This window comes from Phoca vitulina, unplaced genomic scaffold (genome assembly GCF_004348235.1).
Source record: "Phoca vitulina isolate PV1807 unplaced genomic scaffold, GSC_HSeal_1.0 scaffold47, whole genome shotgun sequence".
NCBI classification, from domain to species: domain Eukaryota; kingdom Metazoa; phylum Chordata; class Mammalia; order Carnivora; family Phocidae; genus Phoca; species Phoca vitulina.
The window spans coordinates 6603100-6867795 of NW_022589750.1; the positions used below are offsets into that span (position 1 = coordinate 6603100).

The 264696-nt window shown below is 46.5% G+C and overlaps 2 protein-coding genes, 1 non-coding gene and 1 pseudogene across 8 annotated transcripts; 3 read left to right on the forward strand and 1 right to left on the reverse strand.

The window, feature by feature from the left end:
* The first annotated feature begins 14104 nt into the window (after window positions 1–14104).
* On the forward strand, window positions 14105–175071 carry ARHGAP44 (Rho GTPase activating protein 44). 4 transcript variants are annotated; one of them, XM_032431914.1, is made up of 22 exons: window positions 14105–14340; window positions 102121–102160; window positions 102543–102647; window positions 114415–114491; window positions 121720–121831; window positions 123843–123919; window positions 130809–130926; window positions 138151–138219; window positions 140444–140525; window positions 140971–141098; window positions 142341–142452; window positions 142871–142952; window positions 145997–146077; window positions 148566–148679; window positions 149281–149372; window positions 150135–150315; window positions 160522–160539; window positions 161282–161503; window positions 165401–165558; window positions 168191–168574; window positions 171640–171690; window positions 173715–173803. In XM_032431914.1, exons 1-21 carry the CDS (start codon window positions 14288–14290, stop codon window positions 171645–171647), a joined length of 2313 nt encoding a protein of 770 aa, XP_032287805.1. In that variant the 5' UTR covers window positions 14105–14287; the 3' UTR covers window positions 171648–171690; window positions 173715–173803. The 4 variants fall into 4 exon arrangements, with proteins under 4 accessions (XP_032287805.1, XP_032287803.1, XP_032287804.1 ...); XM_032431912.1 differs by lacking the exon at window positions 171640–171690 and having other exon boundaries at window positions 173715–175071; XM_032431913.1 differs by lacking the exons at window positions 160522–160539; window positions 171640–171690 and having other exon boundaries at window positions 173715–175071.
* Window positions 33662–36861, forward strand: LOC116649274 (annotated as a pseudogene). Its single transcript, XR_004302653.1, has one exon. The product of XR_004302653.1 is annotated as a 40S ribosomal protein S27-like (transcript).
* On the forward strand, window positions 115027–115124 carry LOC116649397. The gene has a single exon (XR_004302662.1). It is a non-coding gene; the product is annotated as a U6 spliceosomal RNA (small nuclear RNA).
* Window positions 175072–175435: 364 nt separating the features above from the next.
* ELAC2 (elaC ribonuclease Z 2) lies at window positions 175436–196231 on the reverse strand. 2 transcript variants are annotated; one of them, XM_032431910.1, is made up of 24 exons: window positions 195963–196231; window positions 195346–195396; window positions 195136–195206; window positions 194322–194386; window positions 191860–191917; window positions 191083–191151; window positions 189895–190002; window positions 188565–188623; window positions 186483–186541; window positions 186307–186379; window positions 185647–185759; window positions 184222–184317; window positions 183239–183377; window positions 183076–183161; window positions 181457–181575; window positions 180319–180415; window positions 179071–179209; window positions 178598–178636; window positions 178366–178475; window positions 177747–177846; window positions 177545–177665; window positions 177366–177444; window positions 176747–176891; window positions 175436–176201 (listed from the first exon to the last, which is right to left on the reverse strand). In XM_032431910.1, the coding sequence occupies exons 1-24, from the start codon at window positions 196193–196195 to the stop codon at window positions 175965–175967; spliced, it is 2466 nt and encodes an 821-aa protein (XP_032287801.1). In that variant the 5' UTR covers window positions 196196–196231; the 3' UTR covers window positions 175436–175964. The 2 variants fall into 2 exon arrangements, with proteins under 2 accessions (XP_032287801.1, XP_032287802.1); XM_032431911.1 differs by lacking the exon at window positions 195136–195206 and having other exon boundaries at window positions 195963–196097.
* Between the last annotated feature and the right edge of the window lie 68465 nt (window positions 196232–264696).

The following is a 264696-nucleotide window of genomic DNA, read 5'->3' on the forward strand; positions in this document are numbered from 1 at the left end:
TATATGCATGTACATATACATGCATGTGTATATATGTCTACACGTATGTGTATTTGTGTGTCTTTTGAAAAGCAGTGTTACAGAGCATTCTACACCAATAGCCCTTAAGCCCCCAATTTGCTGTGAAATGATACTTGGCCTTTCTCACTACGAGTTCCTGATTCATCAACAGACTACACGTTGCCTCTCTGTGTATGACTACCGGCTCCAGCCCGAAGACTCACACAACCACTTGCTCACCATGAACGCGCTCATCTTGACAAGGAATATGGATGTGAAAAGACAGAACAGCTTCACCCTTAGTTGCTGGAAGTGGTAAATACCGTCTCTCGTAGAAAAGCATCAAAGGGACACGAAAACCGTTTTTTACATTCCTTGACCTGCGTTGTGCTTTGAGAGATCCACATGGTACATTTTTTTCGTTTTGCTTTTATGTCCGTCATCAGAACCAGAAATCGAGAGGGAAGCATTACCAGTCTCTTCTGGGAAGGTGAAGCTCCGGGGAAGAAAGATCTTATTAACACATTCCTCATGTTTGTCCCTCAGGTGTTGACATTTTATTTGGATCTTGACAAAGCTTGCTGGTCAGTACATTTTTCCTGTGCCACGTTGTGCGATCTGTATGTTATTTTCTCCCCACTTACTGCCTTTGGAAAACAAACTTGCAGGGTCTCTACTCGGGGTATTTGGGGCAGAAGGACGAGACTTGGTCAGGAAGCCGCTGTACTTTGTTAAGACTGTACACTTGCCTACAGACCTTTGTAGGATATTAACCAGTACTGATACACACGCATCACAGAGCAGACCCCTGGATTCTTAGTCTCAGCCCCTTCCCACAGGCTCCGTATTCACACACTGTCCATCGATCAGATGTGACATTTACAGTATAAAACTAGGGATACCTGGGAGAAACTCGGAGAAGTTGGCTGCACCCAGTGGATCAGACAGACCATGTTAATTCATCTGTCTCCTAGTGGGAGTTTTTATTTTAAGTACTTTTAAACTCTTAAGTGTGTCCTCTTTTCTGGAGATCAATGGGACATGACTAGGAGATGTACGGAGACTTCTGAAGACAGCCACATTTGAGCTTCTTAATGCTCTTAGAGCCTGGAAGTAGCCACATGTGGTTTTCTCTAGATACCTGGGACTCCCGTGGTGAAGCAGGCCTAACAGACACAGAGTTTGCCGCTAATCCCAATGTTGCTGCAGCCGCGTGGGTTCAAACTTACTCAACAGAGTCAGAAAACGCATCTGTGCAAATGCTCTCGTGAAGATAGTGCTCATTAGTAGTAGCCCTGCTTCTAACAATATTATCGAGACAGCACGCATTCTGTTATAAGGAGAGGGAGGGAGGGAGGAAGAAAGAAGGATGGAAGAAGGGGAGGGAGGAAGAAAGAAGGATGGAAGAAGGGAAGGGAGGAAGGGAAGGAAGGAAGGAAAGAAGGAAGGAAGGAGGGAAGGAAGGAAGGAAAGAAAGAAGGAAGGAGGGAAGGAAGGAAAGAAGGAAAAGAAGGAAGGGAGGAAGGAAGGAAAAGAAGGAAGGGAGGAAGGGAAGAAGAAAAGGAAAGAAAGGGAGGGAGGGAAGTCAAGAGAGTTTCCACCTGAATAGTCAAGGGTCTGTGCCCTGGTGGCCTTTGCCATTCAAAGACATTTATATCTGATCTGGATATAAAAAAACAAAACCAAAAAACAACAAAAAAAACCCTATCCCAAGAATTCAAGACAATCCTTTTCAAAATATATTTAAACTCCATCAGCTCTTCCAGACACAAATGCGGACCTGGCTGAAAGCTCCCGCATCAAGTTGACTCCTCCAACGGACGGTTCCCTGACGTCTGATCTGTGCCAAGTGCACCAATCCCCAGACATCCACTACTAACCAGACAAAGTACCCATGGTTCAGATTCTGTGACTGGGGAGCTGCGGTTCCTACAAGCTAGAACACCGGGAATCTCCCAGTCCTCAACCAGAAGCCCTTTAGCTCTGATAAAAAAAAAAGGGGGGGGGGGAGTGGTCTTCATTTTTCCAGAAGGGAGAGCAGAGGGTCCCTTTTCTGCCAAACGTTATCACCCACGCTACCAGTTTGTCTTGTCTCTGGGATCCAACAGCCACAGTATGGTACTTGGGCGATCTCTCTGTATCCCCCATCACTTAAAACATCTGTGAGAGCTTGGGGTTTGTTTTTTATTGCCGGATACAGAAGCCCCTTGAAAATCAGGGAAGGGTGAAGGAAACTTTTATTATAATTATTATTGTTTTCTCTAGTCCCTGTCTTTGACTCTTATAACAAGCTCTCTATGCAAAAGGGACACTGGGGTGGGGGAGGGGTGCCCATGGTAAGCACTGCCCGTTAGGAGCAAAGCACTCGGCCTTCCCCTCCAGGCCTTCATTCCTCACAGTGGGAAGCCCACTAGGGCGGGCACACAGTTTGCTTTCAGGGATGAGCCAACTCAGAGTAAAAAGAGTCTGGGGTCTTCGTTTTCCTATAACCAAGTATAACCAGCAGGGTGGTTCAGATGCCGAGACTGCTCGTTCTTTCTCAGATGATATTACTAGACACGTGGAACCCAGGTCCTGGAACGAGATGGTCCTATAGTTGCAAGAGCTGCTCAGGTTGTGCTAAGGAGCTGGCTTTGGTTCTAGAATCGACATTTTCAGAGGACCGCTGGCTAGGTTGAGCCTATGCACAAGAAGATGATTTCAAGACAGGGAAAGATCTGGGAAGAATTTCTCTATCCTCTATCTACCAGGGAAATTGTAATAGGACTCGCTAGGGTCAACAACATAGCAGTAATGATTCTGATTCTAGGATTTGGTGATTTCCCCAATGGATTAGGACCAACAAACTCCTGAACATCTCATGCTTCTTTAATCACCAGCTCCCATCGTGGACGCTGGCCACCTGAGTTTCCTCTCTAAATGGTTTAACAGCTCCTGAGTGTTTATGGAAAGGGGGAGTATCATGGTGGGGATCCTGGATGCTATTCTAGTATTTTCCAAAGGAAGGGAACCCACCCTGCTCCCTAGAGCTCCCCTCCAGTGGGCCCGCAGTGAGGAAAGAGGGGGCTTGAAGCCCTTCCTTGGAGAAACCCAAAGAGGTGCTTTGCAAAGAAATAAAAAAAGCCAGCATGCATTTTCTGTGGGGATCTGTGTGTTGTGTTCACATTGGTCTCCCTTGCTCAACTATACCTTACCAGAAAGAAATGTGGATTACCAGGAAAAGAAGCAATGGCTAAAGTACCAAAGTTGGCATGTGTTCTTTTAAAAAAATATATATATATATAAATATATTTTTAAATAAAATGTTTATTTTGAAAAAGACGTGAGCTTTTTTCCCCGACTATATGATAGAACAGGTACTGGGCCACGCCCTTCATGGGTGCCATTTCCTGTGTTCTCGCAATGGCTTGAAGCTACTGTTACTCCCATTTTACATACGAAGAAACTGAGGCTCAGAGAGGCTCAGTCAATTGTTTAAGATTCTACACCTTAAATATATAGAGCCAGCTGCCAGACGTTTTTATCTCCAAAGCCCCTGATCTCGAACGGTACACATCTCACCTGTATTTACCACTGGTAACACTAACATGATGAAGACTTTTGTGGAAAGGAACAGACCCTCCCGTCACGTACATGCACACACACACATCTTAGCCAACCCACTGTTTTCATCAGGTTAGCAACTGAGCAAACTGAATAGTAATGCGGAATGCATTGGGCATCAAAGATACGCACAGACTCCCTAAGTAAGAGTCAGTTTTTTATTTTTCTCTCCTAAATTTATTCCTGACTCTCATTTTCCCATCAGTGAGCACGTAAGCCACGTGCAGGAACTGAGATATCTTGCAAGGAGCCCTTGAAAGGGGGTCCCAAGCCCTCGTTTAGACAAGGTTTGATCTTGCTTCATGCTATGGCTCTGCCTTCCCTTCTCCACCCTTAAATTTCTGGTGGGCTCTCCCCATGTAGAAGCAAGAAGAGCACAGGTTGTCAGAAGCCCCAGGTGTCCATCTTTCAGATTAGCAGTTCCAGCAAAAAGAGAGTTTTGCATTCCTAAGAGTCACAGCAGAAACCTCACTGCTCTCTCTCTCTCAGTGGGCCCATCCTGGAACCCACCTCTGTGGCCATGAGCATGAGGTATACATTCATTCACAGGGTCTGGATCCCCCATTCATCCTTGAGCTGTGGAGTGGGGTCATTTGACTCTCATGGACTGACAGCAGAGAAAGTGAGATTTTTTTTTCTATGGGAAAATTGAGTTGCTATTAGCAAAAGGGGGAACAGGTTTTGAAGAGGCACAAACTGTAGATGGCTCACACACAACCCCTGCTTTCAAGAATTTTGTCATCTGGAGAAGAAGCCAGGTAAAGAAGGAAGGACAACATAGTCTGATAAGTGCTTATGTGGGAGTAAGTGCATACGACTCCCATGCAGTAGGTGTTATAGGAAGGGCATTTCATAAAATCTTAGGTAGGGAGGATGGTCAAGGACTCTTCAGAGGAGACCACTAATGACATAGCAGTTGGCCAGGCAAAAGGGTTACATGCATTCCAGGCAGAGGGGACAGCCTATACAAAGGCTTGAACATAAATGAGAACTTACCATATTCACGGGATATGAGAAGCTGAAGTTGGCCCGAGAACCAGGAGCTCCGGCGGAGGATTGCAGGACAAGATGTATGGCCCAGCTCAAGAAGAGAGAGAGAATCTGCCCTTCCTTCCTCTACTTTTTGTTCTGTTTGGGCCCTCCACAACCTGGATGACACCCAACCACATTGGTGAGTATGGCTCTTCTTTGCTCAGTCTTCTGATTCAAAGGCAATCTTTTCCAGAAATACCCTCAGAGACACACCCAGAAATAATGTTTCACCAGCTACGTGGGCATCCCTGCATCCAGTTAAAACGACACATAAAATCAACCATCACAAATACTACTAATAATATAATCACATTGTCATTGTCGTCAGCCGCATCATAAATGAATACCTGTGTTTATCATTACAGGGAGATGAATAACCATCTCCCGTTCTGGCTCAAAGTGGGAATCTTGACTCCCCCACATGCCTAGATTATAGGAAGTCCCCTTTATCATTTTAACACTCACATCACCTCCAAATGTTGAGAAATGCCCTTTATCCAGTAACGGAAAGAAGGACCCACTGTTCCTGGCTTTTGTTCTAAAAATGGAACATGAGTGTATATTCTTTGAGACTAGAGGATCCTATAGCTACTAAGATTGGGTTGTTTTGAGATGGGGCTATGGGCTTCCCAGCCTCCAGACCAGGGAATTAGAGCCACAGCTGCCGAGAGGGAAGTCCAGGGACTTTCCACTTATTACTGCTATCAGCCTAAGGGGCTCCTCAAAAAGTGTGATCTTACTTCCTTGGTATCATGCTCAGCCAAGGGACCTCCAAGCCAAAGTCAGCTTGGACTTCTCCGGGGTGGAGAACTGGTGTTCTTTGAGTACTGTGGCCCAATTCAGATTGGCATGCTGAATCCTGTGTTCTTGCTGTTCTTCCAAGCCCAGGGCAGGATCTGAGCCCTCTGTTTCTGTTGCACACCAAATAGATAAGGGTTCACATGGACACTTCCCAAGGGGAACAGGTCTGATGAAGACAGGGTCCAGCGGGGGTGACCATGTAATTTATCATCTAGATCAGAACACTTTTGTCCAGGACAAATGCTCTATCCAATAGAAGGCCAAGACAACAGGCATATCGAAGACTGTCCCAGGCAAACCAGGTCACCTTAAATATAAGCCACCCGAAGGATCTAGAACCCCTGTCCACTTTCACTTATATTCGGTTGTTCAGCTGACAGGATTCAGGGGCTAGGCCACCAGTCTCACCTCCTTCTAGCATATCTTTCTCCCCCAACACAGGTACCTACTATCCTGACTTCTATTACCATCAATTTGTTTTTGTCTGTTTTTGAACTTTATATAAATGGAATCAAATAAAAAGTACACTTCTGAAGCTGCCTTTTCCTGCTCAGGTTTTTTCTCGTGAGGTTCATCTGTGTTTTTACCTGCTGTTGGGTGAATGCATCCATTTTCCTTGCCATATAGTATTCCACTATATGAATGGCATTTGTCTGCTTTATCCTTTCATTTATCTGCTCTACTGGCTTGTTTTGTTTTGTTTTGTTTTTTATTTTTTTAAAGATTTTATTTGCTTATTTGAGAGAGAGAGAGCACATGAGCAGTGGGGGAGGGGCAGAGGGAGAAGCAGACACCCCGCTGAGGAGGCAGCCCAAAGCAGCACTTGATCCCAGGGTCCTGGGATCATGACCTGAGCCAAAAGCAGATGCTTAATTGACTGAGTCACCCAGGCACCCCTTTTGTTTTGTTTTTTAAAGTTCATTTATTTAAGTAATTGCTGTACCCAACGTGGGGCTCGAACTCACGACCCCGAGATCAAGAGCTGTGGGCTCTACGGACTGAGCCAGCCAGGTGCCCCTATCTGCTCTCCTGTTGATGGACATTTCAATTGTTTCCAATTTTTGACTATCAGAAATTTTGCTGATACATTCTAGCACATGATTTTTGAAATATGTACACATTTCTGTAGAACATTGAAATTATTGGGTTATGGGGTATGCCTACTGCTAAGCCTTAGTGGATAATGCAAAACAGTTTCTGAAGTGCTTGTACTGAGTTCCCTCTGCCCAAAACATATGAGTTCCAGTTGCTCTGCACCCTCAACCACACTCGGTTCTAACAGTCTTTTTCAATTTTAGCTATTCTGTGAGTATGTTGTGGTGTTTCACTGTAAAATCGATTGGCATATACTAGATGACTAATGACGCCGAGCAACTTTTCATATATTCTTCAACCATTTGGGATTTGTCTTTGCAGTAAAGTGGCTATTCAAGTCTCGTCCATTTTTCTTTTAGGTTTTCTGCCTTTTTCCTATTGGATTGTAGGATCCTTTATATATTCTGAAGTTGAGTCCTTTGACTGTTTTGTATATTGTAAACAACTTCTTGTGCTCTGAGCATCGATCGTTTTTTTCATTCTCCTAATGGTGTCACCTGATAAATCAAAGTCCTTCATTGTGAAGTAGTCCCATTTACCAATATTTCCTTTAAGGTGAGAGTTTTTAGTGTCATGTTCAAGAAATCATTGTCTCCCCCCAAGATCATGCAGAAATCGTTCTGTCTTGCTCTTTATTTTGATTTTTTACTTCTTTTGGAAGGAATGATTTTTTTAGTAATATAGTTTAGAGAATGGGCGGCCAATAAACCTTTCCAGTCATTCATTACATGTTTAAAAATAACTTTCTTTTGCCATTGTTTGTGAATGTTGGACCAGGTACAAACTTTTTGAGTTGCATTTGAGCCACAACCTGTTTCTGTTGGAGCTCTGGAAATGTGGTTCCAAATTTTATTGGCATTGAGTGTTACAGGTACAAGAGAATCAGCTTTTTTCTTCACAAACTTCTCTCTGAATAGTACCTATATATGCTTGTATCTTTTCTTGTTTGTTGCTGTTTTTGGTTTTAAAAATTGACATGTAATTGACATATGACATTATATTAGTTTCAGGTGTGCAATATAATGAGTTGCTGTAAGTATATATTGCAGAATGATCACTACAGTAAGTCTCATTATACTTATTCCATACATAGTTATAATTTTTTTTTCTTGTGATGAGAACTCTTAAGATTTACCCTTAGCAACTTTCAAATATACAGTACAGCATGTTATCTTTGAAATTCAGAAGTTTTACCAAGATGTGTATGGGGTTCCCCCTTCCCTCCCCACAGTAATATTTTCTGGCACTTGGTAAATTATTTTAATTTTGACTTGAGCCTTTCTTCAGCTTTGCAAAATGTTGAGTTCTTTTTTTTTAACATTTTTATGCTTATTTCTTCATCATCTGCTCTGGAAATTCTATTACCTATTATGAGCTTTTAAAAATCACTGAGAATATATGGAAGCCCATCACAGAAAAATGGGCTGAGGAGATGAAGAAATCAGCAATTAATTGAAGAAGAAAACCTGACTAGTCATGAAACATGTGGGCAAAATGTCTTAATGTGATTTTTAAAAATGCAAATTAAAATAGCACTATAATGCCATTTCTCATCTACTCATCTGGCAAGATTATCAAAAGTATAATAGTGTAGGTCAGGGTGTGGGGAAAATAGAAAATTTATGCACAAGAAGTGGGCCTGCAAAATGTTTTTATTTTTTATCTAGAGGAATAATTTGGCAATACAAAAGAAGCTTAAAAAACATAGTGCAGGGGCGCCTGGGTGGCTCAGTTGTCAAGCGTCTGCCTTCAGCTCAGGTCATGATCCCAGGGTCCTGGGATCGAGCCCCGCATTGGGCTCCCTGCTCAGCGGGGAGTCTGCTTCTCCCTCTCCCACTCCTCCTGCTTGTGTTCCCTCTCTCACTGTGTCTCTCTCTGTCAAAAAAATAAATAAAATCTTTAAAAAAAAAAAAAAACATAGTGCAGAAATTCTAATTCTTCAATTTTGATCTTAAGGAAATAAGTATGTGTGTAGTTTCAGCCACCAGTGTGTTAATCATAGAGATATTTAGAATAACAGAAGACAGCAAAGAACATATTGACCTAACAAGTGTGATTCCATTTTTGAAATATATTTATAAATTCATAATGTTATCTTGGTTAGCGAGAATATGCATGATTTTCATTTTTTAATCTATCTGAATTATTTATTCTTCAATAAACACCATTAAAATGTATATGCATTTATACATAAGCACATAAGCTGTCAGAATTTATTCATTAACATTTTATTAGTTAATTTGTTTTATTCACAATTTTTATTGTGTAAGTGATATTGGTAGGTTGTTTTTGTGTTTGTGCTATCTTCATTAGGTTAGGTAACAGGGTTAAGCCAATTTCATAAAATGAATTGGGTTGCTTTCATTCTATTTCTGTGTTCTGGAACTCTTTAAATAGCAGAGGAATTAATCTGTTCCTTGAATCTTTTAAACAGCTCCCCATAAAACTATCTGGGCCTGATTACTTTGGAGAGTGTTATTCTGTGACAATGTTTCCAATTTCTTTAGTGTTCTTGGTCTACTCATTCTTGCCGCCCACTTTTGAAACATCTGTAGCAATTTATATTTCCCGAGTGAAAACAGAGCTTATTTTAAAATAAGTAAACATAAAATTGCACATTCTCTCATAATTTTTTTGCACCTATGATTAAATCCTTTTTCTCGTTCCTAAGGTGATGTGTCTCCGTCTTGCTTCTTTTTCCCTTTCTTTAGACCTATTAGCTTTATCTATCTTTTAAAAATAACCTGTCCTAAAGTGAATTCATCAATTACTTCTTTCATTTCAGCGGTGGTCTGCCCCACAAGTGTTTGTTAAATAGCCCAAGGTGAGAGACGATGGGCACCTAGGTGAAGTGCTTCTTAATGTTGGTGGAAAAGGTGAAGAGGACAAAGGGAAAATGTACAAAGCCTCATAATGCACAGGCTGGAGGTGACATAGGTCACTTCTACCCATGTGCCATTGGCCGAGTCAGTCACACAGTCGGGTCCAAAGTTACTAGGTAGGGAAATACGCTCTGCCCATGATAAGGCTCTGGCCAGGGTACAGATCCAAGAAAGCTGAAACATTGGAACTGATACTGCCCGAAGGTGGCAACATCTATCACCTTGTTTAAAAGAATCTTTAGACTTACCAGATACGGCTCAATGGTGTAGATTTTATACCTGTAGGTATAAAGGTGATTGGAATCTAAAAAGGATAAGTAATACCCTTTATTTATAGCGTAGCACTGAATATTATTTGGGATGTCTTAAAGGCTGGAAGGCTTAGGCATACCCAGGCAAAAGCAGTTTATTGAGCAAATTGTTTGGTCAATTCATTGATCCCCCAAAATTTATGGCTTGAGATTCTATACTACAACCTCCCATGTAGTAGGTGAGCAGAGTAGCCTGGAGAGATCAAAAAAAAAAAAAAATAACGGGCCATAATTACACTGAGTTTTGTCACCTGCTGCTCAGTTTTCTCTGTTCTGCTGGATCCTGTATTTTGAATTCTGTTCTATAGACTAGCGCTGTCCAAAAGAATTTACTGTGACGATGTTGCGAAAGTTCTATTTTACGCTGTCTGATATGGTAGCCACTAGCCACACAGGGTCTTTGGGTATTTGAAAAGTGGCTAGTGTAGTTGAGGAACTGAATTTCTAATTTTATATAACTTTATTTAAAGTTATGTTTAAATAACCACACGTCTCTGCTGATGCCCACATTGGACCGAATGTTTGGACTCAGAATGAAGATGCTAAAACTACTCTAATTCAGAGCCTCCTAAGTGGCATATCGGATTTCAAAGGAAACACATCTCGGATAAATAGTTCTACCACATTGTTGAGGGAAGTAAGAAGCCCATATTTGGTCGGGCAAAGCAAGTCATGTGGCTGCACTTAAGGGCAATACGGAGCCGGAAGTGAAATCCTTCCATAGATCAAAGTCGAGTATATAAGAAATAGAATCTTCTTCCTTCTTTCTCCTTCTCTTCTTTCCCTTTCTCTTCCCTCCCCCTTTCCCTCTTCCATCTTCCTTTTCCTCCTCCTTCTCCACTCCTCCCCTTCTCCTCCTTCAAATGCACTGAATTTGAAGTCTCTTCTTATTTAATTTCTGGCAATTCGGAGCTTCTGTATTCCAAATCTTGGCCGTGGCTTGCTTTCTTGTCATCTTCGATCCCAGTGGCAAAAACACGCAGCTCGTTCAGGTACTTTTGTATACCCTCATGGTATACAAACCCTTGCACATGGCTTGGTGCAGGGAACTCTGGAGCCACCCGAGGACTGGGGTTAGGGACTTTGGGCACTCCACATGGGTATCCTTACTGCCCCTGGGCCTTCAAAGGCACAGGGTCTCTGTGAGCTTTGCCACTACTAGCCTTCCCATGGAAGAAGTGATGCAAAGGTCCTGTACTACAGCTTCCTGATAGAGTTACCTCCAGCCTCCCTGAACCAAACTGAAGTTTGTTTTTTTTTTTTGACCATGGGAAGGAGCCAGGAGCAAGTGATCTTCCTTAGAGGTATGCTCTGTAGTAGTCAGCTCAGACTTGATTATGCTGCTATAACAAATAATCCCCAGACCTCTGACTTATAACCACAAAGGTATTCTTTTTCACCCCCGCTGGATGGTTGTGACTCTGATCCACGGCAGCCCTTAATGGGGTCATTGCTGGTCATAAGGCAGACTGAAAAAAGGAGGGGGGAGGATCACAAAATGACTCCTACCAATCTGCTCAGGAGTGGCACCAATCACCCTGTGCATGTTCTATGTCCAAAGAGAATTGCATGATCGATCTTGACCTCATCGGGAAGGTGAAGTATAATCCCTTTTCATAGGTACAGGCAGCGAAATTTTGAACCATAATCAAATCTCTGCAGGAGTCATCTCCTTTTCCTCGCCCTCTCTCCCCTTCCACTCCCCTATCATCATCTTCAACACCTCACAGCCTGGGAATTCTTTATCTAGAAAAGGCAGGACGGTGTGTTCTTCAGACTCAACCATTTTTGGTATGGACTATTAAAGTTCCAAAGCCTGTATTCCTGAAACTCAAAGACACTTTTCTTTAAAAAGTCTATTCTCACACGTGTTTCTGAAGCCTGCTTTGAAAGATCAGATGAGTAGACCTGACACCCCTTTCTCTTTTTTCTGCACTGTCATCCTGTCCCTGGGTAGGAAAGAAAAAAACATGAGCTGCTTCCCGAGTGGAGGAAAATCTCATAGGAGAACAGGAAATATGTAAAGAAGCCATCCGTTAATTAAAAAAATACAAAACAAAACACTCTAGCAGGGTAGGCTGTGTTTGTGAATAAGTAGAAAGTCCCCTTTTAGAACTGATATGTCCCTGGATTGAAGACAGACTGACACGATTTTGGAATTGTCTTACAGAGTTCCCTAGTACTAGTGTTGTCCAATAGAGCTTTCTTTTTTTAAAGATTTTATTTATTTATTTGAGAGAGAGACAGAGAGAGCACGAGGGAACAGGAGCGGGGAGGAGCGGGAGAAGCAGGCTCCCCACTGAGCAGGGAGCCCATTGCGGGACTTGATCCCAGGACCGTGGGATCATGATCTGAGCCAAAGGCAGATGCTTAACTGAGCCAAAGGCAGATGCTTAACCAACCGAACCACCCAGGCACCACCTCCCCCCACCCCCGGTAGAACTTTCTGAGAGGATAGGAATATTCTATATTAGACTGTCCAATACAGCCCGTGTGGCTATTAGGCACTTACAATGTGGCTAGGATGACTGAGGAATTAAATTTTTAATTTCATTTAATTTTAATTAAATTTCAATAGCCGCCTGCGATTGGTGGCTACTGTATGGGACAGTGCAGTTCTAGATGTTAGAGATAGTGTTGCTAAAAGTCATACAGTGACTTTTAATATCTCTTATTTATACATTTAAATACCATGCTGTGTCTTGGTTGTTAAAAATATCTCAAAGTGGACGTAATGTCAGTTTGTATAAAACTAAGCACATCATGCCTTCACTTATTAATTGGCTGGAGCTGCCTGACCTAATAAGCAGAGGCTAAATTCACAATTAATTAAAGATCTCATGTTCATTCAGCCAAGACTTGCCTCAAACCATCTTTTGTTCAGCAGGCCAGCAAGATACTTTGAACCATATTTAGGACATCTTGCAACTATAATCAACATATGCAAAATACACCACTGCAAAAAAGTTCTTTCATTTATCAGATTAGTAATTCTGTTGTAGGAATGGCATTCTGCTCTATTATGCTAACTATAATCATATTTGTAGTAAACGAATATGACATAATGTACTACATAGAAATGTATGTTATTTAATTAGTGGTAATTTAGCAAATAGTTCTCTATCTTTGCTACCTACCGGGCAATATTATTTCTCTATTAGAGATGGGAAAACCAAGGCTTACAGAGATTATGTAATTTTTTCCAAAGGTTATATAATTGGTGTTTAGAAGTCCAATATACGAACTCTTATCTGATCCAAAGCCCCTACCACCCGACTACTTGACAGGGGGATGATAAAACCTAATTGCGGGCGCCTGGGTGGCTCAGTTGGTTGAGCGACTGCCTTCGGCTCAGGTCATGATCCTGGAGTCCCGGGATCGAGTCCTGCATCGGGCTCCCTGCTCAGTAGGGAGTCTGCTTCTCCCTCTCATGCTCTCTCTCTCAAATAAATAAAATCTTTAAAAAAAATAATAATTAAAAAAAAAACCTAATTGCAATCACCTATCTTTTTCCTAAGGATGGAGCCTGCACAAAGAAGGTCAGGACCCCTTTTCAAGGAGCCAACTGATGCCAATGGGAAACTGCTGTGTAGACTGTTCCAGGCCTGCCACAGCTGATGCCCCTTGGTCCCCCGGAGGTGCAAGGGAAATGGGAACAGTTATGAGACTGGAATCTAAGTCATACAAGAAAGTTGCCCCAGTCAGTCTGGTTCCATAGGCACGGTAGGTAACACTATTCTTACACCCTTCTTCTATTTTGGCTCTGGTTACCTCTTGTGTTTGGTAAAAATTAAGGACGAAACTTCTGGGATGCATGCTATGCTCGGTCAGGCCCTGGGCCCGCGGAGCTTAACTAGGCACCTCAACAAGTATCAGGTGGCCTTATGCAATTTTATGAGCCACGTACCCGCCTGCATAAATCTCCTTCCTGTGAATTCAAAACAGCCATGCCTCACATTCACTTAAAATACAATGGAAGACAGATGCTCACTTTCCTTCTTTGCTGTTGTAGTCTTGGTTCCACTTTGCTATTTTTAAAGCGTCGAAACCTCTCCCTTCCTGGAGTGCTACAGTGCAAAGCATTCCTCCCCACCCGCCCGCCGAGCACCTCGGTCCTTGCAAACTTTGCACGCGGAAAGGTGGGCAGCGGGGCGCAGGACTACAAGTCCCAGAATGCACGGCGCCCGCCGCACAGGCGCAGCGGGGACCACCCGGCCAGCCGGCCAGCAGCCTGCGGAGACTCCCGGGTCCCCGCGCCGGAGAGGGGCTGGGGGCAGGCGGCCGGGCGGACCTGGCCGGCGCCGAGGGCGGCCGCGGGCGTCACCATGCAGGCGCGGCGGCGCGCGTGAGGAGGATGCGGCAGCGGGCGCCGCGGCGGGCGGAGGAGTAGGCGGCGGTGCCCTGGGGAGGGAGCCGCGCGCGCGGGCCAGACGGCTCCCGGAGGCTCCGCAGTGCCGCCGCCGCCGCCCGGGAGGCTCGGCGCGGGAGCCATGTAACCTGCGGCGGGCTCCGGGCTGCTCCGTCCTTGCCCAGCTCCCGGGCCAGCGCGGCAGCGGGGCCACGATGAAGAAGCAGTTCAATCGCATGCGCCAGCTGGCCAACCAGACGGTGGGCAGGTAGGTTCCCCGGTGCGCGCCGGCGAGGCTGCCGCCGCCGGGCGCGCAGGTGATGGAGCCCCCCCGGCCTCCCGGCCTCCCTTCCCTCCTTCCCTCCCTCCCCGCCGTGCCTGCCCCTGCGCCGGCCCCTCCGGGACTGCTCGCGGGCGCGACCCCTCCTCTCGGAACTTCCCAGCCCCGGGAGCCCTTCTCTGGCTCTGCCCGCTGCGCCCGGGCTCCGGTTGCCAAGCGCAAAGTGTGACGCATCCTTTACCTACGTCCCCGGCTGCCCCTTCACCCTGTCCTCCCTGCCTTTCCCCGGGACTCCCCTCTTGCCCCCCCCCCCCACCCCGCCCCCGGCCGCCTGGCTTCCTGGAAACAGGTGTTTGCTCTGATTGTGCTGGAGGCAGCCGACCCGCATTCGCTCTCCGAAGATTCCCTCCCCTGCGCCGAGTTCAGGCTTCCCGGGGGGTCCGGGGGGAAGTGTTGGGCCTGGTCGGCTTGGCAGAGCTGAGCCTGCGCCTCCTGCCGTGTTTGTTTTCTGGGACTATGACTGTACGAGATTCTGGATCTCTTAATTGGCCGGGTTTCTTAAGGCCATAGGTGTTGGAAAGGGGATCTGAAGGGGTGAGGGGGAGAGGGGGCAGGGAAGGTGCTGGTGGAATGGCGCTGCTGTCGGCTTGGTCCTAAGACTGATTTCAGCAGAGGGAGGGAGCCTGCAGAAAGGGAGGTCCAACTCCTCTGGAAGATGAGATAAGCGGAGGATCACAGCCAGGTAGGGGAGGGGAACAGAGAGGCCCTACAGTCAGGAAGAGCCGGGCCCTAGGAAGCTGCAGGACCCAGCCTGCTGTCATTGCCTCGAAAATGGGCTACATCTGGGCTAGTGTCTCCAGGAGCCGCTCTGCAGGGTGCCAGCATCTATTAACGTTACATAAGGATTCTGGTGGGTCTCTTCCAAAGCTAGACATGCTGTGAACACAGGGGTGTTGGGTAGAGGGGATTTTTCATGGAACTTCTGCTCCTGGGGAGGGATTTCCCTTGCTGCTGTGTGGCCGAGGAATTCAGGTGTGCAGTTTTCTAAAGCAAAGTGGAAAGCTGAGAACCCAGCCTTGGGTGCAGTTCAAGAGCAGGCTCCACACATGGAGGGCTCTCCACTAGGTTTACGCGGAAACCAAATACCTTTCTGGGGTGGGTAGTGGAGCCTGGCTGGCATCTGGCAGGGTGGGGACATCCCTGGGGAATAGGGCCGGCGAAACTCCCAGGTAAGCATACTGCCCCAATTCTGGTGGGCATCCGAGGGCAGGGGATGCGGTGGTTTCTTCTGCTTCCAGGGACTCCAGATGGTTTCCAAGTAACAATGTCTAAAATTGACTTGGATTCATTTCCCTTTCCCAAACACATGGGCTTTCACATGAGGGAGAATTTATGAATAGCAGAGTCAGATTAGCCCAGATTTCTGGCATGGTATGGCCACAGATAGATCCTCACGTGGGCTGCTTTTCTGATATGTTGGACACTGAAATAGTGTTTTCCTGTCCTGGTCGTTTAGCAGATGACCGTCGAGCTGACCTGTCTTGAATATCTTGATTTCTTTCTAAAGCGATCAGGAGCCCCCCCCCCCGCCCCCACCATAAACTGGGATTGCTGGTCCTGCTTGGTCTTGGGGTTTCAGTTCAGTGCTTGAATGGAAATGTGAGCAAGGTATTCAGGCTTTCTCCCTGGCGCGCCGGAAACCAACCAACTCTTCTTTCTCTTTCCAGGGCGTCTTTCAAAGTGGTGAGATTTATGAGCCTTGGGCATAGAACCTTTTTTTTTTTTTTTTTTAACCCTCCTCCACAGAGGGAATGACCCAGGAAGAGGGGACGCTGGGCTTCAGAATAAGTGAGCTTATTTGAAAGCACATTCTTGGAAGTCCAAGCAACTGGTCACCAAGAGAGTGGTACTTTCCACTTGTTTGTCGGGACTCTGGTGGATGCTGGCGGATGAATGCTGTCTTTATCAGATGGTATCTGTTGTGTTACGCGCCAGGGAAAGTGAGGGCCAGTCCACCCCTGTGTCTCGCTAATACGTATCCGTTTTGATGACCTTTAGAGTGAACTTTTTAAAGCAAAAATCAGTTCATGTTTCTTTGCTGCTTAAGAGTTTCCAGTGGCATCTCCTTGCACTTAGCGTCCCAGATCTTTCTGGGGGCCTATCAGACCTTACCGACTTGACTCCTCCTTGTCTTTCCATACGCATTCTGTCCTACCCGCTCTTCATTCACTGTGCCCCAGCCGCAGTGGCCTTCCTTGCCCCGAACACCCCAAGCTCATTTCCGTCTGGGGGCTTTGTTCTTGCTGTTTTCCCCCTTGCGCTGCCCATATGCCTGTTCTTCATCATTCAGGTCTTAGCTCAGAGGCCTTCGAGAGGCCACCCTCCACCATTCACTGTCTAACCCCTCATCCTGTTCAAGGTTGTCACCGTGCCCCTCGCTCTGAAATGCTCCTAGCTTTCATCTTTTGTCTTCTTGTCTGCCTCCAATAGAATGTATTGACCGCCATTGTATGGTGTCTATAGCCCAATGCCTTGTAGACAGTTGATGCTCAATTCATGCTTATTGAAAAGATTAAAACCATTCACTGTAGCATCCACGGTAAATAAAAAGGTAAATTAAAGGGACAGCATTTACTTTGACTTCCTGAGACTGCAGTGAGGCAGGAGGTTAGCATTGCTTTTTAATTTCTTGAATCCGTAGAAGCCGTCGGATTGAATGTTTGGGTTGCTTTATGGAGTTGCTTTGGTAAGCCACTGGATTCTTGTCCTTGGGTGTCTGGAAAGTGATGGCTTTCCTGTCTTTGAGGGAAGACAGGCAATAGGTGTGGGGGTCGCTCCTCCCCATACCTCTTTTTTTTTTTTTTTTTTTAAGATTTTATTTATTTGAGAGCGAGAGACAGAGATAGCAAGTAAGAACACTGAGTGGGGAGGAGAGGGAGAAGCAGGCTCCCCACTGAGCAGGGAGCCCGATGCGGGGCTCGATCCCAAGACCCTGGGATCATGACCTGAGCCGAAGGCAGCCGCTTAACCGACTGAGCCACCCAGGCGCCCCTCCCCATAGCTCTTTACCCACTTGCCTTCCGGAAGTTGTAGGTTCTGGAGTTCTGAATATAGAGCTGCTCGGGACTAGCTCCAGTCACTTGAACAACATAGGAGTATCTGTGCTTCAGTGTCCACCATGGAGTTAGTAGTATTTTCCCCCTAAGTGCTCACATCTGAGTAGAGAGGGCATTCAGTGGCTGTGAAGAGAGTTTATAAAACCCATTGCCTTTAACTGGGAAGAGCTTCATCTCCTCCTAGGTGTGCTTCTCCATTCTCTGCACAGGTTCCTTCTGCTTTGAATTTTCCACTTTCAATGTCTTCATTTCACTCCGTCCTTTGGGAAGCATTCCCTGGCCCTGCAAGGCTGGGCCCCCATGTGCCTTGTACCGCGTTCCGCACTAGGAAATGCTGAATCAAGAGCGGCTGTAGGCATCTTTGGACAAACGCTATCATCACTACTGGGTTACATGCATTATGGCGTGCACACACCCATATGTTCATCCATTTTTTCATTCATTCAGTAAATATTTATTGAATGCTCTGTGCCGGGCGCTGCTGGAGTTCAAGAAACATTACAGCGCAGAGTAGACAAAATTCCCATTCTCTTGGAATCTGTATTCTAAAGGCATGCTGTTTTTAAGTTGTATCGCAATTTTTATCTTGTTTATTTTGCCCTCTGGACTTCAGGTTCGTTGTGGGCAGGGACAGCTAACTGCCCTAACACCTGGCATACAGTAGGTTCTCTGAAATTCTTTGACAACCGAATGAATAAGGGAGCCAAAGGTCCAGGTGTTGTGGATCCGGAAGTCGTGCAAAGCAATTCAGAGGCGGGAGAAACTCCTGGGATTAGTTCATGCCTGATTTATATGCCATTTTGTACCTTCAAGGGCATCTGTTGGTTGCTGGGGTGAGAAGCACCCTGAAAGGCATACCATTTTTCTTGGAAGTGGCACTGGTTTGTGTTGGGTGGAATAAAGCCCTGAGCGGAAATTTAGAGACCTGCTCACTGCAAGACACAAGAGAAGTTAAACTGGCACCTTGATCTGGTGAAGAGGATATTTCTCCCATCTCCCCCACCCAAGTCTGCACAATGGGGGTCCCAGTAGCCCCCACTTTAGAGGACCGTTATGAGGTTGAAGGGAGGCTGGCTCACATCAAGTGCTGAGCAAATGGTTGATGAAGTTCGTTGTCATTTTTCTCTTGTTGCCCACTCAGTCCTCCTGGCCTCTTAAGCATAAAGGGCTTCTTAGGTTGTGACGGCCATTGTCCTGTGGTTGCTCTGAATGGGCACCGTGCCCCTCTGTGACAATGGGTGATGTTCGTGGTGTCTGGGAGTAGGCAAGGAGCAATGGAAGTGCAGGAGGGGGGCATGGACGTTCCAAGAGCAGGGCAGTCAGGTTGGATTATTTGGTTTTGGAGGCTCTGAGCTGGGAGCGGAAGACAGTTCTGTCTAGAGCCCCGCTTTCCATTCCTAGACTGCTCAGCATGCAGCCCCGGGTGGGCTTGGTTTTTGGTGCACAGCTTGGCTGAGCATCTTTGCCACTATGCAGCTCTCGGGATGGAGATGCAGCAGGCCAGGCAGACCGAGCTGGATGCTGAGGATGCAGAGCCTCTAGGTTAAAACAGCCAAGCCAAGGAGCATCTGTTCCTTGAAGGTTTCTCTGAGACACAGCCTTGCCCATCAGCACGCCTCCTAAGAGCCCTGACCCGGTCCATAGGACATCGGGGGCAAAGTCAGAACCGATTCTAAATTAGTCATCAGAAGGCTTCGTTCCCCACCTATTATGGATGCCCCGTGAGCCGGACCTGTGTCAGACCAACGCAGGCCCTGTACGTCCTCCTATTAGCCAGCCCCACAGGGCTGGGCAGACCCACACTGGTCCCTGCAAGGAGCACCGTGCACGTTTATGAGGTCTCAGCGCGAAGTTTTTCATTCAAGTTTTATGGAAGCTCATGTCTTGCCACCCGCTCTGGTATATATATGTGAAATAACAGGATGTACTCACCAATTGATGAGCAGGCTAGCAAATCTGGAGAGAATATTCTTTGCGGGCGTCTTCTGAGCTCCTTACTGTGCAGACCTGCCGGCTCTCAGCCTTCTGCTGGGCGGCTCTCAGCAATCCGTGTAAGGCTGGCAGGGCTTCCTGCAGAATGCTGTTACCCCAGACCTGCAAGTCATTGTGAGAGACCCGTTCTCTTCACCAGCAATTAATGACATCCCCTCCCACTTCACCTCCACCAAGGAAATGTATCAGTATTCATTAGTATTCTTCAGGGTGGGTGATAAGGACCACTTTTTTTTTTTCTTTTGCCTCTAGAGAAAGTGCATCAGCAGCCGTGTGAGTAAAACAGTAATTTAGGGTTGGCCCTTTTCGAGGGGATTAGTAGGCATCCCTCTTATTAATAATGAACAGTGGATTTCAAATGCTATATTGGTAATGACAGCAAATAATAAAATCGTGCTTCAGCTCTGCGTCGAGTCAGGCGTAGGTCAGAGAGAAGGTTGTGGGGAGAGGAGGAGAGCAAGGGGCGCTCTCATTGCATGCTGGGCATCTCAGTACGCTGGAACCTGGGACCCCACCGCCCCTGGGAAGCACGTGGCCATCTAGCAATTTAAAACTATCCTTTCTGTCCGGAAAGCAGATGTTTTTGCTTTCATTTTCCAACTTTAGAGTTTATTTTTAGAGTAAATGTTTATTTTCCCACAGAATTCAATTTACTTTTTTTAACTTTCTTTTGGGTTACATAAATGATATTTGTTTATGGTAGGAAATTTAGAAACTTATAGATGGGCAAGAAGGAAAAACATGACCAGTAATCTCACTACCTGGGGACCACATTTAATATTTTGAATATCATTTTCTATGTTTTTAATAGGCATGTATTCTTAAAAAAGAGATAGAGACCATATCCTGTCTATTCTTTTGCAATCTGCTTTATCCTCCTGTGTTACATCTTGAATATCACCTCGTTTCAACAACTATTTGTCAACAACTATATATCTACAGTATAATTTTTCAAGGGTACATAATATTCCACCACAGTCAACCAATTTCCTTTTGCTAATCACGTAGCAAATACTTTTCGTTAGTTTACTTTCCTAGCATGAAGTCTTAGAAGTGGAATTTCTGGGTCAAAGACCATGTGAGTTTTTAAGACCACCTGAATGTATATTTTATACATCCAAACATACACACGTGTTATATTTACATCCTCAGCAGAATTGCCAATTTCTTCCCCCTAACCCTCTTAGGAAGTAATATCACAACTTTGTTAATGCATAAATGAAAAACCTCTTTGCTTCTCTTTCAATTTCCAGTGACGCAGGGCATTTTTTAAGTTGACTGGACGTTTCTTCCCTTTTCTGAACTGCCTGCATATGTCTTGCCCATTTTTCTAAAGTCATGTCATAACTGTTTTCCTATTGATTTTTAGGTAATTTTTAATATATTAAGCATATTTGTGCTTTGTCATATGCCCACCCATCTCCCTGTAGTTTCTTTGCCTTTTATATTTTATGTCTTTTATAATATTTTGTGATCTAAAGTCTATCAATTTATGGTTTGTGCTTAAATATTATGCTTAGGAATGTTTTCCCCAGCCTGAGATTACATAAAAATTCATACGTTTTCATTACCATTTATGTGATTTAATTTTACCATCAGACTTTAAATTCATCAGTCATTAATTTTGGTGTATGACATGACTAGGGTGTCACATCTAATTTTCCTTTAAAAAAAAAAAAGGGAGTGCCTGGGTGGCTCAGTCGATTGAGCGTCCAACTTGATTTGGGCTCAGGTCAGGATCTCAGGGTCATGGGATCGAGCCCTGCGTAGGGCTCTGTGCTCAGTGGGGAGTCTGTTTGGGATTCTTTCTCCCTCTGCCCCTCCCTCCTGTTCGTGTATGCACTCTCTCAAATGAATAAATAAAATCTTTTAGAAACCCCAAGTAGTTACCCTACTATCAACTTGAATAATGTGGTTCAGTCCCACTGTATTGAAGTGTCATCATGTACTAAAAGGTTTCACCTACTTGGATCTGTTTCTAGGATTTCTAATTTGTTCTCTTGACCTGTCAGTTGGCAGGAATGTGAGGTAGGCCCACCTGCCCAGGCGAGCAGTGGTGGGTTGATGTCCCATGCTTTGGGTGGGAGGAGCAGTGGAGTTGGTCTGGTTCCCAAATCTCAGCTTCTCCAGGGCAACTCCTTGGCTTGGCAATTAGAACTCAACAGCTTTGCCTGAGGATCTTGTTGTGCCTTTACCACAGCTAATCTACACATTATTGCCTTATAAATTAGAATTGCTTATGTTTCCTTAGCTTTGCTTACCTGTTTATTTTTTTTCCTCGGCATTTTTATAAGTGAATGTATTAAGATGGAGGAGATTGACAATTTTATGTTAGTGAGTATGCGGAGAATTCTTCCCCTGTGGGAATAGGGTATGCTTATTCAAGTCTGTTTATGATCCTATAAAATCAGGTTTGTCTGTTTAAGTCTTGCACGATTTTGCTTTTGTTTTTAGGTAATTTGTCATTGTCACAACTCTTGCCTTCTTTTTTTTTTTTTTTACTCTTTATTGGTGGAATGTAAGAAAGCTATTGATTTTTGTGTAATTGTCTTAACAACCACTGTCCTAAACAATCTCATTAGTTTTAAATACTTTTTACAAAAATTGAGGCTATCAACTTTTCCAGGTAGACATTAATATTTTCTGCAAATAATCATTTTGCTTCTTCCTCACCAGTATTTATACTTATTTTCTTGTCTAATCGCATTGTCTAGGACTTACAGAACAGTGTTAAGTTATTGGGGCAATAAGTAGGCTTCCATGTCTTTTTACTATCCTTCATGGAAATGCATGATAATTGGCTCAAGAGATTTTGTTTTTTAATCACGTTACCTATTACATAATTTTATTCTTTTACTTTGGGTTTTTCTTTGGCGCCAAAGTTAAATTTGATTAAATGTATTCTCATGGTCTTTAAAGATCATCATATCTTTTCCCTTCAACTATATTCACTCAGCAATTTATGCTGTAAATTCGTTATTGAGCACTTACTATGTTCCAGACATTGTTTTCACTGGGGATACACCAGCAATAGAGTTCCTACCCTTGAAGAACTTGTGTTTTATGGGTTTGACCCCCTACAGATTTTCTAATATTGAGCTCTCCTTGTCTCCCTGCAATCAATCTTATTTGACTATGATTTGTTAATTTTTAAAAATACCGCTAGATTTAATTTGTTGTTGTTTTATTTAGGATTTTGGCATTCAGTATTCATAAATGAGAACATCTGGATTTTTTTTTCTTTTGCTACACCTGCCAAATTTTTATAACCTTGTGAAATGAATTGCCCACTTCCTTCTGTTTCTGGGCAGTGAGTTAAGGAACTAACATGTTCGTTGAAGGTTAGAAACAACTCTTCCAGGACATTTTTTGGAGGTAGATCTTTGACAGGCTTCCCAGTTTCTTCATCGGACTATTTACGCTTTCTGTCTTTTCCTGAGTCGTTTTTAGTAACATAGTTTGTAGAAAGGCATTCGTTTCATTATGATTTTAAAATTTAATAGAATCTTTGAGTATAGAGTCGTAGCTCCTAATTTGCACTTCTTTCTCTTTCTTCATGCTAACCAGCTTTGCCAGGGGCTTTACTTTCCTCCACATCCCGTAGAATCAGCTCTTAGGTTTAATCTTTTCTTTAAAAAAAAAAAAAAAATTCTTTCTCATTAGCTCCTGATCAGTGTTTTCTTCTTCTATGTGTCATAAATTTTGCTTTTTAAAATATTTTTCCCTCTTGATTTCCTTGGGCTGATTTTGTTCTTTAGTCTTTAGTCTTCTGTGTTGTATTTGGGTAGGTTAGGCTCTGCTGTGGTAACGCGTGAGCTCTGGAACCTCGGTGGCTGAACTTTGTAGAAATTTATTTTAAGCTCACATGAAATGTGATGTGAGTGTGGGGGCTTCCAAGGACCGCTTTCCTCCATGTGTGATTTAGGGATCCAGTCTGCATCCATCCTCCCTCCCCCATGCCTGCACCTCCTTCATCTCAATACATGGCTTTCAATCACTGCTAGAGATGAAGAGAGAATGTAGAGATGCCATACTGGCTTAAATGCCGGGGTCTGGAATTTACAAATGTCACCTGTGCTCATGTTTCATTGGCTAGAACTAGTCACAAAGCCTCCTTGGGGATGACAGGAGATGGGGGCCTCTACCACGGCTGTATAACCAGGAGTATAATCTCTCTCCTCTCCCACTGCCCATCTTTGAACTCCTTCTTGTTCCCCTGCTCCACACAGTGCCCTCTGCCCTGCCCCTCCACAGTTGTGCCTACCAAAGGTCATTCTTTCTCAACTCTGGATGATTGGAGTTGTTGATTTTCATTGTCCTTTGTAGGAAACTGTGAGATCCTTCAGAGGAGCATCTGAAACTGTGAGATCCTTCAGAGGAGCATCTTTAGGATAACAGACTTACTGACGTCCACTATTTCTCATGTCAAGATTAATTTTTGATTTTTTTTTTTTTAAAGCCCTTCTTACAATGGGGAGAAGAATAATGAGAACAGAAATTCTCTCTCATCTTGCCACACTGGAATGTCACATACTTTATGGGATTATTGCCAGGGTTAAATAAGATAATAAATATAATATCCTTGGCATAACCCCTGAGAATAATAAGCACTCAATAAATCATAGGTATTACCACTATCCCTTGCTGTGCTGAAAGTCTCTTTGACATGAGGCATTCATTTTGATTTTTATTTATAGGCTTGAGTACCTGGGAATTACAGCTTGAAATTCATACCCATTTGTCTTATTTTCCCAAATCAAACCCGGTTGTTCTATGTTTAGTCACAAACTTGAAATAATCTGGAGGTATCAATAACGCTCATGGCCTCATTCATTTAATACCCACTATTAGTTGTTGTATTACTTGGGGTGGTCTAGGTTATGCCACCATGTCAGAAACCCTCCCCGTCGCTGCACCTTACAACCCTGGCTGGTGGGGACTGGGAGTAGTCCCCCGAGCACCCAGGCTGCCATAGCTCTGTTCCACACCTGCCTGTCTGATGGCAGAGGCAGTAAATGAGGATGTGGTCAGTCACACCCTGGTTCCTGGTATCTTCTTCTGGAAGTAACATGTCACTTCTACTCACATTTCATTGGCCAAACTAAATCACCTGGCCACACCTCACTTGACATGGGGTGGGCAAAGGCAGTCCTTCATGGACCCAGAAAGAACAGAACCTCAAAAGCCATAGCGATGTCACCTGTAGCCGAGACCTGGGCTGTGTGCTTCATAAGCATTACTTTTATGGACTCATTGCAACATCTGTATGAATTGGGTGCTCTTTATAGCCTTACTTTACAGGTGGGGAATGGAGGCTAGAAGTGGTGGACCAAGAAAGGGACAGAGCCAGATTCAGGCTGGGTCCTAAGTAGGTCAGGTACAAGCAAATGTGTCCGCTGGTCTTGCTCTCCCCAACAGTGGATCTCTGTAGCCTCGGGGTCCCTCCAGTTACTTCAGTTTAGGTGGTTTTGCAAATGCTAATTAACTGCTCTTGACTTGAATAAAAATAATGTCACATTCGCTTCAGGTAATGGGTATCTTGTATGTCGCCTTAACCACAGAGAGCATATGATGAAATTTCTGCCAATAGAAAATTCTTCACTTTATTTCCTTACTGCAGTTCCAGAGAAAGGGTAAGAGAAATGCCCTTTGAAAGTAATTTTCTTTCTTTCTTTCCTTTCTTTCCTTTCTTTCTTTCCTTTCCTTCTTCTTTCCTTCTTTCCTTCTTTCCTCCTTTCCTCCTTTCCTTTCTTCCTTTCTTTTCCTTCCTTCCTTCCTTCCTTCTTCCTTCCTTCCTTTTTCTTTCTTTTCTTTCTTCCTTCCTTCCCTTTCTTTTCTTTCTTTCTCTTTCTTTCTTTCTTTCTTTCTTTCTTTCTTTCTTTCTTTCTTTCTTCCTTTCTTCCTTTCTTCCTTTCTTCCTTTCTTCCTTTCTTCCTTTCTTCCTTTCTTCCTTTCTTCCTTTCTTCCTTTCTTCCTTTCTTCCTTTCTTCCTTCCTTTCCTTTCTTTCCTTTCTTTCCTTTCTTTCCTTCTCTGTGCTCGCTGTGGAAAGAAAGCATTGTGGGTACCCACCAAAGCCCTTACAGACTCCCGCATAACGTAGTAAGCAAAGAGACCTTAAAAAATAAGGAATATGCGAAGCAGACAGAGCTTTTAGCTCTGTCTCCTGGTGCATGTCACTGTGATTGCAGGCGTATGTGTATACCCACTCGTGGTCATAACTGCTCTTTACTGAGCGTGCCCCGTGACAGACACTTGGTGTGGTGCTTTCCAGACAGTCCTGCTTAATCCTCACACACTCCCAGGGTCGGTTGTGAAGTTTCCCTGCTTTCTGCAGAGCCTCAGAGCAGGTGCATTGTTGCTGCTGGTGACACTGTTGGGAGCTGAGATTTGCTCCCAGACCCCCTGGCTCGGAGGAGGATGTTGTTTATCATTGTACTCTACCAACTGCAGTAGGGGAGAAAGGAGAAAAATGTAAATGTCCAATATTAGTGGAGTGATTAATTGTGGCACATCTATACAATCGTTAAGAATCTCAGTGTTTTCATAACACTCCAAAAATTTGAGGGCTTGAGAGAAATGCTTGAGATAAGAAAACAGGATACAGAAGTGCATACAGAGTTGAGACTGCACAGTGTTTTAAAAAAAAAATTGCATAGAAAAGACTGGAAGGAAATCAGGAAAGACTGGAAGGCTTAGCATGGGTTATTTATCTCTGGGCAGGCTTATGAGTGGTTTGATTTCTTGCTGCTTGTACTTTTAAAAAAAATTCCAAATTCTTTAAACATGCATTTTATATGTTTATAAAAAAAAAAAATCCTCCCAGGACTCAAAAGGGGGCAAAGGTAAAATGTAGCTGGAAGTTCTCATAATGATGTTTTAAGTTCGGGGCCCTGGAAGGTCTAAATAAATATGCTTGAAGTTCTCTTGAGCCTTGGTTTCAAACATGGGAAACTTCTTATCTTTATGCTCTGGAAAGGACATGATGTCAGATCTCATTTTATAGAATAAAACAGTCTGTCATTAGGAGTGATATGCTAATAGCCTTTTCGGGTTGCTAATTCTAAAGACAGAACGTTTTGAAACTTTGTCTGCATGACTCGAGGCTGAGGACAAGTGTTTCCCCATGGCAGGTTAGGGTTCTCTGGTTGCAGCCCCAGAAATGGACTCGGGCTCATCTAAGCAGAAGAGGAGATTGGGAAGGATGGGGGTAGTCGCGGAATTGGAATGACCAGGGAGTGTTCCTAGAGCAGAGGTCCTTCATTTGTGTTCTTGCCTTGAATCTCTCTCTCTGACTTCCTGCAACACTGGCCAGAGTATATTTTTTAATCCATGGACAGAAGAATGTCCTTTTCCTTTTTTAACAGGTTTTGTTCTGTGGGGGTGGGGTGCGACCGCTAGGACTGTGGGAAATGTGACACACTGTCGGTTCATCTTAGAAATGTACAATCCGCATTTGTATTTAAGGCTCTGAGAAGTTCCGCAGTAAGGAAAACTGTTGATCATTTGTATCACTTAGGATGCCTTGAATTATAGTAGCAGGTGTCAGTTCAGAGCAGCTTAAACTATAAGGTAACTGTTTCAGATGACAGGGCATCCAAAGGTAGGGAGAGTCCAGATGCCTTGTGATCAGGGCATCTGCTGTCTTCCATTGCTTTGCCTTCATCTTTGCATTGGCCTCTTCCTCAGATCGGCTTTTTTTTTTTTTTTCTGCTCAGAATACAGCTGTTAGCGGAAGCTGAAGTAATCTGCTTCCATGATTATAAACCAAACAGGAGGGAAGAGAGGTGCCATGGTCTGAATCTTTGTGGAGGGTGAGGGTGGAGCATCGTGAATAGGATTCATGCCCTGATAAGTGGCTCTGGAAAGCTCCTTTGTCCCTTCCACCATGAGAACACCAAGGCACTGAGATGATCCAGAAAACAGCCCCCCACCACATCAGCTGGCATCTGGATCTCGGACTTCCAGCCTCCAGAACTGTGAGAAATCAATTCCTGTTGTTTCTAAGCCACCCCGGTCAGCGGGGTTCTGTTAGCGCAGCTCAAAGGAACTAAGACGAAGAGCAATCCACAGGGTTCCAGTCATGGGAGAAGATAAGAGTCCTTTCCTCCAGTCTAAGGCAATTCATTCACATGTGTGCTATTGACCATTAACACAGGTTGGAGGGAAGGGATGCTGATGGGCCTCCAGCCTGGGTCTTTGAATTAGTCACTGGCTGGGGAGGTAGGATTATGAAGACTGGCTTAGAGCCATTTATGAACCTTGCTGGAGTTGGGCAGGGGGAAACGTCTTCTGAGTCAGGAGAGCTTCACAGGGGAGCAACTGATACCTGGACAAAAATCAGACTTCTGTTCGGAAGGGAGAAGGAGCGAAGCATTCTGGGTAGGCAGCAGTGTCCACCGTAGCTTGCTCAACCCAGCATTTTGAGTAGGAAAACCATTTTCCGTGAACATCCATTCCTTCGACTAGAGTTTGTAGCACGTTATCGCGGGGAATGTTAGTCAAAAAAGTTTGAATCTTACTTTGGCGGTATCTTCCTCACCGTTGATCAAGCCTCTCCTTTCTGTTTGTCAGGACTGTTTTCTTATATTCCAGAGCGCTGGTTCATAGTGATGTATAAAACTTGGCACACTATAGTATAGTTATGGTGTTGCATACATCCGTCTGTTGTCATCTTGTAGTCAGGTAGCCCGCAGATGCCCAGCACAGTGTCTAAAATACGGAAGGGACTCAAGAGCCCCTTGTCAAATTCATGCACATAGCTCAGTGGAGATGTCAGGCCGTCCTGCCTCTTCCCACTGTTGCTTCTTCCTTTGTGCATCCACGGCACTGTGCTTGTCCTCTTTTATCCCTTTTTTCACCCTGCTTTGATTCTAGTCGCCATTGGTTCTGTTTGCCTCACTGGACTGGGAGCTGTATTTACAGGGGCTGGGGCTTACTCTTCTGTGTCCTGTATGTGTTGTCCAAGGTGCTTTGCAAACAGCAGGAGCCGGTCCTTATCAGGGTGCTGGAAATGAGGCTGCTCAAACAGGTGTCAGAATCTTTAAAAAAAAAAAAAAAAAATTTATTAGAGAGAGAGTGCGCATGAGCAGGTGAAGGGGCAGAGGGAGGAGAAGCAGACTCCCCGCTGAGCAGAGAGCCCCACATGGGGCTCGATCCCAAGACCCTGGGATCATGACATGAGCCAAAGGCAGACGCTTAACCGACTGAGCCACCCAGGTGCCCCAGAATGGATTTTTTTTTATCACCACAAAATTGACGTTTCCCATGCTAAATGTTTAGCTGTAGGCTTATAATCGTGCCTTGGTGATCTCCCAAGATTGTATTCTATTAGCAAAAATAGGACATGGCTTTAGGATTAGTCCTTAATAAAGGTTGCCTTCAATTCAAAAGTATGATTCTCTAATCATACTTATGAGTAGCAAAGACCAGTGGACTTATACCCATGCCCCTGCATAGTCACATATGCTGGGAGGAATGTGTAAGGCATGACAACCTAGTGAGTAAAGAAGCCATTCATCAGGGCGCCTGGGTAGCTCAGTCGATTAAGTGTCTGCCTTTGGTTCAGGTCATGACTGCCGAGTCCCAGGATCGAGCCCCACGTTGAGCTCCCTGCTTAGCAGGGAGTCTGCTTCTCCCTCTCTCTTTCCCTCTGCCCCTGCTCCTTCTCTCTCACTCTCACTCTTGCTCTCTCTCTTAAATAGTAAATAAATAAATAAATAAAATCTTAAAAAGGTGGCATTCATCAAACAGATATCTGTTGACCACCTACTGTCAGCAGTTGGGTCCTTGGGAAGCAGATACTGAAAATAACATGCACAATGTTTGTTAGGAAGTGCTGTTAGCATCCGTACCTGTGGAAGAGACGAAAGGAAGTGGGACTAGGGAGAGGAAGTTAGGCTGTGATGTGGACCCAACAAAGGCCTCTGTTGGTTCCATGTGGGGTGCTGGAGCTTGGGTGTCTCCCCAACGTTGTCCTGAGTTGGGGAGAAAGGACTGAGCTCTTACATCTCTGCATTGATTGGTCACTGGAGTTGGGCTTTCCCTGGAAAGCAGTGTCGAGGGGTAGACAGCCGAGGCTGGTCATCTGGCTGCCTTCCCAGCAGCTGGGGAATAAGATCTTCATTCCTGAAGGGGAACAGTGTCCGCTGTATCTACCATGTGCCATATCTTGTGCTAGAAGCATGAGAGTGGGAAAAACAAGTAAACAAGCCATTACCAGAAGGTGGGGCTTGGACGAGAGGGGAGTTGTTCGTGGAACCAGGAGAACATCACTGGGTTTGGCTGGAGTGGGGTTTGGGAGGAAGTCCTGCAAGGTGACACCTGAAGGGAGAGGCACTGTTAGGAAAAGGCAAGTGGAGATGATGTGTATGAATGCCAAGGGATGTAGGGGGTGGCTCCTTCAAGGAAGTAAAGTAAGATCTCTGTGTTTGGAATGTCACTGGGAGTAGGGATGAGGTTTATAAATCAGATGACTCTCTTGCCCAGACAAGGACACCTCTGAGAGTGACTACAGAATTAATAGGGCCAGGGCAGCAGGTAAACACCTGAGCAAACTTTATAATTACCCTACTTCTAAGACATGATTCAGTAGATTGGGATTTTACCTAAGGACCAGGGGTAAATTACTGAGTGATCGTTTGACCTTTCCCCATAGTCTTTGGGTTATGAGCCTGGGTCCTGAGGTTTATATCATGCCTCCATCATGTACAAGTTGCAAAACTATAGGCCAGTCACTGAGGTTTTATAAGCCTCAATTGTGTTATTTGCAGAGTGGAATATTAATAATTCCTGGCTTATGATATTGTTTGAAATGAATTAATACAATAAAGTACTTAAAATAGTTTCTGGGATGGAGCAGACCTCAGTGAGTGTAAGATGCTGTTGTTGTTACTTTAAACAGAGGAGTAGCAAGGTCAGATTTGGGTTTTGGAATGACGAGTCTGGATGCAGAGTGGAGAACCAAACGGAGGGGAGCAAACCTGGTGTGGAGCCACTAATTAGGAGATGATAACTGTTGATTAGGAGACTAGCTGGTCATCCCAGTGAGATGTTGGGCATCTGGAGCAGATCTGTGGCCATGAGGAGGCGGGATCTGCAGAGGTTCCAGAGATATCGAAGACGTTGAGTCAGGGGACCTTGGTAGGACTTGGGGGAGTGGCAGGAAATAAGCTGCTGCTGAGGTTTGGGTTTGGGCCAAGTGGATGTGGATGCCAGTCACTGAGAGGGAGCCCAAGAGAAGGGCATGGGGGAGTCAGTGGGCAGCTAGGATGAGGGGCTGGAGCTTGGGAGAGAGGTCTGGGAGGTGGAGCTGGGAATCCTCAGCAGGTGGGTAGAAATGAAGCTTGGGAATGGGGGGAGTGCTGAGAAGAGCCCAGGGCTGAAGAATGGCCTGGGGGGAGGGGTGGCAGGAAATACTAGATGGGCCGGAAGCAAGGGGAATACATTGGTAGCCCCCATTTTAAGATAGAGTGTTACCCAGAAAGGAAAGCCTTGCTTCACCCATTGTGTTACTTTCCTACAGTTCTATAACAGATTAGCACAAATGAGTGGCTTAAAACAACCCCAAACGATTCTCTCAGTGTTCTAGAGGCCAAAAGGCCAAAATCAAGGTGTGGGCAGAGCCAGGCTCCCTCTGAAGGCTCTCCCGGAGAATCTGTTCCTTGCTGTGGTATAATAAAGAGTATCTTCTCTTTGTCCTTAGTTCTGGGCACAGAGATTTTAAAAAATGCTTGGAATTTCTGGAGTGATAGTTGTGCTTTCTCATGCTAATGAAGTGACTTCGTGGCAGGGCCCCTACATAGCTTTGGGGTGGGTTCTAGTCACCAGAAAGACCAACCACATAATTAAAGTGTTGGAACTTTGGGCCAGCACAGCCTCCAGGGAAGTGAGGGGAGGCAGAGTTCAGTGCTGTGGCCAGTGACTTCCTCCTTCATGCCCACGTAATGAAACCCTATAGAAAAGCTCTGGGGATTGAAGTTCCGTAGAGCTTCCTAGCTGGGGAGCACACTGATGTGCTGGAAAGGCACCTAGATTCCATGAGGAGAGGTCATGGAAACTTGACCTAGCTCCCCGGCCCATCCCAGACCTTGCCCTGTGCATGTCTTTCGTTGGGTTGTTCCTGAGCTGTGACCTTTATCCATGCACATAAAATTATACTCCCAAGTATAGTGCTTTTGGTGAGTTCTGTGAGTCGTTCTAATGGGTTATGGGACCTGACTGGGTTGCAGGAAGTGCTGAATTTGGAGCCAGCTAGGCAGATTTATGGATGGTTTGGGGACGGCCGAAACTTGTGGCTGGCCTCTGAGGTAGGGGCAATCCTGGGAAGTACTTTGGCCTTAACTCGTGGGGTCTGTGCTAACCCTGGGTGGTTAGTGTCAGAATGGAATCGAATTGTAGGACAACTGGTTGGTATCAGGGAAAAAGTGTCAGGACTTTTTCTTAGCTTCTGGTGTTGCCAGCACTCCTTGGGTGTTCTTGGGCTTATAGACACATCCCTCCAGTCTCTGCCTCTGTTCCCACGTCTTTCTCTCAGTATGTCTCGTCTCTACTTATAAGGACCCCGGTCATATTGGATTAAGGTCCACCTACTTGAGTACAACCTCATCATACCTCTATCTGTAAGAACCCCGTTTCCAGCTAAGGTCACATTCTGAGGTTCCTGTGGTTAAGACTTCATCCTGTCTTCTCAGGGGATGACACACTTCAACCCACAACACCCACGAAGCACGCATTTCTCATTGCACAAGCACTATTTTTTTTTCTCTCTGCTTTGTGCCAAGCACGGTGGTGTGAGGGTCTTGAGGCCAAGAGAGATAAGTCAGTCAGATAATCTTGCCCTCAAGGCCCTTTACTCCAGTAGGGAAAATAAGACAGAACATATTGTGACTATTTGAGGCTGGTTTTTATGAATACCCTAAGATGGTATGAAATGTCAGAATGATTGGGACGATGGGACAGTCACTTACGGCTTCAGTCGTAAATCAGGGTTCAAGAAGCAAAAAGTGGTGTAAGTTGGACCCTGGAAGGAAGCATGGGGTTCTGACAGAAGGAGATGAGGGAATGATGGACATGAAGATTTAAGGTAGCGAAGTGCACACACAAATCTAAGATATTAATCTGGATGCATATAGAATGTATTCTTCAATTATTAACTCATTAATTAGGTTAAGAGACATGTACAGACAAAACACTGTGTGAATCAAATCTAAATGCACCAATATGCAGCCATCTGCATGATACACCAACAAAGGCAAAGAACAAGACGCAGAACACCTCGTGTGGTATTCGACCTAAGTTTTTAGTGTATGGTAGGTGATTAGGCTCCCAAGTACTCACAGTTACCATGCTTGTAAATGCATACAATGTCTCTGGAAGACTATTAAAAAGTTGCCAACAGTCCCTCTTGGTAATTTGGGAACAGAAGACAGAGGGAGACTGCATTTCTCCCTGCACGTGTGAGCCAGTCTTAACTCTTTTTCAAAACAAGTTACTATTCTAAGGGACCTTGCTTTTGCATTTTGAAATACCTTATTTCTCTTAATAGAAGCCACAGACTTGACAAGTCACAGCCATAACTGTGTTCTAGAACATTCTCTGTGTATCTGGAGTATTGGTTTTCTCGATCCACTCATTACACAGCAGCAGTTTTCATGCAAACAGACCTGGGCCCGTGGGCTCAATGGACAGTTAGGCTTCCTTACCTGTCGCTGTTGACCAAGGCTGTGGTCACATCTCTGTGCTGCTGTGCACCTTTCTGCTCACTCTCTCTTGTGATGGGAATTTGCTTTGCACGCCATAAGGACCTGCAGAAACCATCATGCACAGTTCAGCATGCACAAAAGCATGGTCACGGGAAGGTGGGCCCTCCTCCACCAAGACCCTCCTGTGGACAAGTTTGTCCCAGAATGCCACAGAGAAGCTGACGTTTCTCCTGGTCCAGGTGACTGAGGGTGTCAGTATGGAATGGGGCTCACTCACTCAAATCACTCCTGTCCGTGGCTCACAAGCATCTGGACCTCAGGTCTTGGGTGTCAGGTTTTGGGATTTCTCCTCAACATTCAGAAGGGCAGTTGCTTCCTTCTCTGTCAGAGTTATTGACTGCATTTTATGCCCACTGTGGAGCCCAACATGGGGCTTGAACTCATGACCCCGAGATCAAGACCTGGGCTGAGATCAAGAGTCAGACGTTCAATTGACTGAACCACACAGGCGCCCCTGCATTTTGTATTTTTATTGCTGGCTAAAAGTATAATTATCTAGACAATGTTTGTTAGGCTTTTAATGCCCTTTTTGATAAGCCTAATATTTGTAGAGTGCACCACCTCACTGGGGTCTTTCAGATCCTGATACACCCTCTCTTGAATGGGGGTGGGGCATGCCAAGTCACACACCCAATCCTGTCATTGTGCATAAACCTACAAAGATTGTTTTATAACTTTTCTGTACCTTGAGCAGCTACAGAGGCTGGAGTGAAAGACAAGGAAGTTCATATGTAAATATGAATATGTGCACATACATGTGCATATTCATTCTTTGTTTCCATCTGGTATGCTCCTCCAGCTTGGTACCCTTCCTGCTTTCTGTATTCCTTTATTATGTCCCGCTCTTTCCTTATTTTTACTTTTGATTTCTTCTTTCTCTTTACCTTTTTTTTTTTTTTTTTTTAAGACCTCCTTTACTTTCCACAAATCTTAAAGTGGTAGATATCCTGAATCACGGTTAACCATCAGGGTCAGATTGTTGTTAGAAAGCCATTCAACTTCCTTCCCCACCCCACCTACCCCTACTGCATTGGAAACCCTGGTTGTGTTTCCAATGAAACCCTTCCCACCTAGCCTTACTCTGCATCTCCTGGTTTTACAGAAAAGTGAGGATAAAGGACTCTGCTGCAGGTTGTTCTTTGATTTTTAAGAAGATTGTTGTCCTGCCTGTCTTGATTGTCCCCAGTCTCCTTGGATTCTGTGGAATATAATAGAGGAGGGAGGAGAAGCAGTGCTCCCTTAGTGGTTATCCTCGAGGCATTTAGAATGTGCCTGTTGGGTTTCCTTGCAAACACACCCCCCTTATATCTATTCTGTGAGAGAAATAAGCAGTTTCCCCTCCTATTCAATAAATGTTTATTGTGTTCAATATTGAGAAAAATACAGAAATAGTCCTGATGGGGTAGATCCGTCTAGAAGGATTAGCAAGAGAATGTAGCATGCAACCAAGAGGTGCTGAGTCAAAGGTCAGAAAGATTTGGAGTGGGAGTGGAATGATCATGAGGACAATGGTAAATGTGTAAACTCAGTGCAGTGGGAGCCCCCTTGACTCCATTTTATAGGAGCACAGACTAGTCAAGAGAAGGTAAGAGATTTGCTCAAGTTCGGCACAGTAGAACCCAGTTGAATCCAGGCACTACCCAGTCCCGAACTGGCCATGGCCAGATACAAAGAACGCCGAAATGCTCTGAAATTCTCTTTCCTTTTGTTGCTTGAGAAGCGTCCTGGAGGAGGTGCAACTTGAAAGGGAGCCTTTGAGAGCAGTTCAGAGTTAAATAGGAAGAAGAGCAGACAGTGGGTAGGAAGGAGACCAAGCATGCGCAGGTGGGAGTGGATGTTGTTTGCACAGTGAGTGGGAATAGGGGCACTTTGTAGAAGGGAGTGTGTGTCGTGGAGCTTGGTGGAAAGTCAGGTACTGGGGGAGACTGGCGTTGGGGAGCCATGGAATGTGGTCTGTTAGGCAATGAGGAGTTACTGCAGGCCCTCAAAAAGCAGAAGTGGGGTTACTAGGTACGGTTGTCCTTGGAACAGCATGTTAGCTGCTGTGTATGGGTAGATTGAAAAGGGGCAGCCTAGAATGTAGGAGGCCAACAAAGAGAGTAGAAGGCAAATCTGGTTGAGCCTCTGGATTTTTAGGCAGATTTGGGCAGCTAGGTAATGGTTTTCTTTGTCACCGAAACTCTTTGATTCATCCTAAGCTGTGCGTTTGAGCAAGGAACACAACCTTCTCCAACTGAAAAGGCATAAAAGTAACCATACAGCCCTTAGCTAAAACTGCTGCATAAGCATTTAGGCTAAAAAAGGAGTAAGTTGTAACTTGAGTAGAATGTGATGAGGGATTATATTAGGGTAGCAATGGTACATATCTATCCTTGCCATTCTAAGAATAAATAAGTCATAAAAAGTTCCTAAATATGATGAAAAGCTAGGAAAATTGGAAAGAAACTTTATAATTATTTTCAGGTATGACTATCTATGTGGAAACCCCCAAAACCCTGAAAATAAATAATAATAAGAGTTTATCAGGGTTGCCCCATTCAGAAGAAAGGAGTAAATATATTAATATTAGATGCAGTAGACTTCAGATCAAGGAAAATTTCGGGGATACAAAAAGACAGTACATAACGATAAAAAAGTTCCATTCATCAAAGAAGACCTAATAAACCTAAATGTGTATGCACCCTGAGAATAGAGGTTCAAAATACATGCAGAAAGAAGTGATAGAGCTGAAAGGAGTAGACAAATCCACAGTTCTACATGGGGACTTCAATACTCCACTCTCAGTTATTAATAAAATTAGTAGACAGCAAATTAACAAGAATATAGAAGAACCAAATAACACTATAAAGGAACTGGATCTGATTGACATTTGTAGAAAACTCCACCCAATAACAAGAGAATGTATATTCTTTCTTTAAGTACACTCCAAGCCCAGACATAGAGCCCAGTGCAGGGCTTAAACTTACGACCCTGAGATCAAGACCTGAGCTGAGATCAAGAGTTGGACACTCAACCGAGTGAGCCACCCAGGTGCTCCAAGAATGCATATTCTTTTCAAGTGCCCCTGAGACACTCATCAAGTTTGACCATACCTGGGTCATAAAATAAATCTTAAAAATTTTGAAATCATATAAAGTATGATTGAATTCAAGTAGAAACCAGTAACAGAAAGATAACTAAAAAAATCCTGATGTTAAATGATACATTTCTAAACAATCCATAAGCCAAAGAGGAGATTTCATGGGAAATTTAAAAATGTTCTGAATGAATATGAAGACACAACACATCAAAATTTGTGGGATGCCCCTAAACTTAGAGGGGCATTAATAGCCTTAAATGCTTATATTACAAGAACAGTCACTTTCTGGTGGTGATGACTTCCCCCACGGGAACATGCCCCTCATGAAGGACCTCCTGTCCCCATCCCTGGAAGAGAAGAGAAAGCACAAGAAGTGCCTGGTGCAGAGCCCCAACTCCTACTTCATGGATGTGAGGTGCCTGGGATGATACAAAGTCACCACCATCTTTAGCCACACACAAATGGTAGTTTTGTGTTTGCTGCTCCATTGTCCTCTGCCAGCCCACAGGAGGAAAAGCAAGGCTTACAGAAGGATGCTTCTTCAGATGAAAGCAGCACTAAAAGCACCATGAATCAACATGAGTGGGAAACTATCCCAATAAACAGATTTTGGATACAAAAAAAAAGAAAGAAAGAAAGAAAAGAAGAACAGTCTCTAATCAATAATCTAAGCTTTTACCTTAAGAAAATAGAAAAAATACAAAATAAAACCAAATTAAACAAAGACGTGATAAAGAATAAAGAGATGATTGGTAATCAGTGAAATACCAAAGTAGTAGAGAGGATAAATGAAACTAAAAGATGATGTTCTGAAAAGGTCAATACAGTTGATCTAACAAAACCAACTAGGGAAAAAAAATAAGACCGAGATGACCACTATCAGGAATAAAAGAGGCTATCACTACTGACTCGACAGGTCATTAAAAGGATTAAAAAATACTACAGACAACTCTGCACATAACTTGCACAACTTGAACTGTACTTACTCTTTGAAAGCCACAGACTACCAAAATTCACTAAAGAGACAGATAACTGGAATAGTCTTACATCTATAAAGAAATTGAATTCTTTCCAAAAACAAAACTGCAGGTCCAGATGGTTTCACTGGTGAATGCTACAAAACATTTAAAGAAATAACATCAGTTCTACACAATTTTGTTCAGAAAATAGAAGAGAACACTCCCTGCCTAGTTTGTGAAGGACACAGCATTACCCTGATAACAAAACGAGGCATAGACATTACAAGAAAACCACAGACCACAGCCCTCATGAATATAAATGCAAAAATCCTCAAAATATCAGCAAATCAAATGCAGCAATATATAAAAAGAATAATACACTATGACCAAGTAGGGTTTATCTCAGGAATATGTGATTGGTCCAAATTCACAAATCAGTGTAACCTCCCACATTAAATGACAGAAGAAAAAACAAATACTCATATCAACTGGTACAGCAAAAGCATATGACCAAAAAAAAAAAAAAAAAAAGCCTATGACAAAATTAAAATCTATTCATGATTATATTAGGAACTCAAATTGTATATAAAATAAAATACTGAGGAATCTATTACAAAGCTCCTAGAACTCGTAAGTGAACTTATCAAAGTCTCAAGTTGCAAAATGAACTTACAAAAGTCAGTCGTATTTTTATATACTTGCAGTGAACAATTGGAAGTAAAATTTAGAAAACAAACTTTAGATAAATCTAGTAAAACATATGTAGGATCCGTATACTGAAAACTACAAAATAGTGATGAAAGAAATTAAAGATCTAAATAAATGGGGAGACAGATTGTATTCAAGATTGCAAGACTCAATTTAGTTATGATGTCAGTTCTCCCTTGTATTGATCTATAGGTTTAATGCAATTTCAATAAAAATTTCAGCAAGATATTTTTGTAGATACAGACAATCTAACTGTAAAATTTTCATGGAAAGGCAAAGGAACTAGAGTATTGAAAACAATTTTGAAAAAGAAGAATATCATTGGAGGGATCACACTACCCAATTTTAATAATTACTATGAAGCTACTATAATCATCATCTAAGGTACTGATGAAGACATATACACTTAGATCAGTTGAACAGAAGAGAGAATCCAGAAAAAGACTCACACAAATTTGGTCAGTTGATTTTGGGCAAAGATGAAGAGGTAGTTTGATGGAGAAATTATTGTCTTTTCAACAAATGGTGTTGGAACAATTGGACCTCACATAAATCATGTAGCATCTCCTGTTTTGTGTCTGGCTTCTCTCAATGTATTACTTTTGATATTCATCCATGTTGTTGTATGTATCTTCCTCTTTAGTATTCCCCTTGCTCAACTATCACCATAATTTGTTTATTATTCACCTACTGGTGGACATTTGGATTATTTCCAGTTTTAGGCTTTTCTGAAAATATATGCTCTGAACATTCTTATATATTTTTGTGAACATATGCTTTTGTTTCTTTGGATACATACCCACGAGTATAAATGTTGGTCAATTTTATAAAAAACTGTCAAACATTTTTCCAAAGTGTTTGTATCATTTTACACCCACCAGTTATGTATGAGTCCAGTTACTCTCTTACCTATATCAATACTTGGTATTGCCAGTCCTTTGGATTTTTATCACTTACTGGGTGTGTAGTGGTATCTCATTTGGGTTTATTTTGCATTTCACTAACAAGAAAAGATGTCAAAACCTTTTCGTGAGCTTATTGGGCACTCAAATACCTTCTTTTGTGAAATGCCTGCATAATATTTTGCCCATACTTAAATTCTGTATCCCTTCATTATTGATCTGTAGGTGTTCTTTATATATTTTGGATAGAAATCTTTTGTATTAGTAACATTATGCCAGCTATTGTTTGTTTTTCCTACTTTATTAATGTCTTTTGATGGATGGAAGTTTTAAATTTTGACAAAATACACATTATCATTTTTTCTTGTAGGGTTAGTAGTTTTTGTATCCTGTTGAAGAAATCATTGCCTATCCCATAGAACAAAATATTATTCTGTATTTTCTTGCTAATTATTGTACCTTTCATAGGTCTATAACCCACCTTAAATAAGTATCTGAGTGTGTTTTAACATAGGGGTCAATTTTATCTTTCTTTTCTAGATGGATACCCAATTTCCCTAGCCCCATGTATTGAAAAGTCCATCCTTTCCTCATTGTATTACACTTAATCTCTCTGTCACAAGTCAATGGACAGTATATGCGGGTCTGTTTCTGGACTGTTTCTGTTGCATTTTACCCATCTTTTACATGTTTTAAATCTTTTGTTAACTACTCAATATTTTATAACACATTTAAAAACTTCCACTAAAAAAAAAAGAAAAAGTTACTAGTTATGGAGGGTGAAAACTGTTTCATTAAGACTTACCTTCACATTATGACCTGGGAAATGCATTATTAAACTATTATTGACTCTATACTGTGTGCCTGGCACTATCATGAGAACACAAAAATGAGTAAGAGAGCAAAACTATAAAACTACTAGAAGATAACAAGAGAAAACCTGGATGACCTTAGGTATGGCATGACTATTTTTTTTTAAGATTTTTATTTATTTTTATTTTACTATGTTATGTTAATCACTATACATTACATCATTAGTTTTTGATGTAGTGTTCCATGATTCATTGTTTGTGTATAACATCCAGTGCTCCATTCAGTACGTGCCCTCTTTAATACCCATCACCAGACTAACCCATCCCCCCACCCCCCTCCCCTCTAGAACCCTCAGTTTGTTTCTCAGAGTCCATCATCTCTCATGGTTCATCTCCCCCTCCGATTTCCCCCCCTTCATTTTTCCCCTGCTGCTATCTTCTTCTTCTTCTTTTTTTTAACATATAATGTATTATTTGTTTCAGAGGTACAGGTCTGTGATTCAACAGTGTTACACAATTCACAGCGCTCACCATAGCACATACCCTCCCCAATGTCTATCACCCAGCCACGTCATCCCGCCCACCCCCCACCACTCCAGCAACCCTCAGTTTGTTTCGTGAGATTAAGAATTCCTCGGGGTGCCTGGGTGGCTCAGTCATTAAGCGTCTGCCTTCAGCTCAGGTCATGGTCCCAGGGTCCTGGGATCCAGCCCCGCATGGGGCTCCCTGCTCTGCGGGAAGCCTGCTTCTCCCTCTCCCACACCCCCTGCTTGTGTTCCCTCTCTCGCCGTGTCTCTCTCTGTCAAATAAATAAATAAAATCTTTAAAAAAAAAAAAAGAATTCCTCATATCAGTGAGATCATATGATACATGTCTTTCTCTGATTGACTTATTTCGCTCAGCATAATACCCTCCAGTTCCATCCACGTCGTTGCAAATGGCAAGATTTCATTCCTTTTGATGGCTGCATAATATTCCATTGTATATATATATACCACATCTTCTTTATCCATTCATCTGTCGATGGACATCTTGGCTCTTTCCATAGTTTGGCTATTGTGGACATTGCTGTTATAAACATCGGGGTGCACATTACCCCTTCAGATCCCTACATTTGTATCTTTAGGGTAAATACCCAGTAGTGCAATTGCTGGGTTGTATGGTAGCTCTATTTTCAACTTTTTGAGGAACCTCCATACTGTTTTCCAGAGTGGCTGCTTTTAATTTATTTATTAGAGAGAGAGCCCATGTACAAGTGGGGGGGGCGGGGGGAGAGAGAGAATCTCAAGCTGACTCTGCACTGAGCACAGAGCCCAATGCTGGGCTCAGTCTCACGACCCTGAGATCATGACCGGAGTTGAAATCAAGAGTTGGACGCTTAACTGACTGAGCCACCCAGGCACCCCCTGACTATTTAGATATAAAACTGAAGACATGATCCATGAAAGAAATAACTGATAACCTGGACTTTATGAAAATTAAATTTTCTGCTCTGCAGAAGTTCTCTTGACAGTATGAAATGTCTGTATAATCTTTTGTGCATACTTAGATTCTGTGACTCTTCATTATTGATTTGTAGGGGTTATTTATATATTTTGGAAGAAGTCCTTTTTTTTACATTATTAAGAACGCGTTCTGCTAGTTGTTTGCTTTTTCCAATTTCTTAATGTCTTTTGATGGACAGAAGCTTTTAATTTTGACAAAATGAAAGTTATCGTTTTTATTATCTTAACAATGTCAAGAGAACAAGAAGATGAACCACAGACTGGGAGAAAATATTTGCAAAAGACACATTTGATAAAGGACTGTTATCCAAAATATATAAAGAACTGTTAAAACTCACAATAGAGAAAACAACCCCGTGAAATAATGGGACCAAAGATCTTAACAGACACCTCACCAAAGTAGATATATAGATGGCAAATGAGCATATGAAAAGATTCTTCATGTCACAGGTTATTAGGGAAATGTGAATTAAACAACAATGAGATACCACTGCATACCTGTTAGAATAGTCAAAAAGTGAAAGAAGCCAATCTGGAAAGGCTACATATTATGGTTCCAACTATATGATGTTCTGGAAAAGGCAAAACTATGGAGGCAGTAAAAAGATCAGTGGTTGCTAGGTATTTGGAGGAGGAGGAGGAGGGATGAATAGGCAGAGCACAGAGTATTTTTAAGGCAGTGAAAGAACACTGTATGTTACTATAATGATGGATATATGTCATCATTGAGTTGGGCCTTTGTCCAAACTCACAATATACAATACCAAGAATGAATCTTAATGTAAACTATGGACTTTGGATGCTAATGATGCATCAGTGTAGGTTCATCAACTGCAACAAATGTACCACTCTTTATTCATAACAACATCTGCTGCACTACACGGATAGATTTTGCTTTCTGTCTTCTTTCATCCACAGGATCTCTTAACTCAGAAATCTGCCTTGGTAAAATCTACAACTTGGTGTGATTCTCTAACATAGAGTACTGCTCTGTCTGGCAATCGCTCTTGACAATGGATAATCACCAACAGGTTGTTTCTTGGGAGGGCGTGATTGTCTTTGTGATAAAATGAATCTTCAGAGTCCCAGATTCCCTTAATACTTTTAATCAACTTGACCATCAAACGCTCTTGAAGTACTTCGTATGATCTTTGTGCCTGCACCTAAGGAGATAAACCCTGCTGGAGGAAGTGGCTCAACAAGGCAAGTTGGTTCTCTGAGTTCTTTACCACCCAACTCCAGTGGGCCCCCATTGGTGCCTCTGAATCCTACCATTTGCCAGATCCATTTCTTCATTCTCCAAAACAATGGTATTCCTTTCTTTTTCTACTTCCCTCAAACTTCCGCCTTCCAACACTTTCTCTCATGGCCACCCTCACCTACTTTCTAGAGGAAATTGAAGCTCTATTAGATGGATGGGATAATCTCATTTTCCATTGGGAAGTCAAAGATCACCTAAATCTCTAAAGATTTCTCTCTTCCTAATGGAGGAGGTGTCCTATTTTCTGTCTTTTTCCTATTCTTCAATCTCTGCTCTGGGTCATATCTCCTCCTGAACCTTTTCATGTTAGCAAATATCCCTTCTCTCTCCTGTGTATTCAATTCCTCTTTCAAGTAGTTGGTTCCACCAACATTTGAACATGTTGGTCCCTTCTGTCTCAGCAACAAAACTTCCCTTGACCCTCTCCAACCCCCACTTACCTCTCCTCTCCAGATTTTTGGGAAAGACTTGTTTGTATTCAATGTCTCCATTACTTGGCCTCACATTCACTCTGTATCCCACCTTATCTGGCTTCTGGCCTTATTCCTTACCCACACCTTTCTGCCTGAACTCAGTAAGGTACCAAAGAGGCAGCAGATTCCATATTGCTAAATTTCACGGGCATCTTTGAGTCTTTATTATTTTTTCAGCAGCAGTTGGTATTGTTGATCACTTTTTCTCAAAAGGTTTTTTTATCCTCCTTGGCTTCCGTGATACCATATTCTGCTGGGGCTCTTCCTGTTTTTCTGGCCATTCCTTATCTGTCTCCATTGCAGGAAATAATGGATTTCCTCATGGATCATTCTATAATCTCTCCCTATGCAATTTCCTTCATGCCCTTGGCTTCGGTGATCATTCTGTGCAGATGACTCACACTTCTCATAGTCCTCTTTGAGCTGCAATAGCAGATCCACAGGACTTTCTATGCCATGGAAAAGAGTTTGAATTTTGAGCAAAGGAGTAGTAGGATTTTACTGTCTTTTTAAAAAGATCAGTCTTCTTCTTGGTATGTGCAGAATAAACAGAGGCAAGAGTGGAAGCAGGGAAACCTCTTATGAGGTTAATATCCAGAAAAGAAGTCCTGGGGACATCTCCAGTGGAATATTCAAAGGTGTACCTCATACTCAACGTTTCCAAGGCTTATTTCATAATCTTCTGCCTGGGCTTCCCTATTGTAGTGTCTGCCATCACCATCTGGCCAGTTGGACTGGTCAGATACCTTGACCCCACCTGTCTTAGTAGTTGGGGCTACTGTAATAAAATACCATAGTCCGGGTGGCTTATAAACAACAGAAATTTATTTCTTACAGTTCTGGAGGCTGCAAATCCAAGACTGAGATACTAGCCTGGTCAGGTTCTGGTGAGCACCCTCTTCCTGGTTCACGGGCGGCACCATCTTGCTATGTCCACACATGGTGGAAGGGGCTAAGGATCTCTTTGGAACCTCTTTTTATAAGAACATTAATCTCATTCATGAAGACTCCACCTTCATGACCCAAGCACCTCCCAGAGGCTCCACCTCCTAATACTATCATCTTTGAGACTTAGGATTTCAACATAGGAATTTTGCAGGGACACAGGCATTCAAACCATCATACCACCTCTTCCTTCCAGTTCGCCATCATGTACTCTGGTCTCCTCTCACTGTTTCTTATACAGTAGCTTTCATAGTCTTCAAAATGCAGATCTGATGTCATCCCCAGGCTATTATTATTATTTTTTTAGTGCTGTTTACATCACTCTGAAGGTAATGACTAAAAGCTTTACAATGTCCATAAAAGGTTCTTCACAGTCTGGTCTTGATGTACCTCTGAAACCTCCTTTCCTCCCTCCCTCCTTTTGCTTCTGCACTGTTCTGCCTTCTGCTTGCACTGCTCTCTGCCCCCCGATCCCTGTTGCCTACGCATATGCTATTGTTCTAGAATCTTGGCTAAAATATCATTTTTGGTGAAGATTTCCCATAGTGTTTGACCCTAGTTTTTTTAGGCTTCTCTTAGTTCCCAAATATATACTCATTTGTAGAGTAATTTGATTACTATCTTTTTATGACATTAAGGATTGTTTTCATCAGAGTTCTCCGGAGAAGCAGAACCAATAGGATGTATGCATGTAGACAAGAGAGAGATTTATTTTAAGGAATTGGCACATGTGATGGTGGGATCTAGCAAGTCTGAAATCTGTAGGGCAGGCCGGCAGGCTGGAGACACAGGGGATAGTTGATATTGCAGTCTTGAGTCTGAAGGCAATCTTGAGGCAGAATTCATTCTTCCTCAGGGGACCTCAGTCTTTTCTCTAAAGACTTTCAACTGATTGGAGGAGGCTCACCCACATTATGGAGAGTGCTGTAGGCTGAATGTTTGTGTTCTCCCAAAATTCATGCGTTGAGACCTATTCCCCCGTGTGTTGGTATTTGGAGGTGGAACCATTGGGAGGTGATAGGAGATGAGGCTGGAGCCATCATAATGGGATTATTGCTCTTATAAAAGAGACCCCAGAGAGATTCCTGTCCTCTTCTAGAACATGAGGACACAGTAAAAAGACAGCATCTGTGAACCAGGAAGTGGGCCCTCACCAGACACAGAATCTGCTGACACCTTGATCATGGACTTCTAGCCTCCAGAACTGTGAGAAATAAATTTCTCTTGTTTGTAGGGCCATCTAGTCTGTGGTATTATGTTACAGCAGCCCGCATGGACCAAGACAGAGCATAATCTGCTTTACTTAAAGTCTACTAATTCAAATGTTATTCACATCTAAAAAATACCTTCAACGCCTCGACTGATGTTTGACCCAAAACTGGATACCATTGCGTAGCCAAGTTGTCACATAAAATTAACCATCACAGGGACTGTGTCTGTCTTAGCCCAACATTGTATGATCAGTAGAAGGCTCTCAATAAATATTGATTGAATGGGTTTGGGAGTGTTGGATTTCTAGATTTTTCTACCTGTAGCCAACACCAGTGGGGGTAATGCATTTCATAGCTGCATGCACTGTTCTTCAGAGTCATTCTTTGCATTCATTCTAAAATATTTTTCTGCTAAACACTTTTTTGATACAAGAAATATCTCTGATTTTTGACAAATTTTCTTCTTTGTAATTCATGTAGTCCCTCTTAGCTTGTTACTTTTTTAAAAAAGATTTATTTATTTGAGAGAGAGTGGTCATAAGCATGCAAGGGGAGAGGCAAAGGGAGAGGGAGAGAATCCTCAAGCAGACTCCCCGCTGAGTGCAGAGCCTGATGTTGGACTCAATCCCATGACCGTAAGTTCATGATCTGAGCTGAAATCAAGAGTCAGATGCTTAACGGACAGAGTCACCCAGGCACCCTTCTTAGCTTGTTTCTTTACAAATTTTCTTAAGGAGTCTCATAAGGAAGCTTTATCAGCCATTTGACTTAACCATTTGATTTACTCTTCTCTGGTCTTCCTCTTTGTGTCTTTTTCCTGTTTTCTTGGGTGTAGTAACCAGAGCCAACTTTGTCCCTGTGTAACTGGACCATGACTTTATTTGAGGAGATAATTGCATTTTTATTTCCCAATGCACTTCGATTTTATTGGCCATTTTGGCTACAGAAGCACATTGTGCTGAATTTTCTGTTTCTAAACCCAAACTTATTCTGGCCCTGTCTCCAGAGTTTTCTATTTCTGTCATTGGTGCCAGACAGTGAGACAAGAATGCTTGGAGTCATCCTTGACTTTTCCACCCCCACCGTTCCCATTCAATTACAAGATTTTCTTGGTTCTTTCTTGAAAATTTGGTCCCTCAAAATTGATCCTTTTATTTTTCCATTTCTTCCAACAAGCCCTCATGAGCTCATGCATAATAATAGATCTATTATTGGTTGTTTCTACCACTATATTCTCCCAACTTCAACCTGCTGTAGCCAGCAATGCCAGGTGAATCTTCCTAAGTATTAGCTTGAGTACACTTTCTTCTCCCAATTCCTGACACTCAGTCACACACTTTATTTCCTTGCTTTATTGGGCCTTTAAGGCAGAGGGTTATGTTCATCTAACTTTTCAGATCATGGCATATATCATTATTTAATCCCCTTTTGGCGCTTTCTCCATAGAGTTTGAATGTATTGTCTTTAGTCTCTGTATATTCTTATAAGCTGTGTCTTGTCATTTTGGGTATTTACATGAATTGTACTCTAGGTCTCATTTTGTTTTATATATATCACCACTTTTCAGATCTGTCCATGATACAGCGTGAACATACTCTCCAGTGCTTCTAATTGTTGCTTTTCTTTTATTCGCATCACTCTCTGTATTTATTAGAGTTTAGTACTTTTCTCTGTAGAGATCTAATATATTGGTTAATTTCTATGTATTTCATGGTTTATATCATTCTTGTGATTGACATATTATTAAGGTATATTTTATAGTTGGGTTTTGCTGCAGTAATGAGATTGATGTTTTATAGATTAGCCTATGTCAGCAACCTTGATGGAGTCTCTTATTCATCTCATAGTTGGCTGTGTACGAACTTAATATTACACCGAACTGTATGGTATTACTGATATTTGACTATTTTTGCCTACAGCATTACAAAAACTAATTTCAAATGGTTCAACCTAAAAATGAGTATATTTTTTATTTTTAAATTAAAAATTTTCAAAAATGATTATATTATTTGCAGATAATGATAGTTTTTTCCTCTTGTTTTATACCTTGTATTTCTTTTCTCTCTCGATGTTTTAGAAGTTTTAGACCATGTTAAATAGCACTGCTAATGAGTACTGTGGAGCTTTCCTGTTAACTATATTTGTCCTAGGTTTTTCGTTCATGTGTAGATACTCTATCAAGTTTAAGAAGTTCCTTCTTTTCCTAGTTTGCAATGAAATATTTTTATTTAAAAACAAAAATCTCAAATAGATACTGAATTATATGGTCTTTATGTATCCATTGAGATAGTCATATAATTTTTCTCTTTTATTATATATACGTGTAGTTCATGAAATTGACAGATGATTTTTATGTTGAATCATCTTAGCATTACTGGGATAAAGACTAATTATGATATATTTTCAAAATATGCAATTGCATTTGTTTAGTTAATATTTTATTTTGGGTTTTTATCTTACATTCATAAGGAAACCGGTCTATAACTCTATTTTCTTATAATCCTTTTGTGGCTTAGAAATCAAGTTTGCAAGGGGTTCTTGGGTGGCTCAGTCCTTAAATGTCTGCCTTCGGCTCAGGTCATGATCCCAGCATAGCAAGGAGCCTGCTTCTCCCTCTCCCTGCCGCTCCCCCTGCTTGTGTTCCCTTTCTTGCTGTCAAATAAATAAAATCTTAAAAAAAGAAATCAAGTTTGCAAAGTAGTCTCATTAAGTTTGGCAACTTTCATATCTATTTTCTGGAACAGTATGAATAAAGTAGGTATTAATTGTTCCATCAAGGGGCGAGCTCACCTAAAATCTATTGGGTCTTGGAGTCTGTCAGCCATAAAAATAAATCGTTTATTTGGGGATAGCAGAGGAATTACAATTGGGGACATGCAGATACTATGGTGAATCATCCCAGAGTGTAGACAACAAAGGAGAGGAGCCGCCTTTTAGCGAGGAAAGAAGGTTAGGGGAGATACTGTTGGAATAAAAGTCCACTGGGGTAGAGGGAGAGTTGAGGGCTCTGGCGACTTCTCATTGGCTGGGTCACGGTGATTTTCATTGGCTGGATCCCCCTGATTCTTATTGGTTGGGTTGTGGTGATTCTCATTGGCTGGGTCCTGGTGGTTCTTATTGGCTGGGTCCTGGTGGTTCTCATTGGCTGGGTCGCAGTGATTCTCATTGGCTGGGTCGCAGTGATTCTCATTGGCTGGGTCACGGTGATTCTCATTGGCTGGGTCCTGGTGGTCATTGGCTGGGTTGCTGGGCAAGGAGGAACTCTTCCTTCCCCCTCCAGGGTAGTAAGGTGAGCTTCTTCCTGTGTGGGAAAGGATTCCTCCTTCTGGGGTCTGTGAACAGTAGCAGGTGGTAGTGGTGAGGAGAGCTTTCCCTTCAGGTCTTTCTGACTCCATTTTAGATGAGGTCTCCTTTTTTCATTTTCACAGGTCCAAACTACCTGTTTAACCTAACCTTGACTGTGTTCTTCTATCTAATAAAGGTGGCGCATTGTTCCTGTTTCTGTCTCAGCACGTTTTCTCTTGCTGTCCTTGACCTAGTGACTCCGTTTTCCTCTTTCTATCTCACCCTCATCCTCCAAGGACCAGAGTACCTCTCAGATCATTCTTGAGCATCACCCTTCCAGCAGCCCTCCTATGTTTAGCTTCCTATAGCATTTATTGTCTGTTTCATTCTTTGACCCTTAGCATTAGTTCCTTGCATAACTATTTATCCCCACGTATTTAAGTGTCTAGGAGCCCTCCATGGCTCTCTCCTATAAATCTGAATTTTAAGCCTCAGAGTGCCAGGAGTTTATTATAAGCTCTCATTGTTAATGGTGATCATTTGATTATATCACACTCACCTTTGGTCACACTGGCCTTTTCTTTGTTATAATCATGCCAAACATATTTTCACCTTAAGGCTTTTGCACTGTATTTTTTTTTTCTCTCCTTGGAATATTCTTCTGCATTCGACCTGCAAGCATTTTTGTTACCTTTAGTAAATCTTTTTTCAAATGTTACTTTCTTGGTATAGCCCATCTTGACCACCCCATTTAAAACTGCAGTCTTCTGTCTCAGCACTCACAATCCTCCCTGCATATCCTACTTTATTTTCCCCCACTTTATTTTCCCACACTTTTTTCTCCCACTTTATTTTTCCTACTCACTGTACATATAAACTTCTTTTTTTCTGCCCCCTACTATAATGTAAGGTCCTCAGAGACAGAAATTTTGGTGTTTTGTTCAGTGATATATTTTGTGTCAAAAAGAATAACGTAGGGGCACCTGGGTGGCTCAGTCAGTTAAGCATCTGCCTTCAGCTCAGGTCATGAACATGGGATCCTGGGATGTAGTCTGGTGTTGGGCTCCCCACTCAGGGGGGAGTCTGCTTCTCCCTCTCTCTCTGCCCCTCCCCCCCTCATGCTTGCTCGCTCTTTCTCAAATAAACAAAAATCTTAAAAAAATTTAAAAGAGTAACATAGTTGGCACTCAGTAAATATTAGGATGCATGAATAAAATAAAATACACCAGCTTTCGATTAAGAACTTGCCCTGCAATTTAGGCTTCCTACCACTGTGTGGCAGCAAAGAGGTACTGCCTACAGAAACCCTGGGGGTTTGGGATTGCAAGGAGAGTGAAGTCTTTTCTTAAATATTTAATCCAGTGCTTTCCTTCTTTGCCTAAAAAAGCTGTGAGTCTTTTTGCTCTGATTGCTTAAAGTCTCTTAGGCAGAGGAACTGATTTCTTGTCTTTAGATGTTTTGCTGGTAGGATCATCCTATATGCTCTCTGGTGCTAGTGACAAGAGGGGCGCTTCCGTGTTCAACCCTGGTTCTCTGATATTCTGGGCTCAGCCTCTCAGCTGTGTCCCTTTTAGATTCATTGGGGGGTGGGAGGGAGCGGGGGAGGACTGATTTCTCAGACTATCAAATCTTCACTTTCAGATTGCTTGAAGTCTAATGCCTTATGCTTCTTGTTATCATCAGGGATTTCCCCCCCCCCCCCCCCCCCCCCCCGGTCTGTGTTGTCTTCCTTTATGCTGTTACTGGGAGGCATTAGGAAGATGTGATCAGATTGGCTTGTAGGTCCAGTCTCACCACTCCTTACCTTGGCACACCTTGGGCAAGTCATTGAACCTCTGGAGGTTTTAGACTTCCCTTCTGTAAAATGTGGGAGTCAGATTAGGGTGCCCTGTAAATTCTTTTCCTTCAGCTTAAACGAACACAAATCTAGGAGATAATGTTAACTTTTTTTGTTTTGTTATGTTTTGAGAGGGAGCTATTCCAGACAGCTCTCATCTGGTGTTTTTGCTTAATTTACACACAGTGATTAGCCTGGATCCCTCAGCATCACTTAGCAACTGCCCACTTTCAGAATGTGGTTTGGTGAGGTGGTTTAAAGGAACATTATCCCATATATCTTAGCAGAGAGGTGAGGATAAAGCTGATTTCATCTGGGGACACATGTTTCTTTAAATGTGTCACATTCCCCTGTGTTTGGTTTCTCGTTCACCTGCACCGTTTCAGTGAACCCTCCTGGAGGTTGATACCTGTTGGTTTTCTTAGGAATTATTTATTGAGCGTTTACTATATTCCAGACGTGACCCTGAATTCATGCCATCTCTTACTTCTTTCATTCGCCAGCACCTCTTGTGAGGAATGGGGTGGCGTCTCCTTTTTCAGATTCTGGATAATATCTCGAAGTGGCACGGCTCCTGGACTAGCCCAGCAGCCAGAGCCTGGCTCCCTGCTTGCCTCCTGCTATTCCTTCTTCCTTTATGTACAAGTTATTTTATTTCCAAATTTTACTTTTACCAAAGTAAAGTGGTATGGACAGATTGTAATCAGTGACCTGAAAAACTAAACATATTTTTCCTCTTCCCAGATCGTCTCATATAAGACAGAGATTCAGTGTGAGCCTAAGGAAAGAGAACATTCCAAAGAAACCCTTGGGGCTTCAGGGTCTAGTCCTTTGACAAGTTTAATTTAGAAAGGACCTATCAATCCAGGGGAAAACATTTTCAACTAGTATGTAAATGAGTAAATGGTGTTAATCGGTATGAGTTTTAGTTGAAATCCTAAAGCCCAGTTGAGTACGGTTTTACTCAAGCTCTTAAGATCAAGAAAGGCATATGTGTGTGTGTAGGATCTTTTTGGTTATGTTCGAACAAGATGAAGAATAAGAAATATCTGCTTCTGAGCTTCGTGAGGAAGAGTAGAAAAGATAAGCCAACTCCTTGGGATTGATGCTGTAGTTGGAGAAAACTAGACTTCTCTATTGGTCTTTGCTACTATCTCCTGAAAAGAGTGATCTTCTGATTTAAAGGAGTAAAATGAGCTTTAGTATTTGGAGTGAAAGCCTCAGATTTTGTAAGAGAAGTTTACCTTGTTTTTGCCATTGTCACCTCGCCTGGTCCAGTTGCCAAACAATGGCTGATAAATTTTTCTTTACATAATTTAAAAAAATTTTAAATTGTAAAACCCGTAATTCACCATCTTAACTTCTTCTTCTTCTTTTTTCTTTTTACAGTAGGCTCCACACCCAACATGGGGCTTGAACTCGTGACCCTGAGATCATGAGTTGCGTGCTCTACCGACTGAGCCAGCCAGGGGCCCCCACTTTAACCATTTTTAAGTCTATAGTTCAGGAGTATTAAGTATACTGACATGATTCTCCAAGAGATCTGCAGAATATTTTCATCCTGCAGAACTGGAACTCTTCCCATTAAACAGCTTTTCATTTCCCTCTCCCGCCCACCCTTGGTAACCGCCATTTACTTTCTGTCTGTGTGGATCTGATTAGCAGCACTTGTCTTACTGTGTTGGGCCTAGCGTTTCACTTAGCATAATGCCCTCAAAGTGCATCCATGTTGGAGCATGTGACAGAATTTCCCTTTTTTTTTAAGGCTGAATAATTGCTCATTTTCTGCATATGACACGTTTTGTTTATCTGTTCATCCATTGATGGACATTTGGGTTGTTCCCACCTCTTGGCTGCCATGCACGATGCTGCTGTGAACACAGGTGGGCAAAAGTCTCTTCAAGATCCTGGTTTCAAATTTTGGAAGGATACCCAGAAGCAGGAATGATGGTAACTTTTAAGAACTTGCAGTTAAGGACAGGAATGCTGGAAGAAGCAGATTTGAACAAAGTCATGCTAGTCTTTTTTTTTTTTTCCTAAAGAAAAAAGGATAGATTTTTTAATGTTTAGTTGATTGGCATGCCTGACTCAAATCCCAAGCAAGACGCTCAGACAAATGAATGAGTGGACTTGTAGAAATTTAGAAAAGGAAGCAGTGGTCATTAAGAGCTAGCCTGAGAAGAGTAAGTATATGTTAGGGGAGGCTGATCTCATTTTTAAAAATACTCCAGCCACTAGGCCTATAGATGCAGACAGATGGTAGAGCTGATGCATGTAGATGGTTTTGGCAAGAGGGGACAGTGACTCTGTTGATGATACGAGGAGATGGATGGTGGTCTCATTAGAATGGGTGGTAACTGGAAAAATACCTTATTTTATATAGAAGGTTGCAGGGGGCGTGGTTTATGGTATGGTGCTGTGAGGACCCTGCCCTGTTGAAGGATGGTTTGAGTAAATAATCAGGTTTATAATCTCATATCTGAAGATGATTAATAAGCTCCATTCAGAACTCATCTTTTGACTTTTCCAGAATCCTCCTCCTACTTACAGACTTTCCCACTTTTCTGTCAACTTATGGCCACCTGCTTTTGGCACTTTTTTGTCATCTCTCTTTGTTCATTTCCTCATCATAATAAATACTTGAATAATATTTTATAAAAAAATTAACATTTTATTAGAAAAATAAGAAAACCGTCCTTTTGCAAGAGTAATGCCCAGAGTTTTCTCAAGACATGGTGAGGTGTGTTTCCCTGGACAATATTAAGTCAGAGAAAAAGTAGGAAACACGTTTGTGTTTGTGTGGATAGGTTCATAGTCGTCTTAAAAATCCCTATGTGTTAGGTATCAAAAGGCTGAAAGAAAATACCTCCAAAAGTTAAGAAAAGGTGTGACTCTTCCAGATGCTGGTTTTTTCTTTGGCAATTCCCTGTGTTTTCCAAGTGGTCGACTTTCTGTTGCATAGATTCGTCTTTGACTATCATGTGCTTCCTGCACCAGGAATCATTGGTCTCCAACTTTAGAAGGTACCCTAGATGTCCCTATTTTAAGGTGAATTAGCCAGGTGGAAACAGCAGATGTTGGTGAGGATGCAGAGAAAGGGGAACCCTCTTACACTATTGGTGGGGATGCAAGCTGGTGCAGCCACTTTGGAAAACAGTATGGAGGTTCCTGAAGAAGTTGAAAATAGAGCTGCCCTACGACCCAGCAATTGCACTACTAGGGATTTACCCCAAAGATACAGATGTAGGGATCCGAAGGAGCATGTGCGCCCCAATGTTTATAGCAGCAATGTCCACAATAGCCAAACTGTGGAAAGAGCCCAGATGTCCATCGACAGATGAATGGATAAAGAAGATGTGGTGTATATATACAATGGAATATTACTGAGCCATCAAAAAGAATGAAATCTTGCCATTTGCAATGACCTGGATGGAACTAGAGGGTATTATGCTAAATGAAATAAGTCAATCAGAGAAAGACAATTATCATATGATCTCACTCATATGTGGAATTTAAGAAACAAAACAGAGGATCATAGGGGAAGGTAGGGAAAAATAAAGATGAAATCAGAAAAAAAAAAAGTGAATGAGTCCTCTATATGGGGGTGGGGGTGTAGGAATTGGAAGTGAGGTAGCCTCATGAGGAAAACTCCTTCTGAATTGGAGGTTTGGGCGTAGGAGGACTTGGGAAACTTAGCCCCTCAACCCTGCCCTTCCCATTCTGTTCCAGCTCCAACCTTTAAAACTAGTGTTTACATGTACCAGGCTCCTTACCTTATGTCATTTCCACCAAGCCCTCTTTGATTGTATTCTAGAAAATTCTATAGGTGGAGTGACAGCAAAAAGATCCACTACTTGGCTGTCTATGCAGTGGTTGAACAGCTGGATCATTAGTTAAAGATTGGCCATTTGTCACGGTCTGGCCCAGAGCATCTTATTTCTTCCCAGGGGCTTACCTTTGTGAAGGTGGTCATCTTCCTGTCTCAAAATTGAGGACTGCTGGCATGCATCTGTGTAGCACATGCTTCTTGAGTGGTTCCTGGCCCTTGCAAGCGGTGCATCTTTGAGCCGGCCTGGTTTTCTCTTCAGTCACCTTCTTCTGGGTCCTTCCGTACCACATCTTGTGAGCTTTATTCGTAGCAGTGAGATCCAGTTTGCTCAACAAAATGACGGGCAGTGGTGTAGTCCGTTCTTTGACTTTAACTGATGAGACTTGGTCCCACACGCCTTTTGTTGCCATGCCTGACCTTGCCGGGAATTATTTATAGATTCTTGGCTGGATTATATTCCACTTCTGAGTCTTTCAAACCAGGTGAGCAGAAACCTGCAAAGATTTAGTAGAGGTATTTCACCAATGACCCTAGGCTTAAAATAGTTTTTGGTTGTCGTTGTTAAAGAATGAAGAATTCAGTATTTTACATTAAAAGGGTATTATTTTTTGCTTTCTTTCTGGCTCTTCTTGGGTTTCCAGATTAGACCTCATCTTCACACAGCTCATTGTGTACTTCCAAATACAGTTAAGATGTTAACCCAGAAATAAAACAGGTCAAGCCCTCACGTATAGGTAAATAATACCCTTGTTTGATTTATCCTGTGACCTAGATCAAAACTCACCTAAAAAGGGCAAGACATAACCACCATTTACACTCAAATGTTTATTTTCTTGCAAAAATTTTATTTTTCCCAAACAATTGCAGAAATTTGAGGTCTTCCCTACTCCAGCTCTTCGTTGTGCTTTAGCAAAACACGTTCATTATTTTTTACTGAAAGGACAGCATAAATTTTGCCTTGTCATTTGCTGTGGGTGTAGTCATTAAAATGTGGTCTCTTAATCACTTGTTTATGATTTAGATTTTCACTATCCAGATTGGTGTTTTTTTGTGTGTGTCATCAGAAAGTTTAATAATAAAATATTTTATTCTGTATCTCAGTGTGATCTGTTTTAATGACCTGTCTTTTTGTGCAACCCTGTGCTGGTGCCCCTCACTATTTCAGTCTAGAAGTGTGCCTGTGGGGAGGCTGTGTAAGCAGTTTATTGTGGCCCAAAGGTCCCAGGATTGTGTTCTCAGCTTTGTCATATGGGCCCTTCCATGTCCTAGTTTTTACCTCATCTTCGATTTAAAAGGCGTGGCAAATTCGTTGCACAACCAATGACCCACAGGCCTTTTGAAGGGCCTCTTGATGCTGGCCTAAGGAGCCAAGGTCAGAGAAGGCACTTCTGTTCATCACTAGTTGATGACTCACTTCAACAATCCTTTAGTTGCTTTCTTTGATTCCCAGTTTCTTGGGGTATCCACTTGTGTCCCAGACCACCTCTTCCTCTTCTGTGAGATAGGAACAAACAGTGGATGGCCTGGGAGAGCCAAGTAGGGTGAGCGAGAAGTGGTTCTGGGTTGGCTCATCTGGGTCTTGGTGGGGTGTGCGGGTAGATTAGGGATTCTGTTCAGGGACCCCCTGCAAAGGGGACTCCGGGTTTCACGTGCCCCAGGTGCTACCCTTCAGGGAATATGGTTCACATCAGAGACGTAAATTCACCCCAGAAGGCACAGATAGTAAATCCTGGTTTCTTAGTGGAGTCATGGAGCTGCAGGAGAAACCCCATCCTCATAAACCCACTGTTGCCCACAGTATACCCTGACCTTTATGTCGAAAGGGGTACCCTGACTTGACTGGACCCCTAAGCACTTCTTATTCTCATGGACTCTGACCCTGGCATCGTCCCCTCAATGTGGGGGGGGGGGGCGGTGTGCACGTGCACGCGCTGGGTCCTGTGCTCTCTCCAGCAACTGAGGTCCCTGTGAGCTGGCCGAGAGGCATGGTCACATCTGTGTGTTCATCCAGGGCTGCTGCCCACCAGAGTTCTGGAAGCCCCCTCCAGGCAGAATTCTTCACACTGTATAATCTTAAAATAGCTTACTTGAGGAAGGAGTGTCATTTCCACTTTGCATGAAGGCAGATCCTGAGCTATTGCTGTCTTGCTTGTATATAGGAAAATGTAGCTTGGTGTAAGCATATTACAGAGAAAATTGACCTGGAGAGTGAGGGCCCAGAACTAGGCAATGGGATTGCCAGTGACTTTTAGATTCTTCTTCAAAATGTGGTCTTTGTAAGGACACATTTGGGCTCTTTTCATGTCTACTACCTAGGTTATGTGATGCTGGGCATACTGCTTAACCTCTCTGAGCTGCAGCTTTGCATTTTTAAAGTGGAGACCACTGAGGCAGATTCACTTTTTTTAAAGGCATGAAGCTTATGTGATTTGGGGTGGGGGGAGCTTTCTTAACGTAAGGTTTAAAAAATCGTTCTTTCGCCAAATTTCCAAATACAACTATGTAAACGCGTTGGAGAAAGAGCATCCCAGGTAAAGGGAATAGTGGGAACAAGGAAGTTTGAAACCACATAACCACTTCAGGGGAAAAGAAGTGATTCTGCATGGTCTCTGGGGTGAGAATACAGAGGGTGGTGTGGTGCAGCCGTGGCACTTAGCTTTGGCAGAACATGAGAAGCACATAGGGAGCTGCTGGTACCGATGCCCAGATCCCACCCCATAAAAACTTTGTTTTTTAAGAAGCCCCTCCCCCCCCACTGCCCAAATCACATAAGCTTCATGCCTTTAAAAAAAAGTGAATCTGGGGCACCTGGGTGGCTCAGTCGTTAAGCGTCTGCCTTCAGCTCAGGTCATGAGCCCAGGGTCCTGGGATTGAGCCCCACGTCGGGCTCCCTGTTCCACGGGAAGCCTGCTTCTCCCTCTCCCACTCCCCCTGCTTGTGTTCCCTCTCTCGCTGTCTCTCTCTCTCTGTCAAAAATAAATAAAATCTTAAAAAAATAAAAAAGTGAATGTGCCTCAGGTCTCCATTTTAAAAACGAAAAGCTGCATCTCAGAGAGATGAAGCAGTATGCCCAGGATCGTATGAGCTTGGAGGTGCAGCCTGGCTCCTGGAGTTCTTAAAATTTCCCCAGGTGATTTGAATATGCTGCCAAGGTTGAGAACATGGACTGGTTCTGTGTTCATTGGTTCTCCAACCTCTGTGTCCAGAGTTTCTAATCAGTAGGTCTGGGGGAGGGGACCCAAAAAGTTGCCTTCCTGACAAGTGTCCAGGCGCTGCTGACACTGCAGGGCTGGCATCACAGTTGAAGAACCACTGGCCTAGCTGATGTGGGTTGCACGTGATGCCAACCAAACCTTGAATGTCCATCCCTGAGAACAGAAACACAGCAAGGCCATAGAACAAGTTTAGAAAAATAAGTAACTTATTAGCAGCTGCTATTACAGATACTTAAGGCTCCCTGCTCCCACCAACACACATACAGTTTAACTCAGTAGTTCATGGAAGCTCTCCTTTCAATGCAGCAAATGTTAATGGATTATGTATTCTGTGTAAAGTATTGAGCTAGTCCCTATAAATCCCTATGTACTGGGGGAAAAAATCCCCTAAGGTTCAGAGTGTCATAAGAAACAAATCAAAGACAGGTTTCCTAGATTAAAAAAAAACCTATTTAAAAAAATATATTTAAAAACAGACAGTGAAAACTTTTGACCTTTCTAAACTCATTTCTTTTCACCCTGTTTTTAGGGATATGATCTAGGAAGAAGAGTGTTTTCTAGGGAAAATGTTTAGCTGGCAAATGGATCAATTTAAGGACACTGGAGAATGCAGACTTAGATCCACTTAGCTCGAAATTAAAATCTTTGCTTTTTAATTAACTATTTTTAAATTGGGAAACAAATACATAAACATGGTGACTCCTTTGTAATAGTGCAAATTAAAAATGTAGCATTTCCCCAACTCTTTAACTCCCAGGTCCCCCTTCCTGGAGGCAACTACCCTTGACAGTACTTAGGATACTCAGTTTGCTATGCATGCATCTGTGTGTGAGTGTGTGTGTGTGTGTTTGTGTACCCTCCTCCCTTTTGAAAAACATATGGATACATGCTGTACACATTTGTGCTTTATATATACTTACATATATTAACCCATATGGATATGTTGTGCTTCTTTATGGTTGTGTAGTATTTCATTAGGCAGATATGTAACAATGCATTTATCCAGTCCCCTACAGAAGAACACTTTTTAAACAAAATGATCTGAGACTGGAATCTGTCAAAGAAGTAGTAATGAAAATTATTTTTGCAGTGTTTCTGGTTACCTTGACAACCTGAGACATCTTCAAATGCCATGGCATCTCTCATAATGCCACTTTTGGAGCTGAATATATGAGTAAAAGAGACAGGATTGGAATTAATGAAAAGACTAGATCATAGAGTACTTGAAGTGATTTCAGCTGGGGAACAGTTTTATTACTTGTTTCCTTAGTTCCTTTAACAAGGCAATTGAAATTCATTTTGACTGCATGTCAGTCATAGTGTTGACTCATGCTACAAAGTAGTTTTCAATGATCGCTCATTCAGGGGAAAACCTTTATGGTACTGGAGTGGAGCTGAGTTTCCCATGACGTTTTTAGGTTGTTTCAGGTTAACCCACCGGGCAACACAGTGCTGACAAAGTCATCGAAGTGGAACACAGTTAACTGTGCCTCAGCCCTTTTTGAATTATGTCTTTTAAAATCTGTCTTTAGCTTGGCATAATGCAGCACAGTTTGATTGACCTAATTTGATACCTTAAGTTCTTGATGTATATATCTCTGTATCTTTATGTAAAATAATACTTAGGGATAATAGTACAAACTGATTTGCTACCAAATCTGTTTGGACACTCTAAAAAAAATGCTAATAGATCACAAATGATTGGTAAATGGAGGAAAGCTGTCTCTCCAAAGTGGGAGTGGCATTGTTTCAAAGATAGTTTCCCCGGTATGTTAATATTTTCTTATACCAAGTAACTGGAGCTGAATACAAAAGAAACTAACACAGCTGAACACACCTGGGTAAAGAGGAATAAGCTACCGGTCATGATGCCCATTCATTGCCTCTGGCTGGGCTGGGGCAAGTGATTTGTCTTGGTGGAAGGGCTTGGGTGGGAGTGTTGTAGGGGAGAGGGTGTCCTCCTTGATCTTTGTGCATTTTGTTCGTTTCTCCATAACTTAGTGAGCTAAATCCTTCCCTACCCCTTCCTTCAAGCTACCTCACCTTGTTTTTTGTTGTTATATTTTTTAAGATTTTATTTATTTTAGAGAGCATGTGGGAGGTGGGTGATGGGGAGGAGCAGAGGGAGAGGGAGAGAGAGAATCTCAAGCAGACGCCCCGCTGAGCACAGAGCCCAGCACGGGGCTTGATCTCATGACCTTGAGATCATGACCTGAACTGAAATCAAGAGTTGAACACTTAACTGACCAAGCTACCCAGGCGCCCTTCACCTTGTTTTTTTGTTTGTTTGTTTGTTTGTGTTTTTAAGGTAAAGACCTAATTGAGCTGAATTTTTCAAAAAGAATAATTTGAGGTTTAGAATGCTTTGCAACCCTGCTAGTGTCTTTTTTGGGGTTGCTGTTGCTTATGTTAATGCTCTGCTTGCAACATAGTTGGCTCTCTCCAACCCCATTTTTCCTAGAACCATGTTTTTCCTTTCAGTGTGCCTTGTTGCCTACTGATGAGTTTGCAGGAGAACACATGTCACACTGAGTGGGAGTATCTGTATCCGATAGCTATGAATAACGTTGAGGTGATCAAACAGCCACACAGGTATCACTTAGAATGTGATCTCAAATAAAGACAATTATCTGTCTGTTTCTTGTTATCTGCTACTTATAGGCACAGGATGAAATGGGATATGTGGAATATAAGAATAGAATGGAGAGTGTGAAAACTCATTGCATGTTCTTTTATGAAGTGTAGCCTAGATATCTTTCTGTTGAATATGATATTATTAATAACTGTGAATCAAAGGGTAGAAGTACTGCTCTTCAAATTGCCATCTCTCCTGGACTTCCTTTCTTGCCATATTTGGTGTAGATTTCCAGCCTTTGAAATGATTTGTTATTTCTGCATGGAAACGCTGTGTGCTGCCTCAATCACGTTGTCAGCATCAACCCACTCATTTCTCACTTTTTATTAAATTTGTTGATTGGGTATGAAACCTGAGTATCCTTCAAGTATTCCAGCTAATACATTTTTCCTGTAATTGATGCCAAAGCCAGCATTTTTTCTTCCCCCGTCAGAAGAACCTTCTGGAAATTGGTTACCAAGTTCTCTGTAAATGTTCATTAAACCTATGCCAGGGCACTCCTCTGCCTCTGAAATCCCTGATTTGCTTCGCCATCTCTAGCAGATTCTAAGGTCCTTGAGGACAGAGACCATTTCTTTTGGGCAGTATCATATGTTCTTAGAAGGAACACAAAACTCGTTTGTTTGTCAAATTTAATGTTGACTAAATTTTAGCATAGAGATTCTAGCCCATAAAAGAGTCTTTGGGATCTAGATGCAGAGATCATTAAAAATGCATCTTTTATGGGGCGCCTGGGTGGCTCAGTCGTTAAGCGTCTGCCTTTGGCTCAGGTCGTGATCCCAGGGTCCTGGGATCGAGCCCCGCATCGGGCTCTCTGTTCAGCAGGGAGCCTGCTTCTCCCTCTCCCTCTGCCTGCTGCTCCCCCTGCTTGTGCTCTCTCTATCTCTCTGTCAAATAAATAAAATCTTTAAAAAAAAAATGCATCTTTTATGTAAGACTGAGAATCCTTTCAAGGGTCCACATGTCAGAGATCTTTTCCTGAGGGGTGTGTGTGTGTGTGTGTGTGTCTGGACTTGTCATATTCTGTATAATGCACTTTTTAGAGTCTGATTTTTTTTCTTTTAATTTTTTTATTGTTATGTTAATCCCCATACATTACATCATTAGTTTTAGATATAGTGTTCCATGATTCATTGTTTGTGCTGATTTTTTTTCTTTAAGATTTTATTTCTTTATTTGAGAGAGAGAGCACACATGAGTGGGGGGGAAGGGGCAGAGGGAGAGGGAAAGGCAGACTCCCTTCTGAGCAGGGAGCCCAAAGTGGGGCTCAATCCCAGGACCCCGAGATCATGACCTGAGCCAAAGGCAGACGCTTAACTGACTGAGCCACCCAAGTGCCCCTCAGAGTCTGTTTGGAAGCATTTGGGTGAACAGGGCTGTATAACCCAGTGTCGAATCTGCCCCTCTTTTTTCTTCATTCTGTTCATCACCTGCCTTTCCAGCCTGACCCCATACCAATCTGTGAGTCTATGCACGGTGCTTACAGTGCTTGACACTCTCTCTACCTGAGTGTGATCTTGGCTTGGCTTGTTAGCCTGAATCCCATGTTCTGTTTCTGGTTTGAATCATGGTTGCTCCCTGGAACCCGATCTCTTCTGACGTTATCAAGTAACCTAGTCTTTCCTTCTGATTTTTGTTCTTTTGTTGTTGTTGTTGTTAGGCTCTAGTGTTTTGCCTTGGATATGTCCGACCCCAATTACTCCTGCTTTTGCTAATCAGTAAGAATTGCCCAAACCTAGACTCTAAAAGGTTCTGACCATAAAGTTAAACAGTATTGGTTAGTTAATGGCTTTCTCAAATATTAATCCCTGCCAGGTCCAAAATTATGATGGTGTTTATTATAAAAGAGATGCAGCATTTTTTCACTTAGAACTTTCCTTGCCTTTTTTCAGGCAGTATTTGATGGTGCATGACCGCGCATGACATGGCTATCCAGGAAGTGTTGGTTTGACTGGATGATTCTGTGATGATTCAGTTTGTCTGTCATTGAAATGTTCATTTTGTCCAAGACCGAAAAAAAAATTGCCCATAAAAGAGCATTCAGATTTTCCTTATGCTTCAGTTCAAGGCACCAGATTCACTTTTGCCTGCTAGGATAGAAATTGGTAAGCATTGCCAAAGTTGAATGTCACTGACATATAAAGACTCATCGAGGGATAAATCAAATATAAATCAAAAAGGATCAAATTTTAGAGTCCAGAAAATTCAGAAGAGCCTGTTCCAGCCAGCTCCATTTTACAGGTGAGGACATGAAGTCCAACGTGGATGAAGTAAATTGCCCAAGACCCAACCCAGAGCTGGTTGATAAGGAGCCTGGACTGAGTTGGGCTGTCATAGTGACAAGATTGTGTGCAGGCAATCGCTTTTCACTGCATGTGTTACATATTAATGGGATCCAACTTTAAAATAAGGGACATGGAGCAGAGCAAAATTTTTTTTAGAAATTACAATTGCCTTACTCCGTTTCATTGACCCATAAGGGATCCTTTGCCTTCTTGTGTGTAGTGGGTAAGATAGCCTTTCTCTGAGCCCATGCATCCATGGACAGGGGTCAGGAGAACACGAGGAGCTTTCTCATGCTCTGAAGATCACCCCTCTGCTGGCTTCCATGTCACATGGGAAGATGCAGCGAGAGAGCCCAAGGGCTCCATACTGTCTCACCTTCCTTCACCTGCCCCCCAATCTCACCAGCACACCCAGCCTTACCAACCCCTGGTAAGTGCCTGGAAATATCAGCACTGATCCTCATCTAACTGGGTCACCACAAAGTGCCAGGACTCCAAAGAGCTCGCTCTACTGTGTCCCTGGGGCCTGCATCAGTTTCTGGTACATGGCAGGTGCTCAGTAAGTGGTGAATGAATGGCTATTTGGCTAAAGATAGAAGCATCTTGTAACCACTGAGAATCATGCATATAACTGACAGTCTGGAACCTAGATGAAAATCAGAAGCACTGGATTTTGTTCCCCACCTTGTCCTTGAACAACTGTAATATTTTGATTTGTAATAAGAAATCTATGTTTGGTTTTTGTCTCCATTTTTGGCATAGAGCTCCAAAAACTCTTGGAATTTGCCAAGTGACAAAAGCAATAAGGGTGTCTTGATATTCATAACAAATCCCTATCAACCACACCTGACTTTATGTTAATGAGGTGACTTTCAGAAACCTCCAAAAGATGGGGGCTGGTTGCCAGGGGACCCAATCATAGGATTGGAGGGTTGGAACTTTTCAGTCTCACCCCCTTGACCTCTGGGAAGGGGAAGGGGCTGGAGGTTGGGTCAGTTACCAATGGCCAGTGATTTAATCAGCCAAGCTTATGTATTGAAGCCTCCATAAAAACTCAAAAGGATTGGGTTCACAGAGCTTCTGGAGGTAGTGAGAAGGTGGTACACCCACACTGTGGAAGCTCTTGAGTTTTTTCCCCCAGACCTTGCCCTGTGCATCTTTTCTGTGGGGCTGTTCCTGAGTTCTAGCCTTGAAACCAGTATTCTAGTAAATAAAACATTTCTGAGTTCTGTGAGCCCCTCTAGCAAATTCATGGAACTTGGGGAGGGGGTCATGGGGACCTTAGATCTATAGCAGGTTGATTGGAAGCACAGGTGACAACCTGGACTTGCAGTTGACCTCTGAAGTCAGGGGTGGGGCCACAGTCTTAGAAGACTGAGCTTTTAATCTGTGGGATCTGATGCTTTCTCCAGGGAATGTCAGAATCGAGTTGAATTGTAAGACCCCCAGCTGGTGCAGGGACAATTGCTTCATGATATGGGAAAAACCACACACACACACACACACACACTGGAATTGGAATCAGAATTATATAAATGTATCAACTTGGGGAGTCATTTTGTTCTGCTCATCAGTCAAATGAGAGAGGGTTGGATGAGATGACCTGCAGGGTCCCTCTCTGCTCTCTTGCTTCTGTGCTCAAGCATCCACGTAATGTGACTCTGAGACCCTTTGTCAGCACCATGAGTAGCCAAGCCTGGATTCCTCAGGTCCTGCCTGGCAGGGCTCTCCTTTGCACGTGGGCAAGGCTGGTAGCTTCGCTCTTGCATCCCTCTGGGTCTCTCTTGCTCAGTTGGCCCAAACTCCAGCCATTGGAACTGGCTTGCATTGCTTATAATGGAAATATCCTAGATGGTAGAGCTTTAAACAAAATGGAAGCCTTGACAAAGGTAGAAGCTTGTTGTTCATGTTTGGAGAAATCCAACTGGTAGGAAGGCTGCACCTGCTATTGAGGACCTAAAATTTCATCACAGACATCTCCTCCCTGTTCCCCTACCCATGCTATCATCCTTACGTTCTAACTAGAAGAAGGGAATGACTTTCTAAATAGATGACGTCTGTTGGAGAAAACTCTAGAAATCAAGGTGTACATGCATTTGTCCATATCTCCTCGGCCCAAAGTAGGGACCATGGCCACATCGAAGTCGGAGGGAGGTTGGGGACTATAATCTTTTAGCGCAATGGCAGTGGTTCTAGAAATGACCATGTCCTCTCCATTTCCTGTGCTGTCCTTTATGTGATTGTGGTTTCAAGGACGTAGAAAAGAATTGCCCCCGCTTCCCCTCTTCTTTGGAGTAGTTTGAATAGGTAAGATCGAAATTACCTGTTCCTTAACCAGGTATTCGGCTTACCTTCGAGACCCTCTGAAGCTCTTTTGTTGTTTTTTTTTGTGTTACGGAGCTGTGATAACGTCGAGGATGGATTTTAAATTTCGATTAAATTTACTTCATTGTTAGGTCTTTAGTTTTTAAGATTTTCTTTTGTCCGGTTTGAGTCATTTATATGGTTCTAGAAATTTTTTTTAAAAACTCCTTTTTTCACTCCTAATATTCGTTATTTGTGCCTGTGCTGAATTTTTCATAGTCTTCCCAGGGACTTGTCGATTTTATGTTTTTTTTTCAAAGAACCTATAGTACCTTTGGTGAATCCCCTTCTTTCTTATGGTCTCTTTTTTGTTTTTACGTTTATATAAATATAAATATTTATAAGTGTTGTATGTGTTTATGTATACATTCATAAGTAATATATTTCTATTTGTTTCTATTTACTATTTTGTTTGATTTTGTCCTGTTTTTGTTTTGTTTTTTAAGAGAGACATGGGTACAGGATTGCCTGGTCAGGTAGGGTTTTGTTTTGTTTTTTGTCTTTTTGTTTTCTTCTTTTTAAAGGAAAAAGAGCATTTGTGGCCGCGGATTAAGCACCAAAGGGTCTAACTAAAATGAACAATGGATTGCCCAGGGCCCGGCTCCTGTCGGATCTACAAGGGGGCGGGAGGGGATAAAACAGGCTGGAGGAGAGGAAGCAGAATGAGTGTTGAGAATGGAGAGGCGAGCCATCCGTGAGAACAGCTTGGCAGAAACAGGACCGAAGTACAATGTGAGGAAGGGCTGGGGGGAACCGGGAGCTAGAAGCAGCAGAGCAAGCGAAGGATGTCACATCGGGAATAGTTGTATGTTTGACCTTCAATCCCTCGCGTGAGTCAGGTGTTAATTACCCAAATCCACTGTGCCTAGAATCCTCCGTGGTGAGCCAGCAGAGCCTTTCCTCCGCATCCTCTGTTACCTGTCCCCTGTGTTCGGCACCTTTGCTCGCTCTGGATTTCCTAGTTCCTGAAATCAGCATTCTGCCCCTTGCCTTCCTCCCTCCTCTCCTCGGAGGAGGCTTTGTCCTCTGTCTCTGCCTGGTGAGAACACCCGCCTCTGATCCCACTTGCTTGTGCGTGCTGACCCCGCTCATGCCATCCCCCAACCCTGACTTCTCCTTGTACCGCCGATGCCCTCTGGTCTCTACTAATCGTGCCTCAGTTTCCCCAGGCCACGCTGCCCTTCACTGCTCCACAGGCTTCCCGAGGCCTGGCGCATCAAGGGGCGGGGCGGGGATGAGGCAGGGCCCCGTTCCCTCTGGGTGCGGCAAGGGCGAGAGGCTAGATTTAGAAGCAAATGTGCTGTGCCACGGTGCTGGTGGGCAGGAGCCTTTCCCAGATGGCCGCAGTCCAGATGGGGAGTGGCAGGGGAGGAAGGAGGCAGAGGTTTTAAACAGCTTCTGCAGTGTCAGCAAGTGAGGAGACTGAGCAGGGATCAGGGGTAAAGTCAAAGTGTGTTTACAGAGGTCTGACCTGCAGCATTCTCTTTCCCTTCTGCGTGTGGCGTCCCTGAATGGGAATTTAGGGAGCTAATTGGGGGGGGGGTACTGGCGGGGAGCCAATGACCTGGAAGTTGGGGAGGCAGGCTTCACGTGCAGAGGGATTTGAAGGTAATGGAACCCACCCCAGGATAGTACAGAGAGGGATGTTCAGTAAGCCTTGCATCTCAGGACTCCTGGGTCCTCTTTACCTCATCCAAGGGAAGCCCCACCTGCCTGCAGAAGTCTCAAGCGGGGCTTCCCAGCCTTTCATTCTCTGGCCACATTACACTCTAGCAAAATGACCTTTGCAAAAACCATCACTGACAGGCCGCGTCACCTGAATCTGTCATTCAGATGTGAGGCACAGGTGTTTTACCATGCCATGACCGCCATCTTGCTTCATTGACCACAGGTGAAATGATGGCTGGGCATCCTCGTCCATTGTCATTGCCACTGTCCCAGGCTGAGAGCCTGGAAGGGACCAAGGAGGCTAGACATTTCTAGAGGAGCCGGAGTGAGGGTGGGGAAGTTAGGAGTTTGGAGGTGGAGCTGTGTTGGAAGGCAGCTCTGATTAAAGAAGTAAATGAACCCCAGATGTGAACAGTCAGTTGTCCATTTAATTATGTCCACATGATTAATATAGTAGCTTTAAGGCCTCCACAGTCTTACCCAATAGGGCTACTTCCTGGTAATCTCATTGTCCTTTGGGGTGAGGGACAGTGATTCCTAGGGGACCAGTTTCAAGAATGCTTATGATGGGGGTGCCTGGGTGGCTCAGTCTGTTAAGCGTCTGCCTTCGGCTTAGGTCATGATCCCGTAGTCCCAGGATCGGGTCCCGTGTCCAGCTTCCTGCTCAGTGGGGAGTCTGCTTCTCCCTCTGACTCTCCCCCGTCTTGCGCTTTCTCTGTCTCTTTCTCTCCCCGCCTCTCAAATAAATCTTTAAAAAAAAAAAAAGAATGCTTATGGTGCCTTCTTCGGGTATTGCAAGCTAACTCTTGGGCCTCCCTTCTGGTCCTTCAGGGACCCTCAGCTTTGACCACTGACTTTGCCTGAAGACTGCAGCCTTGTCATCCCCCCCTTAAGAGAGCAGCCACGCTTCCTACCTTTGCTGACAGGTGTGCTAAATACCGGATGATCTGTCACAGCTCTTCGGTTCTCAACTCTTACGAGATACATAAACATATGCAAGAATCTGTTCTTACCCAGAGGCTGTTCTTTCAGTAACATCCACCCTCTAGAACACAGCTGAGAACCCAGAAGTTAAGTGGGAAAGGCGTCCGAGTGATCAAAATCATTGCTATAAACCAAGAGTGAGGACTTTATGCCACCATTCAGAATTTATTAACTCATACCAAAACTTATTTTTTTCTGATGATTAAACTGTAGTGTTCATTTTATGAAAATTACAAACCCCAACAGTCTAAAGGAAACATACCACTCAGTCCAGTTACCAGATTGTATTCCCTTGCGATAATTTTGGTGTGTTTGTTCTGATCGATTTTTCTCTGTACCTGTGTGTGTAGTTGTCTTTAAAACCAAGTTGGGGTGGGGGGGCACCTGGGTGGCTCAGTCGGTTAAGCGTCTGACTTAGGCTCAGGTCATGATCTCGGGGTCCTGGGTCCATGATCTCAGGTCCTCATGACCTGAGCAGAGTGCTCTGCGCTCAGTGTTGAGTTTGCTTGTCCCTCTGCCTCTGCCCCTCCCCCCACGTGTGCACTCTCTGTCTCTGTCTCAAATAAATAAACCTTAAAAAAAAAAAACCAAACAAGTTAGGGTGTTATCACATATAGATAGTTTTGTAACCTTTTCTCCATTTGACAATACTATGATATATGTGCACAGAGGTGAAGGGACAGGCTGTTGATGGGCACGTCATTTATAATAGGAAACACTGGAAGCAACTTTAGTAATAATACACAGAAAAAGGACAGGAAGGGCAGGTTTCAGGAGTTCCTTTGGGGCAGAGGTCCAGGTAGATGGGGAGAAAGGTCTTTCACATTTCACCCCGTGCTTTATAAATGCTGTGGCAACTTTTGCAAAGTGGAATCAGTACTTTATTACGTATATGGCGACTATTTTCTTCAAGTCTGTCATTTTTCATTTATTGTCATGTCTTTTCTCCTCTAGCAGCTTAAGAAATTTGTGTCATGAACCTTCCTACAGTATGATTTCTGAAGTTGGAATCGTGCCAGGGAAGGCCTTTCTCACTTTGATTATACATTGTCTTCGGTTTCTTCCACCCTTGATTCTGTCATTTTATTTTATTTTTTACAACTAATTATGTAATCCAATTGATATTTATTTTTCCATGTGATCTAAGTAATGGAATGCTTCCAAATGAATAATGTCCCAACACCCTTTATTAAACAATTGACCAATCGATTTTGTATATTCTAAATTCCCATACGTGCTTGGACCGCTTACTACTAAAATCTGTCTACAGTTGGGGGTCAGTGTGTCTACAGAAGCCCAATTAAGGGGCCCATTGATGCTGAAGACTGGAGAGGTACTTGTGTGATAAATAATCTAGTGTTGCCTGGGCCTTAAATGAAAGGGGCAGCTATAACCCAGAGCCATAAATAAAAATAACGATGTATGGCTATAAGGCTTTGAAATACGTGGGGTAGGATATGTGGGTAAGAAAGCCCTACTTGTATGAGCGCTCTGGGCAAAGCTCTGGATTGCAAAATGCAAAACAAAACAAGACCAAAAGACCCTCCAGGCTGCCTTGGGAAAGGGGGGAGTTCATTGTAAGTTCCCAGCATCCGGCGCACTCAGTGATGCTGACCCCCTAGGAATTAGCTAGGTGTCATGGTAGCAAGAGCTGAGCTGCCATTGGGAGCCAAGAGGCCACGTCCGCCATGCTATCCTGTCTTTTCCTGCCCTCCCCACTTCTCTTCCTGCAAGTTTCTCTACAGATGGGCCATCGAAGCCCCTGGCCCTGATGAGCCCATCCCTAGCTAACTGTCCTCTCCTGTTTAAAATCCCAAGAGAATCTACTTAGTCCTAACATCTTCACCACCACCCCCGGCCCCCCCACCCCCACCCCCATCAATTCTGGCTGCAGGGATGGGAGTTGACTGTGGGGTGGCTGCTTCCAGAAATTTTAGGGCAGATGAGACCAGAAGACTATTGAGCATGGCAGATAAAGGTCCTTCCTCTCTGCTTCCCTGTAGGTCCCCTGAGAGCTAGGATTTTCTGCTGTTTTTTAAAAGCAGCCAGACTCTATATAGAAACATACCAAGAGCTAGCCCTAAGCAACTGTGAAGTAGGTGAGGTTTATTTTCACATTTCCACCCTCACTGTCTTCCACAGTAGAAGTTTCTTTGGAAGGCACTTTGGGGATTGCTAGCATTTATAAACTTCTTAAAAAGCTGTGATAATGTGGAGGCTCTGCCCATGAGCTTTGAGCTCAGAGTGGGGTCATCATCTGCTTCTCTAAGCTTTGTGACCTTGGATGAGTTATGTAAACTCCCTAAACCTCCATTTCCCCATCAATAAAACGATGTTATTAATAGTCCCGACCTCAGGGGTTTTGTGAAAGTTAAATGAAGGTCAGGTTTTAACACACCACAGGGTATTTGCGGGGTCTTCATAAATGTTTCTTTTGGGGGTTTTTAATGAGTAAGGACGCTGCCCGTGATTATCCATTCTCTCTGCATTTTCTGTGTATCCCTGTGCTTTCCCCAGATTTTGACATTTGCTTTCTGTAATTGTATTCTGAATGTAACATATCATTAGAAGTAGAATGATGAATATACCTTTTGCAAGGAAAATCTCCTTTCCCCACCTCTTGCCAGGTTTTCTATAAAAGAAGGTTGCCTTGCTTTTCTGAACCACGACACCATGCTGCTAATTAGCAGCAAAGCCATTTCTGAATCCGAGAGCTGGCCTCTTTTTCCCAAGCCCCTAATAATCCACTTCCTGTCCCTTCCCGTGGAAGCTTGTTCTTACAAGGACCTGGTTAAAAATCCTTCCTGCCAAGCCCTGAGTGGCTGATGACGTCTAAGAGGATAACATCTCAAGCCACCGAAGGATTGACTGTTTCATTGTGGTATTTTAGGCATTGCTTCCCAGCATTTTGCAGGGGCTGGAAATGAACTACCTTGAAATACCAAAAGTCACCTCGCGTGGCACTCAGGCACTTTATGAAATGGGAATCCAGCCCCTATCCGAAAAGGAAAGTTTATCCGTTTGCCGCTTCCTGCGTTGGCCAGACCCTACATAGTCCACCTGGGTTCATCAACTGGTGACTTGGAGAAAGATTTGGAGAACCTGCAATTCAGGACAGATTAGATATTTATTATTAATGTCCAGCTTAGAGAGTTAGAAAGTAATATTTTGTCAAAAAGCCAGATACATGCCATCGAGTGAATGCCCCAGCACACAGTGTTCCTTCTGGCCGCTGTTTCCAGCCCACTATGATTCAGCCCAAGTGTGGCCAATGCCTGGTCCACAGTTCCGTGTGGACCCTGGGGACCAGGAGGTATGGGAATTGGCCAAAGGCCAGATAAGATACGTAGGTGTCCCCTCTCTCCTTACACAGATGGTACCATGCTGTGCATTAAATGTTTATGTCCCCTCCCAAATTCATGTGTTCAATCCTAACCCCCAGTGTGGTGGTATTTGGAGGTGGAGTCTTTGGGAGGTGCTTATTAGGGCATAAGGGCAAAGCCCTCATAAATGGGACTAGTGCCCTTATAAAAGATCCCACAGAGCTCCCACGCCCTTCCTGCCATGTGGGGACCCAGCCCAAAGATGGTGGTCTGGGAACCAGCAAGCAGGTCCTCACCAGACACCAGATCCATTGGTACCTTGATCTTGGACTTGCTAGCCTCCAGAACTGTGGGAAATGAATTCTGTTGTTTATAAACCACCCTGCCTCTGGTATTCTGTTAGGGCAGCCCGCATGGTCTAAGACAGATGGGGGACAGATACCTGCCCATTGAGTGTCCACTCTCTGAGTGGTTTTTCTATTAGTGGTTTCAATTCCCATGGAGGAAAAATATGACTTTCTAATGCAGCTGTCCATAATGGTGGAAGAGCTTGGAAGCTAGCCGACTTTTCTCGGAAATGACTCGTGCCCCTTTTTTTCTATAACAGGATGCCCTATCTGCTAAACTTTACTTGCATCGGTTGTTCATGTTACTTGTTTATGTCCTGCTCCACGCCAAAAGGGACTTGTAAATCGATGCAGCAGATATCATCCGATGTTGCTAAAGACTGTGTCCAGTTTTGGACAGATCTGCTTTTGGGGCTGGGGTCGCTGCTAAGCACGGTGTGCTCAGCCACTGTTAGTGGGTTTGGGCTTTGCTGCTGCTTATCCTGTCTGTCCTGGTATCACTGTTATTACGTGTGCTCGGGACCCCGTAGGTTCTCCCTTCGATGTATTTTGAGACGACAGCGCTTACTCCAGCTTGGAAGGAGGAACGGGAGTAAGGCTTATGCCAAGTCTGTAGTAAGCCTTTGGCTCTGTATTAGCCCACAGTGTGTGGGCACAGGAATCTTCTGAATGGAAACTTCCAACCAAGTCTGCTATTCTAAAAACACCCGTGTCAACCGAATAGAGGAAATGTGTGTATGGCGGCCATGTCTCATTCCCTTCCTTTACCTGCCCTGCCCTCCTCTGTTAGTTGTGACGGGACTCCGAAATCCCCCAAGCCCAAGCAGAGCTTCCCACTCACCAACTCTTCAGGGGCCCAGGAGGGAAGACTCGGAGAGCCAGGGGGGTTCCTGGCCAAGTGTGTGATGACATCAGCTGGGACCCTACAGGTGTGTGAGGGCTCTAGCGTCAGATCAGACTAAAACAATCCTCCCAGGGCCCCAATCCTGCCTGGCCTTTTGGGTTTTACTTTGGAAGAATCAAAGAGGGGGACATTGTGGGGAACTAAAAAAACACACACACCAAGGACAGGGAGCTCCTAGGGATTGAGTCATGTCCCCACCCAGAAGATGTTGAAGTTCTAACCCCCAGTACCTGGGAATGTGAACCTTACTTAGAAATAGTCTTTGCACGCGATCAAGCTGAAATGAGGCCATTCAGCAGGGCCCTAATCCAGTGTGCCTTGTGTAAGTGTCCTCGTAAAGGGGGGACATTTGGATACAGAGGCAGACACGCATGCGTAGAGGGAAAAGTGTGCAGACACAGGGAGAATGCCATGTACCAGCCATGAAACACCCTTGGTGACCAGAAGCTAGGAGAGAGTCTCCCTCACAGCTCTCAGAAGGAGCCAACCCTGCCAACCCCTTGATTTCAGATTTCTGGCCTCCAGACCTGGGAGGCCATACCTTGCTGTTCTTGGGGCACCCCCGTTTGTGATACTTTGTTGGGAAAGTCCCAGGAAAATGATGTAGGAGCTTGTCCTAAGTCCCAGTAAGAGGATCCGCCTCCTCCTGGCATGAACCTATTGCCTCATCAGGTTGGGTCAGACCCAGACGACTGTCTTCCCATCATCACTTACAACTTCCACATTGCTCTCCTGCCCACATTTTGGGTTCTCACCCAGGACCCAAACACTGTCTCTCGACTCCTGTTGTTCCCTCTTAATGCTTCCCGAGGGTCCCATTTATTCTTTTGAGTTCTATCTGCCACTGCCATCATTTGTTTTGAGCAGGTAGAGTAAGGCATTTTTTTGTTATACTCAGAGCTCCCTAGAGACAGCACTCATGGCACGCCATGCAGGGCCACACGGAGAAGCACCAAAGCAAGGTGAGCAGGCAAAGAGAAAGAGGGGAGCTGTGGGCAGGGGCCTTTATTTCAGTTTAAGTGGGAAAAAGTGGGTAAAGCAAAGTAAGCAAGTAGTACAAACTGGATAGTTTGGTGGGCTCTGGGTTATAGGGGCAGTCCTGTCCCTGGGGTGATTAGGGCTGAGGAATAGTGTCTCTGACTGCAGAAGTCTAATAAAAAGAGGAGGTGGGTAGTATGGACTCAATTAGTTGGTTTGCCTATCAAAGGCATGCTGGTAGGTGACTCGTTTGTTATCTCTAGGAATCAGCCAGCCCTGGGAGTGATGGTTCTGGTCCTCAAGACCCCAAATATCAGAGCATCAAGAATACAGAAAAGAAAAAAACATAGTTAATATATTGCATTATCCAGTTGTACAGTTTGGTTTGTTTGTTTGGCTATTTCCACCCCTCCAATTTACACTTCAAAGAATCCTTGATAAGTTAACAAAGCCTCCTGACAAACGTATTCTCTCTAGCATTTGCAAGATATACTCTGTCTCTTGTCAAAAGACTGTCCAAAAACTCCATCCTTGTTATTTAACACCAGACATCCATGGACCCTGTTGTTTAATTTATATTTCTTCTTTCTTTGAAAGCTGTGACCCTCAGAGGAAAGCAAAGTTGAAATGCCACCAGGAGCCTCAGTTTTCTTTCCAGAACTTCCAGCATTCAGAGATATATTCAGGGTTTCTTCTGGCTGTTCCGTTTGTCTTCTTGTAGACTCCAGGTCATTTTTCATCTCTGTCCTTCTGGTACTAAGCTGTGATTTTCTTTAGGAAACCACTCCTCCCCTACTCTGGGTCCATGTGTTATCAGTGGGGTGGTCTCACCCTCAGATTTAAGGGTGGAATGTGAATCAGATCCAGCTGAAATCATTGGTTTAGGTAGAGGAGGGGAACCAGATTGGACCAGTCCATTGGCATTTTAGTTTCTTGTTGTTGCTGTAACAAATGACCACAAATGTGGTCACAGATTTATCATCTTATGGTTCTGGAGGTCAGAGGTCTGGAGAGCATGCAAGTCAGCAGGAAGGAGGGGCAGAGAGAATCTCAAGCAGACTCCATGCTGAGCACAGAGCCCTATGCAGGTCTTGATTTCACAATCCTGAGATCATGACCTGAGCTGAAACTAAGAGTCGGATGCTCAACCAACTGCACCACCCAGGTGCCCCTGACGCAGGTCTTCCTGGGCTAAAATCAAGATGTCACCAGGGCAGTCAGTGTTCCTTTCTGGAGGTTCTGGGGTTGGGGAGGAGTTAATTTACTTGACTGTTCAGGCTTCTGGAGTGCACCCATGTTCCTTGGTGGGTGGCTCCTTCCTCCACCTTCAAAGTCAACAGCAGTTCTTAGGCTTCTCACATTGCATCTCTGACCCTCCGATAGTCCCATCTCTCTCTGAACCTCTCTTCTGCCTCCTCTACCACTTTTAAGGACCTTTGGATTACATTGGAGCCTCCTGGATAATCTGGGATAATCTCCCCATTTCAAGGTCCTTCACACGTCTCTGAAGTTCTGTTTCCAATGTAAGGGAATATGTTCACAGGTTCTGGGATTAGGGTATGGACATCTTTGGGGGGTTAGGAATCTGCCTACTGCAGTGGGTGAGATTCAGTTCTGCAACATTTGCTGGGTCTGTTGGAAAGAGAATCTTGTTCTGTTGGCATTCTGGAGAAGATAGGCTTTAAAGTTGGAACTGCTGACTTGGAACTGTGAGGGGAGGGTCTGCTAAAGAATGGAGCACATGCTGGGCAGAGCAGACCTGAATGATAGGAGGAGCCAGGCCAAGTCCTGATGCTGTCCTTAGGGCCACTGAAGCCCACTTAGACTTTTTAGTCATTGATTCGGTCCATCATTATATGTCTCCTCCTTGCGAGATGAGGAACAAAGATCACACAAATAGGCAATGAATGAGTCCCTCTTTTATTGCTTTTTTGGACATAGGGTGCAGCTATATATTGGGAACATCTGGATTGATACCCCACAAGTAGAATTTCATGGTAGCATGTTGTTCCAGGGGTGAGAATTCTGTTTCTTCCTATCCCCCTGGATCCTCATCTCTCACTTGCCTGTTAATGTCTCAGGTTTGCCTTAGTTCTTGCATCTGTGAAATGATGAGGTCAAGTGGACAGTATGTTCTTGGTATCTACGTTATGAATGTTCATTAAATTTCTGCAGAATTGCCGAGCCGGTAGGATCCTTTGAAAGGTCGTTGAGTCCAATTTCCTCACTTAACTGCTGAGGGAACTGAGACCCAGAGAAACGACGATGCTTCGCTGGGGAATGAACAGCTTTGAAACAACCCCAAGAGAATAAGGACTTCTGATCGCTAATCCCATTATACCACATTTCTATAATTCCTTGACCTAGTTAAGTGCATTCCCCTAAATTTGTAAAATCTAATGTCATTCACTAAGATAACTCCAGATATTTGAGTCTCAACCTACCTGAGAACTGACATAACATTTAGCATGTCTTCTTTTGCTAAGTGTATTTTTATAAAATAAAATTATTGTATTATGCTAGTTTCCTCCCATTTTATCTCTCACTGACAGTCATTGTAGTGCCAAAGGAGTGGAGGTTCTAGAATCTTCTTAAAGCCATCCCTGAGACCAAGCGGAGATCTGGGGACAATACCAAATCCGCAAGAACTGTGAAAATTCTGTATCAAAGTATGAATTCTGGAGGATTCTGGGGAGGAGTTGGTCCAAGTGCATGTCCTTGATGTCTTGTCTGGAATAGCTTGGTTAACAACAACAACGAAAAAATGATGGCTATTCTGGTTATCTAATGTGATGTAACAAATCACCCCCAAACTTGTTGCTTAAAGTAACGATGACAGGTTAGGCTACTGGTATTGAGTTAGGACCATGTATGTAGACTTTTGGGACAAAAAGGTTGTGATGAGAAATCCTGTAGCAAACCCAATTACCACTCATTTGCAAGGTTAGCACATTAAAGTCTTGGAGTTTATACTCATGTAATTTATCTGTTTTTACTCATGTAACTTATTACGTATTAAGGGCATGACGGCCTCAGAGTTTATTATCCATGTCATTTAGCTGGGGGAAGACAGTTGGCAAAACAGCCCATCTGGTAGAAATCTCCAGAAACTGGAGGATAAGAGAGCAGAGAAGAGTGGTGAGCAGTGGATCTTGTGATGAATGTATAGTTTAGCCTAAACAGATGAGACCGTTTTTACCAGGAATCTATAGTGTATGTTAAGTCATGATTCTTGCAACAAAACAGACAAAGTGTAAGGGAAAAATGTAACAATATCCTGAAGTCACATCTCAACCAGACTCAGGAACAAGGGGGTGGGATTCGGGGGTAAGGGAGGGCAATTGGAAAAATAAATGTCTTCTAAATGTTTCCTGTTGAGTATGTACAACAGCTTGGTGGAGGGGACATAATTATCTTCTGATATGTTACTAGAGGTACATGGGTTCAATTATGATTTTAGGGGTAGGAAGTTCCTTTATGAATTGAATTGGGGTTCTCTCCTCTCCTGGATAGTTGCCCTACATCAGGGAGAAAGCTTGCAGATCTCCATCTCATTGTCTATCTTGATATATTTGACCCCAGACAAACTTAGGTTTGGATTACTTTGCCTGGAAATGTTTTCTCTGTGAACTCTAACCTGAGAGCATCCTCTGCACCCTTGCTCTGAACCCCACAGCAGCAGCCTAGACCCCAGTCTGCCTAATTTCATGTATAACTGCACATCTACCTAGGAGCCTTCCCAGTGTGGCTTGGAGATTGAGTCCCACTTAAGAAAGAATGTGGGAGGGGCGCCTGGGTGGCTCAGTGGTTAAGCGTCTGCCTTTGGCTCGGGTTGTGATCCCAGGGTCCTGGGATCGAGTCCCACATCGGGCTCCCTCCTCGGCGGGAAGCCTGCTCTCCCTCTCCCACTCCCAATGCTTGTGTTCCTGCTCTCGCTATCTCTGTCTCTGTCAAATAAATAAATAAAAAAAAAAAAAAAAAAGGAAGAAAGAATGTGGGATTATGGGACGTGGGAGAAATGATCTAGAATGTGCACCTCCCATCCCCTAGGCAACAGGCCAGGTAACAGTTACAAGAAGGAAGTAACAGAGCAGTCCCCAAGCCTGGGTAAAACCTCCATGTCACAAGGAACTGTGCGCAGGATATTTGGCCATTTTCAGTGTCACAGACTTGGACGCTGGAGACCGAGACTTGCAAGCCACTTTCCGTTGGACTGGATCATGGGTTTATTTTTAAAACTGTGCCCAGAACCATAGACCAGAAAAAGACCTTGGCAAGACATTGAGTCTGTCTTTAACTTCAGGGAGAATCACACTTAAACTCCACCCCAGAGGACCTTTCTGCAATGACAGGTATCAAGAAAAATGCATTTGTCCTCAGGAAGCTCTTCTATTTACACGCCACGCCCTGCTCTGTCAGTCACTGGACCAGAAAAGCACTGTGGTCTCTGACAAACAGAGGGGTAAAGTGATTAATGTACGCCATGCTTTTTACGCTATTCTGTGGCTCCAAGATCATGTTAGAATCTATCCTTAAGACCACAAAGGTCCCCAAACCCTTGGAATTCACAGTGACAAAGAGAGGGTTCAGGTGGATGATGCGTTGTCTGCTGGGGCTGCCAGAACAAAGTACAGCAGATGCTTAACTACTAGACATTCCTTTCCTCGTGGCTCTTGAGACTAGAAGTCTAAGAGCCAGGTGTGGACAGGGATAATTTCTTCTAAGGCCTCGCTCCTTGGCCTCCCCGTGTCTTCACAGGGTCTTCCCTCTGTGTGAGCCTGTGTCCTACACTCTTCTTATGAGGACCCCAGTCATGTTGGATAAGGGCCACTAATGACCTTGAGTAATGACCTCTGTAAAGACTCTATCCCCAAATCCAGCCACATTCTGAGGTACTGGGGTTTAGGACTTCAATATACGCATTTGGGGGGGCATATTTTAGCCCATAACAAATTCAGAGATCAGATAGTACCAAGACCACATCCCAAAACCACTTTTGGAATCACGAAGGAACCCATTCCGTACCACACTGGTCCATGGATGATGAATTGTGAGAAATTGGAAAATCAAAAAAGACATTTAAAATAAGACATTCAGGGGTGCCTGGGGGGTGCAGTTGGTTAAGTGTCCGACTCTTGGTTTCAGCTCGGGTCATGATCTCAGGGTTGTAAGATGGAGCCCTGCATCAGGCTCCGTGCTCAGTGCGGAGTCTGATTGAGATTCTCTTCTCCATCTCCCTCTGTCCCTCCTGCTTACGCTCTCTCTCTAAAATAAATCTTTAAAAACTCCACATTTATGTGCATAAAAATATAAGTATTTATAAATATTACGTATTGCTAAAATTAATATTAATTATTAAATAATACTATAACATATACATACTATAATTATATACATATTCTTACCCTAATGGAGCATGAAATTATTTGTGGGACATAAAGAAATTCATATTTAAAGACTTGCTATAATGTATATTAAGACATTCAAGGTTTGTCTTGTTTTTCTAGAAGAGAATGGTAATCTTGGGGCTCAGAAATGCCCTTGGGAAGGACTGATATTCTTGGAAGGACTGAAAGGAAGTAATGAAGAATTGGTAGGGCTTGGATTAAAGATTAAAAAATAATGCCTGGATATTTTGGGAGCAGCAGGAAAATTCCCTTTTTGGGACTTAGGGAAAAAGTATCATTTGGAGAAAATGTAAAATATATGCAATACTTCTAAAATGCCTCTTACAAATGTATTCATTTGGTTAACCTTAGCAATATTAGGATATGTTTTTTATAACATGATTTGTTCATAAATTTATCATATGTGGCATGTAATCCAGTGTACATTATTTTGTAATACACTTATGTTAATTTTTAAAAATAAAGACTTTTTTTTTCTTTTAAAGGGCAGTTTTAGATTTACAACAAAGCTGAAAGGCACAGAATTTCCTATATACCCCCTAACCCCACACATGCATAGCTTAACCCATTCTCAACATCATTCACCAGAATGGCACATTTTTTACCAGGGATAAACCTACGTTGTAATCACCCAAAGTCCACAGTTTACCTTAGATCCCACTCTTTTTTTTTTTTAAGATTTTATTTATTTATTTGGGAGAGAAAGCAAGAGAGAGAGCACAAGCGGGGGGGAGAGGGAGAAGCAGGGAGACCAACATGGGGCTCGATCCCAGGACCCCGGGATCATGACCTCAGCTAAAAGCAGATGCTTAACTGACTGAGCCACCCAGGCACCCCAGTTAGAGCCCACTTTTCGTGTCGTAGAGTCCATGGGTTTGGACAAATGTGTAATGATGCATATCCATCAATATAATATCATGCAACATTGTAATATCCTGTATTTTCATGGCCTTAAAATATTTTTTACTTTTTTAAATTGTGGTAAATTACACACATGAAATTTACCATCTTAACCATTTTTAAATATGTAACTCAGCAGCATTAAGTCAGTTTGCATTGGTAGGCTACCCTCACCGCCGTCCATCCATCCATCATGCAACCACTGAAACTGTCCCCATGAAATAGTAACTTACCCGCCTTCCCTGCCCCTGGCAACTACCTTTGCAATACATTTTATAATACTTAGTCTGTGCATTGTAGAGGAATTAGAAAATTTAAAATAGTAAGAGCAAAACAGAGGACTGGCTAGTAACATTTTGTTATATCCCTTAACATGTTTTTCTTGTGTATCCATACATGTAACTTTTTACAGTGTCTGTTGGCTTGTAGCCTGCTTTCTTCCTTAGTATATCTTCAGTAACTTGACATGACAATATATGTTCTCATTTTTAATATTCACATGGAAGTCCATTTATTTAAACAATCCCCTTTGGACCTTGGGGGGAAATCTTTGGATTTTTTTTTCCAATATGTCCATACGGAGAAGAGCCGGGGACAGAAGATTAAGTAGAAGTGTAGACCTCTATGAACAATGCTCTGATGATCTTTCTTATAGTTAACCCTCTGTCTACACTTTCAATTGTTTCTCCAGGATGAGTTCCTCCATTTCAGTTACTTCGAGGAAGGTTTTCTACATATTTAAGCGTTATTTTCTACATTTAGGCTTTATTTAGGCATATTGCCAAATTGCCCATTTAATGATTCCAGCAGCTGTGGATGAGCATGCCTATTTTCCATCTCCAGTAGTCATGGGTATTGTTCCTTAAAAAACAAATAATAATAGATGGATGTGGTTCTAAAAAATCAAGTTGTAGAGAAGAACTTGGAATGAAAAGGTATCAGCCCTCCCACCCTGATGTCGTTCCCAGCCCTGTTCTCTGGAGGCAATTGTGTTTAATGGCTTCTGTTTTTAGGTCCTCTGGGGGTTTGCCTCCCACACCCCTAAACAAAGGCTTATATTGCTAGTTCTCGCTCATACCCCCACATACACACGTTACACACCATTGACTTCCTGTTGGGGAGAGGAGACTTCAATTCTAGCACCCACATTCCCCTCCGTACCCAATTTTGAAGTCAGTGTAATGCCATTTTACTTGTTACATTCAAGCCTCCCTGCTGTGGATGGTGCAGTTTCTCTTGAGAGAGAGAGAGAGAGAGCAGGGCAGGGGGAGGGGCAAAGGGAGCCCAATGCAGGGCTCAGTCCCAGGACCCTGAGATTATGACCTGAGCTGAAGTCAAGAGTTGGACGCTTACCCGACTGAACCTCCCAAGCACCCCTCTTTCCTTTCTTTACCTCCATCCCTTCCTCTTTTTCTCATTTCTTTCTTTCCCGGGACCATCATCATTAGGTCTTCCATGCTTTGTCCTAGGCTGATTGTAAAAGTTCAAAAGTCAATTAAGTGCTTGTATGGCTACTTAAATATTGTGGATTGCAGAGCCCAGTACTATGTCAATGACATTTCCCATTCTGGAGACCTGATCACACAGAGCGGAATAGTGCCAAGGCTACATAGAATCCCCTTTCTTAACATTCTACCAGATTCTCCAGTCATGCATCACTTTACTTTGATTCGTATCCTATCTTTTTTGGGCATTTTTTCCCCTGGAATTGTATGGATTACCCTTTTTTCTTTGTTCCTAGTGGGAGAATCCTATGCTTTCATACCTTGCAACTTACTCATTCCATCTATTATTTTGATTGTGCTCCTCACTTTAAAGGCTACTGAATTTTGATGTGGATTTGCTACTTTCTAAGCCTCTTGCAGGGCTGGAATCCTGGGCATCCTCCTGTTGCTCTCAGGCTTAGTTCTGTCATTTCTTACTTGGTTCAAGTATTACCCTGATTTTTCTGGAGTGCGTCCTCAAAGAGTTTTCTCAGAAAAGGAGGTTCTCTCCTTTTCTGTTTCTACAAACGATTTTGTTTTGCTTCTAACTTGGCTGACAAGTTACCATAGTACAATTTTTTTTTTTTTTTTTTTAGATTGAAATGGATTCTCAGTAAGAACTTTGGAATTGTTCTGTTTTATTCTAGCATCAGTTCTTGTTTATAATTTCTACATCTGGTCTGATCGCTGCAGCTTTGATGTCATCCTCCTCTCCACCAGCTTTTTAGGAGCTCTTCTTCATTTCCAGGCTGCGTCTGACAGCTCAGATCCTTGCAGTTTGAGGACTTGAGTGCGTTTTCAGTTCTAGGATAATTTCCGTCTGTCTGTCTCTCTTTTAAAATTATTTCCCATTCTGGGGCACCTGGCTGGCTTGGTCACCGGAGCGTGTGACTTTTGATCTTGGGATTGTGGGATTGTGGGTTCAAGCCCCCATGTTGGGTATAGAGATTACTTAAAAATAAAATCTTAAAAAAAAAATAATTTCCCATTTTTTTTCCTATCTCTCCCCACCCCAGGGACTTGTATTATAATTTACTTTCAGAAGTTTTTCCTGTGTTCTAGCTGTTCTTTTTCATAGCATTCTTTTTTTTTTTTTTTTGGTTTATAGGTATCTTTTTCTTCCTGAAGGTCTCATAAGAAACTAGTTAGTAATACTTTTTTGGTTCTTACTGTAAGCATTCTCTGTGCCTCAAAAGAGCGCAGCTATCATGTTGGTTTGAAAATACAGATTTGTCCCACCTTTAGAATAACTTTGCTACCCGTTGCTCCCCATTTCTCTCTTCGCCCTTAATTCCCAAGAGGGAATTTTCCTCTCCTTAGCCGAATCCTCTATTTTATAGCCTTTTTTTGTGCTAAGAGAGTGTCTGTGGTGGTTGCTCCACCATTTTGGACCTTCTCCCATGTCTTTGCCTGGCAGATCCTACCAAACCCTCAATGCCTACCGGTGCCCCCCCCTCAGGAACCCTTTCTCAACAACTGCAGCCCCCTTCCCTCTGATGTACATCCTGGTACAGCTTGGTGTTCCGTGAGGGCCTTTAGGGAAAAGTTAATAATTGCTCTGATGATTTTAAGACTGGAGAACCATGGGCAATTTCAGGAATAACAAATAATTATGCTTTTACTCAGGATAAAATTAGTCATAGGACGAGATCCCCCACTGCCAGTATATTAAGCTGGGATTGTATAGAGCTGTTGTAACAGAGAATCCACTTAGGTTGGCTTTGGACGGTTTATTATTCTCAGAAATAAGCCCATGTGTAATTGGTGGTTGGGTTAGTGGTTGGATCAATGACTCAGTGATATCAGGTCAGGTCCATCATCTCTTCATTTCTCTTGCTCTCTTTTTTTATTTTTTATTTTTTTATTTTATTTTTTTTAAAGATTTTATTTATTTGAGAAAGAGAGAATGAGAGACAGCACGAGAGGGAAGAGGGTCAGAGGGAGAAGCAGACTCCCTGCTGAGCAGGGAGCCCGATGTGGGACTCGATCCCGGGACTCCAGGATCATGACCAGAGCTAAGGCAACTCTTAACCAACTGAGCCCACCAGGAGCCCTATTGCTCTCTTTTTTTAAAGATTTTATTTATTAGAGAGCATGAGCGGGGGGCAGGGAGGGGGCGGGCAGAGGGACAAACAGACTCCCTGCCAAGCAGGGAGCCCTGTGTGGGGCTCTGAGATTATGATCTGAGCTGAAGGCAGACCCTTAACCGACTGAGCCACCCAGGCGTCCCTCTTCATTTCTCTTTGCCACTCCTTCATGGTTACAGGATGGCTGCCACCACTCTTGCCATCGTATCTGCATTCAAAACAGGAAGAAGTGACAAGGCTCCACAGCTGTGTCTTGTTCATTTTTAGCAGGAAAGCAGAGCTTGTCCGGATGACCCTATAGCACACTTCTGCTTTTGTCTCATGGCTTGGGACCAGGTCCCATAGGTACTCTGAATTTCAGGGGACCCTGGGTCCGTACTGGCCTTCTACCTTCTATAGCAAAGAAGGCAGTGGTGGATAGTGGCTTTAGGAGAGCCAGGTAACGGAGTCTACCGTAACAAGCAAGTCAGGGCAAGACAGTGAGCAAAAGCAGTTGTGCCCAATTCTATCAAGGTTGTACTCCATCTTAATAGGCATTTACAGAGTGCAGGCATCCCCCGCCATTGGAAAGTTCTCACTTGTGCCACTTTGCTTTTACAAAAGACCCACGTTAGTACCTGTTTTTGCTAACTGAAAGGAAATCCAAAGCTTATTTTTGCATTTATGAAAAAAGGTGAAAAAAGAAAATAGCGTTCAGCATTGGTCTTGCAGCAAGCTGTTGGAGAGGCAGCACACACCCCAGGGATTACGAGTGACCCCTCCACCCTCCTTCCCAGGAACACTCAGCACCTCAGTGTCCTGCTGCCGTAGCCTTGAACTCTGTCTGTGGGCATCTGTGCTTTCCCTCGATTTGTTTTGTGCGTCTGTCAGCAAGATGTGTCCTCAGATATCAGAAATGTTTAAGGGAGGTTATTTTATTTTATTTTTTTTTGGATCTGGGAACAGCTCAGACATTATTCTGTATAAATTCATGCTTCTTCCCTTTACCTCATTTTAGCTTAGAAAAGGCTTCTCAGGACTGCTGTACTTTTGGATAGCAAGGGAAGGAAACCTGCACTCGCTTTGTCTCAGTACTGTGCTAGTGCAGGGGGTGCTGAGTCCCAGTGGGAACAAGGGAAAGAAAGAGTTTATCAGGCAGGGCAGGGTAGGAGAGGGACAGAATGAAGGGCAGGGGATGGCTGGGAGTAGAAGAATGGGGATAGTTTAGAGGACCTTGAAGAGCTAAATCTGTTGACTCAGAGTGGGATTTTCCAGAGCAGGGATTTTAGAATTTATTCCATGCACCAGGGTTTCTTAGCATGCTTCAGAATCATCTGGAGGGCTACTTGAAACACATCCTGCTGGCCCTCCCTCCCAGAATTTCCACCTCCGTAGGTCTGAGCTGGTGCTGGAGAATGTGCATTTCTAAGAAGTTTCTAAATGACACTGATGCTGTAAGTCTAGGGAAGGCTGTGACGATGTATAAAAAAATGGGTATAATAACACCTTCTAGGTTTTTAAAGGAATGAGTGACTGAATGAACTATATTTTCTGTATCCTTGATGCTCTGGCATCTGCATCCTCACTGACTGGCAGATGCCGCCCCTCCCAGGGCCAGCTAATTTCTAGAAATAGCAAAGAACTAGCCTGCAAGCACATCTTTGAAATGCAGACCAACCAATCCTAAGTCTGTACCTCCACCCCACCTTGTATTAGGCTCTTGCAGTCTGGACACTGTCCTCTGCCTAAAGTCACCCAGGGCGAGGCACTGGACATCTAGGGACCACCCTGATAGCCCAGAGCCCACCAAAATTATTCAAACTATCCAGTCCTAAACCTGCTCAGTTGGCTCACGTTTACCTCCCTTATTCCTTTCAATGAAAACTACAATAAAGGCTCTTACCCACACTTTGCCTTTACTTTCTTTGCCCCCTGCATGGTGCACAGCGCCTCCTGATTGTAGGAATCCCAGAGCATACATTTCTTCAGGGCTGTCAATTTCATGTCTTACCATATCTGATTGGAACAAACCCTGGATACATTTTAAAACAGTGACAAAATGCTTGTAAAGCACTTACCAGAACACCTCCTAGGCTTTAGGCAAAAGGGAGTCGGGAGGCATTTGGGGAAGAATGTCTGAGGACAGCGTGAAGGATGCATGGGAGGGTGAGGATGGTGGAGATGCAAACCTCAATTGGGAGGATCCAGTGGCAGTTCAGGGCTGAGCCCTGCGGGGCTAGCCTGGGACTGTCCAAACAGAAAGGGAGAAACAGGGGCTGCAAAATATTAGTGGTGTGAAAGAAGAGGATTTGGCAATTTTTTGGGTGTGGCCAGTTGGTGACCTCGTATCTGAAATGGTTTGTAAGGAGACTCTCTCTGCCTGAAAAGCAGCCTCACTACTTCGCTCAAGGACTTCTGTGATGGCAGCTGGGGAGTCCTGATTGCTTTAGTCCTCCGTCCAACTAAATGTCTTTCTGTGATGAGGCCAGAACTCCCAGGGGAGATTTCCAGAATCAAGATGTAGTGTAGTGACTGTTCCCTTCTGCCTCACATTTCCTAAAGCATATTCGGCACTTGGTGTCATATGAAATATAGTTTCATATTTGTATACAGTTGGGAAATAATGGGCTAGCTCACATTAAAGCATTTTATTTACTGCAGGACTTCTTAGAACCTTTAAAATTTTAATGAGCCTCCATTAATGGAGAACATAGTATTCGGTGTTTCCTTAACTTAGTTGTGCACAGGATCTTTTTCTTCAGTGCCTTAGGAGTCTTTTTTTCATGAAACACATTTTGGGAAATGCCACTATGACCGTGCAAACTCATGACAATGCTGATGACAATCAAGATTTTTTTTGTAGGTGGTGTGGATTGTTCTCCTGAAGCCCGTAACTAGAACAATGCACAATTTTTAGATGAGTTTGCCGGGGCTCTGTTTTGCTTTAGTCTGTTGATGTAAAAAATAAAATTAAAAAAAAAAAAAACATGACTTGTACCCAGATGTCACCACACAGTGCTTGTCATCCTGTGGAATGACTCATCCCTTGAAAATGGTAGATAGTATTCATTGTCTTGATAATGGATGATGCTCTGTCTTTCATTTACAAGGATGAGGCCAGAAATACCAGGCTTCCTAAAAATAGCATCACCTGCTAGCCCACCTCCTTTCCCCGAAGATTACCTTCCATTGGTCAGTCTGTAATGCTCTTGAAATGCCTCGGGAGTGATGGAAGGAAGTCTCTCAGAGGAGTGGAAAATTGGGCTGACTTCCTTGTTCCTTTCAACTCAGTATCGATGAGTCTTTCCCTCAGTATAACGTGTTCTAGAATGTTCTTAAATACTTTGGATCTTCAAATAAGTTTATGACCCCAAATTTTTAAGAACAGGCTTGAGCAGAATTTGTCTCCAGCACAAGATGCTTCCCTTCAGAGAAGCAGAGCTTGTTACTTTCTTACCAGCTGTGTAGCTAGGGTGTTTTTGTTGGTTATTTTAGTTTACGTGTAGTTGATGTGTGAGTAATTGCCCTAGCTCACTGTCTGGATGCCCTGAAACTCAGCTGTTTCTTTTAAGCAAAAAGTAGTAAAAACTTTAAAGAAAGTGTTTATATATATAAAATTTATGTGTACTTAAAAATTTATATATATATATATATATGTAATTAATGACATGGTATATATTTTATGTTTATATATACATTTTGCATATATATGGTATATGATACGTGAGAGGCGTGTGTGGGTATTATTGCTATTTTTTTACACCAGAATATAGAAAATCTGATGGGCATAATTTTTTAAATTTATTTTTTATTTATTTTTTTTTTCTTTTTCTTTCTTTCTTTCTTTTCTTTTTTTTATTTGACAGAGACACAGCGAGAGAGGGAACACAAGCAGGGGGAGTGGGAGAGGGAGAAGCAGGCTTCCCGCTGAGCAGGGAGCCCGATGCGGGGCTCGATCCCAGGACCCCGGGATCATGACCTGAGCCGAAGGCAGATGCTTAACTGACTGAGCTACCCAGGCTTGATGGGCATAATTTTTTGGTTTGTTTTTAGACTTGTGGGATTGTGGTAATCATTTATAAAAGTTTATGCTTGAATGTGGTATATATATACAATGGAATATTATGCAGCCATCAAAAGGAATGAGATCTTGCCATTTGCAACGACGTGGATGGAACTGGAGGGTGTTATGCTGAGCGAAATAAGTCAATCAGAGAAAGACATGTATCATATGACCTCACTGATATGAGGAATTCTTAATCTCAGGAAACAAACTGAGGGTTGCTGGAGTGGTGGGGGGTGGGAGGGATGGGGTGGCTGGGTGATAGACACTGGGGAGGGTATGTGCTATGGTGAGCGCTGTGAATTGTGCAAGACTGTTGAATCACAGATCTGTACCTCTGAAACAAATAATGCAATATATGTTAAGAAAAAAAAGAAGATAGTAGGAAGGGAAGAATGAAGGGGGGGAATTGGAGGGGGAGACGAACCATGAGAGACTATGGACTCTGAAAAACAAACTGAGGGTTCTAGAGGGGAAGGGGGGTGGGGGGATGGGTTAGCCTGGTGATGGGTATTAAAGAGGGCACGTTCTGCATGGAGCACTGGGTGTTGTGCACAAACAATGAATCATGGAACACTACATCAAAAACATGCTGTCTGGGGCGCCTGGGTGGCTCAGTTGGTTAAGCGACTGCCTTCGGCTCAGGTCATGATCCTGGAGTCCCTGGATCGAGTCCCGCATCGGGCTCCCTGCTCGGCAGGGAGTCTGCTTCTCCCTCTGACCCTCCCCCCCTCTCATGTGCTCTCTCTCATTCTCTCTCTCTCAAATAAATAAATAAAATCTTTAAAAAAAAAAAAAAACTAATGATGTAATGTATGGTGATTAACATAACAATAAAAAATTTTAAAAAGTTTATGCTTGATACTTAATGCTTGGTTTTTGTTATTTTGTTATATTACCTATTGTTTAATACATAGATTAGCTGTATTCTTGTATGTTTTGAAACATTAGGAGAGCCATGAACCTACTACACAAATTTAGAAACAACTCACTACCAGTTACATTGAAGCCACCTGTGTATTCCTCCAAATCCAGTCTATCTTCTTTTTTTGGAGATAACCACTATTTGAATTTTGCGAGTATAATCTTGCTTTCTTTTCATTTGACTACACCTATTTTATCCCTTAACAGTATGTTGTTCAGTGGTGTTTGGTTTTGAACTTTATGAAAATGGTATAATTTAAGTAGTCCTTCTGTTATTTATTTTCCCTATTCGGCATTGAACTTCCAAGAATCACCATCAGGCTCCCTGCTGAGCAGGGAGTCTGCTTCTCCCTCTCTCTCTCCCCCTCCCCCCTGCTCATGCTCTTTCTCTTGCTTCCTCGCTCTCAAATAAAATCTTTTAAAAAAAAAAAAATCTGTTTCTTGATTTGTCTCTTTAATTTTTATCCCTTTGCTCTTTGTTTTGTTTCATAAATTCCACATGTGAGTGAAATCATATGGTATTTGTCTTTCTCTGACTGCCTTATTTCACTTAGCATTATGCCCTCTGGCTCCATCTTTGTCATTGCAGACGGCCAGATTTCATTCTTCTTTTTATGGCTGAGTAATATTCTATATATAGACCACATCTTCATTATCCATCATTCGATGGACACTTGGGCTGATTCCATATCGTTGCTATTGTAAATAATGCTGCCATAAACATGGGGTACAGGTATCCCTTTGAATTAGTATTCTTGTATTCTTTGGGTAAATACCCAATCCTGTGATTTACTGGATCATGACATAATTCTTTTTAACTTTCTGAGGAACCTCCATACTGTTTCCACAGTGACTACACCAGTTTGCATTCCCACCAAACAGTGCACATCCTCGCCAACACCTGTTGTTTCTTGTGTTGTTGATTTTAGCCATTCTGACAGGTGTGAGGTGGTATCCCATTGTGGTTTTGATTTGCATTTCCCTGATGATGAGTGATGTTGAGCATCTTTTCATGTGTCTGTTGGTCCGCTCTGTGTCTGTTGGTCCGCTCTGTATATCTTTGGAGAAGAAATGTCTGTTCATGCCTTCTGCCCATTTTTTAATTGGATTGTTTGGATTCTGGGTGTTGAGTTTTACAAGTTCTTTATATATTTTGGATACTAACTCATTATCAGATATGTCATTTGCAAACATCTACTCCCATTCCGTTGGTTGCCTTTTAGTTTGATGTTTGCCTTCGCTTTGCGGAAGCTTTTTATTTTGGTGAAGTCCCAGTAGTTTACTTTTGCTTTTGTTTCCCTTGCCTCAGGAGACATATCTTGAAAGAAATCGCCACAGCCAATGTCAAACAAGTTACCGCCTCGCCTGTCCTCTCTTCTAGGATTTTTACGGTCTCACACACATTGAGGTCTTTAATCCATTTTGAGTTTATTTTTGTGTGTGGTGTAGGAAAGTGGTCCAGGTTCCTTCTTTTGCATGTAGTTGTCCTGTTTTCCCAACAGGCATTGTTCGAGAGACTTTTTCCCATTGGATATTCCTTCCTGCTTTGTCAAAGATTAATCGGCCATATAATTGTGGGTTTATTTCTGGATTCTGTTCTGTTCCATTGATCTGTGTGTCTGCATGTGCTAGTATCCTACTGTTTTGATGATTAAGGTTTGAAATATAACTTGAAATCTGGACTTGTGATGCTTCCAGCTCTCTTTTCCTTTTTCAAGATTGCTTTGGCTATTCACGGTCTTTTGAGGTTCCATACAAATTTTAGAATTGTTTGTTCTGGTTCTGTGAAAAGTGCTGTTGGTATTTTGATAGGGATTGCATTATATGTGTAGCTTGCTTTGGGTAGTATAGACATTTTAACAATATTTATTCTTCCAATCCATGAGCATGGAATATCTTTCCATTTCTTTGTCATCTTCAGTTTCTTTCATCAGTGTTTACAATTTTCAGAGTACAGGTCTTTGACCTCTTTGTTAGGCTTATTCCTAGGTATCTTATTATTTTTGGTGCATCTTTATTCTCTATTTGATGGACTTTTTTCCCCTAATTTTTTTTTTATTTTACAAAAAACCCACAAAAACAAAAAACTGCTAGGAATTTTTTGTAAATGTCTCCTGGTAAATGTGTGGGGGTTCCTCTAGGATAGTGTTTCTTGAATACAGGTTCCAACCTATTAGAGATAATAGAATCAATTTAGTGAGCATAGTAGAAAATATTAGAGCACTTCAGAATAATATGAGTAAATATTCTGTATTGTGCTCTTAAAAGATGTTTCATTTGGGTACTGAGTTTCAGTGTCAAATGTACCAGATAATGACACATTGTTTTTCTACAATGCTTTTTAACAATTTATACTTAGAGTAGTGCTTTTTAGAGATTTCCCTTACTCCCTATCTTCACTGTTTGGAATTGTCAGATATTTTTGTCAGGCTGGTAGATAGAGAACTGTATTTCTCTGTAGATTAATTTGTGTATTCCTGGTTACTAATGAGGTTGGCCATATTTTTATATATTTGTTAATGATTAGAAGTTTCTCATCTAAGAAGTGCTAGTCTTTAGCCTATTTTTCTATAGAGTTGATTGTTTTTTCATTGACTTTTGGAACTTTTTGATACAATATGAATGTTAATCCTTTGGCAGTTATATTTGTTTTTTTACATATATCTTCCTCCATTTTCTGACTCTCTTTTCATTATTTTTTTTTTCTCAACTACTGTAACAGAAGTTAATTTTTATGTAAACATATTTATTATTCTTTTCTTTTATGGTTCATCTTTTTTTCCTCCGAAGTCTCATTCCATGGTCAGAAATATAAGACATTGTAGATGTATTTTCTTAGTTTTAATATCTTGTGTTTAAATTTAAGTCTTTCATTCATTGGGACTTGGTTTTTATGCATGGTTTTGGGTAGAACTCTCATTTTCTTTTCTTTTTCTTTTTTTTCTGGGGAAGGGGTATGCAATTGACTCAGCACTACATATTGAATAACACATCTTTTCTGCAATCCGGGATCACACCTCTATCATCTATCATTTTCTCGTGTGTGGGTCTATTCCTAGACACACTCTTCTGTTCTCACGTTCAGTGTGAACACTGATATAATACTGTCTTAATTGCTTTGACTTTAGTCAGTTTCAGTATCTGGTAATGAAACTCCCCCAGCCTGTTCTTCCTAAGGATGACCGTGGTTTTTTCTTATGTCTTTGCATTTTCATATAAGTTTTAGATTCGCCTCATTAAATTAGTTTTCTTTTAAGATTTTATTTGTTTATTTATTTGAGAGAGAGCAAGAGAGACCACAGAGGGAGGGGGAGAAGCAGACTCTGCGCCAAGCAGAGAGCCTGATGCGGGCCTCGATCCTAGCACCCCAAGATCGTGACCCGAGCCAAAGGCAGACTTAACCAACTGAGCCACCCAGGTGCCCCTAAATTAGTTTCTAAAAGTCCTTATTTGGAATTTTTATTGAAGTTCCATTGGTATAAAGAGAACTGATATCTTTACAAAGTTAATTCTTTCTATCCATAAATCCAGTGTAGCTCTCAATTTGTCTTTTTGTTAATGTCTTCTACTGATTTTTCTTCATAAGATATTGCCCATCTTTTATTAAATTTATTCTTTTTTTTTCTGTGTTAAGTGATTTTTAAAATTAGATTTTCTAAGTATTGGCTGGTTATATTGATATATTGCTCTTATATCAAGCTATCATTCTAAACTTTCATTATTTTTAATAACTTCTATAGATTATGTCAGTTTAGGTTCTTTCTCTACAGTTTTTAAATCTATTTCAGTTACTTACTGAGCCAGCGAGAAGGTGATACTAGGCATTGTTGTCTTATTCTTGACTTTATTTTTTTTTTAAAGATTTTATTTGTTTACTTGAGAGAGAGAGACACAGTGAGAGAGGGAACACAAGCCAGGGGAGTGGGAGAGGGAGAAGCAGAATTCCCGCCAAGCAGGGAGCCCAATGCGGGGCTTGATCCCAGGACCCTGGGACCATGACCTGAGCCGAAGGCAGACGCTTAACGACTGAGCCACCCAGGCGCCCCTTATTCTTAACTTTAAAGGGAATATTTTCAACATGTTCCCAGTAAGAATAACGTTTTATAGGTACACTTTAAAAAACAAAGGTAAGGATTTTCCTTATTTTTACTATTTATTATGAATAGGCATTGAGTTTTATTAAATATTTTGTCTGCATTGTTTGAGGTAGTCATGGTTTATCCTTTAATTTGTCAGTGTGATGAATTACACTTGCAGATATCTAAAGTTAAACCACTCTGGGGTGCCTGGCTGGCTCAGTTGGTGGCACATGTGACTCTTGATCTCGGGGTTTTGAGTTCGAGCCCCACGTTGGGTGTAGGAGATTACTTAAAAATAAAATCTTTTAAAAAAGAAAAAACACTCTTACATTCCAGCGATTAATCTAATTTGTTCATAATGTGCTAATTTATTTTTTTGAGGATATTTGTATGATTGTTAATGTATAGGACCAGTCTGTAATTTTCTTTGTGCATCCTTGTTTAGTTTTGATAACAAGTTATCTACTTATCTCTTGGAATGAGCGTGTGTGTTGCTTTTTTTTATTCTTTTGAAGAGTTTATACAAGTTTGGAAAGAAGCATTTGTTGAAAAGTTCCCTGTTAAATATCTTGGTCTTCTTTTTTCCTTGTGGACAGATATTTCTGTTTTTTAAAGGTTTATAGGACTTCACTGTTTTTTAAAGGTTTATAGGACTATTCAGACTTCCTGTTTGTTCTTGAGTCAGTTTGGGCTTGCTTTATTTTTCTAGCTCTTTGGCCATTTTGTCTGTTTTCAAATAAAGCTGTTCATAACTTTCATTTATCTTTTTAATCTCTGTAGTATCCCGTTATATTCCACTTTTATTTCCTATTATTGTTTCCTTCTCTCTCTCTCTTTCTGGATAAATCCTGTAGAGATTGGCTATTTTTTTAGTCTTTTCAAAGAATTAACTTTTGACTTTGTTGATTTTATTACATGTATTTTTCTATTTTACTAATTTCTTCCCTTTGTTATTTTCTTCCTTCTCATTTCTTGAATTTTATTCTGCTTATGCTTCTCAAGTATTTTCAGCCTCTCTTCTAAAATAAGCATTTGAGTTTCTATATTTTTTTAAATTATCACTTTGGTGACAAGTTTGATATTTTAATTGTTCAATTCTAAATATTTTAAATTTCTAGCCATTTCTTTTTGACCTATAAGCTATTCACAATTGTTTTAAAGTTTCTAAATCTTGTATATGTGTTTTTTAAAATTTTAACTTTTTAGGAATGCCTGGGTGGCTCAGTTAAGCGTCTGCCTTCAGATCAGGTCGTGATCCCAGGGTCCTGGGATTGAGTCCCATATCAGGTTCCCTGCTCAGCTGGGAGCCTGCTTCTCCCTCTACTTTGCCTGCCCCTCCCCCTGCTTGTGCATGCGCATGCTCTCTCTCTCTTTGACAAATAATAAATAAAATCTTAAAAAAATTTTTAATTTTTTAGCTAATTATTTCAATTTAAATTGCATTGGGGTAAGAGAACATTGTGTGGCATCTGTCCTTTGGTGTTTGTTGAGATGTGCTTTATAGGCTACTAAGTGGTTAATTTTTGGAAATGAATACTTATGTGCATGAGAAGAATTTATATTCTATAATGATTAGATTCAGGGTTCCATGTGTGTCTGTCAGATAAATCTGTTAACTTATGTTTATCAAATCCTCTATATCTTTCCTAACTTTGTGTGTGTGTGTGTGCTTTACCTCATTAATTAATGATGACACTTCTATTATGGTACATTTTTTAGGGCTTTCCTAAAGTGCTCTTATCAGTTTTGATTTATATATTTTGTGATTCTAATCAGGTACATCCAAGTTCAGAATTCTTACAGGCTCTTGATGAGGTAAACTTTTTCATTGTATTGGGTTCCTCTCTCCCTTATAATGTCTTTTTTTGGTTTTTGGTGTGGTTTTGGTTTTTTGTTTTGTTTTTTCCTCAAAGTCTTTTCTGGCCAGCAATAATATAATATTAATTAAAAATAGCCTGGTATGTGTTTTTTTTTTCTTCTTCTCTTCAATCTTCCCGATTCTTTATATTTCAGATACAGTTCTTGGAATTAGCATAGAGCTAGACTTTTTTTTATTTTATTATTATTTCTGAGCTGAACATCTTTAGCTTTTAACTGACATATTTAGCCCACTTTTATTAATAATATATTTGAACTGATGTCTGCCATTTTACTTTGTGCTATTTTTTCTTTTTTTCTTATACGCCTTTACCTACTCCTGTCTTTTCCCCTCGTTTTGATTCATTGAGTTTTTACTGTGGGTTGTTAGGCGGTTTTTGTATTTTTGCCTCTATTAGTGTGGAAGATACATAGTCTGTGTCTACTCTTTTAGTGCTGCCCTTCAAATGTTTATCATGTTTTAGCCTAACAAAATCTAAATGATCACTTTACCTCCCAACAACCAGTACTGGGAGCTTAGAATACTTGATTCCAGTTATCTTCCCTCCTTAACTTAAACTATTGTCTATTATCTCAGTTTTCTTAAAAAAAAAAAAAAATTTTTTTTAGGGGCGTTTGGGTGGCTCAGTTGGTTAAGTGTCTGCCTTCCACTCAGGTCATGATCTCGGGGTCCTGGGATCCAGCCCCCAATAGGGCTCCCTGCTCAAAGGAGAGTCTGCTTTTTCCTCTCCCTCTGACCCTGTCCCCCGCTCATGCACACGCACTCTCTATCTCAAATAAAATCTTTGGAAAAAATTATTTTTTTACTTTAAAAATTTGCACAAAGTACACCTCACTTTTTCAGTGCAGTTCTCTGAGTTTTAACACACATGGATTTGTGTAACCACCACCCACAAACAGGTAGGGAGCTGTCTATCACCTTAACCTGAAATTGGCTATTCTCACTGAGCCTCATGTTTCTGAGATCTATCTAGTTGTGGCATGCATTAGTGCTCCCATCCTTTTTATTGCTGAGTAGTGTTCTGTTGTTAATCCACTCACTTGTTGACGGTTTGGGTTGCTTCCAGCTTTTTGTCATTGCAAGTAAAGCTGCTGTGAACATTCGTGAGATGTTGTAAGAGTGTGTGTGTGAATGTAAATTTTATTTTCTCTAAGGTAGCCTTGCTAGATCGTATGGCAAGTGTATGTTCAAGTTTGTAAGAAACTGCCCAGCTGTCTTCCATAGGGGAAAACATTCTGCGTTGCCCTCAGCTCCCAGCAATGTGGGAGAGTTACAATTGCTTTACATCCTCTCCAGAACTTAATATGGTGAGGTTTGATATTTGTTGTCGGTGGTGATGGTATTTTTGCCACGTTAATAGCATTACCTCATTTGGGTATTAATTTGCATTTTCCTAATGGATAATGTTGAGAAGTGTTTCCTGTGCTTATTTGCCATCCATATATCTTCCTCGATAAAGCTTCTGTTCAGATTTTTTTGCCCATTTTTTAATAGGACTTTTTTCTTATTGTTGAGTTTTAAAGTTCTCTATATATTCTGGCTATGATTCTTTTGTCATGTATCTGACCTGCAAATATTTTCTCTTTCTGTGGGTTGTCTTTCCAGTTTTTAACACTGCCTTTCATAGAGCAAAAGCTTTTAGTTTTGATGAAGTTTAATGCATCAGTTCTTTTTCTTCCATGGATCATGCTTTTGGGTTTTTTTGGTTTTTTTTAATCAGTTATTTTATTTTATTTATTTATTTTTTAAATTTTATTTTATTATGTTACGTTAGTCACCATACAATACATCATGTTTTTGATGTAGTGATCCACGATTCATTGTTTTCGTGTAACACCCAGTGCTCCATGCAGTACGTGCTCTCTTTAATACCCATCACCAGGCTAACCCATCCTCCCACCCCTTTCCCCTCTAGAACCCTCAGTTTGTTTCTCAGAGTCCATAGTCTCTCATGATTCATCTCTCCCTCCGGTTTCCCCCCCTCCTTCATTTTTCCCTTCCTTCTCCAAATGTCCTCCATGCTATTCCTTATGTTCCACAAATAAGTGAAACCATAATGATACTTGATTTTCTCTGCTTGACTTATTTCACTTAGCATAATCTCCTCCAGTCCCATCCATGTTGATGTAAAAGTTGGGTATTCATCCTTTCTGATGGCTGAGTAATATTCCATTGTATGTATGGACCACATCTTTATCCATTAATCTGTTGAAGGGCATCGATCATGCTTTTGATATCGTATCTAAGAACTCATTGCCTAACCCAAGGTCAAAGATATTTTCTCATATATTTTCTTCAAAAGTTTTATAATCTTATGTTTTATACTTAGGTGTGTGAACTATTATGAGTTAGTTTTTATACATGATGTGAAGTATGGGTCAAGGTTCATATTTTTTGCATATGAATATTCAGTTTTATCAGAACAATTTGTTGGAAAGACTATTTTTCTTCCTTTGAATGGCCTTTTCACTGTTGTCATAAATCAGTTGGTTATATTGTCTAGATCTTTCTTATTTATTCTGTCCTATTGCTCTTTCTGTCTTTTACCACCATACTCTTTTGATGACTTAAAGAAGTCTTAACATTAGGTAGTGAGTCCTACAAATTTATTTTTTCTAAAAATTATTTTAGATCTTCTACTTCCTTCTCAGTCTTATATCGATTTTATATTCAGTTTGGCTGTATCTACAAAAAATCCTGTTGAAATTTTTATTGGGACTGCATTTAATCTATAACTAATTTTTAAATATTGATATCTTTATTATGTTGCATTTTCCAATCCACACAGTATGTGTCTCCATTTATTTAGAGCTTCTTTGATTTGTCATAAGCATTTTGTGGTTTCCAGCACATACCTTCTGTACATATTTTGATTTGTAGGTAAGTATTTTATTTTTTGTAGCAGTTGTCAATGGCATTTAATTTTTAATCTCAGGATTCATGTGTTCATTACCAGTATATAGATGTAAATTTTATTTTTGTATGTTTACCTCATGTCATACAACCTTGTTGAACTCATTTGTTAGTTTTAGGTATTTTTTCCCTGTAGATTCTTTGGCATTTTCTACATGGACAATAATGTCATCTGTAAATAGGGACATTTAAATTTGTTCCTTCCAGATCTGTTTCCTTTTTGTTTACTTTTCTTGTCTTATTGCGCTGACTCAGACTTGTGGCACCATGTCGGATGAGTGTCAAGGTCAGACGTACTTGCCTTGATCTCTGTCTTAGGGCGCGAAACACTAATCTTTCACCATTAAGTATAATGTTAACTGTAGGATTTTTTTGTTGATTTTGTGTCTTGTTTTGTTTTGCAGATGTTATTTAAGTTGAGGAAGTCCCCTACTATTTCCAGCTTTCTGAAAGTTTTCACCAAGAATGGGTTTTGAATTGAATTGCATTGTCAGATGCTTTTTTCTATGTCACTTGATGTGATCAGGTTTTTCTTCTTCAGTCTGTATTTAATATGATGGATTACACTGATTGATTTTCAGATCCCTGGAATACTATCCCTGGAACAAACCCAACTTGATAATGGTGAATAATTATTTTTATATATTACTGAATTCTATTTGGTAATTTTTTTTTTTAAAGATTTTATTTATTTATTTGAGAGAGAGAGCATGAGAGAGCGTGAGAGGGGGGAGGGTCAGAGGGAGAAGCAGACTCCCCGCTGAGCAGGGAGCCTGATGTGGGACTCGATCCCGGGACTCCAGGATCATGACCTGAGCCGAAGGCAGTCGCTTAACCAACTGAGCCACCCAGGTGCCCTATTTGGTAATGTTTTGTTAAGGATTCGTACACCTATATTCATGAGGAATATTAGTCTATAGTTATCTTTTTTTTTTTTAACTGTTCTTTGGTTTTGGTATCAAAAGAATACTCCCTTCATAAAATGAATTGGGAAGTGTTCCTTCCTCTTCTGTATTCTGGAAGAGATTGGGTAGAAGTGGTGTTAATTCTTTTTTAAACATTTGGTAGAATTCTTTTGTGAAGCCTTCTGGACCTGAAGATTTTTTGTGGGGGGTTACTTAATAGTACAAATTCAATTTCCTACTATTATAGGATTATTTAAATTGTCTATTCCTGAGGTGCCTGGGTGGCTCAGTTGGTTAAGCGTCTGCCTTTGGCTCAGGTCGTGATCTCAGGGACCTGGCATCAAGCCCCATGTTGTGCTACCTGCTCAGTGGGGAGCCTGCTTCTTCCCCTCCCTCTGCCGCTCCCCCTGCTTGTGCTCTGTTTCTCTTTTCTCTCAGAGAAAGAGACTCTGTCAAATAAATAAATCTTGTTAAAAATTGTCTATTCCTTTTTTTTAAAATTTATTTGACAGAGAGGCACCCCTTCTCTGTATTGAAATCTACTTTATACGTTCATATAGTCACTCCTGCTTGCTTCTGACTAATGTTTACGTGGTATATTTTTCTACAATTTTACTTTCAATCTACTTATATAATTATATTTGAAGTGAGGTTTTTGTCGACAACATTTTTTTTTTAAACGTTTTATTTATTTGAGAGAGAGAAAAAGTATGAGTGGGGGTGGGGCAGAGGGAGAGGGAGAAGCAGGCTTCCCGCGGAGCAGGGAGCCCAATGCAGGGCTCCATTCTAGGACCCTGGAATCATGACCTGAGCCGAAGGCAGATGCTTAACCGACTGAGCCACTCAGGTGGCCCTAGACAACATATTTTTTAACCCACTCTGCCAATCTCTGTCTTTTAATTAGCATATCTAGGCCATTTACATTTAACCTAAGTCTGGCTATCTTAAGGCTTAAGTCCATTTCATTTTTGGTTTTATATCTGTTTTTCATTGTTTTGTTTTCTTTTTCTTCCCTTCTGGGTTAGATTACATTTTTATTTCTCTGTAGCATTTTTGAGTGTATATCCTTGTGTAGCTATTTTAGTGGTGGGTCTAGGTATTATGTATACATAGCTTATCACAGTCTACTGGGACCATTATTTAACCAGTTTGAATAAAATCTAGAAACTTTACTTTTTTTATGTCCCTTTATACTCTCCCAATTATAATTGTATTAAGTATTTCCTCTACATACATTTAGAGCCACATACACAGTGTTATAAATTTTGCTTCAACCATCAATTTAGAAGGCTCAAGAGGAGAAAGAAGACAATTTTATTTACTATTTTTGATCACCAGGATTTTTTTTTCCTTCCTGATACTTCAAGGTTGTTTGTTTTTTGTTTAGAACTTCTTTAGCAATTCTTTAAGGCAAGCCTGCAGATGACACATTTTGTTTGTTTTCCTTTACCTGATAATATATTGATTTTTTTTTCATTCCTGTAGGATATTTTCATTGAATAGATTGTAGGTTAGCCATTCTTTTCTATCAGTATTTGAAAAATGGTGTGCCACTTCCTTCTGTCCTCTGTAATTTCTCATCAGAAACCTTCTGTATTTTGAATTGTTTCCCCTCTGTTAATAAGGTATGATTTTTGTCTCTCTGCCATCAAGTCTTTGTCTTTAGTTTCAGAAATTTGACTGAGTCTTGGTGAGGACTTCTTTATGTTTATCCTGTTTGGGTTTGCTCAGCTTCTTGAATATTACGGCTTTTACCAAATTTGGGAAGTTTTCAGCCATTATTCCTTTGAGTATTTTTTCCATCCCTACCTTCTTTTCCCTCTTCTGGGACTCTGATGACATAAATATTTAAAATCCTGTGTTATAATTCCACAGGTCCCTTGTTTTTGTTTGTCCATTTGGTCTATTTTTGCTGTTTTTTAGACTGGGAAATTTCTGTTATGCTTTCTTCCAGTTTACTGATTTTTCTTCTGCTTCCTTCATTCTAGAGTTGAACCTGTCGACCACGATTTTTCAATTTAGATTATTGCATTTTTCAACTTTAAAATTTTCATTTTTTTTTTTTTAAAGATTTTTATTTATTCAACAGAGAGAGATGGGGGAAAGAGAGAGAGAGTGCACACAAGCAGGGGGAGTGGCAGGCAGAGAGAGGGAGAAGCAGGCTCCCTGCTGAGCAGGACCCTGGGATCATGACCTGAGCCAAAGGCAGACACTTAACTGACTGAGCCACCCAGGCACCCCCATTTTGTTCTTTTTTAATCTTCTGTTCTGAGACTTTGTTTTTAGTTTTTGTTCTTGTTTTGTTTCAAGCACGTTCATAAATGTTCATCAAAACATTTTCACAGTGAATGCTTTAAAGTCTTTGTCAGATAATTCAAACATCTTTGTTATTCTGCTGTTGGCATTTATTGATTGTCTTCATTCAATTTGAGATCTTTCTGATTTTTGATATGATAAGTAATTTTTAATTGAAACTTGAGTATCATATTATATTATGAAATTCTGGGTTTTATTTAAACTTTCTCTTTTAGCTGATTTTCTCTGATATCATTCCAGCAGGGGAAGGGAGAATTCTGCTTTGTTACTGCCAGGTGGAAACAGAAGTCCGGGTTCGCCTCTTGGCCTTCACTGGCTCCCCCAAGGGGGTGGTGCTGCTCATGACTGCTGGGCGGGAGTGGGAATTCTGACTCCCCATTGGGCCTTCACAGATACCTCCCTAACTGGGAGGGGTGGGAGTGGTTTGTTATGGCTATCCATTTGGCTTGCATTGATGCCCTGGCAAAGGATGGTTTGTTATTACTGGATGATGGTGAGAGTCCTGACTCCCTCCTGTGCCTACTGTTACACAACCTCTGCAGGGAGGGAGAGGGATGTTTTGTCACCACCAGGTGAGGGTAGATGTGTGGACGGCTCATATGGTTTCCACTGTTACCGCCCAGCAGTGACAAATGTCCCAGCTCCATACTCAGACGTTTCTGATGCTACACTGGCCAGGAGGAGGTGGGGAGGGTTGAGTGCCTTGTTATATAGCCTGGCAAGTGTGGAAGGCTAGGCTCCCTTCCCAGCGTTTGCTGGTATGGGTGGGGTAGGACAACAGTTTTTTGTGGCTTTTTGTTTGTTTGTTTTTCCTGTAGCATTTGGCTCGAGTGAGCAATTATTGTCTATAAACATTTCCTATCTTGCCAGGTTGCTTGTTTCTGATCCTTTGGCTACAGAGACCTGGCTTTTGTTGGGCTTGTTTTGGCTGTCCTCAGTGGTATTTTGGTTCACAGCTTCTGAAGCTCCATGTGTGGAATATATGAAGCAGAAATCCCCACCACGCCATGCCATTCATCGGGTCTGGTGGTGCCTAGCCAGGCTGCCTCCTGTCCACCTTGCAGAGTTTTCTTCTTTATTTTTTTTTTTTATTATTTTTTAAAGAATTTATTTATTTCACAGAGAGAGAGGGAGAGAGCGAGCACAAGCAGGGGGAGCAGCAAGCAGAGGAAGAGGGAGAAGCAGGCTCCCTGCTAAGCAGAGAGCCCGATGTGGGACTCCATCCCAGGACCCTGAGATCATGACCTGAGCTGAAGGCCGATGCTTAACTAACTGAGCCACCCAGGCGCCGTTCTTGTTTTTTTTTTTTTTTTTTTTTAAAGATTTTATTTATTTATTTGAGAGAGCGAGAGCATATGAGAGGGAGGAGGGTCAGAGGGAGAAGCAGACTCCCCGCTGAGCATGAAGCCTGATGCGGGACTCGATCCCGGAACTCCAGGATCATGACCTGAGCCGAAGGCAGTCGCTTAACCAACTGAGCCACCCAGGCGCCCTCTTGTTTGTTTTATACATAAGATCCCAGGGTTTTGTTTTTACTTAGTGAGGGGGAATAGGTGAAATGTGTTCACTCCATCCTCCCAGAAGCAGAAGCCCTCTCACACTCTTACTTCAATATATCATTTGTTCTTCAATATTTCATACATATGTCACAGTCTTTGATAACTCTGGTCATTGATGTTCTCCAGGCTCTCCGTATGTTGTTTCTTCTTTCTCGGTACCTTTAGTGTTGACAGTTTGTTTTCAGAGGAATTTGCACTTTGGATGTGTGAGCGTGAGAAGGAGAGACTCCCAGAGACACAGAGAACACATCTATGCGAGAGAAATCATTGACTGAACCTTATCTCTGAGATTCTCCAGACAAGAAATTGAGAATGCTTTGCTCCAAAGAAGATTCTCATTCTCCCCGGATGTGACGCAGGGGTTGCTAATTGGTTGGGGCCCCTCCAGCCCGTGTCCAAGTTCTTTCTTGGAATGTGTTCATCTCAGGTTCAAGCCCCCCCACTTTGTGGTGGGGGCACCTAACACTTGGTTGCCATATCTCCGTGGTGGCGTTTGCATTTGTCACCAGAACTCAGTGTTTTCTCCTTCTTTGCTGTTTATTGATCCCTGCTCAGATTTGTTTCTTTTACTTGCTTATTTGGGGGAGGCCATGCGGTACAGGTTGGGGAACATACTTAATTCTGTTATGTAAAAAAAGAATGTCTGGAAAGAAAGAAGCGTGTTTGCTGTCCTTCATCCAGGTTCCAGGCCATAGCAGAAGAGTCTGCAGAGGATCTTGTTTGCCGGAGGATTTACAGTTCCCAGTCAATCCCAGGATTTTTTCTCTTATTAGACATCTCTGCTGTTTTTCTAGTCTCGCCATGAACAGAGAGAGTGGGGAATAAGAATGAGACTCTGTTCCTAATTTTTTTTTTTCTTTTTTTTACTGACGTGTTTCTCAATTTTCTCTTTAGGGCAGAAAAGACTGAAGTTCTGAGTGAAGACCTTCTTCAGGTAAGGTCGTCACCAGCCCCTATATACGGACACCAAATATGTCTTCCCATTACAACTTGAGCTGTTTCAACTGCTCGGACCGCTCTCGGTGCAATCTCTGTAGACGCAACCTTTTCTCCTTTACTGTCTTTAAATACCAGTTTACATAAGAGTTTTCAGGAGACATGGCAGTCATTTGACTGTGGGGTTCACAGAGAGCCCCTGACTCTGCCATTGCCCGCCCCCCTCCAGTTCTCCAGCATTGGGTGTTGTCTCCCCAGCAATGCTTGTCTCTGCAGAGCACGGGCCAGACTCGCCTCCCACGATCGTCCCGATTGATGGCCCCACTTCTCCTGACCTTGCCCTCGCGCGGTGACGCGACCCCCCACTGCTCTGTCTGCAGGTGGAGAAGCGCCTAGAACTGGTGAAGCAAGTTTCCCACAGCACACACAAGAAGCTCACTGCATGTCTCCAGGGCCAGCAAGGGGCCGAGGCTGACAAGCGTTCTGTAAGTGCCTTCCTACCCCCCGCCCCGCTGACAGCTTCACCCCTGGAGGACAGGGCACCCACTCCCGGGGCCTCGTTTGGTGTGGCTGTGTCGTCTCTCCGGCCATTTCTGTGTCTGCGAGCTGTCAGGTGGTGTTTCTGTGGTGCGGCAGCCCCTTCCCACATCTTCCCGCCCTTTAACCTGCCTGAAGCACCCCCCACCCTGAGCAGGAAGCACACGGTCCCTCTCTCTGTTTTTCCTGCACTGGGGCAACCAGGGTGTGCTTGGGAGTCCACCATTAGGGAAGCTTAAACCTGGGTCTTGTCTCTGCTTCAGCTCGCTCATAGATTCCATTTCATGTGCCTCCGTAGTACCGTAAGATCTCCCGGAAAAAATTACACTGTGGTTTTGGAGGTGACAGGTGACCTATAAAGACCTTGGGAAAAGGATTTCCCCTATAATGAAACAGTTAAAGAGAGCCAAATGATGGTATCCTGACGTCTTTGTGTGTAACCTGTATCAGTACTCACGGGCGGTGTGTATTGTGATTCTGTTGAGCAGTTCTTGCTGTAAACAATCATCATCGCTGGCTCACTTTCCCTCCTGACCTCCTGCCCCGCCCCCAACTCCACCAAAGCCTAAAATATTTTCTTAGATGTTCCTTTGGCTTTATGACAAGGGATCTGCAATCTGGGACGTTTTAATCCTCCTTGAGTTTAGAGTCGACATGTTTGGTGTCTGATTGTCTCTGACCTGGAGTTACTGTTGACATCTGCTTCCCAGTGGTCTCTCTGAGCCACCCCCCACCCGCTCCCCAGCTCCCGTGGCCTCCTTTCTAGTGACGGTCACATGATGTGTCCTGACGCTTCATCCCAGTCCCACGCTGCAGTACAAGACACCACTCTGCCTACCCTGTCCATCGTTTTGTCTTCTTCCCAGCCCTGGTGTCATCTTCTCTCTTTTTTTGAGTATCCATTTTAACTTTTTTATTTATTTTTATTACGTTATGTTAGTCACCATACAATACATCATTAGTTTTTGAGGTAGTCTTCCATGATTCATTGTTTGCGCACAACACCCAGTGCTCCGTGCAGAACGTGCCCTCTTTAATACCCATCACTGGGCTCACCCATCCGCCCACCCCCTTCCCCTCTGAAACACTGTTTGTTTCTCAGAGTCCATAGTTTCTCATGGTTTGTCTCCACCTCTGATTTCCTCCCCTTCATTTTTCCCTTCCTTCTTCTAATGTCCTCCATGCTATTCCTTATGTTCCACAAATAAGTGAAACCATATGATAATTGACTTTCTCTGCTTGACTTATTTCACTTTGCATAATCCCCTCCAGTTCCATCCATGTCGGTGCAAATGGTGGGTATTCATCTTTTCTGATGGCTGAGTAATATTCCATTGTATATATGGACCACATCTTCTTTATCCATTTGTCTGCTGAAGGAGCCGGGATGCCCTTCAACAGACGAATGGTGTCTTCTTTCTTAATATTCCCAGCAGGAATCTCTTAATGTGTGGTAGAAATGAAATGTTCACGGGTTTGGAAAATGTCTATGGAAGTAATTCTGTGTATATCGGGAATTTCAGCAAGGGGAACCTGAACAGTCTAAAGGGAGAGTCTGGAAAATTGCTTTGGACGTGAGACCCATTCATTAAACAAACATCTAAGGTGGGACTCTAGGAGATAGATGTTTTGAGTAGGGGCCTGCCGCCAGGCCTGGCCATGACCCACTTCCTTTCATCTGTTCTAAGAAGGGCTGTTTTTAAAATAACTGGTCTACAATACAGAATAGGATCAGGATTAGCAACTGAACATTATCTCTAGAGGGTTGAAACTGGCCTTTGGTGTTGTCAGGTTGATTACTACTAGCGTTATTTTTTCTGGGATGAGGTAAAATTGCCTAGATGTGTCGGGTTTGAATTGAATTGAGGGTCTTGCAAACTATATCAGTTAGGAGGCATTTGGCTCCCTACGTGTTCTAAAAGATGGGATATTAATAGAAAATTTAAGATCTGGCGAGGCCAACAGGTCAGGGGATCACTGGCATTAAAAACGTAAATTTGATGTGTGTGCACCCTGTGTCATGCAGGGCCATACGGGGAAGCACCAGAGTTACTCAGGATAGAAGGAGGAAAATGTGGGCAAGAGACATGATTGTGCTTTCCCCTGGGAGGAATGGATGAGGCAGGATAAACAAGCTTAGGATGGGCTTGTTTGAGAAACTTCAGCAGGCTCTCATCCCTAGTTGTCTGGTACCTGGCCCTGAGGGGGTTAAGGCAGGTGGAAGTGGCCTGGAGAATGAGAGCGCCATAAAAGAGGTAGTTGAGGTGTAGGCTAGGCTGTGGATTGGTTGGTTTTCATTTGACAGGCACACTCATGCGTGAATGGTTGACTGTCTCTAAGTATTGGCTAACCCTGGCAGAGGCGGTCCCCCCCAGGGTCAGCAAGACACTAGATGTCAAAGCCTCAGAATACAACAAATAGAAGACATAGTTAACACACTAATTAATTGCGACTTCAGCAAAAAGGCACTTACTGTATATTACTTCACAAGATGTCTGGAGTAGCGGGTCCCAAGGTGTATTCAACAGCTTTGGGTCAGCAGTTCTGCAATGTTCTGGCTCCTCCCAGTTGTAATGAGGCTGCTGCAGCCCCAGACATCACATCTTCATGTAACCACATCATAGGCATATAGTGTGAGGGTGAGTGGTAAGAGGATGAACAATCTTTGCATGCTTTTTTTTGTTTGTTTTTATCAGGGAGAAAAAAGTCTTTCCTGGAAGAATTTCTTTTATGTCTCCCTGCAAGGGAGGCTGAGGAAGTGAGTATGTGTTGGAGAGAATTGGGTTTGCCTTGACTGGCCGTGAGGCACCTGCTGGGATGCACGTGATCGGGCTTCTGTTGGCAGGGAGAGCGCACAGTGGTATGATCAGGCCCTGAGGGTTGCAGCCACGTTAATACAGTGATCACCATGCAAGCTGGATACCCATGGGGTTGACCTGGAGGAAGTATGTGCTGGAAGTGGGTGCTCGAGTATGTATAGGTCAGTGATATCCCCGCACAGACTTCGCGTGTTTGACTGGGTCAGTGATTTCTTGAACTGATCAGTCTTTTCGTGTCTTCGTAGGACTGAATATAGGATCCGGCTGAAAAGAAAGTCAGAGAGCTGTTTTAAATATTTAACAGCCACAGACTGGCAGGAGAAAAATGTCTAAGGCCACGACTCAAATACACTTTTCCAGTTTTTTTCTAAAGTAACATATCAAGGGATTTAATAGGATACATGACACTTATTAATTGCCTCGGGTACTGAAATATGTACTCGGTTCTTTGAGATTATTAGGAAAGGAGATGTGTCAAGATCTAAGGAACAGCAAAAAGAAAAAGAGATTAAAAGTGAGAAACTTAAAAAAAAATTGAAGGGGGAAAAGCGGGAGTGAGGGAAGCAATGAACAAACACTAAATAGGGAGGTTGGGTGTGAAGAGAGGGTCGAGAGGTTAATATAGAGAAGAAACTGATGGCGGCCAGAGGGGAGGGCGGTGGGGGGGAACGGGTGACGTGGGTGGGAGGGCAGTGGGAGGTACCAGCTTTCAGTTATGGATTGTACAAGTCAACAGGGATGAAAGGCACAACATAGGGAACATAGCTTATTGTAACGGTGCCATATGGTGACAGATGGTAGCTATGCTTACGGTGAGCATAGCGTGCGTGTGTATACAGTTGTTCAATCACTATGTTGTACACCTGAAACTAATGTGGCATTGTGTGTCATCTCTACTAAAGTAAAAGGGGGGGGAGGTGGTCAGGAGACGCGTGTTCTCCGAGGGAATGAGGCCATCTGAAGTGAGCAAGTGGGGTCCTAGCATCTCAGAATGGGAAGGGACTATAAGAGTGTCCAGGTAGAGGGGCTCCTGGGTGGCTCAGTCGGTTAAGCGACTGCCTTCGACTCAGGTCATGATCCTGGAGTCCTGGGATCGAGCCCCGCGTCAGGCTTCCTGCCCGATGGGGAGTCTGCTGCTCCCTCTGCCCCTCCCCCCCTCATGCTCGCTCTCTCTCTTTCAAATAAATAAAATCTTAAAAAAAAAAAAAAAAAAAAGAGTATCCAGGCAGTGTTGGGCATTTTATTGGCGCACACGACACATTGCTATTTGTACTTCTTTTTAAACAAGCTCATTAGCCCTTTAGCAGTTGAGTGCAGTTTCCAACACCAAAGCTTTTATCATATATCTCTAAAGGTTTGGCTCTAAAAGCTGGGGCTGGCTGTCCCATGGGAGTGGACAGAGACGTGGAGTTTTGTGGCCGCAACCTGAGTGACCAGAGCAGGGTTATTCGGTGAGCACAGAGTTAAACTGGATTTCTTAAGTGGGATGGAGAACAGAAAGGATACGAATTAGGTTTCCATTTTGCTTCCTTCAGTCCAAGCTGATTGCTGGTTATTTCATTGGTTTTTAAGACCATCAGCATAAGGAAAATAGTTTTTCCCTGTCCTTGCATTTCTCATGGGGAAGTAACATTCAACAAATACACCGTTAGCGGGAGTCCTTCTCCACCTTCCTCACTAAATACTTGGAAAGCGCCACGTCCACCACGCAAGGTGGTACATCTGCCAAGTGCTGAGCAAACCCAGCAGGATCCCCATCCTCTGGAAGCTCATGGTCTTCCAGGGAAGCAGCCAGTACATGGAGTCATTAGTTCCTCAGCTGAGGTTTCAGGGCGAAGAAGAAGAGCTCACTAGGAATTAAATAGTAGAAGATGTCTGTGAGGAAGTGGCCTTTAAGGGCAGCAGAAGGTAATGGCAGCCAAAGGGATGAAGCTGCTTCTAGGATGGGGCAACAGCTGCAGAATTTTCAGAGACAGGAAGGAGCTGGGGCATCTTTGAGAGACACGAAGGTGGCCAGTGACTAGAATATGGACAGCGACAAGGAGAGGGGCCGGAGATGGGACTGCGGGGACCCCATTGCACCTTAGAGGCCATGGTAAGGATTTGGGGGAGCCAGTGTTTTAATCAGAAGGGGCATGGTTTATTTATTTATTTATTAGCAATCGTGTCAAAAATGGATACATGGGGGCAGAAGCTATGGTGGAAGAGACCGACAAAGATGGGAGCCATCTAGGCGAGATGCATTGGGATCAGGGAAGATGGAGAGAAATCGGCAGATGTGGTAGATACACGATGTAGAGCATGCAGGACTTGAGTCGATGTGGGGTTGTTAGGAGTGGAGAGGGCTTTCAGGGTCTCTGGTTTGAGCGACTCTTGACTCCATAAGATTTGATGAGATCACCTAAGGAGACAAATGGCCCTTGAATCAAGAGCCCCAGGACCTGTAGCATTTTAAGCCCTAACAGGAGCTGGATCTAGCAAAGAAGGCAGAAGAGTCAAGAATAGTATGGGAAATCCACCGCCTACTCATTTCTAACTCCCAGAGGTCACCCTATATTTTTCTCTTTCCACACCCAGACCTTCAGAAGGTCCCACCTGCTCTTCTTCCAGACAATTTCCATTGCCTTCAGTATTTGCCACCCTCATCCATGCATGCATCCTCTCTGGCCTCCACACGGCCAACCCTGGCAGGTCTCCTGCTCCTCCTCAACCCTGTCCTCTTCATAATCCATTCTCTACACCGGAGATCAGATGGAGCCACCATCCTGCTGAAATCCCACCAAAGGATTCCCATTGTAGAATCAAATTTCACCTCCTTACCCTGGCCCTTGGACCCTCATGACGCGCCTTCGCCTGCATCTCTGAGCTCGGCTCTTGCTCCCACCCCCGTCATCACTGCCCCCACGGCACTGACCTGTCACAGAACAGAACACAGACATGCCCACAACTTTTTTCTTTTCTAATTCTAGCCCTGGGGTTCTCAGAACGGCTCCCCTTCCCTCCTAATGTTTGTTCCCTTCCTTCCCCCAATCACACCGCCCCATTTTATTTTCTTCAGAGTGCGTATTATTATCTGAAATCATGGTGATCGTTCCCCATCACTGATGAGTTGAGCTCCATGGGAGCAGGGATCTTGTCTCTCCATTATGGCTATATTTTTAATGCCTAGAACAGGGCCTGCCACAGGGTAGGCAAGGCTAAAAATACACTTGTGTCATGAATGGATGGCCCATGAGTATTTTAGGCGCAGAACCTGCAGAATATGTCAGCACGCCACTTTGAATCTTTCCTGTTCTCTACAGAAGCAATTTAGCATGATGATTCTGCATTTAAGCTCTGGCAGCTTGACTACCTAAGATTGAAGCCCAGCTCCCCTGCTTTCTGAACAAGTCTGTTAGCTCTGGAGGCCCTGGTTTCCTTATTTGGGAAATGGTAATAACAGTAATGAATTTTTACCCACTAAGGTTGTTTGAGAGTTTGGTGAGGTTAGTCCGTGTAAATGCCTAGCATGATGCTTTAACATTAGAAAACATTAAAGAAGTAGAACCTGCTGCCATTATCACGGCCCCACTGTTCTGCTGAAATGACCATCGGGAACTCCTGACCCTGAGCAGTACATCTGGGCTGTGTCTTTTGGGGAGTGAACCCCAGGAGAGCTACTTGCCTGGGCTTGGAATTAGAGGAGAGTGGATAGCAGTTTTCAGAATTAGAGGGTATGGGGGGTGTGTGTGTGCGTGTTGGGGAAACAGAGTGGATATTAGGATTAGACTTTTTGTCTCTGAGTCATCCTACAAATTGTGTTGCTTGTGCCCGAGATATTTTAGAGAGAAGAGTCATCTCAGAAAAGTCAGATTGACAACTTCCAAACCCTGGAACATTCTGTCTTCCCTAACCTTAATTCTTCAGGTTCTATTGGTACTCTAGAGTCAGGGGAAAGATTATTTTAATACCTTCTTTTTGATCTGAAAGATCGCTGGCTGGGATGAAGGTTGCTAAGTAAGGTCTTTTTACCCAGGCATTCATATCTCCCTGAGCATCGGGTGGCCTCAGCCTAGATCCTTGTTCATAGAGGGAGACCAATTTCAGCTGCTTCTGTAGATCATTGGGCAGTTTAATCCTTCCTTATATCCTTTACATGAAGAGACTCAGTGTCCTTATCCGTGAAGGTGGGGGTGAGCAGACTGGGGGGGGGGGGTGGCGGGGGGAGAAAGCAGATAATACCAGTCGTGAGGTTCAGTAATGTGCCTGCCATCCACCAAACCCTCAATTTTTCCTTCCTCTCAGAGAATCTCTTTAGAAACAGAACTAATTTGTAGTCTGTTGTAGATTACAGTTCATTAACTTCTCTTTTGCCATCTTTGATTACGCACTGTCACTATCCCCTTTTTGACATGAAGGTGTACAGCCTTGATTCATTTCTTCCTTCCTCTTTTTGCTTAGTGGCTTCCTTCTCACTCCTTGATTTCAAAAGCATCTATACAAATAAAAACAAATCATTAATTTCCACCAAGGTTTTGCCCAGTTAACCCCCTTCACTCCTGCCCTTGGAAGTCCACACACTAATTCACCCTCAGCCTCCCTCCTAGAGGGGCTTCTTCCTCCTGAGAGTCACCTGTGCCGTGAGCACGGGCCCTGGGTGTGACAGTTACACCATCAGTAGAGGACTTGTTAAAATGAATTTTCTCCTCTTCCTTCCGTGATCTATGTAGCCGTTAAAAAAAAAGAGGAAGAATGGAACAGCTCAGTGTGTCATGATGGGAAATGACCCAAGAGGTATCTGTACACAAAAAGGAAAGCAAGGCTCAGAGTGGTGGGTATAGTATGCTAACATTTGCAGGGGAAAAAGTATCCACTAAAAATAGACACGCACATATGTATAATTGGATCCGCTTAGAGTGTTTATGGAAGGATGTACAAAAGACTTATCGCTGTCATGGTGTCTGGTGAAGGGCACTAGGTGTCCAAGAGTCAAGGATGGGAGGGACACTTGCTGCTGTAAACTTTCTAGTGACTTTTGAGTTTTGTGCCATATGCATGTATTTACTGGTTAAAAATCTGTTAGAGTGTTGGCTCGCAAACTGGCTCTTGGACACAGAGGGCAAGGAGAGACCACAGAAAGAGACAGACCGCTCCAGGTTTGGTAGGTGGCAGGTTTAAGAAGCAAGGGAGCTTATATATGAGGTTCGTCTTGGGTGGTCACAAGACTAATTGATCCCCACACCCACCCGCCAAATCTTAAAAGTTCATAAAGAGACCGTAACTGAGTTCGGTCACGTATATGTCCAGATGGTCTCAACAGCACCTTACTTTCCCAGGGCTGTGTCCTTAGGGCAGCTTCTAGCTTGGGCAAGACAGGGTAGGAGGGGGGCAAGGAACCTCTGATTGCCTGGGTCCAGCTCACAGGTCAGTCAGCAGTCACATGCTCTCAGTGACCTCCTCCAACACGTAGCTAGCTAGATACATAGAACAAAGAGCAAGAGAGAGAAAGGTTATTCTCCATGTTAAAATATTATGGATTAAAAGACCATCGAAACAGGAATAACTCTCACTTTGTGATACTGTGTCACTGGATGCTACTCTCTTTGCCACCTGAAAGCCTCTCAGAGTCATTAGTGAGGGTGTTAAGTGATGAAGTGAGTGGAAGATAATAATAATAAGTGGTGGAAAATAATAAAGTCCTGCACTTCAGGCTACTTTTTCTAGTGTGGATTGTGCAGAACAGACACTTGGCTGTGCCCACCATCCTTCTCCAACACTGGCTAGCCTCGCGGTCCTCAGCAGCTGTTTTTGTTCTCTTGATCTTGACCCTCCTGCCTTTAGCCACCCACAGGCCCAGTTTCCTGCTTGACCCACTGGTAGGACTAATTGAGCTCATCCTTGTCCATATTAGAAAAACTCAGGTCATCAACCGGTAGATACATTTCCCCAAAGGATATCAATTTCGAGGCTATTGGAGGTCCCCTTTAGTCTGTTCTAGGCATGGTCTTTGTTACTTTGTTTCATCGTCAAATTTTAAAGAAGGATTCTGGATAGCTGAGGTCCTGCCCCAAAGGCAGGAGTCATGGGACCCAGGATGCTCAGCACAAACCAAAGTGGTCTTCCTGTGTGAGCTAACCCATACCAGGATTGTTCTACCTGACATTCAAGGCAGAGCATCTTCACTGGTTTGTTATTGGAATATTTTAGGAATTTACATATTGAAGACCTTTCTCCTTAAACCAGGTGTCTCAGCCTCAGCACTCTTGATATTTTGGGCTGGGTAATTCTTTATTTTGGGGAGACTGTCCTGTGCATAGTAGGATGTTTAGCAGCGTCCCTGGCTTCTCTCCATTAGATGCCAGTGGTGTTTCCCATGTTGTGAGAAGTGAAAATATCTCCATACATTGCCAAAGTTCCCAAGAAGGCAGAATCACTCCTGATTAAGAGCTAATACCTTAAGTCACGGTGCCTCTGTGAGCATATATTCATACCTGCCTCTTTTCATTTTTAACCACTTTAGACACTTTAAAAAAAATGTGCTTTAAATAACTTTTTTTAAAAGGCGATGTGGGAGTACCCACTCTCATAACACTGTTTACTGCACCTTTAATTAAGTCTCCAAAAATGTGTACATAATACCTTTGTAGGACAACTAGAAAGTGATGTTTAAATTTGGATACATTAATACTGAGTTGCATGGTCTAGTTTTTACCAAGAAGAATGTCCCATTTTATTTGAAGTGATGAGTAATGAGTTATCCCTTGAGTGAAAGGCATCTGACTTCACTGGAGGGGACACGTCTAAGCACAGGGAGGGGTATATATTTTAGACCCACTGAAGGACCTTATCCACACAGGTGTCTTGGGCTCTCTCTACCGGGATTTACCTCAGGAACCACATGAATTTCCACGTCACTCTTGGGGGCTGACCTACCTGCCCGTGTCTTCCCTGGAGATAACTTAGAGCATGTGGATCTCCTGGGGGTGTTCAAAGCAGGGACCTCAAGCCAGCCATGTTAGTTCTACCTCAGGGCCTTTGCACTTGCAGTTCCCTCTACCTGGACTGTTCTTTCTCAAATCTTTTTGAGGCGTGGCTGACTCTCTCCCACTTGAGTTGCATCTTAAATGCCACCCCCTCTGAGAGGTCTTCCCGTGTCGGGGCTCCATGCCCCGCCACAGCCCACTCCTCATTGTCCTGATTTCTGTTGTCCATACCACTTCCAACTATTTGAAACGATCCCTGTTACAGTTTGCATGTTTATTATTTGTTTCCCTGCATGTAGAATATAAGGTCCATGAGAGTAGCTGAAGATCTCTGTGTAATAACACAGGAGGCTCCGGACTGCGTGCAGTCCAGTTGCTTTCCGGTTGAAGAGCTTATCTGTGTAGCATTGTGGTTTCGGCTCAGTGAGGAGAGGGCTTTTCGGTGCTTATTAGCAAGGAGGGAATGGGCCATGCTACAATAGTGTGGATTTGCCTCTTTTTGATATTTCCTGTAAATCGAATCATCTGATCAATGCCTTGTGTGTCTGGCTTAATGAGCATGAAGTTCTCAAGGTTCATCCATGTCCTAGTATGTGTCAGCCATTCATTCCTTTTTACAGCCGAATAATATTTCGCCATATGCATATACCACTCGTAATCCATCCATTCGTCAGTCGACGGACACTGGAGCTCTTTGCACCTTTGGGCTGTTATGAATAGTGCTGGCATTCACGTGCATGCATGGGTTTTTGTTTGACAGTCTGCAGTTATTTTGCATGGCATTGTGTAGCCTTGCCAGGCCGTTTGGTAATTTTGTTTAATTTACTGAAATACTGCCAAACTTCAGCACAGTGCTGCCCCATTTTATGTTTATCCCTGCATGGCACGAAGGTTCTGCACAGGCTCAGCAGCACTCCCCGGGCTCACCAATACTTATTTTCTGATTATTATTATTACTCCTCTTGCCATCCTAGTGGGTGTGAGGTGGTAACTCACGGTGGCTTTGATTTGGATTTTCTTCGGACTTTCTTAGTGACTCATGATGTTTAGTGTCTTTTCTTGTGCTCATCAGCCATTTTCTATTTTCCTTAGAGCATGCCTTTATTTTTATGCTTATTTTCTTTGCACTGTTATTGTATGTGAACACTTCTCTCTCTTTCTGGACCATGAGCTGCCTCGTTTATTGATTTTTTTAAAAAAGATTGTATTTATTTATTTGAGAGAGAGTGCGCCCCAGTAGAGAGGAGAGCAGAGGGAGAGGGAGAAGCAGACTCCCCACTGATCAGGGAGCCTGACCTGGCAGGGCTCAATCCCAGGACCCTGGGAACAAGACCTGAGCTGAAGGCAGATGCTCAACCATTGGGCCACCCAGGTGCCGCAAGCTGCCTCGTTTGTAAAATGGGGCTAAGGCACTTCTCCAAAGAGAGATTGACTTTTGGAAATTAAAGCATTGTTGAAATCTTTGTTAATGTAAGTTTGAAATCTTGTCTTTTTTTTTTTCTTGCCACTATCCCACTCTATTTTATTTTTAAGTAGGTTCCACACCCAGTGTGGAGCCCAATGCAGGGCTTGAACTCACAACCCTGAGATCAAGACCTGAGCTGAGATCAAGAGTCAGATGCTTCACCGACTGAGCCACCCAGGCGCCCCTATCCCACTTTATTTTAAAATGCAGCCTGTAAACCTTGGGCTAATTTTCCAGATTGGCACATTTAATTCGGTTTTGATTTTCTGAATTTTGACCTCTGAGTCTAATCTGTCCTGTATGCCATGAATGTTTAGGTTTTAAACATACTTTAAGGTCCGTTTTTGTCTTAGCTAATACAGTACCTAGGCAGTATTTGACTTTTTGCTGTTTCAGAGTAGGCGGTGGCTGTTGAAGTAATTTTCATTACAACAGGTTTTTTTGTTTTTTTTTTTTTTTTCCTTTTCAGAAAAAGTTGCCTTTGACAACACTGGCTCAGTGTTTGATGGAGGGGTCAGCTATCCTGGGAGATGACACACTTCTCGGGTAGGTGACACCATGTGTGGGTTTGCGTCGAGTCTAGGTAAGCCCCCATCCCTGGGAAGTGGGCCAGAAATTCTCAGGGATGCACTGAGGACACTTGAAGACTAGTTGGGGCTGGGGTGGGAAAAAGAAAAGGTTTGCTGTTGAGAAAAATCAAAACCCCCGGCTCCAAAGTCATATTGGCTGCGCAGGGAGGCAACTCCCCGGGTGGAGAAATTAGCATAATAAACACAATAAACGGTTGAAGGACAAATGAAATCCCCAGGGCTGCAGCCGAAGTAAATGGGAAATCTCTCCATGTCAGATGTCAGAAATTACAGGATTCCCAGAACAACCCGGGCCGAGTTTGAGCTCACAATAAAAACAAACTAAAAATAGAATCGTTGTGAGGGAGGATTAGCAAGGCACGATCAGCAGGAGAAGCAGAGAGAACTAAAAATAATGCGGTAATATGAAAGAAAATAGGAAGTAATAGATATCAATATGTATGAAAGAGTTATGCTTAAAATGAAGCTTAAAAATTAAGTAAGGACAATGCGTGCTTTCGCAACACATATGCTAAAATTGGAACAGTAGACATTAGTATGGTCCCTGAGCATGGGTGACAGGCCAATGTGTGAAACACTCCATATTTTTAAGGAAAAAAAAAATTCCTGTTGTAACTGTGTATGGTGACACGTTAACTAGACGTACCATGGTGCTCATTTCACAGTATATGCAAATGTTGAATCCTTCCATTGTACACCTAAAACAAATACAATGTTATATGTCATTTATAGACTTCAATTTAAAAGACAAAACAGTCCTTGAGCAAAGAACCAAATGATATGGAAAGAAAAAAAGAATAGACAGAATTAAAGAAAAACCAAATAGAACTTTTTAAAATTCAAATCATACTTATTATAATTTAAAGCCATGAGACCAGCTCTTGGCGAGGATTCAGAGAAAAAGGAACCCTCGTGTCCTGTTGGTGGGAATGCAGACTGATGCGGCCACTGTGGGAAACAGTATGGGGGTTCCTCAGAAAGTTAAAAATAGACTTAACCATATGATCCAGCAATTGCATTACTGGGTATGTACTCAAAGAAGACAAAAACACTAATTCAAAAGCGTATATGCACTCCTTTGTTTATATTGCAGCATTATTTATTATAGCAAAGATATAGAAGTAGCCCCAGTGTCCATTTATTGATAAAATGAATGGACAAAGAAGATGTGGGGTGTATGAGTGTGTCTGCCTGTGTATGTATAAGAGTATTTATATATAATGGAATAGTACTCAGCCATAAAAAAGAATGAGATCTTGTCACTTGTGACCATAAAGATGGACCCAGTGGATATTATGCTAAGTGAAATAAATCAGAGAAAGACGAATACCATATGATTTCACTTATACATGGACTCTGAAAAACAAATGAACAAACAAAAACAGAAACAGACCTATGAATACAGAGAACAAACTGATGGTGGCCAGAGGGGAGGGGTATGGGGGGGTGGGCAAAATGGGGGGAGCAGAGTGGGAGGTTCAGGATTCCAGCTATGAAACAAGTCAAGGGCATGGAAGGTGCAGCATAGGGAATTTAAAAACAAACAAACAAAAAAAACGAGATAAACTGAAATTGCACACCAATAAAGAATTGGTGAGCTTGCAAACAGATGGGAAGTTGCCACCAAGAACGAGCAGAGTTATTTACAAGGGATGGGGAGGTGGCATTTGGAAATGGACAAGCATGGATGATAGAATGCAGACCTGTGTCTGGGAGCTGTTCCCCAAGAAGAGAATGAGGACAAGGGGAAATTACGGTGGAACTTTTATTTTCTAGATTTAAAAAAAAAAAAACAAACAAACCCTAAATCTTTAGATTGAAGAAGCACAAAATATGCTAATTGAGGTCAACAGAAAGAAATCTATCCCCGGATGCACGGTAGGAAGACTACAGATTATTAACAAAAAAAAAAAAAGAAATTTAAAATCAAGCAGAGGAAAAGATGATTGCATGTAAAAGAGCAATTCAAGGGGCGCCTGGGTGGCTCAGTCGGTTGAGCATCCAACTCTTGATTTCAGTTCAGGTCATGATCTCAGGGTCATGAGATCGAGCCCTGCATTGGGCTCTGTGCTCAGCGGGGAGTCTGCTTAGGATTCTCTCTCCCTCTTCCTCTCCCCCTCCTGCTCGCTTGCTCGAACTCTCTCTCTCTTAGTCAATCTTTTAAAAGAAAGAGAGTAATTCAGTTGATAGCAGACTGCTTATTCATCAACCAAAATAAATGTGAGGCAGTAATGGAGGAATCCCTTCAAGTATTGAGTGAAAATATAAGAAACCTAGATTCTATGATGAACTTAACCATTACATAAGAATAAAGGGAAAATAAAGATAGTGCAGGCAAAGATTTAGGAAAAATTACTACTCGCATATTCTCACTGTAAGAACTAGTTAAGGTGTACGAAACAGGTTACATACAGAAGGAAGGAATGACATGCAAGTAGCCAGATAGCATAAAAAATTGAGTGAGTGCCGTGCAGGGGATGGAAATTCTCTTTCTCTCTACCTGTCTGAGGTTCCTTGAGTGGGGCCCTGCAAATTAAATTGATCAACAGAGGAAAGCATGCACATTTTATTAACATGTGCAGTGCATACACGGCAGAACTCGGTGATGAGTAACTCAAAGGCAGGTTCGAACTCGGGCTTAGGTAGCACTTTTTACAAAAGAACAATTTTGAGGGAAGTAACAAGGCAAAGGAGAAGAAATTTGAGTTCCTAGGGTGGCAGATATATGGGGGAGCAAATGGAAGATAAGGCTTATTAGTCAGGTTTATATGTAGGTTCCTGTGATGCCTTTCTGGGTTCATGTCTGGCTGATAAGGCTCTGGAGTTGTGTTTGGTGATTGACTTCTGTCCTTCCAGGTAGGGGGGGAGGACGACAGCTTTACAGTCCGTGTCCTGCTTTTAGGGCAAAGAGGGGGAGGGCAGAGATCTCTTCTGTATCTGCTTCTCGACTGCCTTCAGCTCAAAATAATCCTTATGCCCAAGCAGCATTTTGGGGATGGCATATTCTGCTACCTTTTGGTGTAAAGAAATACAAATAAGCATTGAATTAAAACATTAATTTGTGTGTGTGGGGGGGTAAAGCAAAGTGAAACAAAAATACCAGAAAATAATAGCATGGAACATTAGGAAGGCGATCAGTGTTTCAAGGTCTTTAACTCTTTGAAAGATAAGGTGTTGCATTTTCATGTAAAGTGTGTGTATTAGAAAAGCAAGAGGAACCACAAGAGGAATAGAATGTGGCACTTCAAAATTAGTAACAGGATGTAAAGGGAAGTAAATAAAATAGAAAAAAAAAAAAACCACACCCTAGAAGGGACTAAAAGAGCAAAAAAGCAAGGAAAGAGAAAACAAAGTAAAGGTATAAGAGCTCTATATCTGCAGTCATAAGAGATGGAATAAACTCGACGGCTCATAATATAGAGTGCCACAGGTGGAGAAACATGCACGCTGTTTCTGAGATTCGCCTAAAGCATGGGGACACAGGAAGGTTGGAGGTGAAGGGATGAAGAACACCCAGGTAAAAATGACAGACTGAGCACAAACATCGAATTTTGTTCCCTTCCCAAATCCACTACGATGAAGGGATTTTTCTTTTTCTTAAAAGACGTGAACCCAGAAAGGCATGAAAAACAGGAGAGGAAACAAAATTTTGTGAGCTGTGAAGCTTAGGATGGACTGATAACTCACTGGGCAGGTCTCAGAAAGTGGACTCTGGAGCCAGAAGTAGGATATGCAGACAGCCAATGTCATTTACATCCTGAAATGCTTGCAGGCTCAGGGGTGGTGGCCCCAGGGATCTCTAGAATGGTGAGTGGGTCTTTGGGGGCTGGGAGGTGATCCAAGTTATGAGTGTGTGTCGAAAGCTAGCTTAGTACCACTTGGGTGGCTCAAACCCAGCCCTTATCCACAGCTCTGGGAGACCCTCATCTCCTCACCCCCAGCCCCAGCAGAAAAGTCTGGAGCTTTATTCTCTGGAGGGTGTAAAGCAGAGTGTCCCCAGACTGCGGACACCATGTAAGGGTATCACACATTAAAGTGACTAATGCCTACTGGATGCTGAGATCCTGCATCTCTCTCCTCCCACCCATGCGACCCCCAGGTCTTTCCTCTCTGGGCAGGAAAGCAAGAAGAGCCTTCTCTGGCAAATGTGACCAGCCCAACGGGAATGAACTAAAGACCCAAAGATACTGGAGGGGGCAATGCTTGAACAAATGGCCCAGCTCAGCCATCCTATAGATAAGCTTGCAGCCGATGAGCTTTACTCACATACTCCAAGCTGTTGAGTCCCCACTCTTAAATATAGACAGGCGTCCAAGCTCACCAGACTTTGAAGGAAGTCTAACTTGCAGCCTACATACCAAAACAGTAGGGGAAGAGAAAATATAACTCGGAAGAAATAGATATTGCATGGGAAGGAGATTTCAGGAAAACACATGCTTACATTGTCAAGTGCTAAGAGAAAATAATGCGTCCATGAATGAAAGCCAGTATGTTTTCCAATTATATCTCAATGAAAAAAGAATTAAAAAGCCCAGGATGTCAATAAAAAAATGCTATGGGAAAGAAATACTCTGAGGTCGAGAGCAAGCTCATGGAAACAAAGAGTACATTTTCAGTGGCAAGTTTGGAAGATAAAGTCAAAGAAATTCAGAGAAGAGAAGAAGACAACCATGACACGAAAAATAGAAAAGTTGGAAGATTAGAGGACCAATCCAGGAAGCTGTAGGCCTGAATAACTTATATTATTAAAATATAAGAATAACAGTAGTAATAAAGTAATCCAGAAGAGTTTTCCAGAACAGAGGACATGAGTTCCTATATTGAAAGGGCACACTGAGCTCCTGATACCATAGAAAAAGTTGAACCTGTGCCCAGGCTCACCACTAGGGAAGACTAGTGACAAGTACAGAGATTCTACAACCTTCTGGAGGAACAAAAATGGTCACATAGAAAGGCTCAGAAATCTGAATGCTTCCAGACTTGCCAAACGCAACAATGGAAGCAAGGAGATTGCTGTGGAATACCTTCAAAATTCTGAAGGAATATGATGCGCAGCATAGAATTCAATATCCTGCCTAGCTATCAATCAACGTGAGGGTAGAGGGGAATGTCATGACGTGCAAGGTCTCAAAAATTGGCTTCCTGCACACTCTTTCTCAGGCAGCTAAGGCAAGGTGTGCTCTACAATGGAGTGACCAAGAAAGAGGTAGACACAGGATATGGGAAATAAGATCTATCTGGCATAGGACAGAGGGAGAGAAAAATCCCAGGAAATGGGGAAGGAAGTGTGCAGGAAGACAGCTGTGCCAAGGGATCGAAGGAAAAGTCAATCCGGGTTGACGCGGGTCCAGGAGAGATGAATTCAAGATGGAATTCATTCACATCAAGTGTGGTTCAGTATCTTAGACAAAATAGTGGTGGAGGATTTGGGGTTCAGTCAGGTCTATAGAAAAACTAAACAAGCAAACCAAAGCAAGACAATTATTAACTCTATAGAGAGGACAAATGTATGGGAAAGACCAGTGATCACGATATCCTACCCAGCCAAACTCTAAATGGCACATGGGATCAAAATGTAGTGCAAATACTAAAGGTCCACTGATATAAATAAATGCGGGGAGGGCAGATGTAAAGATCACCAAATTCTCATTTTCCAGAGTAGACTGTCAATAGCCAATGCTTAAAAAAAAAAAAAAAAAAAGATTAACAAGTAACATCAGGAGCATGGAGGTAAGTAATAGACAAATCAAATAAAAGACACCATTAAAAAAGGAACAAAGAGAAGCCCACGACCTGGAAGTTGAAATTTCCAGCAGATCGGAAAAAGAATTTGAATGCCTTCTACATCCACACCCATATTTTTAAGTATATATAAAGAACTCCTACAAATGGATCCAAATAAATAGATCCTGTACCTAAACAGTCAACGAATGTGAACAAGCACATCCTACAAGAGGGATCTTGAAATGGCCCAAAAGACGAAAAGGCACTCAGTCTCACCAGTAGCCAAGAAAGGCAAATTAAAACCAGGATGAGGTAATATTTGGCATCCACCAGTTTGGCAGAAATTAAACGCCTTACCAGTACCGAGGCTTGGCAAGAGTGTAGAGCATTGGGAACTCTCATTTGCACTGGTGAGGGCGAAGTTAGTGTTATCACTTTGGAGAACAAGTATCTAGTAAGGTTAAGGGGATGCATATCTCCTCTCCTTTGCACAGAAAAATTGTCACCTGCAAACAGAGACCGTACACGCATACAACAGCCCTGTTGGGGTAGGGAAGGACATGATGACCCTCTTGATTAAGGGAAGGCTTAATAAATGGTGAGATGAAATTCCATGCACCAGAATGATTTAATTCTGCGTGTATCAAGATGCGTAAGCCCCAAAGATAATGATGCATGAACAAAGCAAGCAGGAGGGATAGGTTCAGTGTAAAACCATGGATGTGAACTTGTTTAGGTCAGGCATCGGTATTCTATATTGTATGTGAACGCTTATATATGTCATAAAAGTGTAAACACAAGAACAGGAAAGATACATACTAACTTTAGAATCAGTGGCCTCTTCTACTTTTATTGATTTGTAAAAACTTTTTACATGCGTTTCAGTTAGCCTGGTACCATGTAAAAGGAGGACTGCCTGGATACCCATATACCCAGTTGGGGAATTAACGTCTTTGAAATAACGTATCTTCTCATCTAGGAATATAGCATAGGTCTTCTGTTATTTGCTTATTATGAATACACTTTTGTAATGGTTTTTCCATTCCAGTTTTCCACTGGATAATTGTTCCTTCTATACAAGGTAAGTTGTCATGGGCTTAGGAGAAGGAGTTCTTTTTTTAGAAGAGCCTCCTGAAATTGAGTTTTGGGGGATGAGTTGAAAGATGTTGGTCTGTTTGTGCGTCGGTTGTAGTTCATTTTCCAGTGTTCAGGGGACATAGAAGCATCTGGGTCTTACAGGCCTGTACATTCAGCATGTAGGAGTCTTTTCTCCCTACGTCTCTCTCTCTCTCATATTTCCCTACGTGTTACCTTTACTCCAGGCACGTGGTAGATACTTTGCATCATTTAAAAAATGGATAATTTTAGAAATCAAAATGAACAGAACAAGTTGGGCAGCTTGGATACAGGGACCTCTTGCTCTGTGGGGTATTTAGCATGGTTTTCTCCTCCCGTTGCAGGAAGATGCTGAAACTCTGCGGAGAGACAGAGGACAAGCTGGCTCAGGAGCTGATCCACTTTGAGCTGCAGGTGGAGAGAGACGTGATCGAGCCCCTGTTTTTGCTGGCCGAGGTAAGCCGCACGCATGAGGCCACACTGCCCGGTGACCCTGTTCTTCATCAGGAATTATCACTGCCCGTCCGCCTGGTCTGGATTCCCCAATGTGGCAGCCCTTCCCGCTGCCTGTCGGTCCTCTCTCCCACCCACACTCTTCTCCCCTGGTGTTCCAGTGGGGACAGGAACAAAGCTAGCTCCCAACATCCTTCCCCACCAGAGCCTGCACGCTATACCAACCCTGCCCTCCACCCATCTCCCGTCTTCTGGAAAAGGAATGGCAGCCCCCAATCTCAGGAGGAGACTGTCTGTAGGGCCATTGGCACCTTATGTGTACATGCATCCCTTCTCTTTCATTTAATTCGATTTTATTATTTCTTATTTTAATTCCAGTGTAGTTCACACACAGCGTTCTGTGAGTTTCAAGTGCACAATATAGCAAATCAACAGTTCTATACCTTCCGCAGTGCTCGTTGCGATAAGTGCACTCTTCATCCCCTTCATCTTTGGATCTTAAAGGATACAAAATAAAACCATTTGGGTACAAAGACACCTTGATGTCCACGTGACAATTTGGCTAGCTTCAACCAAGTGAAATTGTGTCAAGTAAGAATGGAAATGGTTGGGGATTTTATGTGCCTTGAGCCCTTGACTTCCCACCAGTTGCCCTGAATTGGCCATCTAGGACTGCCCCAGCCCCGTCCCATGGAACTGCAGATGCTCTGTGTCTGCACGGTTTGCTAGCCACTAGCCACCTGGGAGCTAGTAAGCTCTTGAAACGTGCTTAGTGTCACTGAGGAACTACCTTTTAAATTTTATTTAATTTTTGTTCATTCGAATTTAAAACGCTGTAGCCACAGGAAGCTAGAGGCTACCATATTGGACGGCATTGCCCTAGACCAGGCCTGGTTTCCTTCCTGGACTGCCCCCAGCACCTCCCCATCCCCTGGTGCAATTTCTGTCACAGAATGGACGGGCAAATCATTAACCAGAGTGCCTAAAAGTTTTCAAGGAGAAAATCCTATATATGGTGGTTTGACAGAGATCAGCTCTAGACTCCTCAGATGCTGTCCTCTTATAGGCTGTTGCCCAGCCAAGTGCATGTGTGAGAGGCCCTTTGCTCTTCGGAAAGGTGGGCTGGGGTCTCGGGCAAAGCCTGAAGCAAACCCAAAGGACGCGCTTGACCTGGGTGCTGAGACTCGCTTGTACCAACCAGATGTCCCCAGTCCCCCTCCAGCTTTGCTTATAGGCTCCGTGGTGCCTGGAGGAACCCGGGGCCACTTCTTCTCTTCCCTATCAGATATGGTTCCCCTCCATACGTTACTCATCCCTGCTCCGAAGACCTTCCTCACGGTTCTCCCTTCTATATAAAAGCCACGGCCTGAGATGATTTTTGGTTTCAATATAGTCAGTTTTCCCTTTTAAATTCGCACTTCCTGCCCCTCTTTGGTTGAGCCCCGGGCCCAGAGTCCCACACTGGGATGTTCAGTGAAGTCATTTTTAGAAATAAAAATGTAAAAAGAGCATCCACATACAACCAACCACTATGGAAGAACTTGTCATAGCCGAACAGAGCTGTGGTAATGTTTATTGGGTATTTATTTGTGGGGGGGAGGTCTTACTTTATTTCTATAAAAATACATCCTGATTGCATTCCCCCATCAGCTCTCAAGCCTCCTGAGACTAGTCGTGCTGCTGTCTGTTTTGAATTAGGTCTGTGTGCCAGCTCGTTCTGCTTTTCTCCCCACGCATGGCCCTTGTGCCGTGGACAGAGCTGGGATGGAGTCCGAGTTTGCTGGCTGAGGCGGGGGCAAGAATGAGGCCGGGCATAATAAGTGAGCAGAGGAGTGCAGAGTCCCATAAGAGGGTCGGGGTGATGGAGGGCCTGGCAGGTGTCCAGTGAAGAAAGAGCAGCGGTTAGCTCAGGCAAGAGAATTGAGGGTTTCCTCTGGAAATGAGGACTGGGAGGCCTCCAGCCCACTTAAGAATTCATCTGGAGCTTCAGTCTGACTCTGTCCTGTAACCACAGGTGGAAATCCCAAACATTCAGAAGCAGAGGAAACACTTAGCAAAGCTGGTGCTGGACATGGATTCTTCACGAACAAGGTACAGAAGCGTTTCTTTGCTTTCCTTTTTGCTTCTTGGAAAAGTGATTGTATTTGGGGGGTGGGGAGGGGTTTGTGGGTAGAGGCATTTGTTGAGTGTGTTTTCATTCTCTTAAGGTTTTCTTAATACCCCGACGTGGCAGGCACTGGAGGTGAGCGTCGTGAGTCAGAGATTTGGGGTCCCCGCTCTCATGGGGGCTGTAGCCCAGTGTGGGAGACGGAGACCCTAGATAGGCCAGTGAACACATAGCGATTTCAGGAGTCTGTAAGTCCTGTGAAGAAGGTAGCATGGTGCAGTTTTAGAAGAGAGTGATGGAGAAAGGGAGGCTACAACATTAGGTAGGCTGAAACAGGGAAGGCTTCTTAGAGATGACACTTGATCTGGGACCTAAATGACAAGAAGGAGGCAGCCATGCAGAGATTGGGCACAGGACATTGGGTCCATGACAGCAGGAACAGCATGTGCAAAGGCCCTGAGGCAGAGGGTGAGGGGAAGATCAGGCTGCCATATTCAGGGTACAGCACCAAGGCGGCGTGGCCGGGGTAAGAGCCAAGGGGGGCATAGTAGGAGCTGAGCTCAAAGAGGCAGGGTGGGTGAGGTGTTGTGTCTAAAGAAGGGGGAAATTTCTGGTTCTGGGACCTGCCCACCTTTTCCTGAAGCCAGTGGTATGTAGCTCTTCTTTCTGTAGCCATCCTCTGAACCTGAGGCCAGTAGGAGGGAAGCAGCATTCTAGCTGTGCTGCTCTCCTCCTGCAGTGTCTCTCAGAAGCCTCTGGAAAGTGCCTGTTACAGCAGGGGGGCTCCAGAGGCCCTGAGATGCCATTGACTCTGACCGCCATATGTCCTGATGGTGGGTATACAGCTTCCTAATTCTCGCAGTGGTGTGTGCACCTAACTCTGCAACTGGAAGGAACGCAGGTTCCTGAAGATTAATATGGAAGGAACATTTTGGTGCTACCAGAGGCCCTTTGCAGGTCAATTTTAATCCTCTCCTTACCTCTTTTTAATTTTCTTGAGGAAAAGAAACAAAACCAGAAAATACTGATCTACTCGGGCTGAGAGATGTAGTATAGGGTCCTGAAGCCGGAGTCCGAGGTGAGGTGGTGAGATCCAAGGTCACCTGTTTTCGAGACCTGTGAGCTTGGTCAAGTCAGTCAGCCTCCCAGAGTTGCAGTTCCGTCACGTGCGCGTAGGTAGTAAAACCGTTCATGAGTTGACGGGAGGAGGTTGTGTTGAGTGTCGGTTGAGATCACGTTTGTCACAGTGCTTCCCAAGTGCTAGATGGGACCCTGGAATTCTGCATCTGGACCAATACGAAGTGTAGGGCGGTCCTCCCAAGACCAGAAATAGAACAAGTTAGAACAGCAGGGAAACAAAGATGTCTTTCGTTAATTTAGTGTTTCCCAAACTTCAGTCCACCCGACCAGTTTTGGACATCTGAAACCACGCATCTCGAAAAAAGTCGGTCCGCTTCTTCAAGATGAATCCGTTCAAAAAATGTTAGAGCCCTACCACACATCGAAAGGCACTACCCTTTGCTGTAAATGCCAGGTAGACACAGAAGTGAACGGGACAAAAGCAAAGCCGGTGATGTTAAATTTTACATCCTGTTGCCTATGGAAGGCTGTGATCCCGAAGCTCATCTCCTTCTGTTAAGAAGGAAGAGGAGGAGGAAAGTTGTCAAAGTTTTTCCGACCCAGGTCTGAGGTTCTCTCCTTAGCGCTTGTGGAGGAAGACCGAGCAGGCTGCGTGGGGAGTATGGATTTGGCATCACGGACTACCGTATCCTCAGACCACGGCCGCTTGCCGCCCATGACATCAGCGTTCAAGACCCACATCTGGGGAGTCACACGAGGAGTAAAGACATGCTGATTGTCAGGAAATCTCTACCACCCCCGTCCAAATTTTTATGCTTCTAAACTTCAGTCGAGACCCTTGACAACCTTTGTCTTTTCAGAAGCCAACCCACCCCAACTTCCTGCCTTTTCCCTAACCCCTCACTCTTGAGTCAGCATGAGGACCGCATCCCAAGATACAGCAGTGAGGGTAAGACCAGATGCTATACCATTGAATAGCAAGGATCACCAGCCGCTCTTCAGGGAACAGTGGGTTCTTCCTGCCCCCACCCCCGCCCCACCCTGCCTCCCACTGTGGTCACTTTGTAGGTTCTTTTCTTTGCGGGATTACCAAACCTTTCTTTAGTCCCTTTTTGTCGTTCCTGAGTTACCTTGAATTCTACAACAACTTGGGCGGATACTGTCAAATCCACCTCCTTTATCCAATGTTTAATTAGGTCCGAATCCAAGGTGTGTATTTGCCTCAATTCGAGTAAATCTGGCTTGTCTGCTTGGAAAGCCAGTCGTACAAGCCTTAATATCCTCAGAGAAGACCGAAGCTTAGAAGTTGAGTAAAAGATGATAGATAAGGAGGCTGGAGGAAAAACTCAAGGAAGCTTTATGCTGAATTTAAGATTGCGAATTGAATTGAATTGAATCGAATGATACACAATGTCTTTTCTGTGATAGATTTGGTTTGGCAGTGGTTGTAGAAGGAGCCCCGTTCCTTCCCAAAGGCTGCCTCAATTTTTCTGAGGATGTATCTCAAGATCAACCCTTCTCGGTCCAGAACGCTTTATGCTTCTGCTGAATAACTATGGACTAAATTTCATCCTCCCTCCCCGAATTCACATGTTGAAGCTCTAACCCCCTAATATGACTCTATCTGGAGATAGGACCTTTCAGAACTAATTAAGGTTAAGTCAGGTCATAAGGGTAGGGCCTTAATCCAGTTGGGTTGGTGGCCTTCTAAGAAGAGGAAGGGAGAGATTTCTTTCTCTTTACACACTCACTCAGAGGAAAGGCCCAAGCGAGGAGATAGTAAGAGAGCTTCCACCAGACCCAAACGCTGCCAGAACCTCGATCTGGAGCTTCCAGCCTCCAGAACTTCTAGAAAACTAATTTCTGTTCCTTAAGCCACCTAGTCTATGGTATATTGTCATGGCAGCCCAGGCAGATTAAGACACCTGCCTTCTCTGGAAGTAGGTGAACTAATATAAATAAAACAAGAGAGTTGGGGGATGGATACTGGGCAGCTCATGGAATTAAAGAAGTAGCTAATTAGGAGAGATTTTAGTGCCTCCAGGACGGACTGCACAGTCTCATTGGCTTAGAAGCTGTTCCTCACCTCCTACCTCTCCCACATACAGGCATCTTAGATCCAGTGTCTTCATAGTCCCTTGGGCTCCTGTCTCCCCAGCATGAGACCTGTTCCTTTTGTTCTAATTGTAAAAGTACAGAGGAGAGGGTCCATTTGTCTAGACTTTGCTTAGATGCCACTTCCTTGGCCTGTCAGTTGGTCAAGGTGATGAAGGATGGGTGTGGGCTTGGCTTGCATCAGGGACCCTCACCTGGGCCACTCACGGTGAGGGTCATTGCAAAATCGGCAGGTTCCCGGGGCGCCTGGGTGGCTCAGTTGGTTAGGCGTCTGACTCTTGGTTTCAGCTCAGGTCCTGATCTCATGGGTTGTGAGATCAAGCCCTGCATTAGGCTCTTTGCTCAGTGGGAATCTGCTTTGCTTGGATGTTTTTTCCCTCTGCCCCTTCCCCTGCTCTCTCTCTTTCTTTCTCTAAAATAAATAAATCTTTAAAAAAAAAAACAAAACAAAACCCTGGCAGCTCCCTTTGGCCCACACATCAGAGCAGGAGTAGGGCAGGACCTCACAAACCGGAGGATGCCAATGACAGAGGAAAGGAGACTGGACAGATGAAATAATAAATGTCCCTCTAAAGGAACGCTCCTGTCTGCCTTCCAAAAATTCCTCTTTTCGACTTCCCGTTGCCCTGAACTCCTCTTGCCTTTGCCCTCTTGACCCTTTTCCTGATCCCTAAAATTCCGTACCCTTATTTCTGGCCCTTTTCTCTCCTCTAGCCTTCATTAAAGGTAGTATTCTGTCTCTACCTCCCCCAGAACCTATAGCAATGGCACCTTTCCCAGCTAATAACGGTGTCACATCAGAGCAGAACTTTCTTCTTTTTATTTTATTTAAATTCAATTAATTAACATATAGTGTATTTTAAGTTTCAGAGGTAGAGTTCAGTGATTCATCAGTTGCATATAACACCCAGTGCTCATTACATCACGTGCCCTCCTTCATGCCTGAAACTTTCTGCTCTGCAAATTTGAAAGCTCAGACTTCTTGGTCGAGAATCCCTGGTTTCTTCTCTTGCCGGAGCAGGAAAGTGCTTGAGTTTATTTACAGAACAGATGTCTGACAAGGCCACCATACCTTGAAATTCATGATCATGGTCTCTTTTCCCAACAGATTACTGTCCATACACATTTTCCCATGTTTTTCTTGCTATTTTATTATCTGATTTCCACACTCTCATTCTGCATCTTTTTTTTTTTTTTGACAGAGACACAGCGAGAGAGGGCACACAAGCAGGGGGAGTAGGAGAGGGAGAAGCAGGCTTCCTGCTGAGCAGGGAGCCCGATGCGGGGCTCAATCCCAGGACCCTGGGATCATGACCTGAGCCGAAGGCAGATGATTAACGACTGAGCCACCCAGGCGCCCCTCTCATTCTGCATCTTATCACTATTTTGTAATCTCAAAGTAGGTTACTTCTCTATTGCGAATAAAGTTCCCTATAAAGGGAGGGGGAAAGATCTAAACTGCCAAGAGATTATCTGAAGTAGATATTTAGGGGAAAAGACAGAGGGAAATAGGAAAGAAAAGAAAGGTAGTTTGGGGAAATATCTTCATTTTAATAGACACATATTAAGGATGATTGGGGTTTTTACAAAAAATCGAATCCAGATCTTCGAAGCCTCAAAAAACCAGTGTCTGTTTACTTGATTTTTTTTCATACATATGTTGGTTAGTTGTTTTTTCTTGAGATAGCATGAGCCACATGATGGTTGCAGGTTTGTTTGTTTGTTTATTTATTTGTAGGCTCCACACACAATGTGGGGCTTGAACTCATGACCCTGAGATCCTGAGATCAAGAGCCATGTGCTCTACCCATTGAGCCAGCCAGGCACCCCTGAGCTTAATCTCATAATCTACCATATTCATTATCAGCAATCTAAATTATAGCCACGACATCTCCTATTTTATTTGACAAAAAAATCCCACAACGCTTTAATACTCTGTTTCAAGTGGCTAAACCGGGAGTTTATTAAACAGATCATTTCTGTCGGGCAAACCATGTGAGAAAGAACTACCCAGGAATTTTTGCAATCCGTATCTGTTAGTTTAGATTTTTCAACATCTTTGAGTAGACTATTTCCTTTGTAATTTGCCCTGAATTCTTAACTCGGATGAGGAATGAATGGTTCCCAAGACATGTGTGTCCATCTCTGGACCTTCAAGCCAGCTTGACATCCCAAAGGCTTCTTAAGTCCTTTTCCTGTGAATGCATTTTTTTTTTTCAAGATTTTATTTATTTATTTAAAGTGAGTGTGAGCAGGGGCAGAGGGAGAGGGAGAGAGAGAATCTCAAGCAGACTCCCCGCTAAGCACGGAGCCAGACCTGGGGCTCGATCCCAGGACCCTGAGATCATGACCTGAGCCGAAATCAAGAGGCGGATGCCCGACCAACTGAGCCACCCAGGCGCCCCCCCTCCCCCCATGAATGCATTTTTTTTAAAGTAACACAGAATCCTTTATTTTATTCTTTTTTGCTAATAGCAAAGAGGACTTTCATTTCCCTTTCTTGTGTCATAGTCTTGTACTCTTCTCTTTGTCCCACAGATAACAAACTCAGAGAAAGAAGAAATCATGTAGAGAAACCACCTAGGGATTCTTGACTCTCAAAATGAGGGTCACATTGCGCTTTGTGCCTCTAGGATGGATGGCCTAAGAGCCAGATAGGGCCTATAGGGCCGTCAGGTTGGGTCCGTACGCCACAGGCCTGAATGGTATTTAAGCAAAACTGTTTATAGTCTGTTGCCCTATTTCATTGGGAGTGTTCACATGACGGTTTCCAGCGTCTCTTGTCAACTGAGGCAGGCCAGCACCCCCACCAGGGTCCCCTTCCCCTCACTGTCCCTCCCGACTTCCCCGGAGAGACTGCAGTCCCCTGTTGGCCGCCCTTTGTCATCCTAACGACCCTATTGTTTTTCTTAGGGCCGTGAAGTGGTTGTGCATCTCAACTGTCCCAGTTACAAGTAGGGAAACAAAGGGTGGACTCGTTTTTTAAGATACTGACCCATCTGACTTGGTGCTCTTACTCCAGGGCCCCTATAAGCCTCTGAATGTACAGACTCCGTGGAAAAAGAACCCACTGCTCATCCCTGCTGCAACTCCTATATTGTCTTGTGTGATCGGAACCTTCCTTCGGGGCTCTTGGTAATTCCCTGATAATGCCAGGGCCGGCAGAAACATCTGTACTTCGCCACGACACTTTCCCGAGCCGCGTTCTCTGACACCTGCTGTCCATACAAGGACAGACGTCGAAGGAAATACGAACGTGGTATCTGAGTGTCGACGGGAAGCTTTTTTGTGCTGACCGGTGGAGATTTGGGCCTTCGGATTCGTTTTGATTCTCCTCTGCTTCTCCTCTGCTTCTCCCTCCCAGCCGACACCCGTGGCTGGCTCCGGCCACGTCGGCGAGTGTTTCCAGACTCCGAGCCCACGGGGAAGGCAGGGAGCGTACGGGGATGACATAGACCGGGCCTCGGACAAAGCACCGGTGATGGTCATCGGGCGACACATTTCCGGGGAAATGGTGGCAGGCTGGGGCATGCCTATCCCCTCCGTGTCCGCCACACCTGCCCCCTTCCTCCTGGGTAGTGTTTGTAAGCCGCTCTCTTCTCCGCGTCCCCACGGTGTTATTCCCAGGGCTCTCCACCTGTCTCACGCCTCCCCTCTTTTTCTCCTGTTTTCCATCAGGTGGCAGCAGACTTCCAAGTCTTCAGGTCTGTCCGGCGGCTTGCAGCCTGCGGGTGCCAAAGCTGATGCCCTCAGGGAAGAAATGGAGGAAGCTGCCAACAGAGTGGAGATTTGCAGGGTACCCTCCCCCCCACCCCCGTCTTTGCTCCTCTTTACCGGGACAGATGGGGGAACCCTAAGGGAGTCCCTTTTTCCTCACTGGCATTTTATTAAAACCTAAGCGGGAGCTCTGGTTGAGCTGAATGTCCCCAAGCTTGCCTGCTGGTGTCTCTAGAGCCTGGGGTGAGCCCTAAGAGTTGGGGGCTTCGAGGCGGCCTCAACAGGGAGGACAGCAGTGCGTTAGCAGCAGGGTTCCCGTGCATCGGGCACAGAGGAAGTAGCCTTGGTATCTCTGTGAAGCTTTTGTGAGGTACGTGAGTCCCACAGAATGGACTCTCGGCCGGGTGGAACAGTTGAGAATTTAGACAGTAGACCAACCTTGACTCGCTGTTGGTATTAAATTGTTTATCTTTTTGTTCACCTGGTAATAATATTTCCTGAGTCACTTGACCCATCTCCTGCCTCCTGGGACATAGTCAACTGTGAAGTTGAAATGCTGACCAGGGAGATAGTCCGCGAAAAGAGGAGTTCCCTCTTGTTAAGAGAGGAATGTCGCATTCTAAGAAATCCATGCCTCTGCCCTTGGGAATGTCAGAAGCCCTTTGTTACACCTGTTCAGACGTTTCCCATCTTTGCCACCAATGTTGTATGGGGCAGAACTAGCAAGACCCCGTTCATGAGACTCTGTGTATATGCACATCTATATACACGTAGATATGTCTGTTCCGGTTTAGATCCAAGGAACAGGAGGATCACATTTTCTGGAAGCGTGCTGGCTACCCACCTGTTGTCTTCATCTCATACGTTTTTGTTTTTTGTTTTTTGCTTTTTTAAGATTTTATTTTATTTATTTGAGAGACAGCATGCGTGAGTTGGGGGAGAGGCAGAGGGAGAAGCAGACTCCTCGCTGAGCAGGGAGCCCCATGAGGGACTCGATCCCAGGACCCCAGGATCACGACCAAAGCCAAAGGCAGATGCTTAACCGACTGAGCCACCCAGGCGCCCCCTAATCTCATACGGTTTTAAAAGAGCGTCGGCACTTGGCGTGCAGGCACCTCTGTTCTTTGTGGCTTTTTCTAGTCTTGTCAGCTTGCCCTCTGGCTTCTCTTTTTATAGCTGCTCTGTGCGGGGTGGCTTAACCTTGCATTCAGGTGACGTTCAGGGTCAGATAGAATTGCTGTCTGGAATTAGGAACCCTGACGAGTCAGTAAAGAATTCATGATCTCTCCGCCTACAGTACCATGGACTCGAGCAAAGTAAGACTTTGAAATACTTCATCAGGTCCCAAGATACATCGTGAGTACAGCTGATTTGTCAGTTGAACTCCCATGTAAAAGACAAATACTTAGCTGGTGCCATTTGTGAAGTCTAACTCTCATGCTGATCTCACTTTGACTCTGTGTAGTGTCTACCCATTTTACCGTGGACTTGTGTTCTTTAGTTAAGAGTCCCATTTCTTACAAAATCACCCCGTAACAGACAAGAGACAGTGGTGTTGAGAGGATGCTGGATATGACTTTCCAAGTACGTCGGAACAGGAGTTTAATACCTTCACTGTTCTGTAGCTCTTTACGTGTGCTGTTTTTTTTACCAAAAAAATATGTTCAGTTCCCTTTGAAAGATTAAAGAAGTAATACGTTTTGCCATAACCAGTGAAAAAGCATGAAAATATATCAAGAAGAAACACCAGTAATTGCCCCCCATTCCTACCGAGCAACCCCTCTGTTTCCAGAGAGAGTGGCCAATTCCCCTTCTTCACCAATATTTATTCGGAATTGTTGTGAACAGTGGTGCTCTGTTACATGCCGAGTGGCCATAAAAGTGATAAAGATAAAGGAGGTCAGCTGTAGAGCCTTTATATAGACTCCCACCCCTTTTTTTCATAATCATACAAACATATGCTCATAGAGAGAATTTTCCTAGTTACTTGTGTGTGTGTGTGTGTGTGTGTGTGTGTGTGTGTGTGTGTTTATAGAACAGTTCTGTTGCTTATATTAATTTACCACTTGCTTTTCTCAATTAATACATCCTGGATATCTCTCCACGTTAGTAGCTATCGCTCTAACTTAGTCTTTTTAATAAAGTCCGTAGTATTCCATCATAGGGATACGTATACACCATGATTTGTGTAACTCTTTTCCTATTGATGGATATTCAAACTAGTATGTTTTGTTTTTTGCCCTCACCAGGAATGATACAATCAGCATCTTTATATGTATATTCTTATGCACTGGTAATTTTTTTTTATGGGATAGCTTCCCCAAAGTGATATTTTTAGGTCAAAGACTATACATTTAAAATTTTGATAGTGACAGTTCACTTCTCTCAAAAGGAAATAGTTCACATTCCCACCAGCAATATACAAAATTGCACATTTCCCCACATCTTTCCCTGTGATGTATATTGTTCCTGTTTTCAACTTTTGCCAGTCTGGTGAGGAGGAAAAAGCTAACTTATCTCTGTTACTGTAATTTTAATTTCCCTGACTATTAGTAATGCTGAGTGGATCTTTGTGTCTTTATTGGATATTCTTCAGATACGCATAGACATTCCCAGGTTGGCAAATTGCCCATTTGTATTGGCAATTGGACCAACGTTTCTGTTTTTCTTAAATATCAATTTATAAATTTTTTTCTCTGCATATTAGGGGTATTAAACTTTCTTCTGTCTGTTGTGTTGCAGATCATTTTTCCAGTCTGCTATTTGCCATTTGGCTTTGTTGATGTCTGCCATTTAAAAACTTGTTTATATACGTGTATTCCTTTGCATGGGAAAATATCCCAGGCATCTTCCACCTCAAGGTTGAAGCATTTGGTGTGGTCTGTGTTTTGAGTATTGGCCATTCCAGCAGAGGTGCAGTGGTGTCTTGTTGCTCTAAATTGTATTTCACAGATGCCGTAAGATGATGAACATCTTTTCACACACTTACTTGCCATCTGTACATATACTTTGGTGATATGTCTGTTCAGGTCTTTTGCCCATTTTTAAATCAGGTTGTTATTTAGCATTGTGTTGTTTCATCTCCAAGTATTGGGGGTTTTTTCCAGCTCTATTTCTGTAGTTTTATTTCTGGTTTAATTCCACTGTGGTCAGAGAGCCAACACTGTATGATTTCGATTCTTTTAGATTTGTCAAAATGTGTTTTATGGCCCATGATGTGATCTGTCTTAGTGGACATCCCTTGCGAGCTCGGGAAGAATGTGTATTCTGCTGTTGTTGGATGAAGTAGTCTGTGGATGTCAGCTCTATCTAGTTAATGGATGGTGCTGTTGAGTTGAGCTCTGTCCATACTGCAGTTCTCCCTGCTGGAGCTGTCCATTTCTGATAGATGGGTGTTAAAGTCGCCAGCTATAAGAGTGGATTCCTGTATTTCTCTTTGCAGTTCTATCACTTGTGCCGCATGTACTTTGATGCTGTGTTGCTAGGTGCACACGCACGAAGGATTGTTACCTCTTGTAGAATGACCCCTTTAGCATTAATGTTGTCCCTCTTTATCCTTGATAACTTCTCTCACTCCGAATGCCAGCCTGGGGGACATATAGCCAGCCACTCCCACTTTCTTTTGATTAGTGTTAACAGGGTATGCCTTTCTCCACCTTTTTACTTTTAATCTATACATATCTTTTTTTTTTTTTTTTAAAGATTTTATTTATTTGACAGAGACACACCGAGAGAGGGAACACAAGCAGGGGGAGTGGGAGAGGGAGAAGCAGGCTTCCTGCTGAGCAGGGAGCCCAATGTGGGGCTCGATCCCAAGACCCTGGGATCATGACCTGAGTCGAAGGCAGACACTTAACGACTGAGCCACCCAGGCACCCCATAATCTACACATATCTTTATATTTAAAGCGGGTTTCTTGTAACCCACTTAGAGTTGGGCCTTGGTTTTTGATCCACTCTGACAATCTCTGCCTTTTAATTGGTGTCTTTTCATTTTTGTTTAAATAATTATTGAATATAGTTGGATTAATATCTACCATAATTGTTCCTGTTTTTTATTGGTTGCCCTTGTTCTTTATTACTATTTCTGCCTTCAGGTTTTCTGCCTTTTGCGTTTTACGTTAGCATTTTATATGGTTTTATTTTCTGTCCTTTCTCAGCATATCAATTATACTTTTTTGGTTTAGGTTTTTTTAGTGGTTGCCTTAGAGTTTGCAGTATACATTTACAACTAATCCAAATCCACTTTGGAATAGCTAGATACTGTTTCATTTATAGTGCAAGTATCTCTTAGTAAGAAAACGTCCCTAGTTCCATCCACTGACTTGTACATATTGTACATAAGCAGACATAAGCACAGGTGTGTTTATATGAATGTATCCATGCATTCATGTGTGTTTATCTGGATACATGGATACATTCACATAGATATGGATACATTGTTGCTATCATTATGAACAAACACCAGTTTGATTAAGAATAAGAAAAATAAAAGTTTTATTGTAGCTTCACTACCCATTCTCTGATGCTCTTCTCTTCTTTGTGTAGGTCTGAGTTTCTGACCTATATCTTTTTCATTCTCTCTTAAAGAACTTTTTTTTTTTTTTTTAACATTTCTTATTAGGTCTATGGGCAACAAAGTTTCTTCAAGTCCCTTTTGAAGGTAATTTTGTAGGGTACAGAATTCTAGGTTGGAGGGTTTTGTTTTTGTTGTTTTGTTTTTGGTTTTGGTTTTGGTTTTTTTTTCTTCCCAACACTTTAAATATTTTACCCCACCCTCTTCTGGCTTGCATGGTTTCTGAGGCAAGGTCAGATGTAATTCTTACCTTTGGTCTTCTCCTGGCAAATGTTTTTAACCTCTGGCTTCTTTGAATATTTCATTATTATTGATTTTCTGAAGTTTGAATATGATATGCCCAGGTGTCATGTTTTTTTTCTTTTTTAACCAAAAGCCTAATATCCCAAGTCATGACTATCTAGCTAATATTTTTTAAATTTAACTATAAGGAGTGGCCACTAGAAAGAATGTTTATCTGGGGGGTAATGAGCTACAAAACCATCTGGTCCCATTTTTGTAAACCAAGCAATCATACAAAACATATGACTGATTAAAATAGATACAAAATGATCAGCCATCATGGTATTTAGAGCTTATCTCTGTGTGGTGGGATGGCAGGTAAATTTGGTTTTTCACTCTGTATCTTTCTGAGTGTGGATTGGTTGCCAAATCAGAAAACAAATGATTTTTGAAGCACATGAAACTCTGGTGATTATTGATGTGTTGTTTTTTTTTTTTTTTCCTTGTAAAGAAAATTCACTAATGATTTACATACATGGAAATTGGATTTAGTTTCCACTTTTATTTCTGACTTTGGAGTGTGGCTTATTTGGGACCCATATTGTTAACTCAGTAAGACAGTAATCTAATTATACCTTTAAAAAACCTTGTGGTATTCCTGAGGGCACTCACAGACGGTCTGTCTGCCTTTTCTAGAATTATCTTTTGGCAAAGCTCGAATGCTGAGTCACTGACGGTGTGTTCAGTGTGACATTTAGTCTTTCAGGGGTCCCTCCTTTTCCTCTGCCTGCTGAGCCATTTTGATCCTTTGACCCTTTGTGTTTTCCCTGACTTGACATACCTCCCTCAGGACTGACTGCCAATGATGGGTGTCTCCTAACCAAAGAAAGCTGCTTGGCGGGGTGGGGTGTGGGGGGGTGGATGGCAGACAAAGTCGACTCCTCTAGAACCTTTGCTAGATTCAGCAGCCCCACAAAGGCTTTCATTGCCGGGATGCTCCGATGAGGGGGAGCTGAGGCTTAGAACCCATTTTATTCCTTGGGGAAGTTACCATTGCTGAGCCTGCGTTTCTCCATCCCTTATATCAGCAAATAGTTACAAAGCCCCTACTAATGTGCAAAGCACATTTCAGATGGTGGAGGACAGACAGGAGATAAGATCCTTGAACTCTCGGTAGCCACTCATCCAAAATTGGAAATTGAGCACTTTACCCTAAGAGAGTTAGATGAGAACTCCAAGTGACATTGTGCTTGGCACTTAGATTGTTCCCAACGAATGTTAATTCATTTCCCCCTCCTCTTTCTTCATTCTTTGAAACTGGACCAAGTGTAGCATTGACTAATCTGTGCTTAAAGCTCTCCAGAGAACAGATTTCCCTTTTAACTCTGTGCCTTGGGTACAAGAACTCTTCCACACGGTTTGCCTGTCAAGGATACTTGAAGAGGAAACAGATTGCTGCTCACATCCCAGTGTTCTCACTGAGAATAGCTTAATGGACAGCTGGAGGGGCTGAGGGTTGGTGGAGTTGGTGCAGAATGCTTGAGGTTTCCGTGCATCAGGCTCTTGCTGAAGCACGTAGTGGGTCGCTTGAATTCATTCAGTATCTGGATCAGCTTTCATGTGCTGTTCTCCTATTTTCTTCAACGCAGACATCATAGATTCTTCTCTCGACTAAGCATCCCTTGTAAAGGTCTCCTACTTAAGGCTCCCAGACAGGGAGGACCTTTAGAGCTCACCTGGCTTGTGCAGACAAGGTCCACACACACGGCATGCTAAAAATCATGGTTAGTGACCGAGTCTGCATCCTTCCCAGAATGTACTTTTACCGTACCTCGCTATGGGTGTTTCTGTGGAACTGAAACCGTTCTCCTCCGGGGAGGACACATTCCAGATTCAGATGCAGTGTTAGGTCGTCGCCCCCTGATCCCACGCAGAGCTGGATAGCAAAGGACAGTTAACACCATGAGATTTGCCTGGGGCATTGACTAAATCCCGGTTTTTCCAAATTTCGGATCAGCAACCCTCCTTTGAACCTGCCCATCTGTCTTTGCCAACTTCCCCCAAATTGGTGTGTTTCTGCCTCTTTCCCATATGCTTGTGATGGACCAGTCAGTGTTGGGGGCGAAGGAGAGCAAAGCAGTTCAACCATCAAGGAAAAGAAAGGGTGGACCATTTTCAGGAGTGGTGACACAGACTACAGAGATGTATGGAAGTAATTTGCACATCACTCCCCCACACCAGCTTTCCTGACTCTGGACGTGGTTCATGCTTTATAATCCCTGGGGAAATTGCCTGGCAGAGGTGCTCGTTCCACACTTACTCATTCTCTGGAGTCATGGCTGGGAAACGCGGGAATGCCCATGAGAAAAGTCCGGGCCATGGCGGGAATCATTAAAAATGAGATTAGACAGCAGTGAAGGTTCTTGCTTCTACGATGTCTAGACTCATGCATTAGCCGCTAGAGTGTTCTCTGTTTTACCTCGGTTGTGCATTTTACCTTCCACAGGACCAGCTCTCAGCAGACATGTACAGTTTTGTGGCCAAAGAAATCGACTATGCAAACTACTTTCAAACGGTAAGGGTCTAGAAAGGTAAGAGCACGTTGGGTTTGCTCACAAGAGTCAGGATGTGAACAGGAAGGAACGTGGCATGGAACCGAAGGGCGCTCGGTGGAGCACCTCATGGGAAAGAGTATGGTTTTTAACTCTTCTGTCTGTGAATAAGTCCAGTCTTCTATTTCTCCTTGTATGGATTTCTCTAAAAACCTAAGAATAAAACTCAACCCATCTATGAAGGTGATCGCGACTCCGTGGTCTGTGGCGGTGGTTCTCAACCAGAGGGTGATTTTGTTCCCTCCTCCAGTGGATGTCTGGCCATGTCTACAGGCACTTGAGGCCATCACCATGAGGGGGAGGAGGTGCATGTAGGGAGGAGAAGTCAAGGGTGAGGCTAGGCATCCTCCAGTGCATGGGACGGTCCCCCAAAGCAAAGAATGACTCAGTCCCAAATGTCAGTCGGGCCAAGGTCACAAAAGCCGGGTCTGTCATAAACAAGGAACTTGGGGAGAAGAAGATAACCCCGCCCCCAGCTCATAATTGTTTCTCATTTCGATTTTGGCCGAAGACAATGACAAGTAGGTATACGGTGATTAATGGGGCCTGTTTGCCTGATTCTCATCGATGAAAGCAGATTTAGACCCGAGAGAAACAGGATCTGAGTCATCCATACTTGAATAATCTGGTCCAAATAATTAAGACCCTGGCTCTCTACCAGGGTAAGTGCAAGGCAAGTCGAAAACAAAATAAAACAAAACCAGCACTAATTAAAAAAAAAAAACTTGAGAGAAAACATACAAATTAAAAATCCAGTTAAGTTCACGTGCCTTCTAAGCTGGGCACAAAACTCAAACCTTAAATGATTGGGGAAGTGATGGGATGATAAGGAAGGTAAGGAGGAGAAAAAGAAGGAGAAATCCCGAAAATTTTAAAATTGTAAGCACCCTGGGCTGGTAGCAGTACCCCAGCGCTGTGATCAGTGAGTGGTCCAGACCTTGAGAGGCGTTCCCTTGACCCCAAAAAAAGAACTGATAAGCATTCCTTCCAGCCTGGAAAGTTTATTTTAAAATAATAGCACTTTCTCAAGTATATTCCATTGGGTATATTTACAGAGATAATACTTTAGAATTTCTGGAACTTAATGACATTTTTGACATTCCAAAGCTTTCTTGGACTGCCTCCCTGCCATTTATGTACCATTTTTTCCCAATGTTCTGATTCTTTTTTTTTTTTTTTAATTTAATTCTTAACTAGTGTTTAGTTTTTACTTGGAGATAATAGTATCTGCCCTCCGTGCCAAGCGTTTAAACGGAGCGATTCTCTCCCCTTTCCCTCAAGCACACCCAGTTGTGTGGTGGGGGTCTCAGAACAGAAATGGCAGGACTATTGCTTACCGAGGTTCATCTGCTCTTGTTAACATTTCAGCAGCTGTTTTAGTGGCGGGAGGGTCAAAACAGGGAAATTGAAAGAATTTGGGTTTTGGGGGCTAGATCATGGAGGCAGAGTAATTTCACCCCCCAAGGTCCTTGAGGATTGCGGACCAAGCCACACGGTTTCTGATCACTTATATATTAAACTGACTTTGCAGAAACCAAGATGTATATACCCTAGCATTTAGCTCTGTCTTCTAGGCAAATGGATTTTTTTTTTTTAAAGATTTATTTATTTATTTGATAGAGAGCATGAGAGCATGCATGCTCGGGGTGGGGGAGGAGCAGAGGGAGAGAGAGAATCCCAGGCAGACCCCACCGAGCACGGAGCCCAACACAGGGCTTGATCCCACGGCCCGGAGTTCATGACCTGAGCCAAAACCAAGAGTCGGACGCTTCACCGACTGAGCCACCCAGGCGCCCCAGGCAAATGGATTTCTAAATGTGTTCCCCGTTTATAGTTTCCTGTTGTACCTCTGTCTGTTGCCTTTGCTTGGAGCATGGGGTGCAAGGCAAGGTAAGGTTGCGGTGAAGGCAAGCCGTCTGTGTCAGGCGCCAGGCCCGGGGTGTTCCCCCCTCATCCTCAGTGGCTCTCCTGCCTTGAAAATGTCCACTTGTTGGGGACTCCTTTGCTCCCGAGGCTAAGGAGGAGGCAAGCTCGAGTCATCACTTGAGGCGGCCTGAGAGAGAGCAGGGGACCCTGCCACCCTCCCTGCGAATCAGGTAGCACCTTCCCGCGGAGGCCCCCACGGCGCACGGCAGCTGTGCTCCCCACCCTCCAGCAAAGGGGATGCTCACCCTTGTGTCTCCTCAGCTCATCGAAGTGCAAGCAGAGTACCACAGGAAGTCACTGGCCCTCTTGCAGGCCGTCCTGCCTCAGATTAAAGCACAACAGGGTAAGTGCAGACCTTCCTTGGAGCGGGGAGGTGGGTGAGGCCGCTTGCCCGCTGGGACGAGACCCTCAGGCCCCGGATCTCCTCCACCCTCACGCACCTCTCAACAGGCCCACGTTGAGACGAGCCTCTAGAACTTCCCACGCTGGTCTCTTGAGCCAGCACACCCACACACACACTGCTCCCCGCAGGGGATGAGTTGGGGGGTGTGCGTGGGTGTGTGTGGTTGGTGCATATCCAGCACGAAGCCCGGCAGGTCCGGACGCAGCTCACCAGCCGTCTGCCCCGCCGGGCTCCTCCCTCCTCCCCAAACCACAAGAATGGAGACTCAGCAGGGCCTCCGTGTCTTGGGGAGTCAGGCAGATCTTTGACCAGAGGAAAAGAAATATTCGAGCGTGAGTGCCCTTCACTGACTGCTGACGGGCCCCTCTCTTGCTTCCCCGCTCAGAGGCCTGGGTGGAGAAGCCTTCCTTCGGGAAGCCTCTGGAGGAGCACCTGATGATCAGCGGCCGGGAGATCGCCTTTCCCATTGAGGCCTGTGTGACAATGCTGCTTGAGTGTGGGATGCAGGAGGAGGTAGGTCCGGGGACGGCTGAACCCAGCCCCCAGCAGGTGTCTTCTCCAGGCCACAGAGCCTGCGGGATCTCCTCCTCTCCCCGTCCCGCAGCACACACATTGGTCCTGCTTTCTCCCGTGAGCCTTCACTTGGATTGTGGGAGGCTGATACCGCTGGCCCCCGAGGAACGTCTAGCCGCCCTCCAGCCGTCCTGTTTCCATATTCCCCAGGATGTGTCCAGGCTGCTCCCCCTTCCCTCCTGTTCCACTTCTTCTACACCCTCCTCCTCTTCCTCCTCTTCTTTCTTTGCTTGATGAGTTCCCTCATTTTAAAAATAGACCTTTTAACCTTTTTGATCATAACTCTTTTCTAGAGATCCCGAAAGTAGGATTGATAGTGACGTTAGCAAGCCCGTCTTGAGGGCCACATGTGAAGAAGTCTATGGGAAATGGGCGACTGTTATTTTATTGCCATGTAAACGGTCTCCTGGGACGTGGACCTCGAGTTTGGTCCCTTCTGTGGGCTATTTTAAAAATCTCTGGTCCATCTTCCTTTGATCTGATCTGAGAAAGCGAAACCAATCAGTAGCTCTTCGACCATGTCCAACTCACCTGTGGCTTGGGGGGGTTCCGTTCTACTGGTGACCTGCATTTGTCTCTTCAGCACACCCCCGTCTTCATCTTCTTCTTGTCATCGTCGTCGTCGTCGTCTTCTTTCTTCCTCTTCTTCTTCTTTCTTCCTCTTCTTCTTCTTTCTTCTTTCTTCTTCTTCTTTCTTCTTTCTTCTTCTTTCTCCTTTCTCCTTCTCCTTCTTCTTCTTATTCTTCTTCTTTTCTCCTCCTCCTCCTCCTCCTCCCCCTCCCCCTCCTCCTCTTTCTCTTTCTCTTCCGAGCTCACTTTTGTACAAGGTACAGTGGTTCGCTTGGAAGAGGTGACAGGGATTCAGAAGTAACTTTAAGGATGAAACACGGAGGGGCCAACCAAGGCGTCGCTCCCTGAAAAGCCACCCCTAGTTTGCCCGTCCCCTGAGGACACAGACTTGGCCTCTAAAAGTAGAGCCCTGCATCTCCCAGGACACACGCACGCACGCACACGCACTTACCCTGCAGGGAGCAGGGCAACTATAATATTGGGAGATGGTGATGGGGAAAACGCATCGAGGAGATTTTGGAGGAAGGGAGCCAGGGAGACTTTGTGTTTGTTCCTTTTGCTCATGTGCCTTTGAGTTGCAGGGCTGTGCACTGACCCCCTGTGCTGTCTTAGGGACTCTTCCGAGTAGCGCCGTCTGCCTCCAAGTTGAAAAAGCTGAAGGCCGCTCTGGACTGCTGTGTGGTGGATGTGCAGGAGTACTCAGCAGACCCCCACGCCATCGCAGGTGGGCGCCCCCGGCCCCTTAGCCAGGGGCTCCCTTGTGCTGGAGAGGCTCACGGGGAAGGGCGTGTGGTCACATGACCCTCGAGCCAGTGGCTTCCCAGCATGTGTCAGATGTATCCACTCAAGGCTCAGTTTTAAGCCTGATTGCTGGGGCCCCCTGAGGAAAGATCTCCCCAGTGCGCCGAGAGCAGATGAGGTGATGGTGGGAAATAAGAGGGGAAAACCAACGTGATTGGCTGTCCAGGTCCCGCTGCCCTGCCAGAGCCTCCGATCCAGTCACGTGGGAAGCCACCGTGTGGTCGTGGCGTGTGGGTCAGGGGCACCCATCCCCCGACCCACGTGCCACGGGTGATGCCGCTGGTAGGACGCGTCTATGCCAGTGTAAAGTGGCTCAGAACCAATATTGTGTCGATATCCAGGAGCTTTGAAATCTTACCTCCGAGAGTTGCCGGAACCTCTGATGACCTTTGAACTCTATGACGAGTGGATTCAGGCTTCCAAGTGAGTACACCACGTTTTGGAATGTGTGGTTGGGTGGCATTTATTTGGAAGTATTTATTGAAATTAGGAAAGTGTGCGACCTATGATCTTACAACTCCACTTCTTGGTATATATCGTGGAGAAGTGCTCATACTTGTACCCAGAGAAGCATGTACAAGGATGCCGATGACAGTGTTACTTTGAATTGCAAAAGCTTAGATATGATTAAAGATGTATTGGTGGGGGGACCAGGGGCATGAAGAAATAAACCATGGCATATCTACACTGTGACATACTCTGCAGTGCTTAAAAACCCTGGTCGAGGGGCGCCTGGGTGGCTCAGTCATTAAGCGTCTGCCTTCGGCTCAGGTCATGATCCCAGGGGCCTGGGATCGAGCCCCGCATTGGGCTCCCTGCTCCGCGGGGAGCCTGCTTCTCCCTCTCCCATTCCCCCTGCTTGTGTTCCCTCTCTCGCTGTGGCTCTGTCAAGTAAATAAATAAAATCTTTAAAAAAAAAAACCCTGGTCGAGCTATTCCTGCTAACACGAAAAGATAGGAAGACTTAACTTTTCAGTGAAATAAAACAAGTTAATAAGGACACATATGATATTCTGTTTTTTTTTTTTAAAACACAACACAGTCAAAACCATACAATTTTAGGAATGCATCTATAGATGCATAAATGCATAGAAGGTTCTGGAAGGGCTCACACAAGCGGATCGTCGTGATTCCTTCTGGAGGGAAGAATAGAACAAGGGAGGGGCCGTAGGGTCTTCACTCTTACTTGTAATCGTTACAAATATATTAATAACGGCTCATTAGTAGCTAATATAAAAGCTTGACATCTGGTCTGCAGGCTGCCCTCAGCCGGGTGCCTCAGAAGGGACATGATTTCTAGAGCTCTCTAGTCGTAGGTTTAGTCTCAAAGCACAGCCAGCTTAGGTTGTCGGGAGGAATGCTCGAGTATGTATGTGCTTCTTTGGGCCCTGCAAGAGCCCAGCTGACCTCCAAGGGAAGCCAGGCTCTGTGTGTGTGGCATTAGAAAACCCACCAGCTGCAGTCATGTTGCATGGCACTGGCCTTTTTTCCCCAAGGTAGAGTAGAGACTGTGCATCAGAAAAGCCAGGCTGATTACCGGGCGTGCTTACGTCTCTTGTGGAGCGTGGGTGTGAGCTCCATGAGGATACTGATCATGAGCGATACCTCTGCCGAGGGTTTTTTACAGGCTTGTCACTGTTCTAAGCTCATTATACGCATTTAACTCGTTTAGTTGTCACAGGAACGAACCCTTTGAAAGTGAGTTGTGCTGTTTTCCCCAGCTTACAGGTGAGGAAGGTGAGTCCCAGAGCAGGTGTGTGAATAAATGGCAGAATGAGGATTTGAGTCCAGGGGATCCAGTCTGGAACCCATGTGCCTAGCTACAGCACTTAACGCCTTTCTAGAGCCACTCAGTGGTCCTAGGGATGAAGAGAAATGAGACCGTATCCTCTGATGGAAATGGTCCCTTTTATTTCCGGGCCGTATATGCAATCTTGATGATAGAGGAGCTAGAAAAGGGAGGACAGCCGGGGCATTGGGATCTAGCCGGGTCTTGGCAGCGTCTGCCCTTTCCCCTCAAGACCCTGATTGGAAGCTTGAGATCAACCAGACCCTCTGCTGAGCACTTTGTACAGAGGCCCCCCTATACCGCTCTTGCCGACTCCAGGCGGGAGGTCGTCCCATGAACCCATTTTACAGATGAGGGAGGTGAGGTTGCACAGAGATTCAGTAGTTGGCACAAGATCACGGGCAGGATGGAGCTGGGTCTTTAATGACCTCCCTGCACCAAACCCTCCTCGTCCAGCCTGTGGTCAAATTGCAGCCGCCTCGCGAATAGGATCTGTTCACCTTTCCATTTTTAATGGCATGTTTCGTTTGCACTTCAGAGTCCTAGGGAAAATGTGTTTTGGAGAATGCTTACCTCTTCCTCAAGGCTGAACTGAGAGAAAAGAGAGGTTTTCTCCCCTTGGTCAGGATCTGTGGGTGGACCTGTGGGTACACGGCAATGAAGTGTGTGGGTGATGGTCACCGCCCTCAGGGCCCCAGGTTAAGGGGTCAAAGCTGAGCCCTCACCCAGCTGACGTTTTCCTTTTAGTTTTTCTGGAGAAAAGATTCTTGGAGCGGAAAGGCCTTCCTAACCATGTGTGCCTTGTAGATTTTCATGAGAAGCATATATAAAATGTAGTCTATAAGTAGTCTCTTTTAATCCTTAGAGGCCTTATTAAAATTTAAAAAAATAAATAAAAACCCTTGGAGCAGACCTTTTGTAGAGTGGAGAATCGTTGGTTCGTGGAAATTATCCATCTCTGAGTTAGCTCGTGAAGGTCAGATTTCCGTATGTGTATTTTGAGCTCATATAATGTACCGATTCAAAAGGTGTTTGTTGGGGGCGCCTGGGTGGCCCAGTCGTTAAGCGTCTGCCTTCGGCTCAGGTCATGATCCCAGGGGCCTGGGATCAAGCCCCACATCGGGCTCCCTGCTCGGCGGGAAGCCTGCTTCTCCCTCTCCCACTCCCCCTGCTTGTGTTCCCTCTCTCGCTGTCTCTCTCTCTCTGTTGAAAAATAAAATCTTTAAAAAAAAAAAAAAAAAAAGTGTTTATTGAGCACCTATGATGCGTCAGATGCCAAGGAACTTTAAGTACCATCTACCGAACTGGACAATAGGCTGCCCCACGGTGTGAAAGTGGGTTGAGCTCTCTTGACGGGTGTGTTGTATCCTGGTTTCTCTGCCAGTCTCCCTCCTGACAACCCCACGGCCCGGCCTTGCTCTAGAGCGGGTGTCTGGCTTCTTCCCTCCTGCCCCGACCTGCTCCCCTGGCCTGCATTCACCTGAGACCTGTGACACGTACCGGGGAGGTCTGCAGGACAAGACGGGGGACGCGCAGAGAGGGAAATAGTCGTCACTCAGCACTTGACTAATAATAGCTCGCCGGGAGGGTCCTTCTCATTCTCCAGCTGGTTAATATGATTGCCAGTGAGATCTGATTGACCCATGCTGAGCCAGTGGCTTTCCTGTCTATTCCCCAGTATTCAGGAGCAAGACAAGAGGCTTCAGGCTCTGTGGAATGCTTGTGAAAAATTGCCCAAGGCCAATCACAACAACATCCGGTAAGTGGACGGATCCTGGAGACGCGGGGTCAGGGTTATTTAAGCCGCGCACACACGGTGTCCTGGCTAAGGGTCATGGTAACTAGCCCGCGTGGCATTTTATGGGGTGCCGAGCTTGGTTAACGCGCATGGTCTCCTTTCAACCTCAGACGACCCTGCGAGGTTGTTAATGACCACGTTGCCAAGGAAGGAACAGAACGGAAGGCACTGTATGACTTTGGAAGGCCATTGGCTAATTTAGTTGAGTTCTCTGATGTGCAAGAAGCAAAGATGAATGCAAGCTGTTTTTAAGATTTTTTACGATTTTTTATTTATCCATTTGAGAGTGAGAGCATGAGTGGGTGGGGGGAGGCTCAGAGGGAGAGGGAGAAACAGACTCCCCGCTGAGCAGGGAGCCCGACGCCGGGCTCCATCCCAGGACCCCGGCAGGCAGACGCTCGACCCACGAAGCCTCCCAGGTGCCCCGATATTGTGCGTTTATTGTAAAGATAAGTATTCAGGCACAGCTGGGAGAGGCTGAGCAAACCTGGAGCTGCTTGGTGGAGGTGTCCTTGAGCTCATCTGCAGGGAGAAGGAGCCAGATGAGTATCCTCTGGTGCTCTACCGTTCACCGCCTCTTTTCCGCACATCTCTCTCTCTCACTTTCCTTGCTTCCCCCCCGCCCCCGGCCCCGGGATTTTACTTCCCGCTCCTCTACAGATCTTTTCTGCTCCTCACACTCTCTGCTTCCTCCTCCCTTCGGCTTGCCAGCACCGCTCCTGGCCCTGCCACCCCCCCCTCCGTGCTTCCCTAGATGCAGACTCCCAGCTTCAGCTCCTGTTGCCATCTGCCCGAGTATTTCTGCTTTCCTGTTCAAAATTCTAGCAGCCAAAGGTATGGCTCACCCTTAAGAAATTAAACATAGAATTACCATCTGATCCGGCCACGGCACTTCTGGGTATATATAGATCCAGAAGATGTGAAAACAGGGACTTAGTACTGGTACACTCATGTGCATGACAGCATCATCCGTAATAGCCAAGAGGTGAAAACAGCCCAAACGGCCATCGCTGGGTGTGTAAACAAAATATACATGTGATGTGATGTTCGGCGGGTGAATCTTGAGGACATGGTGCCAAACAAAAGAAGCCAGACACAGAAGGACAGATACTGTATGATCCCACGTATATGAGGTACCCGGAGTTCGCACATTCACGGAGACAGACAGGAGGGGGGCGGGGCTGCCAGGGGGGAGGGGAGCATGGGGGGGGGAGCGGAGCATGGGATGGGAGGGGAGTGTTTAATGGGTATAGAGATTCTGTTCTGGAAGCTAAAAATGATCTGGAGATGGATGGTGGTGATGGTTCCTCACAGTGCGAACGTACTTAATGCTACCATACACTTAAGAGTGATGAAAGTAGTAATTCTTATGTAGATTATAGCACAAGTAAAAAAAAAAAAAAAAAAAGTCCCAAGAGCGATTTAACGTACGGCTTCCTCATTAGTTCCTTGAGATATAATTCACATACTGTTGTGTCCTCTTAAAGGTGCGATTTAGTGGTTGTTTGTACGTGTGTCGAGTCACACAACTACCACCACTCACTTTAGACCATTCTCATCACCCCGCAAAGGAACCCTGTTCCCATTAGCCGTCACTCTTCATCCCCCCGCCCAAGCCCGGCCCCTGGCAAACACGAATCTACCTTCTCTGTCTCTGCAGATTTGCTTCTGCTGGACATTTCACCTGGGTGGAGTCCTACAACACATGGGTTTTTATGTCTGGCTTATTTCACTCAGGATAATGTCCTCAAGGTTCATCCATCCGTGTGGTAGCGCGTGTCAGTATTTTGTTCCTTTTCATGGGTGAATAGTATTCCGTTGCATGGATAGACCACGTTTTATTTATCTGTTCCTCCCTCGGTGGACATTTTGGATGGTCTCCACTTTCTGGCTGGCTTGCATAACACTGCTGGGATGCACATTTATGTACAAGTTTGCGTGTGGGCCTGTTTCTCTTGGGTAGGTCTCTGGGAGTGAATTGTTGGCTCCGGTGCTAAATCTATGTGTAGCTTTTTTTCCTATTAGCTCTCAAAGCCCCACTGAAGTGAATCCCAGGGGACACCAGCCCTGGCATGTAGAGATCTCTGCTGATGACACCTGGACACTTTGCTTCTCACCTCTGCACACAGGGAGAGTGGCAGGTGACTGAGGTTTGAAAAGGAGGAGGGACTTCAGGTCACCAGAGCCTGAGTCAGAAGGAAAGACGGGGAATTTCTCTGGCCAGGGTTCATGGCAGCGGATGTTGGCATGTAGCCAAGTGAGATCGGAGTCTGTCTGTTTCTCAAGCATTCTCATGGCTGGATACGTTACACGTCTTCATTATAATGCAGGATGTAGGAGTCTCGTTGTCAGTAAGATGGGCTACGTGAGAGAGATTTCTGCCCTCTGCTGGGGGAATGTGGCTGGGGTTGAGCCCGAGTTGAACCTGGCCCTTCTGTCTTCCTTTCAGATACTTGATCAAATTTTTATCCAAGCTATCAGAATATCAAGATGTAAACAAGATGACTCCCAGTAACATGGCAATTGTGTTAGGACCCAACCTCCTGTGGCCGCAAGCAGAAGGGTGAGTGCACAGGGAGGAACATGCGGAGGGGTGGCGTGTGGGCGGGACAGCCAGGGCCCCAGATAAATCATCAGCCTCTTTTATTTGTCAAGTCCTATTTCTCTCTTGGCCTGCTCATGTTTTAGGCTCAGGAGAAGACCCAGAATTCTGCAGATCTTTCTCAATGATGGTCTCAGAGCTACAGGCCTGCAGTGAGCTCGGGTCTTCTCTGAGCTAATCTGAGTCCGCAGTGGGCCAGGCAAGCTCTTCTAAGCCTTCCTCACGCTCTGTGAAGAGCACACATCCCAGCAACTGGATGCAGGGGATGGAGGGCTGTCTCAAAAGAGAGAACAGAGTTGGAAAGCAGATGAATCTGCATTTGTGAGAATCACACCTCACAGTGAAAGGTGCCTGATACTTGGTGATTTCGTATATATTACTCATTCACACGTCTCTTGTAAGGAGGACATCTATGGAAAGGTGAAGTGTCCTTCCAAAGAGAAAGCCTGCTCTCAGACCTAGGTCAGCAGGCTTCCGGTCCAGGGGCCGTTCCTAGGCTGCGCAGCCAGGTCTGCCTCGGCTCGTAACCTGGCCCTGCCCCCTCTCTGCTCTGTACTCGCAGGAACATCACGGAAATGATGACCACAGTTTCACTGCAGATTGTTGGGATCATCGAGCCCATCATCCAGCATGCAGACTGGTTCTTCCCTGGGGGTACGTGGTGGCATCGAGATACGGGAGTTGGGGGCCGGGGGAAGAATAAGAGTGTTACTGTGAGTTCACAACTTCTGAAACCAAAGGTGTTTGTCATTAATCCTCCTACACACACGCGTGAGTCATGGCGGTTTCTTACTATCTAATCCCCGACTGAGCGACATTCTGGCCACAGGGGTCCACTGCCCACACTAACCAGCCAACAACCATAGCGATCTTAGTGAAATCTCTGGTTTCCAATCCTTTTCAATGTTTTATCTTTGGTTTTCCAGAAAGACAATGTCGTCATCTATAAATAATAGTACTGCCTCTTGTTTTATTTTCTTGACTTACTCCATTGGCCAGCACTTTTCCAGTGGTGTTAAATAACAGCAGTGGGAGTGGGCATTGCCCTCTTTCCTGATTTGATTAAGACTGCTCTGGTGTTTCACTTGTAACCATGAGTTTTGAGATAGATGATTTTGTCTTTTTCCGAGAGTACCCATCTGTTCCTGTTTCACTGAGTTGGCTTTTAACCATAAATAGAAACTGCTTTATTTAATGTTGATCATATTAGTGTGATAGGTGAGCACTTGTGTTCACCTGCTAATAGGATGAATTATATTAGGATGAATTCGTATCAACAGACGACCTAACGTTGAACCACGGGACACAGTTTTCTAGGGGTAAGGTGTAGAGGACAGGCCGCATCAGCTCATCTCTCTTCTGGCCGGGAACGGCGTGACCAACAGATCGCGTACACCCATTCTCTCATCCCTGCAGAGATAGAGTTCAACATCACAGGGAATTACGGGAGTCCCGTACACGTGAACCACAACGCCAACTACAGCTCCATGCCCTCCCCAGACATGGACCCCGCTGACCGGCGCCAGCCCGAGCAGGCCCGCCGGCCCCTCAGCGTTGCCACGGATAATATGATGCTGGAGTTTTACAAAAAGGATGGGTATGAACCAGTGTCCCTTTCTCAGCGTTGGAGGGGCGGAGGGGGGAGGGGTGGGGAGTTAACACCAAACCAGATTGCCGGGAAGGTTGCACTCTCTAGCAGCGGTGTAGGCGATGTGTAGCAATTAAGCTGTTGCCTCCTTCTCTGTGTTTCCCCTGTGCTGTTGTGACTGAGTCCCTTGGCTTGCTTCCCTTGCTCTAGGGACAGAGGTAAGTGCAGTATTGATTACTTCTCACCAGAAGGAAGGAAAAAAAAAAAAAAAAGTTGGCCAACAAGGGCAATGAAAAGAAATACGTGAACACTTTATTTTCACTCAAAATGTATAAACGTAGGTCAGTTCTCAAATCCCAAATGGTTTTTCACTGACAATGGCTCTGCTCCTTCCCATTCTTCAGCAACACTCCTCCATAAGCATCTCCTGGAATGCGTGGTTGAACGTTTCCAGGTTCAGTCTCTTTGAAACAGAGAGCAAACCTACACTTGAAGCAACCTGAATGTAAAGTCCTTGCAAGTGTTTAAGACGCCTTCCCATCGTTGATGATTGATACCTACACCTTCTATGATGGAGTCCCCACGAGACTCATAAATGCATTCAACTTCATTTGCATGGCAACGGCCCTCTCGACACTCCTATTCAGATCAGGTCACGTAACGTGTTAACTGCGTACTGTGGTTCCCAAAACCAATAAAGTGGGCGTAAACAGGTTTGGTAACAAGCACAGCTGATCCGTGCGGAGCGGCAGCCACGACAACCAGAGTATGTGCATTGAGAGCACCCCGCAAGTTCAAGGCATCAGCGGAATGTGTCTTACAGAAGGAACGGGGATTGCATTGTTTGCTCCAGCAAGCCAGTCGAGTAAACTTTGGTTAAGAATTAAAAATTGCAGCTGTAGCACAAAATTCAGCGGCTGCTCTTTCAAAATGGACCAGGAGCATAAAGCACTGAATGGGAATATATTATCAGAGATTCGGACAACAACCTTCCGCCTCCCTGACAGATCTTGAGGCAGCCAGAAAGATCTCCTTCCTCCCAAGGAAGGGCCTCAGAGGGGAGGTTGAAAACCAAGAACTGTAGGGGTGCATCTTACTGTTCACCCCTCTTGGTTTCTGAGTGGGAGCTGGCCCTGGGGACCTGACCTGTGTCCTGGGATGATGGATCCCTGCTTGTCTCCTCACCCTGCGGAGACCCTTGCTGTGTGAGGCAGCCGGGGGGTTTTCTGCTCTGTGCTGTTGGTTATTGTTTCTCCAGCGAATGGGGAAAGAAAAACTAGAAATTCCTAGAAGTTGGAGAGAGTAAGGGGAAATTCCTTAAATCTTTTTTTTTTTTTTTTTTTAAGATTTATTTATTAGAGAGAGAGTGGGGGCGGGAGCAGAGGGAGAGAGAATCCTGAAGCAGACTCCCTGCTGAGCGCAGAGTCCAAGGACTCGGGGCTCGATCCCAGGACCCTGAGATCATGACCTGAGCTGAAATCAAGAGTCAGATGCTTAACCGACTGAGCCACCCAGGTGCCCCTTGAATGATGATATGTTAAGCAACTGCCTCCTCTCTGATGACGATCGGTCATTCAAGAACTTGGTAAATGATTTGCCCGTTCCGCACACTGTTCTGATTTAAAGCCAAAACTGCCACCATCAACTTTAAGGGTATAGGGAGGGGATGCGCTGCATAAATTACTCTTGCACGCTAAATGGATGTGGTTTGTGTATTTTAAAATTTGTATTAAACATGAAATTAAGTGGAGGGCTTACTGGTTTAGGGTCACCCTTGCTCTGTTGCCTAGGGTACTGGCCCAGGTGCTTTAAGGTACAGTGAGCTTGCAGATGATCAGTTTCTAACCAGCTTTCCCAGAAACAGAAGCCTAAAGTTGTAAGTGTTCTGGGGGGAGAAGAAAGCCATTTGCATCAGCTGAAGGCCCCTGTGCTATTTTAGCAATACTAGGGGAATTCTCCACATTTATCCCATTTCTGAGCTCTGAAAATCTACGGACACATTTTAAAGTCTTCATACTACCCTCTTGAAACACTGACAAATTGAAGCTCACTTTACGAAAGCATTTTGGTCAAATTAAAAAAAACAAACAAACAAACAATTGTATATCATTTTCCTGGCTGATGGCTGTTATGACCTAGACATCATACAAAGTGGTTCACTCCCATCCCAGCTCCAGGCTTTGGTCCTGCTGCCTTTGATTCAGGATGACTCGGGAAACTGAGTTTCTTTAGCAAGACCTGGAGGCAGATTTTGGAGCTCACATCCACCTTTCTCATTATTGTGGTTGGCAGAATAATGGTCTCCCCCAAAAGCTAGCAGCAGGTCCTGAACCCTGGAACCTGTAAATACTACCTTATTTGGGAAAAGGGTCTTTGCAGATATGATTAAAATAAGGACCGTGAGGGACCACTCTGGATTACCAGGGTGGCCCCTAAATGCAATCCCATATATCATAAAATGCGGAAGGAGATTTGACATAGGCACGCGGAGAAGGAAAAATGCGAAGATGGAGCGGAGAGAGATTTAAGGATGTGGCCGCATGCCAAGGAATGTAAGCCACCAGAGGCTGGAAGAGGCAAGAAACAGCTTCTCTCCTGGAGCCTCCGGAGGGAGCACAGCCCTCCTGCCATCTTGATTTCAGCCCGTTGCCACTGATTTTGGCCTCCAAAAGGGCGAGGGACTAGATTTCCGTCATTTACCGACTTTACGGTACTTGTTACTGTAGCCACGGGGACCTAATACATCCCTCCACATGCCAGGAGCTTCGTGGTAGAAATGGCAGCAGGTGCTTGGTCCTCCCCCCACTGAGGGTCGAAATCTAAGCGCACTCCCTCTGACTATGAGCTGGCCTCAGCGACTGACTTATCTACCAGAATGTGGCAGAAGTGATGTGCTAGGACTTCGGAAGCTGGGTCAGAAAGAGCCTTGTCGATTATGCCTGGGTCCCTTGAGTACTCACTCTTAGAACCCTGTTACCTCGCCATGTGGGAGCCTGGGCAGCCCCTCGGAGAGCAGTTCAAGCCCCCGGCCTTCACCCCCAGCTGGGCACCGAGCTGACAGCCCTCACCCACTTACCAGCTTTGGGAGGGAATGGTCTCGGAGTCTTCCTCGCCAGGCCGAACCTTCTCAGCTGATGCTGTATGCAATACATAGCTGTGCCTGCCAGACTCTGCCAAGAGTGTGGATTTGTGACCCAGATAAAAAATAAGCTGCTTCGTTTCGAGGGTGGCTCGTTATGCAACAAAAGATAGAACAAGCTTTTAAAAAAAAGAAGGCTGCTCTCCGGTGGCCCCGACCCCATTCTTCAAGGCTGCCCTGATTGGCCTGGGCTGGGATTCAGGCACTGGTACTTTTTAAAAGTGTCCTGGATGATGATTCTCATGTGCCTGTAGGGTTGAGAAGCATGAATCACAGAAAGATTTTGCCGTTCTGAATAAAGAATTTGGCAGGGATACAATTTTTTAAAAATTTTTCAAAATTTTCCTTCTGTAGCCCTCGGGTGTTGGCGTGAGATACGAGCTGTCCTGACTCTGCCAACACTCTGAACCACAAAGTATTGATTAGGTCACCCCGTGTGCCCTTGCACCCTGTGTAAGCTCCGACTTGGAAATTTGAGGCTACAGGTTACTATGTATTTTTCATGCCTTGTTAGTATTGGCTTTTTGTTTTGTTTTATAAAATAGCGACATCTGTTTCATGGATCCTTTGTCCCAAATAATACACGAAAATAATCTTGCAGATCCCTTTTATTTTTCTGACGACGGCAGTGTCATCCCTGGTCCCATCAAATATTTTTTTATGTGAGCCCTACTGCCTTCTTTTTTTTTTTTTTAATTTTTATTTATTTGACAGAGACAGCGAGAGAGGGAACAGAAGCAGGGGGAGTGGGGCCCTACTGCCTTCTAAAGAGTTGGCCAAGAGGTCTGCACTCTCTTGCCCGTTGGTCAGGGGGGACCCATAGTCCCTCAGCATTTGTCTGATGCCTCCATTGGCCACGTCCCTGGCAGAGTCGGAACAAACTCAGCTGGGATCGTTGAGAGGACAAGCCTGGAGGTGAGAAGAGAAATGATGTCCATGGTGGACCATCCTTCCTCGTTCACGTCTCCCTCTGATGGCTCTCGTCCTCCCCCTTTCTACTCCTCTCTGCCTCCTGCCTGCTGCCAGCCGTACACTTCAGAAACCCCACCGGTACCACCGCTGCCTATCCCATACACACAGTCTCCCTGCTGCCTGTTTGCTGCCTTCTGGCTCTGGCCCATGCTCTCCACTGTTACCCTCTTGGCTGACGTCTGTCCCGCTGTGCCGGCTCAGTCCTAGCCTCTGGAGTCCCAGCAGGATGGCAGTCTGTCCACAGAAATCCCAGTGGCCTTGGCTCTTTATACTCGGAAGACCGATGCATAGCTCCTCTTTCAAGTCTGGAAACTTGACGTGCCTGCTGCCATTTTGCTTGTCTCACAGCGGTCTGGTCCTCAGAGATGCGCTACCAGAGCCACTTGACTGCAACCCCAAAATCTATGTGGTCTCCCCTAGAGCTCAGTTTGGTGTGTGATGCATCCTTCGCCTGTGTTTGACACCTGCTCTGCGATGGGTCTTGTCCCACCCACCTGGACCTTCATCTAGATGTCCAGCAATTTGGAACAGGCACCTTTAATTGAGAAGGTTCGGGAGCAACGTGAAAGGTGCTCTATGGACGACTGGTTCCACTGTTGGTCGTATTGGGTTGGGAGGGGACAGAAACCTGGGGTCTGATGGGCTACTGAAGCCAGTTCACGTAGTGTATGACTTCTTAGGGTCTTTAGCACATTGTCACGGGTCACAGATCTTCATAAGGTGGCTGTGGCATGCTTCCTTTCCCAGATTTATTAAATCAGAAAACCCATGGCCACCCGACGACCGGAACTAGGGGCTTCTATAATTGCAGATATTAGGGTGCTCTGCAGACCCTGTGGGGGAGGATGGACAGGGCACAGAGACCATGACCCTGAAAGGCATCTCACTGTGGCTAGCTGGTGCAATAATTTTATTTCAGATAGAGCCTGAAGCTGTCTGAAGACGAGCTTACCTAGAAAGCCATCCCGGGTACCAGTGGGAAATTTGACTCCTATTATGGGTTTGCATTGGCCAAATGGACCTTGTTAGAGGTATATTCTTGGCCTGGGGCCCCAGCACAGCTTCCACACCGCCAGGATTTACACGTTTGTGGGTGCTGAGACTGGGTCTGCGAAATGTGGCCAGATGACTCCAGCCTTTATTTGTACTGGGGAGGTGAAGAAACTTCATTGTTATGTATTTAAGAAAGGAATTATCTATCCCCGGTGAACTGGAAATTACCTGATTCTGGCCTTTCCCAGGTGAGTGTAGGCAAGGCTAAGTTTAGCATGTTCAGGTTTCCTGTCACTCACCATCTGGGGGCCCCACAGGCCCCTGCCACTGCTCCCTGGCCCCCAAGTTTATCTTAAACATTCCCTGAACTTACAAGTCTTCAGCGGATGCTTGGGGACCTTCCCAAATTCCCCAGGCTCTGCCATCTGATGGCAGATGCGTTTCTTGTCTCTTCTCTCTTGGCTGGCCTTTGCCAAATGTAACTGCTTTTTAGAACAGCAATCCAGATCTCTCTAGACTTGTGTATTTCAAAACCATATTTTAGTTAGTACCTCTGGCTAGGCTTGTTCCTGACCAGGATTCAAAAGCAGCGTGGCAGATGTCTGTCCTACAGAGGGGAAAAAAGCAAAAAGCACCTGCTAATCTTGACGATCCATTCCCTAGAATGGTTCACAGCAAACTTCTGCTCCGTGATAAATGCGTTCTTTATGTAGATGCCTGATCTCTCTTTCAGATTTGGGCTTTTTTTCTTCCTTCTTCCTTCCACTGGTGCAGTCCTTTGTCTCTTAATTTTTAAGGTTCTGGATCTTGTGCTTTCCCTGTGTGGCCTACCAGGTTACAGACTTCACAACAGGAATACCACTTCATTTCCTGCATCAGGGGAGACATTTCTAGGTCTGACCTTTCTACTCCCTTGTCCACGTGCCTTGTGGGAGAAGAATCTCCCTTACGTGAAAGAGCCCTATTATGGACATGCAAAGGATGAACTTTGGGGTCGGGCTCTCTTCCGAGTTCAAATTCTGGCCACGTGACCTTGGGAAGTGACTTACGCTCTGCATGCCTCCATTTCTTTAGATGCAAAGTGGGGAACTAAGAGTTTGTTTTGAGCATTAAGTAAAATCTTACTTAGGAAGCATTCAGAAAAATGCCCAGCCTGTGGGAAGCGTCAGCTGCTTCGAGGACACAGACTAGGTTTTTGAGTGCCATTGTCCTGTTTTTAAGATGGCGACATGCCTGGGCATGCTTCTCCAGGAGGAACTCTGCCCGGCCCCTTCCTTTGCCATCACACTAAGAACGCCATGAATGTCTGTCTGTCTGTCTCCACCCACCCACAGGCGATCGGGCTAGTTTCGCAAGCACAAAATAGGGGCTGGCCGAGGACTGTGAAGGACTGGCCTTCTGTAGGGTGAAGGGTTGTGGCCGTTTCTGCCTGAGCCTCCTGCTCCCCATCATAAGTTTTGTTTCCCAAAGAACCTTTCAGCCAAGATGAGACCTTTCTGGTTCGGCCCTTCTTTCCTGCGCAGATGCCCTGGGCTAGGCGGTAAGACTTCAGGAAAGAAGAGGATCCCCTCTTTGTTTTTCTGTTCCTTAAGCCTAGAGTCCTCCACGGATGCTTTCCCCTCCTCTGAAACCCACAGTGGCCCATCTCACCAGATTCCTGAAAGACTCAGGAAGCTAGGAAAAAGGGGGACTCTCTTCCTTGTTCGGTCCCCTTCTACCAGAGAACCCCCCGCCCCCCGATCTTTGGTGTTTTGTTAAGAAGGGAAGACAGTCTCATGGCAGATCCTGTAAACCCAGGTGGCATGACCCAGATGGGGGTCTTCCCAGTGTCTCCATCTCCCGCTAGCCTGATTCACGGGCACCGTATGCTTCTGTCCCCTTCCTGTCAGCCTGTTTTAGGCGTAGGTTCACGATCTATTTCTTTCTCCGTGAGGATTACAAAAAAACAAAACTGTACTTGGCACCTATTAGGACAGAGCATTACCATCATCAAGCCTGCCGCTTGTTGGCTTCTTAGCAGGTGCTTAGTAATTTGTACACACTATTCTTGTTCTTTGCAACCCTAAGGAGGAGGGGTCACTATTATTCCCATTTTACAGAGAACCATCAGAGGAAACTAGCTGTTCAGTAACTCATCCCTGTCACACAGTAATGAGAAAATCTGGGATTCAAACCCCAAATCCCTCCTTCCAGAGGGCAGTGCTACTCCCCTGGAGCACTGGAGTGAGCAGGATAGGGAGTGGGGTCACCCCGTTGCCTAGCTGCCACTCCAGCTCCTCACAGTCCAGCTACCCAGCCTCTATCTTCCCTCCATGAACGTGCCCCATGATTCTCTATGTTCTCCAACTTGTCAACCCCGTAAAATGCCATTGGCATAGCCAGATGGACTTCTTATAGGGCACACCCTGTGTTTCCCACCCCTCACCCATCACCGTGGCCCCTTGAGTGGCCACTTGGCTTCCTTCCCCAGGTTAAGGGTCCAAGAGCGTGCTAAATGTATCTTACCACTCAGTCGCTGGTAAATTACCTTCACAGCAATGCTGGAAATGGAATGGGAGGTATTAGCCTCATTCTGTAGATGAAGAGTGGCTTAACTGGGTCTAGAGGCTTGGATGGTTCCAGAACCTATTCCCCGATACCGTCTGTTAGGAAAGGTACAAAGTGTGTCCTATGATAAGTTCCATACAAATATAAGGTCCGGTAGACTAGGAGGAGTTCAACAGGGCAGATTGCGCGTCAGTAGGAATTGTCATTGGGTCCCCCCTCCATGCATCCCAATGATGAGTGGCTGAGAACTCTGAATTCCCTGCCCCCTTGGCTCTTTACCCTAAAAGACAGGAGTGGGAGACAGGCATCCCAGGGCCAAATGCGGGCACTCCTTTCCTGCCTCCTTGCTCCCACCTCCCACAGGACCCAGAAAAAGCCAGAAGCGAGGCTTGCCCTGAGGTCCTTCCCAGGATTCTGGAACATACTCCTGCCTTCCGCTTATTAATTTCCAAACCCTTTGCTTCTAACAGAGCTTCTTCCCGGCCTCTGGCTTCTTGCTCTGCCCTGGATTCATCTCTGAAGGGGTCTGAAAACCAGTTCCTCTAAGTTTTCTCCAGGAAGCACTGGGCCACGGGAAATCTTGGACATCCAGACTGGCCTGAGAGATCTGGGCAGTGACTTCTAATGGAGTCAACAGTGTTTGATTAATTATACTTCCATTTCACTCCTCTCTCGGTAAACACAATCAGTTTCTTGACTCTGACAACTGTTGCTTCTGTCTGTGATAAAACAACAGAAACTTCTGTAACCTTTGGGTTGTATTCCTCCCATCTTTGAATAGCTTCCCCTCTGTGGCAGTGTGCCAAGCAGTTTTACCATTTTTGTCTTCAGGTTGGGTTTTATGTAGACATTCAAACGTTTAAATATTCCATTTATTTATACCAATTTTTTTTTCCCTGAAAGCAAATATGCGTTGAGTCCTCCCCCCAAGAGCACTGCCTTTGTGGTTGATTTGTAAAGATTTGTACTGCTTTTCGAAAAGATGGGCGAATGTTTGATGCACGTGCAGTAGGACCGTGAGGAGCTGCCTCCCCTCAGAAAGGAGTTTCAGCGGGGAAAGTGGGGATTGCATGCGGCACAGCGGTGTCTTTGTAAAAGCAGAAGCGTGTGCTCAGCTCTTGGTTCTTGGTTGCTGATTTTTGCCACGGGTACTTCCCGGGTCTCGCTCAGTGTGTCCCCCATGCCCTGGCTGGCCCCTTTGCTTGGTAAACCGGATCACCAGGGCGCCTGGTGTCTGAGCTTTCTGATGCTTGAAGATGCCGTTGGAAGTAGAAGGCATCCCCCAGGAGCCCTGATCCTGGAGCCCATGCCCACCTGGTGCTTCCCCACCCCCACCCCCAAATGGAAAGAGCATAGGGTAAGGAAAATGGGGTAAGACCGACATCCCCTAGGGCTCCTTCTGTTGATCACCATCGCGGACATCTTGCATGCATGTCATCCTTGCTCACCAGTGCAGCTAAGTGCTTCCACTTCCCTCCCCCAAGTGGAATATGAAGCTTGTTGGCGCTTTTCATCCTGATAAATTTGGAAGCCCGTAGTTTGATAGTCCCTTGCAGTCCCCTTTAAATGTCAGGGGATGCAACTGGACCTTTTCCCCGAGTTTTGCCTGGCCCCCAAGAGTGATTCTGGAGCTCCTGCTTATTTATTGGCGGAGGGTCTGCAGACCCAAGAGGTCTTGAGAACTAGTGGGTCCTGGAAAGAGACCCAGCCCCCGGAACCCCCGCCCCCAACTCCCCAGGTGCCTCCTCGGAGCCATACAAGGGAGGTGAGAAATAGTAACAATGACAGGACATGAAAAGTGTCAGGAGGCTGTCATTTACTGCCATCTCACTGCGGGCTGTACCCCATGGCTCGCTTCCTTAAAGGACCCAAATCCTACCCGATACAGCTCATCTCCAAACCTGCACCTTTTTTGTTGGTTTGTTGGATCTCGCTGCTGGTCTCTAAGGTAAATGCCCTGCTGGGTGGGCAGAATTCATAGTGTATGAGCTCTATGCCTCTGACCGGTGTGGGGCAGAGTAAGCACCCGATCACCCTCTACCCACACCCCACTGTGCCTCTCTATCCGCAGCAGACACAGATGCCGGAAGGTTTCCTCCCTGCTCGAATGTCTGTGTCTCCCTCAGTACGGCAGAGGTCAGGTCTTGGCTTCGTCAGTGAAGGTCTTGACTTCATAGCACAGTACCAGTTAGCTCCTAGACCAGAGGAAAGAAAGAATAGGCTTCCAAATCATGTAACTTGGAAGCCAGCAGAAGTCAGCTAGTTCTGACTTTTATTCCCCCCTTAGGACACCCTCTCTGCCCCCACTCCCGACACCCCTACCCCTACACACACCAATATCCGCTCTCCAGCTTCTCTCTTTATTCATGTTGGAATAAAGGATAGGAACTTCACCCCTTCAAACAGAAGAGTCCCTTTAACTAGAGAGGCCAACTAAATCGAATCAAATTCATGGCACAGCGAAAGCCTCACGCTCACACCATGACCTTGACAAGACAACCTGGGTGTCCAAAGGAAGGCATAGTTTTTTTGACACTAATATCTGTATGTTTCTGTCCCTGCAGCCTTAGGAAAATCCAAAGGTACGGTATCCTCGGGTAGCTACGAGGCCATGTTCAATCTCTGAAAACAAAGCAAGCCATGCGTTTAGTGAGCTCTGCGAGAGAGTGGATGTGCCGTGTTTGGTTGCTTGGCCGACTTAACGGGAGCTGGGTCTCCGTGGTTGAAACTGAATCGCAGCCCGGAGTGACCATAGGCATGGTCAGCCCCTTACCTGCCGAGTAGACCCGCGGGTGTGGCCAGCAGAGATTGTAGCTCGGCCAGGGTTCCCGGGCTAGTGCAGGAGTCCTGAGTCAGGCCCGTGCCCTAGACCCCAAGTGACAAAAAAGGACGCATATTTAGATTTAGAGGTCTCCCGCTGGTCAGTGCCACGTTTTAGTGCGATGCTGCCCCGCTGCCGCCCCCCGCCCCCATCCTGCCCACCTCCATCTCCCACTTGGGGGTTGGGAGTGAGTGCCCCCAGAGAGGCTGCATTCTGCTCTGGGGGCGAGCTTGGACTCCACACGCAGGTCCTGAGGCCAGCTGGCTTTGGCAGAGGGAGGAAGCGGAGCCGCCCGGCGCGCCGGGGGCCGGGCCCGGAGCAGCCTCGGGCGGGCGTGCGGGTCGCAGCGCCCCGGCCCGGCCTCGCTTCCCCGGGCCCAGGAGGGTGCTAAGGCTGCGCTGTTGTTCTCCTGGCGGACGTGCTTGAATGTGTCCGCTGCGCGGGGGAGGGCGCGTGCTCCTGGTCACGCGTGGGTAAGCGGGTGTCTTTGTGTCCCTCGCCAGCATGGGCGTGAGGGTCATGGACACGTCCTGGGTGGCTCGAAGAGGCTCCTCGGCTGGCAGGAAGGCGTCCTGCGCCCCGCCCACCATGCAGCCCCCCGCGCCGCCCGCCGAGCTTGCCGCGCCTCTGCCGTCGCCCCTCCCGGAGCAGCCCCTGGACGGCCCCGCGGCGCCCTCGCTGTCGCCGTCGGGCTTGGGCCTCCAGCCCGGGGCCGAGCGCACCAGGTAAGCGGGGCCAGGCCGGCCGTGGCGCGCGCGCGTGCACGCGGGCCGGGGGCGGGTGGGCCGCGCTCCAGGATGCTGTCACCTCCCCGTTCCCGAGCCTTTGCGTTTGGCGTTCTGCATCCTGCTGGTACGCAGCGAGGGATTCCCAGGATTCCCAGCACACACACCCCTCCAACTCCCCCCGGAATTGTCGGATGGAGCTTCCCAATGATGAGTGGCTGAGAACTCTGAATTCCCTGCCCCCTTGGCTCTTTACCCTAAAAGACAGGAGTGGGAGACAGGCATCCCAGGGCCAAATGTGGGCACTCCTTTCCTGCCTCCTTGCTCCCGAGAGTTCCCGGGCTTCCCGAGAATAGCATCCCCCAGCAAGCGTGTAAGGTGGCAGCTCGCTAAGGCCGTGAGAGCGGAAAGTTGCCAACTCTCGTCCCCCCTTCCTCTTCTGCCGGAATGACTTCCCGGTTTTGAAATGCAGGGTTGCGGTATTTCTCCCTTTCTTTCCTCTCTACCTTTAGATTCGGAGGAGCCGTTTTCCCTGCTTACGCGGGCGCAAATCAGGGAAGGAGTGGCGGTCATGTGGTCACTCGCGGCCTGGGGCCCCGTGCAGTGTGATGCTGGGTTGTGTTTCCATTTGTTCCAGGGAAGAAGAAAGCGAGCGAGCTCATGGCACCCCTAGTTCAGTGAATGTTTATGGGGGACGGAGTCCATCTAGAGATAAAACGTGGGGTCTGTGCCCTTAAGGCAGTCCTGTCCCAGCACGCAGATACCAGACACAGAATCAGGGCACATGGCCATACAGGGTCCCAGCGGAGGGGGGCCTCGTGCGGCCCTTCCTCGGAAGGGGCATCCTGGAAGTGGGAATGGCACAAGTTCTGAGAAGTGGGAAAACTACTTCAAATCTGAGGCCGCTGTGTGTTCTGTTAGCGGGGGCAGCATTCCTCCATGTCCTGCTGAAAAAAATTTTGGAGGCTTTGGGAAGCTGAACCTTTTCATCCAATCTTTTTTTTCCTTTTTTTTTTTTTTTTTTTTAAGATCTATTTATTTGAGAGAGAGAGAGACAGAGCACAAGAGGGAGAGGGAGAGAATCTTCAGCAGACTCCGCGCTGAGCATGGAGCCCGATGCAGGGCTCCATCTCATGACCCTGAGATCAGGACCTGAGCCCAGACCAAGAGTCGGACACTTGATGGCGCCCCTTCAGCCGATCTTTATCATACACATACACTCACACACAAATACCGCCTCCCTAAATGAAGGGACTGCAGGGTTGGGTTCTTTTTTTTTTTTTTCTCTCCCCTTTTAGTGAGTAGAAGGCATTTCCCCCATGAAGTAGGGAAATGACAAAAGGAAAACGGGACAGTCAGCGTTCAGGAGTGGGGAGCTGACAATGGATGTGCTCGGGTCGTTGATGGCTCCAGCTCAGGGCACGAGGACGCCGGCCCTGGCTGTGCAGTCGCTAGGCGTCAGGTCCCCTTGGGAGAGGCAGGTGCGGGAGAGCAAGTCCTGCAGAGATGCAGAGAAGGATCGCCGTGGACCAGAGAGGCTGACGAGGAGGAAATGAGCGAATAGACAGGAGATCTCCAACGGTTCCCTTTTTGCGCTCTTCTTGGCTTCATCCTGATTTCCCATCTTACAACCGACACCCCGTGCTAAACACTATTTGACCTATTAAAAATATTTGTAGAAAACGCCCCTCAAAGATGGATTTCCCCGGCTTCTGAAGGTGTTCCCGGAATGTCATAGATGGGTGGCCCCGAGACTCACTCATGAGCCGGGAGCATCACCCGTGGGTTCAGAGTATTTAAGAGGCCGTTGTCATTGCTCATACTGTCCCTTTTTCTTGGGGGTGCCCAGCTCCAAGGCTTTCCCTTGGGTGCCCATGTTCTTCTACCATTCTTTTTGTCTGCCCACATGGATTCTTCCCAATACAAACGGGTGTTCCATTGGTTTTTTTGTTTGTTTTTTCTGTTTTCTGGACATTTGCAGCCCAGGTGATGTTTCCTCCAGTTGCCGGATTCCTGTCCGCCCCCACCCCACCCCCCGGATGTCAGGCCCTCCCCTCCCTCTGGCTTGCTCCAGCCTCCCCATTCTCCACCCAGGCCCACCCCATCCAGACCTGGCGGCTCTCTCCAGCCAGGCTCAGCCTTCGCTTCCCACTCCTCTGCTTGGCATTAACTCTGCCCCTGAACGCTGCTTCCTGCCCCTTCGCACCCCAGCTCGCTGCGTCACGTGTCCCCAGAACTAACCTGTCCTTGAGTGTGTCCTAACCAAGCTGCCTCCATCTAGCGCTCCTTAGTAACCATCTTACGCCCCACCTCTCCCCACTGGGTCAGCTGCACCTATGCTGGAGAGAGAGCAGCGAGGCTAAGTAGGTAAATACCTGTTTGGGTGGTGGTGGGGGGAGCGCATCAGGTGGGCGGGAAAAGGACGAGCTGCTTGGTCCCTAGACTCCCGGGGCAGATGTCTTGTCAATCCAAAGGAAGGAAGAAGAGTCTGGTATCCCACAAGAAGCAAGTTTTGTTGCTTGTTTTATGTTTTCTTTTTATCATTTTAACTTCCATTTGATGGTGGCAGAGGTGGAGGGAAGGGTACATAGGTACTTGGCCTTAATACCTGGGTGCCTGGTGACTTTGGGCCTGAGGAAGAATAAAAGACAGGTTCTTAACCCCCGAGTTGTTTTTCGTTAAACAGAGAAGGGAGTCGCTCTTCCAGCCCCTCTGGATGAAATGGCTTTGGTGGTGGGGGCGGCGGGGGGGGGGAGGGGGGGGGGGGGGATTACCCAGGTGTGGTTTGAAGCTCACCCTGAGAAGGAGAGAGCTTATCGCAGCCTTGAACATGACGTTCCCTTAACTCCTTCACTTGGGGAAAACCAGCTGTACTTTGGATTTTGCTGTTCCAGCCCCGGTCCCTGCCTCCCAGCCCTTCTGGCCGTACCCCGCTGGGAAGGGGTGGCGTATCTCTAGGTCTTTAATATTTGGGGCCTCTGGATAAATTTAGGGATCAAAATAGGCTCTGCCTGTTTCTGTGGGGAAGAGGTAGCCTTCACACTGTGAAAGATTTAGGTCCCTAGCCCCATGCCTGATACCCGAGGGCATCAGGATCCAGGTGGTTTCTAACAAGGGTGACAGGTAGTTTTCATCCTGATTTGCTACGGGCTGCCTCCAGCAGAAGTGGGAGAAAGAGCGAGAATCCTTGGAGGGGCTCGGGGTGGGGGGACATCTGGAGCTTGATTAGGAATGTCTGCCATGGAGGGCATGTTGGGGGACGGGGGGGAGTGACCAGCTGGCCATCTCTTTGCTGTCCCTGTTCTGTGGAGTATGTGCTCGCTCCTTAGGACAATGCCTGGCAGAGAGGCAACAGTGAAGGATGCATCCCCTTTGGGACATGGTGACTGAGGGTGTCCCTTTGTCAGTTCAAGGGATGCCAAAGGCCCTCCCTGCCATTGGCCCTGACCACCCCCCCAAGCCTGGGGGGCTGGGACTTGAACTGGCCATATTTGGGAGCACAGCGGGGTTGGGGGGCTGTGTTCACCCTCCCACCTGCTGGGACTGCTACCAGGCTGGGCCCCAGAAGCCTCCCCCTGCTCGGGGCTGTGCTGTGGAGGTCAGGGGAATCAGAGAGCCGTGGCCACAACACAGAGTGGGGATGCTCGTGGGCTCCTGGCAGACAGAGGGCAGAGGCGTGGAGAGGGCGCTTGCACCTGGGGTGTGGAGGTCGGAGAGGAACGCAGGTCCCCAGAGCCCAAGAAGGGACAGTCACCTCTCCCGGAGCATCTCCGAAGGGCGTGGGGCAGACCAGGAGCTGGCCCAGCGGAGCACGTGGGATTGCGACCCACAGGCTGGTGCTGCGCTGGCCTCGCGGAGTTCGGGGGCGCTTACTCGTCTCGTGTGCTTCTGTTCCAGCACTTCGAAAAGCAAGGAGCTTTCTCCGGGATCTGGGCAGAAGGGAAGTGCAGGCTCCAGCCAGGGGACGCCCGGCGCAGGGACGCAGCCGGGGGCACAAGCAGGCGCCAGCCCCAGCCAGCCGCCCCCCGACCAGAGCCCGCACACTCTCCGGAAAGGTACGGCACCGCGACCCTTCACGCGGGTCTCCGGCTGGGGACAGCTCTCACGCTGCCCAGACACTCGTGCCCCTCGCTTAGCGTGGATGTTGAGAGACCGTGTGACTTCGTGAAAAACCCCTGGGCTGGGCGTTAAGAGCTTTGGGCAGTTAACCAACTCCAAGAGGGACCACTTCATCTTTGTTCCTCGTGTCTCTCACTTGAGCAGCGGGCTCTGGGGGGCGGGGGGGGGGCAGGTACGCAGGGCATTGCATCCCATACACTGAGACCTCTGTGCAGACCTCATTGTCCACGACGACAGGTGTCTTCCACGGACCCTGCCAGGCCCTACCGCCACCTCTTGAGATGCTGTGTGGAGTCTTGTGCTGGGGTCCGGCATGGCTGCCTCCCCCTGGGGTTGTTTCTAGAAGGTGACACGGAGCAGGGAATTGGGATTGTGGCTACGGGAGTGCTGGCCTTCGATGCTTCTGGAAGGCTGAGAGTCTGTACAATGACCCAGGAGCCGCCCGACCCAGGATCTGCCACGGAACCCGCGCTCAGAGGCCCAGTTATTCTCTCTGAAATGACCTTCCCAAAGCTAAGGACATGCTCTGCGGTGACATTTCGTAAACGGAGAGCTGCACAGACGGTGTACTTAAACTTTTTTTTTTTCCGGTCTGTTTTCACCTTACCTTCTTTCTTTTTTTTTTTTTTTCATTGTACTGAGCCATTTATTAAGAAATGTGCTGAGCACTCACCTTACGTTCTTTCTTAAGCCAAGCCTCCAACTTACTCAAAAGAACATCTGCTTGAATATGTTCTCGGTTCTGGCCTTTCTGGCTTCCCCCAAAAGTCAGAGCGGCAGAAGGGGAGGCATGGAGCATGGTTCCAGGGCACCGCGGGGAGATGGGGGGACTCCCTTCCAGACACAGAGTTGGGGCACCGCGGTGGCAGCGGGACTTCAGCATCCCGGCACCCCCGTCCGGCACCAGCGGGTCGCCCTTGTGGTCCGGACACACTTTTCTGGTCGTCTTTGTGTGCAGAGCCTTTAAGCCTCCCTCCAGTCCTGGGAGGGAGGGTGACGCCTAAGCCACGGTGTCCGATGGGGTCGGGCCTCCCGGTCCGGGCCAGTGAGACTGCTGCTGCCGGTGGCACATGGGGAGTGTGGCCTGGAAAGCCTCCGGTCCCACCCCCAGGGGGCACTCGGCCGCTCAGCGTCCTCCTTTGGGAGGTCCACCTACCACCAGCTCCCACTTAGCTTTTTTGTGTTTTTAAGCTCGCTAGGTCTTTTCACACTGCGTCTCCAGTTTTATGTCCTGGGCTAGTCCTGTTGCCACCAAGGAGGGGCAAATGCCCTCTCGAACATGGTGCCGTCCCCTGGTCCTCCCCTCCTCCGGCTCGTGCAGGGGAAGACGTGTTGGAGCATTGGTGCCTAGGGCCCCCGCCGGCTGCCCACCCAGTGAGCGATCCTGGCATCAGCCGCCCGGCCGTCGGGAGCTGCCGGAGCAGCTGCTGAGAGAGGCCACCCGGTGCTCGGGTTCGATGGCTGAGAAGCGCTTGTAGGACGGGTCACGATTCTGTGATGCTTTTGCACGCACGAGGCCTTGTAACTGCTACAATCCTGGGAATCCACCGTCCTTGGTCTTGTGGAGCAGAGGTTTAGATCAACTGTCAGGGCACCGGGTGGTTAAGGCGAGGGAGGGAGCTGAAGCCGCGTTGGAGAGCCCGTGTCCCTGTCTTGTCCAGGCTGCACGCTGACGGAGCCTGGGGAGCACGCGCCATCGTTAGAGTAGATTTTGTTCCGTGGGGGGTGGAGGGCGAGCGGAGCTGGGAGAGAAGAGTGCCCGAGGCCTCCTTGGGCACCTAAAAGACGGTTCCTTGTGGACTTAACGCCATGCCCAGCAGCCCTCGCTTAATCCTGACACGTTGAGTGATCACTTTCTCAGAACATTTGCCCCTGGACGGGATCGTCCCGGTGTCCGATTTGGTCATTCTTATGGGTTCAGTGTCCGTGAAACGTGTCAAGTGTTCGTCATCGTGTCGCACGATCGAGTCAATAAAAGGAGGGGGATGAAGGCAGCATGAGGAGGGGGAGCCCGCAGTACATACATCTGCAGAGTCTACGCCCGGAGGGCACGAGTCTGGACAGGAAAACGGGGGAGGCAGGTACACAGGACGGGGCGGGACAGAGCAGTCGGTGGAGGACTTGGCCGTCTGTGGCTCTCAGGATCCAGGAGCTGGCGTGGGCAGGGGCAGCCAAAAGCCAGCGTTTCCTGTCCCGCCCCACTCCAGTCGTCCCCCTTGGGCCCTGTGTCACCAACTCCCCCTTCCTCCGTGTACCCCCGACACCTTCTACCACCACGAAGTGAAGCGAGGACACTGGGCGGCCGGCCACGGCCCGTGCACGGGAAATTCGTTCTCCGCTCCGGCCAAGGCCGTGTAGATCGTGGCAGCAATCTGGGGAAGGGGAGATCAGGGAGCAGAGGGGGAGACATGAAAACTTGCAGTTTGAGGTGAATTTTTAGAAACTGCATTGGCTGTCACGGGAGCCGGGTCGCGGGGGCGGCGGTGGGGGGGGGAGCGGAGGGAGGGGGCCTCGGGGACAGCCGGCTTCACTTCATGACCTTGTGTGTGCCTGTGTTTTCTCTTTCAGTTTCCAAGAAATTGGCTCCGATTCCACCCAAGGTCCCCTTCGGCCAGCCGGGGGCTATGACCGACCAGTCCGCCGGCCAGCCGTCCCCGCTCAGCCTGTCCCCCACCCCGCCGAGCACCCCATCGCCCTACGGACTGAGTTACCCGCAGGGGTACTCCCTGGCCTCCGGTCAGCTCTCCCCGGCGGCGGCCGCGGCCCCTCCCCTCACCTCCCCTGCCGGCTTCCCGAGCACTGCAGCCAAATCTCGGCCCACCCCCAAGCCCCGACAGAGACCCACCCTGCCGCCCCCTCAGCCTCCCACAGTCAGCCTGCCAGCTGCGAGTCCGCAGTCCACGGAGCACCCCGTGCTGGACGGCATGGCCCCCGGGGAGAGCATGTCGACAGGTAACCAAGCCACGGTGCCGCCACGGTTTTCCACGAACCTCAGCTGGGTGTGCCCAGCGGCGGGATCCCTGGTGCCCCTGCCCGTGAGCACGTCTGTCTGCCCCGGGGTGGTGCCACGCGTGGCTTCTACGATCATCTCGGGAGCCGCCCCCCCTCCCCCCATGAGGCCGGTGGACATCAGCCCCGGGATCCAGATTGTCCTGCAAAAGGGCTCTTTACGGGATTTCTCGCAGTGGATGGCCGCCAGTGCAGGGTCCTGATTCTGTTCCTAATCGGGGGGTTGGGCACCGAGGACTCGGAGGTGGTGCTCGGTGCTTCGGGAGAGGCTGGGGGGCGGGGGGCGGGGCTCTGATCGCAGACCGGTGGCGTCTAAAGCGCAGGGGAGGCGTTTGTGGCTCTCCTTGGGTGGAGTCTGGGCATCTGCAACGGTACAGACCCTTACCTTGAGCCCAGAGGCTGGGAGCCAGACACCGTTTCCTACTGACGTAATAAGCCTTATCAGAAACCTGCATTTCCAGCAGTGTTTAGAGAAGGGCCAGTTTCAGGAAAGATGCCGGTCCCCCTGGTTCTTTGAGGAGCTTATTGACAAGCCCGCAGCTACTAAATTTAGTCTTGCTTTAAGTTTAAAAGTCAAGATGGAGCTATTCTCCACCCCACCCCACCCCCCGCCCGCCGCCCCGGAAAAATGTAGAAGTGTGAAATTACAAACACACCACATTGGGCAAAAACCGTTCGTCGGTTGGAGAAAGAGGACGTTTTTGCAACATCTCCCCAGATACTGTGACCACGTGACAATAGACACTCGGGGCGTGTTCGTGGCTAAAGCCAGGCGAGCGTCTCCCTCGTTCAGGGAGGCAGACAAAGCGCTGGACCGTGTCTTGGCAGAGATGCAGGCCACGTGTCACCAGACAGCAGAGCCCGGGCGCGTCCGTTCAGGGTCGCCCCAGGTAGCAGCTGAGGCACGCGGCCCGGATACGTGCATGCAGCACGCAGATGCCGCACGCGCACACCCCCCCCCAGATACACACACGCAACATGCAGATGCCGCGCACGTGCACACACACACACTACACAAATACCAGATTCATACACACAAACACCCCAGATACATGCAAAACGCAGATACGCTCCACGCACACACAGGTGCACGCACGCATGCACACACACACACACACACACCCCAGATACATGCGTGCAACACGCAGATAACGCTCCATGCACACACAGGTGCACGCATGCGTGCACACACACACCCCGATACATGCGTGCAACACGCAGATACGCTGCACGCACACATAGGTGTACGCATGCATGCACGCACACGCACACACACCCAGATGCGTGCAACACGCAGATACGCTGCATGCACACACAGGTGCACGCATGCATGCACACACAGATACATGCGTGCAACACGCAGATACGCTGCACGCACACAGGTGCACGCATGCACGTGCACACATACACAACCAGATACATGTGTGCAACATGCAGAGACGCTGCACGCACACACACAGGTGCACGCACGCATGCACGCGCACACACAACCAGCTACATGCGTGCAACACGCAGATACGCTGCACGCACACAGGTGCACGCACGCATGCACACACACATGCGTGCAACACGCAGATACGCTGCACGCACACACAGGTGCACGCACGCATGCACGCCCCACCACACACACCGCCAGATACATGCGTGCAACATGCAGATACGCTGCACGCACACACAGGTGCACGCACGCATGCACGCACGCACACACACCCCAGATACATGCGTGCAACACGCAGATACGCTGCACGCACACACACACACCAGATACATGCGTGCAACACGCAGATATGCTGCACGCACCCAAAAGTGCACGCACACATGCACGCACACACACACACCCCAGATACATGCGTGCAACACGCAGATACGCTGCACGCACACACAGGTGCACACACATGCACGCACACACACACCCCAGATACATGCGTGCAACACGCAGATACGCTGCATGCACACACACACCAGATACATGCGTGCAACACGCAGATAACGCTGCACGCACACACAGGTGCACGCACACATGCACGCACACACACCCCAGATACATGCGTGCAACACGCAGATACGCTGCACGCACACACAGGTGCACGCACGCATGCATGCCCCACCACACACAGTACACATCACCTGCACACGCCCACACCCATCTGTGCACGTGCTCCGAAGGGCCGTGTGGTCCTACGTCGTCGGCGCACTGGGATTTCCGACGGGGATTGTACTTCCAGGCCGGTGTTTCTGTGCAGGAGGGAGGCTTTCCCCCTCGGTCAGAGGGAAGGGGGAGTGAGCCCGTGGGGTCAGCTCCTGGCGCCCATGACGAGGCCAGTCCAGCTGGAGTGTTTGGGAGGAGCCAGGAGGTTGCAATACTGTGGGGAGCAGGCAGCCCCTGGCGGTTTGGCTGCTTTATTTGTGGGTGTGATTCGTGGCGAACGAACAGCTGCTGACACCTACCCCGAGGCTTATAAAATATTCAGGAAATTCCTCCCCGAGAGTCGACAGCACCACTTCCCGCTGGTCGCTGGTCCCTGGTACTGGTGATGCGCGTTTCCCATGGGAGCGTCCGCGGGCGGAGGCACGGTGGCAGCAGGAGCTCAGGGTCACCCCAGGTCAGCCCAAGGCCCCCCCCCCCCGCCCCGCCCAGCCGCCCCAGGGAAGGGGCGCCGGGGAGCGTGGACGCTGAAAGCACCGGAAGGAGCGCAGGGTGTCACCGGAGAGGAACGGGAAGGGGGGAACGCCATGGGAGTTGAAATTGGGGGGCCTTCCGCTGGGCTCTTCCGGAATGGCCGACCTTGAGTGGTACCAGCACCCCGGCCTCCACACCGTGGCGTGTCCGTCATGTTCTTTGGCAGCAGGCTGTCGTTCTGTCCGTCCGCACGGGTCTCGGCCGGTGCAGCATCTGTGATGCTTTGGTGTGACCCCCTCCCCCCCCGTGATACTCGGCGTAACGATTGTCACGTTCTCGTTTCATCGTGTTTATGCCTTTCTCCGATCCTGTCGTTGTGTTCCTGCAGCTGTGTGACCTGAGGGCCGCAGTTGGGGATACGTGTGAGGGGGATTTCAGGGTAAGCGGCCCCAGCCCGCCGGGCCCCGGCGCTTGCTCGGCTCTGCATGTGGCTCGGACCTCCTCCCCGCATGGCAGCTCCGCTCCGTGCCTCCCCCCACGCGGCCTCTGCGGGGGGGAGCGCCCCGGTCCCTGAGCTCCTCTGGCTTTCGGCGGGGGGGCATCACTGGCCTCCTGCGGGCTGGCTGGCTTGGCGCTAGGAGACGGGGAGGAAGTCCGCAAGCAGGCTTCGCCGGCTCTCCCCTCCGCCTCTGGCTCTCGGGCACCCGGGTCAGCCCCGCGATCCCTCTCCCTGGGGCCTAGAACCGCAGGGCTCCCAGGTCCGCTCTTCCTGTGGTCTCTCTTCCTCGGGCTGCCTGCCGCAGACCTTGGTGCCCGGTGCCCCAGTCGCTGCGTACACCTTGGCTCGGGGAGGTGTCCCCAGGAGGGTCCTGGGGCACAGCGGGCCAGCCTCTGCTGCGGGGTCGGAGCGGCTTCTCTGCGGCCGTGAGGTCGTCCTGGCAGACCCCCCCCCCCCTTTGCGAGGTGGGCTCTAGCTTGCCTTCCTCAGGGCCAACACAGCGGGCGAGCCCTGAAGAACCCCCAGTGGTAGGATTCAGGCCAGAGCTTGTGTCCCCCAGGGCCTCTGGCCGGCTGGCTCCTCGCTCAGTATCAGGGGGCGGGGGGGGAGCATTACACCGGTTTCTGCCTCCTCTCCTCTGCCCACAGCAGGCAGGTGTTCAAGATTAAAACCAAGGTACATGCAGGAGAGAAGCCGGCAGGAATCAGGGGTTCTTGTCTGCTAAGCCCTGGGTCCTGTGGACACTTGGGGCAGCAAGCACAACCCAAGGGCGTCCCCTGCCTGCCCACCCACAGGTCTCATTCCAGACACTTCTGACCCTGGCAGTCGGTGGGGGCTTCTCTCCCCCGATCCTGCAGTCGGTGGGGGCTTCTCTCCCCCGATCCTGCAGTCGGTGGGGGCTTCTCTCCCCCGATCCTGCAGTCGGTGGGGGCTTCTCTCCCCCGATCCTGCAGTCGGTGGGGGCTTCTCTCCCTCGATCCTGCTCTCTGGTGACTGAGTTGCCTTCCCCGAGGGGTCTGAGGGAACAGCCAGCATCCAAGCTGACAGGTCCTGTTCAAACCTGTCATCCGGCTCAGATTCCCCTTGGGGCCACAGGGCAGGTAAACCCGCCCGAGGCCACTCTCCCCACATGACAGAGAGGAGATTGGAAATCCGAGCAGCAGAACGCTGCAGGGCAGGGGGCCCCAGCCGGAAGGGCAGGACACAGGCCGGCAGCTGTACCCCGAGGCTGGAGGAGTGTCACTAGCAGAGCCGAGCCTGGGACACCCGTCTCTGTGCTGAGGCAGCGGGACGAAGACAGGAATGACGTTTTGAGGACTGGGGGGAGGGGGGCTGGTGACAGAAGGACCTTTTGTCCCAGAGCTTCCATGTTTGTATGTCTTTTAGCGCAGCGTCCACATGTCTGTTTGTCCACCTGGTGTAGTACGCTTAGGCTCAATGTTGGTTTTACAAAAAAATCCTAACGACGAAGAAACCAGCCCACCCACCCCAGGCTGGCCCAGGGCCACCCCCGTTCTGGGAACGCCTCCCCTGTCATCCGGGCCCAAGGTGACGGCAAGGCTCAGTGGGGCCCGAAACGAGGCAGGCCAAGGAGGGGGTGACACCGTCCGATCCTCGGTTCTGGGCCCACCGTGCTCCCCCAGCGTCCAGAAGCTGAGCGTGCCGCCACCCCTTGGGTGTCCTCTGTGGGCTCGCCTGTCCTGAGCTGCCTGCCCACCGGGAATGGAGCTGGGGGGTGCGCGGAGGCCGTGGCCCGGGAGCTGTGGCCGCGCTCCTCCTCGAGCGTCCCCGGCCCGACGCGATTGGGGTGCTCGGGTCGTGCGCGCTCACGGGGCGGGAGCGGAGCAGCCCAACCCCAACCCCACGGTGCAGCAGGCTGCCTCGGCCGCCCCGGGGGCCCGGTCACCACCACCTCTTGCCCCCGGCCGCCGCTCTCAGCCGCCTCTCTCTCTGCCGCCCTGCAGATCTCGTCCACTTTGACATCCCCTCCATCCACGTAGAGCTCGGGCCGCCGCTCCGCCTGAGCCCCCTGGAGCACGCGCGGCGACACTCGGTGACAGAGAAGAGGGACTCGGAGGAGGAGTCTGAGAGCACCGCCCTCTGACCCGCGCCCGCCCCTCGTGTACATACCTGGGCCCCGCCCCGGAGCGCCCCTGGGCTTGCCAGGCGGGAGTTGTGCAGATCGCCCTCCCTGTGCGGGCAGACTTCGTTCGTTCCCTCGGGGTGGGACTCTGGCCTTTTGTTTGATCTTTGCCTTTTGACTTTGTGCCTCTTTTGATCCACTTTCAGCCTCCATGCCAAGCGGCACCCCCTCCGCCCGAGGGCTTCCGTGTCAGAAAGGTCCTTTGCGGGTGCAGGCTGGGGGGGTGCGCAGGAGGGTCGGGGTGCCTGGTTCCACTCGTGGCTACCGGGGGGTGGGGGACACACCCTCTCCCCTACAGCGCACGAGTTCTGGATTCTAGAAGGCCCGGCACTGACCTTTGCCTGCTGCACAAGCTGGGGAGGGGGCCAGCCCGTGTAAAAATCGTTCAGGCTGCCCTTACTGCGTGGGCTCTAAAGTCAATGGCTTCAAACCCAATTTGTTTCACTTCCTAACGGTTTTACTTTTCCTGACCATGTGACTGAGAGCTTCGGTCCCTACCTTCTTGTTTTGTACTTCTGAATTTGAAAAGGTGATTCTGAGGGTGTCTGGATGGCCCACCGAGGGCTCTGCTCGGTGGGGGCCGGGAGCATGCCTCTCCTCCCGGGTGGCCACGGGGACTAGCAATAAATCTGTTACCCAGAGCATGCGCAGGGCGGGAAGGTGGCCCGCGGGGACCCGAGGCCACCGGGCCTGCAGGGTGGCGGGCTTCGCTCAGCCGTGGCTCACCCCCACCCCTTTCCTCCTCGGGGAGTCCCATCTGTTCTTGGGGAGCCCAGTCACACTTCAGGATTGAAGGAGCAAGACAGATTCGGGTCATGCATGCCAAGTCACACTTTCCGATTTTATCCTTTTAAAATAGATCCGATATACCTATACAGGCTATAATATTTGTATATATGAAATCTATATTTGTTTAATTAATTTGAGCCATTCAAACTAAACCAATGTATAGGTGTACAATGAGAAATTTAAAGGCCTAGTTATTTTTCCCGACAACAGTGTAAGATAACTCTGCCCCGATGGTGGGATTCACCAACTTTAACAGCTTTGCTCACTTCCTGGCAAGGACGGGTCCGTACCCAATTTGTAATGGAGCCCAGGGGTCGAAAGTTACCTTTAAATACATGTACAAATAGTTGTTGAAAGTAATGTTATTAAAATAGATTTATTATCCCTGAGCGTGGCCTATCTTCTTGTGTTGGGGACACGCCTCCGTGCAGGTGACCCTCAGGAGGACATCGGAGGTCACGGCTGGGCCAGGCTAAAATGCTCGGTTGGTCTCTTCCAGATCACCTGCGCTTTTAAAGCTCTGTGTTCTCACAAATAAATACCAAATTAATTAATTAGTCGGAAGATTCCATTTCCAAGCACTGACCTCAGTGTTGTTAAATCCCAAAAGGGCAGGACAGCCGGCTCGACGTCCGAGCTCTCCACACGCTGAGGGCAGGGAGGGCGTCTCGTTCTTGCCATGGGGCAAGCACATCCGTAGTCTCCCATTTCCCCTGCCACAGCGCGCAGACTTGCGTTTTCCTGAGCCACTGCCCGGATCCTGCTGGCGTGGCTTGACTCGGTCTAAAACTAGGCTACAGCGGGGTGGCGGCGCCCCGGCCGCGATCAGAGCTGGCTTGCAGGTCACACCGGGGACCGGGTGGCGCAACTCTGCAGGGCAGGGAGACGCCTGCTCCGAGGTGGCACCGGGATGAAGCAGAGCCCTCAGGTTCCAAGCGGCCTCTTTGTCTTTGCAAAGGCTATTCCTGGAGTCCTGTCCACCACCCAGCGCTCGGGGACGTGGCTGGCCTCGGGCGTGGGCAGGCCGGTTTTCCATGTGACTTCTTTAAAAATCGGTCTGTACCGAATTCGAATTGTCCCTGGTCTTCCATCCAGCAGCCTCACGTCCCGAGGCACCGGCCGTAGGTGGTGTCCAGCAGGGCCGTCCCTGTGCGGGGCCCTCGCCAAGGCCCTGGTGCCTCCCGGTCGAACCGAGCCCTCCGGCTCCCACCAGGTCAGGGGAGCCCACGCCGTGCCGTGCGGAGAACGCCAGCCTTGCAAGTCCAGGGTCCCTCCCGCGCCCTCACTGGGCCCTGACCTTCTTGCTCTGGGGGCTCTGAGGCTGCTCTGTGAGGGCCCGTTTCTGCAGGGGCGTCCCGTCCTCGGGGCCACCCGCCTGCTCCCTGGACAGCAGGGCCGTCCGCGCCAGCCGCACCTCCCGCTTCTCCCTGCGCTCCTCCATCTCCTCGATGTCGCCGGCAAACAGGGCTTTGAGCGGTGCGGTCAGCTTGGGCACCGTCGGGAGGTCCCCGAAGCCGACCTGGAAGGCGAGCCCAGAATCAGGATGTGCGTCCAGGGCCCGGCGAGAGCTGGACGGAGGGAGCCCTCTGCTCATGGGGCAGGCGCCAGCTCCCTCTCGCCCACCTTTGTGTCAGCTGACCACAGGGACAAGGCCAGGGAGGGAGGGAGGAAACCCTCTCAAGAAAGGGGCACAGACTCCCCACTCCTGGCTTAGGGGGCCCCACTGAATGGGCCTCCGGAAAAGAGAGGCAGCCCAGACTCTGAAAACCAGGCTCGTCAGAGGCACACCCCGCCCCCACCCTCGTTCAGGGAGGCCGGAGGGGCTTCCCCAGCAGGAGAGGGGAGCACACCTGTCTCCCCCAGTCACGGGCCTGGGGGAACGGCGTGGGCCAGAGTCCCTCCGTCACTTCCAGCAGCCCGAGACTCAAGTCTGTCCTGAAGGCCCTGGAGCAGGTGGGCCCGCTGGGGGGCATGGACAGACCCTCCTACCCTTGGCCCCGAGCACCCTGCGTAGGGAGCACCGTCTCCACCCCCCCCCCCCCCCCCCGCCCGCGGGGCACAGACCTTCATGTGGTCAAAGGCAATCCCCACTTTCTCGTTGAAGTCGGGGCTGAAGAGTGGCACCTTGGCATAGCGCTGACTGAAGTGGTTCAGCATGGTGAACCCGGCGTTCATCCGCACCCCCACGCCAATCGCCTGGGAGGTGGTGCTGCCGACAGAGGGGCCACGTAAGGCTGATGCCCAAGTGCAGGGAAGACCCCGTGCACCCCAGGAAGGCCACCTCTGTCGCCGACACCAACTCTGCTAAGGGCCAGATTCCTCACTCATGCCCCCAGACGGAGCCCAGGCCGAGCGCTGGCGGGCACACCACCCATCCGTGAGAGCAGCAGAGCACAGGCAGGTGGCTCCTCACTCGGGGGACACTCTTGTCCCAGCAAAGCCCAAGAGCTGCCCCGGGCCCTCCTTCCCCCGGCAGTTCCCTGACGTGGCTGACAGCTGATGTCCGAGTATCTGCAATACTCGGAGAAACCCGCCCCGGGTGGCCCCCTGCCCAGACAGCGCTGCAGAAGCAGGCAGAAACCCCCACGGCCTCGCGGGGAAGCAGGCCGGCCACCCTCGGGTCACTGTCACTGGGGAGCACGGTGCACCCCGCGGGTGACCACAGCTCAGGGCTCTCCCCTACCTGTGTGTCTTTTCCACGGCCTCCTCCTCCAGGCCGTCTTCCAACGTGGCCTCATGTATCAGGAGGGTGGCGTCCTTCCCTAGAGAATAATGAGCACGGCCGGTGGAGCAGAGTTCCCTGCCTGACAAGCGCTGGGCCCGGGGTCCTCGGCTCCTCCCCGGCCCGCTGCCTCTACTTACCCATCTGGACCAGGGCCTCGCAGGGCATGGTGTCCCCAGAATAGACCACTTTCCAGCCGGACGTGTGGACCAGCGCGCAGCCGAAAGCATGCTTGCAGTGCCGGACCAGGCAGGTCTGAAACTGAAGCGGCAGGCGGGCGGCTGTGCAGGTGCCCCCCTCCTCCTATCCCTCCCCCCCCCCGGCCTGCGGGCGCCCCCTTACCTCTTCCAGGTCACACGCTCCCAGCAGCGAACCAATCAGCCTTTCAACCGCGGGGCTGGAGACCTCCGCTCCTTTCTGAAGGCACTTGGCAGGAATCAGGCTGTGAGGACACACAAGGGTTACGCAGCAAACACGAAAAACGTGATTCAGAGTTCAAGCGTCTGGCTAGAGAACCCCAAACTCCTTACCATAAAGAAACACCAATCCGTCACTAAAAGAAAAGAGCAGAGCCAAAGCAAGCCCCCCAACCCAGGCCGTGGCAAGGGACCCGCAGGACAGGAGGGGCCCGCCCTGTGGCAGCCTCGGCTCGAGGGTTTCGTGGAGAATCTCGAGACTAGAACAGAACCGCAAAGAGGGTGGAGAACAGACGCAAACGAGCACGCAGCGGCCACTGGCCTCACTCCTTCCCACCGCCGCGCCCCGGGGCCCTGGGAAGGCAGCGTCGGGGCGTGGCCGGGCAGGGGCGTGGCCGGGGGCTGGGGTGTAGTCGGGGCAGGGGCGTGGCCGGCCTGGAGGGCGTGGCCGGGCCTGGGGGTGGCCGGCATGGGGGCGTGGTCGGGGCCGGGGCGGGGCGGGGCGGAGTTGGGGTCGGGGTCGGGGTCGGGGTGCCTGCGCCCACCTCACGTGCTGCAGCAGCTGCTGGCACTGGTTGTGGTACATATGGAGCCAGGCCTTGAGCTGGGTCGGGGCGACCACCAGCAGCGGGGGACACGGCTTCCCCAGGGACGCCTGAGACAAGGACACCGGAGCCGTTGAGTCAGCGACAAGAACGGTTCCGGGTGGAGCAGGTGTGGCTGCGAACGTGCAAACCACCAAACTCAAATGTCCGGAAGATCGAGGGCCACACTCACCAGAGCCCGTTCTCTCTGCAGCAGAATATTCAGCAAGCCCTGGGGGGGCCGGGGGGGGGGGTAGAGAAGGGGACACGCGTCAGCCACGACCAAAGTCGGCTCTCCGCCCGGCGCCCGGGTTCTGGAGTCCTCCTCCCTCCCTATCGGCCGCTGCCGTGGGCGGTGTGACCGGGGCGGGGGACCCAGCCGGCCCGGGGACAGCAGGCCTCCCGTCTCCGGCTGAGGTCCCCCTGGAGCAGGCCAGCCGGGGTGAAGGCCAAAGCCTCGCTGCAGCAGGACAGCGGGGCGCACGGAGGGACGAGGCGGCCCCCCCAGCAGAGCGACTGCACCAGCGAGAGGAAAAGCGGCGGCGGGGGCCGTCTGCGAGGAAGGGCAGGAAAGGCAAGCCGGGGGTGGGGGGGGCGGTGCAGGGGTCGCGCTGACCCGGGCAGCCTGTGCCCTCCGCTGGGGCCCCATCATCTGCCGCCACTCACCGTGTGGTGATCCGCGTGCAGGTGGGACACGAACACAGCGGCGAGGGCGCCCAGGACCCTGTCCACCTGGTCTCCGTAGTGACGGCACAGCTGCCCAAACGTGCCTTCGCCGCAGTCCAGGAGCAGGGACCTGTCGGGGCTGTGGACAAGAGCGACAGTCACTGGTGCTGGGAAAGGCTTCGAGGTCTGGAGGGTTTGCGTTTCTGGAGAAGAGGCGGAAGCGGCTGTGTGCTTCCTACCTCTTCCAGAACCTCTCGTGCTCATTCCGAGAAGCTTCTCTAAACACGAAGGCCGTTTTGGACGGCCGAGCTCGTTATACGAAGGGACTGATTAGCCACGGAACCCTGAAACCCCTGAACGTACGCGGAGTCCCCTGAGCCACACAGTGCTGGCACCCAGTTTGGGGAACGGGAGGGCAAAACCACGTAGCCCTGAGGACACGGGAGATGCGCGTGCACCTGCTGCCCTCGTCAAGCCCCCGGGGACAGGCCGGGCCTGCCGAGCCGCCTGACTGCACCCCCTCAGCGGACAGAGAATGCGTCCCAGACGGTGCATTTCTGCTGGCGGGGTGCACTTGTGAGTGCTGTGTGCGCCCCGCGCGTCAGCTGGCGGGCCGCCGTCCACCGCCAGCATCTCAGACGGCAAAGCCAAATTTCAGAGGCAGCCCGCTACTGCGCAGTCTGACTTCCTGCACACGTGAACACTGCTCGGGGCCCGGACTGACCTCTCTGCGGGCCAGGACACCAGGCAAACCCAAGCGAAGCCCCCAAAACCCACCCAGTCCGGGGGCTGACGCCGAGACGGCGCACACACCCAGCAGCTGTCCCCCGCAGTCACCAGTCAGGACACGGCCCAACCAGTGGTGCAGACACCAGCTCACGCTCCGGATCCACCCCTGCCCAGCTGTGGCAACTGGGAACCTCTTGGAAGGTTAGTTTACCGATCAAGGAAATGGGCAATCACTGCTTCATAGGATTACTGTGAAAATTCAGCGAGATCATTTCTTAGCAAGGTGCACGGCCTACAGCAGAGCTGGCTGTTTTGTCCACAGAATGGGGGATGAAGTCCGGTGACCCCCAGAACCTATTAAAGGCATTAACGCCCACTACTCCCCTTCCGGACGCTCCGGCCAAGGTGACAAGCGTACGCACTTTGATATGGCTGCATCTTCAAAGTAGCCTGGGCTGGGGGGGGGGGCCAGACGCACGTGCCCCCGTGGATGGAGGTCTCCCGGGAGAAGAGCAGTACCTTATGTTGACAAGCGTGGCACTGACGTTTCGAATCTTCATGGGGATGGCAGAGCCCGTTCCAAGGAAAACGATTTCTGGGTACTGGCTTCTTTTCTCTGTGAAAAACACACACAAAAGGGTCCATTTGTTTGGGTCAGAAGTGAGCCAGCATTCAGCCCCGGGAGGGGTAGGTGCAGCCTCCCAGGAGGGGCTGGTCACCCCACCTGGCAGGGGTCCTTCTGAGGCAGGGCCCCCGGCTGTCTGTGGATAAGTGGCTGTCTGGAAGGCAGAGCAGATAAACCCGGAGCCTTTCCTTCCAGAGACCTGCTCTAAGTCTTTCGCATCACAAAGGGCACTTCTTCAGGCTGTGATTCATTTACCGCAAGGGGCTGGCATCTGCCTGGCGTCCAGCCCTTACCACCAGACCTGTTCTTCTTGCGGGCGCCATAACCACACTGCTGGGGGAGGGGGGGACCCCCGGCTTTACAGGGGTGCAAACAGGCTCAGAGGGTCAGCCCTCCAGATGGGAAGAGGCAGAGCCAGGACCGGAGTCCAGGGAGACCTGGTACGTCCCTTCCATGAAAGCCGAGGCTCTACACCAGCCCAGGCTGACTTCCCTGGAGAACCTACCGTCGGGGGGGTAAGGACCACCTGGCTGCATTAACGCCCCCCGCTTTCTAGTCCGGCGTTCTCTGCTTCTAGCATTAGTTGAAAAGCAGGCTAGAAACCCCAGCTACTGGAGCAGAGGTCCCCAAGCTCCCCGTAACGACTTTTCCTGATGGGGCAGTGAAAGCCCAGCAAGGTGAGTGACATGGCCAGATCTGCCGTGGCTCCCTATTAGCCAAGCCAGGACCAGATCCCGAGTCGGCAGAGGCCTGGTACAAAGTTCTTTCCAGGGTCTTGCAGGAGCTCCCAGAACCGTGGCACATGGTGCGTGCCTGCTACACAAGGGCTGGGCACCATCACCCAACGTTCGCATTGAGCTGGTCTTCGGTGGGGAGGGCAGGCGGGCAGGCACGGGCACGGGTGTTTTTGGAGAATAAAGCAGCACGGGGTTATGGAACTAGACCTGGCTGTCATTCTCCTTAGCGCTTTGAAAACACCCGCAGGAGGGCAGCAACCAGGAGGGGAAGGCGGCTCCGGGGTCTTCCGCTCACCTGCTGGGGCTGGGCCATCCTGCACGGCCTCCCGGTATTCCTGCACGCTTTCCTGGAAATTGGGGAGCTCCAGGGCCTCAGCTATGAATTCATCGGGATTGCACACAATAACAGCATCCCTGCAGGGAGGACAGCATCTCAGTGACCAAAGCAGGCACGTGGCCTCAAGCACATGCCCATCTGCAGAGAGTTCTCCAAATCAAGACCGAAGACGAAGTAACCCGGGGCAGTTCTGTTCTCCTGCCATGTGGAACCCTTCTCAGTGAAGCAGGGGCCTCGGAGCACATTCTGAACAGCTTCGGCCCCTCAGGACATCTCAGCTCAGAGTCTGACGACCCTGGCAATACTGACGTCCGGCAGCGTCCTGACCTCTGCCCACCGGATGCTACCAGCACCCCCACGAACGTGGGCACAGCTCATCCCCCAAGAACGCTGTGGAAACGCAGGCCCTGATTCGGCGCCTCGGGGCTGGAACCCGAGGCTGTGTTTCTAGCAAGGCCCCGATGCTACGACGTGGCTGGTCCCGGGCACACTGAGAGGCCAGCCTCGGATCGGCAGCTCTTCACCCGGACTGGGCGCTCTGCTCACCCGGGAGCTCACGCAGCGAGGCCAGGCCCAGCTCCCCAGGTTCTAACGCAGGAGGCCTGGGGCGTGCACTCTGCCCAGGTAAAGGCGAATCTGGGTATCGGCCAGGCTCCGAAATCCCAAGGCCGCATCTGTGGGCCCCAGTCACGCGACCGCGTGGTCTCTCAGAAAACCCAACTACTCAACACCAGAGCCTCCTCATCCAGTTACAACTAACACGGACACAACGCAGCACACGGGAAGCTTCGACCTGTTCGAGATGCAGATCGGACACATGAGCCACATGGAGGGATTACTGGTGGGACCGTCCATGGGCAGAGCCTTTCTGGACGTTTGTGTTTACTGAGGGCCTCAGAACGGGTCACACCCCAACCCAGCCATCCCACATCTAAGAATCGCCCTAAGGGAACAAGAGTTCCACTCAAGACATTTACACACGAAACATTTAACGCTTTACATTAAACAACAACCACCTAGAAACATCTGAAATGAGCAAAACGTCCCTATGTGGAGAACCCATAAAAGTCTCGTTCCTGAAGGCTACATAATGACTCGGGAAAAGACGGACCTGTCAGGCCACAGACCCACACACACACTTTCCAGAAGACTGCATTCCCCACGTGCTCCAATTTAAAAGACAAAATGTTAACGATTCTCTCTTATCTCGGAGGATGGGACCCAGGGTGCCTAATCTCCATCAAACACTCACGTTCTTTGTTGTAAAACAAGAGAAGCGGTATCACCATTATCATGAGGGAAAACGCCTTTAGGAAAGAATAACCGCTGGCCTCTTCTTCCCACCTCAGCCCGGACCAGAGCAGCCAGTTCCGGGAACCGGATCTTGCTGGGGAACTCAGCTGCAGTGGCTCATTTACTGGTGCTCCAGGCCCCGGCAGCGGCAGGGACGGAGTTCAGCACCCCGGACACACACCGCATGGCCCGCTCAGGCTGAAATATCTACCGCCTGGCCCTTTGCGAGAAGAGCTTGGCAACCCCCGATCTAGACCCTTCGGTCAGCTCAGAGTCCCACAGACCTCTGCCACTCCCTCCGAGGACGGAGCTGATACTTGAGGAGACATTCGCCCCGGACTGTGGGCACAGGGAAGGCGGCGTGTTCCTCCTGGAAGACACAAATCCCACTCGGTGGAGAGAAGGAACAGGCGAGGGGGCGGACCAGGGGGCCGCGGGGGACACTACCTGGCCGTGGGGGGTGGCAAGCGGGGGGAAGATGGTGGGGTGGATGAGGTTGAGCTGCGTCTGGATCTTGTGGCTGCGGAGATTGTGGACCGACGAGCAGCTCTCGTTCAGGACCAGGTGCTGGGTGGCAGGCCCAAACCTACGGCAAAGCGACGGGGCGTTCACAGCGCCCTTTAGGACTCCCACCAAAGGGGTAGCGGCGACACCAGGGGCAAAGAAGGTAGAGGGAAGGCTTCAGAGAGACTAAGCGGCGGGTCCAGAAAGACCGGCCGATACGGTCCCGCTCCTCTGCCTCCAAGCCCAGTGCCCTCTCCAGACCGAAGCGCCTCGGGCTGTGCTGGAAGGAGCACGCGAAGAACCCAGAAGGCTGAGATGTCCGGAGCCTGCAGCCAGGGACTGAGAACAAAGTGGAGTACGGGGTGGAAGAAGGGGCGGTACCGTACAGGGATCGTTAGGAAGCAGGCCCTCCAGGGAGGGCGGGCCATGAGCAGGAGCCTGTGGGGCTCGCGAGGAAGGAGCAGAGGGGGCTCCTGGGACGCGCAGGTGGGGAGGCTGGAACAGCACCCAGGCACCGGGGGCTCCGAATTCAGCTCCAACACTCCCTCCACCCGGCTGCTGAGCTTGGCCAGTGGGGCCCCGAGGAGAAGGCAAGGTGACCCCTTCTCCAGTTACTAGACGCTGGTAGACCTCGCAGGGTGGGTGGCAAGAGGGAAGGGAATGGAATGAGCTGCAGACCCGTCCACACCCCGCCTGTCAGTCCCTAAACTGAGGCTCACGGAGAGCGGGCGGCAGGTCCTCCTTCCGTCAGAGTGGGGAGGGTGGCAGGTGGATCCAGCTGGGCCCGACACAAGCTTTCTGCACCAGCGGTACGGCTGTCTGCTCCCCAAACTCACCCCGAACTCCGGGAGGGCAGGGAGCCCCGGCAGGAAGGGGAGGGAGCACCTCCCGGCGCAAGGGGGAGGACGGATGGAAATGCGTCCTACCTCTCCATCCACTGCTGGTATCTGGGGTCCGCAAGCACACACTCTGGGGCTATGTGAACCACGAGCGCCACAGGGGCGTCGGCATTTCCTTGGTACCTGGGCGGAAGGGAGGAGGAGGGGAGTCGGGCTCTGTACAGCGATGCAGACTCACAACCTCCACAAACGGTGACCGTGCGGCCAGGGAAGGGCACCGCGCCGCTTGCTCTCAGGGACTGCGGGGACCCACGGCCTCCGCGCCCAGGCCAGGCTGTGCCCGGGCTGCTCCTAGAGGTACCTGAGCCCAGCAGGGCACCAACCCAGGATTCCTCTAGTCCGCAGGCTCTGAGGCTGGCCCCTGGGCCTTCCCACTGAGAGCCCGAGCCTCCTCCTGCCCCCTCCGGGCACAGGGCTCTGACCCACGGAGCAGGACCCAAGCTCTCCCAGCCTCTTCTTGCTCCCGCTCTCCTTTATCTCTCACAGGACCTTCCCCCATGAATCTCGGGCACCCGCAGTCCCATCTTGCCGTCTGCCTTCCAGCAGACCCAAGCCACGGGCGTGGAGAATTAAAATTGTCTGTAATTCCGTCTAGAGTTGTCACTTACTAACACACTGAGGTGCTTCCTTCCGGTTCCTCCCCCCGGAAAATACACACAGTACTTTCTCCCCATCCCTCCCTTCCGCACAACGGTGACCTGATGACAACACAAAGCCTGCGCCGCCACGGAACCCGGATTCACCCAGTGAGAATCAAGCGCATCTCAGGGAGAGCTGCCAACGCCAACTTAAAAGCGTTACAGCTGCCCAAAAAAGATCTGTTGTGATAAGCGGAATAAAACACTACGTGCAAAACATAAATACAAATGAGGAACAGGAGAAATATGCATAGAGTAAACCATTAGGAATGGGAGAGAAACGAAAACAGCGACGTGGGGGTCAGAGCTCCCCGGGACTGAAGCTGAGCTGCCCATGGGTCCACTTTCTTGGGCGACGAGAGAGAATGGCACCCGGGCCACCAGAAGAGCAGACCAAAGGTGCGTCCAGACTGAGAGTCTGTCCCGTAACACGGGCCCTCGACCAAGACGGTCTCACAGCCTTCAGACCCGCCTACTCAGATTCAATACAGGCAAGCGAAGAAAACTTACTTAAGTAAAAATAACCCAAAAATGATCGGGGTATTAATTAGAACTGAAGAAAGCTCTAGAATTTGTCCTAGACTTAGCACTCTAACAGGCCACTGGTGTTCTAGTCGGCAAGTGGTCTCTGGCTTTCGTTCTTTTCTAATTTCACTTCCAAGGCTGTGCGCACAAAGCCCACCGGCAGGAGTCTGGAACTCAGCGTGGCCTTCCGCAGCCACGGCTCGGTGCCAGGAGCAGCCACGGGTCAGGCAGACACCCTGACCCCGGTCGATGCCGGCTGGGCTCCCCCCACCCCCAGAGCCCTCATCACCTCTTGAAGGTGGCGTTCTCACAGATGGGTTGAATGAATCCTTCGTCCGGACATTCTACCACAACAAAGGCAAGACCAGGATCCGGAGGAGTACAGATCTCTTCAGGCAAAATCTGCAAAATCACTGGGGTCACGGTTCTCTCCCAGGGCAGAGTCACAGCTTGGCAAACACACTGACTGGCCTTCAAGTCAACGGGCCACCTTACACGTAATCCCTCCTGAACAAGCACAAAGCCACCAGGAGGATCACCACCCATGCCCTTGGCGCGCGCTCTGCTTATGTATGCCCAGGAGGCTGGCTTGCAGAGGGCGTCTCAAACCCAGGGTGGCCACGAAACCAGGCGGGGCATTCACGGTGCCCTCAGGTCTGCGGCCACTGGTCCTGACAACCTTAGATGCCGGAGGAAACATCCTGGCTAAGAACACAGTGGCATTCCCTGGGGCCAGGGGCCTAAAATCCATCCCTCAAATGCTAAGTAGATGCTCCCAAAGGCAGGCAGCGTGGACAAGCGGGACAAGTCCAGATTAGAGACCCTGCTGTATCGCTCAGCCCAGTGAAGGAAGTCTGAGCTGTTCTACTTCCCTCAAAGGGGAGGTCTGGACCTGTGTTCCAGGCCCCAGCCGTCACTGCCGAAACACCGCAAAAACGGGGCGCCTCACCTCTCTGCCCTCGTAAGTGATGCTCTTCCCGTCCTTGACGGCAGCAATGATGGGAGCGATGGCAGCTGTCCCGCTGGAAGAAGGGGCCAGCCGTCCGTGAGACGGGGTGCGGCAGGGACACAGGCACCCCCACCCCCCCGCCCCGGCCCAACGGCACGCCCCCCGCCGACACTCACACTGGCAGGCCCAGCTCCTTGGCTTTGAGCACCAGGAAGTTGCCCTTCTTCAAGTGAAGCTGTGACAAAAAGAACGTAAACGCCACCTCAGCCAGGGAGGAAGGAGGCAGCCGGGCTTTACCCAGCCTCCGTCCAAGCACGCCGTTCTGGTTTTACTCCCTCGTGTCACCTTCTCCCCGATCCTCAAAATGCAGCCCGGGCACTGCTCTGAGGTGAAGTACTCTATGTTCCATGCTATCTCGCGAAGAAGTCCTCTATTCTGAAATAGTCCAGGACTGGAAGCTGAACGATGTAAAACACGGGGCCTTACTTCCCCACGTTAACTTCTTATGAATGTAATAAAATGCGATCCATTTCCAAATCAAACAAAAAGGCTCCTTCGTGTGTCCTTGAGGACGAACACCCCTGTCCCACCGTCTTGCACTCGGCGTGCAGGAGCTAACAGGACGCGACCCAACCATGCCGATCCCTGTCCGACATAATATTGCAATGACAGGGACAGGGCAATCAAAGCGTGGAGGGTCTTTCCCTGGTGGTTTTCACAAACCTGCAACATGGTGTTGCTTTTACCCTGGAGGAAAGCTGTAATGAACAATCCCCGATATGCTATTATGTTACAAGGGCAGACAACAATCCTGCCACAAAACCTCATAATTATCAATCATTCTGTCCCTGAAAACGTGTATTTATATGTAATAATAAAAAAAAAATTAGAAAGCACAAAAAATGTTAATAAATTTTTGAGTATTGAATTACATTCGATTTTCATTTTTCTTCCCTAGATCTTTAAAAGGAAATTACTCTTAGGGCAAAGTCTCCGATTTGGATCCTCAAGCCTTACTAGGATTCTAGAATTTTCTGGCTTGGCAAATGCTATCCTAGAGGAGGGATTACAGTTTAAGTGTGTGCGTATAATGCAAAGGTGATGAGCTCCAATGACATATTTAGATGATGACGTTAGCAGGGCCTGTTGTGACCCAACCTTCCCTCCACAGACCCAAATGGGTTTCAGGATGGCAACCAAGTGCTCTAACATTTCACAGGGACCTGCAGACCTAAGGCAAGCAAAACCCCTCCCTCTACGATGAGCTGGGCTCAACCCACAAGAAACTGTTCCCACCGAGGGTGCGGGGCGTGTGGAACACAGAGGCGAAGCAGAATGCAGTCCTCCGAGGCCCGGGACAGCCAGGGTCTACAGGGGTGCGTGGCCCGGCACACAGGGCACAAGCCGGGACAGCCAGGGTCTACAGGGGTGCATGGCCCGGCACACAGAGCACAAGCCAGGACAGCCAGGGTCTACAGGGGTGCGTGGCCCGGCACACAGAGCACAAGCCATCCTACCCCAAGGCCTCTACCGAGGAAGGCGGGAGGGACCTAATACAATTACAGATGACCAGAGAAACCTACCTGGAAAATTATTTTGCTGCCTAAAAACTCAGAAACACACAAGGAACAAGCCTATCCACAACCATCCTTCACTTTCATAAAAAGTACTACTGAGATACAGTGACAGACGGGATACCGATAATGATCTCGCAGCTAATAACGATTACTGCTGACCTTCCGGAAGGGTTATCCCTGGTGGGTGTGACCATTTGGATAAGAAGTGCAAATATATTTTAAAGTCAACATTACTCCTCAGAAAATAATCACTGCCCACAAAAGGACAACGTAGGGCCTTACCGCAGATGAAAGTGTTTGCTGCAGAGAATCAGATTTTAGCGCACAGCCCTATTAAAACGAGGCCATTCGCCCAATTTTTAAAACACCCTATGGTAATAGAATTTTCACAGAATCGGACCAACTTCAGATTTGCAGACACAGGCCTCTGGGAATGCTAGTGGTTGAACAGCTATGGTAAAATGACATAAAGTAAAACAGAGTTGGAGAAGTCTGAACGAAGGCTCAGTTCACCTGAAGGCAAACAAGGCTACCTTTATTTCTCAAGGGCAAGGCGGCCAATCATAGGCAAACATAAACCAGGGGACTTAGGAGCCGCTAGCTTTGAGTCACTGGACGAAAGCTAACCGAGGGTCACCATCACAGACTCACGGAAAGCCCACTGGAGAGGCACTTGCTTACCTTACAGACAAAAGCTACAACCAAGGAGGGGTCCCTGCCGCTCTTTTTCTGGCCAATACCTGAGAAAAAAACACATCTGATTGTAACAAGGCAAACGGGAAGGTTTATGGGCTTCACAGACCGATGATCGTCTGAAGTTTAGTTCGGCTTCGTGCCAAATTAAATGGACATTGACAGTTTGATAGAAAAGCCAAAGGAAACACTGGTGTTCTTTCCCCCGCAGACCTGTTCTTTTTCTTACTCACACCCGAGGTGGGAGTGAACGGAGAACACAAATCGCCAGGGGGAAAAACTTTAGAATTAGCTAGTGAAACATTTAAAAAAATGACCCATTTTACCCAGATGGGGAGGAAAGAGAAAAAATAAGTTGTAACGTGCTTTCTAAACAAGCGTATGCGAAACACCACAAAAGCCAACAGGCCTGCAGAGAAAATGCGGGTGTGGGTCTTCAGCCGGCCTTCCCAGGGAGGATGGCTCCTGGGGTCAGCCCCTTCTCGGCGGGTCTTCAGCCGGCCTTCCCAGGGAGGACGGCTCCCGGGGTCAGCCCCTTCTCGGCGGGTCTTCAGCCGGCCTTCCCAGGGAGGACGGCTCCCGGGGTCAGCCCCTTCTCGGTCATCAGACAGAAAACGATCCAGGCAGAAGGAGGAACGTTAGCAGCCCTTCCCAACACTGGACCACAGCCCCCGAAGGGGTCCTAGTCCTCCGACACATCTAAGCTTGGGATTTTTAACTCCACTTCTCAGCAGGCTGTCCTTCTGGAAGAGAAGGGGGCCAATCCCCTCACTGACCCGACTGGTCGGCTCAGTTTTCTGCATTCGTGAAAAATTCCTTTGCATTAATGAAAAACGCGAAAGCCTCTGTAGGAACCGATCTGCCAGACCCTGCCCTCCTCCGGGGACACTGAACACAGTCTGGGGCCCAGCCAGGGCTGGGGGTCGGCCCCAGAGCTCTGTACTGCTGCCTTCACGGCAACCTGCCCCCCCACACTCGCCAAGTCCCACAGCACGCCGAGGAGGACGGACCTGTCTGACACACGGGCTAACAGTGCTGCTTTGGCACGTGAAGGGACAGGAGACTAAGAAAACCATTCTCTAGGGCGCCTGGGGGGCTCAGTCAGTTAAGCGACTGCCTTCAGCTCAGGTCATGATCCTGGAGTCCCGGGATCGAGCCCCGCATCGGGCTCCCTGCTCAGTGGGGAGCCTGCTTCTCCCTTTCACCCTCCCTCTTCTCATGCTCTCTCTTTCTCATTCTCTCTCATAAATAAATAAAATCTTTTAAAAAAGAAAACCATTCTCTTGGCAGGTGCACTGTTCTGTGTAAACAGCGTTACCATCTGGAAGGTGCTGCTCCTTTTCAGCGGATCCGGAATCCGAAGACCGCCCTGGACTGAGTCGTTCTGGACTCTGAGATGACCGGCGTTCTCCACACTTGTGCTCACCTGGTTGGTAGGGAAGACAATCAAACCCCACGCCACGGAGGTGAGCTCCCGGCCAGAGCCCCGCTGTTCCCACCAGTCAGCAGCAGAGTGCCCACTGAGGCAGCCCGCCTTCTCCGACGACAACCGCAGGCCGGCTGATGCACCAGCACCGCCCCAGAAGACAGACCTAGGCCGAGGGTCCCCCAGCCAGCACGGGCCACAGACTCACGGAGAAGCCACCTGTCACGTGCTAGGAAGGGAGGAACAGCGAGGGACGCAAATCAGGCCCAGGGGTCGGCAGGGGTCAGGAAGAGAAGACATCGGACCAGGAGCGAGCCAGGCAGGGAGAGTTCTGATGTGACCGGCTATCTCACTGACCCCCGAGCACGTCTGCCTCTGCTCAAGCGAAACCCCCCACCCCCACCCCCTGCCGGCACCCTGCAAGCTTCGTCTCCTGGCCAGGGCCGGACTTCTCTGCCCCGCGCTGGGCGCTTTGATCTGTGTCCCCTCAGCACTTGGCAGGCATCAGAGGAGTGTCAAGGAAACGTCCCCAGCGTCCTGTGTTCTCCTCGCAACCGGTAAAACCCGGCGTGGAGTGTGACTGGCCTGACCCGCCCACTGTGTGTGCCTAAGTCAAAACCACACCATCTGGCGCTGGGGCCTATGAAGTTTCATGAGACCTTCTGACCTGCTCACAACGCTTCCAACAGCATTAGTATTTATGGAAAAGGGTTACCAGTGCAAACCTCTCCAGCAACCTCTCTCCAAAGGGGTACTTACATCTGCGACAAATAAACCCGAAGCAGTAAATGTGCACATCCGAGAGCCGTCTATTTTCTGACGCTACTTGATTACATAACATCCCAAAGTATAACCATGATCGTTACCTAGGGGCTAAACGTGCCTGTCTGTAAAATTATAAGCTCCCTAAGGGCAGGAACCATGTCTTAATTTCTCAGCTAAATTTCCTAATCATATTCAGAAACACAAAACTGGGTACACAGCACCAATATTCCAGCAGTTTCTATCTTTACCCCACATTTTCCTTGCCTGGGACCTGCAGCCCTCCCTCCTGCTAGGAAATAGGACTTGCGCACTCACTGTATATGGGGATCTGGAAGACAGTCATGGTCTCATCCTTGTACTCTGGTGCCGAGTGGGGCCGGACAGCTGCGCGAGAAAGACCAAGGACAGTGATCGTACTGGACAAACACACTGGGGAAAAATGAGCTTTCCCAATCACCAACCACAGCAACTGATTTACCCTGGAAGTTGGCTGGGAATCTACACTAAACCCAGAATCTCTGAATAAATGCCAATTTTTAGGAAAGAAGCACCCACGTATTTTCATCGGCTGTTAATATTTACTACGCTAAAAAAAAAAAAAACAACACATAATATGATAACTACCTGTTAAAAAATTAATAAAAAAAACCAATTCTCAAATTTAAGAGGCATAAGTTAACACACAGCATTGGGAGGCCAGGGACTCGACCATCTCAACTGTAAGAACTGGAATTCAATTTGAAGTAAATATTAGTGTTTCTATTGAAGAGGCGCATTGACAAGCCGGGGAGGCACGCGGCCTTCAGGACGGGGCCCTGCTGGCCTCCTTGGTTAGGCCTCTCCCCAGGAAGAGGCCACGTGCCTCCCAGCTCCGCCAGAGCAATTCGACTGAGAACCACCTCTAAACTATATCTGGGGGCACGACGTGGGGGCACAGGAATTGCAACAGGCACTATTTTCAAAATTCATCTCATTGATGAAGCATTTTATGTTAAGGCTTAATTTAGTCCAAGTTTTATGGATTCTAGTTTGGGAGACTGGGGCATATATAAGAAAGAAATGGCAGATGGTGAGTCAGATTCAGGAACATACCCAGGTCTATTCCTTTCAGTGGACCAGAAAATATCTTGATAGCTTCTAGGTATTTTTCCTACAAAAGACAAAGAAAGAAGCAGTTATGGTCGTACAAAGGCAGAATGCTACGGCAGCACGTGAGAATTATCAAAGGGCATCAACATAGGGGTGCCTGGGTGGCTCGGTCAGTTGAGTGTCCGACTTGATTTCAGCTCCGGTCGTGATCTCAGGGTCGTGAGATCAAGCCCTGCGTGGGGCTCTGTGCTCAGCGGGGAATCTGCTTGAGATTCTAGCTCTCTCTCTCTCTTGCTCTCTCTCTCTCCCCCTCTGCCCCTCCCCCCACTCACCTGCACACACACTCTCTAAAATAAATAAGTAAAATCTTTAAAAGTACCCATCAAGGAAAAAAAAATCAGTATTTTATTGTACTCTCTTTTTTAAAAAGTTAGTAGATGGGGAGCTTGGGTGGCTCAGTCAGTTAAACAGTTAAATGTCTGCCTTGGGCTCAGGTCACGATCCCAGTGTCCTGGGATCCAGCCCTGCGTCAGGCTCCCTGTAGGGAGCCTGCTTCTCCCTCTGCCTCTGCCCCTCCCCCTGCTTGTGCTCTCTCTCAAATAAATATATAAAATCTTTAAAAAAACAAAACAAGACAAAAAAACCATGGGGCGCGTGGGTGGCTCAGTCACTAAGCATCTGCCTTCAGCTCAGGTCATGATCCCAGGGTCCTGGGATTGAGCCCCGCATCAGGCACCCTGCTCGGCGGGGAGCCTGCTTCTCCCTCTCCCACTCCCCCTGCTTGTGTTCCCTCTCTTGCTGTGTCTCTATCAAATAAATAAAATCTTAAAGAAAAAAAAAAACTTTTAAAAAGTTAGTTTAGGGGCGCCTGGGTGGCTCAGTCATTAAGCGTCTGCCTTCGGCTCAGGTCATGATCTTGGGGTCCTGGGATCGAGCCCCGCATCGGGCTCCCTGCTCAGCGGGGGGGCCTGCTTCTCCCTCCCCCACTCCCCCTGCTGTGTTCCCTCTCTCGCTGTGTCTCTCTCTGTCAAATAAATGAATAAAATCTTTAAAAAAAAAGTTAATTTTGTCCCCCCTGCCAGCTTTATTGAAATGTAATTGACACATAATATTGTGTAAGTTTAAGCTGCACAAGATGATGATTTGTCTATATTGCAAAATGACTACCACCATGTGGCTAACATTCATCACCTCAGTTATAAATAAATCTTTAAAAAAAAAAAAAAGGAGGCATCAGCATGAACTTTAGTATTTTGAACCGCCTTTACACAAATATTTACAGTGTCCACTATATGCCAGGTACCGAGGGTTTAGCAGGGGACACGGTCCCCGCCCTCGTGAAACTTAAAATCCAGTGGCGAGAGAAGTGAAACAGATGAGCACGGACAGCTGGGTAGCAGCAGTTGTGCTAAGGATCTGCAAGAAGCTGGAGAGACGCAGGGGCCAGGGTGGCACCTGTCTGGAGAGTCAGGCGGGTTCCTGAGTGGCATGTCCTTTCCGTGGAGCCCTGAAGGCTCAGGAGCAAAGCCGTGGGATGGGAAGGGGCTTCAGGGAAGGGCCGAGAGTGGCCCACGGAGCTCCGGCGGGGAGACTGGAGACAGATGCCGAGTCGGACACTCAACTTCTCTGCAGTGCAGGCCCGATAATGCTGTTCGCGCTGCACTGCAGAGAAGCCCCGAGGGTTCTGGGTGTGATACTCCTACACGTATGCCCAGAGGTTCCTCTGGCTACTGTTGCGGCGGGGAAGGATATGCAGCTGTCACAGTAGACAGGGAAGGCTTTACGGAGGAGACAAATGGGTGGATTTGAGGCACTATTTTAGAGACAGAACGAACAGGCCTTGGTGACTGGTTCACCTTTTTTTTTTTTTTTAATATATTATTTATTTAAGAGAGAGAAGCAGACTCCCTGCTGAGCAGGAAGCCCTGATGTAGGGCTCGATCACAGAACCCTGGGATCATGACCTGAGCCAAAGGCAGATGCTTAACCCACTGAGCCACCCAGGCGCCCACCTTTCATCTTACCAAGTGGGAAATGAATGGTCAGCCAGCAGTGTAAACAATGTGCACACAGCTTCTCAACAATGTTCAGAAGCTGTTCTGGAAGATATGAAGAGGTCTGAAATGTAATAAAAATAAATGCTAACATTCCCTGTGGGCCTCCTTGGTGCCCAACATGTAATAAGTTGGTTCGGTGTTTTTTATGTGTCTTTCGTGTAATCCTTAGCAACTTTATGGAATTCACAGCCATCTCACAGATGAATAGACTGAGGCTCTAAGAGGTAAAGGAACTGGTGCAAGGTCGTACAGTTAATCTGGCTTTGGACTCAGATCTCCTTAACCTGAAAGGCTCCACCGCCTGTTAACTCTGGAGGGCCAAAGACGAATTTGCAGAAACAGAAATGCTTGTCACTAACACAAAAAAAGGAGGGGTCGGCTCTGAAAGCTGAGTCAGGAGGGACTCACCAGTTGTGGGGGTCCAGAAAGCACACACTTTGGGAGCCCGGTTTCCTTTAAGGTAAGAATCATTCCTGGAAGGAGAAAGAACATCAGCTGTCTCATCACGGTGGCTGCAGCTGCCACCAGGAGGCCCACTCCGTACTTAACCAGCTACATCTCTACCTGTCCTCATTCCTGCTTCTGCACAGTGATCACGGGCGCTGGGCAGAAGTGACTCCTGCTGGAGGTGTAGGGGACACCCGATATTCCCCAGATGCCTCCAGAATGGGCAGGGCTGAGACTGGGGCGAGGCAGTGAGGCACCCGGGATGCAAAATCACACCAAATGATGGGACGCCCTTAAATTCTGTCGCCCAGGCCCCTCACTGCCTCGCCCTGGAGGGTCTCAGCTCTGAGAACGGGAAGGGCTCAACGCTGCACTCCCTCCTATCCATGTCACAAAGCTTATGGACTTTGGCAGCGACACAATCTTGACCTTCCTCGTTGGTGGGCATGCACAATGGGGTAATCCGGAGAGCGCATATGTGTGCGTGGCGGCGAGAGTCTCGGTGGTAAATGCGTGTCCTGTAACCATCACCCACTATATCCTCCAGTTTACTGGCACGTATCTCCAGTCCAGCAACTCAATAAACAGAGTAGATGACAATGCTTGGAAGCAGCATTCATGTCCAAATCTGTCCTTTTGAGTCACAGCTTTCCAAGCTGCGGCTGACAGGGCAAGCGTAGAAAGAATTCCAGCTCCCCTGGACTTGGAAGATGGGGGGGCGGGGAACAAGGCTGACTAAAATCCCAGCCTCTGACCTCAGAAAGAATATACTTACCACACAACCCCCCCACATTACACCAGTGCATTCGGGTCAGAAATATGTTATCCAAACGAGCCACCTTCAACCTAAGAATGACAAAACATTTGAGCAGGACCGAACAGGTCGACCAAGGAACCCTCTCTTCTGCTTTAAAAACACTCCCGTGTCTCCCCATGGAGAAGCCCCCACCAGCATCTCCGCCCCAGAAGAAAATGGTTGACTCACTTGTGCTCCTGCATGAGCCTCTGGACGCCTTCTCCACAGTTGAAGAGGTACCTACAGGACAAACATTAGGCAAGATACTCAGAAGATGGGACTCTGTAAAATCTCTGCCGCGGTTTTAGATGCTTTATTGTACACTACAGAAAACAAACAAAAAAAAACACCAAAAAACAAAACAAAACCTCATGTTGGGCTACTGGGCTGCATTTCTGGCGTGAGGATGCTGTCGGTGAGCCCTCCCTGGGAGAGGCCAGCAGGGGACTGGGGGCCTAACAGGCTGATGCTGGGGTAAGGTGGGTGCTTTCCCCCATCACCTCCTCACCTGACCTGACACCCCACACGCCAGCCATGAGGTCCCGGTCTTGGGGCGCACGGGAGGGAGTGCGGCTCCAAGTGTGCCAAGTGGGGCCTCGGGACCCCGGGCTGGAAAGAGGACGCTCACACCCAAGTCTGGGGCTCCTCCGGGGCTCCCGGGAACTCCACGGGCGTGGGATGTAAGGCATCGGGGATCCCCCACCACCCCCCGAGGGTCCAACGTCGGCTGCAGCAGCGGAATCCCACACGAGTGACGCGTGGGGGACCCCGGCGCGCAGCACGCGGGCCGGGCGGGGCGCACTGACCGGTTGTACTCGGAAAACACGTAGAGCGCCGCGCCCACATCCCGGCCGCCGGCCGCCACCACCTGCAGGTACACGGTGTTCGGGCCCCCGGGCTCCCAGGCCGCGCCGCGCTTCTCCCGCGTGCGCAGGTGCCGCAGCGGGTCCTTGGGCGGCCGCTGGCGGCGGGCGGGCCCCTGCGACATGGCGCGCCCGGCCGCGGAGCGCAACAGCAGCACCGAGCGGAGAGCCCACATGCACCAGCCTCCTTCCTAACGCGCCCGGTCACCGGCTCCTCGTGCCCCCACGCCCCGCCCCTCCGCCCCGCGTGGCAGGCCCAGCCATTCAGCGCGCCGCGAGCCGAGCTGCCCGCCCACGCGAGGCCGCGCGTCCAATAGAGAGGAGCCTCGCCCCTCGCGACCTGTCAATTGGCGACGACCATAGAGTAGGCGCAGGCTAGAGGGCCCCGGACGACCCCGTCCCTTGCTTCCTTTCGGCTTTCCCTGGTGTCGATTCTTTCCGGAAACTCCCCTTCGCCTGGGGCGGGAGTTCCGGGAGCGCGGAGCCGGAAGGAGCCGTCCTGGCACGGGAGCTGATTTGGGGGATTTCGAGGCGGGTGAAGGGCGCCCGAGCCCTGTTTCCAGCGACTGCGATCTGTCCCGCTGGGCGGGTCAGCCCTTGGACCTCTGATTTGTTCTTACTTGTGGTGGTTGTTAGGATGAAACGGGAGGAGGTGGGTTACAGAGAGTTAACATAGGAACGTTCACTGATTTCATTTCCGGCGTGATTCGCGGGAATGCAGCCTTCAAATGACTGTTTTTACGGTCTTTGGGACAGAAGGGCAAAAATAGGGGTTAAGAGAACAAGCTCTGGAGCGAGAGCGCCTTGGTTCGTTTATTAATCGGGTGATCTTGACCTGTGAGCCGCAGTTTCCTTATCTGTAAAGTGGGCGGGAGTAACAGTAACTGCTGTAAGGTCTTTATAACGAAAGCACCTGGTAACATCTTGAAAGCGCTTCCGGGGGCAGTGGTAGGAATGAGGCGCTCGTAAAGGGTGGCAAAAATGAAAGGGAAGGAACAGGCTTCAAGCCACGTAAAATGATTTGAAACGACCTGCCGTGGCTGAAGAGATGCTGACGGGGGCATGGCTGGGCTGAGGTCCCAGGACAAGCCGTTGGAAGAGCATTAGAGGACTTACTGTCCCCTCGCGTAGCTGATGAGGATTTCTGCCTGAGCGAGATTTCAGTTAAAAAGCCTCTAGAGATACAAGGAGCACCCTGACTCAGGGAGTTGGGTTTACCTGGAAGCTGCACCCAGATATGAAACTGGCTCGTGGAAGGCTGGCAGCGCACAACTATGAAAATGCAGCTTCTGTACTTGGAGTAACCTTGCTGGTGAGGGTCCGGGAAATAGCACCTCGGCTACTGTCGCCTGGGTCGGGGGGGAGTGGGGGGGCTTAAGCAGAGAAAGGGCTGTGGCACTGCCGTCCCCACAAGTATTCAAAACAAAAACAGGGGTGGCTTAGTTGGTTGAGCGTCTGTCTTTGGCTCAAATCGTGATCCTGGGGTGTCTGGGCTGGAGCCCCGCATCGGGGCTCCCTGCTCAGCCGGAAGCCTGCCTCTGCGTCTGCCTGCTGCTTCCCCTGCTCATGTTCTCCGGGTCAAATAAATAAAATCTTTAAATAAAAACAATACCTGATCCGCAAAATGAAAAGGCAACCTACAGAATGAGCAAAAAGATTTTCAAATCGTGTCTGTTAAAGGGTTAATACACAAAATCCGTAAGGAACTGCAACTGGATAGCAAAAAAAAAAAAAATCCAATTTAGAGATGGGCAAAGGAATACGCCTTTTTCTTCTGAGGGAAACCCACAAATGGCCAAGTGCGTGAAAAGGTGCTAAAACATCACTAATCAGGAAAACGCAGATGGAAACCACAAGCTACCACCTCACACCTCTTAGAACGGTTTTATCAAAAAGATGAAACAAGTGTTGGCGAGGATATGGAGAAAAGGGAGCCTTGTGCTCGGTTGGTGGGAGTGTAACCTGGTGCAGCCTCTAGGGAAAACGATAGGGTGGTTCCTTAAAAAAAAAAAAAATTTAAAAATAGAACCATAGGATCCAGCAATTCCCCACTTCTGGGCGTACATCCAAAGGACATGCATTCACTGTCTTGAAGAGACATATGCACCCCATGTTCACTGCAGCATTATTCACAGCAACCAGGACGTGGAAAGAACCTGAGTGTCCATTGATGGGTGAATGGATAAACAAAATGTGAGATATGTATGTATATCCCTGTATAAATATATAGACTTGTAACTATAATTGTACAATATGCATGTTTGTATAAAAGATTTATGCAATAGTATGTAACATGTATCAATTATAATTATTGCATATATATAAAGCAATATTAGTCACCAAACAAGGGTTTGCAACATCTTGGATGGAACTTGAGGGCATTATGCTAAGTGCAAGAAGTCAGAGAAAGACAGACTGTATGATCGCAGTTATAGATGGAATTTAAAAAGAACTGAACTCCTAGTGATGAGGGAGAAGGCAAGCTGAGGACAAAGACACCCTGCAACCTCCTCCCCACCCCCGGGTGGGACCTGTGTGATATTCTTCCCGGGATCTCCCAACTATCTTAATGTTAATACCTTGCTAGAGGGGAAAACAACCTTAACTTGACAATGGCAAGGTGTCTGGTATCTTGTTGGTATCTTGTAGGTCGGTCCTCTTTAGCATATGAAAGTTCTTTTGAAACCTCCCTTTTCCTTACTTCCCCCAACTCCCAAGTATATAATCACCAGTCCTCAAGCTCCCAGGAGCTGTCCACGGGCCCTGTCCCCATGCTTTAATAAGCCACCGTTTTTGCACCAAAGGCGTCTCCAGCAGGTTATCGGCTCTGGACCTCACCTATATTCCAAAACCACATCACTAGAAACAGAGAGGAGGTTGGTGGTTACTCTGGGGGTGGGGGGGTGGAGGGTGAAGGTGGTCAAAGGGTACGAAACTCCATTATAAGTTCTGGGGATCTAGTGTGCAGCGTGGTGATTATAATTAACAATACTATATGCTTGAAAGTTGCTACGAGAGTATAGATCTTAAAAGTTCTGACCATCACACACACAAATAACTGAGGTGATGGATGTTATTTACATGATGGTAATCATTTTGCGATACAGACTTATCATCTTGTGCAGCTTAAACTTACACAATATTATAGGTCAATTACATCTCAAAGCTGGGGGGAAGTGGGGGACAAAATAAACTTTTTTTTAAAGTTAGAAAGTGCAATAACAAACGTACTGATTTTTTTCCCCTTGATGAATACTTTTTTTTTTTTTAAGATTTAGAGTGAGAGAGCATGCGAGTTGGGGGGAGGGGCAGGAGGAGAGGGAGAATCTTCCAGAGGACTCCCCGCTGAGCACGGAGCCTGATACGGGGCTCGATCTAATGACCCTGAAATCATGACCTGAGCAGAAATCAAGAGTGGACGCTTAACCGGCCACACCACCCATGTGCCCCTTGGTGAATACTTTAGATCTTTTTAAAAAACTATTAAATTCCACACACAAAAATAAATTGTGGTTTTATTTAACTGGTTCTCTAGGCTCCCGTCTGTCAGGTGATCCCAAACTGCTTAAAAAATAAAGGAAGAATCACTGTTGGTCATCTATTTGTATAAAATTCCAAAGATGGGTGAAGAAGGTAGGGCAAGTTAGTGGTTATCAGGTTGTTTCCAGGGCATGGTATGCTTTTCTGCAATGATGCTCCGGGTCCTATTTTTATGCCTAAAATAAAAAGACAAAAGCCCGGACTTCCCCGATCTGAATTTATCCTGGAATGTAAATCCCATTGAGTACAGGGCTTTGTCAGTCTGGTTCTCTGCTTTATCATCAGCTCCTAGTGATAGGGCCTGGATTATGGAAGGCAAATAACACTAGGAAATTAGGAAGAACGCAGTAGCTTCAATGCATCTGTGCCCTTGTAATTGAACAGGGCCCCACATTCGATCCAGACAGCAACAAATGGGTTCTCAGATGGGATGGTCTGACCAGTGCTTCCAGAAGGAGGAGTCAGAGACAGAAGAGTGTCTCCAGACTTGGAGTAGAGGGAGCCTGACAGCAGAGCCACAGGGAAAGTGGACACAGAAGCAGGGGGCTTTCCAGATTCAGCGATACCAGCATTTTATACAACCCAAGTACTTCCTCTCGCATTAAGTCTCTCAACGTTGTCCATTGCCGTGTATACAAACGACCCCAAAAGTCAAGAGGCTTGAAAACCATTTCCAATCATCTTAACGCTCATGGTTTTGCTCATGAGGATGGCCCATCCTCTCGGTCCCTTGCGGTGGCTGCTAGGGTAGCTTGGTGGGTGGAGGATCCTGCCTGGCATCACTCCCGGGTCTGGGGCCTTGGTGCTGGCTAAGGTTTGGGGTCCACCCAAATCCTTCTCATCGGGTAGTCAGGCTGAACTTCCCAAGAAGGTAAACGTGAAACGCCGGTGCTCCCGAAGGACCAGGGTCGGGGGTCAAAGCAAGTCACAATCAGACCCGCCCAGATTCAAGGGGAGGGGCAATACATTTCACCCCTTGTCGTGGAAGATCAAAGACATTGCAGAGAGACACCTGGAAGGAAAGAGTCCATGCTTCCCCAGAACCCTCTGATGACCCTGTGAGTTTCCGTGAAGATGGGGCCATCAGGCCAAATAAGGTGGCTGGTGAACCCTGGTGTACGGGTGTTCCTATAGATGTACAAATATAAATGTGGAATTTACTACTTGGCTCTCCGGTGTCCACACTTGCAGGTATGGGTGCCATGAGTCCGTCCCCTCACCCCAGCCATCTCTGTGTACCTCCCAGATCTTAATTTCTGCATCCACAACGCTGATGCAAATCCTGGGCTCCCTAGGCTCTCCTGAGCAGACCAGGGGACACCTACCTACTCTTGGGGCCTGAAGCACCCACTGACGTTCCCCATACATACATTCATTCCTGTGTTTATTCAATCAACACGTGGAGCTTATACTATGTTCTAGATCCTGTGCTAAGACGTCGGTGTACAGATAACGAATAGGACCAACATAGTCTTGCCACCCAGAAGCTCAGAAAGCTGGTGTCTTGGGGGCTGGGATGGGGGTGTGGCCCCAGGACAGAGGAAAATGTTCTAGGGGAATGTAGGCAATGATGCTGTCTTCCTTGGGTCTAACTCAGGTGTTCCTGGTTTAGACCCCCCTTAGAAACCTGACGAATCCGCAAGATAACTCATTGGGTCTAACTCAGGTGTTCCTGCTTTAGACCCCCCCCCCAGAAACCTGACAACTCAAGATCTTTTCTTAAGCAAACGTTACTTTGAAACAAATCATATAGTCTTCCAAAGACAAATTCTATTGCCCTCAAGTTCCTCAGCAGGTTCTCAAAACTACGTATTCTTAGTTACAAAGAACTTTGAAATAGTTCAAGCAGGGATTTCTTAGCTTAGCCTCCCCAGCTATATTCTCCGGGGCTGTCACACTGCCCCCCTCCCTTTGCAGGCAGGAGGAGCCCTCTGCAGGCTTTGCTTATTGATCTAACCCTCTGTATGCATTAGTTCATTTACTACTGCTCACAAATCTGCTAGCATGTAATTCTTACCCCCTTTCTGAGAAGGGAAAACACGCTCAGAAGCTCAATAACCTGCTTATTGTCTACACACCTGCCTGACTTCAAAGCCTGCAAGGCCTCACCAACAGGCCGGCTTATCAGCGCCTAGAGATAGGATTCAGATGTTTTGGCCTAGGCTCCTCGTTCAGGGAGGGACTCAGATTTAAACTTTGATAGTATTTCTCCCTGAGGTTACACAGTCAATCCATGAGCAGGATTGAATGGAAGTGCTTTTCATACAACTTTAAACTCAGGTGCCCTTCCTGGATCCAGGTGTCTGTACCCCCAGGTCAGCAAGAAAAGGCCTGGGGGCAAATCCAGCCCACCATCTGTGTTTGTAAATAAAGTTTTATTGGAACATACCCACGCCCTTTATTTATATGTGGTCACTTGGTCACTGCCACAGAGCGTGGAGGACCTGTGACTACGTGGCCCTTTACAGAAGCTGTTTGCTGACCCCTTGTCTATCCTGTAGACTAATTTTTAAAATAAATCTCGTTGTTTTCTTGGGCATAGCAACCTTCTGTTGCATCATTGTGTGTGTTAAAGGTACCTCTGTGTTTTCAAGAATACCACTGTTTTTGCCAGAAGGGAGGAAAGCGGGGCGGGGGGAGGGGGGAAGGGGGGGAAGGGCATGGGTGAAATAAAGGGGATTGAGAGCGGACTTAGCATGAGCACTGAGAAATGTATAGAATTGTTGAATCACTATATTGTACACCGGGAGTTAATATAACACAGTATGTTAATTACACTTCGATTTCAAACGAAAGAATACTACAGTTTTTAAGACTCTGGTGTATATTTTGGGTGCCTGGGTGGCTCAGTCGGTTAAGCGTCTGCCTTCGGCTCAGGTCATGATCCCAGGGTCCTGGGATTGAGCCCCGCATTGGGCTCCCTGCTCAGCGGGAAGCCTGCTTCTCCCTCTCCCAATCCTCCTGCTTGTGTTCCCTCTCTCTCTGTGTCTCTGTCAAATAAATAAATAAAATCTTAAAAAAAAAAAAGACTCTGGTGTATATTTTAATATACCAGAAGTCTCAAAAAAAAAAAAAAAAAGAAAAATGGGCTCAACCTGTCCCAGGCTCCGAGAGGCTACGCTTGGCCACGGTTCATGCCTCCTACACTTTGTCCATTTTCGATCTTCATTGTCAAGCACCGTGCCCAGGACTTGGGGTGCAGGTGGAGGGGCTCAGTAGGTGTCCGCTGATGGCATAGAGGGCCTGCCTGGTGTCCCTTTGCTCCGGCTACCATAACATAATACCACAGACTGGGGGGCTTAGACGACAGAAATTAATTTTCTCACTGTTCTGGAGGCTGGACATCCAAGGTCGAGGTCGTCAGGGTCGGTTTCTCCTGGGGCGTCCTCTTTCTGTGCCTTCACATAGCTTTTCCTGTGTGTGTCTCAGGTGGCTCTCTGCGTGTCCAAATTTGTTCTTCTTATAAGGACACCGGCTATATTGGATTAGGGCCTACCATAATGTCCTCATTTTAATATAATCACATCTTTAAAGATCCTGTCTCCAAAAACAGCCCCATTTTGAAATCCTGGGGATTAGGGTTGCAACCTCTGAATTTCGAGGGGCACAGTTCAGCCCCTAACAGCTCACTCTACCCCCTCCTCCCCCCAGCCCCCTTGTACCTGGGACGCCCCCCAGCCCCCCCTTTATCTGCTGCCCTGCACATTGCAAAGGAGAACTTTGGGGGCCCTCTCTCTGGACGAGCCCAGCTGCAAAATCTGAACCAGAGTCTGAAATAAGAGGATTCAGACTCTCACCTAGAGGCAGAGTGAGAGGCTGTGAGGCCCCTCTCTCTCTCCGCTTTATAGGAATATTATTCTCAGGTGGGGGGAGGCTAGCCCTTCCCCTGACCTAGCAGGTGCACTCAGCTAGGTCTAGGCAGGAGCAGTTAAGTCTTCTGATCATCAGCACACCTTCGAGATCCGTCCCACATCCTCAGTGAAACATTGTCTGGGTGGCTCCTACAATCTGCCCGCCCCGCGGCTCTGCCTACAGGTGTCGGGTGTCAGAGTGGGGGGGACCTGGTCACAGCTAAACGGTTCCCGGGCCTGCGACGCCCGCCATGGCCACTAGAGGGCGCACCGAGACCACAGCCTGTTTTTAGGGCTTGTTTTTAGTGCCCTGAAGTGCTAAGCACTGTTTCCAGGAAGAAGGCACCAGCCACCAAGAGGCTTCTAAACTGTTGGGAGGCTGGCAGATGTGAACCATAGTATTTTGCCCTCACCAGTTTATACTGAAATTTCCAACCTACGGTACTCAGATCCCACCGTTAACATTTGCTATGCATGCTTCGTCACGTATCTATTGTCTGTCTGTCCTTCTGTCCATCCAACAATCTATGTCATTTTTATACACTTGGAACAGAGCGAAGCACATGATTTCGAGATTTTTTTCTTCTTCTTTTGGGTCTCCCCTCTCTCACTTCAAACAGTTAGTGAGGTACCTTTAATGTCCCCTGAAGGCTCTAAGACTCAGGGAGGACTGGCCGCCCCGGGGCATCTGGGCTGAGGGGACCCAGGGTCTTTCTGACCAAGATGGTTAGCATCTTAGATCCCTACGGCCTGATGACTGAGGACCAGATGGTCCCCTTCCCCACCCATTTGCCTTGATAAATGTTTCGGCTTCATATATACCCCATGTGATAGACGGAATTGTGTTCCCCCCCAAATTCTAGGGCTGAAGCCCTCACCTGGAGTAACCTCGGGTCGTGACTGTATTTGGAGATAGGACTTTGCATTAGGCAATTAAGTTAATGAGGGTAAATTAAATAAAATGAGGCCACCGGGGTGTGCCCTGATCTATTCTGATTGGTAATGTCCTTGTAACTCGAGGAGATGAGGACACAAGAGAGATGCCAGGGATGACCTCACACTGTCCAAGTCCAGGGGATGGTCCAAGCGAGGATGCAGAGAGGTGACAAGTGCCTGCAAGCCTCCAAAGAAACCAAACCTGGATCGCAGACTTCCAGCCTCCAGAAACCGTGAGAATTACATGTCTGTTGTTGAATCCCCCCCCCATCTTTGCTATTTTGTTACAGCAACCTGAGCAGATGCCCATGAACCTGACTTGGCCCTGGGAAACACGGGGATTCCGAAACCAGGAGGTCTGAATTTTCCACCAACCCAGCATGGTGGCTCAAAGGCAGGCAGGAGAAATAGAATTATTTTTGCACAGCTGATTTATTTATTTTTTCTTTTTTTGGTTGGGCATCCTATCCAGTCCAGCACGAAACAACTGATTTGAGGATGGGTGTTAATGAGGGCATGCTCTGGGGTACAGAAGAATGGTGTCAGGGAAGGCTTCTCAGAGAACACGGGGCATGCTTGCAATTGTGAAAAATTAGTGGGAGCCTTCTAGAATGGCAAGGTGAGGAAAGCTATTCTAGCCAAGGGAATAGGTCGGAGACATGAAGGACAGGAGTATATCAGGAAGACGACCCACAGCGGTCACTGAGCGTCAACTCCCTGATAGGCCTGCTTCTGTGAATTTAAATGTGTAAATCATGTAACCCTCACAACCATCCTGCGCGGTGAGTGCTATTATAATCCCCATTTCACAGAGGGGAAACTGAGGCACAAATGAATTAACGTGCCCGGGATTGCAAAGCTCATAACAGAGTTAGAATGCAAACCCGGGTCCCCTGCTTCCCCCGTCTCCAACCCCCACACCTCATTATTTAGCAGCTGCCATGACTGGAACATTTAAGAGGAAGGAGAGCCAGGAACAGGATCCGGAGATGTGTCTGGAAGCCAGCAAAAGTCCGATGATGGAGGGCCCACAGCTGCATTTCTGGTCATGGTCCTGCTGGTGCCACGTGAGCTCCCAAGGGACCCAGGCTTACTATTTAATTCTTAGCCCACACTGGGGTTGTTGGATACTTTCTCAGGGACTTCAACAGAATTTTTACGTGCAGCGGGGTTCCTCACGTCACTCGAATTTGAGAAACACCACAGCAGGATCCTAAGGTCGGGGGCGGGGTGTAGACACAAGAGGCTGGATGCTGGGAACCCAGTGTGTCCTGTGTGGGGGCTACTAATGGCCCAAGGTGTCCGGAGGGGTCTGGGGAGGAGGGGGGCCCATGGCACAGGTGCCGTCGGGGGTCCATGGACTCTGGAGGTCTTGGGCATGAACTAGACCAGCCAGGTAACCTGGGGCAAGTTTCGTAGCTCCCCAGGCTGCGGTGAGGATTATAGGAAGCAGTAGAGGTAAAGGCCTGCAAACGGAGCAAGTATTAATGTACGGCGGTCTCCCCCTAATCCTTCTCTCTGTCCTTCCCTCTCTCCCCTCTGTCTCGCTCTGCCTCCCTCCCTCTTTCCCACTGGATTGTCATTCTGTACATGTCCTCCCCTCTACACTGTGCCGCCCTCATGGGGAGGACATCGGGTGGGAAGCCAGTGTGTTCCTGGCCCCACACCAGGCGGTGGTCTGCAGTGGGGTCCTCAGAATCCACTGGTGGGTGCAGGGTGGAGTGGGGGATAAAGGAAATTCGGGAATCAAGGGGAACTCCAAGGATTTGGCCTGGTGAAGCAGGCAGATGATGTTGCCTTTTGCAGGATGGTGGAAGGCAGAGAGGAGAAGAGGTTTAGGGTGAATAGCAAGAGTCCCATTTCTGTCGCGTTATGTTTGGGCTGCCAATCGTGGATGGATGTGGCAGGTAGTTAGTGGTACGCGTGACCAGGGTTCGAGACGAGTTTAAGGGTGTTGGCATAATCTGGCATTCGTTGACATTCAAACCCAGAGACACAGCAACATTCCCAACACCACAAACTGGAGCAGAGGAGTTCAAGCCAGTGAGGAAGGGCTGAGCGGGAACCACCGAGGAGTCAGATCGAAACCAGTCGAACCAAAGAAAGGAGGGGCCAGGAGTGGTCACATGACCCCCACTCCGCACACTCCATGGGTTGATCCTAGCGCACCCTTCCCCTCGCCGCAGACACTACCTCAGAATCCTTCTTAACACTGTTTCTGGATGCCACCACTCAGAGATTCCAGGTGGCATGCGACCTAAATCTATTTGCCTTTCCTGCTATCATCCCATCGCCTGGTTCTGCAGATGAAGAAACTGAGCTGCAGAGAGATTTATTCTCCCAACATTTCGCCAGCAGACATCCTGTACTCTGCCTTCCAGTCCAGCAGAGTGGTATGGCCCCGAGGAAAACCGTTTATGTGGATTCCATCGTGTTTTTGTGGAATCATTGTGTATTAGTCAGGCTTCTTAAAAAAAAAAAAAAACAATAGAGAGAGAGTATGTGTGTGTGTTGGGGGTGGGGAGTAGGAAGAGAACCATTTATTTTAAGGAATTGGCTTATGTGATCATGGAAGGTGGTAAGTTCAAAATCCGCAGAGTGAGCCAACAGCCCGGAGACCCAGAAGAGTTGCAGATGAATCCGAAGGCCGCCTGCCTTCAACTGATTGGACAAAGCCCACCCACGTTCTGGAAGGTCGTCTGCTTTACTCAAAGTCTACTGATCTAAATGTTTCCCTCGGGGCGTCTTAGTGGCTCAGTTGGTTAAGCGTCTGCCTTCGGCTTGCTTGATCCCGAGGTCCTGGGATCGAGTCTCACATTGGGCTCCCGGCTGAGCAGGGAGTCTGCTTCTCCCTCTGTCCACCCCCCTCCCCCCCCCCCCCCCCCCCGGGGTCCCTCTCACTCTCTCTTAAATCAATAAATAAAATCTTTAAAAAAAAAAAAAATGTTTCCCTTACTTAAAAAATACCTTGACAGAAATATCTAGTATAACATTTGACTACATATCCAGGTACTGTGGCCTAGCGAAGTGGACACATTCCCATTCACCATCGCATATTGGTTTAGATTGGCTTGTTTTAGACATTGAGTTAAAAGTAGTCTCGTCTGGGGGCGCCTGGGTGGTTCAGGCGGTTAAGCGTCTGCCTTCGGCTCGGGTCATGATCCTGGGGTCCTGGGATCGAGCCCCGCATCGGGCTCCCTGCTCCACAGGAAGCCTGCTTCTCCCTCTTCCACTCCCCCTGCTTGTGCTCCCTCTCTCACTGTCTCGCTCTCTCTGCCAAATAAATAAATAAAAACTTAAAAAAAAATTAGTCTTGGCTGATGTTAGGAGGAAAGGTAGAAATGGGGAGACGTGACCTATCCTGACTGCCCCTTGCTGAGGGAACATCCCACAGGGAAATTGGCTTTGGCGATAATCACGCCGAGATGTAAGGACCCTGAAAAAAGCAGTAAGGGCTACAATTTTTCAGGCACTTGCTATGCACCCAGCACCATGTTGATGAGCGCTTGCTTTTTTCCGGGATTAGCTCCTTTGGCATCACCCAGGCCCCTGTGTGGGGTCTGTTGCCTCCCCCAGGACTCTGATCCAGGAAGCCAGCCACCGAACCTCTTTCTTGGGGACCCACCAGTAATTCTGGTCCCCTCCCCACAGATCAGAGGACATTTCTCAAGAGGGGTGGTGGGGCAGGAATTCCTCCTTCCTTCGGGGTCCTGGGTGGCTCATCTGGTTAAGCGTCTGCCTTTGGCTCAGGTCATGATCCCAGAGTCCTGGGATCGAGCCCCGCATCGGCCTCCCTGCTCAGCGGAAATCCTGCTTCTCCCTCTCCCACTCCCCCTGCTTGTGTTCCCTCTCTTGCTGTCTCTCTGTCAAGTAAATAAATAAAATCTTTAAAACCCGGAAGCCTCCTTTGACCTCTGATCCCCATTCTGCCTAATCCCCCCCACCAGTGGTCCGCTGCTTGGATGGGGGAAGTGCAAAGAGGGAGTCTCTGGGAGGAAAAGTCAGTTAAAAGTCCAAAGACGTGATCCCCCTTGGTTCGTGGGAGTAATGTTGTCACCTTCTCTTGGCCGCAGATTTTTCTTTCTTCTCTCTTTCCCCCCAGTATCCCCCCCACCAGCGTCATAATGCCAGAAAAGGGAGGGGGGGAGGGTCAGCGGATTGCAAATACCTGACTCTGATTTACTTAAGACAGCACTACAAGCTCAAGAGAGAGAAAAAAAAATCATCAAGATCTTCTTCGCTGCAGCTTTATGTTCATATTCCTGTTCCTTCTTCCGCCCCGCCCCGCCCCCGCCTGCCCCGCCCCCCCCGTCCCCCACAAAGAGAGCTGGTAGCAACCACTCTGCTTCACAGTTCGGCTGGCAAAATGCCTGGAGAGCTGCAAGTGGCCTGGGTTCAATCTACTGATAAGTCATCAATGTCTTCCTCACCCAAAACATCTGGTTTAGGATCCTGAGTTATGAGCTAATATTAAATATAAAAGTTTATAGCATCACATATATAATACTGTTGATTAGAAACATCAAGAAAAGTAATTGACTGGAGGGGACTCCGTGTGACCAGCTGGTTGAACATCTGGATGGGATCCAAAGGGGCCTGAACTGAATTCCCAATCCATCCATTCTTTCTGGTCCGGGATATTAAAAGATTCTGACTCTCCTTCTTGGATACTTGCGTTTTATATACAAAAAAAACCCCACAAAAAACGGGAATGATACTTGCGTTTTATATACAAAAAAAAAAAAAAACGGGAATGCGGGTTCCAGTTTGCTGGAAAAGACTAAAATAAAGTAATGATAGTTTTTCTCCTCTCTCGCATCCATTCATTAGACGTTGACTGGTTTTTGTTAGTCCTTAGCCACGTCGTGTTACCGGCCCTGACCACTTGGTGGCAGCGTACACTCATTTTTTTTTTTTTTTTTTTTTTTTTTTTGCTCCACGGGCTGAGGCTTGTGAGGAAGAATGTGGCTGCCCGCTCCATCTGTTTTGCAGCTGAGCAGCGGCAGGAGGGGGAAGAGTCTGGGGCCCTGTTCTCAGGGGGCTTCACTTGACATACATTACTCAGTTGTCCACAGAATTCCTTTGCCAACTACATTCCTGTGACCAAGAACCTGAAGGTAACCAAACCTTTGGCGGATACTCAGGGTTCTGTTTGCTGAATAGCTCCTTCCCAGCAGGACACGGTGGATTTGTCCATCTTCTCTGCTCTGTTCGGGGGTCCAGGATTTAAGAAAGGCAGTGATTTCTTTCCAAACAGTGTCTTTCGAGGGTATCAGGCACAACGTAGTTTGCATCTCGTGTGCCAACCCAGATTACTTCTGAGTTGTTGCTCTGAGTGTTAAGAAGGACTCTGAGGCCTTACCATCCAAGCTCAGAAAACAGGAATGCGATGCTTGATTGACAATGTCAGCTCCGTATTTGCTACCCTCTTACCTTACCATGTGATTTGGGGAGGGCAGTGGGAGGTACCTGCTACCTGACATCATCCTGATCTGATCTGTATCGTTTTATATCCCCCCTCCCACCCCAATTTTCCCCACATTTTGCATCCTGAATGTTGCTCGGGAAAGGGCAGTGAGCCTTCCTCATTATATACACGGTCTCTCTGCCCTGTTGCGCTTGAGCATCAGATGCAAGCAAATCACCGTAGCAGCTCCTTTCCTCCACTATAGGGCAGGCAGGGGCCGCAAAACCACGCATGTCTGTGTCACTGAACCACTATTAATTGAGCACCCGTGAGATTCCAAAATAAAAAGGCAGAGATGAGAGCATTATTAAAAAATCTGTCAACTACTTATAGAAGCTGGTCTTCCAAAAAAAGATGCGCCAAGAGCAGAGATTCTCAAAATGTGGATCCTGGTCCAACAGCATCAGCATCACCCAAGAACTTGTTACAAGTGCAAATTCTCAGGCCTCACCCCAGACTCACTGAATCAGCTGTTTCGTGCTTTAACAAATCCTGCAGGAAATACTGATGCCTACTGAGGTTTGAGAACTAATGGGTTTGCGTAAAGCCTTCCATCGCTTCCTCCCTTCTTTCTTTCCTTCCTTGTTTATTGAACTCCTTTGAAGAGCCAGGTACAAGATTAGCTTGGTCCCTGTGCTCATGGAATTTACATACTAATGGGAGAGACAGGGACAGTCTGGACCTTTGATGATTCGGTGGTAAGCCCTGTGAAAGGGCCCTTGGGTGTGCTGAACTGTGAGGGCACATATCAGGGGCCCCTCACCCAGCTTGGGGTATGGGAGCCTGAATGCAGATGTAGTCGACCCGCAGGGAGGGCCAGGAGAAGTCGGGGCAAACCAGAAGCCCAGTGGAGTTCCCAAGGACGGTTGCCCGGGGAGATGCAGGCCTGCAGAGTGCCAGATCTTGGGATCGTTTTGCAAGGGAGCCTGGAAACCTAGATTTTTCTGTGAAATTTCCCGGAAATATGTATAAACACTCCGCAGGCCAAGAAAGAGATGCGTGGAAGCCAAATTTGGGCCCCTAGGAATGTCCGGCCTGGTGGAGCGTTTGTCTCTCTGATCGCCATCTAGTGGCGGCGATGGGTTGGTGCACTCTTTGTTTCTCCACGGAGCGGAGCGGGGACAACAATGTCTTTCTTCCTCCCTCGTTAAATCTGCGCTTTGATTTCAAAAACTATTGTTAGGACAAGGTGTTTTCCTATGGCCCTCCTCCTCCTCCCCCTTCTGGAAAGCCGTTAAGCTGAGAGTGGGGGGAAGCGCTGCAAGGTTTCCTAGAGGCCCAGGTGGGGTGTGTGATGACAGCCAGGCTTGAGGACCTGCTCTGCTGCGGAGGAGGGGGAGGGGTGGGGGAAGGGGGAAGGGGGAAGGGGACGGTTCCAGCCGCAAGAATGAAATATGATCAACACTTTGACCTGTCTAGGTCCAGATCCAAATATCTGGAATGAATGTTAAGGATAGATGGTTCTATTCTGTCGGCAGAATGGACATTCTGGGCCACATCCCTGGATGCTTAAGGCTTTTTGTGAATGAGCTTCATGGAGGTCTTTGACCATCCCCCACTTTCCCAAAACTGTATGCAAAAGTCTTTGCTTGCGTATCTTTCTTGGGGAGAGCTGCTGGCCTGAGTCAGATTCTCAAAGGGGCCTGTAACTTGGGGGGCAAGGCTGCAGCACCGAGTTCTCAAGCCTCAGGGGCCCTGAATCCTCTATGGCATGCACGCAGCCTGGCCGTCCCCAGAGCCTCCATCATAGGAACTCTCGGAGTCTTGCTTTCCCATACAAACTCCAACAAAACCAACCAACAGCACTGCTTCATGATGTCCATGTTTCCGAGCTCCATCCTTTGCTATGTTAAAAGATGCTGGACAACAACTCTTCATTTTGGATGCTTGACTGAATGATTTTCTGCCGAGCATCCAAAAGACAATGAGCTGGCCTTTGAAGGCGGGGAGACCAGGGGGTCTGACAGCATCATAACACCGACAGATGGTATCCAGGGCAACCAAGTGTGCTTACTCCCTCCCTGTCTGTCTCCACCTTTCTACCATGCACCTCAAGGTTGCTCAGAGGCTGGCCCCAGGTCATCTTCTGTCTTCTATCTTCTGGGACTCTCTCTTTTCCCCTCTTCTGTTTTGGCCTTTCTCTGTCCACCTGCAAAATTAAAAGACGGATCTTTGCCATTCTCTGCCTTTTTGAGAGGTGGGAAAAGTGGGAAAGGAAACGAAAAGGGCTTTGAGTTCTTGTCAAAGCAGCTCCTGCAAAGCAGACGTGGGGTGGACTATTCCAGAGGACAGAAAATTGTCCCAAGTTTTGGGGCAGGCACCGCTTTCCTCTTCGAGAGGTTAGAACTTTCCAACTAGGGTGGCGGCCAAATTCACATCACGGTGGGGGCCCTTTGCAGCCGGGAACCGGCTCGGTGGGGAAAAGGGTGAGACACACGGATGGGGTAAGGTAGGAAGGTGGGCGCCTCCCTGACTTGGGAAAATGGGATCTCGAGAGAGGAAATCAATTTCGTCTTTGTAACTACTCTGCCCTGAGCCGGGTGTTCAGCAGTGGGGAACCCAGGAAAAGGCTGGTTTGAGCCTCGTTCCCCTTGGCAATAGGCAAGTGGGAGGTCTCAGCACTTTGGGGAGACAGCATGTGCACCGGGAAGGTTCTGGGTTTGCTGAAAAGTGAGCAGCACACACTGCAGGGACATGGCTAATTCTCCTCCCTGTTCCAGCCTCAGACAGGAGAGGCAGGGGCTCGTGGGGGGAAAGAGGCCTGGGTGGGAAGCAAAATGTTCACTCAGCTCTTGTCCCTGCTGGGGCAGAACTAGATGTGCCCTGAGGCACGTCTCTTCATCTCTCTGGGCCTCCGTCCCCACGCCTGCAGAGTGTGGATGTTGGACCCGATTCCCTGGTAAATATCCGGATCGGGCGCTCTTGCCTTTCTGCTTAGTAGGGAGAAGGAGCGTGTTTGACAAATGGAAGGCGCTTTTCTTTTTTGCAAACATTGGCCCTCGAGTTTACTGAACTATAATTCTCAGACAGAAACGTCCCCACTCTATCACTTGGAGTGCAGTTTGAGGACTTTCCGCAAAGGCATGCCCCCAGATAGTACTGCAATCAGGCTTTGGAGCATTTGCATGGCCCCCGATGGTCCCCAGGGCCCCTTCATGGGCACATCTCCTCTCGGCCCCAGCCGGCTTCTGGCACAGGCATCTTAAACCACATTTCTCCGTTTGCTCACTAGATCAGCTTCCTGGAGCTGATGAGACACATGACCACAGCCTTCGTGGCTTAAAACAACACAGATTTGTTCTCTTAGGGCTCTGGAGCTCAGAAGTCTAAAATGGGTTGGCAGGGCTGTGTTCCTTCTGGAGGCTCTGGGGGTGAATCCATTTCCTCGAGTCTTCCAGCTTCTACAGGCGCCCGCATGCCTCGGCTCATGTCCTTGGTCACCCCGCTCTCGGCTTCCCTCCTCATAGCATCTTCTCTGACTCTCCTGCCTCCGTCTTATAAGGATCCTGGTCATTACCTGGACCCACCTGGATAATCCAGGCCAATCTCCCCATCTCATGGTCTTTACCATAATCCCATCTGCAAAGACACGTTTGCTGTGGAAGGTCCCATATTCATAGGTTCTGGGGAGCAGCAAGACATAGACATTTTGGGGGGCCCACCACCCTCACACCGCACAGGAGGGACCAAAGCCCGCAACTGAGCTTCCCAGGTCAGCCCTCCGTCATGCAGCCCACGTCCACCTGCTCAGTCCTGTCTGCCTTTACACTTCAAGTACACAAACCAAAAAGGTTGTCTCCCTGTTCAAACACAACTAATATATTGATCCTGCCAAGCACTTTCCTAAAGCATTTCTATACCCTTAACTGCCTTTAACCCTCCTGGCAATCATGTGAGGCAAATGCCATTTTTATTCCCCTTGTATAGCCAAGAAAATTGAGACATGAGAAGGATCAGGAGCTGTCCCAGTCACACATCTAGCATGGCGTCCTTCCTGCCAACCACCGTGTATACGCATATGCCCCTCCAGAGCCTGCCTCCTTCTGTGCTCAGCCCTGCCCTCGGGACCAGCTTCCTCACTGCTTGTGAAGGGGACCAGACCATGCCACCCCAACACATGCCATGTTGCTGAAGGCAATTAAGAATCAGCAGTTGCAGGAAGGGCTCGCTGACCTCCCCATTCCTACCTTCAAGCAGGTCATAAATTTCCCACAAGGAAGTACGATTCTCACACCAATTCCGATGTGCAGTTTTTCCAAGCAATTCTTGGAGACGACTGGGCACCCTGTGATCCACATCAATTCTGATACCTTCTGCCTGAAGATTGCTCAGGCTTGTGAGACTGCCCTTCCCCCAGACGTCAGATGCCAAAGGCAAGTCTAAGTTATCACCTGTGTTTCTGACCTACCAGCTATAGACGGGAGGCTCCAGCAATCCTCCCCTTGGGTTCGATTAATTTGCTAGAGCGGCTCACAAACTCAGGGAATGAGTTTATTTACTAGATCACTGCTTTGTTACAAAGGGCATTAAAAGATATGAATGAACAGCCAAATGAAGAGATGCATAGCGTGAGGTCCCGAGATCAGGAGCTTCTGTCTCTGTGGAGTTTGAGACCCAGCACATGTAGGTGTTCTGGTCTACCAACGTGAATGCTCTCTAAACCCCCTCTGTCTGGGTTTGTATGGAGAATCCATTGCAGAAGCACGGTTGATTAAACCATTGGCCATTTGGGATTGATTCAACCTCTAGCCCACTCCCCTCCCTGGAGGTCAGGGGTGGGCCTGAAAACTCCAGCCCTCTAACCATGGTTGGTTCCCCTGGCAAAGTAACCCCCATCTTTAGGGGATTTCCAAGAATCACCTCATGACCTAGACTCAGGTGTGGTTGCAAGGGGCTGGTTATGATTAACAAGACACCTGTATCACATTTATGGCTCTGACGTGATTTTGGGAACTGAGGACAAGAGACCAAATATTACAGCAAAAGAGGCTCCCATTCCTCTTACCTCCTAGGAGACCCCATTTATGAGCCGAGAGCAGGAACAAAGACCAAACTATGTATTTATTATAAATTGCAATATCACAGAGAGCTCCCTTCCCTGTACCTGTACCGGGAAAAGGAGAACCCTATCCCCAGAACAGGGGAGTCCACTCTGAGAAAAATCTATACAAACAAACCCACTAAAATTATCCCTATCTTCCTTTCGTTTCCTCCATATTTGTCCTAGTCACAATTCACGGCCCTTTTCCCTTTGTCTTGTCCAGTTTACTTACTCGATTACCTGTTTATTACAAAAGATATTCAAGGATGCTTATGATGTTCATTCACGTCTCCACAATGCATCGTTCTTGGTCGAAATGCCAGAGAAGCTCTCGGGCCTGCCTATCCACTTCCTTGGGTCTCCATTTCTAATACAGGAAAACGTCTTTGTACATGAAAAATATTACCATCAAATACAATGATGTTTCCTCTTAGTAATTTTCCATTCCGCTGACCCCCACCAAGCTCCTTGGTTATCAATTCCAACCTTTCCTTGTTGTGTTCCAAGTTGAGCCCAGCCTCTCAACCAGACTGCAGGGGTCCCTACATTTATCTACATGGTTCCCCTTTAATAAAGTCTTCCTTATCATTTTTAACAAGGGTCATGAATAATGCTCTCATTAACACTGGTGGGGAGCCTGCTTGACTTTCAAGGCCACGGTCAATGTTACTACTGCTTCCAAGGAGCCTTTCCACCTGTTCACATCACTCCTTGTCTGCATTTCTTCGTCTGTTTTACAAGTTTCAGTGGAACCCCTAGACATGGACACAAATCATTATAAATGCTATGTAATGTTTCCTCTAGCAAAGTGTTTTCAAACTTTAACAACACATTATGGAATGCGGGATTCATTATAGGAACCAGATCCTACATGACGTAGGAGGAACTGGGCAAATGAAGGTCCAGAAAGGGGAGCTTAAGATCCAAACAAACATCAACTATCAGTCCCCTGCCCCATGAAGCCCCAGCACAGAGGATGAGTCGGGGTTCCAGGGACACTGGGGGAGGCAGGTGTGTCTAAATGCCTGAACTTTCAAACTCTTCACGACAATCCATAGTAAGAAATACCCTTATATCAAGATCCAGTAGAAGGACACACATATACACAAAAATGAACAACGGAGAACAAAACTGCCACAAAATAAGACTAATCCCTACAACGTGCAACTGTGATACAATGAAAAGTAGATCTGGTCTTTGCCCCTGGTTCCTGGCATGGCAGCTCCTCAAGTCCTTGAAATTTCCTCAGTGAGAGGAGTGTCTTTTGTCATTCACAAGGAGCCCCTTTCAGCCATTGCATTATGCTAATGAGGTGACTCTCATTAAGTTGGGCCCCTAGACAGCTTCAGGATGGGGGCTGGTACAAACTTGTGACCAAGGTTACAACCAGCAGCCCTACCCTCTGATCTCCCAGGAGGGGAGAGGGGCTGGAGATTGAGTTAATCACCAATGGAAAATGATTTAATCAATCATGCTTACAGAATGAATCTTGTAAAAGGCTCAGAATGATGAAGTTTGGGGAGCTGCTGGGTTGGTGAATGCACCCATGCGCTGGGAGAGTAGTCCACATCAACACCATGGGGACTGAGGCTCCTGCGCCTGGGACCCCCCTCAACCTCACCCCATATGTACCTCTCATCTGGCTATTCATTTATATCCTTGATATAGTCTATCAAGGCTGTTCTTGGTTCTGTGAGTCATTCTAGTAAATTAGCAAAGCTGAAGGGTGTCGTGGGAACCCCCAAATTTGTAGTCAGCCAGGCAGAAGTGCAAGTGCCTGGAGACCCCCTTTGCAGTTGGCATCTGAAGTCGGACTGAGCCCCTCACCTATGGGGTCTGCACTAATTCTAGGTAGTGTCAGAATTGAATTGAGTTGGACACCAGTCCGTGTCAGAGAGTTGGAGAATTGGTGGTTTCGGGGGCATAAAAACGACAAACAGCAATATACGCTAATGGTTTCTATTCTGTTCTATCAATTTTCGTTCTATTCAAGTCGTTTTTTTAAAAGTGCTGTTTATGGGGCGCCTGGGTGGCTCAGTGGTTAAGCGTCTGCTTTCGGCTCAGGTCGTGATCCCAGGGTCCTGGGATCGAGCCCCGCATCAGGCTCCCTGCTCGGCGGGAAGCCTGCTTCTCCCTCTCCCACTCCCCCTGCTTGTGTTCCTTCTCTCGCTATATCTCTCTCCGTCAAATAAATAAATAAAATCTTTTTTTTTTTAAGTGCTGTTTGTAACCAGCTAAATTGATTTCATAACTCTCTACTTGAGCACAAACCATGGTTAAAAAAACACTGTAATGTACTGGAGGCTTCTTAAGAGCAGGAACATTGAGATTTACTTGACTTCTCCAATGCCCAAGACAATATCCAGACGAGATCGGGAGCATTCAGGGTGGTATGGCCGTAGACCCAAGACAATATCCAGAACAGAAATTTCACTATTACAAGCTCATGGAATAGATGATTGAATGAATGAATGAATGACTGTTTTTTGGTATGGTCCTCACTGGTTCAGGTTTCACTTTTATAAATCTCCTCAGGGACATTCAGACTTAATCAGTGTGAATTTGTTCCTCAAATTTCACCTGCCGGAATTTTAATTTATTAGTTCACCATGGGAGCCATCTTGAGTGAGGGTAACTGGTGTCAATCAGTAGGGAGAGCTGGCTTGCCCAGTACAAAATTCGTCAAAGGGCATTGGTTGCTCCCAGGTGTTATTTCCCTCAAGGTGGGGTAACTAGATAAATTGCCCCTTTCAATTTTGAGATGCTCGTCTGCCAGGAGCATGGCTAGGTGGAGCAGCTCCTTCCCCAATTCTGAGCACTTCACAATCACAGCTGCCTTATAGTCCTTAAAGTTTGCTCTTTGAACTGCTATGAAGACCTCCCAGGTCCCCATTCTAGGTGGAGATTTAGGAAACACCCCAATCTCATCTGTAAGGCAATGTAAAAGGCAGCTTACCCCTGCAGATGGCTAATTGCTCCAATCCCATGCTACTTCTCATTACCTTCAGTTTGAGAAGGTGACATCTTCTGACCTTGTCCTAAAATTCTGGGGCTGAACCCTGTCTGAAGCCTGTTGACCCTTCTGCACTGAGCAGACACAATAAATGGTAGCTGAGTGATTAAACTGATAGTATCAAGCAAAGTTTTGATTGGTGACGGACCCAGTCTGACCTGTAACATCCCGGTCCCAAGTGCTGTTGGGATGGTCAGTGGGGTCATCTCTACCCGAGATTGGTGAAGACCTCTTCCCACACTAGGTGCGCCAAACGTCTAGCCAACTCCATGTAATACTCAATACAGATTTCCTGAAACAGACAACCGATGCATGAAACACACCCCTATTCATTTTCCATGTGCATTTTCCTCCCTCTTGTAAAGACTCTCCCCCATCTGGTTTAAATTTGTGTGAAGTGCTGCCTGCCGAGAAAAGGGTTAACGATGACCAGGAGGGAGAATTCTGTTTACTCGGCTGGGCTTCGCAGGAGTCCAGTTTCTCCCAGAAGTTGAGCCCAATCAGAAACAATCCAGGGGACTAAGGAGGACTTCCTGTGAGCCCCAGCAGGATTCTGTATTCCCAGGACAAACGTGGCATGGGGATCTGGAAATTCTGGTGATGGTAACAGCATTGGTGGCAGCAACAACAGTGTTGTTGGAAAAACATCTGCAGAGAGTATGACTCCATGGCCAACGTAATAACAACTAGCACTTTAGTAACATAATGAAACTCACATTGCTGTAATTGTGTAATATACAAGCCCAGGGCCGTAACATCGCTTGTCTCAATGAGATCCAAATTGGATGCAGAAGCTTGGGCCCATTGGCAAGCGCTCATCCAGGGATGATTATTTTTATACAGACCTCGTTTGTGACCGGACTTCAGCCTCATGAAGATGGGCTTCTTTTTTAGATGGCCATTTCCAAAAATTAACTTCTTTTGTGGTCCTCCTGAAACAGGTCCAAGAATGTGACATCCTCCCGCGAGCAAAGAGGAACACTTGGATGTGTTGGCTGGGACACTTTCAGTAATGATTTCCTTAAGGGCTTGACATTAGAAAGGAATTCACATGGGGCCCAAGTGAGCCATTTTTCAGAAGGGCCACTCTCTGGAGACAGTTCATTTGGAAAGCCGGCTAAGCCTGAATTAAGCAGACTTGTATAAATCTCACTGTTATGATATTAAGAAAATGAGCTGGGATGTTTGATCACTTTATGTTTTATGTGAATGCTGTAATGATAATACAACATCTTCTTTGGCTGCAAGCGCCGTTATTATCCCGTAAGAAGGATAATAAAATGGGGTAGTGTATTAAAATGCAACTTAGGATAAGGCGTGGCTATGTGTGACAGTGAAAACGTTTGCAGCCTTCTTTGTAAGAGGGTTACTTTGCATCCCAGACTTGCTAATACTCCACTGAGCCCAACGGGGTGGTCAATACTTTATCATTTGAAATTGCATTGGAATTTCCCATATTTTCTCTAGCTCCATCTCCAAAGCTGCCCTCTTAGGTTAAATAGGGCAGTTATGATTTCGTCCCATTTTTCAAATGGCTCAGCCACGTGTGGAGCTCCCATTGGCAATGGGAACAGGTTGACTCTGACGCCAAGTCTTCTGATTCCAAGGGCAGCTCCGGTTTCTACCGGGTGGCATCATTTCCCATAATTCCCTTCTACTGTCACTATACTCAAGAAGGACAACCAAGTAGCATCCAGAACCCCTAAGTTGAACACGATAATGGGCGGTTGCCACAAAAATAAAATCTATCTGCATCCAACCATTGCTGAGGTGAGATTCATACATTTAACTCCATCACCTCCCACCCCCACGTCCCAGTGGATGACCCAGAATAATAGGGCACTTCTGCTCTTGTTTAATACCTTTCCCATGATCTTCCATAACTGTGTTTTTTCAGAGTCTGGTCTGCAGACCAGAGGCATCAGCATCACCTGAGAGCTTGTCCAAAACGCAGAAGCTCAGGCCCCCTCCCAAACCCACTGGATCTGAATCTGTATTTTCACAAGAGCCCCAAGTGAGTCCCATGCAGGTCAGGGTTTGGGACTCATGCTTTTGCTCAGCACTGCCTATTTTATGGAGTGGGCATGGAGAGGAGATGAGGACAGACCAGCCAGAACATTCCAGAACATACGGACTGAAGAAGACCAGAGACGGGTGATGACTGGGCAGGGAAATGGGAATATGGTTGGAGGAAGTGGGAATATGGTGGGAGGAAGTGGGAGATGGCTCCCCTGGTTGCAGGGTCAGGACCTCCCCTCCAGGCTGGGCTAACTTGGCTCCCTCCGGAAGCTGCGAATTTATGCAACCAAAGCCCCAATTCCTTCTCTTGTGTGTGAACCCCCCACCCCCACCCTGCATCTTTGCTTTTTCGCAGGAGGTGCCAGATGTCAAATCGCTTCATATTCTGTGGCTTCGAGATCCAAGCGAACGTCCGAGAAGGAGGGGATTGTAACCACGGAAAACCCAATGTGAGTGCAGGGCGCTGGAGTCTGTTGTGGGCAAGTACGTTGAGCGATTTCAAACGACTCCCCCGGGAGTTGGTTGTCAAATTTTTGGTGTGTTCAGGAAATGTCTGCCACATTTTACATCAACATTTTTAAACTGCGAGTGAGCGAAGTGTTGAATTGGAACAATGAGTGAGTGAGATGAATGGATCCCAGTGCCAACAGCCAACTAGTGTGGGTAACAGAAGTTCCTTGTTTTATTTTAATTCTTTGGTCTGACACAACTGTTTCTGATGTTTGGCTGCCTGGAATATCAATCCCATCTCGATGCCACAGGAAGCCACAGTACGTGGCCGCCTTTATAGGGAGATCCTGGGTGGAGAGAATTGGGTCCCTCTTGGTCATCTGCCATCGCTCTTTATTTCAAAGTCCTGAAGGGTCCAAGTCTATCAAGATAGCGTGAAATATGCTTCGAATCATTCCCTTATTCAATATCCCAGGGCATGTTGTCAAGGGTTCAAAGCATTTATGTTACCATCGCTAGGACTTCCAACTATTTAGGACTCTCCTCAAACTTAACGCCGTCCCTGAGACCTCCGTCCCTCCCAGCTGGGACCCATGCCTCCTTATAGCTTCTGCTACCTCGTGCCCAGTTGGCCAAGGCAAGTATGACCCAACAGCGAGGCCCATCTCTCCTGTATATGCTGATTGCTCAGTTATGCACCCTCCTTCCATTCAAATCCTTCCCCCACATTCACAAAAGAAGAAATGCTGACTCCACCGCATCACACAACCTGCTCAGACTCCCACATCTCTGAAGGGGCAGCCCAGGATTTTGTGCTCCCAGACCCTGATCTTTTCCCCAGACCCATGGTTCTCAAAGTGTGGTCCCCACAACAGCGGTGGAAGCATCACCTGGGAACTTCTCAAGCCCCGTTCTGGACCTTTTATTTTATTTTATTTTTAAAGATTTTATTTATTTGAGAGAGAGCACAAGTTGGGGGGGGCAGAGGGAGAGGGAGAAGCAGGTTCCCTGATGAGCAGGGAGCCCAACGCGGGGCTCTATGCCAGGACCCTGAGATCATGACCCGAGCCAAAGGCAGATGCTTAACAGACTGAACCACCCAGGCGCCCCCATTCTGGACCTTTTAAAACAGAAACTCTGGGGGTGGGCCTAGCTTCTAAGACCAAACCAAAACACAGGAAAGCCCTCCAGGGGATTCGGGTGCACACACAAGTCTGAGAACTGCTCTTCTCTCCCACACTTAGTGTCCTGTGATGTATGTGGTTTTAGCCACTAGACTGTAAGGTCCCTGAAAGCAGGACTTACCTACTTCTGAGTGAGGCACTCTGAGCAGCTGTGGAAATTTAATAGTAATAGCTAATATTGAGCTCTTGCTGTATGCCAGATGATGTGCTAACACTATCTATCTACACGAGATCTAGCTCAGAAGGACCCTTGGAGGAAGGCAGTGTTATTACCTGCCTTTTACAGATGAGGACACCGAGCGTCGGGGAGGTGAAGTGGCTTGCTCAAAATTCCATGTATTGCATGGGAAGCTGGGATCGGAACCCCAGGGGTCAGACCCCAGAGCCCAAGCTCTTCCCTAGCAGGCTCTCCTGCTTGGCACATGCTTATTGAATTGACTCTTGCCATTTGGACCCCTCCATGTAGCACATGGAGGGAAAGTCTAAAATGTCATAAAGGGGAGAACTGACACGCAGAGCATCTTAGGGGGATAGAGAAAGCCTGGGTTTCTTTCCGAAAGGAAGGCATGGTTTTCTTAGGGAATGCAAAAATGCATTCTCAAGTCCCCTTAATTTCAGTCCTGATGGACCCAGTTATCTTAAGCCCCAGTACAGGGATGGTGTCCAATGGACTCAGTAGCGTTGGTTCTAAAGGTACCCATATGTCTTGAATTCTGCCTCAGAAGGTGCAGCCTTCTGGGGAGTTGGGGGGAAAGAGTTAGTGGGTGAAGGGAGAGCAGTGTTCACAGGTTAGGGCTCCACAGAAATGCTCGAACCACTTAGGATCCATGTAACATTAGCCATAAGCCCCTTACACCCCCACCCCGGGACTCAGTTCCTTCATCTGTAAAATGGGGATGATGGTAACAGCCATTTTATCCGTATGCAGCTCACATGAGACAGTGGCTATGAGAACATTTTATTAAATAAGTGCTGTCTGGAAAGCTCCACGTTCTTTGCTGTGCCCACTGGCAAGTCACAATGTGGGGAGGGCAGCAAGGAAATGCCCAGCCAGTCTTGACTCCCTACAAAGATGAGATTCTTTTCTACGTGCTCTTTCTTACCCAGGGCATATGCATGTGATTTCTCAGCACCTAGTGCCCATGCAGGCCCGCTCCTCCGGGGCTGGGAATGAGTTCATGGTCCTTTTGTAACAGGGACTAAGGGGAAAACAGCCCCAGGAGACGGGCAGCAGAGAGCCCCTCTTGAAAGATGCCGGGCTGTTTTGCCTCCCAAGCCTCGGGAACAATGGCATTGCTCAGGCTGGATTTCTAGACTCCCATTTACATATCTGGGATCCCCCCCTCCCACAGTGAACAGCCTCCCACTACCCCCTCCCCGTTTCTTCTCACCCATCCCTCTTTGGGCACCAAAGGCCTTTCGAAAATGTCTTCACTTTCATGTGACACCAGCCCTGAAAACCCCCATTCCAAATAAATGAGAAAGGAACCCCCTTCTGCCAGGTTTTGCTGGTGCCCCAGCCACCCGAAGCCAAGGATACGATTTCGAGACAAGGCGGGTTGCATGTGTGTGTAATTGCTTCCTGAGAGGAAGACCATGAGAGCGGGCTGCAAATGAGGTGTTAATGATGAGCGCCACAGGGTCTGTGACTGGAGCGAAGTCCCATCTGGATTGACTCCATTACTTGCTTTTTACGGAGGTGGCCCTTCACGGAGTTCCTTCCTCTTTGGCTAGGGAGCATCCCCCAGTAGGAAAACAACACACAGCCAAGCAAGGGAAACTGACTCCACCTGATTTGCTCTGCAGCTGAACGGCAATCCTGCTGGTTTACCCACAGTGGTGTCTCATGGAGCTCGTGCCCAGATCTCGGAAGGGGTTTCCTGATAGGAAAAGAACCTGGGGACCTTGCTGATGGATGCGATTGCTCTCGGCACCAACAGTCGGGCACTGGGCGAGGAATCGGGGTCTCTGGTGTTCAGTTTGAAATCTGAGGTTCTGGAAGTTGTAGGAGTAGGAGGTTTCTGGTCTATAAAGTAGGTGTAATAATACCATTCGTATCTCCTTCTAACCTTCGAGAAACTCTCTCGGATGACATCTTAGATCCACGAATGACACCATTACTGGAGTTTAGGTCCAACCCCCTCATTTTATTAACCAAACAACAGACGCTCCAAAAGGCAAAGCGTCTTGTCCAAGGACACAAAATCGCCCAGCAGTTGAATGAGGACTGGGACCGTGGTCTTCCAATTTTGAGGGGCATTGTTCTTGGTTCTAATTTTGGCTGAAATAGAACTTTGCCAATCCCCATCCCCTCCGCAGATGACTCCAGTCTCAACTTCCTAAGCCTCAAGATGATTTGGCTGAGTGTGGCTCTGGCCCTGGAATTTTCTGCCACCTGGATATCTGTGGTACTTCAGTCCTCGTGGTCCCGTGGGCCCAGGAAACAAGCTATCCTGTTGACTCGGGCATCTCTGTCCCCCTCGGCAAGAGAACCGGTGCCCGCAATGCAAAAGACCTAAGTCAAACCAGCTGAATCAAGGAAAATTCTAAATGTTCTCAACCATGACATTTAATTTAGTCTTTCCCTTTTGAAGGTAGGACAATCAGCTAGATAAAAATGGGACTAGTGGGAGCTCTCCCATGGAGCTGAGACCCATTGGGATGTCTGTCAGCAGTACTTTCAGAGAAGTGACCGTTTTGAGGAAGTAATTCCCCCAAAATGTCATATTACCGGTTCAAATTTGGAATTCATTGGTTGGCTTTGACCAAATAAATAAAAGAGTTGCCTTTATCGCGTTAAAAGGCAAAGAGAAATTTCTAGAATGTTTGCTGGATGGGGCAAGTGGGAGATGTTAATGATCTCTACAGGCTCTTGAGGAAGGCCTGATGTTCCCTGGTGTTCATCTACATTCTGAGGAGGGATTTGGCTGAGGAGTGCGGTCGTGAACACAATTAGATATGTTTCATTAAGACTGCACCTCCGTCTTTTAATTAACTTCTTGTTCCTGTCTTTGGTGAAATATTAATTATTTTTTAATCATTGCTGGGATGCACTTTAAGGAGAAGCAGCTGGGATCATCCAACCTTACTTTCATTATACAGATAGGTGTTATAATAATTAACTTAATTAGCTTGTCACTGCTTGCATAAAATATGACTGTATTTGGAGAACAGATATTGCTTTGCTGATCCAAGGTTAATTAAAAAATTGAGTGTACAGAAGGTCAGGCTGAATGGAGTTGGTGGTAACCTGATATCTGGCCATCGGGACGAAGACTGTTTCCACTGGGGCCGGGACCAGAATCCAACCATGACAGTTCTGAAGCCAACCTTGGGGAGAGCCAACTATCATCAAATCCAGTAGGCTGTACCCATCTGTTCAGAGTTCTCTCTATACATTGGGGGCTCCATGAACCTCCAGGGGACAGACAGGGAAACCAATGAGACCCTTTCTTCAAGTGGAAGGTGGTTCTTTGTGGTCTCTTGAGATCTGGGTGTACCTTAGCGCAAGGTGGTAAAAACAAGAAAGAATGTTCTGGGCGGTAGGTAGCTAATACTTACTGAATGCATCCCATGTGCCTGGTACCGAGCTAAGCGATTTACATTAATAACTCACTTAATCTTCACCACAATCCTATTAGGCAAACAAAACTGTCCCTATTTTAGGGTCGGGAAAACTGAGGGCCAGAGAGACTAAGTAACTTGTTCGAGTTTACACACGTAGTTGTAACTCGGATTTGAACTCAGGTAAGTTTGTCTCCAGAGGCTAATTCTCGATAATTGCTTTTCATGGAATAGTAACTCTACCATACTGCCTTAACATAATGTGAATGAAAATAAGTAGCATTTTCTGGGGGAAAGGAGACTTTATAAAACACAGACTCACTCCTGCAGAAGCTAGATCCCTTGCAAGAAGAAATCTGATACTAAACCAGACTGTTTCATCCTAATTAAAATGCTGGGGAACTGGTATGGGTTTAGAAGAGGAATTTTGCTCAGTCCTTGTCAATATGTGGGGATGTTTAATGCGTAGAACTGTTTTTGTTTTGTTTTGTAATTATGCGGTGGCCCATTAAAGCTTGATTTGCTTCCTCAATCGGTCAAGCCTTCCAACAACTCATTTGGTGGAGAGAATGTGCTTCGTGGAGAAATTGATGGCTTTGGGGATATTGAGATAAGAGCACACTGTGTCCCTTGCAAATGGCTCATCGAATAAGTGTCGAGCTGTCCGCAAAATAATAGAAATCTCAAACGGAGGTGGTTAAAAATAGTGCAAGACATCATTGGCATCAGCCCTGAAATGTTAACTGTGCTCTTTGGTGCTCAGAAGGGGATTTCATATTCAACAGATGCTACCTGCATAATGGACAAAGTTGGACTATGATTGACCTGGAGCATTTGCTCTCGTTTCTAGAGAACGATCACAACATCCTTTGCTCTGAATCCTCATGGACTGCTGGGTTTGATTCCACTGGATGGTTTACTGACTCTCTCAATCGGAATGACTTAAAACTTACTTTAAACGCAGCTAGTCGCTCAGCCCTGCTGTTATTGTTCTTCGGGCTGTTATTAATTTCCCCCAGAGTGACGTGTGGTTTGGACTGGATCGTGCCGATGTGGTTTGTCATATATGATGCTAAATGTAGGACAGAAGCTGGGGAACGAGGGAAACAAGAACGTGAAAAAAAAAAAATGTCAGATCATATTGTCATGGCTGTGAATCATGTGTCGTAGCCGCTACTATTTGGGTCAATACTGTCCTTTTTTTTTTTTAAATCTGAAAGGGCAGAAGGAATGTAGAAATTGGAGAAGCCATAATAGGGTTCTGTATACAGGACTACACATAGAATCGGGAAGACACATGCATAAAGTGCAATGGTACGTACAGTGTATCATCCCTCACTGTGGAAATAGCAGTGTTTGGGAAAAGAAGGAGCACGTGTCTGGGAGGAGACAGGAAGACCCCGAGAATCAGACACCCGCCTTAGCTCCCTCTTCCCTTGAGCTGATGGGAGAGGGCAGATGGCAGAAAACAGGGAGCATCTGGAAGGATGCCCTGGCAAGGGGAATGCATTCACGAACTGTGGAACATCCACCAATAATCCTACCCACCAATAAACGGGACAAATTGTCAGTATGCACGACAGCATGGGTGGATTTAAAAGGCCTCATGTTGAGCGAAAGAAGCCAATCTCAAAAGGGGACATATTATAAAATTCTATTTACATAATATTCTACTTTTTTAAGATTTTATTTATTTATTAGAGAGAGAGAGAGTGCACAAGCAGGGGGGAGAGGCAGAAGGAGACGCAGAATCCCCACTGAGCAGGGAGCCCAACGTGGGGCTTGATCCCGGGACCCTGAGATCGTGACCTGAGCCAAAGGCAGATGCTTAACCGACTGAGCCACCCAGGCACCTCTACATGATATTCTAAAAAAGACAGGAGCATATGATGACAGACCAGTAGTTGCCGATGGGTAGGGTTGAGATGAGGGTCTAACTTCCTAAGAGGGGCAGCATGGAGGAATTTTGTGAGATGACACAATTATTCCACATCATTACTGTAGTGTGAGTTACCCAGATCTTTACTTACTCAGAGAACTGTATGCACACATGGACAAATTTACCGTATATTAATTTGAAAAGCAAGTATTGAGAGGTATTGTAAATTTATTATTTATTTAATTTTAAGATTTTATTTATTTAGAGAGAGAGAAAGCGCACAAGTGCAGGGAGGAGCAGATGCAGAGGGAGAGAGAAAATCCCAAGCAGACCCCTCGCTCAGCACAGAGCCCGATGTGGGGCTCGATTCCAGGACCCTGAGATCATGACCTGAGCGAAAACCAAGAGTTGGAGCTCAACGGACTGAGCCACCCAAGTACCCCAAGAGGTATTGTCATTTTAATTAAATGATTCCCATATTTGTATTCTAACATGGGCTTAAAACAGTTTTCACAAAGATATACTATGTTTCTTTTACATGAAATGAGTGCCATATTACTTTGCACCTGAGAGTTGTCCAAGGTTAACCATGAAATACTAAAAAAGGCTAGAAGGCTTACAGGGTTTGCTGGTTCCTTGGGAGATGCCTGTCAGTGGAGCCCCAGGATAGGCATGCAGGCAAGTGTCAGCTGAAAGGCACGCTGATCCCAGGGGAGCACCCTGAAATGTTCCCGCTTAACTTTCTTCAAACCATGCCTCTGCTGTATGAACAAAGACCATGCAAAGGGATGGGGTGTGTACGTGTTTCTTTTACTGGGGAATTCAGTTACCTCATGTAATGGGGGCTTATTAAAAGTGCAGAACCCCAGGAAAAGCCAGACAAGTAGGCTTCCAGAAGGCCAGGAAGTATTGGGTGGTTTGGGGTCTAAGATGCCTCAGTGGGCTTTCTTAGCTGGAGCTGTTGAGTCTTTGCTCTGTTTCCCACCGCTAACGCTAATCATAATAATTCAGCAGAGCCCTTGTCTGGTACTTTCTGTCTAATAACTACCTGGTTGATTCATTCCCCTGATTCTTCATACCCTTTGTCTGCCTCATTGGTTTTGTTCACTCCTAGCATCTACTGTCTTACAGCTTCAGCCAGTGACTACAATGAGACCTCAGCTCGGCTATCACCACTAGCTGCGTGTTTCTTGATGTAGTCAACCTGGCCCAGCTCATGTCCTGTGCTCACCCACATCACACACTGCTGGACAGCTCATGAATCGGCTGCATTCAGTTCCAGGGCCCGTTCCAGGTCCAATGAGCTGTCACTAAGTGTGGGGATAGTCACCTGGCCCGTCTCACGGGACCACCCGCCTCATTTAGAAGAGTCTGCGGGCTTGGGGGCACTAGGGTGGTCCTGTCTAGTACAATATCTCCCAGTTCACAAACCATCCAAGACAGAACCCAACAAAATGCTAAATTTTGTTTAAGAGGTGACATTTACGTGCCAAGAACTATAAAGGTTCCGGGAGTTTATCCTACTTGTGAGCTGTTCAGGGAACCCTTTTCTATTTCCTGGATGTTGGCAGAGGACAGGGGTCAGAGATGATGAGTCTGGGTCAGAGCCAAAAGCCTTTCTTAGAGCCCGGGGGCCAGGCCCCAGCTCCAAGCTACTCGCCGTTCCCCGGGACTCCCATGTCTCACGGGGTAGATGATGCCGATGAGCTAGAATGATGCTTTCACAAACAGTGGGTTGCATTAAAGAAGAGGAATCCTGAGCTTGGGGGACTGACTGTTTTTCTAGCGAGTGGTAAGCAGGCCTGCTCCCGGCTAGGAGGACATGGAACCTCATCCCCGACGGCTGCCTGCTGCAAACAGCCCTGAGAAATGGACCTGGCAGACAGGGGTCAGGATCTCGAATTCTTGGCATTCCCGGGGGCCTTTGGCTGTGGTGGTGCATTGCATCTCCAAACCATAACTAGGCTATAAATGCTCTCCACTTTCTACCACAAAGTATTCCTAGAAACTTCATCATTATAAGATTAAAAAGTTACTCACTCTTAAGGCTGCCGCCCACCTCCCTCTGGAACGCAGACATGTTTGGCCAAGTGTAAGACTGCACTTACCAGTTGTGGCCACTGGGTGGCACACTGCCGGGAGCCGCCGTCTTGGGGGAGAAGGCTTAATTCTTCTGGGCATAAGGTCGAGGCCAAGAGAAGGGGCAGTGGCTCGCTGCACCAGGCCAACGAGAGGTGGTATAGTTCCAGAGCACCCTACTAGAGCCAGCTATGACATATCACACACACCTCTGAGCGCAATGGGTCCCATTCAGTCCCGGGGCCCCAGCCTTGATCTCCCCAAGGCCATTGGCCAATCTCCATCCACCTCAGCCAGAACCCGAAAAATAATTTTGCAACTGCTTCCTTCTTCATCTTTGGTCAGACCCCAGTCCTTCTCTTCTGGGTGGTGTATCAGTCTTTTATGCAGTTGACTTGGTGGGTTGGGGTACAAAGATCCTCCTCCTATAATGGAAGACAGGCCATTTTCCTGGGGTTGTCCTCCTATGACAGGAGGAGAGCTTCTGTTTGCTGAGTGCTACCATAGACCAGGTACTGTGGGACGTGATTGATTTTCACAACTCTACCAGGGAGATGATTTTACTATCCACATTTTATAGCTGGAGTAACTGAGATTTACCGAGGGTGAGAAATTTCCTAAGGTCACATAATTAGGAAGCCGTGAGGCCAAGTTTTGAGCCCAATGCTAGAGGGTGACCCAGCCTTCCCCACTCCCCTGGTATGTTCTGGGGGTGGGCAGCCTTGGGTCTCTTTGGGATTTTCTGCTGCCAGCTGGGCGGAGCAGAAGTGCCATGTTGGGGGGAAAAGCTAGAATCAGGGTCCTTCTCTCTATTTCACAGGGTCATTGAGCTTTTTGCAGATGTACATCAGATTGCTCTAGAAATGGCTATAAGTGATCGTTGCTTTTTGCTCTCAAATATCCAAAAAATACAGACTCTGCTTTCACCAGGGGCTCCGCTATCACTGAGCAATCTGAAAACAAACGTTAATTTCTGGGGGCGAGACGGCTCTCTTTTGATGTGTCAATTCTTGATGCATTGAGAAGGTTGCTGAGTCCTCACTGGGACTGATCAATGAACAGCCAGCAGGAGGAGAGGGTGGCGTTCACGCCTGATTATTCCAGGCCAGTCTTGGGGGGGAAGCAGAGACACGTGAAGACAAAAGGAGTGTTCCGTGATGGCCCCCAAGAGTTGTGGGGGAGCCCCATGTCCAGGCATCTGGCACAACTCTTCTTGCTCTCACTCCCTCAATACCAGAGGGTTCTTAAGTACACCCAACGCCCAGCAGCTTGGATAATTTTTCATCCTGGAGGCATGCCAGGGCCTGCCTCCGGGGATGGGGAGCTGGGCTGGGAGCCATAATGAGAAGCAAATCTCCCCGGATTGGGGCGCATGATGTGATGAAAAGCTCTGACAGTGGATGAGATAAGCCTCGCAGAATGGGAGCAGCACGGCCCATCCCGTCGGTGTGGCTTCTATTAAAACCAGGCCTCCTCCCGTCCTATCATCCACACAAGGTTGTCTCACTCTCCGCCCATCAGTTAAGGAAACGGTTGGTAAAGGCACATTGACTGAAGCCCGGGGCGGTCACTCTGGGGGAAGCGATCTTGGGTGTGCAGGGAGATGGGGTGGTGACATCTGGAGCCATCCTCAGGGACAGTTGGGGACCCCCAATTAAGTACGCCTCCGTCTGGGTGGCCAGACAAAGCCATTAGGGACCCGTGTAAGCGGCCCCGAGTTGTCACCACTCTCCCCACACACAGAAGTGTTTGCCGAGCAGTTCATAGCACTTTGTGATCCTATTTGTCAAAGAACTGCCCTTAACTATTAAAACAAATTTAAACATATTTAAACAAAGAAAACACCTCCGGTCCCAGTCCTCAAGGGTAACCACTGCTTACATTCGGGTAGATATCTTTCCAATTATTATGACCGCAGGTCCATATGTAGATAAAAATAGGATCAAACTCCACATCCTCACGGTCCTCAGCGGCAGCCAATAGCCCCTCGTGGCTGCTCAAATTAGAATTAATTAAAGTAATTATGGGGCACCTGGGTGGCTCGTTCAGTTAATGTCCTGGGATCAAGCCCGCATCGGGCTCCTTGCTCTGCAGGGAGTCTGCTTCTCCCTCTGCCCCTCCACCTGCTTGTGCTCTCTCTCCCTCTGACAAATAAATAATCTTAAAAAAAAAGACTTAATTAAAGTAATTAAACGTACAGATTCTGTTTCTCAGTAGCACCAGCCACCTTTCACTCAGGTCGGTTGTTGGGCCTTGCAGATACGGAACCTAGCATCTTGTCTCACTGATCGTGAATGTCTTTTGTGTCATAAAATATGACAACAGAGTATCCTTTATAATGACCGCTTATTTATAATATATAAATGTATAAATTTAATGTATAAATATATAAATATATATATAAATGTATAAATATAAATATATATATAAATGTATAAATATAAATATATAAATAATATATCATTTATATTATCTATATTATAAATAAATAATTCCACTATATATAAACATGTATCATTTATATATATTACCTATAATGGAATATAGATATAATAAAATAATAAATAAAAAAGATAAATAAAAAATAAATATTTTTATATATTCTATATAAATATACATATACCACATCTTCTTTATCCATTCATATATCTGTACGGTATTCCATGGTGTAAATGTACAACCACTTTTTAAAACCATTTCTCTAAAAAAAGAAAGAGAAATGTACAACCAATTTTTAAAACCATTTCTCTAAAAAAAGAAAATGAAATAAAATAAAATCATTTCTCTAAAGTTCGAAATTCAAACTACTTTTAGCCTGTCATGACCATAACAATGATTCCGTAAACTTTCTAAAAGCTAAATGTTTATTTGCATGTATGGTTAACTTCCTTATTTTTATTTCCAGAGCAGGTTACTGTTAATTTCAAGTCTTTTTCATATCGGTAACAAAATTAACGTCCAGAAAGCCTGCATAAATAAATTGGTACTCCTCACAAGCAGGGCATGAAAATGACTCTTACTCAAATCTAACCAACGGTTCAGGAAATCAATTGCCCCTTTGATCGCTGAAGCAGCATCCTCTCAAAGATGTTTTGCGATGCAATTCTTGGAAGTCTGGTAGGGTTGACAACTGTTTGTGTTTCTTTTGTGACTTGCTTTTCCTGAGCTTTTCTCTGGCATGTTTATCCTTTTCTAATTGATTCACGTAAGATCTTTACATGTGGAGGAATGAAGCCTTTACCATATAACTTATAAGAGATTGTTTGGGTTTTTCATTTGGTCTTCAAATTTTTTTTTTCTTTTACTTAACAAACATCGCAAAATTGTATTTAGTCAAATCTCTGGGTTTTTTTTTTTTTTTCCTTTTAGATTTCTGCTCTTGGTAAGACCCTTGGGCGCTGCTCTCCTAAAAACGACATAGAAATGTTTACTGTGTGGGCGCCTGGGTGGCTCGTCATTAAGCGTCTGCCTTTTTCGGCTCAGGTCATGATCCCAGGGTCCTGGGATCGAGTCCCGCATCGGGCTCCCTGCTCCTTGGGAGCCTGCTTCTCCCTCTGCCTCTCTCTCTCTCTCTCTCTGTCTCTCATGAATAAATAAATAAAATCTTTAAAAAAAAAAAAAAAAGAAATGTTTACTGTGTTTTATAGTTTACTTTTGTAAGACACCTAAAATTTTAGCACATCTGGAATTTATCTAGGGTGTAGTGTGTGTGAGTTTGGTATTTACATTTACATTTACTTTCTAAATGGGTTAGCCAGTTTCCCCAAACCATTTCTTGAATTATTTATTCTTTTTTTTTTTTTCCACTGGTTTCAAATTTTGCCTTTATCAAATATTACATATGTGTGTACACACACACACTTGGGTCTGCTATTATACTTCTATTCCATTTTATTACTCTGTCTTCCTAATTTGGTGCCAGTAACATATTGCTTTAATTATTGTGCTATATATTACATGTTAATATTTCTGTGGTAAGTCCTTCTTGTAACTCTCCTTTTCCAAAATATTTTGGGCTTCTCTACTGTGTATGTTCTTCCATATGAATGTTAAAACCATTTTGTGAAGTTTCAGAAAAAGAGTCCTGTCAGGGTTTTTATCATCACTAAGGTAAAACTAAATTTTCAAAAACTTGATTTTTTAATCAATATTAAATCTTCTCATCCAGAAATAGGGTAGGTCTTTTAATGTATTCTCATTATTATATATACCTTAGTAAAGTTTTTCAGTTGTCTTCTTAATATAGGTCCTGAATCTTACTTATGAGTTTCATTCCCACTTTTCCAAAATTTTCCAAGGTTAAATTTTTATCCTCAAGATAAAGAAGCCCTGGGTTTCTGGGGCAGGGGACAGGGGTGAGTTGGGCTGGGAGCCATGCAAGAAAGCACATCCTTCTGGACTGGGGCACATGATGTGATATTTTAATCTTTTTATTGTTGTTGCAAATGAGATCTTTTTTTTTTTTTTAAGTAATCTCTACACCCAACGTGGGACTCAAACTCACAACCCCCAGATCAAGAGTTGCACGCCTTCCGACTGAGCTAGCCAGGCGCCCCGTGAAAGAGATCTTTAAATACCACTTCGATCTTGAACAAAATATTGGGGAATCTATAGACAAGGCAAAATTTTTGAGCATTTATTTCGTAATTAGCTTTATTTGCTGTTTTATTACGTTATTTCATGTAGGTTGGAGGTCTTGGGCTTTGCAAAGAGATAATCATTTATTTGCAAGAAATGGGTGTTGATATTCAGAACGTTTACTTCTTTTTCTTATATAGATCAATATAGTATAATGCTAGAAAAGCATGGCTATTCCAGACAGACAGACCTGGGGTAAATTCCAACTGTACCACCTACTCGCTCAAATCTTCTGCAATTTACCCAATTTCTGAGGCTCAGTTTCCTCAGTTGTAAAAAGGAATAATGATACCTATTTTACAGGGATCTTCTGAGGATTAAACAAAATGTTGCCTCTTGAGCATATAGCCCAGTACCTGGCACATACAGCCTGCTATTATTGCTTGTCTGATTGCAGTTGGCTGGAACTCCCAGAACCTTAAATATTCACCATAATGATGGGCATTAATAGTAATAGATTTAGTAAGGTTTTAATAGTAATAGATCCATTGCTAAATAGAAATACCAGGCACTCTTGATGACCATGTTGGTGATGATGATGACAGCAACGTTGACTAACATTTATTAAGCATTTTGTGCCGCATTCAGCACAAACGCCATAAGGAAAATCGCAGGCAATTGCTCCAACATCTCTCGAACTTGCTCCTAATCATATGGCTTTTATTCATTTATTCCGTCATTCAATTAATTCATTTACCAATCATTTGCTGAGCATGCACTGAAGCTCTTAATATGCCTCAATTCTCACTGTTGTCATTTTGGACATGGTGTTGGTTATGTGATGAAGAGGGAAGAGACAGATAAATGGACGGACAATGGAGGATAATTGCATCTACGCTCCATGTATAAACCCACCCTCCCCCACCCAGAACCACACGCATGCGTATGTCATAGTGCTGCCCATTAGCACAACTCTTCCCATCCATTACATATGGACTATCTGTCCTCACTGTAAGCAGAGGATGAGGTGCAAGGTTTGTGATGGGATAAAGAATAGAGCTAGCCTTCCTCCGGTGAAAGATCAGTCATTCAACCATCATTTACTGGTTGCTAGTAATAAAAAGGTGAATAAGATCGGGATCTTGCCCTTGAGTTGTTCATAGTTGAGAAAACCAGACTTCTATCGGAACAATGTACATGTTATAAGACCATAGGGAGAGACAGGCTTGTAAAGGAAGGCAGGGGGCTTGCGAGCCCCTTTGAGGGATGGGAAGGAGACGGACTGTAAAGATGGCGGGAGTGAGTGCTGGGTGAGTCCGGAGACCAGGTGGGTAAGAAAGGACAAGCATGCGAGTGATGGGAACAGCCCTGCAAAGGCACAGAGGCACCCTGGAGCTGATTGCTTAACTTACCTGGTTGTCCAGGGAAGGCAAACTGAGAGGAGGTGGGCTTCGTGATTAAAGTCAATTTGAAGTAGCCTGGCTACAAATTAGAGCTTTTCTTGGATGCTTTAATGAGGTTGGCAGAGTAAAGAAGGGAAATGATAGTGCCTTGTGAATATTCATTGTCATGATATTTACTGGAGCCAAACAAAAATAAAGGCAGTAAACAGAGCTTTCGCTGGGAAAAGCCTGGGGACAAAATGAGGGACTGAAAGCATCTACTGCTTTTGGGTGGAAGCAACGAGATATTCATTGTCTTTGAATTAGCTCTGTCTCTCCCTTCTTCTCTTTTCACCTTGTCTTTCTCTCCTCCCAGATCCTCACTCAGCAGCAGGTTTCCAGGCTGGGTGGATTTCTTATAACATTGATGAAGAATGTCAGCTAGTGCAATAGAAGATTATGTAGCTTTCTCCCTAAAATCATACACGAATGATATACACGGGAAGGATGCACCCCCTTGGCCTCTATTATTTGCCAGTGAATCCAGAGTTTGGGGATTGATTCATTTCTCCACCAGAGTCAGTTTCTCCTCCTTTCTTCTCTCTGTACCCTGTTTTCTTCCCAGGTATTTGGGTCTGGCAGGCCATTAATGGGTGGAACCCACAGACACAAGGAAGTGATTTTATGAGCTTTCTTCTGGTCTCAAGCACAATTTTTTAAAATTCCTTTTGATCCTCTAAGATCCCAGCAGCCAACTCTGGTTAACATCACCAAGAAGCTAGCTCTACCCGGAGCTGTCCTAGGCGCTAGGCTTCTCGTGTGCCAAGCTGTAGGCAATCCCTTGCCTGGAACTGGAGAAGCAAAGAGAAGTGGCAAGTTGGATCATGAACATGTGAAGTCGATCAATGTTTACATCTGTGCAAAGCATTTTGTACCGAGTAAGTCTCTTAAAAATTCCAGTGTTGTTGCCCGGCTCCCGAGATTGAACAGCTTAATCCTTAGTCCTTATATACAAAATTCCTGATTCAGAGCCTAGGAAGAGCTTGAGATGGATCCCGTTCTGAAACTCTAGCCTAATCTTCTGAAAGCCCGAGTGATGTTTGGAATAGAACTATCACCAGAGCGCATTGAGGGCTTGTGGGACATGGGTGGAAAGCAGAAAGCTGGAGGAGGCAAGAGCCCCCAGATTGTCACTGCCTCAAACAGTAAGCAGAACTGTGGGCAGATAGCAATTATTGCCTAAATATGCGTGGGGCAAGCCTGTTACCCTCCGAACCCCTCCTTCAGCTTTTGATCAAGCCTGCCGAACAGCGTCTTTGATGGCATCCTGAGCACTTACGAATGGAAATGTCATACGTACAGATAAAACACAATCAAATACAGATAAAACCACATTCTTTATGAGTGTGATTCCAGACGGGACCCACTCCTTTTCTGGATGGGAAGTGCGGAAATTCTACAATTCTAGGGTATCTTTTCTTTTTTAAGAGAGAGAGAGAGAGAGAGAACGGGGAAGGGGCAGAAGGAGAGGGAGAGACAGAATCCTAAGCAGACTCCCTGCTGAGTGCTGAGCCCAACTCGGGACTCCATCTCACAACCCTGAGATCATGTCCTGAGCCAAAATCAAGAGTCAGACGCTTGGGGCGCCTGGGTGCCTCAGTCGGTTAAGCGTCTGCCTTCGGCTCAGGTCATGATCCCAGGATCCTGGGATCAAGCCCCGCATCGGGCTCCCTGCTCTGCGGGAAGCTGCTTCTCCCTCTCCCACTCCCCCTCCCCCTGCTTGTGTTCCCTCTCTTGCTGTGTCTCTCTCTGTTAAAAAAAAAAAAAAAACTAAAAAAAAAAAGTCGGAAGCTTAACAGACTGAGCCAGTCAGGTGCCCCAATTCTGGTGTATCTTTGAGGGATTTTTTTTTAAAAGATTTTATTTATTTATTTGACAGAGAGAGAGAGACAGCGAGAGAGGGAACACAAGCAGGGGAGAGGGAGAGGGAGAAGCAGGCTTCCCGCCGAGCAGGGAGCCTGGTGCAGAGCTCAATCCCAGGACCCTGGGATCACGACCTGAGCCGAAGGCAGACGCTTAACGACTGAGCCACCAAGGCACCGTTTGAGGGATTTTTTAAAAAAACATTTGCATTTATTTATTTATTTATTTTCTGCCCCCCCCCCATTTAATTGAGATACAATTGACATACACTGTGTAAGTGTTAAGGCATGAAACCTAATGATTTGATATGAGTATATTGGGAAATGATCATTATGGTAAATTAACATCATCACCTCACAGTTACCAATTCTTTTGCCCTTAAGATGAGAACTCTGAAGATCGGCTGTCCTGGAAACTTCCAAATACACAATACGATTTTGGTAACTATAGCCCATGTCGTTCGTTACACGCCCCGAACCTATTTATCTGACAACTGGATGTTTGTTCCTCTTGACCACCTTGACCCAAGTCGTAGTGTTTCTTACCGGACCTCTTGCTTAACTAATTCACTGAATTTAAATGAGGTATTTGAGCTAAGTGTACCAAGTCTCTCCACATAGACAGAAAACTGTAGCTTGAATAACAGTATAATTAAGACTAGTTGAACCTTACAGAGCACCTGGGTCCAAAATGCTTCACTGAGCACCTGGGTCCAAAAGATGAAAAACAAAGATTAGCATTAATCTGAGAGGTTGTTTCTAAGGGTGAACCACAGGGCTCTACCCTATAGGACATTTTTACTTATGCCGAGTTTGAAGGCAGATTTTAGGCTCATTGTATTTGTGGGCAATGCAGCAAAAACCCTAAATAATGGAACTGAGCCCATCAAATGGCTCAGGAGGCAGTAGCCAGGAACAGTGGACCTGGGCGGTCTGTTTTCTTCTTCCTCTCTCTACCCCAGTACTCCCTCTTTCTCATTCATCTTTGTGATGCCTAAAAATGTATAAACCCGCACAGGGCTATTGAGAGATTAAATGAGATGAAGGGAAGTGGGTGAGGTCGTATCATTCCACACATTCTTCAGTCTTGGCTCAGGGCTTCAGGGAGGTGTAGGACCGAAATCTCCTAAGCGGTACCAGAGGGGGCAGGACTCGAACCCTAGCTCCCCTGCTTGCATATTATTTCAAGATTTGTTTATTTATTTACTTATTTGAGAGAGAGAGAGAGAGAGAGACCAAGCAGTGGGAGGGGCAGAGGGAGAGAACCTCAAGTAGACTCCCCACTGAGCCCAGAGCCCGATGTGGGGCTCGATCCCAGAACCCTGAGATCATGACCTGAGCCAAAATTAAGAGTCAGATGCTTAACCGACTGAACCACCACGTGCCCTTCTGGCTTGTATGTTATGCTGACACTCGCTGGACAGACTCTTTGGGCGTGACCCCATCTGACTTTCGAACACAAGCATTCAGGGCAACAAAACGATGGTTATGGAGACCTGTGCTGGCTTGATGTGTTCTTTTAATCAGGCAGCCTGGCCTGGGAGACAGCGGCTGCTCCTAACATGTGCTTCTGCGGATGCAGACACATCAAAAAGACCACCAGAGCTAAAAACAACCAGGACAGAAAAAGCATTCAGGCCACAAGCTTGAGAACCAACACTTTAGGTGAGCCACTGCGTGTGTCAGAAGTCATGATTTCATGCTGCAGACTAAAATTTTAGAGACTAAAAGGGACTCCGGGACGTCGCGTGGTCCGACTCCCCATTTGGATGTGGAGAACATTAGGCAGAGAGGGGTCAGCTGATGTGCCCGCGATCACCCAATTAAGTACTGCCAAGGTCGGCTTCTTGGTACCTGGCTCAGCACGCCTTCTACCCTATCTCATCGTTCTGAATCTAATAATGATCACAAAGGTGATTATCCAATAATCGTGGAAATAATAGCAATAATCATAATAATGGCAATGACTTACTTTTGTATTGCTCTTTATGGCTTAAAGACCTTGGAGGGTTTCAGGAGGACACCAGAGTAGGGAAGGAGAATAATCGTGCCTTGTTAATATTCATCATCATGATATTTACTGGAGCAAAACAAAAATAAACTAAGTATAGCTTTGGCTGGGAAAAGACTGGGGACAAAATGAAGAACTGAAAGAAACTGCTGTCTCGAGGTACAAACAAAGGCGATTATTAACTTTCTTTGAATTTGTATAGCCTCCCCACTTCCTGTCCCATCCTTGTCCTTCTCTCTTCCCAGACTCTCATCCAGCAGCAGGTTTCTAGGCCAGGTGGACTTCTTACCACACTGATGAGGATACTCTATTTTACATTAAAAAGAGGACAGCAAATACTATCCCCATATTACAGATGACGCAGTGGAGGCACAGAGAGTCTAAGTGATTTGCCGAAGGGCACACAGCTAATGAGTGATAGAGAGGAAGAGTCTTGGCTTATGGTTCAGTGCTCTTTCTTACACAGTTGACCTCCTGGCTGTTACTGAATCAGACAGAGTGAGTCCCTGTAAGGATTTGTTCTAAACCTTTTTTCTTCTCTCTCTTTTTTTTTTTTTTTCGTTGTTGTAAGTTACAAGTAGAGACTGCACAATTAAAAGGACACTATCTAGGGCCTTCGGTGTACAGCAGAGATCTGATTCTGGAAAGCAAATCCTAGAGCGGTAAGGAACTAAAATATTCTAACATGGCCTTCTGCTTTGAAATCAATGATGTGTCGATGTCCCAGGGCCTCACCTCCAGAAAACAAATGCAACTTAAAGTCTTATAAATTCAAATGACAGCAAGAAGCAGAACCTTCACTTCCTGTCTCTTTGTGAGGTCCACTTTGCAACACACCCCATCTGAGACTCGGGGCTCAGAACGCTCTCGTCACTCTCCAGCACTGTGGAGTGCGTGAAATGTCTTCTAACGTCATGGTAAATGGTGGTGGTGGGGACGCCCCATCTTTGGAGTCAGGGGCTTGGTTTGAATTCCAGAACTATCATTTAGTAATTGAGTAGCCTTGGGCAATTGACTTAAACTCGCAAATCTGTGCCTTTGTAAAACTGGCATGTTAGATTATCTTACTCTTGGATCTGCTGAGGTGAACAGAGGCCATGCTTATTTACCTGCTTATTGCTGTGCTTGCCACCAGGTAGGAATCTGATGGCCAGATGTGCAGGTGCTTTGGCTTGGCACCCCTCTCCCCGCTGTGATGCCCCTGAAGCCAGCAGCACTGGTTTGATGCAAACACTTCTCAACAATTTTCCAAGCAAGACTGGACCCTAACACCTCCCACTTTCTCACATTACATGTCAGTGACAGGACACAGAGGCTGAGGAGTGACCTATTATCCTTGATGAAAAGTAACGCTACCATAAAAACCCGACTCCATATCATGCTACCTGTGATGGTTAATTTTAGTGTCAGCTGGACTGGCGTGCCCAGAGATCTGGCTAAACATTATTTCTGGAAGTTTCCAGGAGAGATTAGTATTTGGGTTGGGGGGCTGAGTAAAGAAATCTGCCCTCCCCAGTGTGGGTGGGCATCAACCAATCTGTTAAGGGTAGAGGAGAGCTGAATTCTCTTTCTCTGCCAGACTGATAAACTGGGACATCAGTCATCTACTGCCCTTGGGCTGGGATTTCCACCATCAGCTCCCAGGGGTCCCCAGGCCTTTGGACTTGGATGGAATTACACCACCAGCTTTCCTGGGTGTCCAGCTTGCAGACAACAGATTGTGGGACTTCTCAACCTCCATAATCACACGAGCCCCATAATTCCTCATAATAAATCTCTTTCTCTCTATCCGCACCATTGGTTCTGTTTCTTTGAGCTTTTGTTATTGTCAACCTGGATTCTCCCAGTCTCAAGTTTGCTTTATTTTTGTAAAGATCAACCTCATAGCTACAGCAAATGACTGACAAGTATTCGTATGTGTATTTTTAGCTTACGCTGGTGGGCAGAGTAATGCACACCCCCAGCCCCAAGATGTCCATACCTTCCTTAATCCCCAGAACCTGTGAATAAGGTGTTACATGACAAAATAAACTTTGCCTATATAATTAGGGGTACAGACCTTGAGATTAGAAGATTATCCTTCTAATCATTGGGGTGAGCCCACCCTCATCAGAAGAGTCTTTGAAAGTGAAAAGCCTTCCTTCCTCAGCTGTGGTTAGAGGAAGAGAGATATGATGATGGAGGAAGGGTCAGAGAAATGCTCTGCTGGTGGCTTGGAGGGGGGAGGAGGGGCTGAGAGCCAAGGAATCCAGGCAGCCTCTAGAAACTGGGCAAGTAAATGGATTCTCTCCCATAGCCTCCAGAAAGGGATGCAGCCCACCCAGTGAGGCCCATGTTGGACTTCTGACCCACAGAACTCTATGATAATAAATCTGGGTTTTAAGTCACTCAGTTGGTGGTAATTTGTGATAGCGTGTTATGGCCAGCCCTCAGAGACAGGGTGGACTCCCACCCAAAATTTGGTTCAGATGTCAAGGCTAATGATGTCACATGTACCAAGAGATCCAGACAGTTTGTTACTTGTGTAATGGAGCTTTCAGGGTAATTCCCAAGCAGGTCCAAAATGGCTTCAGAAAGCAGGGAAAGGGGACTGATGTGGAGATTCTATGGTGGTTAGGAGTTGGGGACAGGGGGTTCCTGTGCATGGTTTGATCTTCTCATCAACACCAAGGGAGAGAATGCCCCCAGGCATTCTTATCATGGTGGCCAGGTGTGGGGCAGAAAAGGAATAGGGTGGGGGTAATGCTTGAACACCATGAGCAAATATTAAAAAAAAAAAAATAGAATCACACTCTATTTCCTACTCACAATGGAAAACCAACACAACCATCCTCCTCTAGTTCCATTTAAGCACCAAATCATCCATCCACCCACCCATCCACTTATCCAATGTTGTATTGTGTATCTGCCATGTGCCAACTACAGCTAGAAGTTATGGATGCACTGATGTCCCTGAAGAAAGTTTCCCTCCTGTTTTGTTAATGGTCTGGTAGGAGTGGACATTGAATGGATTTATAATCATTAGATTATTTGCCAAGTATCACAATTTGTGGTATATGGAGAAGGCTCAAGGAGAACAATGGAGAAAAAGATTTTTCTTTCTAGGAATTTTAGGGAAATTTTCACTGAGAAGATGATGATTCGTACAGTTCTTGAATAACAACCAGGAGCAGAACAAGCAGAGATAGGAGTTAAAGCTCTTCAGAACTCTAGGACAAATCATGACAAAGGTGTAGGGGCATGATGTTTTGTCTGTGTGGCAGTAAAGTGGATTAGCTGGTGAGGGTTTTTTCATCCTCTGATCCTATGTGGGTTTGGGATTGGTGACTGGGATTTGGAAGAAAAAGCTGGAATAGGGGGAAAGATGACCAACCATTACTTGCATGCTGACCTCATTTAAAGATGGGAATTTGTTTGTAGCTTGAAGTCATTGACTTATACCCGGTCTAATGCGCATGAAGGAAAACATGTGATGCCTGTAACATGAGCAAGATTGGGAAGACATAGTTTTAGGAAAAGGAAACTAATCAGTAATGAACATTTCTAGCATAGACTACAGTTTGTTTGTTTGTTTGTTTTTCCCAATGATGGTCCAAGGAGATGATGCACAGAGTATGTAGAATTATAGGATTGCTTGCTGAAGGGAACATGTGATCTGGAGGACTGGCAAAGGAATAAAGCTGATCATCATGATTCAAATGTGTCTCGTTGCCCTTGGGTCCTCCTCTTTGTGACATCCTAGAACATCCTAAGACATGGCTAGTCTTTGAACTTTCCTTCCCCAGCTCAGAGGTCTGGCGACCCTGGTAGCAGCCTCCCCCACTCATGTGGGTATCCACTGGGGGAGCCTGGATTTTTATAAGAATTCCAACGTTAAAGACCAGGTTCTGTTGGAGAGAGATGCAAGCCTTCTCTAACTCCTACCCCCTGCCTTGCGTGCTGCATCCTTGTTTCCATCTCTCTGTTTTGTATTTTAGACTTGAGAGGTTCTTTTCATATACATAACAAGTTCCTGCTTTGAACTTAAAAGTAAACATTATGAGAGAGGAAAAAAAGTATGGTCCAATCTAACTTGAAATGCTCAAATATGATTAGTATTAGACTGTGAAGTACCTCTGCCTTATCTCTCGGAGCCAGCTGCTGGGGCATTTTGAGGGATCAGGCTGGTTGTTGTGGTGTGATGTTTTTTAAAACAAAACATAGCCCCAAATGATCTGTGGATACACTCTCCACAAAATCCCCTTTGTCAAAAGCTCAATCTTTCTAATTTCTCTCCCCACCCTCAACATTTGGCCTAATCCCAATTCATGGAAGCCAATGTGGGAGTAAAATAGGTTCCAATCACAATCTGGCCATTTCCCTCTTCCTCCTCTCTGTATTTCTGCTTTTCTCTTTTCTAAATCTGCCTGGCTACATCTAAGGCTTTCCCAATTAAGGAAACAAATTATTTGGGTCATACAGGCCACAGTACTGCCATTTGTAAGCCAAAGAAATGCTGCTTGGCATTTTGAAAACTGATTTATTAATACATACAGGGGGGTCTCGCATGTCAACAACTGCAAATTATGGATAACGGATTTGCATCTTCTATAGCTTCATGGCATCATTCAATGGGACTTCATAAGCTAAAAAAAGGCTAAATGATAAAGTGGTTTTTAAAAAATCTCTTTTTATACTAGCTGCCTACATCTTTCATCAAAAAGAAATAAAGAAGAAAACAAAAAATATGTTTCTCTTAATTCACTGAAAAGTTTAGCTTTAAAGCATTAAAAGATTTTAAACCCATGAATTATTATGTGTACAATGTATGAATCAACTACAGAAAGAATAGGAAATGAATAACTGCTTCGCATCAATCTCCAGTGAAACTATGTACAGAGAAATGAATTTGGGATTCAACCAAGTAAGGAGCTAGCGTTAAGTTTCCTCCTGAACACATTACTCTGAAATACTTGAAGAATGTAAAAAGGGAAAGATAATTTATGTCTATCTTCAGTGATTGTGCACTTTTGGGGAGACATCAAAAGTTGTGTGTTGATCTATTCCCAAAAGAGGCCAAGGATCAAAGGATCATTAATTAGTAAATAAGCAACACAGATAATAGGGGTCACTAATTGAGGGTCATGGGGTATTACTGCAGCGAGGTAATTGGAGAGGTCTGTGAGGATTTCAACAAAAAGATAGATTTTTTTTTCTGAATTTAAAATGTAATTGGAATCCTAGTAGGTGGGAAAAGTAAGGAGGACATCTCAGAAGAGGGGGACTGATAAGATGTGGAGAAGGATGTTCTAAAGGTGCTCAGGGGCCATGAGGAGAACTGCTTTGAACTTTATATACGTATATGCTCTTTTTGGTCTGGCTTTCTTCCACTCACCATTGTATCTGTGAGGTTCATCCATATTGTTACCTATAAAAATTTCAAAAACAGGCAAAACTAATTTATGGTGTGAAAGGTCAAAATGATTATCAGAGAGGTTTGGAATTTAGAGAATTCAAGAAGAGATGTGGTTCATAAGAATATCAAAACATCAAATACCTAAGATATGCCCAGAGAAGGATATTCAAGACTTCTACATTGAAGATGACACATAATTACTGACAGTAAATGGAAGGAAATACCATGTTCATGGATTGGAAGATTCAGTGTTGTTACCAGATCTCGTTTTCCTGAAACTGATCTATATATTCAATGCAATCCCCACCAAAATCCCAGCAGATCTTATTTTTGTGGAAATTGACAAGCTGATTCTAAAATTGATGTGGAAAGGCAAAGGGCTTAGAATAGCCAAGGTCAGAAAAGAATAAAGATCATTAAACTTTACAACATTATAAAGGCTATAGTAATTAAGACCGTGGTTTGCTAATATAAGTATAGGCACATTGATCAATGAAATGGAACGGAGTGTTCGGAAACAGATTCACACGATTATAAATGACCTGATTTATAATAAAGTTCCCACTTACATTACTGGTGACAGTGTAGTTTGGGCCACTCACTTTGGAAAACTGTTATTATTATTTATTAGTACCTAATAAAATTAAACATATACTCACTTACCAAGCACGTCCATATTTAGGTAAAGCAATAGAAATGTGTACATGTGTGCATCAAAAGACATGTACAAGAATGTAGAACAACATGACATCACTGTTTGTTATACTCCCCAATTGGAAACACCCCAAATGCCTATCAACACTTGAGGAGATAATAAATGATAGTTCACTCATACCATGGAACACTATATAACAGGTGTCTTGGTGTGTTTAGGCTGCTATAAAAAAGTACCACAGACAGGTAGCTTATAAACAGAACTTCATTTCTCATGGCTCTGGAGGCTGGGAAGTCCAGGGTCATGGTGCTGGAAGATTTGGTCTTTGGTGAGGGGTCACTTCCTAGCTCTCTATCTTTTCACCATAACCTCACATGGTGGGAGGGGCTAGAGGGCCTCTTTCATAAAGGCACTAATCACTCACAGGGGCTCCACCCTCATGACCTCATCATCTCCCAAAGGCCCCACCTCCTAATTTCATCGCATCGGACATTAGGATTTCAACATATGAATCTTGGGGACGCAAACATTCTGCAGCAAGTTTCCATAAACTTTCTCAGTACAGGGTCCGATAGTAAACATTTTAGGCTTTGCTGGCCATATCGTGTCTGTCACAATTACTTATGTCCACTGTTGGAGTGTGAAAGTAGACACAGACAACCCATAAATGAATGAGCATGGCCATGTTTCTAGAACTTTATTTATGAACACTGAAATACGCATCTCATATAATTTTCATATCACAAAATATTATTCTTTAGAAATCTTTTCCAACCATTCAAAATATAAAAATCATTCTTAGCTCATGGGCTGGACAAAAACATTTCCTCTCCTTGAGAGAGAAAGGAAGGGAAATATGGATGAGCTTCACAGATATAATCATGAATGGAAGACAAGTGTGACCAAAAAGAGCATATATGTTATGATTCCACTTATGTCAAGTTCAAAAACAGGCAAAACTAATTTACGGTGATCAAAATCATGATTATTAGAGAGGAATAATCAGGCAGGTTTCTCGACTGTAGCTAAGGTTCTCTTTTATGATCTGGGTGGTAGCTAATGAGGTACGTTCACTTTATAAAAACTCATCAATTTGTCCCATACATTTGCTATATTTCTAGAGAACAGTTTTTAAGATTACTAATCTTAAATTACTTAACTGTCTCAGTTAAGAGATAGCATCATGCGCTAGGTCAGTGCATGGATTCTGTAGACAGAGTGCTGGGTCTAAATCCTAGTTCTATCATTAGCTGTGTGTGCTTGGGTAAGTTGCTTCACCTCTCTGTTCCTTAGTTTTCCTGAAGTGTAAAATAGGGGATAACTATGGTATTCACCTTGTGGTGCTGTTTTAAGAATTATGCATTAATCCACATAAAGCCACTTGGAACAATGTTAGCATGCCCTAAGCACTCAATAAATGTTAATTAACATTACTATGGCCAACAACATTTTTTGCTTTGGGTCTTACACGCCGGCCTGTTAAGATGTTTATAAACTCTTGATTCTGCCCTATATTATGTTTACTTTTAGATTATGTCTTGGGCGGGGAACACAAAGAAGTCTTTCTAACTCACATGTGGTCCAGCCCAGCTCACCAGGAACACGATTCTGGAAAAAAGCCTAGGAAAGAAGGCCCGTAGTCATAAATAATGTAAATATCCCTCATCTTATTTAGAATGGACATATTTTTTTAAGATTTTATTTATTTATTTGAGAGAGAGAGCATGAGAGGGGAGAGGGCCAGAGGGAGAAGCAGACTCCCCGCTGAGCAAGGAACCGGATGTAGGACTCGATCCCAGGACTCCAGGATCATGACCTGAGCCAAAGGCAGTCGCCCAACCAACTGAGCCACCCAGGCACCCTAGAATGGACATATTGCCTGTGAAAAGTTTCAGTGTCAGGAGGTGCTAGCTGAAGACTCTGAGATCCGGGATTCCAAATGAATATATATTTCCATTCTGAACTAATCATTTTTATAGGAAACAGAAGGGGGTTTTGGGACAGGTACATGGACAATATATTCAATTACTTGCCTCTTCTTCTGGCCTAGGGTCCTGTATGTAGAGAGTGCCCCAGGCAGGATCCCTCAACCTCCAGGAACTTTATCTTTTATTTATTTATTTATTTATTTATTTTTATTGTTATGTTAATCCCCATACATTACATCATTAGTTTTAGATATAGTGTTCCATGATTCATTGTTTGTGCATAACACCGAGTGCTCCACGCAGAACGTGCCCTCCTCAATACCCATCACCAGGCTAACCCATCCTCCCACCCCCCTCCCCTCTAGAACCCTCAGTTTGTTTTTCAGAGTCCATCATCTCTCATGGTTCTTCTCCCCCTCCGATTTCCCCCCCTTCATTCTTCCCCTCCTGCTACATTCTTCTTCTTCTTTTTTTTCTTTCTTGACATATATTGCATTATTTGTTTCAGAGGTACAGATCTGAGATTCAACAGTCTTGCACAATTCACAGCGCTTACCAGAGCACATACCCTCCCCAGTGTCCATCACCCAGTCACCCCATCCCTCCCACCCCACCCCCCACTCCAGCAACCCTCAGTTTGTTTCCTGAGATTAAGAATTCCTCATATCAGTGATCAACCTCCAGGAACTTTATAAGATGTAATTCTGCTCACCCACTTTAAGTCTTTTCCTGGAAAAAAAAGGCTGAAAATAAATAAAGATGGAGATAAACAAATACCCTCTATCCTTTAGGTTCTATAAAGGAAAACTAGACTGATAGGCACGATGTTTCATGACTTTAAAAAAAAAAAAAAATGAAGCAAACAGCTTTTTCCCCCCCAACTATAAATATTTTCTGTTTAGTCATTTAATAGATTTTATTGAGTACTAAATATATACTGCATAAAAGACCAATGAAATTCCACATTAAAGAAATCTTTTTGACTTTGTTCTTTATTTAAGGTGATGTTTCTTTAAAGTCTTTGACCACGGAATGTCGAAACCTTCCTCCTTTTTATCCCCCCTCCCACCCCCCCAATCCTACTCATTCATATCACAGAACGCTTTGGGAAATGCTGAGTTAACCAGTCTTTTAGTGCTGGATACTGAGGTTTTCCAGTTCTTCGCCGCCATAAATAACACTGCGGTGAACATTCTTATGCCCCCAACTTTGCACACATGTGAGATTCTCTCTTTAGGAATAAATTCCTAGGGGTGGAAGGGTTGAGCCAGACGCTCTGTTTCTTTTTGCGCGCACAAAAGACCCTGTGTTAGTTTTACAAATACTAGGTAATCACAGACTCGTAAAACATCGGGGTTGGAAGGGACCCTGGAGAAGCACCATCTCAAGCCCTCCTGCAGCACTGGGCAGACCCGGGCTGGAAGCCAGGTCAGTGCGCTTCTCCTAGATGCTCAGTGGAGGAAAGGCGTCCTGGAGGGGAGTCGGGGAGGCACCACGGGTACCCGCCTCTGCATCTGCTGCCTCAGGCCCCTTGCCTCTCCCGTCTTACGGGCTTTCTCTCTCAAGCCAGTGTGTCATATTTACGAGCCACGGGGCGTTGACCAAGAATCAAATGGCAGAAGAACTGAGATCCAATATGGCACCCACTCTTCCCCTTAAAGGACAGCCAAGAACTCAAAGTGCCCCAAGGCACCTGTGTGTGCGCGCGTACGCGTGTGCGCAAGGGCACACTCATGCAGGGATTGCTTTGGGGAGCTTAGGATGAGGGGTACACGTGATGCCACGTGATCATTGATTTCCCTGCAACGCAGCTCTGACCCCCCGGCTCAGATCGCCTACAGAAAGCACGAAGCTGACAGTCTTTTGAATGATTTCCCACACTTGCCCACTGCTTGCCTTCGAACTGGCCTCCGTGTGGGGAGGGGATGTGTTTGCAGGATTCTTGGTAGGAGGTAACGAGCAGCTCAGGTCGCTGACCTGAGCAGCCTAGGGCATGGGAGAGAACCGGAGCCCAAGGAGACCCAGGGCGGATTCAGAAGCTGGAGCACCTGCTAACTGGCTCCTGGACAGGGACCAATGCATTCCCCGCGTCCCTATCCCTTGTGTGTTTGATTTGAACAAAACCCAGCCTTTTTCAAGAGAGAAAAGGGAGGAAGCTCCTGAGATGCCTCTGAGTTTAATTTGGGGAAAAATAATATCTTTCCTGTCTGAAGACAGGTCACCACATGAGAGCAAAGGCACCTGAAGCTCCGTTCTTATTTCTGGCTTGGAAAAGTTCTTGATGTTTCGTAGAAAACCTTCCACATCCTCCCACACCCCTCTGTTCCTCCACTCTGCCCTGACTTCTTCTACCTCCTGACACAGATATTATTAATGGGACAGGAAATGGGCTGGCCAAGAAGTCTTCACCAAGGGGGGCCGGGGCGGAACCACAGTCTGGGATCTCTTGGGGCTCTGGGGAATTCCTTGGATTTTAGGCTGGGGTTCATGCCAGGAAAGGCAGTGCACTGGGGTTTAGGGAATTCTCTTTGGTCCCACTATCTGAGGTCAGCCCTAGAGCCAGAGACGATGTCCTCATCTCTTCCTCCCATGGTACCTACCACCATGCTGCTTACGTAGCAGGGATTCCAAACAGGTTTGTTGAATGAAGAAGTGAATGATTCACTTCAAGTTGTGTAGGCTTTCTCGGTCCAGGTGTGGACACAGAGGTATGTGTGCTGACCTTAGCTTCCAGCCCTGATAAACACTGGAGGATTGCGTGGTGAAGTGGGACAGGAAATAGGATGCCTCTCCAAGGTTAGAAAAAACCCTTCTCCCTCTTCATCGGGCCCACCCCCGCCCCCACCCTCTGCTGCATGCAGTGAGGGTCTAGGCCACATTAAGAATGACAGACAAATGGCTGACTTGATCTCAGGCAAGGACATATTTCAGACTGAGTTATACCTAGGCCCTCTGAGAAGCAGGGACAGACAGAAAGAAGGTGAGAAGAGCAAGGCCAGGTGACTGGCTTACTTTAAGGTGCCAGCAGAGGGGTGTGTCGGGGTTAGAATTCATCCCACACTGTTCTTGACACCCCATGAACTCTGTGGTTTGACTATGTTCACACAGAGGAGGACGCCTCGGGAAAGTATCGCTCAGCAAGCCAGGCTCCTGCCCAGGGTGACTTTTCCGCTTTGTGCAACATGTCATGGAGGGCAGTGTGGCCTGGGACCTCAGTTCTATATTGCTGTTTTATATCTCCCCATTTCCCTGTTTTAAATGTCCTGGAGGTGTGAGCAGTGAGTACAAGCTTGCACAAGTGTGTGTCCTCAGTGTGGCTTTGAGGGCTGACTTGAATCACTGGCGGCTGGTACTAAGATGATTCAATTGCACCTACACCAAAATGCCCTCTCCCTTCCCCCTGATGGTTGAGAAGAGAGACAAGCTTCAGGCCAGGAATCTGTCCCTTGCGTTCTCTGGCCTAGTGTCATGGACATGTAACCACTGCTTGTCCAGTAAGGCCTCCCCTCCCCCTTCCCAACTCCTGTCCCCTGACTTTGCATGGGAGGGAGGGAGGGAGGGAGGCACACTGATGGGATCTGCAGTGTCTTTTCCCTGTTGAGATCTGGAGAGGAGGAGAGGAGGTTCTAGATGTTCCAAGGAAATCCACCTCCCCTTTCAAAGGGGTCACATCACCCCCCATGACTTCTGATCTTCCTCTCCGGGTTTCTAGGGAAGCTTTTTACTGCTCCTTATAAACTGACTACGAAGGCCCTGGTGGTTTTAAGTTCTGGATTTAGCCTGTAAATTTAAAGCCCAGGAGACCTCCTACAGGTAGTTGGTTCCACAGTCCTCAGTCTTCCCATCTCTAAAATAGGGGCACCCACTGAGCACTGCCTTGAACAGGAGGACGGACTTGGAAGAGTTAGGTGTAGTCTACATAGTCCCTGGGCTCTGAGCTGCCTCACATCACAGGCATTGGGCCAGCAGAGCCTTTGAAGCCCTCCCTGCTCTGTTCATTTCTTGTTTTACGAGCTGTAAATCATCAACGATTCAGGCCTTGATCCTTTTAGACATCGAGACTCACCCTTTGTGCCCCCACCCAGATCCCTCTTTTCCTCCTTCCTAATTTATGGACTTTTATGTAAAAAGGGCTATAATAAACAGACGTCTCTAAAATGATGTTACGTTCTTTAAATCAAACTCCAGGCCAGCGGTATCACGTGAGTCAAGGATAATTCTCCCCTCGCGGTATGGGGTCCCTATCAGGCGATTAAGCTTGTAATGTGGAATAAAGCTTGATCCTTATGTCCTCTCCACTGCCTCCCCACATAATTTAAAAGCAACATCGGTTTCTTCTGGGTTTGAACAAAAATCCCTTCAATCATTTTAATGATTTAATCATCTTCAGTTAAATGTGAAATTGGAGTGAATGACAAAAAACAAAAACAGGTTGGTAGACCAAGAGTTCGTGTTTCTTGACCTGAAACCCATGTCGGTACTACCCCTGAGACATTTTGATGTGTGTGTGTTCACACAGCAATAGAGTCAGAAAAGTTTCTTTTTTCCTACTAATGTCCAATGACTGGGGGAAAATATATGAAGAACTCCATATATTAAAAATGAAACACTTTGAAACTATCATGTCAAAGTAGACTAGTTCCAGAGAAATGAAATGTCTTATATACATTGTAAATGTCTTTGTAAATGTCTTATATGCTTTGTAAATGTCTTATATAACTTTGTAAATGTCTTATGTACTTTGTAAATTAAAGAAAGATACAATTACTTTGAGAATAACACATCAATTTATCATTTAATTCTATATTATAGCCATACAAAGAAGACTGAGGGGGAAAATGGGAGTCTGAAAACAGGAGGAATGTTCTAGAAGTCGGGGGGGAGGGGAGGTGGAGAGTGTGGGGAGAAAAAGTGGAAGAGAGAATGAGACAGAAAACACAGAGGGCGCACAGAGACTCATTCATTTATTCCCCATTTATTTAGCACCTGTCGGACAGGAGGATGGACCTGGGAAAAAGCATGTCTAATCTAAAGAGTTCTAGGCTCCCAAGTGCCTCCCATCACAAGTGTTGGGCTTCACAAGGTGCTAGATCTTTCCCCATGGGTTCTGTCTTTGGCCTCTCCCCCAGGAGCCAAGGGAGATGGGTAAAGGAACCAATGCATACATGCGACAAGGTAGGGACCTGAGGTAGGCAGAGGTGGAAGGCAGACCCCTAAGAGGGATGTGCTAAGTCTGAAGGTACTGTGTGAAGAGAGTCTCTGGGCATCATTACCTGTCTGGTGGAAGGTGCTCAGGGCCATCAGGAGGATGTGGCATCCTTGGCTGGCATCCTTGCTAGGATTAAGTCCCAGAGGTTGTATCTCTGCACGAACACCATCTTCCACTGCTCTGATGACACTCTAAGGGATTGCTGAGCTGCTGGAGGTTTCAGGGGGAGCTGACTGAAGATTGTAGTGTTTTTTAGGATCCCTTGGGGTGTTTGTTGTGAACGCATGCACCACAGCTCCCCACCTCCCAGATCCGATTTTGGTAAGCCTGGGATGTTAATTTTTAATAGGTACCCTCCAGGGGATTCGGATACAGGATATCCTGGGCTGAAAGTAAAGAAAGCCTCCTCCATTGGGTATTTCAACCCCCAGCTTCTTGTCCTAGGTTCCACGCGCTACAGAACCATTAAAGTCATAGATGGGGTCGGGTGTTGTTATGAGGTTCTCCACACCACTGATAATTTTAAGGCTATTTCCCCAGATTGCTTCCTTTGTGTGATACACTCTCTTCTGCCCTGCTCATAGACCTTGGTCTACTCTGCACATAACCACATCTCCATCGGCATCTTCAGTGGATGGTTCTTGCATACCTTAAAAGCTTCCTTCTTAAGACCTTGCCTCTCTCTGCCTAAGGGTTTTATATGGCTCTGGAGTGTTCTTAGTCTGTGTTGCAGCTGACCAGAAGCACCAGGGAGTGAATTCTCAGGAGAGTCACTGAAGCAGGGACAAATTGCTGTTGGTAGTGAAATAGCCCAGCCTCCTTGCTTCCTGAACGGACAACTCTGAGGCACCTTTCACACAGTCCATAAAAGGTCCCAAGGAGGATGGAGGCCTGGCTACTCACCATGGAAGGCAACATACTGGACAAGTACTTGGCTTTTCTTCCTTCCCAGTCATGCTCCCCGCACATCCTCACAGAGCCTTCCAGAATCACGTCCCAGACAAATGACTTGCACACAAATCCTTGTTTCAGCCTCTCCTTAGGGACACCCAAACTAAGATGATTTTTCTCTTTTTAAAAAAATGCTTCTTGTATCCTTGCATAAATTCTCAACTACAACCAAGATGTCCGCCAGGAAAAAAAAGTCAGGGCACAACAGAACTTTATCAGGAGTCGGAAAAAAGAAACAAACAAACAAAGAAAACACAAGATAAAAAGCAAAGGGAAATTTAATAATAGCCTGACGAATCCTCTCTCCACCATCCATCCACAGTTCTTATAATTCAGATGCCCACTTGATACCTGCCAAGTCAGTAGGATTTCTTACATTTCATTATTAAAATGATTCACTGGGGCACCTGGGTGGCTCAGTTGGTTAAGCGTCTACCTTTGGCTCAGGTATGATCCCAGGGTCCTGGGATTGAGCCCCTCATTGGGCTTGAGCCCCTCATTGGGCTCCTTGCTCAGCAGGGAGTATGCTTCTCCCTCTCTCTGCTGCTCCCCACTGCTCATGTGCTCCCTCCCCCAAATAAATAAATAAAATAAACAACAAAATAAAATAAACAACAACAACAACAACAACAAAAAAGACCTTGATCTAGGGTCCACCATTATTTGAACCTAACACTGTCTTTGGCAATGTCCTGAGTTCTCTTGGTGTATGTGGTGAGCAGGGTTTCCAGTGTTTTCTGTACCCTGAGCTCTTCGCTCTCTGCAACCAGCTGGCTCAGAACTTCCCACAGCCACAGGATGGCACCGTTCACCTACATCACATCCCCTCATGCTTGAATTTGGCTTTTCAGTTGACCATGTGCTTCACACACATTATCTTGTTTGAGCTGAACAATCACCCCGTGATGTAGTCAGGATACATTGCTCTTTTCTATGGTTAAGGAAATGGAGTTTTAGGGATGGACCTACATCACAAAACAAGGATGAACCATCCACAAGCCTAGACTCCATCCATTCTCATTCTCAGGCCAGTTGTTTCCCACAACACTTCCTTCTCCCTGCAAAGAGCAACCTGTACACATCCATTCACTCACTCATTCATTCACCAGACCTTCAACAGTGATTTTGACTTGGGTAACCCAAGCTAACATTTCCCCACTGAAACAGCCTATTCTCAGCCCCAAGGAGGCTCCATCCCAAATTGCCTTCAAGACATTTTTTTTTCCTTCCCATTAAATAGTTGACACCTTTTGTTATACAAATTCACCCTTTGCATTCCTAGTCCTTGCATTCATATTTACAAAGTGGGGAGAAATAAATCACCTCTGCCCCTTGCCCTCTAAGGAATTCCAGACTCTGAATTCCAGAGATGGTGAACCTGAGGAGCCCCTTCCCACAGGCAAGACCCAATCCTCAGGCCTCTTCCTGCCCCAGCCGGGGAAGGGGGGAGGCGTGGGGGTGGGGCCGGGGGGGCCTTCCTGGGAATCCACTTGCAGCCTCCACCAAGCTCTCAACAAGGAGTGTTTATGGCTACAGCACTGCAGCTGGGAACCATAAGGCATGAATGAACGTGTGTCCATATTTTGGAGCTGATTTTTGTCAGGAATGTACTAAACACTTCATAAATTAAGTCCTTGGCTGTCAAGCTACCTCTGATATTAGATTAGTCATTGCTAGCCATTCTCCATACAAAACCCAGGGGACAGATGCACCGGATGGTGCCAGAGTTTTCTTTTTCTTTCTTTCTTTTTTTTTTTTCCCCCCTTTTTATAATGGAAAATGTGTGCAGGAGAAGAAGTCACTCTGTCCCACACTATACAATTGCAGATGTACGCGATGGACATTCCTTCTGGTTTTCCCAGCACCCTCATCTTACGGTTGTCCTCCCAACACATTGTGTGCTCCGAGTGGCTTTTGGTGGAGTGTGAGAGGCTGACCCACCACCCCAGATGCCCTGGATTTCCCTCAGGTTTTGTGCGTGCACAAGGCACTCTTGTCAACGCTGTCTACGTTTAGAGGAATTCAGGGCTTACAATGATCTTATGAGGGAGGAGGCACGATGACCATCCTGCACCTGATAGCCTAGGAGACCAAGATACTTTGTGAGACGTGTCCAAGGCCACACAATTAGTTCCTAGCAGAGCTGGGATTTATTAGGGGTGCCATGCTCTGAGCCACCAGTGCTTTGTCTCTGCTCTACTACCCATGTCAGACCCATGGTCACAGAACTCTGCTGGTACATGTGCAGAAGATGTTGGGCTGGGGGCACTAACCTCAGTTCTTGAGTGCCTACCCATTGGCTTATTAATGCAATAAATATTTAGTGGGGATCTACTGCCCTAGAGGGTCATAAGCAATTATTTTTAGCAAGTTTCTTTTAGTATATTATAACATATTTCAGTATATTAAGTAATTGTATATTCCAGTATATAACATAATTCAAAGAAGACCTTCCTGGGTTGACCAGGTGTCTCCTGGGGCACAGAATTCCAACATCCCCCCCATCTCTTGAGGTGGCCCCGGGGGTCCTCCTGAAACAGGGCCCCTTTGAGACACGTGGGCATCTTCAAATCAATATTCTTGCATGTATATTTAGAAGAGGTGCTGGTATTCCATGGGAAGAAGGGCAAAGAAGGGTGAGAGTGGGTTTTCTTCCATTTTCTGGAACTATTCGGCACCAGCCACAAATCTGCATGAATCTCAATGCGCGACAGTGAGTTAAATGACAGTAAAAGTTGAAACAAAGTGTGTGTGGCACTGGACCATGGAATGTTTCTGTGTTATTTGAACCACATGTGGAATGAGAATAGCTGGAAGGGAAAAAAAGTGTTAGCAACTCAGGTGTACTGTGTTTCTCTGAAGGGATTTACTAAGAAAGGTACAGTGATAGATATGTATGGCCTATGGACAACTGCTCTTAAAAGCCCTGGCATTGAATTCCCCAGTATTCAATTTTGCCTGCAAGTGACAGGAACATAAAATAAACTAGCCTAAACAGAAAAGGGGATTTATTGGCTTTTACAAGCAGGAAGCAGTGGTTGATCTGGCCTGGGCCCGGCAAAAAAAATGTTATATCCATTTCCCTTCCGCCTCTCTCCTGTTCTCTCTCCCTGGACAATGCTTCCCAGTGTATGCTGGTTAGTTTCCTTGCCTTACGGTGGGTGACCTGCATGCACATGGGTTAGGTGGCTACCAATCGCTCATCTTTCCAACATTAAGATCCCCAAGACAAGAATCAGACTTTCTCGCTGAACTCCAACAGAGAAGTCTTAGTGGGTACCTGTTTGGCTCAGATTGAGACACATGCTCAGCTCTGAACTAATCCCTAGAGCCAGTGGTTCTCCTGACTGACCCTCCTGGGTCATGTACTTGTCCCTGTGGGAGGGCAGTGGATACCATGATTTCTATCCTGTTGGGAGCACAGTAAGTAGGAAAGAAATTATCCCTCAAAGGAAAGGAAGCAACATCATATAGTCTTTATAAATTATGTACAGACATTCTGTGACTTGGGTCACAAAAGGACCTCATTCTCTTAATTTATCAATTGATTTATTCATTCATAAAATCTCTGTGGATATTTACTAGGTGCCAGGCTATGTTCTGGAGCCTCAGAGACCCCATGTTCATGCTTTGGTATCTGTATCAGGTTGCTAGGACTGCTGTCACAAAGTACCATACACTGGGAGGCTTGAACAACAGAAATGGATCATCTCACCATTCTTGAGGCTAGAAGTTTAAGATCAAGGTGTCAGCAGGGCTGGTTCCTTCTGAGGGCCATGAGGGTGAATCTGTTCCTTGCTTCTGTCACAGTTTCTAGTGGTTTGCTGGAGATCTTTGTTGTTCCTTGGATTATAGAAGCATCACCCCGGTCTCTGTCTCCATGCACACATGGTATTCTTCCCATGTGTATATCTGCTTCCAAATTTCCCCTTTTTATGAGGACACCAGTTGTATTGGATTAGGGCCCAACCTAACAGCATCATTTTTTTTTTTTTAAGATTTTTATTTATTTGACAGAGAGAGACACAGCGAGAGAGGGAACACAAGCAGGGGGAGTGGGAGAGGGAGAAGCAGGCTTCCCGCGGAGCAGGGAGCCCGATGCGGGGCTCGATCCCAGGACCCTGGGATCATGACCTGAGCCGAAGGCAGACGCTTAACGACTGAGCCACCCAGGTGCCCCACAGCTTCATTTTAACTTCAGCACCTACATAAAGATCCTATTTCCAGTCGGGTCACAGTCTGAATCATGGGTTAGGACTTCAACATATGAATCTTGGGAGACATACCTGAGCCCCTAACAGCATCCTAGCAAGAGGATAAGTCAAAGCAGGTAAGGATGGTACAGTGGGAAGGCTTGTGGAGGAGGCTCAGGATCAGATTTTCCAGCCCTTTACTTCCCAGAAGAGATTCCCTCTCCAGTTATGCAAATCTCTGCTTCCCAAGGAAAGGAACAAGGAAGAATCTTGGCCCAGTTATTATTTTAGTCAGTGAGCTTTTGAGCAACAGTAGTGATAAATTTTAAGCCTGGATGTTAGCAGTCTGAGTGTGTTGGCTCTATAAGGGGACCTCTTTGCCTCAAGTGTCCTTTTGTACGTTGAGATGGGCATTCTGATGCCAGTGGTATTCTTTTCTTGGTTTCCCAGTATGGTAAGAAGTTACCATCCCAGCTCACCCTCCATGCATATTCTTAGCCTCTGGTGAAAGATCCCCGAAGCCTTATTCTTCCCGAATGTTTGCTAGCTGATGGTGTAGGAGGGAAGAAATAGCATGTCTGACTCCATATTGCTTCTATTTCCCTTGCTGCTGTGACCTATAGGTTAGAAACTTCTGCTTAGCCCTGCATGTAAGCATGTTAATCATCAAAGGAATTTTGCTTATAGCTAAGATTTGGAAGAAGTGCTCTTTACCCAAAACCTACCTCACCGGAGGAGATAAGAAAATAGCCAGAGCCGTTGGTCAACATCCCAATTCCTCAAGATTGAGGAATTATTAGAACTCAAGGGGGAGTGGAAACCATGCCCCAGAGGGTTAATGAGGTTGGAACTAGCAGAACATTCAAAGCCTGTTTTTCAGAGAACTGTTTCTCCCTGATGTGCTATTGTGTCTTTTCAGACCCCACTGGCAAATCCACTAGCTGTCTCTGCAGAAGCCTGGACTCAGGGTCAACTGGTATGGTTCCAGCCTAAGAAAAAGGAAGGCCCTGCATTCCTTACTAGAGATAAGGAGCTCAAGACCCCATCCAGTTTATACCAGCTCTTGGAGCATGCACATTGCTCCATCTTGTCCTAAGGTAACTTCCTGATGTCAGGAGCTGGATATTGCCTCGTTCTGGTGTTGTCTCCATCCCAAAATGAACATGGGGTGTATATTACATATGTGTTTGCTCAGTATGCATGTTCCATCTTTCCTCATGAATAATCATAAGTTTCCCTGCCCCTTTCATCAATATGCATCTAATCTCCTACCCTGAATTTCCCCTTTATTTTTTTTTTTTAAGATTTTATTTATTTATTTATTTGACAAAGAGAGACACAGTGAGAGAGGGAACACAAGCAGAGGGAGCGGGAGAGAGAGAAGCAGGCTTCCCGCTGAGCAGAGAGCCCGATGCAGGGCTCGATCCCAGAGTCCTGGGATCATGACCTGAGCCGAAGGCAGATGCTTAACCAACTGAGCCACCCAGGTGCCCCTGAATTTCCTCTTTAAAAATCCTGTTCCTTAACCCGGAACCTCGGAGATAGTCTTTGGACATCAGTCAGCTATCTCCCCAGGTTGCTGGCCTCCTGAATAAAGCACACTTTCCTTTCCAGCCAACAGTTGTCTCCTCTCTCAAATATTGGCTTTCAAGTGGTGAGCAGCTGAACTTGGATTTCGGTAACAAGGTCATCACTAACCTCTTCAGCTCGGACTATCAGCTCAGCTAACAGCATCACCTGCATTTTGACAGAGACTCAAAGTCAGGCAGAGGGGCAGGAAGGATCTATAGTGGGGAAAAGGGGAGGCTTCCTGGCGATACCAGGACACGATCAAGCATCTTATTTCCTGTTGGAACATCAAGAACCAATAACCAATAACCTGGTAACCTGTCCCAAACATGCTGAAGAAGGCTGACACTGATGTGTACTATTTCATGCTGGCTCGGCAAGTCTGGCTACGCATGTCTTCGCAACTCCACCTTCTAAGAAGTCACACTGGGAGCTTGAAATTGGCAATGATGGGACTGTTTACACCATGGAGTCAGCCAGTGTTACAAATCAAGGTTCTCCACCACCCCACCACCTCTCCCAGAGCTGGATGCTTAACACACAACCTAATTGCCTGGTGTTAATTTCTGTTTTATCTGGGACATCTCGATTACAAGAAACAGATACCTGTTTAAATTAGTTCATATGAAAGGGAGTTTGATTATAAGGGTGCAGATCTCAGAAATACCCACAACCTCAGCATGTGTAGCTTTAGGAAAATATGTTGTGAGTTCATGGACCTTCACCTTGGCGTGGAGCCATCAATCTGTCTGGCTAGCAGTTCCCCCCATCTCTGTATTTCTCGGTTCAAAATCTTGAGCGAGTGAGCTTGGTCCATGGACAATTCAGCCAGCAAGGATTGAGGGATGACAGGAGAATGGCACGGTACGGAACAGGGCACCAAGGCTGTGTGAATATGGGTTGAGATGGGGAGACAGTGATTGGTCTATCTCATTAGCGTGGCTTTTGAGATGAGAATCTGGCCCCTATTTACCTCTTCAGCTTTAAGTCCCTATTCTCCACTTTGGATTCTGATCTCCAACAGTACAAAGGTACCCTCAGTCCCTGCTCGCACTGCATGCTAGCTCATGTCTGCATCTTTGCAGATGCTGTCCTATCTCATCACGGGGATTCCTCTCAATGTCCGTCCCTTCCCTAAGCCTCAGCGGTATCCCTTCCTGATGGAGGCCTCCCAGATCACCTCTTTATGTATAACAACAGCTACATCACGTGAACCTATCACGTAGGATGCCCCACTTGCAATGAGCCCACATATAGCTTCCCCATGCCAACAGGGCACCCCTGAAGCCTCCCCTTTTCCCCACTATAGATCCTTCCCACTCCTCTGCCTGCCTTTGAGTCTCCATCAAAATGCAAGTGATGGTGGCTGACCACCCCCACCGCAAAAAAAAAAGAGTGAGCTCTGAATCAATAGCCTCTACTTCTCATTTGATTGGTCTTAATTTATTTCCACAGGTGGGAAAAGAGAGTTCAGGAATTGGACAAGCAGAGGGGCTGGAGGACAGTGGGAAGGGATGCAGCAGGAGAGAGTGGAGGAATGAAAGCCAGAAAAGGCAGGGCCATTGTAAAGGGCTGAAATATTCTTGTAAGTGAATGGGAAGCCACTGCAGAATTTTAAACAGATGGAGTGTTTCAATTTGATTTACATTTTAAGATCACTCTTGCTCTTGTGTGGGAAGGATGGGAGGACGGAAGGACGGGAGGACGGGAGGACAGAAGGAACTCGTCTTGCCTGCTGTAACGTTTCCCCTTCCTTCCAGCTGGAAAAGGCACACCAGAACGCACCAATATTTATACTGGCATACATCAGGGTTTGCTCTAATTTTTTTGAAAAAGAGTAAATTATAAACTTAGGTACTTAAATTGATTATTTTGTAATAAATCACAGGTGTTCAATTAGCTTCCAGTTGAGGCATGTGGTGTTGGGTAGGTACTTCCGTGTTTTAATCAGGGTCTTCAGGAAACAGCACCATGTGTCCGAAGAGATGGTTCTCAGGCTCTGTGAACACCAGCAGGAGTTATTTTGGGTGGGCAGGACTTTTGGGACTTGGATTCCTGCTTGGTTGTAAATCCAGCCCTGGGGGTGTTTGTAACACTCAGAGGCCATATAAATCCCCTGCCCTATCTGGTTTCTGAGACAGTGCCCCACAGTCCCCTAGACCTGATGAAGAGGTTTGTTTGTCTCCTGTTTCCTAAGAGAATAACATCTTAAGCCGTTGTCATGGAATTCTTTCAAGACAGCCTTTAAAGTACTCGTAGAATAAACAACTCTTGCTTTCTGTTTCACCTGGATACTCAGTTAAGCATGAAAGGAGACTTGATTGGAAGTCCAGGCTCTGGATGGGAACAGTTCTTTGAAATTTAGATCCCTCAGCTGGTAGTTAAAGGGGTCGGGTTGCCTAACCTACATATCAGTTCTGACTTCTATGATGCTAATAATGTTGATGATGTTTATTAACCCTTTGCCGTGACCAGGTGCTAAGTGCGAGGCTTGTACTGACTCACGGACTCCTCTCAGCAACCCTTGGATGGAGAGAATGTTTTCACCTTCATTTTACAAATGAGGCCCTGAAGACAAAGAATCTGAAACCTCCAAGTTCACTTTGCAGAAATGGGATTCTCGTCATGGCATCATGGGTCCAGAGCCTTGTTCTTCACCATGACACTTGACTGCCGACTTTAGGAGGTCATAACAGAAATGGGGAATAAGGCAATGAGGGAATAAAGATCACTTATCATTAACAAACAAGTAGCAAATATTTATTTTACACAAGTATGTAACATTTTCTTTTATTTGGAATATATTTACCTAGCTTACAGACTTGAATTCTGCAAAGTTATTTTCTTAGCAGAACTCACTTCTTTAATAACAACAAAACTACGGGGCTATTAAAATTCCTTTTTTGCATGAGAATTTGATTATAGATAAAAAATAAATAACTAAATCTTAAAAAAAAAATGTAATCTCTACACCCAACTTGGGGCTCGAACTCACAACCCCAAGATCAAGTGTTGCCCGCTCCACTGACTGAGCCAGCCAGCACCCTGGTTATAGATAATTTTGCTGGAAATATGTGGACTGTCAAGTTTGGCTTAGGCAGGTTTTCCTTCTTTGTTCTTTACATATAGTATTGATTGATTATTGCTATCAGTTGTAGATGGGAGAAAAGCGAACTGAAATAAAACAAAGGCATTTATTGGGGTCTCAGGATTGCATCCATTGGACAGTCCATGCATCCATTGGACAGTTTGGGTATAGCACTGCTACGAACATGCATGCACAAGGCTTTGTCTGGACTTCCGGCCACCTCTGCTCTGGGCTCTAGAGAGCTTTCTGGATTAATTATTCCTGGTTCACAGACTGAGCCTAGAATTCCACCCTGGTTCAGTCCATCTTGTGGAACAGGCAGGGCTGGCTATGGAGAGACAAAGTAGAACTATGGAAAACACTGGGGGTGATCTGGACGCTGGATGTTTTCGTAGGCTGAATGTCCTGCTTTTTCTCTGCCTCTCAAACCGCTGCTCGTCTTTTCTATCTAGTCCCCATGTCACTTCTGATATGTTCTAGGCAGTGATCTTTTGGGTACAAGCCACTGGAGAAAAAAAAAAAAAGTATATCCTGAATACATTCCTGGGTACCTAAGAACAGGAGCTGTTGTAATAGCCAGGATTCCTGGTAACTACAAGGAAGGTGCTGAGAGCTCCCAGGACCCAGACGGACACTTTCGCGGACTTTCTCCCTTCGTTGCCAGTGTAGGGTGCCTGGATCCCACAATGATAGCAAAGAGGTCAGCCCCCAAAAATCAAAGGCACAGGCAAGACCTTATTGGGTCTACAGCTCAAAGCTGCAGAGAGACGCAGCACTAATAAAGTAAAGTTGACCCCTGGTGCAAACCTGACGTTCTGCTCATACAGAGAAAAGCTCCCGCCCAGGTTCCAGCTAGGGGTCCAATATGCTAATTAGGGAAAGGGAAAAAAAATGCCTCATCCTGATTGGCTGGAAGGGCCTCGTTCTGATTGGTCAGAAGGGTCTCGCCCTGATTGGTTGAGCCTGGCAGGCCACTCAGGCAGCTCATTGGTGGTTTTTGGAGCCGGGTCCTGCGTTTTAAGGCCGGCTTGTGCGTGAACTTGTCCGCATCCCGCTTCTGCTCTGCGGGGGACGCGTTTTAGCGGGAGCGGCTTCCGGAGAGCGCCCCCGGTGCCTGTTCCAGACACGTAATTATCTTTGTCTTTCTCGTTGTCTTCCCTCTGCCAGCTCATCAGTATTTTACACTTTATGTAGCTAGACTTTATTCACACGTTTCTGGAAATATTGGTAGAGTGAATTGTTATTGCTGTATTTCCCCTACATCCAACAAGTGGCCCTCAGCCCCCACTTTGGGGACAGCAGGCTGTGCTGGGGGCAGTGGCTTAGGGAAGACTTACCTAAGGGAGCCCACTTACCAGGCTTCTGGAACCACGCAGCAGGGAAGCCAGGAAAGTCTGGGTCGGCTTGGCGTTAGCTACCCAACCGACATTGAGTTAGGGGCTGCTTCTTTCCAAGCATGTGTTTTTATTTTATCTTTTTGCAAATTATCGACTTTTCTCATTTCTAGTTGTATTCTAGTACTTTTCCTAAATTTAATTTTTAGACTTGAGAGCATTATTTTGTTCTTACCCCATGTTCTGTCTTGGACTACTTTGCTTTTGACTATATGATTCTCCTTTTCAAGTTATGGTACTGATACAAAGTTTCCTTTAAAAATACATCTAAGGTTTTTAAAGTTTTTCTATTTTCTATTTTTAAAAATATTTTATTTTTTTATTTGACAGAGAGCAAGAGAGGGGACACAAGCAGGGGGAGTGGGAGAGGGAGAAGCCTGTTTCCCGCCGAGCAGGGAGCCCGATGCGGGGCTCGATCCCAGGATCCTGGGATCAGGACCTGAGCCGAAGGCAGACGCTTAACGACTGAGCCACCCAGGCGCCCCACTAAGGTTTTTTTTTTTTTTTAAAAAGGTAATATGTTTTAAGAAAAATATTGAGAAATGATAGTAGAGTGTCTAGGCAGGAATGTAGTGCTTGGGGTATCCAGGTGTCATGGGAATGGGGCATAAATTTTGAAGGTGGCACAGAGAACCAAATTAGGTGAACACAGGCTTACAGGATTTATCTTTGTCTTTTACCTCCTCCACACTCTGTCACTGTTTTGGAAACTCTGTGGGTCCTTAAAGGTCAAGATGGAATCCCCCTGTATCTGAAACCCCAGAGGAGGTGTTCCCTCTGTGAACTTCTTCAGCACTAATATGTATCCCCTTTGCTCTCAGTGGGTTCTTACTGCTGGGGTCCTGCTGGGCTAGTTGTGTTTTTCTGTGGTTAAGTCCTCCCTTCCCAACAAGACCTAAAACTCTTTGAGGGGGAGAACTGGGTCTAATAGGTTAGTCCACCCCACTCCCACCCTTCTGCAGCCCACGGTGTGTGGTGCTACTTAGGGACCGGAGCAACTTTCTCCTCCTCTCTAAGCTTCCGGTCTGCAAATGGGGATAATAAGACTTTCACTTCATTATTGCTAGGATCGAGTGAGATGCTGCTAGCCAGCCCTGGCACAGAGCCTGCAGAACCTGGCACATGGGAAACAGCCACTAAAGGCTGGGTGTTACTATGAATATTTCCTTGCGAGACCGTGCAAATGGACATAGCTCTGTTCTCCTAGATCATGAGATGTTGGTCTTAAAGAGAAGGAAATGCTAAATGCTTTTAGGGACCAGTTTGAGGAAGACAGTAATGATTTGTTTCTCAGAGGGCACAGCCTCCCCAGAGTATGAGCAGGAATTTACCAGGACACACACACACACACACACACACACACACACACACACACACAC

Bases quoted from the DNA above. Each gene is read 5' to 3' on its own strand.
- ARHGAP44 (XM_032431912.1), top strand. From the start codon at position 14,288: ATGAAGAAGCAGTTCAATCGCATGCGCCAGCTGGCCAACCAGACGGTG. The intron at 121,832-123,842 runs GTAAGCCGCACG...CTGTAACCACAG, and splicing joins CCCTGTTTTTGCTGGCCGAG to GTGGAAATCCCAAACATTCA. The intron at 141,099-142,340 runs GTAGGTCCGGGG...GTGCTGTCTTAG, and splicing joins AGTGTGGGATGCAGGAGGAG to GGACTCTTCCGAGTAGCGCC.
- ELAC2 (XM_032431910.1), bottom strand. From the start codon at position 196,195: ATGTGGGCTCTCCGCTCGGTGCTGCTGTTGCGCTCCGCGGCCGGGCGC. The intron at 177,847-178,365 runs GTGGGCGCAGGC...GTGTCCTCACAG, and splicing joins CAGCTGCTGCAGCACGTGAG to CCTGATTCCTGCCAAGTGCC. The intron at 176,202-176,746 runs GTCTGTGCCCCG...CTCGCCTTCCAG, and splicing joins TTGCCTTTGACCACATGAAG to GTCGGCTTCGGGGACCTCCC.